The sequence below is a fragment of the Onychostoma macrolepis genome, chromosome 11, assembly GCF_012432095.1.
Source record: "Onychostoma macrolepis isolate SWU-2019 chromosome 11, ASM1243209v1, whole genome shotgun sequence".
Taxonomy (NCBI): Eukaryota; Metazoa; Chordata; class Actinopteri; order Cypriniformes; family Cyprinidae; genus Onychostoma; species Onychostoma macrolepis.
In genome coordinates, this window is record NC_081165.1 from 8,603,379 (window position 1) to 8,891,736 (window position 288,358).

General features: G+C 35.7%; 16 protein-coding genes across 42 annotated transcripts in view; 11 read left to right on the forward strand and 5 right to left on the reverse strand.

Annotated features, from left to right (window-relative positions):
* Positions 1–7,382: 7,382 nt before the first annotated feature.
* LOC131548975 (taste receptor type 1 member 3) lies at positions 7,383–16,785 on the forward strand. Of its 3 annotated transcripts, XM_058790622.1 has the most exons (9): positions 7,383–7,775; positions 7,863–8,063; positions 8,143–8,443; positions 10,097–10,453; positions 12,360–12,776; positions 12,873–13,076; positions 13,585–13,705; positions 13,880–14,250; positions 16,117–16,785. In XM_058790622.1, the coding sequence occupies exons 2-9, from the start codon at positions 7,864–7,866 to the stop codon at positions 16,681–16,683; spliced, it is 2,538 nt and encodes an 845-aa protein (XP_058646605.1). In that variant the 5' UTR covers positions 7,383–7,775; position 7,863; the 3' UTR covers positions 16,684–16,785. The 3 variants fall into 3 exon arrangements, with proteins under 3 accessions (XP_058646605.1, XP_058646606.1, XP_058646607.1); XM_058790623.1 differs by having other exon boundaries at positions 7,383–8,063; XM_058790624.1 differs by lacking the exon at positions 12,873–13,076.
* A 17,318-nt stretch (positions 16,786–34,103) lies between these two features.
* Positions 34,104–36,951, forward strand: si:ch211-222l21.1 (prothymosin alpha). Of its 2 annotated transcripts, none has more exons than XM_058791834.1 (5): positions 34,104–34,302; positions 35,483–35,575; positions 35,913–35,982; positions 36,072–36,151; positions 36,230–36,951. In XM_058791834.1, the coding sequence occupies exons 1-5, from the start codon at positions 34,252–34,254 to the stop codon at positions 36,299–36,301; spliced, it is 366 nt and encodes a 121-aa protein (XP_058647817.1). In that variant the 5' UTR covers positions 34,104–34,251; the 3' UTR covers positions 36,302–36,951. The 2 variants fall into 2 exon arrangements, with proteins under 2 accessions (XP_058647817.1, XP_058647816.1); XM_058791833.1 differs by having other exon boundaries at positions 34,113–34,302; positions 36,069–36,151.
* Positions 36,952–42,999: 6,048 nt separating this feature from the next.
* Positions 43,000–61,385, reverse strand: slc45a1 (solute carrier family 45 member 1). The gene is made up of 11 exons (XM_058792510.1): positions 61,071–61,385; positions 59,141–59,574; positions 58,821–58,913; positions 58,178–58,402; positions 56,192–57,072; positions 55,182–55,335; positions 54,231–54,407; positions 53,938–54,143; positions 50,483–50,621; positions 44,973–45,211; positions 43,000–43,242 (listed from the first exon to the last, which is right to left on the reverse strand). Exons 2-11 carry the CDS (start codon positions 59,562–59,564, stop codon positions 43,000–43,002), a joined length of 2,781 nt encoding a protein of 926 aa, XP_058648493.1. The 5' UTR covers positions 59,565–59,574; positions 61,071–61,385.
* Positions 61,386–63,342: 1,957 nt separating this feature from the next.
* Positions 63,343–79,099, forward strand: prxl2b (peroxiredoxin like 2B). Its single transcript, XM_058790490.1, has 7 exons — positions 63,343–63,530; positions 64,597–64,801; positions 67,221–67,272; positions 67,385–67,448; positions 67,654–67,729; positions 69,312–69,430; positions 78,686–79,099. The coding sequence occupies exons 1-7, from the start codon at positions 63,471–63,473 to the stop codon at positions 78,710–78,712; spliced, it is 603 nt and encodes a 200-aa protein (XP_058646473.1). The 5' UTR covers positions 63,343–63,470; the 3' UTR covers positions 78,713–79,099.
* Positions 79,100–79,175: 76 nt separating this feature from the next.
* mmel1 (membrane metallo-endopeptidase-like 1) lies at positions 79,176–110,069 on the reverse strand. Of its 4 annotated transcripts, none has more exons than XM_058790513.1 (23): positions 109,909–110,069; positions 107,398–107,562; positions 106,161–106,223; positions 105,916–106,077; positions 105,733–105,813; positions 104,620–104,715; positions 97,557–97,675; positions 96,459–96,524; positions 96,232–96,366; positions 96,055–96,144; positions 94,736–94,872; positions 93,480–93,573; positions 93,222–93,350; positions 91,726–91,824; positions 90,886–90,969; positions 90,638–90,741; positions 90,502–90,560; positions 87,559–87,678; positions 87,181–87,314; positions 85,969–86,034; positions 85,731–85,826; positions 85,250–85,326; positions 79,176–83,779 (listed from the first exon to the last, which is right to left on the reverse strand). In XM_058790513.1, the coding sequence occupies exons 2-23, from the start codon at positions 107,552–107,554 to the stop codon at positions 83,680–83,682; spliced, it is 2,268 nt and encodes a 755-aa protein (XP_058646496.1). In that variant the 5' UTR covers positions 107,555–107,562; positions 109,909–110,069; the 3' UTR covers positions 79,176–83,679. The 4 variants fall into 4 exon arrangements, with proteins under 4 accessions (XP_058646496.1, XP_058646494.1, XP_058646495.1 ...); XM_058790511.1 differs by lacking the exon at positions 109,909–110,069 and adding an exon at positions 107,877–108,004; XM_058790512.1 differs by lacking the exon at positions 109,909–110,069 and adding an exon at positions 107,805–107,988.
* Positions 99,480–128,521, forward strand: miip (migration and invasion inhibitory protein). Of its 3 annotated transcripts, XM_058790520.1 has the most exons (10): positions 99,480–99,573; positions 104,346–104,766; positions 124,958–125,145; positions 125,591–125,684; positions 125,831–125,942; positions 126,158–126,234; positions 126,343–126,469; positions 126,996–127,092; positions 127,270–127,401; positions 128,368–128,521. In XM_058790520.1, exons 2-10 carry the CDS (start codon positions 104,673–104,675, stop codon positions 128,506–128,508), a joined length of 1,062 nt encoding a protein of 353 aa, XP_058646503.1. In that variant the 5' UTR covers positions 99,480–99,573; positions 104,346–104,672; the 3' UTR covers positions 128,509–128,521. The 3 variants fall into 3 exon arrangements, with proteins under 3 accessions (XP_058646503.1, XP_058646501.1, XP_058646500.1); XM_058790518.1 differs by lacking the exon at positions 99,480–99,573 and having other exon boundaries at positions 104,077–104,766; XM_058790517.1 differs by lacking the exons at positions 99,480–99,573; positions 104,346–104,766 and adding an exon at positions 123,593–124,034.
* A 694-nt stretch (positions 128,522–129,215) lies between these two features.
* On the forward strand, positions 129,216–146,689 carry si:dkeyp-61b2.1 (tumor necrosis factor receptor superfamily member 1B). 2 transcript variants are annotated; one of them, XM_058790521.1, is made up of 9 exons: positions 129,216–129,315; positions 130,987–131,017; positions 132,101–132,172; positions 133,235–133,421; positions 138,915–139,066; positions 139,675–139,818; positions 140,288–140,307; positions 141,179–141,356; positions 145,648–146,689. In XM_058790521.1, the coding sequence occupies exons 1-9, from the start codon at positions 129,265–129,267 to the stop codon at positions 145,866–145,868; spliced, it is 1,056 nt and encodes a 351-aa protein (XP_058646504.1). In that variant the 5' UTR covers positions 129,216–129,264; the 3' UTR covers positions 145,869–146,689. The 2 variants fall into 2 exon arrangements, with proteins under 2 accessions (XP_058646504.1, XP_058646505.1); XM_058790522.1 differs by lacking the exon at positions 139,675–139,818.
* Positions 146,690–147,258: 569 nt separating this feature from the next.
* On the forward strand, positions 147,259–166,948 carry tnfrsf1b (tumor necrosis factor receptor superfamily, member 1B). Of its 3 annotated transcripts, none has more exons than XM_058790515.1 (9): positions 147,259–147,432; positions 152,182–152,278; positions 152,539–152,664; positions 155,149–155,307; positions 155,744–155,834; positions 155,917–156,182; positions 161,426–161,503; positions 161,678–161,712; positions 163,792–166,948. In XM_058790515.1, exons 1-9 carry the CDS (start codon positions 147,370–147,372, stop codon positions 164,194–164,196), a joined length of 1,320 nt encoding a protein of 439 aa, XP_058646498.1. In that variant the 5' UTR covers positions 147,259–147,369; the 3' UTR covers positions 164,197–166,948. The 3 variants fall into 3 exon arrangements, with proteins under 3 accessions (XP_058646498.1, XP_058646499.1, XP_058646497.1); XM_058790514.1 differs by having other exon boundaries at positions 147,260–147,432; positions 161,675–161,712; XM_058790516.1 differs by lacking the exon at positions 155,149–155,307 and having other exon boundaries at positions 161,675–161,712.
* A 5,444-nt stretch (positions 166,949–172,392) lies between these two features.
* On the forward strand, positions 172,393–221,819 carry LOC131549837 (E3 ubiquitin-protein ligase TRIM62-like). 2 transcript variants are annotated; one of them, XM_058792354.1, is made up of 7 exons: positions 172,393–172,591; positions 173,713–174,226; positions 203,004–203,099; positions 211,516–211,772; positions 211,897–211,941; positions 213,464–213,579; positions 220,187–221,819. In XM_058792354.1, the coding sequence occupies exons 2-7, from the start codon at positions 173,819–173,821 to the stop codon at positions 220,735–220,737; spliced, it is 1,473 nt and encodes a 490-aa protein (XP_058648337.1). In that variant the 5' UTR covers positions 172,393–172,591; positions 173,713–173,818; the 3' UTR covers positions 220,738–221,819. The 2 variants fall into 2 exon arrangements, with proteins under 2 accessions (XP_058648337.1, XP_058648338.1); XM_058792355.1 differs by lacking the exon at positions 211,897–211,941 and having other exon boundaries at positions 172,395–172,591.
* An 8,348-nt stretch (positions 221,820–230,167) lies between these two features.
* On the reverse strand, positions 230,168–236,196 carry LOC131549642 (uncharacterized). Its single transcript, XM_058792002.1, has 3 exons — positions 235,663–236,196; positions 231,926–232,148; positions 230,168–231,138 (listed from the first exon to the last, which is right to left on the reverse strand). Exons 2-3 carry the CDS (start codon positions 232,074–232,076, stop codon positions 230,168–230,170), a joined length of 1,122 nt encoding a protein of 373 aa, XP_058647985.1. The 5' UTR covers positions 232,077–232,148; positions 235,663–236,196.
* Positions 236,197–237,809: 1,613 nt separating this feature from the next.
* Positions 237,810–250,961, forward strand: znf362a (zinc finger protein 362a). 4 transcript variants are annotated; one of them, XM_058792504.1, is made up of 9 exons: positions 237,810–237,917; positions 242,301–242,364; positions 242,793–243,039; positions 243,118–243,243; positions 243,817–244,162; positions 246,395–246,619; positions 246,718–246,796; positions 247,074–247,232; positions 248,242–250,961. In XM_058792504.1, the coding sequence occupies exons 2-9, from the start codon at positions 242,302–242,304 to the stop codon at positions 248,356–248,358; spliced, it is 1,362 nt and encodes a 453-aa protein (XP_058648487.1). In that variant the 5' UTR covers positions 237,810–237,917; position 242,301; the 3' UTR covers positions 248,359–250,961. The 4 variants fall into 4 exon arrangements, with proteins under 4 accessions (XP_058648487.1, XP_058648489.1, XP_058648491.1 ...); XM_058792506.1 differs by lacking the exon at positions 237,810–237,917 and adding an exon at positions 237,955–238,620; XM_058792508.1 differs by lacking the exon at positions 237,810–237,917 and adding an exon at positions 237,955–238,615.
* Positions 250,962–252,180: 1,219 nt separating this feature from the next.
* Positions 252,181–262,724, reverse strand: si:dkey-264d12.5 (cingulin). 2 transcript variants are annotated; one of them, XM_058790535.1, is made up of 17 exons: positions 262,660–262,724; positions 260,208–260,381; positions 259,901–260,021; positions 259,621–259,826; positions 258,365–258,530; positions 258,204–258,275; positions 257,975–258,090; positions 257,469–257,539; positions 256,960–257,194; positions 255,156–255,233; positions 254,952–255,074; positions 254,050–254,220; positions 253,768–253,880; positions 253,198–253,339; positions 252,982–253,118; positions 252,429–252,531; positions 252,181–252,316 (listed from the first exon to the last, which is right to left on the reverse strand). In XM_058790535.1, exons 2-17 carry the CDS (start codon positions 260,379–260,381, stop codon positions 252,257–252,259), a joined length of 2,088 nt encoding a protein of 695 aa, XP_058646518.1. In that variant the 5' UTR covers positions 262,660–262,724; the 3' UTR covers positions 252,181–252,256. The 2 variants fall into 2 exon arrangements, with proteins under 2 accessions (XP_058646518.1, XP_058646517.1); XM_058790534.1 differs by lacking the exon at positions 262,660–262,724 and adding an exon at positions 260,823–261,165.
* Positions 262,725–267,434, forward strand: emp3a (epithelial membrane protein 3a). Its single transcript, XM_058790537.1, has 5 exons — positions 262,725–262,859; positions 264,391–264,479; positions 264,889–264,991; positions 265,647–265,787; positions 266,084–267,434. Exons 2-5 carry the CDS (start codon positions 264,402–264,404, stop codon positions 266,257–266,259), a joined length of 498 nt encoding a protein of 165 aa, XP_058646520.1. The 5' UTR covers positions 262,725–262,859; positions 264,391–264,401; the 3' UTR covers positions 266,260–267,434.
* Positions 267,435–268,090: 656 nt separating this feature from the next.
* Positions 268,091–280,042, forward strand: fam83e (family with sequence similarity 83 member E). Its single transcript, XM_058792410.1, has 10 exons — positions 268,091–268,518; positions 269,557–270,292; positions 271,799–271,945; positions 272,832–272,956; positions 274,111–274,536; positions 276,578–276,631; positions 276,720–276,767; positions 276,878–277,079; positions 277,693–277,875; positions 278,962–280,042. Exons 2-10 carry the CDS (start codon positions 269,825–269,827, stop codon positions 279,148–279,150), a joined length of 1,842 nt encoding a protein of 613 aa, XP_058648393.1. The 5' UTR covers positions 268,091–268,518; positions 269,557–269,824; the 3' UTR covers positions 279,151–280,042.
* A 203-nt stretch (positions 280,043–280,245) lies between these two features.
* tnfrsf9b (tumor necrosis factor receptor superfamily, member 9b) lies at positions 280,246–285,320 on the forward strand. Of its 2 annotated transcripts, none has more exons than XM_058792411.1 (7): positions 280,246–280,534; positions 282,383–282,502; positions 283,998–284,138; positions 284,235–284,301; positions 284,383–284,510; positions 284,689–284,817; positions 284,934–285,320. In XM_058792411.1, exons 1-7 carry the CDS (start codon positions 280,396–280,398, stop codon positions 285,062–285,064), a joined length of 855 nt encoding a protein of 284 aa, XP_058648394.1. In that variant the 5' UTR covers positions 280,246–280,395; the 3' UTR covers positions 285,065–285,320. The 2 variants fall into 2 exon arrangements, with proteins under 2 accessions (XP_058648394.1, XP_058648395.1); XM_058792412.1 differs by having other exon boundaries at positions 284,937–285,320.
* A 145-nt stretch (positions 285,321–285,465) lies between these two features.
* Positions 285,466–288,358, reverse strand: part of ccdc50b (coiled-coil domain containing 50b) — a 16,788-nt gene continuing 13,895 nt past the window's right edge. For 8 of the 10 annotated variants that reach the window (XM_058792304.1, XM_058792306.1, XM_058792305.1 and 5 more), the window contains 3 exons: positions 287,574–287,683; positions 287,403–287,497; positions 285,466–287,322 (listed from right to left, as the gene is read on the reverse strand). In XM_058792304.1, the coding sequence (XP_058648287.1) occupies positions 287,174–287,322; positions 287,403–287,497; positions 287,574–287,683 (354 nt within the window). In that variant the 3' untranslated portion in view covers positions 285,466–287,173. The remainder of the gene's footprint in view (positions 287,323–287,402; positions 287,498–287,573; positions 287,684–288,358) is intronic. The other 2 variants (XM_058792310.1, XM_058792302.1) reach the window with 1 other exon arrangement.

Sequence of the window (288,358 nt, forward strand, 5' to 3'; positions counted from 1 at the left end):
ACGCAATTTTTGTTTTTATTGGTCTTATAAAGTATTCTAATTTGTTGAGCCACAATCATCACAATTAAAAGAACCAAAGACTTAAACTACTTCAGTCTGTGTGCATTGAATTTATTTAATACACGAGTTTCACAATTTGAGTTGAATTACTGAAATAAATGAACTTTTCCACGACATTCTAATTTATTGAGATGCACCTGTACATGTAAACCAAACAACCAGAGAGTTGAGAACAGGACAGTTTGACACAAAAATATAGCCTAGTCTTTCTTATTAGAAACAAGCAGTCAGATATTTATACATTTATGCATGTGGCAGACACTTTTATCCAAAGTGACTTACATTGCAGTCAAGATATACATTTTTGGTCACACTTTATTTTAAGGTCAGATTCTCGCCATTAACAAACCATTAACTAAGGATTTTGCCTCAATAAACTCCTAATTTGATGCTTATTAATAGTTAGTGAGATGGTTGTTGAGTATTGGTATTGGGTAGGATATAGAATATGATCATGTGGAAAATGTGTTTTGTAAGTGCTAATAAACAGCCAATATGCTAATAATAGGTATGCTAATAAGCAACTAGTTAATAGTGAGAATTGGTCCCTATTCTAAAGTGTTATCACATTTTTTCTGCATTCCCTGAGGATCGAACCCATGACTTTGTTGTTGCTATAGTGCCATGTTCTACTGTTTTAGCTATGGAAAAAATAAGTCCTTTACAAAAAAGCTGCCCTTAAACTTTTGTTACATAAACAAACACTTAAAAGGCCATTCTTTCATAATAAACTTCTACAGAAAATCACAGAATCTAAATTTGAAGAACTGCAACAATCACCGTTCCGGAACAATAGCTGTAGAGGATTCACAGACTGTAATCTGTAACTATAATGGAAGTTGCTGGAGGTCTCTAATGGTGGTGGAGGAGCCTAATGATTTACTATTTTACAGTAAGGAGCAGCTGAATTACATTACGACAGCTCATAATTTATGCTTCATTACATCTGAAAACTAAATTAAATGAGCAGTGCTGCATTCATTCAAGTGTGCGTGCCAAACGGGAAGCTCAGAGAGGATTATACGTATATGTGCGTGTTTGAGCGTGTGTCTGTAAGCAGCACCTATTCTTGTTGCAGGGTTAGAATGCACGTTTCTATATTTGTAGGTGACAATTGGGTGTTCAATTCTGAGCTCTTCTAGAACCGATGAAATGCTGTATAATTATAACACAGAGCGGGAACCCTCTTCAGTCCTCACTTTCGCTTTATCTCTCTGTCTTCAAAAACACTTTATATGTACAAAACATGGTTGATTTTGAAGAGATTAAAGATGTAGGCATTCTGTTTGGTCTGATGTAGAAAGGGTCAGCCAATTATTTTGTGCCAACCTGGACTATCTTATATTTGTTAACCCTGCACTTGGGTTTTTATGATGTGCTAAAGAATTAGGATTTTTTTATTTTTTTTTATTTGGCTTGTTTTGTTTTCTATACCTCCTCATTCTATTAAGCTTTAATTAGTTAGACTTTAATTACGGAGTTTGTATTTGAAATGTGACAGGTTTGTGAGCATGTGATTGGTGAAAATTTCCTACAACATAAGCAGTGTTTATTTATGTTTGTGCCCATAACTATGCATGTGTGCATGTGTCACACACATTCACAAAGTGCATACAGTTACACACAGCCCATGGGAACCAGAAGAACAGGTCGGACAAGTGTAGATAAAGGGGGACAACAGGAAACGAGGATGAGTCGTATGTGTTTTAACTGCGGGTGGCAGGCTTAACCAACATTCAAAACCATCATTAATCCACTCATAACACAAAACAAAAACTATTTTTTTTATTACAGGTTAGGATACCAGATACCCAAATGCATACTGCCAATAAAATGATTGACTTCAGATAAAATCACTGACTTGCATAAAAACAGACACCATCATATAAAACTATAACAGGCTAACTCGTAACATTTGGACTGTCAAAACAAAACTTACGACACTGACCTTCATAAACAAGCATTTTGCACATCCTATAACCATAATAACTCTGCGTTCTTATTTGCACTTTGCTATCTTATCTCAATCCCTGCAGGTGATGCAATTGCTGCAGTTGCAATCATACTGGTACTTTTCCTTAAAGGTGCTGTGCACAATTTCACTCAATATAAAATACTTTTTTTTTCCCATTCCAGTTTAATGTGCAGAGAATAGTAAAGTATAAAGTAGTAGTAACACTTTAGCAGTTTTGTACATTAGGTAATGTATTAGGTATCAAACAATGAACAATAAAGCATTTATTAAGCGTGGTAATTCATTTATTAATGTTAATTTCTACATATATTAATAGCTTTTCAACATTTACAATTTGCAATGGTGTAGAAATGAGGATACGTAATTATAAATGATCATGAATGAATGAACTAAAGTATGTTTCTAAATTAACATAAAAAAATTGTTGTTCATATGTCTATATCTAGCTATCTATACGTGTGTGTGTGTGTGTGTGTGTGTGTGTGTGTGTGCATGAGTGCGTGCGTGTGTATTCCATTTACATATGGCAAGTAACATAAGTAAAACAAAACCTCGAAAAACACTCGACCAGTATTCCCAAACACAAGACATACTCATTCTTCTAAAAAAAAAACATCTGGCAAACATACTGCAGAGCATCATTTTTTGTCTTATTATTAGGAGTATATGAAGACAAAGGAGCATGTTGAGGGAGCAGGATTTTCAGAGAAAGTGGGAAAAAGAGCAAAGCAAGGATCAAGCGAGGCAGAGAACGAGCGTCTAGTTAATAATTTGTCAACGACTGTGGTGGATCTAGCCAGCGTGTTGACAACGGGCCCAGTGTTCTCTGGGTCCGCTGATGGAGATTAGAGCTGGACTCATCCAACCATTCACGGCGTGGGGAGAGAGAGGAACATGAGGGGTCTGGTGGGAGCGGGGGGTTTTGGATGCAACACAAATGGAAGTCCAGCAGAACAAAGCAGTGAGTCCCCAGGGAATCAGGCTAGAACAGCATTCTAGGAGATCACAGCACTAGCTTTCAACACTCTCTGAAACACTCACACACTCTATACTGCGACCATGCACCTTTTCTGACATTTGCAAACTGATGCTTTTTGGATAAAGTTACATCACGCATCCGTTCTTCACTGTAAATTCAATCCTAGGCAAAACAACAAGCCGCAGACCTGAGCAATAGTGGCAGCGGAACATTCTTACGCAAGCTGTAAAATCTCAGGCGTAAACTAGACACCGAGCAAACCAAACACACATGATGTTGACAGAGTAATTATCTGCTGATAGGACAAGCAGACTAATAACCGGTCACATCTCTGTTCCCTGAAAGCAGGTATATTCAACGCATGATATCAGCTGTCCAAACATGCTCTGGCTACACAGTGTACCCTTGTACGGCCCCGAGGCCATCGGCTTCCACCCACGCATGTCTCTTTTGCCCTCTCTGTGCATATCACTAGATCCATCTGCTCTATTGCTGTTTTCCTAATTAGGAATTAGATTCATATATTCAGCTAATAAAAAAAGAAAACTTGCAATATCCTTTATTTGTGTATTTCGGTTTGTTTATTGGAACAAACAGAAACAGCATGCTGTTGCGGTCATTAACCACTTCGTTAATGATACTCTGGAACATTGTGCAAGCAGGGCACATCAGGACGCATGCTAAGGTGCATCCTCAACCCATGCTGTTTGGCAGACACGGTCCTGCCACCTAGTGGTTCCCTGTAGAGAAACAAGTGTGTGGTACAGGATGGTATGTGAAAGGTCAGTGCTTATGTGTGGGCTAAATGATTTGTGCACAAAATATACATAATCCTTCAAAGTTCATACCACAGTAAATGCATGATTTCGCAATGTTGGAAACTTTTTTTATCATTCCAAATGATAAAGTCCAGAAAAGATCTAGTGTTGCAAAATGTTGCATGCAAACCCTGCAAAGGGTTACTATGTACCACCAAAAGCACTTAAAAGCATGACAAGCATGAAAATGTTTTGACAAACTAAATGTACTTTCCTGGGTTGACGTATGTCCTATTGAAAAGAAGTCTGAGGCCAGATAATGCTTTAACTTCCCCCTAAATTTTGCAAATAAGTAGTATTTATTTAAAATAGTACTAATACGCACCTTTTAGTGGTATTTAGGTACAAATACCTTGCAGATTATTGCCACAATAACAAGACTACCACTATAGGAATCATTTTTGTGACAACATTTTGACAAGCTAAAATTTGACTTCATATGTTCCCATATTTCCAATTACAAAAGTTTGAAATCAGATACATGCTTTATCTACCCATAAATGATGCAGATTAGTACTAATATGCACATTTAGTGGTATATAAAAGGTACACAAATATGAATTCCGTATTATTGCCTCTGTAACAAACTGTTGTATCACTGAAGGTACCAAATTTTGCAAAAACATTTTAATGAGCTAAAATGTACTTTCCTAAGTTTACATATTTCCTATTGAGAGGATATTTGAGGCTAGACACATGCTTTATCTATCCATAAATTATGCAAATTAATAAGCACCTTTTAGTAGTATATGATGTACAAAAGCAAACCTTTCAGATTATTGCCACAATAACAAGCTGCTGCACCACTAAAAGTGCCTATTTTGAAAAAGTATTTTGGTGAACTAAAATTTACTTTCCTATTGCATATCTCCAATTGAAAAGAACTGTGAGACATGCTTCATCTACCCATAAATTATGTGAATTATTGCTTATAAGCTTATAAGCACCTGGTTTATGAAGTATAAAAGTGTACATTTCAGGTTATTGCCACAGTAAGAAACTGTTTTACATGCTTTATCTACTCCTAAATGATGCAAATTAGTACTACTATGCACCTTTTAGAGATTTTTACTGCAATAGCAAGCTGTTGTGCCACTAAAGATACCTTTCTTTTTTCTTTTTTTTTTTTTTTGCTAACAGTATAACAGACGTTTTAAGTGTAGATTTGAAGTGTGCTGTAAGTCACTCAACAGCTTCCACAGTCCAAGCTGGTGTAGCTACAGTAGACGCCAAGATATTATCCTCCTTTCAATGAGTACATAGCTTGTCGAGGAAAAAAAAAAATAAATTTCAGTGGCAGATTTAATGAATCAACTCTAAACCTGCATATTTAATGCAGCCTCAGAGCATAAAACAAAGTCCAAATGTGCAGCTTCGTCATAACTCACTCAAATCCACACCTACGCACACACCTGCTCATCCACACCTACACATACAGGAAGAGGGAAGGTGGAAGATCCACCTACGCAGACACAAAAACACACCCAGTGCACTCGAGGAAGGCCGTCCGAACATGCAGCTTCTTTTGCAGCTGGGCAACATACAAACGCCCCTATGCTGATATCCACATCTGAACATCAAAGCCAAAATCTGGAAACTTGTTTTATATCATGTGCTCCAGTCAAAGACCTTCTGCTCTTTTCTAAAAAAAAGAAAGCAATACGTGCAAACTAAAAGAAGAGAGAGAAAGCAAAAGTAAAAGATCAAAGGTTGCAATAAACTTCAAGGCAGATTAAAAGTGGGATAGATAATCGTGTGTCTTTACCGGTTGACATCAAGATGTCCAGAAAGGCACTACGAAGAATTCTTTACTCTTTTACTAGGGAAGACCTTGGTTACTAATTAAAGCATAATTTTGCCCTCTGCTGGTTAGTGACATGAGATATGATTAAGGTTGCCAGGATAAATCAGCTGAAAAAATGTGTCCAAAATGTTTTAAAACGTCAAATCAAGCTGCAATTAATTTTTTATTTATGTCATTCATAATGCACTTGACAGCTGAATTTAGCCCTGTTCATGTATTTACACTGTGCTAATAATAATTAATCTGTTTATCGTCTGGATTTTTATCCATTCAACCACAATAATCTGAGTGAGATTAACAAAAAAGATCCACATGTATGCAAAGCGCTTGTAAACATGTGGCTGTGGCTGGAATTCATTTTAACAACAGTCAAAATTTCATGCAAATATCTGACCGACAGTTTTGACATTATACATCTGATGTTACATTTATGCAAATCCATTAGGCACCCACAGTATTAAGCAGAGTATGTACGTGACTTCACATAACTTGCAAATGGATATTGGAATATTCGATAACATCCTAATAAGTTTTAGGTCACAAAATCAATTCTACATCTCTGATAGGTGTTTAGAAATAAATCTTAAAAACATTCATTTTTAAAAATGTGTTGTATAATAAATAATAAATCATAATAAATAATAATAATAATAAATCATTTGAAAACTTACATAAATATTTTGTTAGCTCTTGCTGTGCATATTTGTGCCAAAGGTCCATGGTGACGTCTTTCAATGTTTAATTCGCTATCATTCATTCATGGGCCAGCATCCGTCATGAAGCACTTTGAATCAAAGCCACAAACAAAAACTATGGAAATTCCCAGCATTTCTGTACAAATGCATTGTGCAAGCTGCTGCCTCATTTCCATTGTTTGTTCAACACTCATGTTTTTCCAGACAAATATTTTGAATCGGACCTGTTTTCTGTGCTTGTGTTCTGTAACTGCTTGACACAAAGTGTTTCTGAACAAGTACTGTGACTGAGAAATCACACCTGTTTAAGAACAATACAAATTTTCATTGACTCCTATGTTTTATGTACAAAAGAATAACTGGTAACACTTTATTTTAAGGTGTCATAATACAGAGTAATTACCTAGATAAGTACTTAGTAGTAGCCATTGTACTTACATGAAACAAAATGTACTTACCATGTAACTAAGTTATGGAACAGCCTGTACTTACACTGTAAAATGTGATAAGTTGACTTAACTTAAAAAAATTGAGGAAACCCGTTGCCGTAAAAATTTAATTAATTGAAGTTAAAAGTTAATTGAATTGTCAAGTTCACTTAACTTTTTATTATTATTATTATTATTATTATTATGTACTTAATAATTTTAAGGCAACTGGTTTCCTCAATCTTTTTAAGTTAAGTCAACTTCCACTTTTTACAGTTTGTAATTATGTAGATGTAATAGGCAGCTACTGTTACACATATGTAACAGAACGAGTCTGTTACACAGCTACTTGTACACTTAAGTACAATCCTGATACACTATTTTAAGTAGCTTATGTCTGTGTACTGTTGTATGAAGTCTGCAACACATACTGTATGTAACAATCTTTTGGTTACATAAGTAGCTGTGTAACAGACTCGGTTTGTTACATATGTGTAACAGTAGCTGCCTATTACATCTACATAATTACAAACTGTAAGTACAGGCTGTAACTTAGTTACATGGTAAGTACATTTTGTTTCATGTAAGTACAACGGCTACTACTAAGTACTTAATTAGGTAATTACTCTGTATTATGGACACCTTAAAATAAAGTGTTACCGAATAACTTTATAACCAGTGCATAAAAACTACTCTGACCTTTGCTGGAAAACAGCTTTGCACTAATAGTGGAAAAGACCAACGCTAACAAAATAGCAACGACACACTGAACGAGAGCTTTACTCAGCGTGCTTGAACGTTGAGGAGAGACCAGAACATTTCCATGTGAAGCCGGAATGAAACTTGATGTAGACCCTTAATTTACATGTAAAGCACATGAAAGCTACAAAGCATGGGGTGGGGCGTTTCTCTCATTTACGTGTTGTCGGTTGACCGTCAAACCATCATAATCACCCGCCACTAAGGCAATTGCAACACATCAAAACAAGAAGAGCCTAAGCAATACTTCCACTGAGGTCAGTCCAGCTATTTCACTTTCATTTATTAATTTCCATGATATAGTGATGTGCTTCTTCACGCTTTCTGGATTGTTCGCTCTCCAGGATGGCTAAGGAGTGGACACTTCTGGTGCTCTGTGGCATTCTAGGGTCTGGATTGAGTGCGAAGCCATCGTGGTTCAGAAACATCTCAACTAATCTTTTTAAATCGCCTGGAGATATTCTGATAGGAGGACTTTTCCCCATTAACGAACTGACCAGTGAACTGAGCAAACGGGTGAAGCCTGATGATCTTGAGTGCAACAGGTAAAATCTTGAAGGAAGTCTACAAAATCTGAAAATGCTTTGTTTCTAAAATCACTTTTTATCCTTCTATTTTTGGCAGCATTAGCACATATGGTTTGTCCCTCGCATTGGCGATGAAGTTCTCTTTGGACGAGATCAACGCGAAAGAGAATCTTCTCCCTGGAATCACGCTGGGATTTGAGAGTTACGACTCCTGCATGCAACCAGCTGTTGTCATGAGGCCCGTCCTCCAGCTTCTCACAAAGGAATCGACAGAAGAACTGGATGTCACCTGTAACTACACCGACTACAAGCCTCGTGTTATAGCTATCATAGGACCAAACAGCTCAGAGTTGGTCCCAGTTATTGGCAAGCTGATCGGGTTTTTCTTGATGCCACTGGTGAGTTGCCATCGAAAGTGTTAGATTTCAAGGATGCAACATACTTTTCCCTAATATAGTGTTGAAATTGTAAGTAAAATATTTTTAAATGAATGTTTGTTTTACTATTTTACTTAAATTCTTTTAGAAAATATATGCAATAATATGACTGATTGGTCTCTTAACTAGAAATATCACACTTAAGGTCTTTGCACACTGACTCCGAAATTCTCGTCCGAAATTTTCACACGTTAAAAAAAAAATACGACCTCACATTATGTCAATCACGTTTACACACTGCCTCTGAAACGTTCGTCCGTCATAAAAAAATTCAGATCAAGTTCAATTTTCTGCGTTTTCACATCCGTAGCAAGCATTTCAATAGGAAAGGATGACGCATACAAAAAAAAAATGAAAAAACGCATTCGAAAATTTCGGTCTCGGTGTGCATGGACTATTAAGGCTGGAATACACTACACAACTTTTAAAAACTGAACAGATCTTAAAATACTGGGCAACATGCAGAAACCAGCACCTTGTTTCACGTGACAAATGAAAACAGTGTGTTCTAAAATCAGCACAAAATATCACATGTTTGATGGAATCAAAGTCTTAAGGCAAAAAAAAAATCAGAGTGTGTGACCACACTGTAAAAGTGATAAGTTGACTTAACTTAAAAAAAATTAGGAAACCCGTTCCCTTAAAATTATTAAGTACCGTATTGTCCCGAATATAAGACGACCCTGATTATAAGACGACCCCCCTTTTTCCAGATGTACCTTTTGGAAAAAGGCTTTTTGAAAATCAAATCTTGTTTTTTTGTTTGTTTGTTTTTCTCTCTGTAAAACACATTTTTTTCTTAAATTATTTTCAAATTGCATATTTTTCCTATTTTAATTTTTGTTTTGAAAGTATGGTAAATACTGGTAAAATGTACCAACAATGACATTGAAAAATATACACTTTTTTGATATATCATTGAAATGACAGGTAGCCCATCTGAATTATATAACATTTAGGCTATCCATCTCATAGTAGCCTACCAAAATGTTATTATCAGTAGAAGTGAAATCTTATTGTAGTCTTCAAATGTGGGTATAGTCTTATATTTTAAAATCACTTACAGAGGAAGTTTGGTCCCATCAGGCTAACATGACAGTCACGACTTTACAACACACATTACATTACATATTTCATGGCACACTCGTTTTATGCGTTTTTGGCGCCACCTATTGTTGTGGGTGTATTATTGACATGTCAAAGTCTAGACCCCGAATATAAGACGACCGCGTTTTTTCAGATGTATTTCCAAGAAAAAAAAACATCGTCTTATATTCGGGACAATACGGTAAAAAAAAAAAATTTTTTTTTTTTTTTTAAAGTTAAGGGAACTAGACAATTCACTTAAATTATTTTTTTTCATTATAATTTACTTACAACGAGTTTCCTAAATTTTTTTAAGTTAAGTCAACTTATCAGTTTTTACAGTGCATCATACACTACGCGATTTTCTATGAAATCTGTCAGCTCAAATCTTTCAGCAACTAGCGTCAACTTCTCCAGACTGTAAATCGGCAGAAAATCGGGGTGGGGGGGAATCATGTAGTGTATTCCAGCCTTTAATCTACAATGTTCTTCCTGTTTTTGAATTTGTGTCTAATTGCACATTTTTAGATTAGCTATGGTGCCACCAGCGACATGTTCAGCGACAAAGAGACCTTCCCGTCCTTCATGCGCACAGTCCCTAGTGATCGCTGGCAGGTAGCGGCCATGGTGCAGCTTCTGAAAGAGTTTGGCTGGAACTGGGTTTCAGTAGTAGGTAGTGATGATGAATATGGGCAGAAGGGTCAGCAGCAGTTCTCTAGTATGGCCAATGAGGAGTCCATCTGTGTGGCATATCAGGGTTTGATTCCTGTATACAGTGATCCTGAGCAAGCCGTAAAAGAGATTCTCAATCGTATTGTGGACGCCAAAGTGGGAGTGGTGGTGGTCTTCTCTCTCCCCAAGCCGGCCAGAGACTTCTTCATAGAGGTTTGAATGCAACTTTATGGGTCATACTATGATCAAATTATTTTATCTTTTGAAGTAATAGTCTGCAATACTATGAAATTATGCTGTAGACTCAAAACTGTAAACCGTTGACCAAATGAAAAAGAGCATTCATTTGGACGCTGCAAAAGTGCCTTGTTCCAAAATTGATGAATTCCCAAATACATTAACATGACACCCAATAACAACTGCTGGTCAATTTAATGAAGGCTTTGTTATTTCATTCCCTTCACAAAGAGGTACAAAGTTTGCCCAAACTCTACCCAATCTGAGACCATCATCACAACTTTCAAGAAAAACATAAGACCAATTGCTTGCCTAATCTACAACCATAAACAAAGGCACGTACATTAAAATTGACATTTTGCACTACGAATTTTGTTTGCACTTATGCCAAATGATTTGTTCATCTTTATTCATCTTCGGAACAGAAAGTAAGATATTTTTAATGAAATCCAAGAGATTTCTGACCCTCCAATAGACAGCAAGCATCATGATCAAGGCTCAGAAACGTAGCAAGGACATCGTTAAAATAATCCATGTGACATCAGTGGTTCAATCGTAATTTTACAAAGCAATGAAAAGACTTTTTGTGCGCAAAGAAAACAAAAATAACAACCACATATGCGTCACCATATAACGCCATTTTGGTGAGTATCACATACATAAACAACATATGTTTACGTTGTTTACACTTTGATCTGAATGTAAACAGTGTATCTGCATACATACGTTGAATACGTTGTTTACATATGTGATACTCTCCAAAGTGACGCTAGTGTGACACGGAGACAAATTGTTAAATGAAGTCTTTATTTTTGTTTTCTTTGCACACAAAAAATTATTCTAGTAGTATTCTAGTAATAGTAAAATTACAGTTGAACCACTGACGTCAAATGGATTATTTTAACGATCCCCTTGTTACGTTTCTGTGCATTGACCTTGGTAATATCCTTGCTGTCTATGGAGGGTAAGAGATCTCTCAGAATTCATCAAAAATATCTTAATTTGTGGTCCAAAGATGAACGAAGGTCTTACGGGTTTGGAACGACATGAGGGTGAGTCATTAATGACAGAATTTTCATTTTTGGGTGAACTATCCCTTTAAATATGCCATAGAGGGATATAGAAAAGATTTTAAAATAAATATGTAAAAATACAGATCACAATGCAAACGAGAGAAGCCTCGTGTTGCGGTCGTCACGATCGCATTGACAACATCCAGGATCAACACTGTTCATGTACCGCAGAGTAAAATTAAATTAGTTTACGTTTAATCACTTTAATATGGAGAGATTTAGCCAGAGATACCTTGCTGACGTACATGACAGTAATGTTCTGGTTGAGATGAAAATTGTAACTTAATGAGAGTATGACAACCAGAAAATGAACATTTTCGTCTTCAGTGGGATTGGGGTTGAATGCATAGACATTTTGCTCTGTTTTGGTTGGGTTTAGGAAATGGAATAAAATTCATTTGATTGCCCATCATCTCAGGATACCTGTAGTCAGTGTTACAAGTACCCTAGGCACATCGTTTTTCCATTTTTGTAGCATAAACACCATCAAACCGATGAAAACATTGGGACTTCCAATGTTTCTCTATGGCGCTGAAACCTAAAGATGTCCGAGTTCTGGTCCCTGTGCAACTGATACTCAACTGCCATTGGCTCATCTGCATTCGAGGGGAGGGGCTTACTGATAGGTCAATTGAAAAGCAGCACAGTGGAATGCAAAATTTAAGGATCAAAAATTTTAACTGACATGATAAGGGAAAAATATTAATCTATAATTAATGTTCCTCTGTTTTTCATTCACTGCCTTAAATTCATGATAAGTCTACAAGTTTTGGTGATTCTAAATGCTTTTTTTATCACTATCTGATCAGGTAATCAAACGAAACATGACAGGCGTTTGGGTGGCAAGCACAGCATGGGCTCTGAACGATGTTGTATCCACCCTACCTGGGATCAATTCAATAGGAACAGTGCTGGCGTTCGCAGACATCACCAGACCTCTTGACCTCTTCACTCCTTACATCCGTGAGCTCTTCACCAAAATGGAAGAGATGCAAATCCCCCAGGAGCCAGATACAGAAATCTCTCCTCTGGACAACCCTTGCACAAGATGCAGCCACCTAAGCCAAGCCAACGTGAGCATGGTAGAGATAAAACTCGTGCAGCGGTCAGCTTTCAGTGTGTATACTGCCGTCTACTGTGTGGCACATGCGCTGCATGACTTGCTTGGATGCAATGCCACCCACTGCACTCTGAATCCCAAGACTAACAATGTTTATCCATGGCAGGTAACCACACGCAAGCTATTATTTCTGTAAATCTGCTTGTTTTATCCTAGAAGGTTAAGAGTGTACTAATAGAACAATATATGATCCTTTCTACAGCTCTTACGGAGTCTCCAAAAAGTTTCTTTAGATCTTGAGGGGGTCAATTTTAAGTTTGATAAAGAGGGTAATCCAAGCTTTGGCTACGATGTTTTGCAATGGAACTTTAATGACACCAAGGTGCGCTTCGACGTAATTGGATACTTTTATCAGAACCTCACAATTAATAAAAACAACATAACATGGCACACAAAAAATGGAAAGGTATGAATGGAATATTAACACTATTTGCACTTGAAATGCTTGTATTTTAATTTGAATACCTTGTTTTACTACCAGCTGATCATGATGATCATAATAAGCCTCTAAAGGGATAGTTCAAATTCTGACATCATTTACTCACCCTCATGCCATTTCAAACCTGCATGAAATCCTCCTGCTGAACACAAAATAAGATTTTAACAAAGTAGTTGATGGTAGCCATAGTATTTTTTGTACTATGGAAGTCAAGGGCTACCATTAACTGTTTGGTTTCCCACATTCTTCAAAATATCTTCTTTTGTACACAACAAAAGATAGAAACTCATACAGGTTTGGAACAATGTGAAGATGACTAAATGATGACAGAATTTTCATTTTTGCATGAACTAAAATGGCTTAAAATGAGTTAAAATAAGTAAAATACTAATAATAGAGAATAAACAGATGTGTCTAAACTTGTGACTGGTGCATCCAAGAGCAAGCACCTCTTGACAAATGGTCTTTGTAACAGGTGCCAATGTCCACTTGCTCCTCAGACTGTGGGATAGGACAGGTGCGCAGAGTTAAAGGTTTCCACTCTTGCTGTTTCGACTGCATTGACTGCAAAGAGGGAACGTTCCTGAACAGCTCAGGTCTGCTACTACACCAACCTAGGTTTTCAAGTCATTCTAAACAAATATTGTCTCTGACCATAATTGCTTTATGCAACGTGCCTGTGGCAATGTAGGGAATAGAAATGTATGCATTTAAGAGCTTTTTGGTTTGATGTCGACTAACCTTTATCTCCCTCCTCTTTTGATTGAAAGATGACATCCAGTGTAAATCATGTCCTGCTGGCCAGTGGTCCACCCTACGAAGCACAAGCTGTGTCTATCCCATCTATACTTACCTGGACTGGAGCAACTATGAGTCAATCGGACTCATTCTGGGAGGAATTTTGGTGCTAGTGTCACATGTTTGGGTAGGAGCTCTATTCTTCAGGCACAGAGGAACTCCACTGGTGAAAACTGCAGGTGGACCCCTGACTGGCCTTATGCTACTGAGCCTAGCAGGAGAATGTATAAGCCTGGTGCTGTTCCTGGGTCAGCCAGGAGACGTCGTGTGCCGTCTGCAGGAGCCACTGAACGCCTTTTTTCCCACCGTGGTCCTCTCAGTCATTCTTACCATTTCCCTTCAGGTGATCCTAAAAACAACTAAACATCAATGCACATTAAATGCAGTTTTTTTTTTTTTTTACAATCCATCATTATAAAGACAAAGTGTAATTGACCCTTCGCAAGGAGTTTGATTGACAGGAGATCTGACCGATCATAACGCTGAATCTGCCATTTTGTCTGATAAACAAAAGAGATAGGATAGTAGATTAACTTTGGTGGACTTAAACTTGAAAAATTGTGTGTATTGATGTCTTTCCGTGGTTGAAATAAAATAATTTCTGATGTTCATTCATGTTTATTTTGTGCTTTAAGTAAATATGAAAAGACGATCGGTTCACGTGCTGCTTGAGGCATTACAGCGATCTGTCACGACACATTAAAGAGCCACAAAACGGTATTGTTTGAATTTCTTAAAAAAGACAAAATTTTAAAGCTGAGACCTTGTTTCATCCCAGAAGTAATCTTCTCTGTCGGCGTGTTGTCAGTTTCCTCTTCGCTCTGTGATGTGTTTTTCACTGCGTGAGAACATGATGTGTAGTGTGAGAGTAGCGTGGCTTGTCAGACGTAGCAACAGTAACTAAGGGGGCGGGTCTTTGTGAAGTTATTATTGTATTATTGTTCTTATTTTGCCTCTCTCACACTACACACCATGTTCTCACGCAGTAAAAAATACATCACGGTGCAAAGAGGAAACTGACAACGTGCCAAAATGCAAGACAGAGCAAGTTACTTCTGGTTTGAAACAGGGTCTCACCTTTAAAATGTTGCCTTTTTTAAAGAAATTCAAATAGTAAATCCCATTTTGTGGCTTTTTTATGTGTCGTGATAGATCGCTGTATTGCCTAAGTTCAAGCGGCACATGAACATATCGTCTTTTCATATTTACTTAAAGCATGAAATAAACATGAATGAACATCAGAAGGTATTTTATTTAAACCGTGAAAAGATGTCAATACACACAATTTTTCAAGTTTAAGTCCACCGAAGTTAATTTACTCTTCAGTCTGATTTGTTCGTTGGGCAAGATGGCGGATTCGGTATTATGATTTGTCAGATTGCCTGTCAATCAAGCTCTTTGCTTACGGTCAATTAGGGTTATTCCATTACAACAAAAACAACAGCCAAATAATGTAATATATATGTATAGTTTTCCTACACTATTAAAATAAAGGTTCCAAAAGGGGGTTTTCACAGCGATTCCATAGAAGAACCAGTGAACAGTTCTTAAAAGAACCGTTTTTTCATAGTGTGAGGGATATTTGAATAATCTAAACAACCTTTTTCCGCTGTAAAGAACCTTTTGTGGAATGAAAAGTTTTCATGGATGGTAAAGGTTCTTTGTGGAACCATTAATGCCAATAAAGAACCTTTATTTTAGATTTCCTTATTTGCTCCCTCATTGGGAAATCCTGGCCACGATTTACTAATTTGTTCTCTCATTTTGATTTCACTAAAACCAGGGAACGAATTGATAAGTCATAGCCACGTATAAACATACCGTGGGAACAAACTCTTCATGATATATGTTATTTTTTCTGCATGTCATGTGCAGAGCTCAGTACAGTAAGTAGGCTATATGTTGTTAATTAATATTATTCAGGACTTATATAATTAGGCTACACTACAACAAAGAGACCTCAAAATAAAGTGTAACCAAATAATTTAAGAAGATACTTTTTAAATATCGATACAATTTCAGTGTGCTTCAATTTTACTTACAGCTGTGGTACTGTCACCACTTGAAGGTCAAAGTAAAATCTGAGTCCTGAAATAAAACCAAACTTAACCACTGAATTTAAACAAGAAAGCGTGAGATTTTTCATAAAAACTAAACTTCATCATTTTTAATTAAATAATTATATACGCTGTCGTTTTTTACTTACCAGATCGTGTGCATCACAGAATTCCCTGAAAAGTCTTCTGATCACCTGGATAACATACGAGGACGGGGAAGCTTGTTTGTGATTCTGGGATGTTGCGGGCTCCAGGCGGGACTGTGCGGTTGGTACGCCCAAGAGGCTCCCTCTCTGACCCAATACGTCGCTAGTTTGGAGGTGACCTACGTGAAAACCTTTCTGCGTTGTCCAGTGGAGCCTATGTTAAACTTCGGCTTGATGCTTGGTTTCAATGTTGTGCTGGCACTGGTCTCATTCATGGCCACGTTCATGGCTCTCAAGCCGCCTGGACAGTACAACCTGGCCAGAGACATCACCATATCCACCTTGAGTTACTGTGTAATATGGGTAATGTTCATCCCCATCTACACAAGTCTAAATGATAAAGAAAAGTCTATTGCTCAAGTAGGAGTCAGTTTACTTAGTAATATGGGGTTGGTAGCGACCTATTTTTTCCCTAAATGCCAACTCTTAGTCAAACACCCAGAACTTAACACAGATGATCACTTCCGTACATTTTTAGAAGGGGTCCCACCAACACCACCTGAAGAAAGCTAGAAACAACTGCTAAATTATCATTTAATAATATATATTTTTTAAATTAAGTTATTCAAAATAAATCTCTAATTGCATATATATATATATATATATATATATATATATATAATATTTCATAATAATACAAAAATGTCACATGTTAATAAAAGAAATAGCTAAATATTAAAATTATTATATTAGTCAACCATTGTATTGTTATATTGTGTTTTCTTATATGAATTATTACAAACCATTATCCATTATGACTCCATTATCCATTATGATACTTCATGTTAAATATTTTGTGTGTACTCTAATTTTTAGACCATCCCTGCTGAAAAAAACAACAACAGAAACCATCACATAAATTCTAATGGTTTCCACTACAAATACCATTATGAACATTACAAACCATCAACTATTAACCATTAAAACTATTAAAGAATGATGTGTTTTTGGGACTTTTTCCATTAAGATTTAAATGGTTTTAACAAGTCACCAACAGAGGGCCAGTAGAGACCCAGAGGGACCATTACAGTTTCTATTAAAACCAATACATTATCCTGTTTATGGAGTTTTGCCAAGTTTACTAGATAAGTTACTGTAAAGTGTTTTTTTTTTTTTTTTTTTTACAAATTATAAGACTTGGTGACTGTGTAGTTTGTTGTTTGTTACTTGTGTTTTGTATATTATTCATAATTCAAAAACTTCTGTCTGTTGTTAGCCCAGTTTTGTATTCATTAAAGGATAGCCTGTTCACCAAAAATTTACATTTGCAGTTAATTTACTCAGGATGTAGGTGGAAAAGAATCGGATTTCCCTGTTTGCATGAGGTTATGGATTTCAGGTAATATTGTAAATATGTGAATTATTATCAGATGAGACAGATCTACAAAAAGTGCGCCGACTGTCTTTCTCAGAGAAAATTGAATCTTTCTGCTTTTATCAGGGCAGAGCCAGATTCATTGAGCAAGATTAATCAATGTGCTAAAAGTATGACAACTCAAAGAGCATCAGTTTAAACTCAATGAAAATGAGATAAGTTGCCTTGGCAGGGTGAGTAAATGACAGAATCTGATTTTTTAAATATTTCCTGACAACAAACAGAAGAGGGCAGTATTTAGCCATTTTAGCAACTCAGTCATACTAGAACTCCCATGATGCCTTCTCATGTAGGCTAATATCAAATATCAGTTCATTTGTTTCAGTACCACAGTTCTTTGTTTTCTTTATTCTTTCTTAGTTTCTATGAAGGACAGTTCTGCTTCAGAGTCACCGCAATAAGCGTTTGGCAAAACAGCAATTTAGAGATATTGTGTTTTTTAACTTTTTTTTTTTTTTATCAGACATCAGATCGCTTTAGCAAATCTGTTTTGGAGACTATGTATCTCAGTTACTATATTTAGACCAACTGTGCATGATTTCAGCAATAAGGCACTTGAGGTCATAATTTTATGATCCAAAGTTTAGTCAAAGTTTATAATCCTGAAAATATCCACAATGCAGCACAGACATGATTTATTGCTTAAATACAACCATTTCTACATGAGATGGTAAAGACACAAATATAAGTACCATTTTAAGTAGGCTACTTAATTTAAACGGAATGCCATTGACCAATCAGAATCAAAGAATAGCCTGTCTGATACATAATTTAATAAAAATAAATAAAAAATAATGCAGCATTTTAATTACTTATTTTTAATCATTATTTGCCTGTTTTAATTGCTTATATTTAATGTAATCTTTAATTTTAGAAGCACAGTATGCTGGAGAGTAGAAGATGCATTGGCCATCACACAGGCCTAATTTAGATTCCTGGTTATTGTTTTATTAGGCCTATGCATATTTGTTTCTGTGCTCCGTCTCTGGATAAAAAAGGAATCTTAACCCTTGATGGATTTGTGTCTCTTTTGATGAAAGAGCTGCTTTGAATACACATTCTGTGGAAGCGAACACACGCAGATAACACTTCAGATGCAACTCAAGATGGAAGTTTAGCTGGTTTGAAACTCGACCCCTTTTTAACCCCCTCCATTTGCTGCAAAATGTTTTGTGCACACGGCCCACCGGGTTACCATGGCAACACTCTCCCCTTTTTTTATCACAGCCGAAGCTCATTTCCTCATACTAGCAACGGCTCGCTCTCACCCACTCACAAGAACCGCCCACACTGCAAAAAATCAGCCAATCAGAAATCACGCTGACACAAAGAAAAACAGTGACTACTAGAACTTAGCTATTTACTATCACTCCGTCTTATCACATCCTTCCTCTGCTGTTTTTCTTCCCATGATGCATTAGGTTCCTTCCTCTCTGTCTTTCTGCGTTTTTGTTTTTTAGTTTAAAAACTGGAATGTTATTTATTATTAATGAATCCATGCAAATGCAAACATCACTATTACTGATTACTGAAAAAGAAATTAATAATTTTATTCTGCAAGGACCCATTAAATTGATCAAAAGTGACAGTAAATGAATTTAGAGTGTTACATAGGATTTCTATTTCAAATAAATGTTTTTCATTGAACTCTCTATAATTCATCAATATATCATATTAGAATGATTTCTGAAGGATCATGAGACAAGACTGGAGTAATGATGCTGAAAATTCAGCTTTTCATCACAGGAATTAATTACATTTTAAAATATATTCAAAAAGAAAACAGTTATTTTAAATTGGAATAATATTTCACAATATTACTGTTTTTACTGTATTTTTTTGACCAAATAAATGCAGCCCTGTTGCGCATGAACATTTATAAATATTAATTATACCAAACTGTTCTTATTTGTTCATGTTTGTTTTGTATGTTCATATGTGATTATTTTTTGCTGACAGCGAATTTATTATTGTCTTATTGACTTATTGCTCTCAAATTACGTGCACTTCTATCGATATATAAAAGGTTACACACAAACACACCAGACATGTTCATTCACTGTTATCTTCAGCACCCAAACTGGCCCATATCCTGTTGATTTTGACAGTACACTCTCCAGCCCTCAAAAACACATCCTGTTTGGTCACTCAGACGCTGTTCTTATCAAACACTTTTCATCCATGTCTGGCTGCATTTGGTTTTTGTCGAAACCCATTTCCACCACTGAATACAAAATTAAAGAAGGTGGATTTTTAATCTCACAATTCTGACTTTTTTTCTCAGAATTGCATGGTATAAACTCCCAATTGCAAATAAAATTGTGAGATATAAAGTCACAAAAGTTTAAAAAGTTTAAATTATCTTTTTCTCTTTTTTTTTTCCATAGGTTCTTCATATCTGCACGTGTTATTCTACCAAACACACTACAGCTAGGTTTTGTTTTGTTTTGTTTTGTTTTGTTTTGTTTTTTTGTTTTGTTTTGTTTTGTTTTGTTTTGTTTTGTTTTGTTTTGTTTTGTTTTGTTTTGTTTTGTTTTGTTTTGTTTTGTTTTGTTTTGGTTTTGTGTTTTGGTTTGGTTTAATTTTTGAATGGTGGTTGCTATGCCGTTACTAGGGGGTTCTGAGTATTTGCTTCCCCTACGTGTGAATAGTAATAGTGCAGTTTACCTTGTAAACACCATGAGACTCTAGACTCCAGGGTTTTTAAAAGTTTAATTTTGTATTTTAATAGTTTATGTCTAATATTTTACAACTGAAAGTTGCATACTATGAGGGTGCAGTTGTTGGTGACTTCCTTGTGGTTTGTTCCTGAAGGCTGCATTCTTTGCCGTCAGATCTTATGACTGATAACGCACTGTACTTTCTTTATACCTTTATTAGGTCTCTCTCTGTCCACAAAATGTGTTCCCAGAGGCCCTCCCCCGATTCTGATTGTGTTGTTAGGCAACCTGAGATCTTGTGTTGACCTGACCAATCAGGAGCTTTGTTTGTTTTTGAATGTGAGTTGAGTTTTTGCCTCTGCACCCAATTCTGATTTCAAATCTGAGCTAATAGGACTGATAAAACATTACATGCACCCTAATGTGATTTTTAGGCAGTACAGCAATTGAACAGAACACTGTGATTATGGTAATGTGGTTATGCTCATAATTAGAGTAAACATAATCACATTAAAATGTGGAGGACACATTTTACACGCATAGATACCGTGCAATCACATTTCTCCCACTCATACCAAAGTGCTAATGTAAAGTGCACAGTTTTAAAAACATGACAAAGCCACGTAAATCATATTTGAAAAAGCCATAGAATCGTGTTCATCTGACTGTCACCATACATGCATGCTTTGTTTTTAGATTTATTTGCATGATCTCATCAGAAATATGAGGGACTTACTGTTGGTTGGAGAAAAATACATTGAACGGTTTAATGAGTTCTAAAGGAACAGGTTTAACATTTGTTTAGCTGTGAATATGCCATAAATTCACTATCAATCACATCACTATAAGTGCCACTAGATGGTGGTAACAGTCACGGGCGACTGTGTGGCGAGAAGGAAGGCTGCTGTTGCTAGGTGATCCATCTGCACCTGTGTGTCATGTTGCATGGCTGTTCATCACTAATGCTCATATCTGTTAATCTAGTAAATAAGCACTTTTATTCCGTACAAAATATTTGCACTGACTTACTTGATAGTTTATGAGCTGCCATTGTTTAAGTGTCTAGTTGTGATACGATTCCAAGAAGTACAGCAGCATGTGTTTATATGATTATGCATAATTTGTCTTGTATGCATTGCGTTTGGAAAATACATTTACATGCATAATGTCAAAGAATGAGGTAAAACACAGTTCAAGCATGTTTGGATCATAATTTAACTGAAAAAAAAGGATATATAGGTAACACTTTACAAGAAGGTTTCATTTGTTAATTATATTTAATGCAAAAACTAACGTTAACAATAAGCAATACATTCCTACAGTTTTTATTAATCTTTATTAGCTAATAAAAATAGTACAGCTGTTCATAGCTCAGGTCCATTAAATAACATTAATAAATATAACTTTTGATTTTAATAATGTAGCAAATGTTGGAATCAACATTAACTAAGATTAATAAATGCTTTAGAAGTATTTTTCATTGTTAGGTTACGTTAACTAATGTAGTTAACATGTTAACAAATGGAACCTTATAGTAAAATGTTGCCAGTAATTATTATTAAAATATTTATTAAATATTTGTTCATTTTTTGCTTAAAGAAATTGAAGGTTCCTTTTAGAACCATTTTGATTTTTTAGCCTTTTTGTGACAATTAAGGACATTTTCTCATTACTTTAATGCTAAAATATACTTATATACTGTTTAAACTGTGTGGTATTATACTTTACAGCTGCTTGCTATTATTTCTCTGTATTGTTTTTCCTTATAGTTGTGGTGTGGACTTCACTGTTTTAATTAAATTAAAACATATTAATATAAGTTCATAATTTATTCTTGGTGTGAACAGGCCTTTATTGTCATTTTATTCATTATCAGTGAGCAGTAATAATTGAGCATCAAATCAGTATATTATGATTTCTGAAGCATCATGTGAAACTGAAGACTGGAGTAATGATGCAGAAAATTCAGCTTTCATCACAGGAATAAATTAAATTTTAAAATATATTAAAAAAGAAAACTGTTATTTGAAATTGTAATAACATTGTAATAACATTGCAATGTTGTAATAACTGTTTTACTGTATTTTTGAGCAAATAAATGCAGCCTTGGTGAGCTTAAACATTTAAAAATATTAATTATTCAAAATGTTTAAAAATATATTCACATGCATAATGACAAAGAATGAGGTAAAAAAACAGTTTAAGCATGTTTGGATCATAATTTTACAAATACAGGTGGTGGTCATATAATTAGAGTATCATCAAAAAGTTTATTTATTTCACTAATTCCATTCAAAAAGTGAAACTTGAATATTATATTCATTCATTACACACAGACTGATATATTTCAAATGTTTATTTCTTTTAATTTTGATGATTAGAGCTTACAGCTCATGAAAGTCAAAAATCAGTATCTCAAAATATTAGAATATTACTTAAGACCAATACAAAGAAAGGATTTTTAGAAATATTGGCCAACTGAAAAGTATGAAAATGAAAAGTATGAGCATGTACAGCACTCAATACTTAGTTGGGGCTCCTTTTGCCTGAATTACTGCAGCAATGCGGCGTGGCATGGAGTCGATCAGTCTGTGGCACTGCTCAGGTGTTATGAGAGCCCAGGTTGCTCTGATAGTGGCCTTCAGCTCTTCTACATTGTTGGGTCTGGTGTCTCTCATCTTCCTCTTCACAATACCCCATAGATTCTCTATGGGGTTCAGGTCAGGGGAGTTTGCTGGCCAATCAAGCACAGTAACACTATGGTCATTGAACCAGCTTTTGTTACCTTTGGCAGTGTGGGCAGGTGCCAAGTCCTGCTGGAAAATGAAATCAGCATCTCCATAAAGCTTGTCAACAGAAGGAAGCATGAAGTGCTCTAAAATTTCCTGGTAGATGGCTGCGTTGACTGTGGACTTCAGAAAACACAGTGGACCAACACCAGCAGATGACATGGCAGCCCAAATCATCACTGACTGTGGAAACTTCACACTGGACTTCAAGCAACATGGATTCTGTGCCTCTCCACTCTTCCTTCAGACTCTGGGACCTTGATTTCCAAATGAAATGTCAAATTTACTTTCATCTGAAAAGAGGACTTTGAACCACTGAGCAACAGTCCAGTTCTTTTTCTCCACAGCCCAGTTAAGATGCTTCTGACGTTGTCTCTGGTTCAGAGGTGGCTTGGTAGCCCTTTTCCTGAAGACGTCTGAGCGTGGTGACTCTTGATGCACTGACTCCAGCTTCAGTTCTCTCCTTGTGAAGCTCTCCCAAGTGTTTGAATCGGCTTTGCTTGACTGTATTCTCAAGCTTGCGGTCATCCCTGTTGCTTGTGCACCTTTTCCTACCCAAATTCTTCCTTCCAGTCAACTTTGCATTTAATATGCTTTGATACAGCACTCTATAAACAGCCACACCTTTCAGTAATGACCTTCTGTGACTTACCCTCTTTGTGGAGGGCGTCAATGTTCGTCTTCTGGATCATTGCCAAGTCAGCAGTCTTCCCCATTATTGTGGTTTCAAAGAACAAGAAATACCCAGAATTTATACTGTAGGGATGGTCATTTATTCAAACTCAAATGTAAATATTCTAATATTTTGAGATACTGATTTTTGACTTTCATGAGCTGTAAGCTCTAATCAAAATTAAAAGAAATAAACATTTGAAATATATCAGTCTGTGTGTAATGAATGAATATAATATACAAGTTTCACTTTTTGAATGGAATTAGTGAAATAATTCAACTTTTTGATGATATTCTAATTATATGACCAGCACCTGTATATATATGGGTAGCACTTTACAATATGGTTCCATTTGCTAACTATATTTAATTTATTATTCAATTAATTAACTAACATTAACTAACAATGTGCAATACATTGTTACAGTTTTTATTAATCTTTGTTAATGTTAGTTAATAAAAATCCAGTTGTTCATTTGTTAGTTAGTTCAGGTCCATTAAATAACATTAATAGATACAACTTTTGATTTTAATAATGTATTAACTAAGATTAATAAATGCTTTTAAGTATTTTTCATTGTTAGTTTACACTAACTAAAGTATTTAACCAATGCCAACAAATGGAACTTTTTAAAAACATTTTTGTTTTTAATTATTAAAATTTGTATTAAATATTCACACTTTTTTTAAAGAAATGAAGGTTATTTTTAGAACCATTTTATTTTTTATAATGGTTAGCTATTTTGTGACAATTAAGGAATGCTATTAATTACTTTAATGCTAAAATATAATTATGTTTAAATGGTATTATACTTTAGAACTGCTTGATATCATTTTCACTGTAATTCTGTTATGAGACCATCACTATTGAGAAAAACGGGAATGCATTACAGCATGCACATATCACTAAAAATCTTTTTTATTTATGAAACATAATTCTTCATCTTGAGATGTGACCTAGACATGTTCTTGAGAGTTCTGAGCTCTTTCTGTTTTTTCCTCATTGGAGTAGGTAATGTGCTTGAAACTGTTTTCAAAATTCAAACATCTTGTTGATTAGACTTTTAAAACAGATAACAGTGCCATGCGTCTCTTGACTTCTTGATCTTCACTTCTGCTTTGCATTGCAAATGTACATGCAGGAGCATGTTAAATGTTTCATAAGTACAGTTGCGAGCTCATGCCGTCACAAACTTCTCAAAGTTGGTGGATTCTTCTTAGATTGATCTATTTAGATCAGCCAGAGAGGCTTTTGAAATCGGTCGTGAAATGGTTAACCAGAACCCAGCCCCCGAGAGCTCTAATTACTTTCATCCAGTCCTGTTAAGGAAGTGTGTTTGCAAAAGATTACAGGAGCCCTCCATTTTCTTGACCGTGTGCTGGGTTTCGTCCTGTGCTCTCATTTGAGAAACCATAGTTGGTTTACCCGTCACTGCAAAATTGCATCATTGCATATTTACAGATCTGTGCAGAGGAAGCCCACCGATCCTGTTCCTCACTTTCTCATCTGTCTTTGTTCTTCTCTGTCCCTGTTTCTGCATCTTTCTTGAACTGCCGTCCCTCCCCCAGTCAGTCAGTCAGTCCTCCATGTTTCCGTCTCTTGTCTCAGCTTCGCTTGCCCTGCAGATGGTTCTTTGTTGGAGCCTCACAAAGGGGCTTAGGTCAGTGTGGCCTAAAACAGACACATAAACCCCATCACATCAACTTTAGCTGTTTGCACTGCTTGCAGAATGATGTTACTTACTTTGCTTGCACTAAACATGCAAGGTTAGTGATTTAAGCGAACCCCAACACTTTGAAAAACTTTGATGTGTAACTCATCCTGCAGTGTTTGTGCTCAAAACGTGAATGATTTCCTAAATCATGGTGATAAAATCCTTGCACTGAAGGGTAGTGGACTAATCAGCCTTTAACCTAATTTATCATATTTGATATGCAAATTTATGAAGGAATCTAAATGATCAAGATCAAAAATCAAAAAGAACCTTTGCACAATCAGCTACATGCTTCCTGTCGTCTGACAGATGTTTATACTTTTTAGCATATAAAAGGTCTTTTAATATGATTTTTTCAATAAAATTTCCTACTCTTAAGTTGTTGCATGTATTTTCATAAAGTGAACAAAAGAAATATGTCGAAATGAACACTTGCTGAACTGAAGCAACTTGATTTGATTATCCATACATTACCATACATTTTTTTGGTTAAAATGTGAGTATCAAATATGATCATCAGGCTTTGTGGAACATTTATTTGTTCTCTTTTAATCAACATTGTATGGCATTATATGTTTAGAAACTACAGATGTTTGATTATTTAAATATCATTATTATTGGGACATATAGAGATACAATTGACATTTATATAATTGTATTTAGGGAATTTTCTATACTGTTATAAACACCTTATTGATTTACATAACAAGCTATCAAATTTTCATCTTAATTTTTGACCATATAAATATCAGTATAGTTTTTCTCAATTTGAGCTTCTGAATATTATGATATCTTAATATATCATATGAGCCATAAAAGCCTGATGAACTGAATGTGATACTCAACCTAAATATATAAGCAAACATTTTTGTTTTTTTTGATTACTTTGATTTCTAATTTGTCTAATGTTCAACTATTCCATTTCTTTATTTCATGTCAGGCATTACAGGGTTAAAAGACCAGTTACACCAGTTTCAGGTTCATCTGACCTCAATCAGACACATTTATTCTGGACTGTTAATAAAATGTGTTCTTGTGTTCAGCCTCATAGTTGGAGTGCAATGGCATGAAACAAAATTGCTTTTGTTTTTTTTTTAAAAGTTGGGCTATTTTTAACATGATTCACTGTCTTAAAAATAGTGTTCATAGCTGGAAGTTCAAAACACAGTGATGACAGTGATGCCCATCTGAATTTTAAAATAAAAAATAAAATAAAATAAAATAAAATAAAATAAAATAAAATAAAATAAAATAAAATAAAATAAAATAAAATAAAATAAAATTAAATTAAATTAAATTAAATTAAATGCTGCATTGGCAACTAAATGAAATAAATAAGTTTTATAATGAAGTAATACAATTGCAAAAACTTAAATAAATATTAAATAAAACTATACAGCAATGCTTAAAAAAATTTAAAACTATAGAAATGTTTAAAAATAATACTAAAAATGACAAAAGTATATAATTAAAATGAAAAATGAAAATAAAAAATACTAAGAAATATAACTATATAAATAATAATAAAATAGCATTGAACATATAACATCATGCACATCACTGTTTAAGAGCCATTTAAACTCTTTAACAGTTAGGCACACCTGAATAGTGAGTCAGACACTGCTCACGTTTTCTTCAGAAAATCTAGTTTAACTATTAACCTTGCAGCATGGCTTTATAAGGAACAGATGAAACGATTTGATGTAGTATGTGATGGTTGCACACTGTGCAATAACTTCTGAGCAGCTCTGACTGCGTATAAAGACTTCTTTGTCCTGTAAAACTAATGTGTATATGGCAGCTCTTGTGGGTTGTGCGTCAGATTAGCTCAACACTGCATCTGCCAGTGTTTCTCTGGAAAACTGCATTTCTTGCAGATCTTGCAGTTCGCAGATAATTTAATTGGTATGAATATCTCATTGTATGCTTGAACTTGCATGCATCCCAAATCAAATACAATGGGAGAAATGTCATCTGCAGCTTGAAGAGGGAAATGCTAATTTGCCATCTGGATTATTGGTCATTTGTTTAATTCCCTTGTGCATTATCATCTGCTACAAATGAAAGCTTCCGTACAGATCCGTGAGAATGAAACCTGATTGGTTACTTCTTAAACTGTTAAAATATCCAATGACATTGAGGGATGCAGACACTGTAAAATATTGGGAGTTTAGCATACATTAGACATCCACATGTTAGGAACATGAGGATTTGGTTTCAGACCGCCTTCATTTTGACTACGACCTGCTAAAACCTGCAGACCGTTGGAAAACTTTCTAGCGAGGAGTGGCTTTGGTAATGAGATCATCCTCCTGAATATGGGTGAAGCACAGCCTCATCTAAATGATCATCACAGGTAAGGAGGAATTATGGGAGGGAACGGTTTAGAAGACCCTCCCTGTGGTGAAAGAATGGAAATTTCCACTAGAAAACGGAGCAAGTAATAGACTGTAGGCTGTAATGCAGCAGCGCTGGGAAAACGTATGTCATCAACTCGCTAGTTGCATCTGTATAGTTCATTCAGAGAGAACTTTATTGCACTGTAAGCAATTATTGTTGCACACTACCGGTCAAAAGTTTTAAAATATTATTACAATTTCAAATAACAGTTTTCTATTTTAAAGTGTAATTTATTCCTGTGATGCAAAGCTGATTTTTCAGTCTTCAGTCTCACATGATCCTTCAGAACTCATTCTAATATATATTTTTCTTTTCTTTTCCAGGATTCTTTGATGAGTAGAAAGTTCAAAAGAACAGCATTCGTTTGAAATACATTTTTTTGTAACATTATCAATTTATTTACTGCCACTTTTGATAGATTCAATGCAACCTTTGAAATAAAATGTTTCTTGAGCAGCAAATCAGCATATTAGAATGATTTCTGAAGGATCATGTGTCACTGAAGACTGGAGTAATGATGCTGAAAATTCAGCTTTGCATCACAGGAATAAATTACATTTTAAAATGCATTCAAATAGAAAATGGATTTTTTTAAATGTAATAATATTTTTACAATATTTCTGTTTTTACTGGATTTTATAAAAAAAAAAATACAGCCTTGTTTAGCATAAGAAACAATAAATATCTTAATTATTCCAAACTTTTCCCCCAGTGCCATATGTTTAGTCATTTCAACAGCACCTAATCCAAAAAATTAATAAATGATTAATGAATGATTCCTCAAATTTTGTAGGTTGTTGATGAGACCTGTGCTTTTATGATCAGCCTATTAATTTTCTTTTTTTTTTTTTTTTAATCCCATTACTTGAACTGCCCTACTTCTGTGATTCATTCATCTACATCTCATAGTCTTTGTTATGTTAACTGCCAGTGCAGTGGACACACTTACTGGAGTACCCAGCATGCCTCATTGAGCGTCACTATTCAGGACGGGGGCCAAATTGGCCACATTCCACAGCATCATCGCCTATTAGAAAGTCTGTGCTTGGATAGAGGACACAAAAGACTGACCCTGGAGATTTACAGTGTGCACACAGAGCCTGAATGAGAGATGCAAATAAAAGTTGTTGGGACAAAAGTGCAGGTTAAATGTGGCCATGTCTGGCTGTAATTGATTTGGGCAGATTTTGCAAGATATAAATGTTGTTCATTGTCATTAATAGTCTGAATTGAATTTTTTTACTACTTGAGGCTTTGAAAACATACTTTTTCAATGTTAGTTTGCAAAAGCAATTGTTGTTTTGTAAAAAAAAAAAAAAAAAGAAAAGTTGCCTTCATGTGCTGATGCATAACTGTTTGTTTCAGACCCCTTGCAGTAATTTCTTTCTACTTTCTAAAAATGTGAAATTTACTAGCAATTTCTGAGTGAAAATTGTTTCAACACCATTTTTTTTTTCAGTATACTTGAGGCTGATTTTCAGTGTTAAGGGTTACCGCTGTTCAAGACAAAAGCACACAGTTGGAACACCATGCCCTCCCTCTGATTTCTCCAATTATGGTGACCTTTTCTTCCCTAATCCTGACCCCTGATCATTGACAAACTCCTCCTCAAACTCCCCTAAAGCCTTGAAATTCCAAGGGTCAGGTTGCAGCCCTTTGTCTCGAAAATTCAGGTGCAACTGCAAATTACTTCCCTCACTGACCAAAGGGGAAGTTACAGACTTTCGACAACAGGTCTCTATAGTAACCACAGATATATGGGGTTATCTGTGTTCACTATGCTGAAGTTTGATTATGTGCAACTATGTCATTGCTGACTCGATAAGAGTTGATGATTTGCTTACAAGTAATCCCGGTTCAATCTCATGGAGGAACTGTAAATAGCAGTTTTGAATATTAAAGATAGTAGAACATCAGCTGTACTAATGCCATTCACAACCCATTTTATATTCAAAATCTGAGTTGAAAGACAATATTCAAATAAAAAAAATGTAGGTGGGACTTTTTAAAGGCGACATATCAAATCTGACTTTTTTCGTGTTTAAGTGCTATAATCGGGTCCCCGGTGCATCTACCAACCCAGAAAATGAGAAAACGGACAACTCAGTAACTTTGTTTTGGTAAGCCTTTCTCTGCAAGCTTGTGAAAAAACGAGCTGCTCAGATTTCACTCCCCCTGTACCGTGGAGAGGGGATCTTATTATAATATTACTGCCCCTTAATCTGCAAGTTTGTTTTGTTTCAGTTGTGTTTTCGCAAGCGACAATACAAGTTCTAACACCATGGCAAAAGTTCAAGTAAAGTATCCAGTCTCTGGCTGCACTGACGAGCACATAACACTGTTTAGAGTCCCAGCCTCAGAGGAGATAAGAGAGCAGTGGATTTACTGATTTATTTACTGTATATTACACTGCTGCTGCACAGATCTAATATAAACATGTGATTTCTTTCCCAGCTGTTTAACTTCAAAGGCATAACTGAATATTTTTATAAACATAAACTTTTGTGTATTTGACAGTTTAAGCGCAATAAGACATGAAAGAGAACTTAGTTTGGTACTCACATTCCAAGTGACAGCCGCTTTCTGTGCATGTGCTTCAGATGTGTGCGTTCAGTAAACTGAATATTAGAAGTTTAAAGGGAGGTTGTTTATGGGGTGCAGTCTAGCATGTCTTAATGCTTTTTTTTTTTTTTTTTAAACATTATTTTTCACATAATTTACCTTTATTCTATACCGCTCTGTCCTTTCTCCGATAAACGCTCTGATGATTTCCTGGTTTTAAGAAGCCCCTCCTTCAGAAATACACAATGGGCTCAGATTGGTTAGCTGGCCCAGTGTGTTGTGATTCGCTAAACCGCCTAGTGTGCATGCAGAAACATATGGCTTTAAAAAAAAAACATGATTTCAGTAGACTATTGCACTGATATAGACATAATCAAAACCAAACAGATGTTTTTTTTAGCAGAGTATCTGAGGAACTAGCTGTAAAGGCACAGCCCTGTTCTTGAAAAGGGGGCGTGGAGCAGCAGCTCATTTGCATTTAAAGAGACTTGCACAAAACAGTGTCCTGCTTCCACTCAAAATAGGCATTTTCAAAATGATATAATAAATGATCTGTGGGTATTTTGAGCTGAAACTTTACAGACACATTCTGGGGACACCTGAGACTTATATTACATATTGTAAAAAGGGGCATAATTGGTTTCCTTTAATCAGGAACCAATTGTATTGTAGTACCGGAAGGTTTCCAAGAGGTTGCGAAGAGGGATTTGTGACGTTTGGTGAAATGGCAAGTCATTTCAGAGGCAGAACGACATGCACTGAAAAATTGTGGCCAATAAGGAACATGCATTAAGACAGTAAATTATGTAGATTTTGATTTCATCTCAGATCTTTATTTGCAGTTGCACTGAAAATATGGCGTGTAAAAACTATTTTCACATAATCATTATTTAAACTGCGAAAAAAATTTACATTTAAACCTTTTGATATCCCAGGAAAAAAAGAAAGAAAGAAAGAAAGAGTAACTAGTCGTACTGCATGAAAGAAGATGTGAGGATTACAGGAACGGGTTGGCTCTTTTCTTCTTCTTCCCATCTCTGGTTATTCTGAGGCTTTCCTTCATCAAAGAGCGCACTAAAAACCAGCAGGCAATCGTTGGAATTGTTCCAGTATCCATGGAAACAAATCTAGCTCGTGGGCAGGCTGCGGGTCTACAAGAAGGAAAAAAACTACAGGAAATGACCTAACAAAGATTCTCTCCTCTACGATTGCTTCTATTTTCCAGTTGCAGGGAATGAGTAATGCTTGGACAAGAAGTGTTTTCTTTAAAAAAAGAAAAAAAAAAAGTCTGTTATTTGTCTGGATTTGTACGGCAGACACATTGTGGGCTTCCAGCAGCAGACGGCTGTTTCGGTGTGTGCTACATATGGTCTTCATTTCCCCAATGAAAGAGCCTCTATGTGCATGTGTTCCACTGAGTTTACGTCCAAACTCAAACAACGGCTTCATGAGATTGAATACATTTTCTGTCATCTGATGTGTCTCCACCCACTCTGACAAACTGCCAAACTCCAAACCAATCCAAACACAAGCTCTTAAATCCTCCTCAGATTAAGAATGCATATAACACTTTCATTTTAGGGACTAATTACATACACCCTTCAATCTAAAGATTTGTGTTTTCCTTCTTAAGTGCTGTTTTGATGGGATTCATTTTTTGAGTGGCACTGCTGTTAATGTTATTTCTTGTACTGATGCAGATGGGATTATGATCTGCGGTTATTGTTTTTTAGAATTTGTATATTTATTTCTACTTGTTAAAAATATGGTGGTTTCAAAACATTGCTTTGCTTCAGCATCAACATCTGCTCAACCAATGAGTTTGGAGCATCTGTTTTTCTGACCAATGGTAAACAGGGAGATTTTTTGAAAATCCATGCTAGTGGTGCATTTTCTTTTTCTTTTTCTTTTGGTTTACACAAGGAAAAACATGGTCCTTTTATGGACTGTTTACTGAAAGGTTCTTTGTGGAACCAAAAATTGTTCTTCACTCTTAAAAATAAACGTTCTAAAAGGGGATTTTTGCACTGATGCCATATAAGAACCACTTTTGTTTCCTTAAAGAATCTTTCATTAAGATTAAACATTTCTGATAAGAACCATTTTTTCTTAGTGTGAAGAACATTTTAATAGTCTCAAGAATCTTTTGTGCAATGGAAAGGTAAATAAAGAACCATAAATGCAAATAAAGAACGTTTATTTTTAAGAGTCTGTGGAATCACTGAACACCCCATTTTGTAACCTTTATTCGCACAAACTATTATTTTACCCAGAATGCCTAATCCACAATAAAAGTGAACCAGGCATGCATTCACAAGATTTACACAGCAAGAAAATTAGCCAAATTTCAAAATAAATGAGAAAGATTTAGAAAATGTTATAGCAGCAAAAAATTATATTCCTCTCTAGATTTCATTAGAGTACACCTGAAAAGTAGTATGCATGTTGTGTCAAAATTGTTTGTACCCAAGTTGTGCAAAAAGTACATCTGCAAAACACCTCAGCTCCTTAAGAAAAACTAGTCTGAATAAAGCTTTAGTTTCCGAATCACTGTTTTCAGCTTCTCATGGGAGTCAAAGCTGAGGTTTAAATAATACTCCATCTGATAAAACAAAGACTACATGCTGACCCCTCACAGAGCACACCATAGGCCCACACCATCTGTGACCACCAAGTGGGCTTTGTTACCACGGTATGGCAGATCTGATGAGATTCAGATGGGGAGGGGAGTCTTTATCTCAGGAAAATCCTGAGGAAAAGTTCCACCTCTATGGACATTTCTAACTGAAAATATCTTTTGTTCACTGAGAAAGAATATTATTTATAGTTTAGTGTACTAGAGTACTTACTTCTTTTGAGGAATTACAGATGTGAGGGAGGTTTTGACCCCTTGAAAGGGGAGGAAGGGAACATTGCTAACTGCAGCTGTAATCTGTTCCTTGCGCAACAGGTAGGCTAGTCTTCGTGTTACAGAGAAGCCAGAATGACCGTGTGGCTTATCTTTCAAGCCATAAATCAGTTGGTTATCTGTGCTGAGATGTTTGATGGTGTAGAATAGTCATGTTAGCATCTTACTGTGACTTCTCATTATGAATGAAACAGCTGCCTGGTGCGTCTCCATCTGGGATACAATGGCCTCTGAATACAACATGCTAATGAAACTGTGGCTGTAAACAAAGCCCCCAAAGAAGCTTAAATTCATCTATGCAGACTCGGAGGCAGGTTCCAACCACACAAAACAGTTATCAAGAGATGACGTCAAAGAAAGGTCAAGGGATATAGTGAACGATTTGCAGTTTTCAAAAAGAACGGGAAATAATGGCAACCAAAACAAAATATAACGCACAAATATACCAGTTCTTCCTCAAAAGTGAAAGAAAATAAAGAAGGTAGTGTTATGTCATTATATTAAAAAAATTAAATAAAAAAAAAAACAAAAAAAAACACTCAATTAGCAATCTCTTCAAATTTACACAAAGAGAAAAAATATAAGACACCAAAACAAACGAAAAAAGGTTGTCAGAAAATTCACCATAAGTCACCAGAATATCTTAAATTCATCCAGACCTTTTGGATACTCATAACAGCATTTTTAAAAGACCGGGCAAAAGGTAAAATTTAATATTCCACCAATAAAACAAGACAAGTGGGGCGGGCGAAGGGGCGGGTCTTCATATTACAATTGACAGCGGCCTCTCCAATCACATCGAAGAGCGGATTTACGTTCCACGCTCTTATCCAATCAGATGTCAGCGAGGTTGGCGCTGCTCTCGACGCGCCTTTCAGTTCTCAGGTTCAGTCAGTTTTGATTCACTCTTCCTCCTCTCGTCTGACCGTGTCCTACCTCATCCCACCGCTTCTAACGCTTTTCTCGGACATTTTTCTTTGAAACATCTCTATAAACCATCATGGCTGATACCGCTGTTGATACGACCACCACCCCTGAGATCACCGCAAAGGTAAGTTTGCCGGAAAAAAAATTATTTGAAGAAATTAGACCTACCTTAAATAGAGAAAAAGCGACCAGTCAGTGAGAGGTTTTATCAGCGATAAATGTTATTCTTATCGAGAAAATGTTAAAACAGTATTCTTCCAACATCAGCATTTTTTTCTGGTTAATTCACAGTTCGCGCCGAATCGTGTTTAAATGAATGATTAAATAGACAACCGTTATGCACATTCCATTCAAGAATAAAAAAACCTCTTTGAGGACTGAATTCGACATTATATTTCCATATGTAGTCATATCCTATTAACGTTGAATAGAGGGTTCCGGGGGGGGGAGTAAATTGGTGAACCATCTGCCACACTTTTTTTCTTTCTTTCTTTGAGTGTGTGTGTGTGTGTGTGTGTGTATAAAGTCAAGGCTCTTGATCTCTGCCGCTCGAATAGGCGGGAATATCGCCGCCGCGTGCTGTAATCGTTCGCGCCAGTCTCGAGCACGTTGTCTTGGCGCGCGCTCTGCCTCCTTTTGTTTCCAGCCCGGCGCGTGAGCGCGCGTGCGCGTGCACGTTTCTACCGGGTAATAAAAGGGGCAATGGGCAAGACAACGCGAAATGACCTTAAGTGACCTCGGCATGTGTGTTGGAACAATAGAGTTAATTCACGAAGGCGTGAACTCGAATTGATTGTCTCTATAATAGATCTATTGTGGTGCAGATTTCAGAGAAAAAACACAGGCAACATTGAAAAAAAAAAAAAAAAATCGGATTTAACCTAATATGTTCCCCTTTAAACAGCAGTTCTAATTAAACATGCAACCTTTTCTAATAATTTCATATTAGTACACATTGAGTTGCGATGAACATTTAAAAAGTGACCCATTGCGCCTACTACATAATGCTTGTACTGCGTTTATGAAAATAAATCAAATGATGGCATAGTTTCTAAAAGTGTTTTTAAAGGAGAAACCTGAGGTGGTTTCCATGACCCTCGTGTTGGTTTGCCATTTAATGTATTTTAAAAGGCAGTCAGCCAGCTGGTGTGTGTGGTCTGTGGCTCATCTGTGTGTGTGGGTGGGGAAGTAACTCAAGGAAACAAACTTTCCCCTTTACTACCTATGAGATACTCACACGCTGCATTGTTTATGCAGTCGGAGGAGGTTTATTTATTAACTGATAAACGTCTGCTTCATTTCAGGACTTGAAAGAGAAGAAGGAGGTGGTTGAGGAGGCAGCGGAGGCTGCAAAGGAAAACGGCAGCGAAGACGCACCTGCCAATGGAAATGGAACAGTAAGCGTTGAGTATTTCCCAGCAGGCCTTGTGGCTTTTGTCCCCGAGTACCCGCTCGCCGCGCAGGTGTTGGAGGGCCCCCTCCCCCTCTTTCATCGTGCTGCTCTTTGTTTAGGGTTCGAACTGAACTGACACAGATGCATCTTGTGAGAAGACAGCTTCGAGGCTGTGCACATGGTTTCTCAGCACATGGCTTTTACATAACTGACCTTCCCGAAAACTTTGAAAATTATCGTAATGATGCTTAATCACTGACTTTGCTCGTAAATCCCCAAATCATCTGGTGATTATAGCAAATTTGGTATCGGTTTCACTCATGGTGCTTTCTCTGTTTTAGACTAACGGTGCTTCACACGAGGAAGAGGAAGCCCATGAGGACGAAGAGGGCGGGGATGATGATGAGGAGGGTGAGTTTGACTTTGCCCCACGTCATCATTACGTAAGATACTAGTACAGAAACCGGTTATTGACAAATCCGTTTGGCTTTTAACAGCAGGAGAAGCAGAGGAGGAGGAGGAGAACGGCGCTGAAAAAGAAGCAGACGGGCAACCCGTGAAACGTCCAGCTGAGGAGGAGGTGGGTTCGGGTTTCAGATGCATTTCACAACATTTCCGTCATCTTTACCTCATCTAATCTTGGCTCGTCTGCTTTCAGGAGGCAGTGGAAACAAAGAAACAGAAGACGGAAGAGAACGGCGACTCCACAGAGGCTAAGGTCCAAGCCTAAAGCTCTCGCCGCCCTTCAGTAGCTCTGTCTGTATGGTCAGTTTGACCTAGTAGAGTTTGTGCTTTCCTGTATATTTCACAGACCTTCTTTTCGCCGCTACAAGATCTTTTTATTGCACTGAGGCCCATAACATCATGACCCTGTCCCCTTTTGTAAGACCTTATTTATTGGTGTAGGACCAACATTAGAACCCTGTATTAAAAGAAACAATGTTTATTTTAGCAAACGTTTAACAAGCACACATTCTACTCTGTTATTTGACCAGCGGATGTACACACAAGCAACTGAAAGCCTAAGGTTCTGTCATTTTCATGGGTGACATTTTTCTGATCCACTAAAGACCAAAGATGAGTTTTAAGCAGGGGCTAATAGACAATGTTTAACCTGGTTGTGCTGCTAGAAGTTAATCCCTCGCTTTGGCAGATCAGTTAACATAACAGATGGCTCATATGAATGAGAGGGGTTCCTTAGTCCACACATCGCCCGCCCTCTTAACATGTTAATTAACCCCTTTTTAAATCTTGAAGGTCTTTTGTTCCATATGCATTTAAAAGGATTGTATCTTTCTATCCTTATGTACAGTTTTGGGGTTTTTGTTTTATCATTGTGTTTTATATGGGAAGTGCAGAATGAGAAGAAAAAAAAAACAATCTATAACAGAACTGTATGCTGGTACTGGTGTTCTTTCAGTCCTTCAAGCGAAACCTTTTTATTTTTTTTATTGTGTTTTGGTTGCTTTTTGACCACTGCTTTGTATAGTTTGGTTCAGGATTATAAATAAAAAAAAAACAGTCTTGTCTTTTTAAAACCAGTGCCTCTTGGGTCTTTTCTTAACGTTGTGTTGGGGGTAGCAAAACTTTTTTTAAAGCTGTTTGAAACAAGAATGGACATGCACCAAGTATGTGCAAGAGGACTGACCTTAACTGGAGCTCAAATTTAATTAAGTAAAAGCAACGAGGGTAAAGTAATAGTTCACCCAAAATTGGAAAGTTGCTAAAAGTTTTACTTACCCTCTGGTCATCCAAGATGTAGACGAGTTTGTTTTTTCATGGGAACAGATTTGGAGAAATGCAGCATTACAGCACTTGCTCACCAATGGATCCTCTGCAGTGAATGGGTGCCATCAGAATGAGAGTCCAAACAGCTGATAAAAACATCACAGTAATCCACATGACTCCAACCCATCATTAATATCGGTTATGAGAAATAAATAAAGACATCTTGTTAGTCTTATTTCTATATTTAATTCTCCAGTGAAAAAGTCATCTTGTCTGAATCAGGAAGTGAAACATGCACAGATCAAGCACTGTTTACAAGCCAAACAGTTCAAAACATGTTTAGTGAATTTTGATGTGAGAGGCCAACAGGGGGACAATATTTTATTTAATTTTTTTGGAGGAAGTGTTATTTGGATTATGAGCTTGAAGTTAAAACGCCTTAATGATGGATTTGTTTCTTATAAATATGCAGCTTTTTGTTTCACCAGACTTTAACTGATGGACTGGAGTGGTGTGGATAATTTAGACGTTTTTATCAGCTGTTTGAACTCATTCTGACGGCACCCATTCACTGCAGACGATTCATGCAAGTGAGCAAGTGATGTAATGCTACATTTCTCCAAATCTGTTCTGATGAAGAAACAAACTCAACTATATCTTGGATGGGCTCAGTAAAATTTGTATCAAATTTTCATTTCTGGGCAACCTCCATTTGAGATCCTACTGCGCCCCCTGCTGGCTAAACATCCCGCACTCTGATCATGTATGTACTAAAAACTACACCAGTCTTATTTTGTACGTGTTTAAATCAGAACGACACCTGCAGCAGGAAACCTTCATCCTGTGACAACTGTTTAATTCTCAGAGCATTAGCCTGTACAATGCAACTTACATCAGTTTCCTTAGTGGAAGATATCTGTACATGCTCGTGTAGATTACACATGACTGAGGAAAAGAATGTGATTATGAATTTCGTCTCAACCAGTTCTTGAATGGCTTGCTACCTGGAGTTTTTAAAGGTTTGATGTGCTGCATGTATTGCAAAGCGAAACAAACAAAACAAAACAAAAAAGATGCTTAGCAATACAAGCGCACAATTGTGAGCGCTCTGGTGGAGAGTCCATATCGGTTGTCCAGATTTGTTGGAGCCACCGAACAATACATTCGGCTCGTTCTTCCGCACGGGGCCTGTTTCCGTATTGCGATCACTCACACCCCAGCCTCAACGTCCGCTCTGCCTGATAATGACAAGAACGACTGTCATTACAACGATCACGCCAGACCACAGGGAAGCAGGCATGAGAGCGTGCGTTCCATGACATGGCTCAGTAGGGGAACCATAAATACCTCATTTATGTTTTTCTTATAAATATGTCATTGGAGCGTCCACCAGTGTCAAGCCATGTTACAGTATGGCAAACATGCGACAGGAATATTGGTATTGTAGTAGCTAGCTAGTATTCAAACGATGAGCCTGATCACTTTAAAAAAGAAAATGCTATATGCAAACCGAAGAACCAATAGACACACACACGTTCTCTGTTTTACTGTGGTACAGTGTGAAACAGAGGCCTACAGTAAGGCATCAATGCGGCTTTACATGCAAACAAACCGACAGGTGACATCTTCAAACAGTTCATTGACATGTCGACAGGATACATTTGCTTTGGATATGTGAGAGGGGTTTTACGTTTATTAAAAGCAATGAACTTTAACAATTAGCTGAACAGGAACCACATAAAGAGAGTTCAGGGAGCTATAAACAGTTTTGGCTTTGTCCTCCGTGAGGAATTGACAGTAAAAAAAAAAAAAAAAAAAACTACACATTTCACATTATGTACAAGCCAGATGAAAGAAGTCAGGCATCACATGTACACAAACACGCTTTCTCTCACACACACACACACACACACACTACACAAGCCTGCCGTCATGCAGTCGCTGTTGCAGCATGCTTACGTTAGAAATCCGAGTGAGATGCATAGTCAAAATCACAGCTCTTTTACCCTCTCTCACATCTCCAGTACTGCGCACGTGTGGCGTAAGGTGAGGAAGGTGTATCTGAAGCAAGAGCAGGAGTCTGAGCTGTTTGCTGTGTGTGTATGGGGTCCAAAATTAACTTTTACCATGTCTGACAACAGCTGGTACACTTAGTATACACCGGGGTCCAGAAGTCACTATTATTTTGTATCTTGTTTAATTGAAACCATCAAAAATGATTAAAAATGACAAAAACTTAGTATTACGTTTGTCTACTTTGCCTGTTATGAAGCTGACAATTTACTGTAATACAATTATGTAATTTATTTACACCTAAAAATAGTGTAGAATTTCATTTCATTTTACATTTATTTATTTATGTGTAACAATATTATTACTACATATATATATATATATATATATATATATATAACGTGTGTGTGTCTGATTTTGTAACATAAAAATTAAGTTTTATATATATATGCAAATGTCTTCTATGTCTAATTTACTGTAATACAATTACCTCTAATACAAATATGTATTTATGTATTTCTTCTACATTTACTTTACTTGTAATAACATATATATATATATATATATATATATATATATCCTTTAATTTTTATTATTACATTAAAAATCTATTTTTCAACATAACAATAAACAAAGTTTTATATATATATATATATATATATATATATATATATATATGCAAAAACAGAACTCCGTTTTTATGTTTTTCATTGTGCATTCCAGTTAATCTCAATCAAACTGCACTTGGGTTATTTTGATTAGGTTAAAAAATAAGTTAAAAAAAATCTTTAAGAAATCTTTGTTTTGTTTTTTTTTGTTTGTTTTATGTGAAATAAATCTGTGAAATAAATGAATGTGAATTATTTAACTGTTTATGTTTTGTATATCTGTATCCTACAAAATCTGTTACAAAAACATGATTCTGCTCCTCAAAAAAAACTGGGGGTCAAATTTGTCCAGACATAGTGTACTGAAGTTCTGTCAATAAAAGAAAAAAAAAGGTTTCATATAAACATCTGATGAAGTTTTCCACAAGAGAAAAAGTAGTTTGAAGATGCACGACAGTCATTGATCTTTTATTCATTGGACTGTTTGAATTTCTTTTCTTTGATTCCCAGATATCAAAGAGCTTTATCGATTTGCATTATGATTTAATTCATGTTGCAAAAAGTTACCTGTCTGCTGCTTCTGGAGTGTTAATTTTGGACCCGTTGTGTGAGAGATCAGGTCTAAATGTGCACCAGCAGTGGCTGCGTCTCACTCTGGGGAGGCTCACCCTCGGGTGGTGGCAGATGGTACACCACACACAGTGAGGAGTACAGGCACCCCACAAATGACATCAGACTCGCAAAGTACATCACGCCCTGGGCCCCACCCACCAGCGATGTCAGAGGGCCCATCGCCACCGAAACCAGGATCTGTGCCAGGAAGTACTGACAGCTGAGCAGGAGATGTCCACCCCATACCACGCCTGGTCCCGTCCTCTGATGAGCCGCAGAACTGCAGGAACAACATGTGGACATTGACAAAGGGTGACAGCACGTCCTCTTTTTCACAGACATGTCCTGGGCAGGATTTCTAAATTGCCTAAAAAATGTCTGGCTTTTCCTAAAATTCCTATTGTTTTTGATACTTGCTGAAAGTAATGAATGGAAAGTAGTTTGGCCAATAGCATGCAGGCAATGTAATCGACCAATCGTTGCGTGCGAGGTGGTGGGATGGATGATGGGAATAAAAACACTGCAAATACACATACATATAATGTATAAGGACCGTCAATAGAAAAACAAAGCCAAACCCAGGTGTTTTAGGCAATTCAGATCAGCCAGGACATTTCAGTGAAAAAGACAAAGCTATTGTCACCCTAACCGAGATCAATCAAAAATTCAGTCACACAGTTTAGTTTCCATTTTAATTTTTAGTTTCTGTAACTTTGTTTTTGTCATTTATTTTTTTATTTTTTTTTTATATTTCTATTTAGCTTTATTTTTGTTTTAGTCATTTGAGTATTTTCAGCTAATTTTCATTTGTTAAAATTTTTCATTTAATATTTATATATTTTATATTTTATTTCAGCCTTGTATGTGTGTGTATATATATATATATATATATATCCTTTAATTTTTATTATTACATTAAAAATCTATTTTTCAACATAACAATAAACAAAGTTTTATATATATATATATCCTTTAATTTTTATTATTACATTAAAAATCTATTTTTCAACATAACAATAAACAAAGTTTTATATATATATATATATATATCCTTTAATTTTTATTATTACATTAAAAATCTATTTTTCAACATAACAATAAACAAAGTTTTATATATATATATATATAACGTGTGTGTCTGATTTTGTAACATAAAAATTAAGTTTTATATATATATATATATATATATGCAAATGTCTTCTATGTCTAATTTACTGTAATACAATTACCTCTAATACAAATATGTATTTATGTATTTCTTCTACATTTACTTTACTTGTAATAACATATATATATATATCCTTTAATTTTTATTATTACATTAAAAATCTATTTTTCAACATAACAATAAACAAAGTTTTATATATATATGCAAATGTCTTCTATGTCTAATTTACTGTAATACAATTACCTCTAATACAAATATGTATTTATGTATTTCTTCTACATTTACTTTACTTGTAATAACATATATATATATATATATATATGCAAATGTCTTCTATGTCTAATTTACTGTAATACAATTATGTAATTTATTTACACCTAAAAATAGTGTAGAATTTCATTTCATTTTACATTTATTTATTTATGTGTAACAATATTATTACTACATATATATATATAACGTGTGTGTGTCTGATTTTGTAACATAAAAATTAAGTTTTATATATATATATATATATATCCTTTAATTTTTATTATTACATTAAAAATCTATTTTTCAACATAACAATAAACAAAGTTTTATATATATATATATATATATATATATATATATATATATATATATATCCTTTAATTTTTATTATTACATTAAAAATCTATTTTTCAACATAACAATAAACAAAGTTTTATATATATATATATATATATATATATATATATATATATATATGCAAAAACAGAACTCCGTTTTTATGTTTTTCATTGTGCATTCCAGTTAATCTCAATCAAACTGCACTTGGGTTATTTTGATTAGGTTAAAAATAAGTTAAAAAAATCTTTAAGAAATCTTTGTTTTGTTTTTTTTGTTTGTTTTATGTGAAATAAATCTGTGAAATAAATGAATGTGAATTATTTAACTGTTTATGTTTTGTATATCTGTATCCTACAAAATCTGTTACAAAAACATGATTCTGCTCCTCAAAAAACTGGGGTCAAATTTGTCCAGACATAGTGTACTGAAGTTCTGTCAATAAAAGAAAAAAAAGGTTTCATATAAACATCTGATGAAGTTTTCCACAAGAGAAAAAGTAGTTTGAAGATGCACGACAGTCATTGATCTTTTATTCATTGGACTGTTTGAATTTCTTTTCTTTGATTCCCAGATATCAAAGAGCTTTATCGATTTGCATTATGATTTAATTCATGTTGCAAAAAGTTACCTGTCTGCTGCTTCTGGAGTGTTAATTTTGGACCCGTTGTGAGAGATCAGGTCTAAATGTGCACCAGCAGTGGCTGCGTCTCACTCTGGGAGGCTCACCCTCGGTGGTGGCAGATGGTACACCACACACAGTGAGGAGTACAGGCACCCCACAAATGACATCAGACTCGCAAAGTACATCACGCCCTGGGCCCCACCCACCAGCGATGTCAGAGGGCCCATCGCCACCGAAACCAGGATCTGTGCCAGGAAGTACTGACAGCTGAGCAGGGAGATGTCCACCCCCATACCACGCCTGGTCCCGTCCTCTGATGAGCCGCAGAACTGCAGGAACAACATGTGGACATTGACAAAGGGTGACAGCACGTCCTCTTTTTCACAGACATGTCCTGGGCAGGATTTCTAAATTGCCTAAAAAATGTCTGGCTTTTCCTAAAATTCCTATTGTTTTTGATACTTGCTGAAAGTAATGAATGGAAAGTAGTTTGGCCAATAGCATGCAGGCAATGTAATCGACCAATCGTTGCGTGCGAGGTGGTGGGATGGATGATGGGAATAAAAAACACTGCAAATACACATACATATAATGTATAAGGACCGTCAATAGAAAAACAAAGCCAAACCCAGGTGTTTTAGGCAATTCAGATCAGCCAGGACATTTCAGTGAAAAAGACAAAGCTATTGTCACCCTAACCGAGATCAATCAAAAATTCAGTCACACAGTTTAGTTTCCATTTTAATTTTTAGTTTCTGTAACTTTGTTTTTGTCATTTATTTTTTATTTTTTTTATATTTCTATTTAGCTTTATTTTTGTTTTAGTCATTTGAGTATTTTCAGCTAATTTTCATTTGTTAAAATTTTTCATTTAATATTTATATATTTTATATTTTATTTCAGCCTTGTATGTGTGTGTATATATATATATATATATATATATATATTAGTGCTGTCAAATGATTAATCGCGATTAATCACATCCAAAATAAAAGTTTTTGTTTACATAATATATGTGTGTATACTGTGTATATTTATTATGTATAAATAAATACAAGCACATGCATGTATATATTTAAGAAAAATATGTTATTTTTCTATATTAAATATATTTATATATTTTATATATTTATAAAAATTCGAAATATTGAGAAAATCGCCTTTAAAGTTGTCCAAATGAAGTTCTTAGCAATGCATATTACTAATCAAAATTACGTTTTCATACATTTACGATAAGAAATTTACAAAATATCTTCATGGAACATGATATTTACGGTACTTAATATCCTAATGATTTTTGGCATAAAAGAAAAATTGATCATTTTGACCCATAGAATGTATTTTTGGCTATTACTACAAATATACCCCAGCGACTTAAGACTGGTTTTGTGGTCCAGGGTCACATATAATGTAAACAAAAACTTTTATTTTGGATGCGATTAATCCCGATTAATCGTTTGACAGCACTAATATATATATATATATGCAAAAACAGAACTCCGTTTTTATGTTTTTCATTGTGCATTCCAGTTAATCTCAATCAAACTGCACTTGGGTTATTTTGATTAGGTTAAAAATAAGTTAAAAAAATCTTTAAGAAATCTTTGTTTTGTTTTTTTTGTTTGTTTTATGTGAAATAAATCTGTGAAATAAATGAATGTGAATTATTTAACTGTTTATGTTTTGTATATCTGTATCCTACAAAATCTGTTACAAAAACATGATTCTGCTCCTCAAAAAACTGGGGTCAAATTTGTCCAGACATAGTGTACTGAAGTTCTGTCAATAAAAGAAAAAAAAGGTTTCATATAAACATCTGATGAAGTTTTCCACAAGAGAAAAAGTAGTTTGAAGATGCACGACAGTCATTGATCTTTTATTCATTGGACTGTTTGAATTTCTTTTCTTTGATTCCCAGATATCAAAGAGCTTTATCGATTTGCATTATGATTTAATTCATGTTGCAAAAAGTTACCTGTCTGCTGCTTCTGGAGTGTTAATTTTGGACCCGTTGTGAGAGATCAGGTCTAAATGTGCACCAGCAGTGGCTGCGTCTCACTCTGGGAGGCTCACCCTCGGTGGTGGCAGATGGTACACCACACACAGTGAGGAGTACAGGCACCCCACAAATGACATCAGACTCGCAAAGTACATCACGCCCTGGGCCCCACCCACCAGCGATGTCAGAGGGCCCATCGCCACCGAAACCAGGATCTGTGCCAGGAAGTACTGACAGCTGAGCAGGGAGATGTCCACCCCCATACCACGCCTGGTCCCGTCCTCTGATGAGCCGCAGAACTGCAGGAACAACATGTGGACATTGACAAAGGGTGACAGCACGTCCTCTTTTTCACAGACATGTCCTGGGCAGGATTTCTAAATTGCCTAAAAAATGTCTGGCTTTTCCTAAAATTCCTATTGTTTTTGATACTTGCTGAAAGTAATGAATGGAAAGTAGTTTGGCCAATAGCATGCAGGCAATGTAATCGACCAATCGTTGCGTGCGAGGTGGTGGGATGGATGATGGGAATAAAAAACACTGCAAATACACATACATATAATGTATAAGGACCGTCAATAGAAAAACAAAGCCAAACCCAGGTGTTTTAGGCAATTCAGATCAGCCAGGACATTTCAGTGAAAAAGACAAAGCTATTGTCACCCTAACCGAGATCAATCAAAAATTCAGTCACACAGTTTAGTTTCCATTTTAATTTTTAGTTTCTGTAACTTTGTTTTTGTCATTTATTTTTTATTTTTTTTATATTTCTATTTAGCTTTATTTTTGTTTTAGTCATTTGAGTATTTTCAGCTAATTTTCATTTGTTAAAATTTTTCATTTAATATTTATATATTTTATATTTTATTTCAGCCTTGTATGTGTGTGTATATATATATATATATATATATATTAGTGTTGTCAAATGATTAATCGCGATTAATCACATCCAAAATAAAAGTTTTTGTTTACATAATATATGTGTGTATACTGTGTATATTTATTATGTATAAATAAATACAAGCACATGCATGTATATATTTAAGAAAAATATGTTATTTTTCTATATTAAATATATTTATATATTTTATATATTTATAAAAATTCGAAATATTGAGAAAATCGCCTTTAAAGTTGTCCAAATGAAGTTCTTAGCAATGCATATTACTAATCAAAATTACGTTTTCATACATTTACGATAAGAAATTTACAAAATATCTTCATGGAACATGATATTTACGGTACTTAATATCCTAATGATTTTTGGCATAAAAGAAAAATTGATCATTTTGACCCATAGAATGTATTTTTGGCTATTACTACAAATATACCCCAGCGACTTAAGACTGGTTTTGTGGTCCAGGGTCACATATAATGTAAACAAAAACTTTTATTTTGGATGCGATTAATCCCGATTAATCGTTTGACAGCACTAATATATATATATATATATATATATATATATATATATATATATGTGCGTATATATATATATATATATATATATATATATATATATATATATAAATAATTTGTTTTAGATTTAATTGCAGCCTAAAAGATAAAAATTGTAGTACATGAGGTTGAAAACCACTGACAATAATTCCTTAAATTATTGTTTTGCATTTACAATGGAAGCCTACGAGGCAAAATATTACAGAGGGTTTTTAAAAACAGAAATGAGACACTTATAGGGTCTGTGTACATTAGTTTTTTGATTAAATATTGATAACAGAAACATGAGAAAACGGCACCATTTTCAAAAAAAATGAAAAAACGAGATATCGCCTTGATTTTCCGTTTTTATATTCAGGGGTAGAAAATGGATAAACAGCTTGAATGTTCGAATGTTCGACGTGTGGGAGGGAATTAAACGCCCCTTTCCACTGATTGGTCAAGCAAGGATCAAATGGTGCCGTCATCATGTCGTCTTCTGTTTTGTACTACAGAATAAAAGCGTTTATCGCAATTCCTGCGTTCATCTCCCTCTCATCAAACAACCAGACTAACAAACGGCTTGACACAAACCATAGTGAGGCAGCGCCTAGACAGGGCTTACTCCTGTGTAGGCATACATTCTCTATGGCAAATATAGGTTCTTATTGCAGAAATATGTATGTACAGTGGGTACGGAAAGTATTCAGACCCCCTTAAATTTTTCACTCTTTGTTATATTGCAGCCATTTGCTAAAATCATTTAAGTTCATTTTTTCCCTCATTAATGTACACACAGCACCCCATACTGACAGAAAAACACAGAATTGTTGACATTTTTGCAGATTTATTAAAAAAGAAAAACTGAAATATCACATGGTCCTAAGTATTCAGACCCTTTGCTGTGATACTCATATATTTAACTCAGGTGCTGTCCATTTCTTCTGATCATCCTTGAGATGGTTCTACACCTTCATTATTAAAATAATGAAGGAGTGGCTTCACAACAACTCCGTGACTGTTCTTGAATGGCCCAGCCAGAGCCCTGACTTAAACCCAATTGAGCATCTCTGGAGAGACCTAAAAATGGCTGTCCACCAACGTTTACCATCCAACCTGACAGAACTGGAGAGGATCTGCAAGGAGGAATGGCAGAGGATCCCCAAATCCAGGTGTGAAAAACTTGTTGCAACTTTCCCAAAAAGACTCATGGCTGTATTAGATCAAAATAGTGCTTCTACTAAATACTGAGCAAAGGGTCTGAATACTTAGGACCATGTGATATTACAGTTTTTCTTTTTTAATAAATCTGCAAAAATGTCAACAATTCTGTGTTTTTCTGTCAATATGGGGTGCTGTGTGTACATTAATGAGGGAAAAAATGAACTTAAATGATTTTAGCAAATGGCTGCAATATAACAAAGAGTGAAAAATTTAAGGGGGTCTGAATACTTTCCGTACCCACTGTACCTCAGATCTGCAGCCACGTTACCCTTTTAGTCTATTTCTTTGGCACACCGCACATTTTATTTAGCTGTCCAGTTATCAAAATCTGTGTGGCAAAGCTGCGTGACATTTACATTATAGTGAAGTGCAGACCAGTATTGATTTTAGTGTGAATATAAAGCTATCTTACCGTTTTGATTATTATTTTGAGGGTTTTTTTCATAGAGAAGTTTATATGATACTGTCATTATCCGACGGCATGTTACACATGTATATAATGCATGCTATTTTTATAGAAAAGGGCATTTTTCTAACTTTATAAAATATGTCTGTCACCTTTAATATTAAATTCCTGAATTTAGTCAATGAAAAATATGGCATTATAGGTGTTACCAATTAAATCAGTACCAGCCAAAGCCATCTTTGCACTGTAGCACAGAAGCTGCATCTCAAGTTGAGTTTAGATGTATTTACACAATTAATGCTGCTCAGACAGCAGTAAATGCATTAACACAGCAATTGCATTATGGAATGAGATTAATTTTTTAAACAAAACATTTTGAATAGCCTACTGAAATATGAAATGAGTGACAAAATGAAACAATTGGATACTTGAATTATGAAGGTTTCATTGTGTTGATGAATGAGTCATAGAGTCATCAATTCAACCGATTTGTTCAGGAGCAAAGCAAATGGGTCATTGAACCACTCACTCAAACGATTCATTCAAAGACTCAGATTCATTCAAGAATGAAACGCCTCTGTTTTAAGTCAAATAAAACACACTGTCTTGTGTCTAAAATGAAATCAATTTATACTCATTATTAATGAAACTGTACTGTCTAAAATAAAAGTTATGACTGCTGGATATACTAAAATCAATACTGCTCTGCGCTTCACTATAATGTAAATGCATTCACCCCGTGTTGTCCAGTGCGACACGCAGCCTTGCCTTGCCACACAGATTTTGATAACTGGACAGCTAAATAAAATGCGTGGTAATGTGGCTGCAGATCCGAGGTACATACATATTTCTGCAATAAGCACCTAATAACTGACATAGAGAATCTATGCCTACACAGAAGTAAACCCCGGTTAGTCTGGTTGTTTGATGAGAGAGAGACGATATGCAGGAGTTGCAATAAACGCTTTAACAGCGGAGGACTCTTATTCTGTTACACAGTACTGAAGACAACATGACGACGGCACCGTTTCATTTTTGGCTTGACCAATCAGTGAAAAGAGGCGTTTAATTCCCTCCCACACGTGGAAATCGAACATTCAAGCTGTTTATCCATTTTCTACCCCTGAATGTAAAAACGGAAAATCAAGGCGATTTCTTGTTTTTTCTTTTGTTTTTTGATAAAAAGAAAAATTAAAATGGTGCCGTTTTCTCATGTTTCTGTTTTCTGAATGAAAATATATTTTTGTTAATTATAACACACAATTACTTTATATGCTGTTTGAGGTGAAAAGTTGTATAAAAACTTTGTTTTATGTGTTGCCAACAACAATATTGCAAATATATATCCTTATATTTTCACTTTCTGTATTTCTGTGCATTGTGTAGAAGTTACTACAGTTGTGGAAGGAATTTTAAAAATCGATATAATTTTGCACATAAAAGGTTAGTATTATGTAAATATGGGTTTGTGCTAACATTTTGAGAGCATTATTAAAAACCATATAACTTTAAGCAAACATTTAAATAACTAATACTAATTAGTTACTAATATAACGTTTATTTCTTTCTAGAAACGAATGACACCCCTGGATTGTCTCCCTCTCTTCTGTGGGAAACAGGAAAAGCAGTAGGAAAAAGAACAAGAAACAGAATTGGAACAGAAAATTAAACAACTTCAAGACATCAATATAAATAACCCAACAGAAGAAACACAAAATAAATTAAGAGAATATAAATAAAAATGAAATGCAATAATCAATATACATACTCAATTCCTGATTCATAGGCTCAGACAAGAAGAATTTCATCATAGTAATAAATCTGGTAAATATTTGGCAAATCAAATCAAACGAAACAATTTCAGTTATTACAGACCCGGGCAGGAAAATCCACCAACTCACCGGAAGAAATTAACCAAATTTTTCAAATTTTTACAGCAAATGATACTCACCAGAAAAAGACCCAAATCAAACAGTATCAATCTGCCACAACTGAATGAACACCAAAGAAACAGCCTAGAATCACCCATCACACTTACAGCACTACAACTCATGCATAATAATAAAGCACCAGGTCCTGATGGATTTTTACAAACACTTTTGGTCCACTTCATCACCACTCTTCATCAGAATGTTAAGGGAGTCACAACAAATATTAAAACTCCCAGCTAATATGAATACTGCCACAATTTCACTTCTTCTCAAACCCAATAAAGATCCAAAATTACCATCAAGCTACCGTCCCGTTTCTCTGATCGAATAGAAAAGGTCACACCATCTATAATACACCCAGATCAAACCGGTTTCATTAAAGGTAGACTAGCATCCACCAATACTATTCAACTTAATGTATTATTCTTCAATTCAAAAAGCAAAAGCCATCATAGTCACTCTGGACGCAGAAAAAGCCTTTGATAGGGTCAACTGGAAATTCCTGTTTTCCACATTAGAGAGGTTTGGTTTTGGGGAGTCATTCATTAATTGGGTTAAAATTCTATATACATCACCTTCAGTCACTGTCATCACTAATGGACTAACATCACGTAGCTTCACACTGCACCGCGGGACTAGACAAGGATGCCCACTCTCTCCCTCATTATTCACCATTTCTATCGAACCGTTAGCAGCAGCCATCCGCCAAAACAGCTACATTAAAGGAGTTCAAACATTAAACATGCAGCACAAAATCAGTCTTTATGCAGATGACATATTACTATATTTACAAGATCCCTTATCATCATTACAAAAAACAATTAAAGTTATTAATTCATTTTCTCACATTTCTGAATTTTCAGTCAACTCGAGTAAATCTTTCATTAAATCACAATAGCTTGGATGTCCCTCTATGCACCAATCACATCACATATTTAGGTATTAATATTTCCCCCAGGCTGTCAGAGCTGGTTAGTCTTAATTTCACCCCATTACTTCAACGCTGGATGAATTTACCACTATTCATTATGGGCAGAATATCACTAATTAAAGCGACTATACTCCCTAAACTAAACTATTTATTCTCAATGATCCCAACACAACCCACCCTCACCTGGTTTAAATCTTTAGACTCAATTATTATCAAATTTTACTGGAAAAATAAGACCCCAAGAATTAAACTATCTACTCTACAGAAACCAAAAACACAAGGAGGATTGGAAGCACCACATTTCTACCATTACTCTCTGGCTAATCAGCTTCAACAGATATACACATGGATTCACCCAAACCCAATATACACCTCCATTTGGAATAATCCAGATTATACAGTTAATAAAAAGCCACTTAATTTACACACATGGGCAGAAAAGGGCATAACACAACTCCAGCACATCTTTCATAGAAATAATCTGGCGTCATTTTCATATTTGGTCCAGCAATACGGCATCAGGAGTAATAGTTTTTTGGAATATCTACAAATCAAATCATCTATCCAATCAAAAATCAACAATCGAACCGTTAATCTAGAACGTTCACCTTTAATCTCAGAGTTAATTAATATATCGTCTTCAAAAAAACTACTCTCTAAAATATACAGAATAATATTAAAATCAGACAATACATTAAGTTTACCACATGCTAAGTGGGAATCAGACCTATATATTGCTCCTGATGCCAATTTCTGGACACAAATCTGCAAAAATATCTACTTTGTGACAAAAAATGCCAGCTTGCAACTACAGTATAAGGTACTTCACAGATTTCGCTTAACTGGACAGAAATTCTTTAAAATGGGATTCACTTCATAAACATGTTCACATTGCACCCAAAATGACCCAGATACATATATTCACACCTTTTAGTATTGTACCCCAATTAAACATTTTTGGGAAAAGGTCATTGAATCACTATCCCTCACTATGGGATGTTACATCCCAAATTCTCCATCAGTTTGTTTACTAGGCGATATATCCATAATCAATTTAGACAATACAAACCTGGTAGCGCTAGCTATCGCCAAGAAAATTATCCTCATGAACTGGAAATCAAGAAAATCCATACATATTGCATCCTGGAAAAATCTACTAATTGATTATATCTCAATGGAAAATCTATCCAGTTCATCTCATAATACAGTAGAATTACACCCCTTCTGGTCATCTCTCATTACCCTCCAGCAGTCATAAATCTGTTGACCTTCTTTGTCAGAGACCAATCACAACAACACATCTCCATCTAAACTACTATTTGAACTTAATTTGAATATTAATGTTTGAGTTTTGGGGAGAGGTGGAGGACAACATCGATAAGAAAACACTGTTGATAAAGGGTTTAAGAAAAGCTTAACCTACTTACACTCTTATGTATATGTTTTTATGTTTTATATTTTATATATATATATATATATATATATATATATATATATATATATATATATGTGTGTGTGTGTGCATTCCCCCCTCTTTCTTTCTCCTCTCCTTCTTCATCATCTTTTTGTTTGGCCTCCGGTCCCCAGTAGTAGTGGACTGTGTGGGTGGGCCGGGTCCCTGCACTACACATCCCACTTTTTTAATGCATCACAAACTAGCTGAGACATACACACATCTACACATTAAAAACATAATTAATTAAATAATAAATAAATAAATAAATAAATAGATATATAAGTGTGGCATATATCTACCCCCCCAAAAAATTTAACATTTATTAATTTATAATTCAATACTAATATTATTAATATTATTATTTTTACTTGCCCTCTTCATTGTCCTCCACCCTTTCCCAGTTTTGATGAAATCATTATTATTACTATTATTATTATTATTATTAATAATATATGAATTACAACATCTTTGTTGTTTTTTTTGTTTTGTTTTTTTACACTACTTATATCTGTTATCAATCTATTAAGATACTATTTCAGTTGTATGCTTCCTCCCCCAACCCTAGACACAATGACACAAACACACACACACACATGCATGCATGCTCACAGACATATGAATGCAAATACAGGAGCTAATCAGAACGGACTTGTAATGTTGGCTATCAGTATATACTGTATGTTTGTTGGCACATGTAAATATTGTCACCTTCTTCACTTTTTATTTATTTTATTTTTTTCATATGTTTGGTCCATGGGGTTCTGTATTTGGTACATGTAAACATTGTCACATTCTTTACTTGCATAATAACATTTTTTTTATAAAAAAAATAATTTTAAATACTGGGATCTGAGTGTGATTTGGGGTGATTGTGTTACTTGTTGTCTTTTATGTAATTTGTGTGAAGATGTTAAATGTATTTGTGTTGTGAAGCCAAAGACAAATTTCCACTTGTGGACAATAAAGTGATTTAAAAATAAATAAATAAATAAATAATAATATAACGTTTGTTTATAACTTTCAGAGAACCTTACCAGAACGTTCTGAAACCATTCCCTTTTAGCTGGGTTCACAAATGTGACCCTGGACCACAAAACCAGTCTTAAGTCGCTGGGGTATATTTGTAGCAATAGCCAACAATACATTCTATGGGTCAAAATTATCCATTTTTCCTTTATGCCAAAAATCATTAGGATATTAAGTAAAGATCATGTTCCATGAAGATATTTTGTAAATTTCTTACCATAAATGTATCAAAACTTAATTTTTGATTAGTAATATGCATTGCTAAGAACTTCATTTGGACAACTTTAAAGGCGTTTTTCTCAATATTTAGATTTTTTTTGCACCCTCAGATTCCAGATTTTCAAATAGTTGTATCTCGGCCAAATATCGTCCGATCCTAACAAACCATACATTAATGGAAAGCTTATTTATTCAGCTTACAGATGATGTATAAATCTCAATTTCGAAAAATGTACACTTAAGACTGGTTTTGTCATCCAGGGTCACAAATAATGTTTCATTTGGATGATATTATTTGAAATAGTGAGTATATTAATGTTTCTACTGATACCGTGCTGCATAGACTTCCATTACAAGTGCGTTCACATGAACATGATTTATTTAGTTTGTGTTCTCACCTGCGGGCTCTGGTAGTATTCACAGAGCAGAGAGTAAGGCAGCGTACAGAGAGAAGAGAAGAGAACGCCGTAGGTGACGCAGAGAGACAGCACCACGTACAGGTTGGTGGAGAGAGTGGCCAGCCCTGTGCCCAAACCAAAGGCCAGATAGGCGAAAAAATACAGAGAACGCAATGAGAACCGCTCCTCCAGCTTCTCAAGAATGGCTGCAAGAGGAAAAGACAGAAGAAAGTAATGTGAATACGAAATAATCTTTGTGTATGCTCGAATTGCATGGTCACGCTTTTACTAACCTGAATAAAAAGCAGCACTAAATGCATAGATGCACATCCCCCAGCAGCCCATGGTGATGCCTGAATTGTAGCGCTTGTACTCCTCTGAATCGTGGTGGGCCTTTGGGTCGCCACCAAACACAACCTCCCCCATAAAGTCTGTGTAAAAGAGCAGCATCCCCTCGAACGATAACCAACCTGTGTGTCAATCAACATTTGTGATGGAAGATGAAAGATTTGGACATAAAAACATTTTTAAAAATCATTTTATATTAGCTGAACGCCATGCTCATGATTTATAAAGTTGAGTAATTATTTTGGCTAATTTAACTATGTTTTAGTTACCTATAAAAGTACAGATCCATTTAACACATATTTAAATTTGTTCCCAAAACTTGGTTTCACCTTAGTATTATTTATATATTACTATAGTATTTATTAATATTTTTAATTTGGCTTTTATTTCATATTTTTGTTTTAGTAATTTTTGTTATTATAAAAAAAATAACATTGTAATTTATTTATTTTTAAAAAAACTGTTTTTAGCTTTATTTTTATTTCTGTTTTAGTAACTTTAGCACTTACCTCAATTTTATTTCAGTTAGTTCCCAAGGAGAAATTGCTTACGTGTGTTCTTTAATTTTCTATAAGCTTTTTTACATAATATTTACGTTTTGTTTTATTTCAGCATTCTTTCAATTAACTTGAATTTATTTCGAAAAGTATTTAAATATTTTTAATGAACAATAGCAAACTCAAAAACATCAGCAAATCCTGTTTGGGCCTGGTGATACATTGTTAGCTATTGCAAGCATATTGTAGTTAAGACATTTGATCAGCTGTAGGTCTCTAATTCTGTTATCAAAACCTCTATTTGAAGCCTATGTGAAATGTCTGTGCTTATTATTAAAACAACAAATATGAGCCTCAGACATTTTGTATAGGCCTAATGAAATTCAAAACCTATATTACCCAGGAAATGGTTGGTGCACAGGCTTCGTAAACATGGAGGCATCCTGTAGATGGCGGTACAGAGCAGCTTTATTGACATTTGAGAGTCTGCTGCTTCATGGTTGTCACTGAGGTCACTGTCATAACGCATACCATTCAGCAGTATATTTGCCACCTTGGGAAAAGAGCAAAAATATACTAAAGTACAATGGCAAGTTGTATACATAAAAATGCATGAGAAAACACACACAAAAAAGTAAATAAATTAATTGAGAAAAAAAAAATTAAAAAAAGAATTAGAAATATTGCCTGGGCAACTAAGTGAAATAAAGTTGAAGTACTAAAATTACTTTAAACTGAAAGAAAACAAAACTATACAGAAATGTAAATAAACAAAAATGAATGAAAATGACAAAAGCGCATTATAACATAATTACTTAAACTAAAATTAAAATAAAAACTGAAAATGTACAAATAATAGCTAATTCAAAATATTAATTCCGAAAAATATTATACTAATTCTGAAATAAAAATGTTTAGCTACTAAAATCATTAAAGCTAAAACTGAAATAAAATAAATGAAAGCTGAAAAGAAAAATAATCAAAGTGACAAAGACACATAACAAAAGGACTAAAACTAATAAATATTAATAAATATTAATAAATACTATTACAGTATATAGATAGCACTTAAAATAACACTGGTTTTCAGGTAACTGATGTAAATACAGTAAAATGTGACATGGATTTGGGAGTAATATACATTTATAGGTAAATTAAAAAAGTCAAATTAGCGAGTACTACAACTGCTATAACTGAAATAAGAATAAATTAAAGCTGAATAGACATTACAGACAAAAGCACATAACAAAATGTCTAAAACTGAAACTAAAATGTAACAAAACTTTAAATAAAAGCTAATTCAAACTATTAAAATATATTATAAGGTGCGTGTAAATAATACTTGGTTCAGATAGTAATACTCAGGAAATTAGTTTAAATAATGTATTTATGCACATAGACAAACTGACCTGTTGACTGAAGGTGACAGTGCGTCTACGACCATTGTCCAAACCACCACTCGGAGCAATCAGCGGGTCCTCCATTAAGGCCAGACTCTGGGGGCGCTTCAGTATCCCTGAGGCACTGCCTCTCTGTGATCCCAACGCAGCCTGTTGGCCCTCATTAGGCTGGTCAGCAGGTTCAATGGCTTGCTTTTGCTCATTAGCTTGCAGCGCTTCAATCGCCAACAGCTCTCCATTAGGCTGGGAGAGTTTGTTTTGCTGGGCAACTTCATTTACGGCAGGCGTTTGACTTTGAGGAGGAGGGGACGTGTCCCCAGGAGGAAGAGGCGGAGCCACCACCTCAGGTTCTAATGGAGTCTGCTGTCCGGTGTAGCATTCAATCAATACTCTGTCTATGTAGGAGGTGCCTAAGGAGGAAGCAAACTCATTAATGCCCGTGAGCGAGTTATCCCGACTGATGAAGCTGCCGTATTTGGGCGTCAGAGGACTCAGAGGGGAAATGGGGCTGGTGAGGCCTGCGTAGAGACGTGCGTTGGCGCTACTCGAGCGGCCCAGTGGATCCTGGTAGCGGCAATTGGCGAACTGGCTGTTATAAAGGGCTTCGTCCTCATCCTCGTCGTCCTGGTCCGCAGAAGCTCCAGGAGGAGGAGGTGGGGAGGGCGGCAAAGGAAGATTGGGGCTCTTAAGGTTGCGGGTGGTCCTGGTTTGAGCCTGGGACTGGGGTAGAGTTCGCTCTGGGATACTGGTGAGGGTCATGGCCGTGGTGGCAGCGAGGGTGATGCTGGTGAACAGGTATATGACCCGGAGCTGGCCACCCATCGACCTTCCGAACTCAGTTTTGTCCCAGTTAATGCCACCCACAATGTACCCGAAGCCACCGCCAAGACCTGGGTTAAATTAAAGACACACCAGTAATATGATTCAGTGTTGTTATTCTTAACTACATGTAAGACTATTAAAAAATGGGTTTGGTCATTGAAATAAAGCTGAAATAAAATAAAGCATAAATATGATATTTAAAACTTAAAAATGTAAATGTTGTCCTTTTGTAGTTGAAACAAAGCTGAAATAAAATAAAAGATAAATATTAGATAATATTAGAACATTTGAAAACTTGCCTTGGTAACTACATTAAATATAAAATAAAAAATAATAAATACTGAAACTAAAATAAATGTTTAGTAAGTACTAAAATTACTAAAACTGAAATAAAAATAAATGAAAATTAATAAAAATTATAAAACCACAAAACAAAATTACTAAAATTAAAATAAAAACTGAAAATATAAAAATACTAGCTAATTCAAAATACATAAATACTATTATAATATATAAATAATACTAAAATAAAACTCCTTTGGATTTGGTAAAATGTGTTAAATCTATATACTTTTATAGGTAACTGAAATCATTTTCAAATTAGACAAAATCAAAAACTGATTAGTTTAAGTTGAAGTATGAAAATTACTAAAATGAAAAATGAAATAATAAATAAATTAAAGAATTTTTTTTTTAACTAATGAAAGTGATGTGACAAAAGTCACAAAACAAAATAACTAAAATATTATACTATAATAATTTATAAATAATAATAAAATAACAGATTTTCAGGGAATTAATTATATGATTAAATGTGTTAAATTGATCTGGGAGCAATATACTTTTAACAAATGAAAGCCAAATTAGCCAAAATAATTAATAAACAAAAAATTAAAGGATGTGTACAACAGACAAAAATGACAAAAAAAAAAAAGACTTAAACTAAAAACTGAAAATATAAAAATAAAAGCTAATTCAAAATATGAATAAATATTATAGTGGTATAGAAATATTACTAAAACAACACTGATGTGATTAGACATATATTAGATTTTGAGAATTATGAGAAAAAAGTCCTTATGTGAAAACCACGACTCAAGTAGTTCATTTAAAAACAAAAGAATGCTTTAAATGAACATTTAACCATAATTAATCTCCAAGTTTTTCTCTAACCTGCCAGAAGAGCGTGTATATTTAGGCCTCGGTCCTGGTCCTCTGGGCTACACACATCCATCATGTACGCATGACTGGGGTTGTCCGCTGAGTCGGCACTGAAGTCCATCAGAACCACGCCGCACACTGTCAGCACGATGCCCCACTTGTGATCCAGGGTGGTGTCCGCCACAGCCGATCCAATGTCCCGTCCATTCAGCACCAACGTTAGACCCAGCAGAGCCCCTGCAAACACACCAAAAGAACAACATCAAAGTATTTTAAATTCAAAATGAAAGTCTTAAAACCTGAAATTTTTGAGGAAAACATTCCAGGTTTTTCTCCATATAGTGGACTTCAACGGTGGCCGTTGATGGTCCAAATTGCATTTTCAGTGGCGTTTCAAAAGGCTACACGATCCCAGCCGAGAAAAACAATCGGTCATTTAAAAAGACAAAAAAAACACTGAAGTCCACTATATGGAGGAAAATCCAGGAATGTTTTCCTGAAAAACCTTACTTTCTTTTCGACCGAAGAAAGAAAGACATGAATCGGGTGATATGGGGGTGAGTAAATTATCAGGAAATTTTCATTCTGGAAGTTAGCTAATCCTTTAAAGAGCAAACAAAGAGATCAATGCAATTACTAAATTCATACTTCTTACCTATTGCCAGGGCAAAAATAAAAGGTCTCCTGCGACCAAAGCGAGACGTACATCGGTCACTCCATGCCCCAAGAATTGGTTGTAGTAAAAATCCTGGGAATCATAAAAGACAGACAGACACCAAAACTTTACCTGGTGAATGTTCTTATAATTTTGAAAGAAAACATTCTTAAAATATTAAGAATAAACATTTAAATAATTGACATTACAATCATGTCAAGAAAACTGGAGATGTTTTTAAACATTTCAAAACATTTTATAACCTAAATTTGTTACCTGGGATATTCTTCAAAAATGTTTTTTAGTGAATATCTACATACCTAAAATTGGACTGATGAACCACACAAGACTGTAGAACTGGTCGGGCAACCCCATCTGAAGTAGCACAGGCGTGACGTACGCCGTTTCCATCGCGTAGCTGAACTCGATCCCAAACAAAATGCAGCCATTGAAGAGAAGCTCGGGGAAAGTGCGTCTCGGAGGAAGTTCGCTCAGGTCGAGTTGTTCCAGGGGACACGGCGTGTTCGGCGGCGGCGGCGGAGACGGCCTGATCAGTTTCCGTCGCTTCGGGTGCCTCTGGAAGTTGTTGGCTCTGTGACTGAGGTGCCGTGTGGTGGACGATGGGAAACTGGACGTTTTGGACAGAGTGGGTCTCCAGGTGCCTTCCTGAGCAGTCCCAAACTTCCCCCCTACAGGACTGGACAGCAGGGGGTCGCTCGGGGTGCCCATTCCAGGAGATGACATTCTGCTCACACTAAAAGGGAAAAAGACAGGAAAAAGCTGCTCCAGGACAGTGCCAGCTGTACAAAGTGCTCTTACACGTTTCCAAAAGAGGGTTTTTCGCAGAAGAATCATTTTCAGTAAACAGTTCTTTAAAAGAACCATTTTCTTCTTAGTGTGAACCCAGCTATCAAAAATATGTTCTTAGAACATTTTGTTAACATTCCCATTAAAGCCCCGTTCACACCAAGAACGATAACTATAAGATATCAACTATAAGCATCTGTTTATTCTCAGCACACACTTGTCTGCCGCTTTAAATTCTCGAGCTCATTATTGGGTGTCAGTGCTTGTACTATTGTGAAAAAAAATCATTCTGAAAGTGATTCCATCGATCTCTGTGCCTTTATTGTTATAGCTGTGGTGTGGACTGCTATTCTTGAGAACAATTTTTAGAACTATATCTTTTTTTTGTTCTTCGAACATTAAAGGAACATTACAGCTTTATCATTTTGCATGCATCATGGAAACAATTAAATGTTCTCTGAACGTTCAAAACATCCATTTTTAAATGTTTTAAGAACTTTTTTTCTCGGTTAGGCTATACAAACGTTAAGGGAACATTCCAGTTTTATGGGAATGTTACTTTTGAATGAACAAGTAGTAGGCTAGCATTTAAAAAAAATGTCAGATGAACATCCATCTAAATTGTTTTAGTAAAAAATGTTCCATGAGTGATGTTTAAATAATGTTTTTGTGTTAACATTTTGAGAACATTATGAAAGACCAGATGACTCGGAATTAACATTACTGCAAGAACATTTGATTATTAACTTTGAGAGAACCTTGCAGGAAGGTATAGCCAAAGTTCTGAGAACATTCCTTGTTTGCTGTGAAGAACAGCTTATTTTATTTTCCCACAATAAAGAACCTAGAAATATTCCATGGATGTTATGGAACAAGCAACGCCAATAAAGAACCTTTATTTTTAAGAGTGTAGGTCATGGTGACACTGAGTTAGAGAGCAAAATAACACAATGACTTAAAGCCATTGTGAAAAGTATCACAATAGCGGTTTTATACATCCAATTAGCAGTGAAGTATATCGTGCTGAAGCGCCATTGCTTCAAGGAGGTCAGTGATATGACACTTCTTCTTCTCCCCTCGTGGACACGACGTACTGCAACCAATGCGCAGCTCCACTGTCAAGATGCGCATTGCACATGTGGTCTCTCCATAGCTGAGGAAGCAAAACGCATAACTGCAGCCTCGTTCCTGCACACTTCTGAGAAATGCGTGAGGTTCTCTCTATTACGCGAGAGCAAAAAGCGCACATAATCGCTGATTTATAAAGAGGTTTAATTATGGATGAAAAGAAGGTGGAGAGCTAGACGTGTTCATTTTCTGGTTGACCACTTCAGCGGTGTAATAATCACCCTAATCATCCGCTTTCAAGGATAAAGATCATACAATCGACTCCACTCGTGTTCTTTGTGAGAGGCGTGCGGCGGACGGAAACAGAAATGTTACCTTTATCCGGGATGCTCTTCATGCATTACTGGCTTGCAAACAGCAGACGGAAGGACGCCGGCATCATGTTGACGCCGCTGTTTAACGTTTCACGTTTTTCCGTGCTTTCTCAGTTTTTATCGTGCTCCTCCGGTCTTCCCCTGTCCTCGCATCTCTCCTCCTCCGGTCCCTCGGCTCTCCCGCGTGACGTCACGGCATCGCCCCCTCCCCTCTCGCGCCAGTCTGCAGCATCAGCATCAACTGAAAACTGACACCTGTCTCTAATACTTTAAGATGTCCTCCTGCATTGATTATTTATCATTTTCACTTTTGTCAAACCAGGTAACAATATGTTCTGAGAAGCTTTTGCATATGAAAACGTTATTTTTGAATGCTCTCTGTTTTTGTTGTTGTTGTTGTTTTCTTGTTTATTAAAGACAAAATTAAGGGAACGTTTTATTTTATTGTTTTGCTAACATTCAGGGAATTCACTCTTGAGTGTTCTATAAAGCACCAAAAACTGGTAACGTTTAGCCTATAAAACGAACGTCCATCTAACATTGTATCAAAGACTGGACAACTTTGAATGAACGTTCTATTAACGTTACTGGAAGAACGTTCGTTCGTAACTTTGAGAGAACCTTGCCAGAACGTTTTCTATTAGCTGGAAATATGATTTTCCATTTATTTGATATTGTTGATGTTTAACCCTTGTATGGTGTTCGGGTCTGTGGGACCCGTTTTCACTTTTTGTCAATAGAAAAATGATAAGATTAGGCCTAATTATTTTTACAAACTCATACTCATTGGCCTTGGCTCATTGTCTGTGAAGAACATTTATCAGAACAAATTTTCAATGATCACACATAATATATATATATATATATATATATATATATATATATATATTTCACCACAAAAGCAGGATGGTAGTGATCTCACATTCATCTACATTTGAACCGTGTTGACAGTGAAATTGCTGTAAATACAAACTGATAAGAAAAAAAGACCCTGCTTTAAAACCCAGCAACACAACTGTAGCTGTAACTTTACAACAGCAACAGTGCTTTAACAAAAAAAACTAAATTTAGTTGATATCAAAACAAACATTCAAAAATGCTCTCAATCTCTCTGGTGGTACTTTGATGTCATACACAGAAAGGTCTGTGCAGTGCTGCTTCTCGTCAAACGGTGTTTTGGAGACGCACAGCACTTCTTCTGTGCCTTTATAGGTAGGCTAATATTTTCGTTTACACAATTTTGCAAAATCAGACAATATATATACCATAATATTAACTTCTTATTACTGAATTGTTGTAAATACATATCACATTTGCAACTGGTCAGTGTTCAAAACATGCTGGAAAATCACTTCACGTGGCCTTAAAAGAGTGATTACTGAGATTAAAGAGTGAAAGACTGTCTGAAAAAAAGTTTTAGAGAAGAAAAAAATCACCCACTGACTTTCAAAGCTACATGGTAACGACTTTCTACTTCGAGGACCTTGATAAGTGGAGTGAAAAGTATGATAGTCTTTCAAACGTAGTGAAGTTAAAGTCATACATTTCCAGAAAAAAATAATACTCAAGTAAAGTACAGATACTCAAAAAGTGTACTTGAGTACAATCCTCAAGTAAATGTACTATAGGCCTACTTGTTACTGTCCACCTCCGATTATAGGCCTGTTTGTGTTGAATGGTGCATATTATTTTTGCTATTTATAAATAAGTGATTAAATATTATACATTGACATTATAAGATTTATTTTTATTATTTTATTTTTATTTAGGCCTACAATTTAAGCAATGTTGAAAGACCTGTTAAGGCTAAGGACTGGTAAACCAACACCATTCTGAAGTCAATGATTTACCATACACACAGAAACTGAGTAAAATACCTTATTTTTTTTTTTTTTTTTATTTCTTGGTCTGTATTGATTATTGAATGTAAATCATTACAATGTTCAAATGAAGACTGAAATCACTGACCTTTGATGTACAGATAAACCACACCCTAAATGATCTTATAGAATACCTTAAACCTGATCTTGGGCTTAAAACAAAAAAGCAAAAAAAAAAACAATGTGTGTGTTATTCATAGAATCAATTTACATTTAGAAATACTGAAATTTGTACTGGGAAAAAATATATTCGAGGCGTTAAGATAAGATGTATTGTTGCATAAATAATCACACAGAGTTGCCATTGTCATATTTATGTAATATGCCGCGCCCCTCGAGCGCATGGTTTGAATACCTGACGCTGTGATTGGTCGATACGCCTGTCGCTCACGCCATGTCTTACACAAGTGGGCGTGTGTATATAACAGTGGCGCGTTTGTGTGCTTGTGTAAAGTGTAAAAACCGCTGAAGGAAACAAGGACGAATTTTACACCTGAAAGCAAAAAGTAAACACTAAGAAAATGTCCGTGAATCTGACCAGCTTAGGAGCCAACCAAGTGAAAAGCACCACGTCTGGAGAGGTAATAATTCACACACAATGTTTCTATACGTTATAATGAGCAGACTATACAGTGCTATGTTCAAACTGTCAATGAATGAATTCCTAAACTTAAATAGTACTAAAGAAACCTGGTTCTTGAAAATGACACGTATTACGTTATAGTCAAAACATTTAAATAACAATTCCAATGTACTTTCATGAAAAAAGAAACACTTCCTGTTTTAATGATTCACATTGTGTCATCCCTCTATATATCATGAGTTTGTAACTGAACTAAAGTAATGCCGCTTTTCCTCTCGATTGCACGAGCTCTTCTCACACTGCACCTGTTAAGATGTAATTGATGTTTGTAAAGTGAAGACCCTTGGGAACTGTTAGCTTGATGTGATATTTATATAAACACATTTACACTCCAGGTGTAGATGAGAACTCGTTCACTGCTTGCAGGTGTCAAATGCAATGAAAACACATTTAAGTCTTTATAATGTAAACAACACTTCAAACCAAAGCAGTTGTGGGTTTCTTTTGGGGTTTTCTTGTTCTAATTGGATACCTGTCCTGTAGTGTCTTTTAAAAATATTTTTAAAAAAATCAATTATTAAATTAATGTTAAATATATGTTTTTTTGATGTTGTTTTATTTTACATTTTCAAAGGTATATTTTTCAAACTGTATAAAACATGCATGTGACTTATTTAATTTAGTTTAGTTTAAAGGCTTACTGTAAATCAGTTTATTAAAATAAATCATTCTCACTCAGTGAGTCACTTATGTCCATGAGCATTCATTTGTTTCAGAATCATGATTGTTACTTTTTGTTACATATGAAAATGACAATTATATAGTATCTTAATTATGAGACTTACCAGTTATGTATAAAATAATTCGAAAATGAGTTTTAAATTACCTCTAGCACATCACTCTCATTGTCACAGCATCATATGAAATATCAACTACCCAAAAATGTAAATAAAGTTTGTTTCATTCATGAGCTGGAAATAATGAAAGAAACATGGAAACCCTTTCAGTTTGAGTATGTCTTGTCATCCACATTTGTTCTGTTTGTCTCGTATCTTGTTCATTAGATGGTGGAGATTGGTTCTCTGTGGCGGGAGCAGACAGTTGTTCTCTTCTTCTTGCGGAGGTTTGGTTGTCAGGTGTGTCGGTGGATGTCAGCAGAGGTTAGTAAACTGGAGAAGGACCTGAAAGCAAATGGTGTCGCTCTGATCGGCATCGGACCCGAAGAGACGGGAGTGAAGGAGTTCAAGGATGGAGGATTCTTAAAGGGCGGTGAGGATTTGTTGCATAGCTTGGTTTATATTTTATTGTTGTTCCTAATTTCTTAGTTTTACACTAATGTTGCTCAAATATAGACTATAGTGAAAAATCGAACAATCAATCAATCAACCATCAAAATGCATTTGATTAGATTTTGACCCAGAAGATATGCATAAACATTTCTAAAAATCCACTGTTTTATCCACTTTGGAAATGTGTAAAGACTTTGAAAAACACATGATTTCTTTTTTTTTCTTTTCTTTTAAATTTATTTTTTAACCTTCAAAGACTGAGACAGCCGCCCGTGGCTAAAATTAACTATTGTTCTTGAATGTTTAATACATTTTGAACCACTAATCCAGTCAAGTCTCATAAAAAGGAGATTCTCTGTTTTTCGGCGGTATTGCATTTGTCTCATTTGGACATTCAGAGGCACCGTAGTGAATGTGATAACGTCATCACATTTCGATCCGCATTAATTTGTCAAAAGAAACCTATGCATTTTTTCCAATGAGCCAAACAGGATCAATTGTTGATGCTTAAATGCTTAAAAATGCTCAAAGATGGATGCTAAATACCGTGACAGATCACTGTATTGCCTCGTCTCTTTCTCTTTACTAGTTATAGCATGAAATAAACATGAATGAACATTTTCAACCGTGGAAAGACATCAGTACACACCATTTTTCAAGTTCAAGTCCACTGATGTTAATGTACTCTCCTGTCTGATTTGTTTGTTTGATAAAATGGTGGATTTGGCGTTATGATTGGTCAGATTGCCTGTCAATCAAACTCCCTGTGAAGGGTCAATTAGTATATTTCTTTGGAAATTTGAACAACCGCAACATGAAAGTAAAGTGTGGTGTGCGTGCATGAAAACGGTCACAAAAAAACACATTTGCATGAAAGCATTCTCTGACAAAGCACAAAAAAACCACATGATGGAGCACTTTGAAACCAAAAACAAGGAAGAAACAGTGGTATATATATAAGATAAAGCACTGGAATTTTTCACAATGCTGTAGAATCGATTCCAACACAGAGTACAGCCAGCGGATTGATTCATTTGGTTATATTATTTCAATAATTCTTATATAGTTTTCAAAAGTTAATTTCCAGTATTTGTTCTGTTGCACTCAGCATAATTTCTCTCTCATTTTGTGTGCAGTTTGTGAATCATTTGCACTGTTTGTATTTTTGTTGCACAAGACAATTTGTGCAGTTTCTTTCAATACTAGCTACACTATTTGCGTTTTGTTCATACTCAGATTTAAAATATATTTATCTGAAAAAAAGAATCACTTTTGCTTCTGTGATTTATTATTATATTTAACTGTTTCCATTTACTTTTAACATACCTTTACATACGTTTTGGACACATCTATATTGTCAGTAAACTAAATAGACCTTTTTGCACTGAAAAGCACCTATAATATTGTAAAAAAAATAAAATGCAAACAACTTGCTTGGGGAATGTTATATGTAGACAACATTTTATTTTGGAAGTGTAAAACACCCAAATAAAACATAAAACTTTCTAAAGAAAAAAAAATCCAAACTTCAGGAGTTTCTGTTTGAGTACACAGTAAAAAAACACCCAACTGTTGCTTGCAATTTTCTTAAAATTCCAGAAAATTCAATCATTCTTAGAGAAAACAAAAGGAAAATTAATTAGCTAGAATGAAACTTCAAGTTCTCCTGTTTATAATGATAAATGGCACTTGATACTGACTGCTAGAATAGGTCTGAAAAAACAGAGAAAAGTGCAGGTGTGTCAGGCGCCACAAAAATGTTCTAGGTCTTTAAGGGTTAAGAGAGATAAATATTCTAATCTGTAAATAAAATGAAACTCTGAAAATGCACCTGATTTGTTTTTGTTTGTTTTTTTAATCTTTTTTTTTTATTTATATACACACACACACACACACACACATGAAAAACATTTAATTTCTTAAAAATATTTTAAATTCTTTTAAAAGATATAAACATTTAAACCTGTAAATAAACTGAGAACAGTAAAATAATACATGGTATAATGTTATAAAAGGTAGGCAAATTATTTCAGATTGGGCACTATTTCTAAATGCATGGAACAGTAACACTGATCATGTGACGTTGTACAGACTTTCTTGCTTTTATTGAAGCCCAAGATGCATAAATTCTCGAATCATGCTGGATTCAGGTTTTGTTAATGCATCTCCAAAGGTGGTGATACCAGATTAGAAAATGCAATGCTTTGCATTCCTTCTTGTGAAATAAGTGATAACCTCAGGTTAAGCACATTGTGTGTGTATAGTTTTGAATTTACTGGTGATTGATTTCTTGTCTTTTACTGTAATTTTATGACCGGTTACTATGGTTACCACGCCTGTGTTTACCTTGGCTATCATTACCATCTTCCTGATCCTGTGAATCTTTAACTTTGTTTTAGACCTCTACATTGATGAGAAGAAACAGTGTTACAAAGATTTAGGCTTTAAAAGGTATGAGGGAACTTGCAATACATGTTTTCATGAATATTTTTTGAACGCTTATGATGGACTGTGACACAAACATGTCAAAATGAACAAAAATATTTCTGGTTTTCAAACTCAGGTACAATGCCGTGAATGTGATTCCAGCTGCTATGGGAAAGAATGTACGAGAAATTGCCTCAAAGGTATTTATAACACATTACACATTGCATTTGTAAATTATAATTCAAGTATAATGAGACTTATTAGGTGTCTTATTTGTAGACATTTTTTAATAATGACCTTATTTTAGGTGTTAAATAATTGCTCATTTCAAGATATGCATGCAATCTTAAACCTTTTAAAAACTTAAACTCTTCTGATTCTGGTTTATCACACACTTTCTTGTAGGCAAGTGCAGAAGGAATTCAAGGAAACTTTAGTGGAGATCTTCTGCAGAGTGGAGGCATGCTCATCGTCGCAAAAGGTAAAATTACAATGTTGGTCACATTTTCATCATCTCAAAAGTAAATGTATTGGTCCAGTCTTGAAGTTAGATAGACATGTTATTATAATGATTATCTTTTACTTTCTCTGTGTGCTGATAAATGTGTTAAAGAGGAGAACTGAGCCTTGTAATCGAAGCAGTCTGTTTTATTATCACTAGAGGGCAGCATGACTTCACATTTATGAAATCTAGCATGAGCAAATCTGCTCTATGCTTAACAATGAGAAATAACATGAAGAAATCTGCCTGTAGCAAAGATTAACAATTTAAAATAATGTCTTCATGTTTGAGGATTTGATGAGTCTCTGCACTGTTTCTCTGTCTTCGTGTAAACAGCATGTGCGGTTTAAAGCAGGGGTTCTTAACTCTGGCCCTCGAGGTCCACTTTCCTGCAGAGTTTAGCTCCAACCAAGCAATTGCACAAATTGTCTGAACAAGCTAATCAAGGTCTTCGGTATTTCTAGAAAGTTAAAGGCAGGTGAATTTGAAATTCTGCAGGAACATGGACCCCGAGGGCCAGAGTTGAGGACCTCTGGTTTAAAGGAACAGTTCATCCAAAAATGAACATTTGCTGAAAAGGCCTCAGGGCATCCAAGATGAAGCTAATAAAAATATCACAATAATTCACAAGTATAATCCACACCACTCCAGTCCATCAATTAAAGCTGTGTGTTTGTAAGAAATAAATCCATCTTTAAGCACCATTTACAAGCAAAAAGAGTTCTAAACAAACATGTCGGTGGATTTGGATGGGAGATGGAGGAAGCGTTGTTATGGATTACAGACTCGTGTTTTGGCTTGAAGCAATGGTTTATAAAGTTAAAACACCTTAATGATGGATTTGTTTCTTACAAACATGCAGCTTTTCACTTCCCAAACATTAGTTGATGGACTGAGGCGGTGTGGATTATTGTGATGTTTTTATCAGCTGAATTAAATTTCTCCAAATCTGTTTCCATGAAGAAACAAACTCCTCTATATCTTCAATGGACTTAGAGTGGGAAAGTTATCAAGTCTTCATTTTTGGGTGAACTATTCCTTCAAGAGCTCTAATTCAGCAGTCTTAACAAGAACTTCAGCAAAGAGTTCCATTGCTAAATTGTTATCATTGTTAACTCGTTTTGGATAAAGATAATAAAGCATATTTTAGGATCATTAAGTTATTGTGCAATGTGACATTATTTTCAGGAAAATTAAACATGTTTACCCCCAATTCTCATCACTTGAATGCAGCTGGATCTTTTTTTGTTGGTGTTTGCAATTCTCATTAATTTCTTGATGATTCTCATTAGATTCTCATTACTGTAACAGAGTAATGAGAATATTTATGTCCAGACACAATTGTTTTTCTAGTTAAAATCTACTTTAACTACTAAATTAAATTCCTGTTTAAACAGGTGTAGCATTTTGTAAATAAGCATTTTCATATAAATATATCATATTTTAATATGTTAATATATATAAATGTTAAAATATGATATATTTATATGAAAATTCAAATGAAAATGTGCTTAATTGCCATGAAAACAATATTACAATGCAAAAATGTCACTCTGTTCAGGTGGAGAAAAGGTTCTGCTGCATTTTGTCCAGAAAACACCCGCAGACAACGTATCTCTTGAGGACCTCACCAAAGCTCTCGGGATCTCGGTGAACGTTCAGGCTGGTGAAAAGCCACAGGTAAAACAAGAAGCATTTGTGAGATCAAGCCTCTTTGATACTGGAATATAGTCAGATTTAATATAGTTGTGTTTACTGGTGGGTAAATCAGTCCGTTATTTCTGGGTTTGATTATGGTAACAGGAACAGCATTGCAATATATAATCAGGGTTCCTACGAAGTTTGTAAAAGTATGGAATTTGTATTTTCCAGGTCAGGAAAAGTATGGAAAAAAGAGAGCAGAGTATGGAAAAATGTGTTTCCAGACTTTTGCCCCTATTTAGTTTTTTTTTTTTTTTTTTTAAGAATTTAATGAAAATAAATTTATCGTACAAGAAGTGAGGTTTCATGACAGCTGTTTAGTGATCGCCATATACAGTGGGTACAGAAAGTATTCAGACCCCTTAAATTTTTCACTCTTTGTTATATTGCAGCCATTTGCTAAAATCATTTAAGTTCATTTTTTTTCCCTCATTAATGTACACACAGCACCCCATATTGACAGAAAAACACAGAATTGTTGACATTTTTGCAGATTTATTAAAAAAGAAAAACTGAAATATCACATGGTCCTAAGTATTCAGACCCTTTGCTGTGACACTCATATATTTAACTCAGGTGCTGTCCATTTCTTCTGATCATCCTTGAGATGGTTCTACACCTTCATTTGAGTCCAGCTGTGTTTGATTATACTGATTGGACTTGATTAGGAAAGCCACACACCTGTCTATATAAGACCTTACAGCTCACAGTGCATGTCAGAGCAAATGAGAATCATGAGGTCAAAGGAACTGCCTGAAGAGCTCAGAGACAGAATTGTGGCAAGGCACAGATCTGGCCAAGGTTACAAAAAAATTTCTGCTGCACTTAAGGTTCCTAAGAGCACAGTGGCCTCCATAATCCTTAAATGGAAGACGTTTGGGACGACCAGAACCCTTCCTTGAGCTGGCCGTCCGGTCAAACTGAGCTATTGGGGGAGAAGAGCCTTGGTGAGAGAGGTAAAGAAGAACCCAAAGATCACTGTGGCTGAGCTCCAGAGATGCAGTCGGGAGACGGGAGAAAGTTGTAGAAAGTCAACCATCACTGCAGCCCTCCACCAGTGGGGGCTTTATGGCAGAGTGGCCCGATGGAAGCCTCTCCTCAGTGCAAGACACATGAAAGCCCGCATGGAGTCTGCTAAAAAAACACCTGTATAAGACCAAGATAGAACTTTTTGGCCTTAATTCTAAGCGGTATGTGTGGAGAAAACCAGGCACTGCTCATCACCTGTCCAATACAGTCCCAACAGTGAAGCATGGTGGTGGCAGCATCATGCTGTGGGGGTGTTTTTCAGCTGCAGGGACAGGACGACTGGTTGCAATCGAGGGAAAGATGAATGCGGCCAAGTACAGGGATATCCTGGACGAAAACCTTCTCCAGAGTGCTCAGGACCTCAGACTGGGCCGAAGGTTTACCTTCCAACAAGACAATGACCCTAAGCACACAGCTAAAATAATGAAGGAGTGGCTTCACAACAACTCCGTGACTGTTCTTGAATGGCCCAGCCAGAGCCCTGACTTAAACCCAATTGAGCATCTCTGGAGACCTAAACATGGCTGTCCACCGTTTACCATCCAACCTGACAGAACTGGAGAGGATCTGCAAGGAGGAATGTCAGAGGATCCCCAAATCCAGGTGTGAAAAACTTGTTGCATCTTTCACAAAAAGACTCATGGCTGTATTAGATCAAAAGAGTGCTTCTACTAAATACTGAGCAAAGGGTCTGAATACTTAGGACCATGTGATATTTCAGTTTTTCTTTTTTTAATAAATCTGCAAAAATGTCAACAATTCTGTGTTTTTCTGTCAATATGGGGTGCTGTGTGTACATTAATGAGGGAAAAAAATGAACTTAAATGATTTTAGCAAATGGCTGCAATATAACAAAGAGCGAAAAATTTAAGGGGGTCTGGATACTTTCCGTACCCACTGTATGACTGAATGAATTCAAGGTGCACTTTTTTTTTTTATAGACCCTTGAACTTGGCAAATGTTATGCCATCAGCTCATTTCGTGTCATGGTTTCTCCACCACCACAGAGCATGTGTTAAATTGGACGTGAGGCCTTGATATTAGAGGTTGATATTAGACCATAAGAAAAGCAAAATTTTGAGCAGGTAGATCTCTGTTAATTCATGTGCATCCATGCTATCGTTTTATTTATAGTAAGATGGCAGCGATAGTAAAGGAAATGGGTTTTTATAAAACTAGAAATTGTAATGCGTAAGCATGTAAAACATTCCCATGCACATGTGATTCGTTTCTTGAGGGCACAAAAATGTTTCTTGTGTGCATGTAAAAGTGTATTTTTTTTATTTTAGGGACTCTTATCTTAGTCACTTCGAGAAAATCAATGAAAAAATAAAAACCCTGAGAAAATAAAAATATTTACAGATGATGACTACTATCTACCAAATATAAAGCTGAAAATAATGCTCTTTGAACCATTTATGTTAAATATGGTCTGAAAATCTACCGAGAGGTTTGGAAATTTGAGTCTGGAGAATTTTGAAATGGAAAATGTGTAGGAACCCTTTATAATGATATCTGTTAGGACAAGATAGAAATGCATGAGTAGTGAGTTTTAGTTTAGTCTGTGTGCATATATCAGCTTTTTCACAGCAACTTCCAATGCAACTAATGCAGACAGAATTTAAAGCCTGAACTATCCATTTATATTAGTGTTACTGTTTTGCGATTTTTAACTCAGGTTTTACATAATGTGAAACTGTTTTTGCACTATTGCCAGACTTATTTATTCGATCCATCAAGTCAGAAGTAAAATAAATGAGGTGAAGTATCTTTCGTATGTAAAGCATTTAATTGACTGTATTATATGACAATAGGCTTTACCACAGGTATTTGATATATAAACAATTTGATCATTGATTTTCTTAGCATTACATATAACCGTGTAGATTTCATTCATACTGCCCACATCTAAAATATATATTTTGAGTGATTTTTGGATTATAAAATGACTCTTTGATGAAGTGTTTCAGTATTGTTCTCATGCTGTTGCTTGATATTATATTACCTAAGGTCAAAAGCGAGTGGTTTTTCTCCACAAACTGTCCGACATTACCCATTATTATGTTTTTACTTTAATTGACTAAAAGATTTAACCACTTTTGCATGAATGTATGTTTTGAGGTCAGCATAAATATTTTTATTGTGTATTATGTAGGGAGACTTTACAAGGACCATTTCGCTGTGGTTTTTACTGCAGTAAAGAGTTTATAGAGTGTAAGATTTTTGGGTTGCATTGATCTATGCAAGCACACGAGAACATATAAAACCATCCATTGTAAAAGTGAAACACCAGAGACAACCTTTACTTGTTTTGCTGAATTTCACTGGAATAATATCTTACCAGAGTATGAAGAAAAGTGCAATTAAACCCTTACAGGCCTTCACAAGACATACTTAGGAATCTGTATTATGCTGCAGCCTGACCTAATTCACGCAAGCGAGCAACTTAACAATTAGCTGTTCTGTAAAGTAAAGGCATGAATCTGTCTGATTTTGGAGCACAGATGCTTTGGCTTATGTAATTGGATGTTTGAACAAGTGAAGTGATTGTAGGATAGAACAGAGTCTTGTTGTGAGGCTGATCTCCTGGTTTAACATGATCTTAACGGCCCGAGGCACCACGACGCACCTGGGCGTGAGATACAGAGGGCTCATATAATGACAAAACCCACTAAAACCAACGGATGCATTTCCCCAGGCTGCTATTTCTGGTTATTACAGGGGGTTTTTACACAGACGTGTGTGTAGCTCTTAACGTCATGTGTGGTCTGAGGTAAGGAGTTTTACGGTGGTATCCTGGAGGAAATTACACTTTTGGCCTTTCTCTTCCTTGACAAGCTCGAGATGAGAAGTAGACTAAATTACTGTGTTCAAAGGGTGAACGTCGCTTCACGTGTGTCCAATCTAGGAAGAAAAAACTTCCTCTACAGAAAATCTCCAGAGAAACAGAAGAGATATGCAGAAGCTGATTGTTAGATTAACCCTGTAAAACCTGTGGTTTTTTTGGGTTGCGTATCTTATTTGATACTTCAGACTTTTATTCACAGACTATATATTGATATGATATGATAAGAATATGGAGCTCATACTCAAGGAAGAAAAACACAATTTGCCCAATACTGAGCAAAAATATGCAAATCGGTGCAGATGCTGATATTTATATGCCAAAAAGTAACTAATTCTGATAGCTTGTCATGTAAATCAGATCTTTAGAACAGTCTACTTAAAATGAATATAAATGTATTGGAATATTAAAGGGGTGGTTTACTGCTTTTTTCTTTGCTTGATTGTGTTTATGGGGTGCAATATAACATGTCTTCGTGTTTCGTTTGTTAAAAAACGCCTTATTTTTCATATATTTCGCCTTTATTGTAAGCCGCTTTCTTCTCTGTCATTTGAACGACCGGTTGACTTCCTGATTCTGTGAATCCACTCCCTCAGAAACGGGCAATGGGCTCAGATTGGTTAGTTGGGCCGGTGTGTTGTGATTGGCTAAACTGCGTACTGCACATTGTCCGGAAACTTCACGCCCATCACCTTCATGGAGCGACAGCTGCATGTGCTCCGGTCAAATGTAAATAATGGTGTCAATGTTGCCGTATCAGTTTGAGCCAGAATCAGACCCAGAAAGCGGTAATGAAGAGAGTCAAGCAGAACTTCCGCAAGCACGGCTCTTACAAGCGTTTCTGAATGGAAGTTTGCTGTTGTGATTACATATAATTGTTGAAGTTTGTACACGTTTGTCTTATACACACAAAATAGCATCGAACTAACTGGCTACTATAACCAAACAGCGTTGGCTTGTGTTTACGTTCTTGATCAAATCGAAAAATTACGTCATGAAGTATACATGGAAAATACATTTACAAAATTAGTACATAATTACAAATTCGGGTCCAAAATATTTGTACGCATTTGTCATAGACACACGAAATAGCATTTAACTAACTGGCTACTAAAGCCAGCGTTGGCATTTGTTTACGTCCTTGATAAAACTAAAACATTACGTCTGAAATTATACATGCAAATACATTTCAAATTATGAAATCTTACTTACAGGTTGTGGCCCAACAACTGCTGCCTCTGGTTTTAAAGTTGTAACCGCTCCATGTTTTAGTAATAGTTTCTGTGTGAATCCGGCATTGAACTCGTGTAGATTCTGGAAGCTGTCTTCCGTAAAATGTGCAGCACAGAGAGCTAAATTAGGATTGTAATTGTCAGGAACATAATCAAACATAAATTTTAACTATTGTTGACGAACTACAGCGTCCGTAGGAAGCCCGAACACAGAAGACCTGACAGCTGGGTGAAAATAACACCGTTTCGACGGCATGACTACAACTCTCCACTATAACTCTTCCTCTTCGACAAAGCCGCAGAACATGGCCTTGCCCCCTCTTTTGCATGTTCCGGAGGGAGGGGTTTGATGGGTTTTTTACGTATGCAACCCGGGAAGTATCTCGTTGTAGTCCCATATGAGTCGTTTTTGTAGGCATTAAATTTCCTGATTTTTAAAAGACGATATCTCCGCTTACGTTGAACTTTCAGCGCCTCAACTTTGCAGATACTGTTCATGCACCAACAGCAACATTACACACTATTTAAAATGAAAAAAGTGAAATCGCAGTAAACCACCCCTTTAAGACATAAACATTATAAACATATTTGAACACATTTTAACATGATTTTTCTAAAAAATTATAGATGCTTCAGTCCAGTAAGTGTTTATCTTGAAATATTGATAACAATATAAAAGTTATTCTTGCATTTACTATATAAAAATCGAAAGATTTCACAGCAAAAAGATGAGAACAACGACCTGAGGGGCGACGTTTTTGCGTTTTTATTGATGATTGCATGTAAGAAAGAAAGACATGCATGAGTAAATGACACGTTTTGTTGCATTGTTTCTAGAAACTATGTTCCAACTGAGATTTTCCTTGCATTACCTTTATTTCCAAGTACAGTCACTCCAAGAAGTATTTGGACACATACAGTAGTCTAAATGTCTTTGCGTTACATGAGAAATAATGTTTTCCTCTAGTTTTCTGGTTTGCGTGCACAGGGCTCCAATAGTGTGGTTTGTTAATCAACATCTTGCAATAATTTGGAGATTACACCACATTGTTTTTCTTCTGAATGACAGTGGTCTAGAAATAAATGACCAGGATTTGGTTTGATGAGATGTGGTTTAGTAGGGTAAATGTCATATGAACAAGCAAAGACGCGTAGAAATGTTCTGAAACATGTTTGCGGTCCTTCAGACAATGCATTGAATGCCGAAATAACTGAAGAACGTGGCATTTTTTCAAGGAATGGTTTCTTATAACTAAGTGGTTCTTGTAATTTGTAAAATAAGTCTTATTAAACCATAAAGCAGAAGCATAAAAATATACTGTGCTGATTTTTTGAATAGTTATGAGTAAATCACTTGAGATGCCAAACTGCAACCAGTGCAATTTAGGATCATTTATATACTGTTGTAGTTTTTATATATGGTTTTTGTCATTTTAAAATTAAAGTGAAAACTGAAAATATAAGCTTAAGTTTTAGCATTTTTGCTGTTTTTTTTTTGTTTTTTGTTTTTTTTAATGTCTATATAGTATTTAATTTGGTACTTTAAATAAATTGAGAAATACTGTATTGGAAACTAATTGAAATAAAAGTTTAATCTTTATATTTGATTTTGTTATTTTAGTTGTATATTTTATTCAAAGTAACAAAAACAACGTTAATCAACAAATGTTAATGGCTTTGGTTTTAGTTTTAATTCATGATAAAAACCTTGTGATTGCAACAGATTTATATCTTGTAATTGTTGAAAAATATTTTTTTTTTTGCATACTAGACTAATTCTGATTGCAAAATTCAAAAAAGAAATTTCTATTCATTTCATCGTTTTCGCACACTTTATTTTTAGCATGCTTTTTTTTTTTTCTGCACTAGTCTATTATTGTGGTCTCATTTGTTTTACTTCAAGCCGAAGTCAAAAGTCTGGTTTTCAGAAGGATCCATTGTGTCACACCACACCCCTAAAACTACCAAAAGACATTTAGTCCATCCAGAAAATAAACATGGTGTCATTCAGACGCATATCTCAGAGCAGATCGGCCCCAAGGGTCTTCTTGCACCACCTCAGGAAGGAAAGGGCCCAACAGACACAGTCAAGAGCCCAAACCCAGTGTCGTCACTGGATGACAAGGGACAGTCTCAAGGGAAACGTGACAGGGGATTGAGTAGACTTCAGACTCTCAGAACAAAAAGGTACAAAACTCTCACTGGGGCGCTACCCTTTTTTGAAAAGCGTAGACAAATTATAGTCCATTATCAATTACAAATTAAATGACGAAAATTGTAGTTGGTAACATAATCTGGATTACACACATTAAATAATGTAGTCTGACTACTTTCTGATTACTTTTGACCTAATTCATTAACATCATGAAATGCATTAAGCATTACTGCAGGGTTTCACAAATTGTATGCAAGTGGTAGATTCATTCAGAAAGAAAACAATATATAAGAATTGGGGTGAATCAATAAATTATGAATAATTTACTGCCATTATGTGAATGTGTAATCATTTAATCTATGTAGTAATTGCAATCTGATTATGAGCATTTTAAAATCCAATGCAATCAATTACAAGCACTTCATTTTTTAAATCTGATTAGGCTATGTAACCCAGATTACATGTAATCAGTTACTTCCTACCACTGCTAATATGTAGACTTTAGATACTAATATGCATTAACCATTTAGGGGTAAATAAGGTACAAAGATGTCCCCTTTAACTTTTGTATCTTGGGCTAGTCCCGGCGACAGCTTTTTTTCTGAGTGTGTGTGTATTCAATAACTGATCTTTCAAAGGCATTCTGAACTTGTACATGCTCATACTGGTCATTTTCATTCTGCGTTCACACACAGCAGCATTCCAGCAATTCACTGCTAATGTTACAGCTTCTCATACCGGTAAATTGCCAGAACGAATTTACTGGTATTTTTGAAAGGTCCTGTTCACACGTGATCTCTTAACGGTAATTTAGCAGTAAAGTCTTTATGTGTGAAAGGGGCTAATGTCAGCTCCAAAACAGTGGACCAATCAGAAGACCCTGTGCTTTTTTTTTTTTTTTTTTTAAACAATCCTGAGCGCTGCATTTCACATTTTTTGACACAAAGACATGTTCTTCGGGGTGTGGTACAACACAATAGATCCTTCTGAAAATTGTCTCGTGAAATCAGACTTTTAATTATGGCATGAAGTAAAACAAATGAGACCGCAATAGTAGATCAGCGCAGAAAAAAAAAAAACTTACTAAAACATGGTGTGCAACAAAACTGATTAAATTAATGTGAATCTCTTTGATTTTTGCAATCAGAATTGCTGTATATACAATTGTTACAAATGACGTTAATTGAATCAACATTAAACTGACTTGAGTTGAATAATGATGCTGTTGACTTCTGTAGAGCTGCTTGTAGCTGAATTAAGTTTTTCACAATTATTAAACTCTACACTGTTATTAAACTGAACAAACACTGAACTAACTTGAGCTGAACCATGACACTATTGTCTTATTAGAGCTGCTTTACAGCTAAATTTGTCTTATAATTGATGAATTTTGCTTCAGTAATTATTTTCTTGTTTATTACTACAAAGCTGCTTTACAACAATTTGTATTGTATAAAGTGCTATATAAATAAAGGTCACTTGATTTTCTGCGCATATCCCATTTTTTTGTATTCTGCCATTAGATGATGCCCAGAAATGCATAAACTTGATCTGGTGACTGTGAAATATTCTATTAATATAACTAAGAAAAAAACCACAGCTGCTCTTTTAGGATATATGATGCTTTTAAGTTCAATAACAGGACATGTCGCAGGTATTGTTTACCCATTTAAGACCACTGGCGTCATCTTTGAGCCACCGATGCCATTTCCTCTGGAGTGTGGGATGTGGTAGTTACTTTCACACGGCCGTAAATGCATTGACAGACTGACCCTACTTTGATTTTAGCTTTAAAGACTGACTTTCCTTAATGAGAGTTCAGCCAATACTATGTAAATTCCCCCATAAGTCCAAACCTGTATGTCTTTTATTGTGTGGCGAACACAAAAATGTGTCGGTGTTATAATATAATATTCAAGTTTTAATGCATTTTCACACCAACCAATTTAATATCATTTTTGTGTCCTTTACAGTGTAACGAAGACGTTTGCACAAGATAGAGGATCAAAGTTCTTCAGGGATGAATGGACTTATCCAGTGTTATATTCCCACTAATCAGACTCAAATCATCTTTACATCTATATGATGCTTTTGGTTTACATTCTAAACTATAATGTACTGATCATACAACTAGGAAATAAGAACATTTCCAAGCATTTTATATGCTTCGTTGATGAGTAATGCTGTTTTGATCCTCTTTTTTTTTTTTCAATTAGTTGATCAATCAAGTTTGTATTTTAAGCTTCGCACTAGAGCTGAAAGAGACTGCTTTAATGAGATTCTTTCATAAACTTATATTTATTATGATCTGTTTCCAAACATGTCTGACCAAATGTGACTTGCTAATTGAAGAATGTGAATGGCATATATGTATATTAAATCTCTTACCAAAGTTTCTGTGTGTGTGTTTTTTAATGTATGAATGTGAGAAAAAAAAAAAGAACAAAACAGATGCAGAATATATTGTTGCTTTATATAAGTTTATTTTTGAAGCGTACATATTTTCTCTTATATAACAATATTTCAATGTTTAGGGTAGCTAAATAACATTTTTAAGCCATATAATTTTACTTGAACAATCAGTATTGGCAGAACGATAGAATTACAAAGCATTCACTTGTAAAGTCATTAAAACATATATGGTCTCAACCAAACATGGACCCTATATAATAATCAAGAGCATTTCTGTCAGTAAATATTAACCTTTCAGCAGTCAATGGGTCTATGTACAGAATACATATTGTCATAGCAGCATCTGTGGTCAATGTGGCATATCATAGCATAAAGGACAATCTCATAAAACCTGCAATAATGCCCAGGTGTATAATTACATAATTATGTTTGTTTATTTATTTATTTGAAAGTCATGCTTTAAGAAATTCATGTCATAATTCAAATAAATCTTAATGGTTCTAAAATAGGCTTTATTTTGAACATAAATTAAAGTTTATATTAAGTTTATAGACATACGCCAACTACCCATAATTTGTCCTTTTGGTTTTGCGAAATGTAACCTGGGCGTGTTTTCATGAGATATGTCCTTGACCCAAAAAATAAAAAGTAACAACAAAATCTGTAAAACTGAATTGTGAATCATCATTCTTGTGTCTGACGAGTTCTTGGCATTGTCCCATAATGCACTGAAGAAAGTAATGATTCCTGACTTCATAATTACTCATCATAAGCTTACTTATAATTAAACACCTTCAAAACCACACAATGAAGACACTAAAAATGTACACAAATGCTATTTTATAATACACACTCGGCAAGGTATTTTATAGGTGTTATGTACTTATTTTTCCTTCAGCTCAAATTTCTTCAAGGCAGTTCTAAACAATTACAGCGGGTGATTTTATATTGTAATTTCACAGGATACAAAACAGCTATTTTAAAATTTGCACATCAGCAATCCTTGGCACGAATTTGTTGCGGTATAAAGAACAGGTAGTTCACGTCACACCTCATTTTATTGGTTCTCAATATAATAAAAGCCTCAAGGCCAGATAGAAATGATGTATGCGTGCTGTTATGGAATTGATGGTGTTGCATGTGTATATGTTTTGATATTTTGAAGGTATTTTGCCACCTTGATAGCACTGACGTCACTGGCAAGTAAATCAACCCAAACAATGTTGAATACTGTACATAAATTAAAAACACTGCACATTTCTCTTTGTTCTTTATATACTGTAGCTATAGAGCATAACATATGCGCATTATTGGCTCTTGTATGGTTTCTAATCACACCAGATTTACTCCACACCAGTATCTGCCCGTGTAAAAGCTCAAGTCCTTCCAATTTCGATTGAGGCAGAGCTGCATTTCTTGTCTAGCAGGGTGTTGCATTGGAAAATGCATGCACTAATAATTCAGGGATTATGTTTTATTTGGCATTTCATCACTATAAAACCCTTTCCGCCGCCAAGGTTCTAATGTTTAATTTGTTCCAAAGTTGCTTGCATTCAATATATCGCATGTCTGCCGTGCATCAAACAGTACGTGCCATTACAGTGGTGTTGAGGTTTAGATTGGCTAGCAATGAAGCTTCAAAGGCAGATATGAACATTCAAATGATCAAAGTCTCTGTCGTGAGAGATAACAGTCATAATCAATAACCCAAAGCAAGCCAATATTGACTCCACTAAGCTTTCGGAGAACTTGACAATCCATTTCTTCTCCTACAGCGGCCGTCTGACGTCCGTTTGATCTTTTCCATCATCTCCTTCTATCATTTTTCTTCCGTCCTGTTTGGATCTTTAGTTCTGCTGTCATTACTGCTTAATCAAGACGGAAAATAACAGTCACCGGCCTCGACTGGATCTCTAATGAGAGGGCCGCCTCCCCTAAAGTGTCCATTTGAGAGACAACTTCTGGCTGTCGCTTCATCTGCTATGCTCCAGCTAACAAATGAACCCCTGCCGCCCCATTAGCCCAGATCTCAGACCAATTTATGAAGTCACGAGATGTGATGCTAGCTAACTGATCCTTGAGCGAGACCTTTGCCTAACGAATCCTCTTGGTGTTTGGTGTTTTATGGTACTGCTATGTACAAAATCACATATTCTCTGATGGAAAATCATGGTTCATGCTTGTCTAGATGATTCATCAGCTGGGCTTTGACCTGGTAGACCATCTTGGCCAAGCTGGTTAAAGTCAGTAGACCAGTAACAAACGAGCTACTGTGTTCAAAAAGCCAACTTGACCACTTTGACTTGGTATAACCTTTCTTTCTTTCTTTCTAGCAGGTTATGTAATGTGAACATTTCCACCAATTACCATATTAGCAAAAAATGGCTCAAGCTACTCTAGATGGTTCATCAGTTGGACTTTGATCTGGTAAACTGTCTTTTACAAGCTGGTTAGAGTTGGTAGACCAGTAACAAAACAGATACCATGTCCTTTAAATCTTTAAAACTTTACAGCAAACATTTGGTGTTACATGCCACATTTATGAACAAAATTATAAAAACCACCAAGTATCTTGCAGGGAATGTGTAGAGGGTTCAAACTAGTCTAGCTGGTTCATCAGCTGAACTTTGACCCTTTGACCATCTTGGGCAGGCTGGTTAAGAGTTAGTAGACAGTAAAAACAGTTACCCACCATATGACCTGTATTTTACAGCAGGTTATGTAATGTGAACATTTCCACCAATTACCATATTAGCAAGAAATGGTTTAAGCTACTCTGGATGGTTCATAAGTTGGACTTTGACCTGGTAAACTGTCTTTTCCAACTTTTCCAAGCTGGTAAGAGTTGGTAGACCAGTAACAAACCAGCTACCATGTTAAAAAAAAAAAACTTAGTCACTTTTTGACTTGGCCAAGTTGGTTGGAGTTGGTAAACCAGCTACTAAAACTTGTTCTAAAAACTTAACCGTAAACTCTTTGGTGTTACATGCCACATTTATGAACAAAATTGCATGTTCCCTGCTGGAAAATCAATCATTTGGTGTGTTTTTTTTTTTTTAGAGAGGTTTCAAGCTACTCTAGATTGTTCATCAGCTGAACTTTGACCTGGTAGACCATCTTGACCAAGCTGGTTAGAGTCAGTAGACCAGTAACAAACCAGCTACCAAAAACAAACAACTTAACTCTGCTGGAAAAAAACAGGTTATACCAAGTTAAAGTGATTGTCACATGAACATTGCCACTATTCACCTTAAGCTAACAAAACGGTTGTAGAGTATTAAAACTAAACTAATTTATGATCAAATATTTGTTACAAAATCCGTTGCTGCAAAAAATGGTCTTGATCTGATTTTAAAAAATGCCATTTCTCTTAATGCTGCAATGACGTTTTTAAGAACCCCAAATAAAAACCAAACTGAACAGGAGGACTGAATCGATGAAGACCCTTCGGTTTTACTACAGTACATCTCTCAGAATCTGATTCTTGCTCCTAAACATGCTAAAACATTGTCTTAATAGCAATGTACTGTACAGAAATGTTCCCTGGCAGAATGAACAGCTTGTATGAAACAAACAAACCGTCTGAGTGACCCGTTGTACCTTTTTCATTCCCGTATTGCAGCGGCTTCCTGCCATTATCTGCTGGCTTTAACAGAAGTCTGTAGCGTAATTGCAAGGCAGCCATGAATCGGAGCTATTTATGGACAAAAACACACAAAGCTTGAAGCGATATGGTTTTAACAGTCTTAAGGTTGTCAGGTAATTGTCAACACGGGCCCGTTTACGTAACGCTAAGCCCTCGCTTTTAAAGATGCTTCAGTGAAATGTAATGTAGAGAGCGCATACATTAGGATAGCACGGTGCTCAATAGGACTCCAGCTTTTGCCTCTCTCTGCTGCATGCTTTAGAAAAGGAAAAATTATTTCCTATACCATTTTCAAAATATTTCAAGGCTGCTTATTATGAAACGAAACATTATGCCTTGACTGGTTTCTATTCAAACCACAATCTCTATCGGCTTCCAAGCCTTCAGTTGTTGACTAATTTTGGGATCGCTCAAGCGCAACGGATATCTTCTTGGAGAGCCGACAGAATCGAAAGCCAACCGAGGGATTTATCCGTTTACATAATCTGGAAAAATAATCTGATGTCAATAAGCACTGTCGTTACAATGAAACTCTTTCGTTTACACGTGTTTTCCGATGCCAAAATTAGTAATGTGTCACAAGAAACCTGTAAACAGGCAAACAGGACAAAATCTTGCTTAAATGTCTCTTAAACAGACAATGAAAAAGCATGCCTCTTTTTCAGGAAAACAACACCCTCACTGTGCACGTTCACGACGCCTGCACTCGTTGGTTATATGTGCGCATTTGAAAGTTCACAGTAGACATCTATGCAGTCATACATGTAGGTGTCGCACACCTTGGTCGTGTCTGTTACATCAGACTAACAGCCAGGCAGCTGCCACAGAACAACATAATATGATCCAAGCTCTCCTAACCGTTGCCTAGTTTGTAAAATATACACAGACTCCCGTATCTCCGGCGGCAGGTTACCACACTCGACATTTCTCTTCGGGGTTCATAGGAGCTCCTTGTGCGCAATGAAATGCTTCAGAAAACGCCTCAAAGTTCTGGAGGGACCCCAGAACCCTGTTCGAAACAAACAAACAAACAAACAAACATGACACTATTCATCTCTAAAACATCTACAGCTGTCCTAAAAAAGTATTTGGACACTTAAAAGGATAGTTCACTCAAAAATGACAATTCTGTCATTAATTACTCACCCTCACGTCGTTCCAAACCCGTAAGACCTTCGTTCATCTTCAGAACACAAATCTCCATAGACAGCAATGCAACGGACTCATTCAAGGCTCAGAAAGGTAGTAAGGACATCATTAAAATAGTCCATGTGACATCAGTGGTTCAACCATAATTTTATGAAGCTACAAGAAAACAAAAATAATGACTATTCTCGTAGCTTCATAAAATTAGTTGAACCACTGATGTTGGACTTTACTATGTTTCTGTGCATTGAACATGGTAGTGTCCTGCTGTCTATAGAAGGTCAGAAAGCTCTTGGATTTCATCAAAAATATCTTAATTTGTGTTCCGAAGATGAATGACATGAGGGTGAGTCATTAATGACAGAATTTTCATTTTTGAGTAAACTAACCCTTTAAGTCACACTTAAAAATGTCTGAATGTCTTTGCATCAAAGAAAAAGTTATTTTCACTTGTCTTTATCATTTTTGCTCAATGTCTTTGAATCAGCTGGTATTTTGGTGAATTTTAGTGGATGTGTGAATTCAGTTCTCCTGAAACACTTTTGAAGTGGCTTTGTTTAAATGTTTTGCTTGAAAATGTTTGAAATAATCAGAAACCTGTAAACGTGAAGTATATGAAAAATATGAAGTATATAAAAATACAGCAAAACAAAGTTGCTTCATATGTATATGTATTTTTTTGAAAGAAATGAATGCTTTTATTCAGCAAGGATGCATTGAACTCATCAAAAGTGACAGTAAAGACATTTATAATGTTACCAAATATTTATATTTAATTAAATGATGTTCTTTTGAACTTTATAGTCATTAAAGAATCCTGAAAAAATGTATCAGTTTCCACAAAGACATTAAGCAGCTGTTTTCAACATTGATAATCAGAGAAGTTTCTTGAGCGGCAAATCAGCATATCAGAATGATTTCTGAAGGATCATGTGACACTGAAGACTGGTGTAATGATGCTGAAAATTCACATTTTCATCACAGGAATAAATTACATTTGAAACTATTTTCAAATAGAAATGTTATTTTAAATTGTAATATTTTTTCAATATTATTGTTTTACTCGTCATATAAATGCAGCCTTGTTGAGCATAACCAAACTTTTAAATAATAGTTTAAATTATATAAATTTTGAGTTTTAAAAACCAATCAAATATTTTAGTGGTTAGAAATTAGTTAGTTTCAATAATTCATTTTTGCTTATCCCACTTGCAGTTTCTTTATTTTTGCTATAATGTGTTGTGCTGCTAACTATCTACTGCACTGACATTTTTAAGTGTGACTTCAATACTTTTTTCATCTTTAATTCACAAATCTCCCAGAAAGATCTTGCCTGTATTCCAGAGGGCTGTGTGGGTCTGTTTTGATGGACTGAATGGCGTACTCCGGGCGACAGGCACCACACCAGACCTACAGAAAGCACAAGACATTTTATATTCAGTACAAATACCAGTTGAGCACATCATGGAGAGATGATAACATTATTTCTGACCTTACGCGCATTTTATGCTTGAATGTCATATGCAGAGCAGATTTCGATTGTGATTATTTATTTCAACATATTTTGAAGTGTGCCCATCCAAATAATGACAATTCAAATCCAAGTCCTTTAAAGTAGCACTCATCCCATCGGTTGCCATGATTCAATCACTGATTTCATGCCTTAAGCACGTATTAGAGAGCCAATAGTAATGTATTTTCCAGAGGTTAAGCGGGACCTGTATCTTTTAAGCAGTGTCAGTTTAATTTGATTCGCTCGTTGCGAGACTGACCTTGCATGGCCTTGCAAGTGGATGTCATTCATGGTCACATACCTGGGCAAAGTTTAGAAAGAAGAGCTGTTTGTGATCCATATCCAGTCCAGGAAGACGGGGCTCCTCGCCTTCCCTCTCCACCCACTTCATATACGCCTAATATCACACACAGATTCACATCAACCCATTTTTACGAGTTCTGATGAAAATGTGAGTTGTCTATGTGGTTTTTAAGATGTTGTGAGCAGTTTTCACTGGGTTACTATGTAGTTGTTCAAAGGGAATTAATGTTGCATACCTTATATGCTTGACGAACTCCACCGTTGTCAGCAATATTTTCTCCTAATGTTGTGATGCCACTGACCTGCAACAACATCAATTTAACAATGTTCAGTGTTATTTAAGTATTATTTGTATAATACAGTATTTCTTTATATTTTAGGTCAGCTTTTAATTTTATATGTTCAGTCTTCATTTAGTTTAATTCAAATTTTATTCTAATTTCAGTTTAATTTTTAGTAATTTTGTTATTGTACTTTATATTCGTTTTTTATATTTACTTTTAGGTGTTTGCTTTAGTTTTTAGCAATTTTAGTAGAACTTAAACTTGTTACATTTCTAATCTTTTTAAGTATTTCAGGTAACATTTTCATTTTCAGTTTTATTTTGATTAACAAAAATGTATTCAAGTTTACAATAACAGCACTGTTGTTTCATAGTCTATTTGTTTTTAGGAGGAATAAAAGAAGATTTGTTAACAGACTGAGCTATAAAATGTAAAAACAACAGTAAAAAACTATTTTCTTCTTTTAGTATTTTTGTCTTGGTTTCTAGTATAAATACCAAAACATTCTTGAATCAAGATACATTTAATTGAGAAGCAACTTAAGAAATGAAGTCTTGTTTTCAAATTGATCAAAATGTTGTTTTCCATTTGAATTAAGATTGTTTTTCTTACCCCATTGGCAGATATTTTGATATAAAATTTAGATAAATTTTTCAAAAAAAACAAGACTTAATATCTTAAAATATGTAAACATCCTTAAAAGAAGCAGAACATACTTTTCAAAGAATTCAGTGAATACGTTACCTCATTTACACAAAAATCAATACATTTAGTAAAAAAGTGCTAGAGGAGTAAGTGAAAATGACTTTTGGATTCATTTTCAATATCTGTAAAAAGTTAAACCTCTTAAAATGTAAATGTAAACATTTCCGTCTCCTTTTAAAATCCATTCATTTTTGTGGCAAGAAATTTGCATTAAATTAACTTGTTTCTATATTTAATTCTGTTTATTTTTATATATATCTGCAAAAGTGTACTCTGCATTTAATGTCTTTGCTGCCATGAAGCAGCACTTTTTTTTAGGGCACTGGAAATGCTTAGATCGGACCCAAAGCATGCACATACTGCAAGTACTGCAAGTATAAACCATGTATTTGTTATTTGTTCATTTTTAAAAGTTCATATACAGATTCTTTCCATCCTTCTAAGTGAAGTTCGACTTACATTTTGTCCTCCTGCGAGTTTCCAGCTAAATTTGCCGTACTGTTCCACCATGCATTTAGATTGATCCTCAAAGCGCTCGGCAGAGTAGTTGCTCCACCAGTTGTACATGTTCCCATCCTTGTCAAAATTACGGCCTGTGAAAATAAATATTAAATTTTTGGAACACGGTCATATTTTAAACAGACAAGCATTGTGGTTGCTCTTTCGCATGGTGGTTTGGTCCAATGGAGAACAATTTATCTGTGATATTTAAAACCCCTTCTTTAGCACGGAGTTTAATACATCACACATAAACAGGATCATCAACAAATTCACATTGTTTATTCATCCACAGCTAACTGATAATTGGTACAATCCATCAGATGAGATGTATATTACCGTGATCATCAAATCCATGAGTGATTTCATGTCCTATAACCATGCCAATTCCACCAAAGTTTAGAGCTTGCAGCTGTTTTTCACTGAAGAACGGAGGCTGGAGGATGCCAGCAGGAAACACTGAAAGAAAGATGGATGCATAGAAAGAGATGAAATTCAGCATAATGCCTGGGTAATTGACCAGGAAATGCATTTTTGAGATACTAATCGAGTCACGTAAGAAAGCAACTCATTTTAATAGGAACAGTGTGTTAACTTTAGACACTTTTATGTCAGATTTCTCATTAAAATTAACAGATTTCAGCTTTTTCTTAGAACATTTATGAAGGTCACATTAAAACTGTTGGAAACTTTTTTTTTTTTAATCAAGATTAGATTTACCCTTGTCAGTCTTTAAAAATATATATGATGTTAAAAAGTATGACAGTTATATATATATATATATATATATATATATATATATATATATATATACACACACACAGTGTGCGCAGATTAGGCAGGTTTTCTTTTACAGATAAAATGAGCCAAAAAAGAGATTGAACTCAAGAATAAAAGTTAAAAAAAATTATTAAATGCCCATGAGAAGGATGCAATACATGACCATTGGGCAGCGAAATGCTCATTGGGTCAGAAAAAAAAAACAGGTGGAGAAGAAGTGACACGTTAACTGCAAAACAATTAAAAATTTATGTGAAGGATTAGGTGAGAAACCATCAGGAACCATTTAGTCTCCAGCACCATCATTTTCCAGAACTGCAACCTTCCTGGAGTTTCCAGAAGTGCAATGTGTCAGGTTCTCAGAGACCTTGCTTGGGTAAAAAATTCTTTAAAATGGCCCTCACTTAAGAATAACATGCTGAAGTGTTGTGAAATACTGATTTTTTTATAGGCTTTATGGACAGATAAGTCGAGAGTGACTCTTGAAGGACCAGCATCACATCCTCTTGTACCACTGTTTGAAGAATTTATCTTCCAGAATCTGGCAGTAAATTTTGTAATACATTTATATATTTAATAAAAATACCCTGCAATTGTTCTATTAGTATACTAAACTGGTTAAAGTCTGCTTAATTGGAAGATCAGAGATCAGAGATCATGCAATCCTCATCAACATTGACTTTAAAACACATTTTAGGCTTAATATTAAGAAATGTGCATTGTGCACAAGTAGTACTCCAAATAAATCTTGAGCGAAATATCAGTAAATATGTTAATAGATTTGAACTATAAAATGTATTTTAAATATATTACCTTTTACTAGATACTAAAAACAGTGTGAAAGGGACTTTTAAAGAGTCCCCACAAGACCCTAGTTGAAGAAACGCTCAGTAATGTGAATGTAATGGTGTACACTAGATAGCAGAAGCTGTATTAGAAGGACTGTGTAGCGTCCTCCAGCTATAGCAGTTACAGCTGCCGCTCTTGTCTCTCAAATGGCAATTCAGCTTGAAGTGTTTCCCAGATTGTCCAGGAACATTAAAATGTGCAATCTAAGAGTAATTATGTGGAAATTTCTCCCGCTGAAAATCTGCATAATCGCTTGGCTTTTGTAATCTCTGTATTAACGCAGTCTGAATAGCGCGTGTTCAGCATCCACATCCCATCTCTGGAAGCACAAGCTTTGTGGGCAGTGGAGCCTGAAACTAGCTTTGTTTAATCTACAAGAGAAAAGCACTACAGGCATTAGAGCCATTATGACAATGGGCTGAGAAAGCATTTATACTGAGAGCCCTCAACAGCTTAGGAGAATTCTGACCAGAGCAAATACTTCACAGAAGACCCACATTTGGACAACACTGCTTATTTTAGTGTGCGGTTGTGGCCTTCTCTGCTGGAAAGATCTGTTTACTCAACCGTGAATCTCAGTGCTGGACTAGACCGCTCTGTGCTGGATCTGTAGATTGACTGGATTTCTCAAGTGGAGCTGTAATGATGTGTGTTTAGGCATTTTGTTGTTGTTTATGATAAATTAAGTCTGAATTATCAAGTAAATGTGCAATGGTTTTTTTTTTTACTACATTGTCCATTTGTGGTAAATCGATTAAAGAAAATGACATTATAAAATATAGAATAGAATATTTTTGACTATATGGCTATGAACTTAACAGTCTGGTTTCTGTTGACCAAGTACAATGCATTTGTATTTTTTTTATTTATTTTAAATTTATTATTCTATATTATGTTATTATTATATTACATTACATTACATTACGTTATTTATGACTATATGGCTATTAATTTACCAGTCTGGTTTCTGTTGTGCAAGTACAATTTTTTTTTTTAATCTTTGTAATTTGTTAAATTTGTTTAATTTTTTACTGTATAATATATATTAGTCTATATATTATATAAAAACTATTATACTAGAATATTATTTCTGACTATATGGCTGTGAAATTAGCAGTCTGGTTTCTGTTGTACAAGTAAAGTTTTTCTTTTAAATTTACAAAATTATAAATTTATTTTTAATTTATTATTCTATTCTATTATTTGTGACTATATGGCTGTGAATTTATCAGTCTGGTTTCTGTTGTGCAAGTATACCGTTTTAAATTTTTTTATTAAATTTTACATTTATTTTTAATTTATTACTCTATATTATATTATAGAATAGAATATTATTTCTAACTATATGGCTGTGATCTTACCAATCTGGTTTCTGTTGTGTAAGTGCAATGTGTTTTTTTATTTTAATTTATTAATTTTTTTTAAATATATTACTAATTGATTGTTCCATAATATTGTACTATATTATATAATAGAATATTATTTCTTATTGTATATGGCTGTGAATTTGCAAATCTGGTTTCTACTGTGAGAGTTAAACACATTTTTGTTATTTATTTCATTTATTAATAATTTATTATTATATATTACATAATACTCTATATTATATTATACAATAGAATATTGTTTCTTACTATATGGCTGTGATCTTACCAATCTGGTTTCTGTTGTGTGAATAGAAAGCGTTGACCACAGCCGCACCAATAATCCACCTAAAACAGAGACAAGGAGAAAAACATGACACAGGGTCACAAAAGAAAAAAATGGTATTTGTGTTTGTGTTTCATACATGTCAGGATCCACGGGCTCCCTCAGCTTCTTATGACCTTTCTGGGCTGAAGCTGCCAGGTTTTCCAGAATGTTCTCAAAGTAGTTCTCCTCACTGAAATTCAGCTGTGAAATTCAGAGAGAGACAGATAATATCACATGGATGTATTTCTGTCTGAGCTGCCATCATTCTTGAATTTATGTGAGCGAGATATTAGTTGGTTCGGATGCTAATTTCTTTAGAGGTCAGGGTTCTCTGAGTTTCCATACGTGTGTGTATTCCTCGTCCAATTTCTTATTTTCCTCCTCAAGGATGTGGTCGGGATAACCGATCTGTTCTGATATCGCCATGGCCTGCAAAACAAGGAAAACATCACGGAATACAGGACTTTAGAAAGCGAGAACAACTCAGACTGTAGGATAGTAAATACAAATAATAATAATAATAATAATAATAATAATAATAACAACAACAACAACAACAAATAAAAATGCATTAATTCAAAATAAGCTTAAGATGAAACCCAGTTTATAATGATAATAAAATGAGATAAAATTAGTATACATAAAATGCATAACATTAATTGTGAAAATATTATATTATATTATATATAAATATAAAATATTATTATTAATAATAATGATAATAATATGATTGTTATTATTATTTAAATATGTACAAATATTTTGTAATATGTATTTATTTAAATAAAAATATTTGTTTAACTGCATGTCATGAACCATGAAAATATGAATATAAAATATTTAAATCTTACATTTTCAGAGGGTACTTCAAGGAAAAAAATTAAATTCCTAAATCCTAATAAATAATTATTTTATTTCAGTAAATAATTATATAAAAATCTCAAATTTCTTATATTCACCACTGGGTTTGAAAGGATCAAGAACAAATTATTAAAAATATATTACCTGCGTCCAACATCAGAGAACCATGAAAACATGAATTTAAAGTCTTAAAATATTAACTTAAAATTTTAGAGGACACTTCAAGTAAATAATTTTAATTCAAAGATGTTCAGCTGACAAAAAAAGTATGGAAATAAGGAATAAACTCTTCATTAGGAGTTGCTGCCATTAATAGCATCTCACCTTCTCTCTGGCCTTCTCCTTGGACTGTTCATCCATCCAGCTCAGTTCTTCCAGTGTTTCCACATAAGCTTCCTGAATCTTTCTGATCAGTTCACGCACCTGAACAGTGCATACACACATTAAAAGTCAACAACCCTTTTCATACCATCTATCACATAGCTGAAATAGCTGTTCACCTTTTGGTATATCATGCAATTAATCTGATTCAAATTGTAATAGCAATTAATAGCACTAAAGATTTACTATAGGATAAGGGAATAAATTATGATTTTTCAGGAGGCCGACGTGACATCTGCTGAAAATAAATGTTGTTTTGATGAAATATGATGAAGAAAGATAAATCATTCACAATATGACCAGAATTAAGAGCATAAATATAGGTACATTTTGTCTTTTTGATTGTTGAACTATTTGACTGTTTTAGAAAACTATATAAAGCCACATACAGCTATATGTATGCAGAGATACACTACCAGTCAAAAGTTTTAGTAAAGGTAAGATTTTTAATGTTTTTAAAGAATTCTCTTCTGCTCACCAAGCCTGCATTTATTTGATCCAAAATACAGCAAAAGCAGTAATATTGCGAAATATTTTTACTATTTAAAATAACTGCTTTCTAATTGAATATATTTGAATATGTCATTTATTCCTGTGATCAAAGCTGAATTTTCAGCATCATTACTCATGTCACACGATCCTTCAGAAATCATTCTAATATTCTGATTTGCTGCTCAAGAAACATTTATTATTATCATCAATATTGAAAACAGTTGAGTACATTTTTTTCAGGATTCTCTGAGGAATAGAAAGATCAACATTTATCTGAAATAAAAAGATTTTGTAACATTATACACTATACCATTCAAAAGCTTTGAGTCAGTATAATTTTTTGTTTTAGAAAAACAAATTGTAATTAATACTTTTATTTAGCAAGGATGCTTTAAACTGATGATAAAGACATTTATAATGTTACAAAAGATTTCCATTTCAGATAAATGCTGTTCTTCTGAACTTTCTACTCAAAGAAACCTGAAAAAAATTCTACTCAGCTGTTTAACATAATAATAAATGGGTTTTTTTCTGAGCAGCAAATCAGCATATTAGAATGATTTCTGAAGGATCATGTGTCACTGAAGACTGGAGTAATGATGCAGAAAATTCAGCTTTGAAAACACAGGAATAAATTACATTTTAAAATACATTCAAATAGAAAACAGTTATTTTAAATAGTAAAAACATTTCAGAATTTTACTGTTTTTTTGCTGTACTTTGGATCACATAAATGCAGGCTTGGTGAACAGAAGAGACTTAAATGAAAATCTTACTGTTCAAAAACTTTTGACTGGTAGTGTATATAAAATCATTCATCCTGACTTAAACTGAAACCATCATCAGAACAGTCTAAACAAACCATGTCAATCTGATAAGAGCCGGTTACATAAAGCATTGCAGAAGGATGTTCCTGTTATGTCTGTGGTGTGTGTTTTTGGTTTTACCATGCGTTTGCTGTTTCCAGAGAAGGTTTCCCGGACATACAGGGCCCCGACGGCATTCTCCATGTTTCCCTGGACATAACGGACACAGTCTCTCCACCTCGCCTCCTCTACCGTAGTGCCATGCAAAGCCTGAGTGAACACACACAACGCAACCATGACAATGGGTGCAAAACAAGGTTGAGATCCCCCGTGTTGTGTAACCTTGTTAAATGTCACGAGAGCTGTCCACTGTTTGTGTGAGTTCAGAGCGAGACTGACCTTTCTGTAGTGTGCTCTCACGTCTTTGAAGCGCCGGCTCATACTGCTGACCCTCTCCATGATGAGCATCCACGCCAGATAGTTCTGCTGAGTCCTGCCGAGATCACATGTGCGCAGACCATTTAATATTACATTTGGTTTATAGTCTTTTAAGTGTTTGTCGCGGATTACTGAAAAAGTGTTATTGTTAACCAAAAAATAAATAAAAATACAACTCTAAAAACGTTAACTGAAATACATATAAATAGTATATGAAAAAACTAAGTTAAAATGTTACTAAGACTAAGTTTAACAAATGATTAAAGCAAAAACTGAAATAAAAATTATTTAAAGCTAAATAGAAATATAAAAACTAATAAAAATAACAGAAATAACAAAATTACTAAAACTAAAATGAAAAAACTATGAAATATAAAAATGTTAATACTATAATAGCTTGAATGCAATGTAAGTTGCTTTGGATAAAAGTATCTTCGTATGTATTAAAGTTTAGGAAGGAAAATTAATAAAAATGTAATATTAGATGAAAGTACTTACACTACATGAAATGAAAAATGTTGCTTTGGCAAATAACTGATCATTTTAAGATAAAGTATTAAAAATAAAACTGAGATAAAAATAAATTACAGAATAACAATGATTAAGAAATTTTAATTCAAAATAAATTTATAAAAATGATAACTAATTTAAAATGTTAATAAACAATATAATAGCTTGAATGCAATGTTTGGATAAAAGCACCTGCCAAATACATAAATCTAAATGTACATTGACAAAAAAAATTTAATACTAGATGAAAATACTTATGATAAAAACACAGAGCAACAGAGTACTTAATGTAAACTAAAATTAAAATATAAAAATTAAAAACAATGCTATAATAGCTTGAATGCAATAGAAGTTGCTTTGGATAAAAGCATCTCACAAATGCAAATATCTAAATGCGTATTAAATGTGTAAGAAATCTCTTTAATAAGTTGTAAACTGTGTTTAAATGCATGCAACTTAAATCTCTATAAACTTAAACATTCATTCAATATCATTCAATCTTTTTTTTTTATCTCTGAATTCTTATTGTGTGTCAACATTTGTCTCATTTTATTTCTCATTTAGCAATTTTCAGAGAAGCACAGATGACTTCAGTGGAACATAGCTAAGAGCTCTGAAAGAGTAACCTCTGGGCAATATTTATTTCTTCTGAATGACCATAATTGACATTTTTCATGAGTCACACAGCTGTGAATGTAAAACATCACCTGTGACTGTGTTTGGAAAGAACATCACTGAGCTTCTCCAGGTAAGGTGAGCAGTACACAACTACGGGTTCATCTGGTTGCACCGTAACTGACACGCTGGACATGATACCCTGGATGTAGCGCGTCCAGTTAAAGCCCTGAAATTTCAGATAGAGATACATAAGATGACTGTGTACTCTTTTCTTTTTTAAAAAAGAAAAAAGGAAAAAAAAGAAAAACAGTTGTTTCAACAGTCGGTGACCATAATTTGGACAAGTAGGATGTTTTCCTGGATCAACATCCTTGTTCAAACAGGCGTCTGTGGGAAACAATGGGAGAAAAATGGCCCGAAAAATAAACAATAAAATGACTAGAATATTATGGCTGAATTTGACTTTTTCATTCTGGTTTCTAAAGACTGGTATGAAATCATGACATTAATCTCAGCTATTGTGTTCTATCGACAGCCATAGTTTTTATGTAGCAATGATGCATTAAATTGATCACAAATGACACTAAAGACAATTTTAACATTTCTATTCCAAATAAATACTGCTCCTCTGAACTTTATATTAATCTAAGAATCCCGAAATAAATGTATCATGGTTTGCACAAAAATATGAAGCAGCACAACTGTTTTCAACATTTATAATACCAAAAAATGTTTATTAAACAACAAATGCAGCATATCAGAATGATTTCTGAAGGATCATGTGACATTGAAGACTGGAGTAATGATGCTGAAAATTCAGATTTTAAAATATATTCAAATAGAAAACAGTTATTTTAAATTAAAATAATATTTCATAATGTTGTTGCTTTTGCGGTGTTTTATATCAAATAAATGCAGCCTTGGTGTGCTTGAGACTTTTTTTTTTTTTACATTTTTTAAAAATCGGTAACACTTTACAACAAGGTTTCATTTGTTAAAATTAGTTAAACTAAGAATGAACAAAACTTCTACGGCATTAGTTTATTAATCTTGGTTAATATTAATTTTGACATTTACTAATGCATTATTAAAATCCAAAGTTGTGTTTGTTAACATTAGTTAATGCACTGTAAAATGGACTAACAATGAACGACTGAGTAATATTAACAAAGATGAATAAGTACTGTAATAATTGTATTGTTCATTGTTTGTTCATGCTAGTTACTATATTAACTAATGGAACCTTATTGTAAAGTGTTACCAAAAAATCTTATCAAGATCTCAAAGTAGTGTATATCTACCAGCTTTTCTGTTGTTTTTATTGACTACACTAGTATAGACAGAGGGGGATGAAGTGTAATAGTAAAAATCTTCCTTTGAAGAACCTAAAATGCTTTTCCGCACTTACATTGAGGTTGAAAGCTTGCTGCACTTCTCTCAGTGTCATTTTGTTGTAGAGCACGGTAATGTCATTGCGCTCTTCTGCAGGTGAGGTAGCCTGTTGAAGCACAGAGCAGACACTCACGTGACATTCACAGTATCACTAACATTCTGGTTGTTGTGTTTTACCATCAGTTCAACTCACGTTCGCAATGTCTGTCTCCAGCTCCAGCACTTGAGTCATGTCCTCCCACACACGTTCTTCATCTTGGGTCAGGTTCCTGTCTTCTCGTGCAATCCTTGCTATGGAGACCATGAACTCCAGGTAGGCCTCGCGCACCTGACCAGAGATACATGACCAGGGAGTTGCTGGTTATTATAACACTATAGCATTTAGGGACAGAATGCATCTCGCAAAATGACACAATGTACCTTCTTATAATTCCCATCGCTGAGGTAATAATCTCTTGAAGGCATTCCTAGTGCTGGCTGGTCAATCTGTGACAAAAAAAATAATGTTGATTAATGACAAAATCAGTTTCTTATCTGAATCGCTTGTAGTATACAGTATGCATGAGATCATCCAACTGTGCAACATTCATAATTAAACCAACAAAGAATCACACTCTGTTCCATTAGCTCATGCTCAAATGGCATTTTACTCAGGGGCTATTAAGTAAAAATGAATTGCAGTTAGCTCTAACTCATGTTAGTCTAAAAAAACATGGTATTACTTCAAGGAATACCATGGTACTACCATACCCAGCTAACAAAAATATGTTCTACAAACGTTTTGTAATTTAGTAATCTAAAAGTAATCAAAAAGTAGTCTGATTACATTACCTAAAATGTGTAATGTAATGGATTACGTTACTAACTACAATTTTTGTCAATTTGCAAGTAATCTACCCAGCTCTGGTTATACTTTGTCCTTAAAGAAACATTCCATTTTATCATTTTACAAATGTTTATTTTGTATGTTCTCTGATCATTCTGAATCAAGTACTGCGGTTACATTTAAAAATGTTAAAAGATTTCAGAAAAAAAATGTTCCATGAACAATGTACATAAATTACGTTTTTGTGTAACATTTTTGAGAACATTATTAAAGGTATAGTTCACCCAAAAATGAAAATTCTGTCATTAATTACTCACCCTCATGTCGTTCCAAAACCGTAAGACCTTCGTTCATCTTTGGAACCACTGGTGTCACATGGACTATTTTAACAATGTCCTTACGACCTTACTGGGCCTTGAATGTTGTAGTTACATTACTGTCTATGCAGGGCCAGAAAGCTCTTGGATTTCATCAAAAATATCTTTATTTGTGTTCCGAAGATGAACGAAGGTCTCATGGGTTTGGAACATTCTATTGATAAGTTATTGGAGAACATTTGTCCAACTTTGCCAGAATGTTAGCCACAGTTCTGTTAATGTTCCCTGTTAGCTAGGTAGTAAATGTCCAGAAATTTTTGGTGTTTTTGTTATTCATACATAAGAGTAAACTGTACAGTATATTCAAAAACTTACATGAATAATGTAGCGGCTGGAGTCACGATCATCTGGCCACACAAACATCTCAAGCACAGTCTTCTTATTGTACCGAGCGTTCAGAACAGCCAGGGTATCCTCCAGGCTCCACATTTGCTCTGTGAGATCAAAGTTTTGTGGTTTTAGTCCATGTCTGTTCGCTTTGAGGCAATATATATATATATATATATATATATATATATATATATATATATATATATATATATATATATATATATATATATATATATACACACACACACATCTCAAAACTCTGCTCAGATACTCGTTTAATATGTTCAGTTTTTCTTTTAATAATGAACTGGAAGCTCAATATTACTGAATCGTTATTTCAAAATAGTAAGTGGTTTTTTTTTTATATATATATATATGCTCTAGATGGACTTATTTAACCAGGCACTGTTTTTTCTGCATATTTTACAGTATCTAAGATACCATGTCAAATTAGAAATGGTCAACTTTTAAAAATAAAATGCAGTTTGTGGTTTTTAGTCCATGTCTGTTTGCTTTAAGGCAATATTCACACTCACCAGCCACTTTTTATTAGGTACACCTTTTCAACTGCTTGTTAGTGCAAATATCTAATCAGCCAATCACATGGCAGCAACTCAATGCATTTAGGTGGTCAAGACAATCTGCTGAAGTCAAAACAGAGCATCAGAATGGGGAACAAAGGTGATTTAAAGGGGTCATGAACTGAGAAGTCAAAATTCCCTTGATCTTTTGACATATAAGAGTTCGGTGTACTATAAAAACACCCTGTTGTAACAAATAGTCCACTGGAGGCTAGTGTAGTGAGAACCCAAGTGCAGCTTTATTTACAAAAGTAATCCAAACAGAGACTTGACCTGAACAGACATGACTTGAACAGACTTGACTTGGCATGAGTAGACTAGACTCACCGAAAGCAGGTTACAACATCAACACACGACGAGAGACAATGGCAACATGAGGGATACTTATAGCAAACACTAAGGGTCACATGACAAGAACCAACCAATGAGCAAACAGAACTGAGAACCACATGACAGCACAATAACCAATAAGGAACAAGACTAGAGGCCGACCGATAGTGGATTTTACTGATACCGATAGCTAGGTTGGACCACACTGGCCGATACCGATTAATCAACCGATAGTTTTTAAAATGGATACTGAACGAAAACTAAAATAGAGCTTTACTATTTTTAAAAAGCAGTAACAGTACTGAACCATAATTTGTAAATTAATAAACATTTATATTAATATTAATTATTGTATTAATCATTAGTTATTTCATCATTTACTAATGTTAAAAGAAGAATTTTTTTGTGTAATGTAAAATTACACAATGTACTCAATGTAAAAATGAATCCTATTAGTAATAGTAAATGTTGAAACGAAATGAACACACTAACAATACAATAGGAACAATACTTCTACAGCTGTTACAAATGGACTCTTATTGTTAAGTATTGCCATTTAACTTCAACAGTCATGCTTAAAGATAGCCATCTTGAAATACCTACACAAGGCCATATTAAAATTACATACACAATTTATTGATATTGTATGTATACTCTCAAATATTATTTGCTGCCATTTAAGAACACTGCATGATTATCTAATCAAAATATAAGAAATTTAAAAAATGCAAGTGACACACTGTGCATAAGCACAGCGCTGCGTCTTGGAGCCCCAGGTGTCTCACACAACAGACGCGTCATGTTCAATTCAAGCAGCAGTCTAAAACTGTTTATTTAATCACCAAATGGACATAAGTTTGCTTCAAGAATAAACTATTGTAACCACCCAGAGTTTGGTTCCTGGTTTTCTCTGTGGTGTTATGCCACTACTGTGCACTAGGGGGGGCTCCAGATGGCATTCTCCCGTGTATATAGCCAGGTATGAGGGGAGAAGAAGTGAGTATTGTTTGGGGAAGGATGGTTCTTCTCTCTTGGTTCACCCAAATTGTTCAGAGTCCAGATTGAGAAACTTTGGTTTCAAGCTCATTCTAGTAAGTGTTTTTTCTTTTCTCTGGATTATGTTAATTATTGGGTGTAGTATATGTGGTTATTTCATGGGCAAGCTGTATTTTGTTTTTCATGTTTATAACTCCTGTTTGGTTTCTAAGTGGCATGCTAATGCTAGTTTATATGTCTTGTTTATATACCATCTTCAATTTTTGGGGTTCTATGTTGCTGTTTTTCCTGGAACCTAAAAGTTCTATACCCTGAGGACAGTGGCATCCAGGCCTTGCTTCATCACCAGGTGTTCGGTTGGAACCCGAGAGTTCTATACTCTAGAGAGGACAATGGTATCAAGTCTTTGCATCTTCACTTTGTTGTCTGGATCATTCACAGGACATTTCTTTAATTAATCTGCATTGCTATAATGGGTACAACTGACTCTAAGCTCCTGGCAGTTGGAATTACTCTACAGAGGACAATGGTCAGTTAATGTTGTTGTATTACTTCATTGCCAAACAGTGTCAGAAGTATATTTGTGTTTTTGGGGTTTGTTTAAGGTGTTTATGTACTTTTACCTTTAAGTAAAAGTTTGGCCAGTGAGTCCCTCCCTCAAATTTATTTGTGGCTTGTCTCACTAGGTGGTTCTTAGTGGGACAGTTACACTATGTGGCATAAATGAGTTTGAAGTTCGGTGTTTAAAAAAACAGAGCAAACGGAAAGAGAGAGCGCGATCTATTACAGCTCTCTATGAAGCATACAAGACTGTATTAGAGCCACAGAAAGACAAACGATTTGCTGAAAAATGCACAATACATAATTTATAGCCTAGGGTGAAGTCATTATGCAAATTAACAATGATTTGGGACAAACATAATGTTATTTAATGGAAAACTATGTGAATGGCACTCTGTTCCACAGCAGGATTTCTTGTCGGCTGCATTTAAATGCACGTTTGAAGTTTCCCGCTCTGTGCAACGTGCAGTGTCACATGCCAAAACAAACAACATGTGCTGTCAGTGATTTCCATCTGTAGAGGCCGCTCTCGTACTGTATAATGACAGCAGACCATTCTCAGCCACTCCAGCAACAGACGCAACACTGAAAACTATCGGCATGGATTTTAGCTGATAACCGATAGTTCCGCAAATCAACTATCGGTGCCGATGAATTGGTCGACCTCTAAACAAGACACATAACTAGAACAACCAATCACAACATGACACATACACAAGGCAGAAATACATGAGGGCAAGGGAAGCACGACACTAACAGCATGAATAAAAGACAAAAACAAAAACATGAAACAAACCCCAAAACCAGGCGTGACATATCCCCCTCTAAGGGCAGCTCCAGACGCCCAAACCCCACCAAGTCCAGGAGGGTGGTAGAACGGAGGCAGAACAGGGGGAGGGATGGAGAGCCAGGCCCGTGAAAGGGAACAGGACCCGAATCATAACGTGGACCGTGGACCGAAGGCAGACAGTGAAACACTGGAGGACCTGAGCCGTGGAGCAGTGGTAGACAGTGATACACTGGAAGACCTGGGCCGTGGTAGACAGTGATACACTGGAGGACCTGGGCCGTGGAGCAGTGGTAGACAGTGATAAACTGGAAGACCTGAGCAGTGGTAGACAGTGATACACTGGAGGACCTGGGCCGTGGAGCAGTGGTAGACAGTGATAAACTGGAAGACCTGAGCAGTGGTAGACAGTGATACACTGGAGGACCTGGGCCGTGGAGCAGTGGTAGACAGTGATAAACTGGAAGACCTGAGCAGTGGTAGACAGTGATACACTGGAGGACCTGGGCTGTGGAGCAGTGGTAGACAGTGATACACTGGAGGACCTGGGCCGCGGAGCAGCGGCAGACAGCGATACACTGGAGGACCTGGGCCGCGGAGCAGCGGCAGACAGCGATACACTGGAGGACCTGGGCCGCGGAGCAGCGGCAGACAGCGATACACTGGAGGACCTGGGCCGTGGAGCAGTGGTAGACAGTGATACACTGGAGGACCTGGGCCGCGGAGCAGAGGTAGACAGCGATACACTGGAGGACCTGGGCCGTGGAGCAGTGGTAGACAGTGATACACTGGAGGACCTGGGCCGTGGAGCAGTGGTAGACAGTGATAAACTGGAAGACCTGAGCAGTGGTAGACAGTGATACACTGGAGGACCTGGGCCGTGGAGCAGTGGTAGACAGTGATACACTGGAGGACCTGGGCCGTGGAGCAGTGGCAGACCATAGAGCAGGGGTCATCAAACTTGATCCTGGAGGGCCGGTGTCCTGCAGAGATTAGCTCCAACTTGCCTCAACACCTGCCTGGAAGTTTCAAGTATACCTAGTAAGACCTTGATTAGCTGCTTCAGGTGTGTTTGATTAGGGTTGGAGCTAAACTCTGCAGAACACCGGCCCTCCAGGACCGAACTTGGTGACCCCTGCCATAGAGCAGTGGACCAGGAGACCACCAGGTCAGAGCCAGCGGAGCAGGAATCCAGGGTGGAGCAGGAAGAGCAGGGAGCCATGGCGGTGCCAGCAGAGCAGGAAGGCAGGGTGGAGCAGACATGGATAGACCACTTGACTGTGACAGAGCAGGCAGAGAGTTCTTGAATGGCCTCCTTGGCCGTGACAGGACAGTCTGTGAGTTTGTGAACGGCCTCCAAGGCTGTGACAAGGCAGACAGTGAGTTCATGAGTGGGAGCCACCGCCTTAGGAGGTTCTGCACTGCAGCAGAAGCCACCACCTCTAGAGGCACTGGAGCAGATTCATGCTCGGGAGAGGCCTCTGAGACCGATTCGTGGACAGGAGAGGCCTCAGAAGTGCAGTGTGCAGCCCACACACTCAAAATGGTCACCGCCATCACGGGCAGCACAGTGGGATGCCCAGTGGGCTTGAGGCTGTGAGGCTTGAAAGTGTAGAGGCCTGTGGGATGCCAGCCGCGCACCGACATCAAAGGTGGGTCCATCGCACTGGCAATCAGTCCTTTCAGTCCTGGCCCAAGCTCTGCATCTTGAGTGGTCGGCAGGCGCTGGCTTGTCAGACATGACGTTAACAGACTAGACTCACCGACAGCAGGTTACACCAATACACGACAAGAGACAATAGCAACATGAGGGCTACTTATAGCAAACACTAAGGGTCACATGACAAGAACCAACCAATGAGCAAACAGAACTGAGAACCACATGACAGGACAATAACCAATGAGGAACAAGACACATGACTGGAACACACACAATCACAACATGACACATACACAAGGCAGAAATACATGAGGGCAAGGGAAGCATGACACTAACAGCATGAATCAAATTACAAAATGAAAGACATGAAAACAAGAACATGAAACAAACCCCAAAACCAGGCGTGACACCTGTACGTTTCAGGACTTAAAATTTCCTTGTAAATCTAAAAACTAAACACGGCCACCACAGAAGATCAACGTCTGCTTCTACATCACTGCCTTTAGCCCCGCCCACCGATTCATGCATGTAGTGTAAATAGCGAGAGGTGAATGCAGATTTATGCAGAATCCAGACAATAAGGATGGCTCCGAAGACAACAAGACACTGTGCAGTGCCAAGATGTGGAGGAACACAGTCTTTGCATTGCCTTCCTTCTGATCCCAACATTAGGAAAGAGTGGATTAACTTTATTTTTAATTAAGTTCCAGACTGCGTCAGTAAGAAGTCGGTCCTTTGTTCACTTTTACCGTTTACAAACAAGGCACAACATGATGCGGGATTTTCAAAAAGATTGAAACTAAACGACGATGCTCTGCCGACTATATTGGATCCAACTGTCATGAGTAACTGTTTTTATTACTTGATTACTATTGCTTTGTTAGTACAGATCGTTTGATATGTGCGTTAAAAACACAGCAAAAAATAGCTTATTACTTCTAAATTATGATGTAAAAATCTTGGTAACATTATAAGTGGACCTCAGAGAACAGTACAAAATAATAATTAAAAAAAAGTTAATGACCCCTTTTAAGTGACATAAACTGTGTATGGTTATTAGTGTCAGGTGGGCTGATCTGAGCATTTCAAAGATTTTTACCAAAGAAGCAAAAATATATGCTCTCATAAGCCTTATGGTATGGTATTGTATTGCAATGAAATTGATAAGTAGGCCTGCCCAATGTAATTCTTTGACAAAGAAAATTAAAAAATGATAGAACAAATGGATTTTTTGCTCATTTCACTGAAAAGGACAGTCCACTTGATGTGTCCTTCACCAACTTCCTGTTTAAGCAGAAAATACATCAAAACAGGACAAAAAGGGACCTTGCAAAATTAAATCATATTTACTTGATAGTTTTCTCTGAATTTACTTTACTTGGCTCCACTCTCCATATCATGATCCAATTCATTCCCAATGGATAAAATCAGATCTTATGTTTTTCTTGTTGAATATTCTCCTTCACCCAGAATCGCATTACATTACAGAAGTCAAATGGGTTGCGAAAGCTGTTTGGTTGACTTTAAGAAGCACAGGTTATGCAAAATAAGAGCATTGCATATCATGAGTGGTTAAATTTTGCTTTTTATTCAAAATTCTGGGAAGAACCACTAATTGTAAATCATACAAATTACCCATGAAATCAAAACGGCCTGTTGTTTGCATAATAAGACAGATACCAATAGATAGGTTTTATGGATAACTGTCTCCAATTTCATCGCAACCAGAATTATTACCTGTTCATTGCTAAAATCAGTCACATAAATCAGTTAGGTGTATGTCTAGGCTGATGTCTGGATATGTGGATTGTATTTCAGCGCTCTTCTATTTTGTTTAATTATTCTGCGCTCTCTCTCAGGGCCTATAATGAGCCGCAGTGCCAATCATCACAGTGGGTGGCTCTCTTATCCTCTCACCCTCCTCGACACGGCTCTATCTCCCCCTACACATGACAGATGAGCAGGATGGCTACCGCTCTGTCAAACCACTGGACTTTTCCATCAGTCTAGCTCCTTATCAACACCCAGCGACAGCACGGCTGGAGCGATTGCATTTATCCCATTTAGATAAGCCCAAGATGCTGCCATTCTCTGTGAGAGTGAATTAGAGAGGACTGCTGCTATCTCCAGTACCTGATGTGCTGTTCCAGACCTCAGAGGCCACGGGCCAGTCGCCGATACTGTCAATGAGCCTGAGGAGAGGCTGCGAGTCGCGCTGCTCGATCAGAACTGCAGGGGGAAGCAGAGAGACGGGAATACATAGAGCGAAACGGAAAATTAGTAGGTGACCTTCATTTTCAGTAAAGTATTAAATTATTATTTATTTATTACAGTTGTATTCATATATTTAATTCGCTTTTATAATTTCAGTTTATTTTCATCGTTATGTTCTTTTGTCATTTTTAGTAATTGTGTGTTTGTTTTTAATTACTATTCAAGTTTCTTTTTTTTGTTTAAATTGTAGTTATTTTCAGTTACTAATTTTAGTGCTTCAACTCGCACTAGTTTATCTAATATTAATAATGTATTTCATTTCAGCTTTATTTCAGTTAACAAAATTAAATAAGTTGTAGTTTAGTTTCAATGTACTATTAATACTACTATTAAATAATATTAATATTAATACTAATATTAATTATTTTTGTATAATTCATTCATATTCATTTTAAATATAATTACACTAATTAGAAATAAAATATTTTATAAATATTAAAATTTTCATATAGGCCTATGTATTGAAACTGAATGCATGTAATCCATTATTTATTTTACATTTCAAATAAATATTAATGAATTGCATGCAATTCTGAATAATTAAATATAATTAATCAGCACTTATACAAGTATATTTATATAATTAAATAATAATGAATTAAATAATAGTTTTAGTTATCAGCTTCAGTAATCAGCTTCGAGTTAAATTATAACATTATACGTTTAATTCAAAAAGTTGAACTTTTGGAAGCATAGCCAAGTTGTAGCAGAATCAAAAATCTTTGAATCTTGAGAATGTCATGAAAGTCGATCAATAGTATACTTGCATATTATACACGGTCTCAGTCTTTCTATTAACAAATTTCATGTTTAATTCAGTGTTACTTGCCATTTCTTTATAATTATGTGTGATATTTACAGGAAATTTCTCAGTGAAAATTGTTTCAAAGTGAATCCTACACCATTGTAATGGTAAATCATAACATCAGCAATATAATAGAGTATATGTAGATGACAGTATTGTTTACTCACTCTCATTCATGCATGAGCTGTAGAGAGTTTTGGCTTTCTTGAAGGCCTCTCTGTCGTCCTTATTTTCCATCTCCAGAACTCCTGTGCGATAATGAATAAGCACCAGCCAGATAACAATGTTTAAAAGAAACCTACACAAACCCATAATACTCATGGTGGTTGCGTGAAGTTGATGTAACTGACCCTTGAGTACAATCTCCAACTCATCTCTCAGGATATTGAATACACTGTGAAGTGAGCTGGTTTCGGGAATGACGTGACGCTCTATCCAGCCTCCGCAGGCGTACTGATAGAAGTTCTGGCACGGCTCCACGCTGGGGTCCATGTTCTGGAGCAGTCGGGCCGCTGTGTCATTGAAAAACAAATCATTTCAGATCTGGAAGTTTTGAGGTGGTGTAAGATGCACGCTCTCAGACATTTGTTCTTACCGGCAGTGACACACTGTGGGGTTGTACAGACATTGCTGTCAGCATTTGATCGATATTTCAGCCCTGTTGAGACAACATGCATGAGGTTAATATCTGACTGAAACAGGGCTGGGATCATGTGACATAATCCACTCAAATTGCACATGAGAGCTTATTGCTTCAGCTTAACAGTGGAAAACTGCAAATAATATAATGCAATTTATTGAAACAATGGTGTCTTATATCTTTCTCTTATCCATCAAAACAGGCACATTTTGCAAACATGACATGGGTTGGTTTGAATTGCTAAAAGCACATGACATGACACATTGCATTCGTGTAATGTATATGAACTATACAATGTATACCATGTGCAGCAATATGATGTTGTACAGAATATGTAGTGATTATAGGATTTATGGCAGGAAAAACTCAAAAAGATGAAAAGCAGCAGAATGAAATGAACGATGTGGATAAAATATGGCAAACTACACAAACTGTGATTATTTATGAACAACTTCACAGCGTACTGTACCTTTTGAAGATTCATTTATGTTAAAACGCTCTGAAATACAGAGGAAAATGCAAGAGCTTACAGAATATAATCAAATATGTGTTCAATGAGAACCTTTTGATACATCAGATGATTCTTGTGGGTAATATGTTTTAAATATTTTAAATTCATGTGCAAATATATGAGATATCATTTTATGATAACTACTCTATACACTTTAATTCCGAATAAATAAAATATGTAATCATTATCAAACATATATAAACATAATATAATACCAATATTCATTATTTTATTTTTAATACTAATATTCATGATTTATTTTGTATAATTAATTAATATCCATTTTAAACAATTTTAAAAATTTAATAATATTACACACTAATTAGAAATAATTAAACTAGTTTATAAATATTAAAATATTTTTATATATGGATTAAACTTCAGAATTTTATGTAATTCATTAATATTTATTTTAACTTTACAATAAATATTAATGAATTGTATAACATTCTGAATTATAATATGCAAACATACACATATACAATTTTATATAAGTATATTAATTAATTAATATTCTTTTAATTTTTTTCTGGTTTTCTAGAGACTTCTATAACAGAAAGGCTGCACAAGCTGCACCACGTGGGCTATAAATAAATGAATGCAAGTTATTTCTTAATGCATTACAAAGATCTTGAACATGTTTGTGTCTTTTGGGGGTTTGTATGCAGCAGAAATTCCCACCTCTCAGAGCTGAAGTGTAGAGCACTATGAGTCCAGCCAGAGCGCAGCTCATCAGAAGCACAATGACAGACAGCCCGATCTCCACTACAGTCCAGCGATGCTTCCTCGGTTTAGTGCTTTTCTCCATGATATCCATTTGGCTCTCTGATTTTCCCATTCTTGGAGCTGTGGGACAGACTATTGAAGTGTTGGTGGAGAGAGACGAGTGCGCGCGTAATTGTGCATGAACGCGCGTGAGCACAGAGAGCCACAGGTGGAGCATCAGTGCATCCTGTTTTCGACTTTTGCCTCAAAAACATTGATTTTTTTTTTAACGTAGCTACTGAATAAAAGAGTTATGTTTACACTTTTCAAACAATGTTCCAAAGTGTCCCGAAATACGTAGTTTGACGAATAAATTAACCTACCATGACATTTTCTTAAAAAAACATTGCACTTATACAGACGAGTCTAGAAGTCGAATAAATGACACTTTTCACCTTTAAAATCAACGCGAATTATCATTAAAATCCCATTTATCTTGAAAGCATAACGATGTGTAGTGTGTAGTCTATGCTACTTCTAAACAAAACGACAAATTCAATATGAAAAGGGGGCGGGACTTAATTAGGCCTATTAATACGTTGATTGATTTGCTTGCCCATATATGGAAGGCCGTTCCCGCCACAGGATAATTTTTTTTTTTTTTTTTTTAACTTTTTTTCCCTCACATTTACGACCTTTTTCTCTCTTTCTTTTCGCGCAATTCTGAGGTGGAAAAAAAATCTACAATAAATTGTAAGAAGAAAATTCCCAATTGTGATATAAAAAAATGTAAGCCTAAGAGTTTTGAGATAAAAAGTCGTAATTTCCTTTTTATTTTTTATTCTGTCGTAGAAATAGTAATATTAATAATAATAACTACAACAACAATAATAGTAAACTCGGAATTCTGAGAATAAAAGTCGGTGTTTGTAACTCTCTCTCTCTCTCTCTCTCTCAGAATTGCAAGAAAAATGCCCGAATCCTGAGTTAAAATGTCGCAATTACCTTTTTCAATTATTTATTTGTTTAATTTCTGTCTTTCTTTCTTTTTATTAATTAATTAATTTGTTTGTTTATTTTTAGGGTCCCGTGGGCGGAAACTGTCTTCCATAGCAGTCTTTATAGGCTACATCAGAATTATGCAAACGTGAATCACGCTGCACGTGACAGGCTAAAAGGGTGGAGCGAGCGCTTTTCATTCTGTTGAATGGCCTGCAGTGATGAATGTTAACAACCGGGCTAAGAATTCCTATTAAGAAAGTAAATAGGACCATTTGATTTCATATCGACTTGAACATATTAGGCAACTAACACATGAGGCAGTTAATGTAGCCGATAGAAAAAGTTAATGTAGTTAATGCACTCATTTAATGCACTCAGAAAGAGCAACAGCTTTGTTCTTGTTCAGTTTTTAATGATGGTTAAATCCAGACAAGGCTGCATATGAAGCATATCTCGAGGTGTCTCTACACCATCGCATCATAAAACATATTTAATCTGTGGAAACCTGACGGATTTCAGAAATGGTGTTTTGCCTCATATTGGCGTCAGCACTTTTTCTGTCTTGGAAGCTGGAAAGTGCTGATAAATTTCCTGAAAAAATGTTTAATTTCCTGACTCATTTGATGTCTGAAGGCAAAACAATAATCATAGAAAACAGGCTCATCTAGAAATGAATAGCTTTTATATTGAGTTTTTTATGACACACTATAGCTGTCAGCTATAGTGTGCAGAAGGCAAGAATAATATGTTTGCTTTGGATTTGTATTAATCATATTAATGAATACACAGAAATTGACAGTGTGTACGCACTAAATCATTATTAGAGACATGCAGTTAAACTACTATTTGCATTAAACTACTATATAATATGTTTAGGGTATTTTTCTTCATATTTTTGATACTATGAAACATATTTATATAGTATTATACGTACATATTTTCCCTCCCAAATATTATGTATCTGCCCATATCAATAAATTGTGTTTCCCACATCAACCAAACCACATAATTTCACATAATAAGGTCCAGTGCAAATATTCTTCACATTTATTCATAATAAACTGTTTAAAGCTGTTTTAAATAGTTTAAATTTCATGAATGCATGCTATTTTCATTTATCATTTTCATGTAGACCAGTACCTCTCCAAACCACTGACTCCTATAAGTACAGTTCATTTGCATGTATGCATTAAGAAAATTAGACGCTTCTTTCTCTTAGAGAGAAAATGATAGCTTATAACAGAGTCACATGCAGTGATTTCCTTGGATCAAACGATCTAGTCGAGAAAGCAACAGACAAGAAGCTGCATTACTCTAAATCACTTACAACAAGAATAAGTGATGTGCAAACTCAATGGAGAAGTATTCATTAAAAAGTCCAGCTGTTTGCATCCATGTCTAGAAACAGCACATAACTCCACCTGTAAACTGAGGAACTATTCCAACACAAAACACCCTTATACTGTAGAATATGTGAAGCCGTACCTCTCTGATGATGGAGTCCTTGTTGGCCCAGGTAGGACGCCTTTCAATTTCCCAAACACCCCTTCTGAGTTTGCACCCAGAGCTGGTGTGTGGTGAAATGAATCAGCGTCCGGACAGCTGGATGTCGGAGCGGCTGTCTGTGCTGATGTTCCTCTGACTGACTGACTTAGTGAGGGAGATGCAGAAAAGAGGAAGAGAGAGGGAGGGATGTAAAGGAGGAGGAGCGATCGAGATGCTATTTGTGCCTAATGCTGGTGGTATGAGGAGAAATCAAGAGGGGCTTTGGAAGAGGGACAGATGGATGGTGTCAATAAATATTTATATAAAATATATATGTCCTATAAAATTACATATTCAATTAACAATTATATTTTTCGATTTATATATATATATATATATATATATATACATATATATATATATATACACATATATATATATATATATATATATACAGTCATGGCCAAAAATATGATCAAAGAAGGCTGTGAAAATTAATCTGCATTAATCCTTTTGATTTTTAAAAATCACAAAAATCTAACCTTTCATTGGATAATAAGAATTTAAAATGGGGGTAAATATCATTATGAAATAAATGTCTTTCTCTAATACACATTGGCCACAATTAACGGCACCCTTTTATTCAATACTTTTTGAAACCTCCATTTGCCAGTTTAACAGCTCTAAATTTTCTCCTATAATGCCTGATGAGGTTAGAGAACACCTGACAAGAGATCAGAGACCATTCCTTCATCCAGAATCACTCCAGACCCTTTAGATTCCCAGCTCCATGTTGGTGCTTCTTCTCTTCTGTTCACCACTCATTTTCTACAGGGTTCAGGTCAGAGGACTGGAATGGCCAGCAGAAGCTTGGTTTTGTGCTCAGTGACCCATTTTTGTGTTGTTTTTGAGGTTTGTGTTTGGATTATTGTACGGTTGGAAGATCCAAACATGGCCCATTATAAGATTTCTAACAGAGTCAGTCACTTATTGATTTTTTATCTGTTGGTATTTGATAGAATCCATGATGCCATGTGTCTAAACAAGATGTCCAGGACCTCCAGCAGAAATATAGGCCCACAACATTAAAAAATACAGTAGTATACTTCATTGTACACATGGGGTATCCCTGTGTTCACCAAACCCATCTTGAGTGTTTGCTGCTAAAAAGCTCATTTTTTAGTTTCATCTGACCATAGAAGAGAGTCCCATTTGAAGTTCCAGTCGTGTCTGATAACTGAATATGCTGGAGTTTGTTTTTGGATGAGCGAGGAGAATTTTTCTTGAAACCCTCCCGAACAACATGTGGTGATGTAGGTGCTGTTTTCTGACCCCGAGACTCAACTATTTTCTGCAATTCTCCAGCTGTGGTCCTTGGAGAGTCTTTAGCCACTCAAACTCTCCTTCTCACCGTGCATTAGGACGGTATAGACACACGTCCTCTTCCAGGCAGTTTCGTAACATTTTATGTTGATTGGAAATTCTTAATTATTGCCCTGATGGTGGAAATGGGAATTTTCACTGCTCTAGCTCTTTTCTTAAAGCCACTTCACTAATTTGTGGAGCTCAATTATCTTTTGCTGCACATCAGAAATATATTCTTTGGTTTTTGTCATTGTGATCGATGATTAAGGGAATTTGGGCTTTGTTTTCCCTCCTATTTATATTTCTGTGAAACAGGAAGCCATGGCTGGATAATTTCCTGTTCATAATCACCCTGGAGTGCTCAAAATTGTGAATATGAATGGGAATACACTTCAGAGATATTTTACTCATAAGAGTTTCTAGGGGTGCCAATAATTGTGTCCAACGTGTATTTGATAAAAACATTTCATAATGATATTTTCCCCCATTTTAAATTCTTATTATCCAATGAAAGGTTAGATTTTGGTGATTTTTTTAAAAATAAAAGATCAAAAGGATTAACAATGCAGATTAATTTTCACGGCCTTCTTTGATCATATTTTTGGCCATGACTGTATATGTATATATATACAGTGGGGCAAAAAAGTATTTAGTCAGCCACCAATTGTGCAAGTTCTCCCACTTAAAAAGATGAGAGAGGCCTGTAATTTTCATCATACCTCAACTATGAGAGACAAAATGAGAAAAAAAAAAAATCCAGAAAATCACATTGTAGGATTTTTAAAGAATTTATTTGCAAACTATGGTGGAAAATAAGTATTTGGTCAATAACAAAATTTCATCTCAATACTTTGTTATATACCCTTTGTTGGCAATGACAGAGGTCAAACGTTTTCTGTAAGTCTTCACAAGGTTTTCACACACTGTTGCTGGTATTTTGGCCCATTCCTCCATGCAGATCTCCTCTAGAGCAGTAATGTTTTGGGGCTGTCGCTGGGCAACACGGACTTTCAACTTTTCGATGGGGTTGAGATCTGGAGACTGGCTAGGCCACTCCAGGACCTTGAAATGCTTCTTACGAAGCCACTCCTTCGTTGCCCGGGCGGTGTGTTTGGGATCATTGTCATGCTGAAAGACCCAGCCACGTTTCATCTTCAATGCCCTTGCTGATAGAAGGAGGTTTTCTCTCAAAATCTCCCGATACATGGCTCCATTCATTCTTTCGTTTACACGGATCAGTCGTCCTGGTCCCTTTGCAGAAAAACAGCCCCAAAGCATGATGTTTCCACCCCCATGCTTCACAGTAGGTATGGTGTTCTTTGGATGCAACTCAGCATTCTTTCTCCTCCAAACACGACAAGTTGAGTTTTTACCAAAAAGTTCTATTTTGGTTTCATCTGACCATATGATCATCCAAATGCTCTCTAGCAAACTTCAGACGGGCCGGACATGTACTGGCTTAAGCAGGGGGACACGTCTGGCACTGCAGGATTTGAGTCCCTGGCGGCGCAGTGTGTTACTGATGGTAGCCTTTGTTACTTTGGTCCCAGCTCTCTGCAGGTCATTCACTAGGTCCCACCGTGTGGTTCTGGGATTTTGCTCACAGTTCTTGTGATCATTTTGACCCCACGGGTGAGATCTTGCGTGGAGCCCCAGATCGAGGGAGATTATCAGTGGTCTTGTATGTCTTCCATTTTCTAATAATTGCTCCCACAGTTGATTTCTTCACACCAAGCTGCTTACCTATTGCAGATTCAGTCTTCCCAGCCTGGTGCAGGTCTACAATTTTGTTTCTGGTGTCCTTTGACAGCTCTTTGGTCTTGGCCATGGTGGAGTTTGGAGTTGGGCTGTTTGAGGTTGTGGACAGGTGTCTTTTATACTGATAACGAGTTCAAACAGATGCCATTAATACAGGTAACGAGTGGAGGACAGAGGAGCCTCTTAAAGAAGAAGTTACAGGTCTGTGAGAGCCAGAAATCTTGCTTGTTTGTAGGTGACCAAATACTTATTTTACCGAGGAATTTACCAATTAATTATTTTCTTTAAAAATCCTACAATGTGATTTTTTTTGGATTTTTTTTCTCATTTTGTCTCTCATAGTTGAGGTATACTTATGATGAAAATTACAGGCCTCTCTCATCTTTTTAAGTGGGAGAACTTGCACAATTGGTGGCTGACTAAATACTTTTTTGCCCCACTGTATATATATATATATATTAATTGTAACTATGTGTGTATATATATATACAGTATATTACCTAAAACATAATAAAAAATATAATAAAATTACACATAAAACTATATAACTATATATTACTATACACAAAATCAAATCAATCGCAAAATCCATCGTTTTAGTTCATTATTATCATTAATTATTCTTTAAACAAGTGTTAATTAATACAACAGAATGATTTAATAAAAAGTGATCAACAGTTTCGTAATTTATGGACATTATATTTTAGTGCGTGTCATGAGCAGGGCTGTGTATTCAGGAATAGATGTGTCGAAAAAAGGACAGATAATGAAGAAGTATACATGACCTGCTGAAATACATCAGCCAATTATTAAATGTAATAATAATTGTGACATTCATTCTTTCATTTGTGACATTGTGACAATGGTGTCAAAATATGTGTTAGAACTAGGTTAATATCATTAATAATAAATAATGCATCTTCTCTATAATTTTATTTTATGGCATAATGCATCTTTAAATGTTATCTAAATATTAAAAGAGGTAATCTAAATACTGGCTGATACTGAACAGTAAAAAGGAAGCACACTTCAAGCACTGCGGCCACTGTAATATTTCACTCTAACAGTGGTCAAATAGCTGGAACATTAAACATTTATATGATGAATAACTCGAGATTAAATGTTATAATGCTTTATTACCACAAATTTATTTCATAGTTGGGCTGTCAAATGATTAAACGCGATTAACTGCATCCAAAATAAAAGTTTATGTTTACATAATATATGTGTGTGTGCTGCTGTGCATATTAGGGCCTATATATAAATACATTATATATAAATATAAAATTTTCTTAAATGTATACATGCATGTGTATGTAGCTATTTAAATATAATAGCACAACACACACACACACATGGTATGTAAACGCGAAGTTGCATTTTGGACGCGATTAAAGATTGAAGATGTTACAATTCCAGCTTTGTTGAGCAATGCTGTCAGCCTCCCTTTGCTCCACCTGATGGTGATTTCACAAACGAATTACATTTGACTGGACTCTATTTCACGCTGTGGCTTCAAGGCGGCAAGACATGAGGTAACAGGCATTTTGGTTGACTACTGTGTATATATTAATTACACTCAAACACAGATATATAAATGTGAAAAATGTAAAAATAAGACATGTAATATCGATAACAACATTTTGCAACCAAAACCACAAGAAAACAGGAAGAAACCATAAACTAAACATGAAAACATGAGCGATATTTCCCTGTGCAAAACTCATAGCATTTTTATGTGGTTGCTAAGATGCTAAAGTGGCTACATCGACCTAGCAATGTGCTAAAAACCCCTATAAGAACACCTTAGCATCTGGATCGCTATGTGGTTGCTAAAGTGTTCTCAGTGGGTTTAGCACATTGATGCTGCTGTTTAGTTGCTCTAAATTCAAGTTGCAAGCCAAAGTTTAATGCTTGGGGTTAGTGGTTTGTTAATAGTATAACAGTAAAAATCCCAAAGCTCATATTTATTAGCCGTCTTTATTTCACCTCCCAGCACCTGTTAAACTAGAGGTAGTCCAAATCTGGAAGAGGAGCACACAGGTTAATGTCCGCTGGCCTCTCATTATTCACAGGCCAGGTGGACTGAAGCTGGCAGGAACTGACATCAGCTTGGCAGGGAAGTGAGCTTCACTCCCACTGGTGTCAGATTGAAATGGCATGGTGCCCATACTCATTACCAGCCTGATTAACCACCGTAATTAGCTGATATTAGAGAAAGCGAGAGCCACCGGTGGCAGCGATCAGCACTGGTGCAGAACTGCCCAGCTGTCCATATCAGTTAGCCCATCATAACACAAGTCGAGGGATAAATGCTAGAGACCAGAATAGAATGAGAACAACCTTTCGCTCACAATAGGGAACATGGGTGAATGGCTGCTAATTACAGGCGTCCATTAAAGATGATGAAGCTCTGCAGGCTGATCTCGACATATAGAAACAAGATGAGTTTGTTGAATGCAAAGTAGATTTTCCTGTCAGATTTATTCATAGTTTTGCTATACCTGCTAAGTCATTTTTATTCATCTAGTGCTTTATGATACAATAGTTTCAAAGCAGCACTCCAGGAAGCTTTATTACGGATTATTGACTGCTATTTTGGCCAAGTTAAAGTTAAAAAGCCTCAGTGATGGATTTGTTTATTACAAACATGCAGCTTTTCGCTTCGCACAATGTTAACTGATGGACTGGAGTGGTGTGGATTACTTGTGGATTATTGTGATGTTTTTATCAGCTATTTGGACTCTCATTCTGACGGCACCCATTCACTGCAGATGATCCATTGGTGAGCAAGTGATGCAATGTTAAATTTCTCCAGACATGATGAAGAAAGAAACTCATCTACATCTTAGATGGCCTGAAATTTTCATTTTGGGTGAACTATTCCTTTAAGGTTTGTGATTTGAACAAACTCTAATCCTAGGTAATCCTTTTAGTACAGCAGTATAGCGCAGAAATGACATATTTCAGCTTTAAACTCAATGCCACAAACCCATTTTACTGACAATATGTATTTCAAAATAAAACTACACATTTGATACGAGAAAATTATGGGGTGGGACTTGATATAATTAGCATTAAACACCATAAGGCTGATGTTATATGATGGGACAACTTTTTTTGAGCCTGGTTTCAAATTTCTATCTGGATACTTTAGATCGTTCGCAACATTGCTCAAAAAGATGCCCCATGTATCATCAGCCTGATTGTGTCTAAATCTAAATGCAAGGCTTCCTCAAATAAATAATAATAAAAAGCAATCATTGTGTAAAAAAGTGAAATATTAATTTTTGAACTATTAATCTCAACATTTGTCATTGTAAAAAACCCAACATAATGTAATATTAACGACAAGACCAGGTACTGCTCAGAGAATAAAATATCATTGCAATAAATATTAGTTCATCAGTAGAAGGCTCATTTAAATAATGGGCTTTTAGCAAATATTAGCTAAGCTGCTGTTTTAAGATACGAGTTCCACCTTAACAGCTTAATTAAAAAGCTTTCAAAGCTTGTTTTTCTACGTTCCTAATCATTGAGACAGTGAAGTATTTACCTGAGCGTACTCAATCCCCGTTCTTACACAGCATGGCAAATAAATCTCTAATGACTGAATTTGTTCTCCCTGCACCGGTACACAATTAGACACGTTTCGCTAAGAAGAGCCGAGTCCTCAGTCTGCTCTCAGGTGCCTGAGCATTCAGATGACAAGCCATGAAGCCAGTAATAAGTGCAAGCAGACGTCTGAGACCAAGAGCATTCGTCTTTGCTTCGTGTCACATTAGAGGCCGCAGGTTCACGGATCAGCTACAACTCACGACTTCACATTAAAGCCTATATGCAGGACAGGTTTCATTTTAATAAGAGAGTTCAATGTGCTGCATAAGATTAAAGTGCAATGGCACACGATAGTGCTTGGAAATTCTGCTGATTTTACGTTTAATAAACATGCATCTTGGTTCTAGGAAATCGCTGCCGCACAGCAGCATATATTAAGGTCAACACTCAAGCAAATGCTCTTTAAATGGCAACAATCAAACTAGATCTTGATGTTTTCTGAAGAAATTGTGCTTGTGTAAACCTCACAACCGTAAAGTGGTTTGAGTTTAATGCAAGGCAAGACACTGCAGGTAAAAACATTGTGTTTTCATGCACTGGTCAGTTTGGTTTTTAATAATGTGTTGTTTCAGACCAGTGGGGGACATCCAAAATACACTTTTAAGTGTTTATTTTATTGCACTTTATCTAATTGCATCTGTAGATTTCAGTTATGATATGTGGTTTAAAGAATGAGTCTTTGCACTTCAGCAGTTACACCAAACTTTATGGTTTTATTTCTATATTCTGGAGGTTTTTTCAAAAGGGTTTGTTCATATATCAGTATTTACTGATTTATGGAGATTTAACTCTATGTCAACAAAATTAAACAAGAATTTTGAAACTTACTTTAACCAATGTTAATATTACTGCTCTGGAAATGTATGCAAATGAGTGCATATTTAATTCATATTTAAACACATAAAACTTGGAAAAAAAATGTTTGCAATTCTTAATATAATTGATCAGCTGGGGAAGATTGATATCTAATTAGTTGTTGTTGTTGTTGTTTGGCGTAATATTTATACCTATTTTCATGAAAAGAAAACGTAGATTATGGTGCCAATTTATATCTGCATTTTTTACACTCTTAAAAATACACAGGTTCCAAATAGAACCTTTAACATCCATGGAAGCTTTCCATTGAACAAAAGGTTCTTTACAGTGGAAAAAGGTTCGTTAGATCATTAAAATGTTCTTCACACTAAGAAAAAAAACATTTTGGGAAACCAAAATGCTTCTTCTATGGCATTATTGCAGAAACCGTCTTTTGAAACCTTTAATGATTTCCTCCAAATTTATGTTCAAATGAGCCTGTTTGTTTGACGTAATCAAAATGCATTTCCCTATTAGGCGAACATATGCACAAATTTGTCAAATTATCATAATAAATCAGACTTGATGGCTTAAGTTAAAGATAAGGGATTGTATCCTGGAGGTGAGCGACACGAATGCTGAAGATGTCTGTCTTTAGTGCAAGCAGCTCCTGGCAGATTCATGGGCCTCGGTCATGGTGTGGTGACCTGCCCTACACCACACACTCATTTCACTGCTGATTGACTGCTGTGTTCCCTTCAGGAGATTTACTGCTCGAATTTAACTCACCAAACAAGGAACAGAAGGTGCAAAACAAGGAGACGGCGCGAGGCCATCAGTCACAGTACAGCCTGTAATCGAAACATAACTTTTTGTTTGGCCAATTAGCTCATGAATAATCTCAGGAAACCTATAAACTAGCCTTGGTCTTAAATCTAATCCTACTGCTTAAGTCTCAAAGCTTAGTGGTCAAAATACTCTGAAGAACAATGTTCCAAGTCAACATCAAATCAAAATGGACCCTATTTACATTCTGAAAGGAATAGTTTATACAAAAATGTCATTTTGCTTAAAATCCATACACTCTCAGCCCATCCAAGATGTAGATGAGTTTGTTTCTTCATCTGAACAAATTTGGAGAGCACCAATGGATCCTCTGCAGTGAATGGGTGCCGCCAGAATGAGAGTCCAAACAGCTGATAAAAACATCACAACAACCCACAAGTAATCCACACCACTTCAGTCCATCAGTTAATGTTGTGAAGTGAAAAGCTGCATTTTGTTTAACTTCAAAATTTTCATCTATTTTATCCATTTTATTGGTGCACAAAAAAATTGAAAAATAAAATCCTCTTATTTTTCAGCCTCTCCAACCACCTGTTATATAAAAAGCAAACAAATAAATAAACTCACTTGCATTTTGAACAGTTGTGATTCTATAAAACATAGTAAAAAAAAGTGAAATATTTCTCAGAGAAAGGTTTTGCCGTTTAGCAGAGCCTTTCTTATCCAAAGTGACTCCAATTTTCCTTGTACAACAAAGTGCTTTGCTCAAGGTTTCAGGGTCTAAACCCACAACACTCGGGTTATTAGCCAAGATCTTTAACCACTAAGCTGCACTTCCCAAAAGTGCCTTGCGGTAGCACTTTTAATCACATGCACAACAAAATAATTATGCTGTGCTTTAGGCGCCTGCTAACCTGTTATTACTGCCCATGTTACCAAGGCAATGCGAGGAAGTGCGTGAATTCCCTTGTGTAGAGGTTGACCACTCTTCAGAAAATACATGTTGTGGATTTTTCTTTAGCATCATTACAGTCACTTTACTGTTGTTTTATGTAGCAGTGAAATGATTTTGATAATTCCACCAGACCTCGTTGCCCTGAGCTCGTCATTCTCGCTATATTCAACTGCACTTGGCTCGAGACTTTTCATCTGCCCAGCTAATCCGTCTTATCTTAATAACATGCAGCCTCTATCTGGCACACTGCAGAAACAATCGACCCAAAAGTGCTCTTTTATCAGCCTGTTCAATATCAGGATACCTGTTCTACAGAAACCGCCTCGGCTGATCTGATCGCTTTGACTCCACTGTTTATCAGGGGTTTTCACACTGACAAGTTCACATTTTCATGCTATATACTTTTATTCTAATAAAATGCTTCACCTTTAAATCCATCTTAAATATGTGAGCATGCATTCTAAGAAAATATATTTCCTTACATATTAACAATCAATATATTCAATCATTCAATGTATACTGAAAATACAGGCTACAGAATAATGCTTTTCATATACTGAAAAAAAGTGATAATATATTTACTTATATGTTGTATTATATTCAATATATATATATATATATATATATATTGTGTGTGTGTGTGTGTGTGCGTGTGTGTGTGTGTGTAAGTATATATAGCTATGCATAATCCATGAATATATTGCAGTATACTGAAAAATATAAGTACTACTTTCCCGTATATACTTTTCCACACACACACACACACACACACACACATACATATATTTGTCCGAGATACAACTATTTGAATATCTGGAATCTGAGGGTGCAAAAAAATCTAAATATTTAGAAAATTGCCTTTAAAGCTGTCCAAATGACAATTAGCAATGCATTTTACTAATCGAAAATTACTTTTTAATATATTTATATTTATTTATTAAATTGACAAAATATTTTCATGGCACATGATCTTTACTTAATATCCAAATGATTTTTAGCATAAAATAAAAATCGATAATTTTGACCCATACAATGTATTTTGGCTATTGCTACAAATATACCCATGCTACTTATGACTGCTTTTGTTCTCCAGGTACATTATATATATATATATATATATATATATATATATATATATATATATATATATATATATATATATATATATATATATTTACATTGCAGTATATTTGCATATACTTTTTGTTGGAAAATCAAGATTTCAGCCTGTCATTTATATAATTACAATACGGGACTAAAGAAATCCAGTTTTACAACCTTGCAGCTCAAAATATTAATTAGATTTTTCTTAAATATTTATCATCACACATCAACATTTTTAGCAATTGGCATAATAGCCCAATTTTAATTTGCCAAATACTGCCCTCTGTTGGAAAATGTAATACACAAATCCACGTCCAAATAACAGACTGCTCTGCGCGTCTAAACAGCTCAACTATAATTCTCCAACATTTAAAAGAAATTGTTTACTTAGACCCTATTCCAATATTTACATCTGGTCCACATGTTTGTTTTTCTTCCTTTTAGCTGTGATAAACGATCCCTCATTAATGAGCTATGAAGTATTCAAGCAGCACGCATTAATTGTCCACAGCACAAACTGTGAGAAGAGAAATTATAGGGACGTTAGGGGTGACCCGACTCCACGACCAGCGCTGTTTAACGGTAATGGGATGCAACACAACAGTGCAGTGGTCAGTCTAATGACATTACACTTGCCTGGACACCTCTGAACACATTAGATACGTGCTCTGAATATGGAGAGATAGCAGTGTGCACTGCGCTGCGGGACAGCGTCCATATCATTACTGTCCTCCTCAGCAGCGCTCACATGCTGGGCTTTGATTACTGCCATTATGTCCGGACAGCTCTGAGACAGTCCAGCTGAACGCCTCGGATCAAAACGCTAGATGAATGGGCACATGCACACATAAATGTCAATTCATTTGAGAGATTTAAAGCGTACCGGGGTGTGCGATTTTCTTTTGATTGTGGATTTATAATATATATATATATATATATATATATATATAGTGCTGCTTGAAAGTTTGTGAACCCTTTAGAATTTTCTATAAAAATGACCCAAAATATCATCAGATTTTTATACAAGTCCTGAGAGTGGACAAAGAGAACCGAATCAAACAAGTGAGAGAAAAATATTTTATTTATTGAGAAAAATGATCCAGTGTTACATATCTGTGCGTTGCTTTCAGTGTGACCCGCTTTTGCTGCAGTAACTGAAGGTGAAGTTTCTTGTAAATGCTGATCAGCACAATAAGATGTAGGACTTTCAGCCCATTCCTTGGTGCAGAACCACTTAAACTCTGTTTGTTGGTTGGTTTCATCATATGAACTGCTTGCTTCAGCTCCTTCCATGACAACATTTCAATTGGATTCAGGACTTTGACTCAGCCGTTCCGAAACATCAACTTTGCTCTTCTTTAACCATTCTTTGGTAGAATGATTCGTGTGCTTGTGGTTGTTGTCTTGCTGCATGACTCAGGTTGTCTTGAGACTCTGTTCTTAAACAGATGTCCTGAAGTTTTCCTTTAGAATTTGCTGCTATAATTCAGAATTCCTTGTTCCATCAATGATGGCAGGCTGTCCGGGCCAAGATGCAGCAAAACAGGCCCAAGCCTGGGAGAAGAATGCAGTGTGTTCTTTTCTCTGAACATGACAGCTTCTCATTTAAACCAATAAGTTCTATTTTGGTTTCATCCATCCATTAAACCTTCCTCCAATTATCCTCTGGCTTGTCCACATGATCTTTAGCAAGCGATTTTCTTTTTGGAGAACAGTGGCTTTCTTCTTGCAGCTCTGCCATGCACACCATGCTTGCTCAGTGTTCTCCTGACGGTGGGCTCATGAACATTAACATTAGCCAATGTGAGAAAGGCCTTTAGTTGCTTAGAAGTTATACTAAGGAACTTTTGCACCCTCGCAGACTATTACGTGTTCTGCTTTGGAGCGATCTTTGTTGGTCGCCCACTTCTCGGGAAGGTAACAGTGGTCTTGAATTTCCTCCATTTGTACACAATCTGTCTGACTGTGGATTTGTGGAGTCCACACTCTTTAGAGATGGTTTTGTAACATTTTCTTATAATAATATAATAATAAACTTTATTTTATATAGCGCCTTTCAAAGTTGCATCTCAAAGCAAATGCTTGATGTGCAACATCAACTCTTTTTCCTAGGTTCTCAGTAATTTCCTTTGTTCGTGACATGATTCACTTCCAGAAACATGATCTGACTTTGATAGATCCCTGTTCTTTGAATAAAACATGTCACGTACTGACATTGATAGTCATTGCACTGGCTGAAATCACCTCTGCACTGATTATGTTTTGGGTCATATTTATGCAGAAATAGCTATAGAAAATTCTAAAGGGTTCACAAACTTTCCAGCAGCACTGTATATTAATGTTTTTAATTAAGTGTTTTAATGAAGTTTTAAATCATAATGTTTTGTTTTGTGTTATACACAGACACACTCATTTCGAAATCTATTATGATTTTTAAATATTTTTAATGAAGATTTTTATGCTCACTGAGCCTTAAAAATACATTAAAAATGTACAATTTGAAAACAAAATTACAATTTGAAATAACTATTTTCTATTTGAATAGATTTTAAAAAGCTTCCTTCAGAAATGATTCTAATATGCTGATTTATAATCAGTGTTGGAAACAGTTGTGCTATTTTTGGGACCTGTGATAGCTACTTTTTTCAGGATTCTTTGATAAATAAAAAGCTAAAAAGAACAGTGTTTTTTTCTAAAATATAAATTTTGTGTTAAAATATACACTACTATTCAAAATTTTGGGGTCAGTTACTTTTTTCTTTTTCATTTTTTTAAAGCAGTTAATACTTTTATTCAGCAAGGATGTGTTAAATGGATAAAAAGGGATAGTAAAGACATATATTAGAAGAATCAAAGAAAAAAGTATCACAGGTTAAGCAGCGCAACAGTTTCAACACTGATAATAAATCAGCATATCAGAATGATTTCTGAAGGATCATGTGACACTGAAGACTAATGATGCTGACAATTCAGCTTTGATCACAGGAATAAATTACATTTTAAAGTAGGCTATATTAAAATAGGAAAGTAATATCAGAAATTGGAATAATATTCCACAATACTACTGCTTTTTCTGTATTTTTGATCAAATAAATAAAGCCTTGATGTTGATGAGCATAAGAGATTCCATTAAAAAAACACCAAACCTTTTGAACGGCAATCGAATTAATTTTTAGATAGATAAATAGATAGATAGATAGAAAGAAAGAGGTGCTTGTCCCTTTAAACAGACCCAGTGGTCATCACACAGATGCATTGTGGGAAATGTCCGGAGCCAATCAGAGTTGTCTGAGTACTGTTTGATTTTTGACCGTTTTATTCGCGTGGCGGAAGTTTACCGTCTTTTGTTCTTTCTTTTTTTTCATAATTTACACAACGTGTTTAAATAAACCAATATTTAACTACCAAAGATGAATGGCGTAAACGCACGTTTTGTGTGTTTAGTTTGATCCGCGTGCTGGGGGTTTAACTCGTTGCTATGGCGACGGAATGGCTGAGTTCACGCAGATCGACGCTTTGCGAAAGCAGAACAAATATTTACTGGATAAACTCGAGAAACAAACTGACAAACTGCGTCAGCTGACACTCTCGTGTCCGGATAAGGGGGACAAAAGTCACAGCTCGGGGTACGGAGAAAGAGGCCCGCATCGAGCGCCTTTAACGGAGAGAAACGGAGCGCAGCCGCCGCGTGCTGGAGCTTCACTATCGACACCAAAAACAGCAGCGAAAACAGTCAAAAAATCCGGTCAGAATATACAAATTAAAGCGCCGAGGTCTTTGCAAATGTGTTCAATGCACAGTGAAGTGGTGTTTACAACTTTATAACTGTATAATAATCTACTATTGAATTAATTACGTAACATTTGCTATCAAAGACAAGACGTCCCATCAAATTAAATTCATAAAAATGATTTTATAAATATAAAAGCGTAATAAACAAAGTACAGTGCCCAAATTAATGTTTCAAATAACTTTTGTGAAAATAAAATGTCAAAATATGGGTGAAATAATGTTCCATCGTTATTCAGTGTATCAGATATTCGTTATTTATGTAAAAGGGAAACAACATACTTATTAAAATATATAAAAGAAAGAGTGATCATACTAAATTACATTCTGTTTTAAATGATTAAAAACGTCTTGCTGACAAACGAGACGTTCAGACTTGTTATAGCACTTGCATATCATTGCTCTTTTGTTGATTTTGATTGCTTGCATTGTCTTCATTTGTAAGTAGCTTTGGATAAAAATTTTTGGATAAAAATGTAAATGGGTAAATCTTAGACTTAAAAGACTTAAAATTACAAAGAATTCATTTTTGGATTCTGCGCTGTTATGCTTAATGTCATCTAATGATTCTTGCTCTAAATATTCCTGACAGTATTTTTTTGGTGTATATAAACTATTGTTGAATTACATTTTAGTGGGACTGTAAATCACGGTAAAATGTATGATAGTCATTGTTTTTTTTTTGTTGGTTTTTTTTTTGCTCAGAAACAAGACAGATGCTGATGTAGAGAAAAAAAAATAAAAATTAAAGCTCTTGAACTTTTCGTCTTTGATATACTGTGTTGATTTTCTATAAGTTGCCTTGTAAATATATGAAACACTGACAATGTATATGTTGGACCAATAATACTTGCTGATAAAATGTCTTTGCATTTTCAGACGAACAGCATCCTAGAGATTGTGAAGACCCCACATCAGACCACCATAAACCCAAACCCAGCCAAAGCTCAGAACTGAGCACCTACAGCACACAACTGGAAGACGCCACGAACAGTCGCTGGAAGGGACAGAGCAGATCTGTGAGACTGATGCTGCCCAAATCTGCGGCTCGCACCCCCTGTGACCAGGTGTGTGAACTAGAACAGTGATGCACTCGACCGTTAGTCAACTGATGGAGACTATTCGTCTGTTAAGGCCAATTCACACCACACAGACAAACACCAACAAAGAAGCTGGCCATTGGATTTAGTCATATTCTCACTGACAAACAACCAATACCAGCAGATGCCGACAGGTGTGAACTTGTTTGTTGCCGTTTGTCTGTGTGGTGTGAATTGACCTCAGCTTGAGTAATATTTGCTAGATGGCGCCAGGTAACCAGTATACAGTAGAGAAATGAAATGTACAAAATTTAGTGGAGATCTGATGGTTTATAATGATTTCCAAAGAAGTGAAAAAGCACCTACGCAGAAAGAAATCCCCATCTGCTATGGTTTAGCCATAGTGTTTTCATTTCAAGAGTACCAGATGTGTGTGTGTGTGTGTGTGTTTTTTTCCTTCTTGGGACTGCAGAGAGAGTCTGACAGCTCAACAAATGCTGGACTAGAGATGGATGCAATATCAGAGAGAAACATACAGCCTTTGCTCGGCTATGATTGGATAGCAGGTGGGCTGTTTGAATAATGCCAAAAAATAATAATCTCAACTCAGTGGAAGCTTTTTCCTGTTTTAATTTGCATAAATGGAATACACCCAAGTTTCCATCCAGGTGCTTTTTGGAAATCTGAAGGTTACCGTTTGATTTCTCTTTAGGCCTACTGGACGCTGAAAGCTCTCTTGAAGATCATTCGGAGCAGTTCTTCAGCGATCTCCGCAACTTCCGTCAGGCCAATCGAGACGAGTGCGTCCACAGCTTGTTATCAGGGTCGGTCTCTTTCTTTGTCATTTGTTAGACAATAAAACCTGGTAGATAATGATTTCTTGTATAAAGCAATGTAGGTTAACTTCGTTCCTCCTTTTGATGTCCCTTAACCGTGGTGAACACACGGGAGTCTGTTGCTTGTTATATTTCTCGTGAATCTTATGCTTAATTCCGCAAGATCACAAGATGTCAAAAGACATTTTCTTTTTTTCCCACAGATTTCCATCTGTTGCTGATCTTGCATCTTCTGCACTTGGCTGTGAAGAGCCACAGACACCTGCAGACACGCATCAGTGTAAGAGATCTGCAGATTTGGGCTGGCGTGACATCGCTTTGGCGTGCTTTTTACGTCATGAGTGTACCATATAATTCCCTTCATTTTCCCTTTGACTTTGGTCCACAGGCACATTCTGCTACAGAATAAACAGTCGACTGTTTGCGGCTCCGCTGGATGCACAGGGCGCCTGTCCAGTGTGCAAGATGCCCAAATCTGAACACCCTCATACTGAAAGAGAGCCTGCTTTAATCAGGTGCATATGTCAAAGTGTTTATTACGGTTTTGTTAATGCCTACTTATTCATACATTACCTTTCAGAAGTTTGGGGGGGGGGGGGGGATGCATTAAACACACTGTGAGCGGTGAATCATCATATTAGAATGATTTCTGAAGGATCATGTGATACTGAAGACTGGAGTAATGATGCTGAAATTTCAGTTTTGCGTCACAGAAATAAATTACATTTCAAAACACATTCAAGTAGAAAACAGTTTTTTAAAGTGTTTTTAACTGTATTTTTGATCAAATAAATGCCGCCTCTGTGAGCATGAGAAAAAAATAGATAATTAAATTTTTGTATTCATGTAATTTATGTAATTTCAAACAAAATGTTTATTTTAGACTGTGCCATGCCAGTCCAATATAAAATAGTTCAGAGGATCTATAGACATTACAGGTCAGAAGATTGCCGTTTCCAATATCTTAGCTCTGTTTAGTTTATTTTATTTGGTTTGTGATTGAGTGACCGTTTTTGAGTCATCTCTATGCATTTGTTTCAGGGTCAGTATTCCTCGCTCAACTCTGCAGCCAGCGTACAAATACAAAGCCCATCGCCGCTGCAGTTTTGATCCCTCTGACAGCCTGGGTTTGCCCTCAGTGAGTTTCATATAGTCAAATCAGCATTAACACTGATTTCTTGAGTGGAATATATAGAGCAGACCAATTATTTTGGTGATATTGGATTTTAAGATCATCACATTGACTAATAATTTGTGTGACAGCTTTGTTAATGTTATTCTCAAAACCTTAAACAAGCAAATATGAATTCTGCAGCACTGCTTGTCCGGATGGTCCAATCCCACCCTGAACTCTGGCTCTCAGATGAGCAGTCTGGATCTGCGGGGCTCCATGGCAAAACCAGCGGCTATGGGAGGGTCAGCCTCATCCTGGTTTGACCATGAACTGGTGAGACATTATAGGGGAACACAGTCCAGGTGTTTAACTGTTGCCCATTGTCCCTTCTACATATTTATAGTTGTCAGTTTGTTCATTATTGATGGCATTTCAGTATCACTTCTTATGAAATCTGTACAGTTTAGAATATGTATTTTATTACTGCTAATGTCTGTTTTGTAATGAACCTGCTTTAATGGCTAAAGTGGTTTTAAATCAGGTATCAGTTAACCTGAAAATGTATTTTCCCACAAAACCCTGAAACAAACAAACAAATAATCTAATCTTATTTAGAAATCTGAGCATGTTCCTTTGAAAACCCAACAGCTGAAATGAAAACCCTAAAACCCCAGTTTCAGTTCTTTGTGTTCTCATCTATTGCTGCATGTTTGTTTTTTACCTCAACATTTCTACGGGTTTGATATTTAGATTTTAGATTAATAAATACTGCTGCGATTAGATCCTCCTTGTTCCGCTGACAGAAGAGCAGACTGAAACAAACAGAGGGTTTAAATACACCAAACAGAACAGGTGATGAACAAGATGCGGATGGAACACAGGAGGAATAAACAGCAATCTAGCACTAGCAGACAAACAAAAGAATAATTAGAAACTACCACAAAAAAAAAAAAAAAAGAACTAAACAGGAAACAAGGACCAAAAGGGGAAGAGAGATGATTTAAAAAAAAAAATGTACAAAAACAGAACGTAAACCTGAGATGTTTGTCTTTCAGCAGTCATGGAAAGTTTGTGTGTCAAATCTGTAATGTTTGTTTCATTGCGGTCTTCTAATGTTACATATGTATGCACATGATAGTGTAGAAGAAAATCAAGACCTGGAAGCGATTCATTTGTAGATTAGTTGTAACATTTATGTCATTCAGATGTTCATAGCTGTTCATCTCAGTTTGTTTCTATGGATGGTTTGTGTCAGCTCTTTATTTTTGGTAACTTTTAATTAACATTCATATTTTTTAGGATTCATCCTTGCCCAGTGTGTCGAGACACCCATGTTCTGACCATCTTCAAAATGTAGTTCGTTTGCCACGGTATCACTTTCAGCATTCCAAAGATCCAAAGAGGCCAGAACCCCACGGCCGCTCTTACGCTCTTGACTGATTGCAAAAGTTACGTTCAAAATGGAGCCGCACATGAATATTTCTGCATCCAGGAGGTTTTCTGGATTTACTGAAATGAGTGCTTGTACACAAGTCTTTTTTTTTCTTTTTTCTTAGGTGTAATAATGGAAAACATTAATCATTTTGTATGAATGTGTGAATTGCTGACTTCTGACTACTAATGGTAGTGTTTGCTTGTTTTGTGAGCTTGAACATAAAATGTAAAATTTTATATAAATAAATGAAATTGAATATTTTTTTTTCTGTAGCTTAAAAAAGATAAGAAAAGCATTAACAGTGAGTCTCTTAATGTTAACTGAACAAAGAAAAATGTATGTAAATTCTTAATGTGAAGCTAGACACAATACTACATACAAGTTGTAAATACAAATGTGTTCACAATTGAACTAAATGCGTATATAAATGTATACTATGCACATTTTAAAAGGTGCACATTACGGGTTCTTAAACTTAAATGCCAATTTAACACTATATTAAATGAATGCTTTTTAAATGTGTAAAGGTAAGGAATGCACATAATGAAAGGCATTTATTTGTTGTAACAGATATTGTAAATGTGCACTTACTATAGACGTGTTCCTTTTTTATATTTGTTGATCAGTCATTGTTAAGTTTAGGGTAGTTTCTGGCACCTCCTCACTGATGTGTTCTTCCCACGCCTTTAAATATAAAGGAACCTGACAGAAATGACACAGTTTATAGCTGCAGCGCTCAGCATCTGCATCTGCTGTTAATCATGACACCATCTACCTCAACAAGAAACACTTTTATTTTGCTGTTTTATCTGGTGAGTGTGGCTTTTATTCCTATTTTCGACTAGTTTTTCTTTAATATGAATGTATCACGGATGTCTTACAAAAGGACTTTTATTATTGTGAGTTTCGAATTAATTATAACTCTGTAAGTGTCTGAAGACTGAGCTTCAAAATAAAGGTTCCAATTAGCGCCAAAAACATTTGACAGCTTGATGCCACGGAATAAGCGTTTTAAGGTCCACAAGGAGTCTATAATTCTGTAGTTTTTCGGAAAACAATCGGAAGAACCTATAATTTACCCTCAAATGCCATTTCAAGTCTAAATTGCTCTTGTCAAGGGGAAGGAGCGTGTTTCTAAAAGAGCTTTTATTGTTTAAATAAAATGCGGTTTGGATAGACAGCTCACTAGGTTTTGAAACAATTTTGTACCGTTTTTGTGGTGTTTAATGACATTAAATAATTCGTTTAACACGAATATAAGTTCCATTTCACATATAATCAATATATGCAAATAATATTCAAAGTGACAGTCAATATAACGAAAGCGCTTCAACCAAGAGGCACTGAATGGAAAAATCGGTTTCTTGGTTTCAGCACACTGACCCTTTTGAGGCTTTAGCCTTTTTGCTTTACTTCAGAATTTAGTCACTAAAGAATTTCCAATTTAGTGAGAGCACAACAAAGTATGTTAATTACTAACCATCTCCACTCATTTCTGCCCTCAGTTTAATCAAAACATGACCAAATGAAAACAATCTATAAAAAGAGTTTTCTCAAAACCCATCAGTTGAGGTCAACCCTGACAGAATGGACATTCAGTTTAATATGAAGGGATCCCCGAAGCAGAAACAACCCACCCACTGTGTCTCTTTGTTACTTGGTTTACCCTTCACAGCTTGTTTCCCTGTACATTTTGTGTGGTTTTCTAGTGACCAGGTCACAAAAGCAAACTTGATAAGACTTTTTCTGTGGGTGTTTTCTGCATTGAGAAATTTCCATCTTGCGACCTGTCCCTTATCTGTTTGTTCTCAGGCACAAAAACTGATTACGTGCATAGGCTACATGAATTTGTCAGTGCTTCTGTTGTGCTATTAAGCAATGCAGTGAAAACATTTAGATTGCCCCTCAGTGACATTTTCCCTTGACCTTAGTGTTGAAAACAACAGGATGGTAGCTGTTTTTATTCAGCGATTGGGTGACCCAGAATGCCTGTTTTGATTCAATCTTTGACTCATCTTTAACTCCCTTGCTTTTATCTGATTTTAGTTTTAAAACACTCCGGTTAAAAGCATCTGTAACAAGGTTGTCTGACAGGTTGACAAACATCCAAAACAAACATTTCTTAATAGTTCTTGCCATAAATAACTCTTTAAAATGCACACCCTTTAAGTCAATGCACTTTTCTCCATAACCACTATTTAATGTGTCAAAAGCTCATGTTATTACCTTGGAGTTCATTTTGGGTCAAACTTACCTACTTGTTTTTGAACTGATTATGCAATCCAAAAACTGATCAAAACATAGCGATGAAAGAACCACTGATTAACTCCTTCCCAAGAGAATAAAACAAGCCAGAGATCTCCGATTCAGACATCTGGAACCAATCAAACAGCTGCAACAAAGAAAGTGTTTATTTAACTTTTACTTCTCAGATTGGAAAAGACATTCATACTAAAATTTCAACTGTTGTTTTCCTTTTACAGACTCTTACAATTCTACACGTCAAGGTTATTGGTAAGGTTATACCACTTCCATTTCCTCCATGGCACACACAACGTATTTCTGAAGTACAACCCACTGAAACCTATTATTTCAATAGTATTCAGTGACTCATATCTTTAGCTCATTAACTTAAAATTTGAGAAATAAAAAACGGTGGAAAACGATGATATAATCATCTATATAAAAGTTATTTGAATGATGCCAATGGAATTTAAACAGCTTGATCTTATGTTTATTTATGTATTTTTTTAAATTTCCATTTTTGGTTCCTTCTCATTTTGGATTTTTTTTGGTGCTAAACCTTATGTTTTAACCCATCTTTATATGTACATATGTGTTGTAGACTAAGTAGCCACTGAGCTATATGCAAACTCTGTAGTTGGACTCTTTGAGGGTGTTTCACCAGAAATGATTACCTCACTGCTTCGTAACCATTAAGTTGTGTGTAATGTCTAAAGAAAATTAAGCATTAAGCATGACCCATAGTAGAAGCTATGGTTAGTTTCTCAACCATTCATTTAGTTTCATGTAATTTTGTATTGCATCGCTCTAATACTACACTTGTGGTGTATTTGAATGTAAGCATTACTAGACAAATGAAAATTTAAAAGTATTGGAGGAGGACTCTGGTAACCACCTAGCAACCATTCCAAACACCTTAGCAAATCATTTGTGGTGAGTTGTGCAACACTCATATGTGCATGTGAAACTGCTGCCGGTCAAAATCTAGGTTAAAAGTGACAGATGAGTTAATTGAACACAGTCAGTCTGTCCCTTTTAAAACATCACTGGCATTTACAAACAGCAGATCATCTACCCATGTCCCTTACTGACCAAATGATTGCACTCTGTTAGAATAAAGTTTTGACTTGCGCAGATTGACTATAGGGAATTTTTACTCAGCCTTTAACTAAATGATTTTCCCACAAGTTTCAAAATGTCTGTGAGTGTGTACTAAGAAATCAGACACCAGTCAATTCAAAACTCCTTTAATCATGCTGCAAGTACTTTTACTCTTGCACAGCTAGAGCTGTGTCACATGAAGATATGAGATTACTTTTGATGTCTGTTGTTTGCATTCTGTTTCACACGTAGGCTATAACGGATGTTACCAGCAATCCAAACAGGGAATCACGAGATGTAAACGCTGTACTCAAGAGTGTTCTGGTTAGTAGTAGCACGACATTTCCCAGCATTTGAGCATTAGTGAGCTTTGAAAATGAAACAGGATGGTTTTGAATTAATGTTGTCCTTTTTATTACTTGCTTCATACGCATTCCTGCTCTTACTGTGTGTGATTCATCGGTGCACATTATGACATAGAAGTAAAGGTTTGTCTTCATTATTTTTCGGCAAATCGCCTCTAAAACAAGATTATTTTTCAGCTGATATCACAAAGGATTTTTTGGAGGGAAATGTGGATATGGCCACATTTCATCATCCAAATAATTTGCACTGGATAAAATCAACCCAGTTTCTTTTCATTGAATATGTCTTTTCACGTGATGTAAAACATGTAAAAATGAATTAATCTTGCACAACAAGACCGGGAATGTGTATTTAAAAAGTATATAGAGTCAGTTTCATGTTGACCTCTTGGTGGTTGTTCACACAGGACATGTTTTTGACCTTTGACCATTGCGTTTACGTCTTTTTAAGACAACAAGCATTCTACAAACGTGGTTCTCAAGTTAAAATGTCAACTTTCAACAGCGAAGTGAAAAGACAACAATGTCTAGAGATGCGATTTTAAAAAGTGAACTTATTTTGAGTGCTGCATTTTTAGAGTACTCCGTCTTGAAAAAGATGCAAAGCACGAGTGCAATCTGTGATGCATACCTATGATGCAAAATAAAGGTAATTGCGACTTTTTCTCTCACAATTCTAGGTTAATATTTCACAATTAGGATGTTTTTACATGTGAAAGATGCAAGATATAAACTCAGAATTGTGAGAGAAAAAGTCACAATTATGCAATTATTATTTTTTTTAATTCTGTGTCCGAAATGGGCTTTCATAAAAACCTGTGCAATGGAATGGAAAAAAAAAAAGAAAAAAAAAGTGATGTGATGTGTGAACAGCCCCTATAGCATAGTGAGAAAAGTATAATTCAAATGTAAAGTTTTTATTACTAATTTAATAAGCAGTATATAAGATGTTTGGATGTTTTTGTAGATTTTTTTGTTCATTGATGGCTCTCTATGTCTTTGTGTATTTGGGTGGAAACAGAGGCTAGAAATGAGGTGGAAGTTACTCCATGCACTCAGAAAAGCAATAGATCGTGCTTCTGTAAACCAGGTTTTTACTGTACGAGAGGAAACAATTATGTCACACACTGCCATAAACCATGTGTTCCCTGTGGGAATGGCACATTCTCCAGCAATGCCTCTCTGGGAGTCTGCAAGCCTCATAAAGAGTGAGTAATATTCATACATATGCTACTGTTTTTAAGTCTGCAGTGATACCTTAAAAACATATTGAAGCCCATTTTCATGGAATAAAAAAAAAAAAAAAAAAGGTATTTGCAACTTTTATCTCACAATTCTAATTCTGAGAAAAAAAAGGGGGGGAAAAACTCTGAATTGTAAAGGCCTGTTCACACCAAGGACAATAACTAGAAAAATTGTTCTCAGTATTAAAGAATAGCAAAGTCCACACCATAACTATAACGATAAAGGCACAGAGAAATGATATCGTTGGAATCACTTTGAGAAAGTTTTTTTTTTTTTTCAGCTGATGAACGATACAAACATTGACATCCAATCAGAATCCATCCTGCTATAAGGAGCTCGAGAATTTAAAGCGGCAGACGCGCATGTGCTTAGAATAAACAGACGATATTGTTCACTGGTGTGGACGCTAATATAGTTTTCTTTATAGTTATCGTTCCTGGTTTGAACTTAAGACTTAAGAGTTTACATTTCACAAAACACTTTTTTTGTCACAGAATAAAAAATAAAATTGCAACTTTTTATCTCACAATTCTTTTTTCTCTCAATTGTTAGCTGATATCTTGCAATTCAGATTTTTCTTAGAATTGTGAAGTCTATCTTACAATTCTGAGTTTATATCTCACAACTCAGACTTTCTTAGAATTCTAAGTTAATATCTTACAATTCTGAGTTAATATCTCAAGTCAGTTTTTCAGGGAGGTTTTCTCACAATTTTATCTTGCAATTCTGAATTTACATCTGGCAATCGAATGTAACAATAACCCTCTGAGGACAACTAGCCTGCACTGTGTTGGAATCAGATCAAACACAAATACACAGAAGTAAACAAAGAAAAACCACAAGTAGACTTATAACTTGACAAACCTCACCACACAGCGGTTACAGTGAACAATACGTAACAAGGAAACATAGCAAACCTGAGGGCTTAAACACATGGATGGGGAAACACATAACAACACCCAATAATGAATTGGAACAAATAAATAAACATGAACCAATAAAAAGACAGAACTGATTAACAAGGTAACAAGACAATAAACCCATGAGAAGGCACATGAAATAGTAGACACATTCTGGCCATGTTAAGTCAGCAGTTTTCACCATGTTTCTTTAGTATGTGTGGTGCCCAGTTTTATCAGGTTAAGATTTTTTGTGTGTGTGTGTGTGTGTGTGTGTTTTTTTGCGATTTTGACTCTGATTTTTTCGACTTAAAGCGGCACTGAGCAGACCGATCGGTGAATTGGTACTTAGATGTCATACACTGATCCTAACCCTAACACGAAAACACCTACTTTTTGGGGTGTTCGTTAAGTTCCGTCACGAAATATACATCATTCAACCCAACCAATCAGGTTGTGAACGTATCACTATGCCTTTAGGTTTGGTATCTTTAGGTTCGCTGTAAAAAATGCCAGTGTGAACCAGAGATGGAAACTTGAGTCTGGGACTTGGACTCGAGTCACACTTAAGTCGCATAAATAAAGACTTGGGACTTGACTTGGACTCGTGATTCGTGAGACTCGTAAAAAACGTCATTTGGTATTGGAGTTTACATGAATGTATCTCTGAGGGGAACTGGCTGTCTTTAGAAAAGTTTAGATGGTATTTTCTTCTCATCTTGCCTCTGTATAATGCATATTAAAGTGCTGGCAGAGAGTGAATCTGCATTAATTCAGCCCGTCTGCTGTTTTGTTTCGTGCAGATGTTTTATGTATAGTTTCACAAAACTAAAGTCAGGCCATTTTGTTTTTGCTTCAAATTTTGAAATTATACAATCCAATTTAGATTAAAAACTGCTCATGCTGCATGTATGCAGCCTCTTTGTTTGGATTGTGTTGTGTTTAAAATACAGTGGTTGATTCTAATTTTAAATTGAAAAAGAGCACAGACAAAGCCTTAGTTTGTTTATATGAGATTTCTTTTATTTGTGTTATTTATTTGATTGATTGGGGTTTGTTTTCAAATTTCAATTTAGTTTTGCTGTTTGACATTTCAATTTTACAAAGAAATGTGCAGCATTTTATCTGACAATAAATTGACACCTTTTCATTTCTAATTTGTCTTAAAAAAAAATATTTTTCTAAGAAAATCATATTGTGAAATCAGTTTTTTTAAAACGGATTTAGCCTCAATTACTAGCTGAAAGAACTGTTGCTAATAAATAGAACAAAGACTTAAGACTTGACTTGGATTCCACTTTAAAGACTTGAGACTGGGCTTGGACTTCAGAGACTTGTGAACATGTCTGGTGTGAACGCTAAGCATACCAAACTGGTCTGGACCAAACAAACCAGGAGAACAGAACTACAAGTGTGAACACATCCTTAATTTACTTTAACATCTTAATTTTTTCCGCGTTCACTTTCGTGTCCATATACACCCGAAGCATGAACTGCTTTCACTTTACAACTGTAGTGTCTGTTGTCCAAATGAACTAAATGATTTTTATTTCTATAAAAAAGCTAAATGACAGTGGGGAGCGGTACCGCGGTAGGCAATGTATTCGGCAGCAAGCCTGCATCATACACAGCGCACTGATGCAATATCCCTTGTGAAACAAATATAACGCCTGTTGTTTGCGTATGTGCATACCAGTGTACCATTACAACATCTTTCATGTATAAACAACTAACCATCACATCACATATGCAAATATAGACTTAAATACAGCAACTTTAAGGGCTGCCATAGAATAACTTTTTTTTGTCTAAATGGTTCCATAAAGAACCTTTACATCTGAAGAACCTTTCTGTTTCACAAAACATTCTTTGTGGCGAAAGAAGGTTCTTCAGATTATAAAAAGGTAAGAAAGAGATGGTTCTTTGTGGAACCAAAAATGGTTATTCTATGGCAGGGCTATTCAATTAACTTCATTTGAGGGCCGGATTATCGAATTGACCATTTGAAGGGGGCCGTCCCGATCTTTTTCTGGGGGGCCTATAAAATTGGAAATTAAATTTAAATGCATATTCAGCAGTAAAATTAACTAATATTACCAACAGTAACATCTATAAAAAGGTTAACATTAGTGCTGTCTGCCATTCAATTAAAAAAATAAATCACACATTTTTTAATTAATTTTAAAAAAAAGTGACTAAATGCATATTAATATATTTGTCATATTTTCACACTGAACTTCCAAATTAATATAGAAACAACATAAAGATGGTGTATTTTAAATATGTGTTTAATGGCATCTTTTTACTAGCCTATTATTAATGAAGCATCATTGATACAAATAATGTTACTGTTACTCTCTATTAAATCCATTTTTTCCTTTAATTTTAGCCATTAATTATAGCCATTTAATATTACAGTATAATTGAAATGTTATGATATTTTTAACCTTTAATAGGCTTTGAAAAATATTACAACTTTTTATAAGTAAACTTCAAACAATCTTCACATAAACTATAAATTGTATGCATAAGCCATATTGATTATTCTTTATTCAAGCTACAAAAGTTAATCAGCGAGCAGAGCAGTCGAGTGATTTCTCTTTTTCTTTAGTTCTTTGATTCACATCAATCACAGACTGCAGCAGGTTTCACTTTAAAAGCAGCGCTGTTTCTTTAATAAAACCTGATGCACATGACGCGGATGTGACGCATATCCAATTTTCTCCCAACTCTTTACGGTCATTTAGGATTTTATAACTGATTTAAGACTGTGTTTATGAGGTAACTCGCCAAAACCACGTATTTTTACATCATTGTGTGTGGTTTTGTCCACCGAAGCGCTAGCGCACTTGTCTGAAGCGGCTCAGTTTATGAATACGGCCAAACATGCAGATTTTCAAACTATACTTCCTGCTTTGATAAGAATATCCGTCCAGTGTCAGCGCTATTTCTCACCAGAAGTTATGACCGATAACACTGTCTTTAAACTTGTTTAAACTAGTGCTGTCAAATGATTAATCGCGATTAATCGCATCCAAAATAAAAGTTTTTGTTTACATAATATATTTATGTGTACTGTGTATATTTATTATGTATATATAAATACACACATGCATGTATATATTTTAGAAAAAATTATTTTATATATTAAAAATATTTATTTCTGATATAAATTATATGAATATAAATATAGACATGTAAATACATGTAAATATTCTCAAAATATATACTGTATTTGTGTGTATTTATATATACATAATAAATATACACAGAACACACTCATATATTATGTAAATAAAAACTTTTATTTTGGATGCGATTAATCGTTTGACAGCACTATGTTTAAACTAACGTTAGAATTGTGGATATCTCCTAACTCTCTCACATAAGCGCTTGTCAAAACTGCCATCTATTGATGTTGCGGTTTCCGGTAGATTATTGATATTGCGTCTCTCCCTTTTCTTTTTGGCTGGCCCGGGCCAGTGATGCCACCTTGTGGACAAACTAATTAGTACAAGAACAATTCAAGGCGAATGTGCGACCTGCGTACTTTTCCTCGGGCCGGATGAAGATGATTGGCGGGCCGCCAGTTGAATAGCCCTGTTCTATGGCATCGTTGTGAAGAACCTTTTAAGCACCTTTATTTTTAAGAGTGTACCCAGATAGTAAGTACATGTAGTTTATTAATAGTACTCAATACTTAAATGTATAATTATTATACTGTAACAAGGACACCTTAAAACCAAAATCTGACTTCTTTTTTTTCTCAGAACTGCGAGAAAAGAGGCACGATTTTGAGATATAAACTCAGAATTGCGAGAATTGTGAGATATAAAGTTACCTTTTTATTTTTTTTATCCTGTGATGGCTTCCATAAAACTGCATCCACATATGATTACTGGAAAAATCCCTCAGACTTGCATTCAGTCCATACAGAGGCCAGAATATCATACAGACTTGGTTGGCTCTTTGGACTTTCAGTGGTAACTACTATTTTAGGAGACTTAAATGCATTTAATAGGCATGTTTTGAGTAAGAAGATGAAGAATCATGTGTGGTGACACAACAACACCACCAAGTTTCACACTATTTTTTATTTTCTCTATCGCTCTTACTCAGTTTCTTTATCTCTCACACACAGTTTTATCTTTGAGGTTTCTGCTAGCCACTTTTGTTTACAGTGCAACTTCTTTTTCTGTGTACGAGAACACGCAACCACTGTGAAGTGTACATGCAGCTGTAAGTAGTTAAATATATGGAAAGAAGATGAGCCCAATAACAATTTAGTATGCAAATAGATGTCAGAACAAGAGTAATCATATGTAAGTATGCAAATGACAGTGTTATCAGCTCCGGCGGTTATTTTGAGTTCTGAACATCCCATCTGGGAAAGTTCAACCCAAGGTTGAATTATTTGCAGATTATGTAGTTGAGGGTTTAGAACAAACACTAACCAGAGTATCTGAGGAATATCAAACCAGTGCTGCCTTACAAACACATAATATTAAGTCCGATCTGCTCTTGTCTCATGCATTATCTCTGTGCACTTTTCCACAGTTGTGCTCAGTCTGGGATGGAAATGATCAATGAGGGCACAGTGATAAAGGACAGAGAGTGTGCGTTTATCACCACAGCGATGTCATCCTTGCCCACTTCCACAAATATCATTACTACATTCCCAACCACTAACACTTCCATCCCCGGGACAGGTACTGATAAATGCATGACACTCTATTCACTGTTGGGATGTGCTGAATATACATTTTTGGAAAGCAATGTATAAAGTATTTGAAACTTAAAGTGAGAAAAATAGCAGCCAGATTTATCTCGTGAAACCTGTAAAGAATATCACATATATAAATATATATATATATATATATATATATATATATATATATATTATTTCAGCTTGTTGCCAAGTATCTCATTGTTTCTCATTGATGCTAAAATGATAAAGATATACATGTTGCATAAATAAAATTAAGCCTATTGTAGAAATATTACAATTACCTTCATCCAAAAAATAAATAAATAAACCCACAAGCGTCACATTAAAATATTTCTATAAAATACTAGTATTTTTTTGTATTTTGGTAGTATGTTGTTTTTAATTTATGCTGATTTAAATAATAATAATTTTAAAAATCTTTATAGTAATGAGTAATAATTTGTAAGCAAAAAAACTGGTTAAATAATGTCAACATCCAACAGAAAATGAATAAAAAAAAAGTAATTACATTCTGTTGCAATAACTGTTAGAAAACTCAGGAAGCACACTGAGTAAAAATAACACTGAGTTTCTTTTTGTCATCACCAGGGGTCAGTGCACGACTCATAGACCCATCAGAGGAAAGCCAGTCCCATTGGCTGCTGCTATTGATCTTAATGTTGATAATCTTGTTCATGGCTGGATTCTGCATGCTGACAAAAGTGGCAAAGAAAACCTGTTTAAAATGCCTTGGTATGATATAAAGACTAAAATGCAATTGATCTTTTGAATGCTTCAGCATTCAATATGCTACAAATGAACACAAATAACAGAAGTCTCCAATGATGCTGTGTTTTTTCAGCAGTAATTGCCTAAACCAAGAAACCCCTTTTGAATCACAGTACTGTATTGTCATGTCTAAAGTGCAGTGTAGTGGCTATAAGTGGCCTGGAATCCACCCAGATTGCTTCTTACAGTAAAGAGCATTGCATTGTCTCTCACGTGTTTTAATTCCCATAAGGTCAGACTCAACATAAACATTCACAGTGTTTCAGAATGACATGCATTTAACACATCCATAACACATTTAACACATCCTGAGAAACCACAGAACGTCTAGGCCCGCAACACACAGTTCACACAGTCGCTGTTGCACCTACATGAGCTGCTTATACTGTCTGACATATGCAACCTTTTGACTTATTTCTTGTTTTCATTTTAGGTTTACTAAAAGGAGAACATGTAAGTACTTTTCTGACTACATGTCACAATAAATAAAATACTCTCCCTCAGGCCATCCAAGAGGTAGATGAATTTGTTTCTTGATGGGAACAGATTTGGAGAAATGTAGCATTGCATGACTTGCTCACCAATGAATCCTCCGAAGTGAATGGGTGCCGTCAGAATGAGAGTCCAAATAGCTGATAAAAACATCACAATGATCCACACAACTTCAGTTCTTGTACAGCCAAAAGCTGTGTGTTTGTAATAAACAAATTGATCAATAAGGTACTTTAACTTCAAACTGTCATTTCTGGTCAAAATACAAGTTCATAATCGATAATAACGCGTGAAAGTAAAAAAGTCAATTCCTTGCTTTCCTCGCACACCAAAATCCATTGACATATTTGTTTAGAACTGTTTTTGCTCGTAAACGGTGCTTGAGCTCTGCATATTTCTCACTTGATTCAGATTTTTTCACTGTAGTAAGCAATTTTATAGATGAACTTTTATTCTATTTTAGCTGGAAGCAACAGTTTGAGGTTAAAAACGTGTTAAAGATTGATTTGTTTCTTACAAATATGCAACCTTTCACTTCACAAGACATTAACTTATGCACTGCAGTCACGTGGATTACTTGCGGATATTATTGTTTTTAATCAAATGTTTGGTCTCTCATTCTGACGGCACCCATTCACTGCAGAGGATCCATTGATGAGCAATTGATGTAATGCTGCATTTCTCCAAATCTGATCTCATGAAGAAACAAACTCATCTACATCTTGGATGGCCTAAGAGAGAGTACGCAAATTTTAATTTTTTTGATTGAACAATTGAAACTATTCCTTTAAAATGATAAGTCCCCTTTAATTTTGTTTCATGGTCCCTATAGGAACATTATCAACACCGGAGTCAATCTGCAAGTGACCATCAAATTTCATCCAATTCCCAATCCCACACCGAGATACCCCTCGGCAGTGATGGCAGAGAGGTCAAAGGTCAGAGTACGGGCCTGCAGCAGGTCACAATGGATCACAATGGGAAGGGTGAGAACATCAGCAATACTGTGGGTGAGTCCTTTAAACGTCTTTATGTTGAATTTGCATTGTATTGCATTTGAATTTGAACTTACTGTACATGATCTTTGTTAAAAATTTAAAGGAACAAAAATTCAGTCATGATTAAACACTAAAAGGATGTCAAAAAAGCATCACAAAAACGGGCCTGTACGACTTTTGTACTATATTTAAAGTGTTCTTGAACCATAATATAGCTTTTTTTTTTTAAGTTAACTTCCCTTCTACTACAGCTCTTGAATTTATTTTTAGTTTCTCACTCAGATCTGTTGTATGACTTCTGGATTATAGTTCATAAATCATATGATCACTGCAGAAAGTGCTACTTTTCCTCAGAATTTTTGTCTTGTTTTCCAGCACAGCACATTCTTAAACTAAGGTACATTTACTTGACATGAGATTTAATGTGAAAAATGAAGTGTGTACATCCTTAAAACAGAAGAAAAAAAAAAAAGAAAAAAAAGTACCAATGGGGTACGAAAAATAAACATGTTTTCACTTTGAATCAAGTTTCTATTTATGGGCCTATTGGCATATATTGTGCCTTGTTTTAAGAAAAACTCACTTCCTTTTGATAATTTTGTCACAAAACAAGACTTAATATCTTAAGTTATTTTTGCATCTCAATTAAATGTATGTTGGTTTAACAGTTTTTATTATTATTATTATTATTGCACTGGAAAACACAACAAATATACCAGAGGTGGGTAGTAAAAAAGTACATTTACTCTGTTTACTTGAGTAAATCTTTAGAAAATTTGTACTTTTAAGAGTAGATTTAAAGGTGGGTACTTTTACTTTAACTCCAGTACATTTCTAATGATAATACTGCACTTCTCTACCCTGGGAGGCATTCCCCTTTTTACTTAATTATAATACAATACATGTTAAGAAACACTTTATTCCAAGCTCTGAGCGATGCCCCATACGTGAATGAATCACTCTTTTGAGTCGATTCAGTTCAAAGTCTTGATCAAACAAGTGGCCAAAATGGTCTGAATCGGTTTTCAAATCAATTGAAAAATGATTTGTTCAGTTTCCTGCACGCACTGAATCATCTGAAGCGGTTTCCCATTCGTACACGGAGAACATAAAGAGCGTTGGATGAAGTGGTCATGAACCTACAGTCAACTGAAACCAAATCTGCAAATTCTACTGTTGGCCTGCGATAAAAAAAAACTTCTCTTTTTGAACACCTGCATGTGTTGTGAACGATTGCACATGTAGCCTAATCATTCGATTTTATTTCACAATAGGCCTACTTCGTAGCAGTTGTAAGATAGATCTGTTACGACTGTCATGATTAAAGTGAAACGTGAAATGAATAAAGTGTTGATTGTAACATTTAATTTATAGTAGATTTGCCTTATTACGTTACATCAGATTTCTTTATAAATGCGGTTTTGAGCATTATAACTAATCACACACATTTCTGTTGAGTTTATGAATGAAATGTCCAATCAGAGGCGTTTTGATTCGTCACCACGGAGAACTCCGCAGCTGTTCAGTGCGCATGCTCACTGACTGAATTCTAAATCTGTGTTCGCGAATTCTCTCATCAACATAAACAACGAACTGCATAAAATATGCTATATGGGTCCCTATGATTTCCACAATGTGGAAAACGTGGACGGAATCATGAAATCCAGTCCTAAAATCGGAATTTACCGTATAACATGGGATTTTACGGAATTGCCAAATTTGTGATGGATATATGAAAAATAGGTCAGTACACTTAAATCGAAACACGATATGGACTAGTTTTGAAGAGACAAAAAAGTCCAGGGTGCTCAGAGAGTTCAATAAAATGTCTGAAGGTGCTCTTTGGGGTTGGGAATTCAAATAGATATAAAAAAGGGAAATCCAAGGCACTCTTCTTCAAAATTATTTAAAAAGCCTTTATTTTACTGGCTATTTCATATTAGAAAATATAAAAGACATGGGAAAAACGTAGCGGCACAAATAGCTATTAAATATAAATAACTTCATGAGCATTTGACCGTTTCTTTTGAGTAAAACTATTGGTATCATATACAAACAGAAACCTAAAGGTCTTCAAAGCAACCCGTCAAAATAAAAGTTTGGTTTAACTTGAAGAAACTATGACAGAAATATTACTTAATGTAAAGATAGTACAACTACTAGTAATAAAATTATTATTTAAATATTATTTTTAAATGAATATTTACCAGAATTTATCTAACATAAATTTATTTAAATTAATAAAATAATAATATTTTATATATACATATATATATATATATATATATATATATATATATATATATATATATATAATCAATTAATTAGAGATGCTTTAGATTATTACTATTTAATGAGACCTTTAAAATACAATTCAAAAAAATTTGGAGAAGAAAAAAAAAAAACCTTTCATGGGGCCTTAAAAATTGTATTTTTGTTAAACTTTCAATAATTTGCTGTTTATTATAGTGAGTTTCATGACATGCTTTTTGATGAATAAAATTTAATTTAATCATTGAAACAATTAAAATAGAAAAAATGGAATCCAGAAATATCTAAAAATGGAAAAAACTGAATTTTGAAAAAATAATAATAATAAAACGGAATTTGGGAAAAAATAAAACATATTTCATAGGGACCAAGCTATGCAAGTAAGAAATTGATTTTGTAGTGTAGACAGCAGCTTCAGTGATTATAATGGGAGTTTTTGCGAAAGTGCATAACTCACATCAAACTGAAGTCATGGGACCACTTTGGTGTTCTTTGCTCACTTTCTTTATATAATCTATTCCCAGTTTGAACAACTGTTCTGTTTTTCATGATAGCTACTTAAATAATCAATGTGAAGTCTTGATTGTCTAGGCTAACCTGTAAAAAGCAATTCATAAACGGTTCATGCTTTCCCCCTTCTGTTAGTTCTAATCGATATTAATGATCATTATTACCATATCAAGAGCAATCATTTTTTCATGATATTGCTGCTTCACCTTCTAATGGGTTCCTTTTTTTTTTTTTTAATTATGGGCTATTTACATTATGCAATTTTTGTGTAAATATGTGTACATGAGCAACATTAAACAGTCTGTGTAAATAAACATAAATGCCATGTCAGATGCAGCTGTTACACCTTTGCAGTGTAAAGATGGCTTTTGTTGATGCTGGAAAAAATTATAGTGTCATAGTATTGTGATTTACTGACGTAACTGGTTAAATTTAACATAAAAAAAACAACACTACTTGAGCACAGTTTTTGGATACTCCACCCACTTCTGAAAAATACAGAGTAAGAACATCACTTTTTGTCTTTTTTAAAGGCCGGCAGTATACATCATCTACTTTTGTTGTAGTGAAAAGAGTAAAGGATGACTAGCTGTTTATTTATGGGCAACTATTAATTACAAACAAGAGGCATTTTAAAATACCTTTCGAAGAATATTTATTAATTTTTTTGCCTTTACACAGACTTGAAATGTTTTTGATTGTTTACGTGATGTGTGATGAACTTCTGTTTGCTTCAATAAACCTCTGGAACGGACACGCCTGAACACTTAATCACAGAGCACTTTTACTTCCTGTTCTGTGGGTTTTATGTACAACATAGTTGCTTTTTTGATTGTTTTGGATTTCCTGCTAAAGACCACGCTTAGTAATCTGTAATAACAAAAACGCCCATAATAAATGTAAACTATGGCAAAAAGGTAAGTGGAAAAATAAACCTTGCGCTTGGTTCCTCTCTGTCTGCCGGCCTAGACAGTATTTTAAGACTTCACAGTTGCACTTCAAAGCTATTTCAAAAGGCAAGCAGCAACATTACGGTGTCTTGTTTCGAAAGAAAGCTGTATGGTTTCTGGAGAACGTAATCCCAGAATGCTTCCCATAATACTAGACTGAGCATGTTGGCATGTTTTTGTGGAAACTGTGATACACTACTAAAAGTCTGGAGTATACAAAACTATTAAGCAGCAAAAATACTGATAATAGGAACCATTAATAACAACAATAATTCAATTAACTCAAAATAATTAAGCAGCAAATTAGAATGATTTCTGAAGGATCGTGTGATGCTGAAGACTGGAGTAATGATGCTGAAAATTCAGCTTTGCATCACAGAAATAAATTACATTTTGAAATATATTCAGATACAAACCAGTTATTTTCAATTGTAATAATATTTCAGAATATTACTGTTTTTACTGTATTATTGGCCAAATAAATGCAGCCTCTGTGAGCATAAGAGACTTACATAAGGGTTTAATAGGGGTCATTTTTGCCTGTTGACTTCAACATTATTTGTCTGTAATAGGGTCCATCTACATCTACTCTCCTGGAATGGTGATTCTGGGCTCCAACTCGGGTGATAAAAAGGAAGAGGCAGGAGTTTGCGAAGAAGGTGTTCCCCTCATCAGCAGACCGCAGCAAGAGTCAAATCCACCCTCGCAGGAGGTCAGAATAAGAATAAGTGCACAGGAAGAGGCCAAGGAGGAACTGAGCTTGAGTTTTCCTGTGCCGGCAACTGGAAAGTGAGAACTCGAACATGTGGTTTCTTGCATGAACTTCATGATGGCATTTCGGAAGATTCCAGGTTGAATCACAAGGCTGAAAATCACAAGTGGCCAGATATGATTCCTGTTAAAGCCTGGCATCAGCAATGGCCAAGTCATGGTTTCGGTTCCAGAGAAACATGCACTCTGGCAAAATGTACAGGCTACCTTGATTGCACTGTATGTCGAATATGGAATGCGCAGATGTACAAGATGGAAAACGCCGAGTAATGACTTTTGCTTTTTTGCACATCAAGGAAAAGATTTATGCTTAATTTAAGTTTGTCAGTTTTTAGAATTGCACGTGTCTGAATCGCTGCTGCAGCGAAAATGGGACAAACACACGCATGAAGACTGTGCACAGGAGGTACAGACGAAAGGGTGAGAAAAACACCCTCAAAGGTGCTGAGTTTTCAAAACGAATATCCTACAAGACAGAGGCAGCATAACTGAAATGCACATGATGTGTATGAATTATTTTATTGTTTAAGCGAGTGGTCGAGAACCTAACGACTGTGTATGTTTCTAATCAGAATTTTGTTCTATGTGGGTGTTTCATATGCATGTCTAAAAATACCCAACCTCACCTTCGGAAAGAAGGTGTCTGATTTGACTGTTGTAGGAGGTCTGGTCGGGACAGACTGAGTCTGCCCTGCAACCTTTACAGCACATGTTCAGAATCCGCCACTCAACTTGAGCTTGTGTGCTTGTCATTTTGCTTTGTTTGCAGTGTACATGAATTTTTGATTGAAACATTTGTAAATGTGTTCTGATTCTTCATTAATATCAAGTCAATAAACTCCATTCTTTCAACAATTGCAGAATTCCATCTATTGTTCTTTCTAACGGTCTCTCTGTCTAGTAATATCTAGTTCTTTCTGTCATTCTATCTACTCTTCTTTCTATAATTCCATTACTCTATCTATGACTCCCTCATTCTATCTACCATTTTATAATTCTATTGTTATTTCTATCGTTCTATCTTTCATTCTATCATTCTTTCTATACGTCATATAGTTTTTAATCTACCTATCTATTGTTTTATCATTCCATCTACTGTTCTTTCATTCTGTCTGTCTTTTCTGTTGTTCTACTGTTCTGTCTATCACTATAATACACAATGTGTAGTCTACAATTGATGGATTTATATGTACACTACACATATTTGTATATTTTCTTTTGCACTTTCCAAATCTATAAGTGCCTTGACTGAACATTTGACATCATTTTCACAAATTTGCTTAGTGACATCAATTATTTCTCCTTCATTTACCTCACAAACTGTGTTTTCCCTAAATCCTCATTCCAGGGTCGATACGAGTTTTTGCCTCTATAGTGCAGGAGGAGCTCATGTCTCTCAGAGGTCTGCTGTGTGCTTGTGTCTAACACGCCGTCGCTTCCTGGTTACAGGGGGACTACCGAGCAACATTTCCGGGAGTGATGGTCAGTTATTTGAGTTCAGTCGCGCGGGTCGCTGAAGGATCATGCTGATTCTCATCTCACGGTTATTATTTATGGCGGCGGTGTGGCGTGTGGCAGAAGGGAAGGTAACGAACAGGTTTATATGTGTTGCTGACAACGCAATGTAATGATTCATTCTTATACTTACATGACTTTCACAAGGTGTGTTTTGATAGAGATGAAAAGATTCTTCTGAAAAACACTAAACGAAAAACAAACGTTATTCTCGGATTCTAAGAGTGTGTCGTAGAAATGAAAGATATATTTATTTTCACTTGTGTTCTGTTCTGGCGCTGTTGGAATTTCCAGCAGAGGCTGCGTAGCTTGGCTGGTGTCGCAAATCGTAGTGCGCTGCCTACTGTTGTGCCTATCACGTGCATAGGCTACTGTAGTGCGCTTTCTACCTAGACTTAGTATGCTGCCTACGTAGACAGTAGCCTACTACATGTCTTAACATCTTATATAGGCATTATAGACATCTTAAAACAGCTTGTTGCATATTTAGAGTTTTGGGCAGCTAGGAAATGAAGGAAATGAAGGGAAATCTAGTGACCTACCTACCTATACAGCATATTTGGGATCATAAAGCATAATGGAACTGCCTACATAGACAGCATTTTCAAGTGTCTTTGCCAAAACAAATTGAGCTAAGTATTTCACAGCATTTTTGGCCACAAGATTGGAAAGTCACCCACCCAAACTGTATTCTTGAGCATCATGGGTATTTAAAAAAAAAAAGGAGCATGCTTAGATAACATTTTGAGCATCTTGGGAACTAGTCTACTTAGACTCTATATTCTTCATCAAAACCCAGCTAGCTTGCCTACCTAGGTGGTATTTTTGAGAACGGTGGTAGACATGAAAAACCAAGTGACCTGCCTACCTAGATGTTTTGGGCATCATAAAACATAATATACTGCCTACATAGACAGCATTTCTGCATGTCTTTGGCAAACTAAAATGAGCTGGGCATCATAAGACCCTGTTAAAAAAAACAGCATATGCTGGTTAGGTATGTCTTAAAGCATGGCAGCTGGTTTGAGTTGGTTTAAGCTGGTCCTGAGCAGGAGCCAGTTGCTTAGGACCAGGACCTGACCAGGACCAGCTGCCATGCTTCAAAACACTCCTAACCAGCATAAGCATATGTTTTTTTCAGTTTGCCTACACAGCATTTTTGGAGACACTATAGGCAAAACTAGTGAACTACCTATGCAAATGGAAATGTTTAGCATCATACGTATCTTAAAACATGGTGTGCTGCCTAGTTAGACAGCATTTTGGGCATAAGCACCACTCTACTTAGACAGTATCTTGTCAAACTGCTCCCCGGGCGCCGCAGCATTGGCTGCCCACTGCTCCGGGTGTGTGTGTGTTCACTGCTGTGTGTGTGCATTTGGATGGGTTAAATGCAGAGCACTAATTCCGAGTATGGGTAACCATACTTGGCCACACGTCACTTCACTTCATATGCGAAACCCAGCATACTGCCATTCTAGATGGCCTATTTTTAGGAAACAACCAAGTGACCTGCCTACCTAGACGACATCCTAATATACTGCCTAGATGGACTGGCAAAACAAAGTGTGCAACAGTGGACATGGGATTTTTTCTTGGTTTAAAGAACCTTTTTCCACTTTTTAAAGTTTTGTGGAATTAAAAGTTTCTGTGGATGTTCTTTATGGAACCCTTGATGCCAATAAAGAAACTTTATTTTTAAGAGTGTAGGCATCTTAAAACATAGTGTGCTGTCAATTTAGGCAACATTTTGGGTATGATGGGCATAGACGAAACCTATTCATCTACAGTGCCTACACAGACAATATTATTGGACATAAGCGTGAGGAAAAACCCAAACCCTTCAAAGACCGCAGTTCTTACCATCATAGCCCAGTGTGCAGCATCTTTGGGCATCATAGGGTGATAAGCTGCCTACCGCAAGTGCTGTCTAGAGAGGAAGTATCCACTGTAATGTCAAATCATTTTTCTAGCTAGTTTTTCTTGTGGTCTAGATTGAGAGGGTGGGGAGTTCACGTATAGCACAGTTTAACTAGAACACATCCACGTACTTTACCACATATCAAGGGAGAATGTAAATGAAGTCTTGTTAAACAGCCCTGGCTCTGTCTATTTAGTCAACTCTTTAAAAACTTACACCGCAGGTTCCACTTGCTCTACTTGTTATAATTACACGTACATGATCTACAAGTCATGGGAAAATAAACCTGGTTTGACTGAAGAACGTGCTGAAGTTCAGAAAAAAAGGAGCACACAGTTGCTTAAATGCTAAAAAGATTAATGCACAGATACTGAATGATCTTGATTAGATTGCATGCATAACAAGAAACACGTGTGTCCTTTTTGCATGCAGTGTGTAAATGTGTTGGGGCTTGTTGGGTTTTACACTGGTGTGGTTGGCTTACATGGATGCTGATACTGTAAAGATAAGCACTCAGTCTCCGTTTTTCAGTAAAGTGCACTGTTGCATGGAGGAAGTCTGCTGGCCTGTATATGTGGGTCGTTTCCCAGTAACACACCTCAGCAATTTCCTCTTAACATCTTCAGCGCTTGTCATTTGGCTGAGAAGACATCAGTGGTTTTAGAGATGATGCAGTCATTTTTCGTAACATCTAATCTGTTTGATTATATCAGGATATGAATTTCTTGCAGAAATTGTTTTCATAAGCTAAAATTTTGATTTGATCTTAACTTAAACGGTAGCTCTTTTATCTCAGACAGTTTCTTTCAGTCAGTTATAAATTAGTCATTTGTCAGAAGCCACCACATGAATTGAGTGTGTCATTCAATTGCGACAATTCTTAAATCATTCTGTGCATTTTGGTCTGTGGCAGAAAGTGCAATCCTCTGGCAACTTCCTTTTTAAGTCGTAGAGATCAGTAATAGTGCCGATACTAACTCAGCGATCTGTGAGAGATCTTGCTGAATCCATCTTTAACCATTTGAGGGTTCACACTGAGAATCATGCCTGTTTCGGCATACAAAATATAACCTTGCAATTGTGAGAAAAAAGTCAGAAATGCAGGATATAAATGTGCAATTGCAAAAAAAATAAATGTATTGCAATTTCAAGTTTATATCCCACAATTCTGACTTTATAACTCACAATGGCGAGTTTGTTGCATAATAAAAAAAAAAAAAAAAAAAAAAAAAAATCAGAATTGAGGTGTAAACTTGCAGTTGCAAGAAAAAAGTCAGAATTGCGAGATATAGTTGCAAATACCTTCTTTTTATTTTTTATTCAGTGGCGAAAACCTGCTTCCATACAAATATGATATTCATATCAAGAAATATCATAAATCAACTCTTGATAAATTTAATCTGTGGAATGTTTTGAAAACAGATAAACAAATTTAAGCTGGACTTTCAGAGCAGTCAGAAAGTTCCCAACATTTTGCAAAAGTCCCTTTGCTTTTCCTCTGAACAGCTTGTTTGGTTTCCCGATCTGAGTTTCCCAGTCATTACTGTTTTTCCCTCACTAATTTGCACGTTATTATTTAGTTAGTTAACGGTCATTTCCTTATGATCTCACTTCTGCTTTTGATCTCCTCTGGTCCACAACCCCCCACCCTCCGTCAGTGTTGATCATGTTTGTATTCATTTGGAGTTCTGCATGGAGACGTGCTGCACTCAGCTGCTTGCATGCATACACTCAGTCTCTGTATGCCTGCAAATCTGTCAGGACAGACCCAGTAGAGTGGTCAGAAAGTAGGCCATTAACGGTCAGATAAAAATCAGCCTTTTATCTTTGCCACTCTCCATTGCCCTTGGCCCATTTTGGCCATTCGTATCAGTTCACGGCACTTCCCACTGCAAAAATACCATGCGTGTGTGGTTGAATTCTTAACTGTGTAGGTTAAAGGAAAGTAGAATGTAAAGTCAGTTACTTAATTCTGTCATTTCCAAATGCTACTGATCAGCGTGAGAATGTCATAATGCAAAATTTGCATAACTAATTTTTCAGATCAGTAAATATTGTGCCAACATCTAAACTATATATGTCCCATTTCCTTTCATGTTTATTCATATCTATATTTACATAAGCAACAGCCTGGAAAAACCCATGTTGGTCAAATTCAAATGATCTGAATGTGTCAGATTAATAGTTGACCTTCCAATGGTGATTCCTGTTTGTAGATATCAGGGATTTCTATAATTTACAAAAGTTTATTTTATAAAATTGGCACTGAAAAATAAGCAGTGCACTGACATTCATTTTCCAGTGCATGTATAAAGTTTTCATTTAGCTGAAAATAAATAAAATGAAATTCAACTGTCTATGATAAATTGATCAATTAACTGATCGTAGCAAAGTTCTTCGGCAGTGAGCCGCCTCAATATTTTAGCAAAACCTTTTTTTGTGCATCACTAAAAATAGTTTTTCATTCATTGATAAAGCTGTTAGTAGATTCTTGCTGACACAAAAGGTTGTGTTTATGTTAAACTGTTAAAAGCAAGTAAATTTATCATTATCAAAATGACTAAATATCAGCCAATTAATCGGCTTCTTTGTTGTAGCTGACAAGTGCGGATCTGACACGATCACTTCAGTGTATTCAGTACAAATGGATATTTGTACTGTTTTTGACATATTTCATGGTAGTGAACCTTGTGCAAAAGCCTGCGCCAAATAAACTGTCCTGCACTAAATACTCTAGTAGCAGCATTAGCATCCTTGGGAAAATACTCACAGAGAAGACGTATATTGTGACTTTGAGGAAGTGGTAGGCAGTGTTTCGTGCACAAGACTAGAATCAGTTCCTGATAATCCAAGGAAAATGTCAGTGATATTTTTGGCTTTTTCCCCTTTGTTTTCATAGACACTTCTGCCATATGGATCAGATGGACCATGTGACAACGCAGCCTCCGAATATTACGTTAAAAACCTGAAACTGTGCTGCAGTAGATGCAAACCAGGTAGGTCGTAAAGTACAGAGAGCGTAGGAGAGAATGTACACATTTGTGTTGTAATTTATAAGGAAATAGCACTGTTTTTGTGACACTACACAATTTTTGCCCCACTTTTCCACCGATTTACAGTCTGGAGAAGTCCACGCTAGTTGCCGAAAGTCAAAGCCAGTCGTGTTGTTCATTCATGTAGTTTAGTCAAACTAGTTCTTAAGACATAGTCTTAACATTGTGACTAATTTATAACTAAGTATTTATATTTATTCTAGGGACTCATCTGAAGGAAGAGTGCACGAGTAATTCGGACACTATCTGTGAACCCTGCCAAGATGGACGTTACTCAGAAAAAATGAACCATTTTTCCAACTGTTTCTCTTGTCCAAAGTGTAGAGATGGTGAGTTGACTATTTTAATGGTCAAAAAGGCTTGTTTCAGTACAATCTGAAATTGGTATACATCTAAGGGCGTTTTCACATATAATTTGTTTTAAAAGAACGAAACCCAGTTCACTTAAAGGGATAGTTCATCCAAAAATGAAAATTCTGTTATTAATTACCCTCAAATTGTTCCAAACCCATAAGCCCTTTGTTTTTCTTTGGAACACAAATTAAGATATTTTTGATGAAATCCGAGCGCTTTCTGACCCTCCATAGACAGCATCACAACTACCACGTTCAATAAGGCCTCCTGAAGTAAAGCCATGCATTTGTGTAAGAAAAATATCCATATTTAAAACTTTATAAACCGTAATCCCTAGCTTCTACTAACTGTCATACGCGTGGTGACAAATGCGGAAGTGACGAACATGGAAGTGCAGAGGAGAGAGCAAAACAAAGTCACGAATTAGAAGTACAAAACGAGGATTTGTAAAGAAAGATTACAGAGGATTACGATAAAAGCCAAGAGGAGACTGGTACACAAACAAAACTTGGTTCTCGCGGGACAAGCGTATTGTCACCTACGTCATCCGCTGGAACGCCACTCCCTCGTGAATGCGACAGTTAGCAGAAGTTAGAGATTACAGTATATGAAGTTTTATATATATATATTTTTCTTACACAAATGCATCGATTCGGTTCAGGAGGCCTTTATTAACCCCCCGGAGCCACGTGGGGCACTTTTTACGATGGTTGGACGCACTTTATTGGACTTCAAAATCTTAACACCCATTCACCGCCATTATATAGCTTGGAAGAGCCAGGACATTTTTTAATGTAACTCCAATTGTACTTGTCTGAAAGAAGAAGGTCATATACATCTAGGATGGCTTGAGGATGAGTATGGTTCGCTTTTGAGTCCTTTTTAGGGGGTCTGAAATCGCTTGGTTTGGTTGGTTCACATACAGTATACGACATGAACCGAGCTCTGTTTGGAAACACCCTAAAAGAAATAGCTCATCCAAAACCCTACTGGCCTTCCAAACCCTTATGAATTTCTTTTTTTGGTAAACCACAAAATGAGAAGTTCAGCACCTCACTTTTCTGCTCAATGATGCTCAAGCTACAAAAATTAATTAAATGCTCGGCTATTCCTCACACAAAGCTACTAGGGGTGGCACGGTACATGTATTCGTGTTCGGGCGTCTCGGTTCGGTGCATGAGGTCTTACGACGAATACAGGCAATTTACCCCCAATCCAGAAGGGGGCGCCCGCATTAATGCAACGCTGTTTGATAACCGCCAGCAGAAGAACAGCGCCCCCAGACAGTGACCATGTGCTGATTCTGAACGCGTCTCTCACATAGACTGACAAGGGAGTATACTAAAGGCTTGCGCACTCAACTGTTTGCGAAATGGGGCTTTGTGCTCTTGTATCCTACCTCTCTCATTCGGCACAAATCCAAATATTCCATAATTGCGATGTAACGTATCTGAATGCTAAACTATTATTTATTATGTAAATGATAGGCTTTGTACTTCAGTCGCGTTCCAGCGGTGACACAGAGGCGCGCGCTGATGTTTGGCTCACTGTATTTTATTTTGATAAAGTACCAACTGTGCTGTCAAGTTAGCAATGCTGGAACTGATGTGTGTGTGTGTGTGTGTGTGTGTGTGTGTGTATGTGTGCGCGCACTCCGGCGCGATCACTTCAACTGTTTCCTTACACCAGCAGAATCAACTTTAAACACTTATTGTCTTATTAATAATCACTGTATAAAGGTCTGCTTTTATTTATGTACACTCACAATGAAAACAAAACAGATTTTATATATATAACTTGTAATAATATTTAGTATTTTCACATCTAGATGGAAAAAATTGTAATTTGCACTACTGTCTGTTCAAAATAAATGAAAAGAAACTGAGCATAGTAGACCCCCGAACCGTATCGAACCGTGACCCCCGAACCGTGACATCTGTGTACCGTGCCACCCCTAAAAGCTACCATATGTCTAAGAGTCGTAAGAGTAAATAATGACAGAATTTGCATTTTTTTGGATGAACTATTCCTTTAAGTAAAATATTAAATATACATTTCCATGTTAAACATGAACAACACAACTTTACTCATTTGAGGACCAAGTGTTTACCATATAGTTCTATATTGCTTGTGAATTTACAGTAACACTTTACAATAAGGTCCCATTAGTTAATGTTAGTTCATTCATTATTGATGAGCAGTTCATTTGTTACAGTATTTATTCATCTTTGTTAGTTTATAAAAATACAACTGTTCATTGTTAGTTTAGTTTAAATAAGGTCATTATGTTGAAATTAATATGAACTTTCATAAATGCTTCAGAAGTTTTTCATTCTTAGTTCATGTTAACAAATGGGACCTTATAGTAAAGTGTTAATTAATTTTCTTGTATTAGTATAATATTCAATTTTTTCCCCATTAAATTTCTTACGGATTTGCTGTTCATTTCTTCTGGTTAGTGAAAGGACTGATTTATGGCACAAACTGTTCTGCTGATACCAAAGCTGTTTGCGTTTGCAAGCCTGGGATGTTCTGTTCTAAACTTAGTTTCAATCAAGAATGTGAGGAATGTAAAAAATATAGATCCTGCAAACCTGGTGAATATGTCTCCAAAGAAGGTAAGAGGCAAAATCATTTAGCTACTGTACACAAATACTTACATGTGTGTAGTCAGAATTGGAGTTGTGTAGTCAGTCTATGTCTATACAGTCTATGTCTGTTAGCTCTAAACTCACCAACACAAGTAAAAGTTGATGAAATTCACTTTAAACACATTCACATCTAAAATATACAGTCTCTTCTGGGAAAAAAAAAAAAATTGATCAGATAAAATGCTCTAGTTTTCAAATGCCCTTCCCCTCAATATCTACACCCACTAAAACCACAAGTAGAAAATGATTTCCAGTTATTGGTTATTTAAACTTGCATTTTCGTTGGGAAATAAGTCAATTTATCCAGTCAAATACATAAAGTCATTTGATGCATTATTTGAACATTTGTTTTAATAGGCTAATGCTAAGTGTTATCATCATTTTGCTGTGTTTGTGAATGCAGGATCACCTATATCTGATTTCAAGTGTGCATCGTGTCCGTCTGGAACGTTTTCAAACCACTGTAATGCTGAGCAGTGTAAACCACACACACAGTAAGATGCAAATGGAAAGAAAGACTCACTACTTACAAATACACACACATGCATATGGCTTATTTGTCTTTTTATCTGTTAGATGTGAAGGCAGGTCATTTTTAAGACTTGGCAACTCTACAACTGACACATTGTGTGAGATGACGCCACCACCATCAACAACAACTGCTCCTCTTCAGAGCTCCTCTTCAAAACAACATAGTACATTATGGAGCCAAAACGAGAGGAAACAGCGCATGAACAAGACCACCACATCTCTGCCTCCATTGAGCAGCAAGACACCAAACACATCAACAACACTCATCAAAACTCCGTTCTATAACTCAATAGACATGATCTACTGCATTGGTAAATAAGAATTTAGTTTACAACCTATATAAGTGTACCACAGTGTTACCATGCTATCAGAATAACATTTGCTATGGAGGAAATAAGTCGCTTTGTACAATGGTCAATTAAAGAGTTGCGAAAATTCTGCAAAAATGATTGAATGCTGTGATCAGCCAATCAGAATCAAGTATTTCAAAGCAGCATTTAAAGAGTTCAACAGTGCCCGCCCACTTTTTCAGCAGCTTTGGTTCCATAAGTACTTGTCCTATACATTTTTTTTCCAAAATGATTTTTTAAAAGTCTTAGTTAAACTGTTTTAAGTCATGAACTAAACCAATAAGCTATGAAGTGAATCACATTACAAACTTTGATTTGAAACCAAAAAATTTTTTGCAAAAAGACAAAGGCTATGTACTTAATTTTTTTAATGAGGGGAAAAAGAAATACAATCCGATGAAGCTTTGTGATTTACATAATCTCATAAAAATTGATGGCTAATTGGTGGTAACGTACAAAGATTGACTCTCCACCAGCAAACAGAGAACATTCTCACACTGTAAAAAAAAAAAAAAAAGTTGAGCCAACTTAAAATTTTAAGGCAACCAGCTTCAGCAGATTTTTGAGTTCTCAACTTGTCGTTTAAAGTTTATAAAACAAAAATTTGAGAATCTCCCACAATAATAAGTTGAGCAAACTCAAAAATCTGCTGAAGCTGATTGCCTTAAAATTTTAAGTTGGCTCAACTTTTTTTTTTTTTACAGTGCAGAAGATTCTGGCAAGGTCATAGCTTGAAGTTATGAATAAAAGTTCATCTAGTAACTAATTAATAGAACGTTCGTTCAAAGTTATCTGGTCTTATAAAAACGAACATTTTTAAATGTTAGTTGTTTCAGAACGTTCAGAAAACATTCAAAAGTAACATTCCCATAATATTTGCAAAATGATAAAGTGGAATGTTCCCTTAAAGGGTTAGTTCACCCAAAAATGAAAATTAGCCTGTGTTTTACTCACCCTCAAAGTATCCTAGGTGTATATGACTTCCTTCTTTCAGACGAATCCAATCGGAGTTATATTAAAAATTGCCCTGGCCCCTCTAAGCCTTACAATGGGGGTACGTTGGTGCTTTTTGTCAACAGTCCAGAAGATGTGAAGTGCATCCATAACGCTGCATTCACACTCGTTTACTTTGAATGGAGTGACGTCAAGCGCTGCTGAACGGAATTGTGGGTCCGTCGCGTCGCTTCACTGGCGTTGCTCGCAGCAGAAGTTGAAAACTTTTCAACTTTTCAAGCGCCAACGCAGGCGTCAGCCAATCAGATCGTCTTATGTAAATACCCTAGCGCAGACGCTAGCTAATCCCGTTCATGCAACACCAGAAAAGTAATATGATTGGCTGTTGTCACTATGACGGTCGCGTCAGCAGCACGCTTCAGACATGCCCTCCGTCAAGCGTTGAAGCCGACGCCCCGTGTGAATGGGGCGTAATAAAACGTGCTTCACACGGCCCTGGGGTGTGAATAAAGGCCTCCTGTAGCGAATCCATGCGTTTTTGTAAAATAAATTCGGCGGATGATGTAGGACGTTGCGTTGCGTGATTAGTGATGAACGCGGAGAGAGAACAAAACAAAACAAAACAAAGTCACAAATTAGAAGCACAAATCGAGGATTTGTAAAGAAAAATGTTGGATAATTTTGATGTAAGCCAAGAGGAGAATGCCTTTATTCGCCCCCCGGAACCGTGTGAGGCACGTTTTATTATGGATGCGCGATAGGCTGCATCAAAAAACACAATTCTTGAATTTTGATATGGCTGGGTGCTAAAAGTGTTCCAATATATGTAGAAACAACACATGCAAAATATTTTTCCAGTACATGATGATTTAGGGGTGCCACCGCACATCTGTTTTTGTTGGATAAAGTGGTTAGTGCTCAATGGTCGCCATTGAGATCTGAGGTAAACAATATTACAGCTCAAGAAAACTGAGGTGATCTTTCTGTTTGAGGTGATCTTTCTGTGTTGGGTATGTATTATTACATATTACTATCATATCTGTAGTTGTGTCTTTGTATACTTATTTATCATAAGTCATATTTATAGGTATTTGGTGCTCATTACATCTAGCTAACGTTAGTTTGCCAACCACAGTTAGCTATCTATGTTAGCTAAGCTTAATAGCTTAACATCAACAGTATTCTAGAGTGGACAATGTCATATACAGTGGGTACGGAAAGTATTCAGACCCCCTTAAATTTTTCACTCTTTGTTATATTGCAGCCATTTGCTAAAATCATTTAAGTTCATTTTTTTTCCTCAATGTACACACAGCACCCCATATTGACAGAAAAACACAGAATTGTTGACATTTTTGCAGATTTATTAAAAAAGAAAAACTGAAATATCACATGGTCCTAAGTATTCAGACCCTTTGCTGTGACACTCATATATTTAACTCAGGTGCTGTCCATTTCTTCTGATCATCCTTGAGATGGTTCTACACCTTCATTTGAGTCCAGCTGTGTTTGATTATACTGATTGGACTTGATTAGGAAAGCCACACACCTGTCTATATAAGACCTTACAGCTCACAGTGCATGTCAGAGCAAATGATAATCATGAGGTCAAAGGAACTGCCTGAAGAGCTCAGAGACAGAATTGTGGCAAGGCACAGATCTGGCCAAGGTTACAAAAAATTTCTGCTGCACTTAAGGTTCCTAAGAGCACAGTGGCCTCCATAATCCTTAAATGGAAGGCGTTTGGGACGACCAGAACCCTTCCTTGAGCTGGCCGTCCGCCAAACTGAGCTATCGGGGAGAAGAGCCTTGGTGAGAGAGGTAAAGAAGAACCCAAAGATCACTGTGGCTGAGCTCCAGAGATGCAGTCGGGAGATGGGAGAAAGTTGTAGAAAGTCAACCATCACTGCAGCCCTCCACCAGTCGGGGCTTTATGGCAGAGTGGCCCGACGGAAGCCTCTCCTCAGTGCAAGACACATGAAAGCATGGAGTTTGATAAAAAAACACCTGAATAAGATTCTCTGGTCTGATGAGACCAAGATAGAACTTGTTGGCCTTAATTCTAAGCGGTATGTGTGGAGAAAACCAGGCACTGCTCATCATCTGTCCAATACAGTCCCAACAGTGAAGCATGGTGGTGGCAGCATCACGCTGTGGGGGTGTTTTTCAGCTGCAGGGACAGGACAACTGGTTGCAATCGAGGGAAAGATGAATGCGGCCAAGTATAGGGATACCTGGAAGAAAACCTTCTCCAGAGTGCTCAGGACCTCAGACTGGGCCGAAGGTTTACCTTCCAACAAGACAATGACCCTAAGCACACAGCTAAAATAACGAAGGAGTGGCTTCACAACAACTCCGTGACTGTTCTTGAATGGCCCAGCCAGAGCCCTGACTTAAACCCAATTGAGCATCTCTGGAGACCTAAAAATGGCTGTCCACCAACGTTTACCATCCAACCTGACAGAACTGGAGAGGATCTGCAAGGAGGAATGGCAGAGGATCCCCAAATCCAGGTGTGAAAAACTTGTTGCATCTTTCCCAAAAAGACTCATGGCTGTATTAGATCAAAAGGGTGCTTCTACTAAATACTGAGCAAAGGGTCTGAATACTTAGGACCATGTGATATTACAGTTTTCTTTTTTAATAAATTTGCAAAAATGTCAACAATTGTGTTTTTCTGTCAATATGGGGTGCTGTGTGTACATTAATGAGGGAAAAAATGAACTTGAAAATGAAAATGATTTTAGCAAATGGCTGCAATATAACAAAGAGTGAAAAATTTAAGAGGGTCTGAATACTTTCCGTACCCACTGTAGATGTCTCATGTTTATTGAGAGTAGCATTGTATTTGTTACAGTAAATTAACATGATGTTGCTCATTGGAGCAGACTCTGGCACAGACTGAGCAATTAAGTTTTAAGTTTAGTTAGTGTCAGCTCTTACCATTTAGGCCCTGTTAGTTGCCAGTGAGTTAGCCACTAGAGAGGGTTTGTTCTTTTAAGTGTCAGTATCGCCCCTTGTGTTTAACAATAAAGTCAATTAAACTTTATATGTGTGTCCGACATCCATCACTGCTGCACAAAATTCAGGGTAAGACCACGTGAACATGTCCCATTGACCTCCATTCATTTTGTCTATAGGACAAATTAATGGAGAATCTTGAAAATTGAATTCTGAGAAATGCCCAAGTTGCACAAAGGGCAAACAAACAACTTTTACTTTGATAACCCTATAGAACATGTTACTGTATAAAAGTTCACTGTACTCAACATTTCCAGGTCAACCTTTTGGCAATTAGACAAAAAATTGCACATTTTTCGAAATTTCTCCAAAGTTCATGTGTTAGGTGGCACCCCTAAATCTCAGTGGAATTCCTCAAAACTTTGCAAAAGTAATTTTTATGTTAATTGGAACAAAATGCAATGCCAGCCAAATTGATATTTTGAAATGAAAATTTCCCATTCAAATTTGATGCACCCTAATGCGCGCACTATATTTCATGTCTTCTGGACTGTTGACAAAAAGCACCAACGTACCCCCATTGTAAGGCTTAGAGGGGCCAGGACAATTTTTAATATAACTCCGATTGGATTCGTCTGAAAGAAGAAAGTCATATACACCTAGGATGCCTCGAGGGTGAGTAGATCACAGGCTAATTTTCATTTTTGGGTGAACTAACCCTTTAATGTTCATATATGACATTTTTAAAACATTCATTTTCATAAATCACTGGGAATGTTAGCAGAACGTTCTTCGAGCATATTTTTGTTAGCTGGATTTATATAATTCGCAATGCTTCATAGGAGTGGATGGGCGCTAAAGAGTATTTTTAGTGCAATTTGCAGTTCCCCAGTTACTGGAAATTTCTCTGCACAATCATGGATAATGTAGTTTTTTCATCTGGAATTCTGCTGATAAACATGATGTTGTGAGTTATCGTTAAAAAACGTTTCCCCTCTGGAGAAAATGGGACCATTGCACCCTACGAGTGATAACCTAGTATTTAAATTGTACTTCATGGAGGTGCTTTAAAGAATAGTACCATATTCAAATAACATGGCACTTTTGTAAGTGAACCATTAATCAATGTTATGAGTTTGTTATTCATATATCTGCCAACGATTGTCTTTTTGATGCTTTGCTTGTTCATTGGTTGAATTTTTTCACATTTCCTTCCTCCCTTGCTATCACTGTTGACCTTTCATTGTTCTTCAACTGGGTTTTCTTCTCTTTTTCTCTGTGCTCTCCAGTCATTGTTGTTTGCGTGCTGGTTTTGCTGACATTGACAGGGTTGGTGATTATCACTTGCAAGTTTCGAAAGAGGAAAGGTACTGTAGGCATTTTCATTTTGATTTCAACAGACTGAGATCAGAAAAATTTTGGTTGCTGAGTTAAATGTTGTCAACACTTTAGATTCAGATTAGCTTTTCGTGTAATTAGCATCTTCAATTATGCAAAATGATCACCTTAGGTGACGTGTTTTCACTTTGTTCCTCCAGCAGGTTTACAAAAGGTTCCGATCACAGATGCCAACAAGGTACAGTTCGTATTGCATATTATGTACTGCATGCAATGAAAAATAGTATGTTTAAAGCAATCGTTTTGATGCTGCTTTACTATCAAACAAGGTGCATGGAAAAAGCAAACCACTAGTAAATGAGGTAAACTACTAGCACTTGTTTTTTAAACTGATTTTTTTTTTTTTTGTCATTTAATTCAATGTAGCGTAATGCTCTTACTATTTCTGCCATATAAAGATATAGCAAGAGTACATCTCATTTTCTTCCATTTAAAGAAACAGCATACTACTATTTTTATTTCTGCCATACAAAAATATACAGTGCATGCATAATTGTTAGGCAAACTGATATTCTTACTATTTTTTTTTTCCCAAGCAATTTTTACCAATTCCAAACCACATCAATCTTAATAAATACTATTAATTTTGTATATAATCATTTAAGTGAGATATAGTGAAAAACGCCTTATATTCAGGTGTGCATAATTATTGAGCATGTTGCTAAAAAGAGAAATTCAGCACACTGAAAAGTCACAAATTATTAAATGCCCATGAGAAGGATGAAATATTATAGAAATTGTGGTCACTTTACAGTATTTTAAGGTTCAATTCTCGCTATTAACAAACTAACTATGACTTTTGCCTCAATAAACTCCTAATCTGCTTCTTATTAATAGTTAGTGAGGTAGTTGTTAAGTTTATGTATTGGGTAGGATTAGGGATGTAGAATACCGTCGTGCAGAATATGTGCTTCATACGCACTAATAAACAGCCAATAGTTAATAGTGAGAATTGGTCCGTATGCAAAAGTGTTACTGAAATTGCAAAATTAAGGTGTGACTGTTGGACAAGAAATTGCTCATTGGGGCAGCAGGGTCACAAAAAAAGATATTAACTGCTAAAGATTTAAAGAAGTAAGGTGAAGAATTAAACAGTCAGGAACCTTTTAATCTCCTGCGTATGACCTGGAGTCTCCTGAAGTAAGCTGAAGTGTCTTGAAGTACATGAAGACTGATTTTTAAGGAAGGACAGATTGAGGTTGAGAGTGACTCCTGAGGTAACAGCACCAGTTCAAGTCAGACAACAGAGGTGGTGTGATCTGCTACTAACAACGAGCATGATGGACCTTTCAAGGTAGGGGATGGACTTAAAATGAACTCCCAAAACTTAAGATAAATTCTTGTGATAAACAGTGATATAAGAGGAAGTGGTGCTGGTCCCTCAAGAGTCCTTCTCAACCGCTCTGTCTTCATGTACTTCACAGCACTTCATTTTGTGATTCTTATGAAGTGGGGCTCATGTTTCAGGATTCCTTTAGCAAAGTCTCTGAGAACCTGACACCTTGTACTTATAGAGACTCCTTATAGAGTGTGCAGATCTGGAAATCGGTGGCACTGGAGACTAAAGCGTTCCTGATGTTTAATACCTGATTCTTCACCTTAATTTTTGGCTTTTTAGTGTGTTAAATCTCTTTTTGGCCCATTTTACCTGTAAAAGAAAACCTGTGAAAACCTGTTGTTTTAAATTGATAAAAAATACCATCAGAATATCAACTTGCCTAATAATTATGCACAAACAGTAGTTGTTTTCTACCATATAAAGGAATAGCATACTACTCTTTCTATTTCTGCTAAATATAGATACATATCTTGTTTTCTTTCATAGACACAAATAGAATACTACTCCTACTATAAAGATATATTAAGAGTGTAATTCTTATTTTCCATTTAAAGGAATAGCATACTAGCATACCACTCTTACTATTTCTGCTGTCTTTTTATTTCAGAAATGGTAGTATGCTAGTATGCTATTCACAGTCTGTTTAGTTCGTTTACCTTCTCTACTAAAAATTATGCAGTATGCTGTACAACAACAAATATTTCAAACATTACTAATTTGTCACATGACCTTTTCTACATTGCATATTTAACTCAGAGTGACGTGCATTTATCATCTAAGAACTAAATATGGTTGTTTTGCGTAGTTGCATTAATCTAATCAAATAATGTGGAAAAAGAGTAAAATGGCATTTCAAATCAAGCACATTGCATTTTGGGATACTCATTTCATCGCTTTCCCATCTCTTGTTCTCTTCAGCCGGAACAGGATGCCCCAGCGAATGGCACACCTGATTGTCAGCACCTGTTACCCAACGACAGGTGCCAGAAGGAGCCGTCCATGACTTCATCGGACAGCCAGAGTCAGCCAGACTCAAGTCACAGCAGCGCTGACTGGCTGGAGCGCACCAGTCAGGAGGAGTCCATACCGGAGCAGCCGTCTGTCTCCAGCCCCATGGTCAATCTCAGCATCACAGCCACCTTCAACTGCCAGCTGAACCCGACGTCAGCGTCCTGCTCCATCCCTCTCAACACATCTGCACGGACACCCCATGTTGAAGCTCCGGTGCCGCTTTCTCAAGAAGAGGTCTGTATATCCTGTCAGCAAGAGGACGGCAAAGAAGCTCTGCAGTCAGTGCAGGAAAGCGACCCGTGTGTCTTCTGATTGGACTGATCAAATGTGTACATTCAGAGAAATGCACTTGCGAGTTCCTAAATGCAATGTAATGTAGAGCTCTGCATTTCAGCCCGGTCCCGATGGGCCCCGACTCTTTTATGCCTCTAGGGCCGGGCTTCGATCGGGCCAATTTTCACGTCAAAGTTCAGACGCGTACCGGGCCTCGGGCCTGTTTTAGGCTTCTCCTTATTTTTATATTTTAGACATCCTTCAATTAGTGATGAAAAAAAAAATGCCGCGCTAGTGGAAACGACACGAGACGTGCCACTGCGACTGTGAAGAGCGGCTCGACGGTGTTTAGTGTCCTGCCAGCAGCAGCAGCGAGTGCCATCAGCGCAGCTGAAGAGTTCTGCGTCCAAATGCACGCAATAGGCTAAAGTAATTACCACGAATGTGTCCAGGGGAAATAGTAAGGAGATATTTGAATTAATTACTAATAGTGTTTTCTGAGTCCGTTGAATGAAGGATGAAGTTACCGATCCTGACTCGCCATCTCCTCATTAGATGCGCCTTTAGAGAGAAATGCATCTTTATGGATTATGATTATAATGAAAGAGTTTTTGTTTTATTTCGTTAAGTAGTAATTTAAAGCTTTCTATAGATATATATCAGAGATATATCATCTTTTTCATCAGAGATCATATCATGTTTGAGAGGCTCGTATTCGCTGAGTTTCGGTTCATTTTTGTGATGCGTTCCTGTTCAAGACGAGACGTTTTTCTTTATTTTATAAAAGCACAAAGTTTTGTTGATATTGTGAGTGCACACAAATAAAAGTAGGCCCTTTACAGTTCCGAATGATGTAGGCTATTACTCTTACCTTTATGAGCAAAAATGACCGTGTATCCACTGAAAAAAATGCATGCCCTGTCCTGCAAAGCGCGCTTTAGCTTTCACTCTCCACACAAACTATTGGATACAGCACACATTTATCTAGGTTTAAAGTTCAAACAGTGTTATATGCTTGATTTGAGAAGGCTAAATTGATCAAACGTAGGCTATGATAAACTTACTGTCTGCCGCTGGCCGCTTGGTCGTTACTTTAAAAAACAAAAACTTATAAGAAACAAAAAATGCTCCAAACCTTTCTCTAAATGCACTTAATAAAAAAAAACGAAACGAAATATGATCACTTTGCCATTACATACGAAACTGAACTATTTTAATAGCTGAAAGGTAGTATAAGCTGTTTTGGGAGAAGGGGAAAAAAGACGTACGGGCTCGGGTCAGACTCGGGCTGGTAATTCTGATAAGCTGTCGGACACGGGCCTAATTTTGAGGCCCATGCAGGGCTCTAATGTAATCTTAAACAGATAAAAAAAGACATGTATTGCAATTGCATTATTTTAAAAATATTTAAATTAAACTTTAAAATAAAAATTTTCTGGCTCTCGGGCCATCCAAGATGTAGATGAGTTTGTTTCTTCATGGAAACAGATTTGGAGAAATGTAGCATTATATCACTTGCTCACCAATAGATCCTCTGCAGTGAATGGGTGCCATCAGAATGAGAGTCCAAACAGCTGATAAAAACATCACAATAATCCACAAGTACTCCACACCGCCCCAGTCCATCAATCTTTCAAATAAAGCTGTGAAACAAACCCATCGCTAAGACGTTTTTAACTGTTACTTCCAGCTAAATTATGAGTCATTGAAATTATTCATAATACTGCTTTCTCCAGTGAAAATGTCATTTCGTCTGAATCAGGAGAGAAATATGCACGGATCAAGCTCTGTTTACAAGCGAAAACAGTTCTGAACAAATATGTTAGTGGATTTTAATTTGAGAGGACGACAGGGGATGCAATTTTTCACTGGAGGAAGTGTTATTATGATGTATGGACTAATATTTTGGAGGATCCATTGGTGAGCAAGTGAAGTAAAGATAATTTTTTCCAAATGTGACCCAATGAAAAACAAACTCATCTATATCTTTAATGGCCTGAGGATGAATCAGTTTTCAGTAATTTTTCATTTTTGGGCGAACTATTCCTTTAATACGTAAATCTGACATGTAAAATAGATTGATATGTAAGCACACATATTACTAAAGCGCTAATTAGTGTTTTTCTCTGTCCGATGCTTGTATCTGAAGGCAGATTTAGTTTTGTTTAGAGTAAATTGCATTCACACATAATTGCTGGCACCCCTAAAAAAGTAATAATTTGCATTAGATTTTATGCCAAAAGTCTATTGCGCAAAACTCACTAAGTAGGTTAAGGTTAAGCTACTCTTCAGTAACTGTCATTGACATTTGATAAGGAAAAAGTTATTACACCTCCCTGGCGAGACTAAATCAATGATATTTCTACCAATATAGACATATGAAGCTAGCGCCTCCCAGTGGTTGTTAATTTCTCTACCTCTCAAATTTCCAAGGTGTTCTACTATCATACTGTTTATATTTTGTCATATCATTTATAGACTCACTGAATGTGTTTTGTGGGATTACATGAGATGAATGAAAAATGAGTACAGCCTTCTATTACAGCACAGGTTGTCCAACACTTTTAGATGTTATGTATCTAAAAATATTATATTTCTTAGATATTATATCTGAAGATATTACAATGGAGAATCAACATTTTGCATATATTGCATTGGCAAGTACATTGTCAAAAGTTATGGCAGAATATGTATATACTTCTACATTAAACAATGTTTTTCAACTTGTAAATTAATGTTTTTTGTAAAGTTTTTGTATATGCACTTTTATAAACCACAGTTCTATTCACAATTGTCTATATTACTTTTTTATTATTATGCAAGCTATTATTTTAGCATTACATCAGTTGCTCACCAATGGAACCTCTGCAGTGAATGAGTGCCGTCAGAATGAGATTCCTTTTTTTCCTTTTTTTTTTTTTTTTTTTGCTATGTATTGCTTTGATTTATGTATTTACAGAAATCTCATACACTGACAACTGTGCAAACTACAGTGTGGTCAAGACCGAACCGTGGTTCTGCTTGCCAGAACATCCATTATATAGATGCTGTTGGTAGACCACCAGCACAAAAAGCAGTTTAAGATTAAAGTATCTTTAATATGAGGCCGGAGGGAAGCCTCCAGCGGTGGATCAATACAGGTGTTAACCGACTTAAGGAATCACAGAGAAGTATCTCTTTAGGAGCTGATTAAATATTGATCATGCCCTCTACAGCAATGAAGGTTGCTGTACTCCCACGTCGATATTGCACTGCTTGTTTGAGCTGTGGAGTGTTCTGCTTTCTTTTTCTGAGCGTGGAACAAAGTCTTCAGTAAGCCACAGTCTGTTTGTTGTGGGATTGGTTCAGGAAACCTGGTTTCCATTTGTAGCTTATTGAGTAATTATTTTATTCAGATTTAGAGCGGAAGTATGAAGCACTTTTTTGGACACAATAACACTTTTATGATGTCCACTTATAGGGACAATAATGTCCATTTAATATATATATATATATATATATATATTAGTTTTATATCAATTTTTTTCTCCATTTATTTTCATTTTAATTCATTTCCATTTTATTTTTAATGTCTTTTTTACTCTTTTGTACATTTTACTGTTTTGCCATTGTCCCAGACCCAGACTTTCAGTAGAATATGAAAATGAAAATATATATTTTTTAATAAATTAAATAATTAAAATTACCATTATGTCTGTGAATAATTTTGATATTTGTGTAAATCCAGATTGGACATGGCTTTTTTTTTTTTAGTCTTCCAGTTTGAAAATATATTTTATTTATATATATATATATATATATATATATATAAATTAGTGCTGTCAAACGATTAATCGCGATTAATCTCATCCAAAATAAAAGTTTTTGTTTACATAATATATGTGTGTGTAATGTGTATATTTATTATGTGTGTATATATATATATATATATATACATACACATATACATGCATGTATATATTTAAGGAAAATACATTGTTTATATATTAAATATATATATGATATAATTTATATGAGTATAAATATATACATGTAAATATTTTCAAAATATATGCTCTGTGCGTGTCTTTATACATAATAAATATACACATTACACACATTATGTAAACAAACTTTTGTTTTGGATGCGATTAATCGTGATTAATCGCTTGACAGCACTAACATATATATATATATATATATATATATATATAAATAGAAATTCAAATGATAATTTAAGGAATATATATATAATCTAAAAAATTTTTTATAAAATAATAATGGAAATTTTATTTTATTTTGTGTAAATCCATTTTTACACAGTTTCCCTCAGTTTAGTGTGTGATTTCCATCACAGAATAAATTGTAAATTGCGATGTGACATTAAAAATGTCTTGGGATGGTTTCAGAAAAGAATCCCACTGTTGGACATTGTGAGTGGACAGCTTAAATAAACTAGCGCACATGTGAAAGTTTATTTTCTAACAGAGCTCACAGAGCCAACAATGCATACTGAAACTCCATAGGTGCTTGGCAGTGAGTCATTTTAGTAAGTTGCGTTCTCCAGTCTAATCCATCCCTCTTGTGAAAGCAAGGCAATGTGTTAAAAGCACAAGTGTTATGATTATGACTAAGCAAACAGCAGAGATAGCATTCTGTTTGTGGGAAATGGCTTGTTTGCGTTGCGCACTGACAGGAAATCCTGACATCAGATTGAGGTAGGGAAGCAACCCAACGGTCTACCCATTAAAGCATGTCGCTTCTCCAATGCAATGTATGCACGCTATGAATGAATTCTGATAGTATCTTTGTTGCATGGTTTCATAATGAACGCATGGTGTGTTGCATATATATATTGCTATGCAAACTGTGAGATGCAAACAATGAATGTGAACCACAGAACACACCGAAACTACATAAATAAACAAGGCCTAGTGTTGATGAATGTGTCTGACAACTGCAGGAAATTTATGAATCAGCAGTTCTTCTTGTAAAGTGCATGGGGACAGGTGTAGAAGACACCCTCGTTTCTTTTTGCTTTGTTAAATGTGTTTTAGCAAAAGTCAAACCACGAGCACCAGAATAACTCAGCAAAAGGTTTGGTGGTCAAAGGTCAGCTGTGAGACGTGAGGTGGTGTCGGGAAATGTGGGTGCATGAGCAAAGCAATGCATTTTTTGAAAGCACTTTGACAATAATAATAAGGACAGTAATTCAGTCATGCAGCTGACCAGTGATGCGCCAGATAGTTTTGAGCAAAACTTGTTTTGCTAACCTGCAGCCTTCATAAGTAGGACGAATATGAAAGTTAGAAAAACACCTTTTCAAAAAAACAAACAAAAAATATATTTTATGAAGTCTAGTTTAGGGCTATTTTTTGCATCGTTCTCATCAATATAATGTAAAAACAACATCAACACCAACAACACAATAATATATATATATATATATATATATACAGTGAGGAAAATAAGTATTTGAACACCCTGCTATTTTGCAAGTTCTCCCACTTAGAAATCATGGAGGGGTCTGAAATTGTCATCGTAGGTGCATGTCCACTGTGAGAGACATAATCTAAAAAAAAAATCCAGAAATCACAATGTATGATTTTTAACTATTTATTTGTATGATACAGCTGCAAATAAGTATTTGAACACCTGAGAAAATCAATGTTAATATTTGGTACAGTAGCCTTTGTTTGCAATTACAGAGGTCAAACGTTTCCTGTAGTTTTTCACCAGGTTTGCACACACTGCAGGAGGGATTTTGGCCCTCCTCCACACAGATCTTCTCTAGATCAGTCAGGTTTCTGGCTTTGAGCTCCCTCAAAGATTCTCTATTGGGTTTAGGTCTGGAGACTGGCTAGGCCACGCCAGAACCTTGATATGCTTCTTACAGAGCCACTCCTTGGTTATCCTGGCTGTGTGCTTGGTCATTGTCATGTTGGAAGACCCAGCCTCGACCCATCTTCAATGCTCTAACTGAGGGAAGGAGGTTGTTCCCCAAAATCTCGCAATACATGGCCCCGGTCATCCTCTCCTTAATACAGTGCAGTCGCCCTGTCCCATGTGCAGAAAAACACCCCAAAGCATGATGCTACCACCCCATGCTTCACAGTAGGGATGGTGTTCTTGGGATGGTACTCATCATTCTTCTTCCTCCAAACACGTTTAGTGGAATTATGACCAAAAGTTCTATTTTGGTCTCATCTGACCACATGACTTTCTCCCATGACTCCTCTGGATCATCCAAATGGTCATTGGCAAACTTAAGTCGGGCTGGACATGTGCTGGTTTAAGCAGGGGAACCTTCCGTGCCATGCATGATTTCAAACCATGGCGTCTTAGTGTATTACCAACAGTAACCTTGGAAGCGGTGGTCCCAGCTCTTTTCAGGTCATTGACCAGCTCCTCCCGTGTAGTTCTGGGCTGATTTCTCACCTTTCTTAGGATCATTGAGACCCCACGAGGTGAGATCTTGCATGGAGCCCCAGTCCGAGGGAGATTGACAGTCATGTTTAGCTTCTTCCATTTTCTAATGATTGCTCCAACAGTGGACCTTTTTCACCAAGCTGCTTGGCAATTTCCCGTAGCCCTTTCCAGCCTTGTGGAGGTGTACAATTTTGTCTCTAGTGTCTTTGGACAGCTCTTTGGTCTTAGCCATGTTAGTAGTTGGATTCTTACTGATTGTATGGGGTGGACAGGTGTCTTTATGCAGCTAACGACCTCAAACAGGTGCATCTAATTTAGGATAATAAATGGAGTGGAGGTGGACATTTTAAAGGCAGACTAACAGGTCTTTGAGGGTCAGAATTCTAGCTGATAGACAGGTGTTCAAATACTTATTTGCAGCTGTATCATACAAATAAATAGTTAAAAATCATACATTGTGATTTCTGGATTTTTTTTTTTAGATTATGTCTCTCACAGTGGACATGCACCTACGATGATAATTTCAGACCCCTCCATGATTTCTAAGTGGGAGAACTTGCAAAATAGCAGGGTGTTCAAATACTTATTTTCCTCACTGTATATATATATATATATATATATATATACACATTAGCATTAATTGCAGTAATCGTCTTTTAATATCATTTTTCCTCCCCTTATGTTTTTTATTTTATTTTAGAATATTGCTATCATATAATATGTCATATAATATTTATTTAATAGATAATTATGATGTATGGAGGGCCAAATTACCCAAAATAAATTAAACTAATTAATTTAAAATATTAAATAAATGTTGAAATATATAAATCGTTAATTACATAAATAAATGCATAAATAAATGCATAAAATTAAATATTCATTCATTCATTCATTCATTTGCATTTATTATGCATTTATTTATGCATTCATCTATGTATTTAATTATATAATTATGCATTTAACAACTTTTTTTATATATATATTTCAACATTTATTTAATGATTTATTTAATTTTGAGTAATTTGGCTCTCCATACATATGTATGTGTGTATATATATAATTTTCCACAAAAGTCTATACACCTGAACAAAAGCTGACAATTTGCATTGCAGATTAAGGAAACCATAAACTAAATTCAAATCTGCTGTTATTCTTTCTGATCATTGGTTTGTCTTTACCTTATAATTATGTTAAATGAAATACTTAAAATGTTATAATTATTTTTAGATGTTTTCTTTAATTTACTAGTACAAATACTACCATGATGTATAAATGCATTTGCATTAATTGCAGTAATCATCTTTTAATTTATTTATTTTAGAATATTTATATTATTTATTGTTAGAACACACACACAGACACACACATATGTAGCCTATATTATTATTTTGGTTTGTCTATACTTTATAATTACGTTAAATGAAATAATTTAAATGTTATAATTATTTTTAGATGTTTTCTTTAATTTAAACACTGTACTAGTATGCTGAACTCACTGTATAAAATCTAATTTCGCGTCGACCTACAAGCACACACCAGCAGAGTGCGAGCAATCACTCTGATATTATCATATGCTCATTTCTGTCCATGATGAGGAAGCCAGGGCTGTACCATTACAGCAGCGGGGGGGATTCACCTTCACCCGGGTAAAAATAATTTATATGCTTCACGAATCCAGCCCAGATGACAAACTCAAATGAAAGGTGTGTACTTTACTTAATTTTCTTACAGAACGAATCAAAGTCCCAAGAGAGCTGTTTTATCTTGCCATCTGTGTGTGTGTGTGTGTGTGTGTGTGTGTGCGCGCCCCCGTCCCCGTCCCCTGTGGAGTTGGTTCGCTCCGTTGCTGTGCGCCTCTGGATCGAGAGTAGAGCAGTGCGATTGAGAGGAGCTGCGCGTGCGGTCGCTCTTCAGCTTTGAACAATCTGACCTGATGAAAATGTTTAATTGAAACCACGACCTGGTCTTTCAATTATGTGACAGTGGGCTGTTTCCACTGTACAACGCGCCAGGACCGTTTAGGGTAAGTGAATGAAGTGAGAATGTCAGTTTTGGAGAGGACCGAATAGATAGAAAATCTGTTTACACATCCTGCTAGCTGGCTAATTATTTAGCAGCCGGCTTGGATAAACAATAAAAAGAAAACAATGGAAAAAGGGAAGAGAAATGGTTTGAAAAGCTGTTTTTTAAAAACAAAGCAGTGATATTCCTAACTTTTTTGCAATTGCCATGGTGTACAGGAGCTTTCTGATGTGTAAACCGCTGATTTAAATGGACTAAGATCCAGTTAACTTAAGTGGAAGTCTATGATGATAATATTTATAACCGAATTTAGAGAGTCAAGGTGTTTCATTAGCAATTAAAAATTTATTTTGATAATTTCAGATTTGTTGTATTGAATTCAGTGGAAGTCTATGGTGATTGAGTGGCAGTTTGTATAAATTGAACGATTTTATAATGTTTTTAGTTAGTAAGTAGCGAGGGAATATAATGTTGAATGATTTCTGATTTTTAAATGCATTAAGTTCTTTTTATAATGTTTTTACACGATTATGGAAGCCCAAACCTATGATTAAAAAATAAAATAAATAAATAAATACATATAATAATAGGAAAATATAAGTATAAAATATAAATAAAGAATTAAAGTAAAATTAAAAATTAATACAGAAAATAGTAAATAGGAAAAGGTATTACAAAATAGATTCATTAAAAATTATTATTTATATAAAGACATTCATTCATTCATTCATTCGAGCAAGGTTGGGTACAAGATTAATTTAATTCGTGACATCTGTATAAACTTCTTTTAGAAATGAATGTCTTTAATTAGCCATGGAGGATCCTTTCACATTCTTAAATGAAAATGTAATTATTTTTTAATGGGCTCGATAAGGTACTATTGAATCTTGCAGAATGAGTCCAGTAAATAATCAGATTTCAGACCTTTCTCTTTTTAATTAAGGAGTATCGACATTTTCTTGTCTACTTTCAATCAGATTTATCAATTCATGATAATTTAGACAAAGTCCACGTCTAAACCCTTTATACCTGATCATCCCAGAATCTAATATCAAACTTATCAAAGTATGCCTGTTGCAGAACCATCTTTACAGTGTCTTTCTTACTTGTGCTCTTTTTCAGGAATCAGTCGAGGAACATTTTCAAGCTTCAAAGAGCCCAGCTGATTCAGAGACTCAGTGTGTCCTGCTCCCTGCACAGTGCATGACCGACCCCTCTGTAGATTCAAATGGCTTGCTGTCTGAAGGACGAGCTCTTGTGTTCCATTTGTCTGAGCATTTATCAAGACCCTGTCAGTTTCGGCTGCGAGCACTACTTCTGCCGTAAGTGCATCACTGAGCACTGGAGCAGACAGGAGCATCACGGGACGCGAGACTGCCCGGAGTGCAGGAGGACCTTCACGGATCCCCTTCTGTCCCCGAGCCTGAAGCTCTCCAACATCGTGGAGAGGTATGCCGCTTTCCCTCTGGACGCCATCCTGAACGCCCAGAGGAACTCGTACCCGTGCAAGGACCACGAAAAGGTCAAGCTCTTCTGCTTAAGTGACAAGAGCTTGGTGTGCTTCTTCTGCGATGAGCCTGCCTTACACGAACAGCACCAAGTCACCACCGTTGACGAGGCCTATGAAGAAATACAGGTCTGTTTGTTTCAGGGTTACGTATGTCACAAAAGCTCTTACTGTTTCCTTTGGCGTATTACGTGATGATAATCTCATGTTTTACAGTTCTTTTGTATGGGTTGTGTTCCAGGGCTCAAGGTCAGGTCAGTTCTTAGCAGTCATTACAGTAACTTAAGGGTGACATAATGTGAATTATTTAGAATCTGAAAACTTGCTGTTGTCATTGGGAGGGTTTCTGATTACCATGATCAAGAATGAGGTGTGGATTTAGTGTCCAAACCCACATTGCATTTATTTACAATTGACGCAGGTCAGTCTTTTGTTCATGAGTCTCATTACCATTTTCATAAACCTCAGAATGCCAACGGATAACACTGTTTGTTTTTCTGTTCGGTTTATCTGGTACAGTACTAGATGAGCATATACTCTATAGTGTCTCTTTCTTCATCTCTGCATGGAGATACATGGGAAAATTAGTGCAGAAATATGCTTTCATGAGTTCATTCTAGATCTGTTTAGGTTTACTCTTATTATTGGCAGAAGCCTGTAATATCTGTGTTTGTTTAATCCAAACAGCTGTTCTGGAGAGATATTAATGAAGCGCGTCCCAGTTATTTACCTTACAAGCTTGGAAATGGTGTCGAAAATGTACTTTTCCCCCTCACTGTACTACTTTTATAATGATTCAGTTTGCGTTTAGGTTGTTTGAGAGCATTCAGGGCTTTACGTTGTTTGCCTCAAATGCTTTTCATGTAACTTATTTAGTCGAGGCAGGCCTCTTTGTTAGGTTAAGTTCTCTTTATTCACATTACTTCCTGGTCTTTACAACTAGTGGTCGCCGGTCTGTAAATACTGTTCTTCAAAAGTACCATGCCTTTGAAAACCGCTGGTTGTAGACTGCAAGAATTGGTCAACTTCTTTTTACATTTTCCTGTGCGTTTATCTGGTATGCGCAAACTTTGAAGCTTAATTCTTCATACTTGTTCAAGGATGTCCATTTTTGTTTATTCATGTTTTTTTTAATACTAGTGTTTTGATTAAAGTATACGACCAATGGACATGTACAAAGCTGGACATTTGCATTACACAAGCATCACAAGCTTTCCCCCTTATCTGTTCAGTGCATAACCCTTTTCAACTTGACATATATATGTATATAATATTTTTATATTCTGAATGTAAGTCATAACTTGCTGTCATGTGTAGCTTGATGCAGGAATAATTTAAGTACTTGAAGTACATATGCCGAGTCGGTAAAGATGCATGTTTGTTTTTTGCTGCATTGAGTGATATTTTAATTTAATTCAAAAGCATAACAAATTGTGCAATTAAGGGTTTGATTAGATTTTTACGTTTATCATAAACATTTATAGTGACGTTGATGTGAGGCTCTACAGACATTTTTCTTTGTTAATACATTAAATAATGGATGCTATGGAATAGATGGAATCGTTCAAAGTTAATTTTGTGGCTGTTGCCATAAATAGACCCGCCTTTTATCTTAATGGACTCTATAGTTTAGCATATTGGCCATTCACCACGTCCACCTGAGGTCTGATAACACGTCAGAGGTGGCTAAAAGTGACACTTGTGTTTAGTGTGGCTTGGCCTTATCTGTAGGACTTCTTTATTGTCTGTAAGTACTTGAGAAACAGATAGGAAACAGCAGTGACACAGATGCAATTAAGACAATCAAGCCTAAGTGAAGTGTTTGAGTGGAACAGCTTAATATACAACCTGACTTTAACCTAAAACATGGGCATGAGGTGACGTCAAACTGTTGCTTGCTTGTAATAACTGTAAACCATGTTAAAGTACGAGTCCTCTATCTGTAATGTTGCTTTCTCAAGCGAAAAACTTGTCTAGTCTGAATGTTTGAGGTTAAAAACGTCTTGCAAAAAAAAAAAAGCTTTTCGCTTAAGACATTAATCAGATGACTTGAGTGGTGTGGATTATTGTGGTGTTTTTATCAGCTTTTTGGACTCTCATTCTGACGGCACCCATTCACTGCAAAGGATCCATTGGTGAGCAAGTGGCGTAATGCTACATGTCTCCATATCAATTCCCATGAAGTAACAAACCTGTATCTTGGATGGCGTGAGGGTGATTTACATTTTTAGCAAATTTTCATTTTTGGACAAACTGTTCCTGCTGTTTTAATTATTTCCGTGCTTGTTTTAAATCATAACCATAATGTTTGGTCGAATTGAGTTCTTCAGAGACCTTCACCTTTTGTAGTCCGTGCAGCAGGAATGGTTAAATATTTCTAAACTCTTGTTGGGGAATTAATAGGAGCAACATGCTGCAGTTGTCAGACAATTAGCAGCGGCCTCCTTAGAGACACTCTCCAGGGACAAACTTTATTCCGTTCCACGTCTTTTGTGATGCACACATCGAGGGACATGTCTTTAAATGGCTCAGAGATGCACACTGAAAGCCTCCGTCAAGAACAAATACTCCCCATGAGAAACTGCATACTCGCTAATGCCAAGTGTGTACTTTATACACACGCTTTTCTGCAATTTACTCCAACACCACAAAGAGCAAATTGCTAGGGAATTCCTGGGCAGCTCTTGGGTGCAAATGAAACTGTTTATCCTCAACAAAGCCCTTTGGCTAAATGAGGTAATGTGTTGGAGTGTTGGATTTGGTTTCATAAGATGTGGCACTACATGGGAATCAATAAAGCACTCGTAAGATTTATTCTCTTAGTACTAACATGTAAATGTAAAGTGTAGCTGAGGAGCTTATTTCTTTTTTTGAGGAAAAAAAATCTGAAGTTACACTAACTTTTATTTTGAGATAAATTATGCAAAATTATGCATTTTGAATTAATGTATTTATCATAAGCTGTGGCTGATGCTTATTTTCTGTTTTTATTTATTTATTTATTTTTCAGATTTTACTGACTTGCATTGACTAGTACTGATTGTGCACATTAGTCATTGTTTTTGGAAATTGACTGAACTTGGTTTATTTCACATTGATGAATTTTATATATATAATATTTTAAGAATCCACAAAAACTTATTGCTCTCTTATTTTTTATTCAGTAAGCTCTTTTTCCTTTTGCTCTTATGGGCTTCTGTGAAAATGTTATGCTTTTTAAGCTTATATAGCTTTTTTTTTTTTTTTAATCTGATATTTCCGGCTTCCAGATGTCTCTGGTTTTATATGACACTAATTTCAGTGAACTAGTGAATATTAGATTTATTTTTAAAGAAGATCATACACAGGCAGCACAGATCTGAACCTCCATCAACAAATGACTTGCCAAGTCGACAATAGATCACTTTACTTAGACTGAGCCTGTGTTTCAGTGAGAATAGAAGGCTCATTGTCTGTACTGAAACAGACTTAAGCGGTCATTTTTTATTTGAAGTGCCACTGTTCAATGCTTTTATTAGATTTAATAGATGGTCGACTGTCTGCAGATGTCAGCACTCGCAGGACAGAAACTTTGATGATATTATATAGTCTCTTTTAGAATGAAGCATAACCATTGGCTGACCACTTTAGCTGATTACTTGCATCATTACTATATTGTATGATGATACGTGTATATTAGCATCATGTTGGCCATCAGCCACAAAGTCTCTTTTTTTCACTCTTCATTAGTCTCCCACTCTCACAGTCTCTGTCTATCTTTCTCACCATTTTTTTAGCTTTTCTTATTCATGCCCCATCTCTCGTGTTGTAATGACAGACTTTTGAGTTCAGACACCTCTGTTTCAGCCAGTGATTGAGTAGAGGCTGAGGGAAATAGGCTGCTGGTAAGGGAAATAAAAATTCTGTGTGGGTGTTCCATCAGTGCTGCAGACCCGTGCCGGGTACGGAGCGTTATTTAAGCGTAATGACCGTGCATGTTTATGCTTCTTGTAGCAAATAAATGAGAAAACTTTGTTTTTCCAAAGGAATAATCATAGCACTTTACAATAAGGTCTCTTTTGTTAATAATCAAATGAGTTGTTCACCCAAACATGAAAATTTGCTGAAAATTTACTCGCTTTCAAGCCATCCAAGATGTAGATGAGTTGGTTACTTTGTCAGACCAGATTTAGATAAATTTTGCACTACATCACTTGCTCAACAATGGATCCTCTGCAGTGAATGGGTGCCGTCAGAATGAGAGTCCAAACAGCTGATAAAAACATCACAATATTCCACATCCAATCCTGGTCAAAATATGAGTCTGTAATCCATAATAATGGTTCTTCCAGTGAAAAGGTCCATTCTCTGTTGTCCTCTCACATCAAAATCTGCCCACGTATTGGTTTAGAACTACTCTGGACTGTTTTTGCTTGTAAACGATGCTTGATCTGTGCATATTTCTCTCCTGATTCAGATAAATTGACTTTTTCACTGGAGAAAGCAATATTAGGAATAGAGGTAGTTAAGATTAAAAATGTAAATATTGAGATTAACATTAAGATTTCTAAATGCTGCAGTATTTATAAAGTATTGTTTAATGTTAGTTCATGCTATCTAATATAGTTAATGTTAACAAATGAAACCTTATTGTAAAGTGTTACTGGAATTTAAAAAAGGCTGTTCTTTAGGGTTGACTACTAAAAACCAGTTCCGTTTTATGATTTTTCACTTCTTTTAATGGCTCTTAAACACTGAATCTAAAATACTATGAAAATCTATTGTTTTGCGGTTACTGAATCTACAGAGTATACATGTTTTAGCTCATTTGTAAGTGAAGATGAGAAAGATTGAGCTGAAAAAGACTATAAATAAAACATTTACTTATTGCAATGTGCTCACTTGTTGCTACATCGGTGTCTTTTTTTTTTTTTGATGAATCCATCAGAAAGGATCCCAAAATCAGTGTCAAACGCATGAGTTATTGGTTTTAATCAGTCTGAGAGATATTCACTGAACCATTCATTGATTTCAACATATCAAACTCAAAATGAAATGAGAACTGAACTGCTTGTAACATGTAATTCTTTAGAATTAGTTCATACATAACATACAGATAAAGATTCACATTTTGTCACAATAAATGTGTTTAATTTTTGGAAAAGAAAAAGCATTATTAAAGTACTACAAGAATGGAATTATTAAATAACTGGAACCGCTATGCTGAATTGTGTATGATTCCCGTCCTTGTTCTCCTCTCATTTGTAGTCTGTGCCATCTCAGCAGACTTATTAGTGCTGCTTACGTGATGTTTTTGTGCCAGTGAGCTTTTCACAAAGTACATAATCAAGGATTCTGATGCAGGCAGGTCTAATTGGAGCGGTTTTCAGCTGCCCGGCAAGCTCGTGTCGAGCGATGAACATATGTCAGCTCTCTCTGCTGGGCCACACAACGCTGTGAGATTTGGCTTTTGCCTGTTGCAGTATATGCTCGCCGTTTGTGTAATCTCCTTAACTTCACATGCCTCACCCCTTTGACCTATCAGACTTGTGGGATGCGGCAACAGCATCTGCTGACGGATGTTTGCTCATGCACTCCCCTCCGTCACTTCTTCTCCATCCCAGGTGCTTATGTTACATTCCTAATGCACTTGAACATCCGTGTACCCTCTTCAACATGCTCAGTGTTTTAATAGACGCTATAGGGGATAGCAATGGATTTGTTTAGAGCTCTAGTGTTTGCTTCAGGGGAAAGAGGGATTTCATTGCCAACTAATGCATTCTTAGCCCTGAGGGGACAAGGCTTTTCTTAATGTCCTTGATGCAGGCCGTCAACAATCACCGGGGCTTGCACTCTCTTGTCGGTTCCGTGCCGTTTCCTGTTTCTTTGTAAGCAGATTATTATACACGAGTTCTGACCTTTGCAGATGTTTTGATTGAGGTAGATCGACCTTTGTTTCATGGCAATATTAGAAGTGCGCGCTACAATTCAGAAGTTTTTGAAAACTCTCATATGCTCAACATTTATTTGATCAAAAATACGTTAAAAGTTTTAAAATGTAATTGTATTCTGTGAATCAAAGCTGAATTTTCAGTGTCCCGTGATCCTTCAGAAATCATTCAAATATGCTGAATTGCTGCTCAAGAAACATTTATTATTGTCAATATTGAAAACAGTTGTGCTGCTTATTTTTTTTTGTGAAAGTCATGATTTTCTTTGTTTTTTTTACATAGTTTTAAAAACCAGTGTTTATTTGGAATAGAGATCTTTTGTGACATTATAAATGTCTTTACTGTCAATTTTGAGTCATTGAACACATCTTGCTGAATAAAATTATTAGTTTAAAATAAAAAATAATAATATTAATAATTAATAATAGTAAAGATTTACTGACCCCAAACTTTGAATGGTAGTGTATATTATTGAGTTGGTACATTTTAGTGATCAGGCAAAAATACCAATATCAAGGTAACTGGCATGTATTCTAAATTGCATATTACTTCAGTTCAGTACAAAATAATGGTTATTTTAGTTGTAAAGTCTTCTAAATAATCAGTTTGGGGTTGAGGCTATAGTGGCTGGATTTCTGATGCACTCTGGATGTGTTTCCTGCACTGCTATTCTAAAAACGGAATTCTGTGGAAAGCGCTGTTATGTGACATAACTACTGCATGTCTCTTCCTGTTATCCTCATATACGTGGAAATAACCGATTTCAATTTTATAGCTGGTCTGGTAACTTTACAATGAGGTTCTGTTTGTTAACTATATTTAATGCATTAACTAATGTTAACTAACAATGAGCAATACATTGTTACAGTAGTTACTAAACTTAGTTAAGTATGATACAACTTTTGATTTTAATAATGTTATTAGTAAATGTTGGAATCAACATTAACTAAGATTAATAAATGCTTTAGAAGTATTTTTCATTGTTAACAACAACTCTGCAGATTTCCGCAAGAAGTTATGAATGATTCCTGCCATTCCATGCATGATTTTAAAGGGAAGATTGAATTACGCGCCCTCGTGTCGACGTTTGTTCATCTTCAGAACACTAATTCAGATGTTTTTGATGAAATCCAAGAGCTTTCTGACCCTGCATAGACAGCAAGGCAACTAAAATGTTTTCTGTTATTTACTTTGTTTACAAGCAGAGGAATACATGGTACTCTTGTGAATGGCGGCGGACTGACCCGGAAGAGAAGGAATTGACCGTTCGCAAAGAGCTTGATTGACAGGCGATCTGACCACTCAGAACGCGGATATTATGTGCCGCCGCTGCTATCCGCCATCTTGCCCATCTGCTACGGCCGATCTCCATAGAAATCCATGTTAAAATGGGGTAAAAAAAGAATTGAAACTTTTTCAGTGTAACTAAATATAAATATGGTTAAGTTGTGCTGTTGTTGGCTGCCACAGTAACGGCAATAAGCTAAGGAATTCCTTTAAAGTACTTGTTTTGCTACCAGAAAATCTGTCATGTCTGGCACTGTACGCATGGATTGCAGCACTTAAGTTAAAATACTGAGTGTTAAATAATAAAATAATATGTTAAAACGAGTGCTCTTATCATTCTGTGGACAAAATCCAGTGAACTTCATTCCGATCGTGAGCTGTATATACACATGTGCTCTCATCTGTTTTCAATGCAGCTAACCTTGCGTCGCTTCATGTCATCTTCCCACTCATTAAACTATGACAGGTCCTTTACTGCAAAAAGACGGTCACTGCGACACTCTAAAGTGATGAAACTATGGCGCCAGGTGCTTTTTTAAACCATTTTCCTAGGTTTCACGTTATATTGTTGGCTCGGAAAATATATAAATGCGCATGTCCAGTAGCCGCAGCTGATCAGACAGGAGAGCAGATTAACTTCAGTGGACTTAACCTTGAAAAATAGTGTGTTCTGCAGTTGAAGTAAAATATGTTCTGATGTTTATTCATGTTTATTTCGTGCTTTAAGTACAAATGAAAAGACTATCAGACCGGTTCATGTGTTTGAACTGAGGCAATACACAGCAATCTGTCACGATACATTAAAGTGCCACAAAACGGTGTTTATTGTTTGAATTTCTTTAAAAATGACCAAATTTGAAAGCTGAGAGTCCTGAGACCTTGTTTCATATCAGAAGTAACCTGCTTTGTATTTTCTGTCAGTGTGTTGTCGATTTCCTCTTTTCTCTGCAATGTATTTTTCACTGCGTGAGAATGTGTGTAGTGTGAGAGCGGCATTGTTTGTCGGGGATAGCAACAGTAACTAAGGAGGGCGGTCTTTGCGAACGGTCAATTGTTGAAAAAAAAAAAAAAGTTGTTTTTGTTTTCTTTGCGCACAAAGTATTGTCGTAGCTTCATAAAATTACGGTTGAACCACTGTCACATGAACTATTTTATTGATGTCCTTACTACCTTTCTGGGTCTTGAATGTGGTAGTTGTGTTGCTGTTTATGCAGGGTCAGAAAACTCTCGGATTTCATCATATTGGATTTCGTAGAGAGAGGGATGAAATCAGGAAAGGTCTGCGAGCTGGGACTCAAACTTGGGACGCCCAAAGCGCAACAACGCTATACGTCTACGAGGCTATCTGCGCCAACGCTACCATATGTTTTTGTATTTTTTTTTTTAATGACATTTTTAATTTGGTGAATATTTTAATTTAAATTTAAATCTTAATAGTTAATTTGCTTTTTTTTCTACAATGGGGGAGCTAGTCTTAATTGTGATCTGTGCTTTGAAGATGTGTGGGTTGAAAACTTTGTAAGGGAGCTGACTGCCTTACAATGGGTTTTACTTGTTGCTGAAGCCCTAATAAGTGAACCCCTAGAGAGGGGTGGGTTAATTTGAGATGACTGCAGCGGGTCTGTTTGCTCTTTGTCTCTTACAACCCTGAGGCCCGTTTTACTTGATACAATGTGTGTTTGTAAGGGTGTGCGTGGTGCTAGCGGGCGAATGAGTAATAGTGACTCATCTTATGGAAATCAGCATGAAACATTAACTCGAGGCAGTTAGATCAGAACTATATGCTTTCGACAGACACTAAGTACAGGAATTTCAGCTATTATGTATGTTCCCTTCATGCCCCCGTTTCAAAAAGAGGCATTAAGGGCTGGGAGATATATGTAACACACTCAATGATTTTGTGGGCAGTATATGGTCTATATGTTTTGCACTATATTGGCATTTATAGACAAATATTAAATATAATTTTATTGATCTCGCTCAACTCTAAGTTTTGATCTTTTTTTTCTGTCCTTGCTGTCGTGCAGCTTCAAGATCACCTGTGATCTGCTCCATACCTTCTCTCTTTGAACTGTTTCATCACTGTTTTATCTTTTCTTCATCCCCCGCACAACTTCCTTTTGAGAAATGCCAGCTTTTTTAGTTTGATAAGGGACTTTTAGGGGCTTCTGAGACGCTTGTTACCAAGTGATTTATTTTACCTCAGGTATCCTAACAAATGGAAAGGCAGCGGGTGGTCGGCGAGGAGTTGTCACATTCACGCAGAATCACAGCCATAGGGAACGGCAGAACGGTCATGTTGCATTAGACACATTACAGGCTTTACATGCTTGGCGGAAGGCCTAACACACAGTGACAAAGCATACAGCTAACATTCTCTCATGCACGAAAGTAGTAGGAAAAAAGATTGTGACTAGGTGTGCAACCTTGAACCGAGAACAAGCGGGGATTAGTTACATCTTTGCCTGTATTGAAGAAGCTAAAAAGGAAATTATGGCATTTGTTCAACTCATGTCATTCAAATTTGTATTTGGGATAATGGGACATGAGAATGGGTGAATTTATATTTTACTCTCAGCCTGGCCTGTGAGATAATCGTCTGTTTAATTTAAGGATATATTTAAAGCTTGTACTTTTTATGAATGGTGTCAACATTTATTTTTCTAATGATTGTCCCATACTGCTGTAGCTTTAAAGAGGTCATATGATGTGATTTCAAGTTTTCCTTTGTCTTTGGAGTGATACAAGCTGTTCGTGCATATATAAGGTCCGTAAAGTTGCAAAAACTAAAGTCTCAAGAGGGATTCTTTATAGAAGTTGAGACTCGTCCACACCTTCCTAAAATGCCTCATTTAAACATGCCCCCACAAATCTACGTCACTGTGTTGGAAGATTTTCATAAGACCGCCCAAATGTTTACGCAAAGGAAGAAGGCATAACTTTTATTTTCGCTGTAGTATTTTTGCTGCCGCCATGTCATGGAGATGCTGATATTCCAAATATGGTAAGGGACGTAACCTTTCGGTCACACGCTTGAGGTATTCACCCAATCACAATGCACTGGATAGCTGGCCAATCAGAGCACACCTCGCTTTTCTGAACGATGAGCTTTGTAAAAATCAATCGGAGAGGAGCAACAATAATGTACAGTACTTGGACAATAACCATACTTAAACCATGTAAAAACATTGCATTACATCAAATAAACAAAATAATGTTATTTTTAGCATCGCCATATGACCCCTTTAAGTTATTTCTGCATTACAGTATCTTAAATGGCTTCATTGCATTATCTTCAGGACTTGACTAATCAGATGTTTATACTCAAATGCATGCTTTCATTTGCGTAACGTCCACTGTAACGGTCACATGGATTGGCAGCTCAGGAAATTTCTGTTTGCAGTGGAATTGGATTGTCTGGAGATTCCTTTCCAGCATTTCCTGAAAGAAGTGGATTTGTATGTCATCAGAGAGAAGTGGAAGTGAAAGTAGTAGTCCACTAAACCTTTAAACCTTTTGAAGTCTTTAAACACGTTCTTATGCTGATCCTCAGATATGGGATTGGTTCGTGAGGGCAGGTGCTTAGGAAAACGATTACAACCTGTCACTGGTTCAGCCGAGATAAGGCCTGTAGATTGTCACACTTTTTCCCATATGAAGCTTCTTGTAAGCTTATCAGAATTAATGTTATCTCTTAAAGCAAAAAAAATAAAAAATTACTGAACATTTTTAGCTGCAAATTGGAGATTTTCTTTTTAACTAGAATACTGTCTGATGCTTCTGCGGAATGTTAGTTTGTTTATTTCTATACATTTTCATCTTTATTTTGTATTTATTTACTTAGTTAGTCTGGTCAGTAGTTCAGGTTTACTTGCCCTGTAAACACTTTCACTTACCCCAGTGCAAAAATGGTTTTGCTTTTAGAAAGATTATTCTAAAATATCAAACTTTTTTTTTTTTTTTTTTTTGGTAAATGGTATGCAGAGATTTATCGCCATGTTTTTTATTTATCTTTATTGTTGAGCCCTGCCATTACTATCTGTACCCTTTTCTATGGCTCTGTATTAATGTTTCTTCCGCTTTTTCAAGCTGTGCCTGTTGTTGATGACGGACAGACGGAGCCCCCCTACTAAACCCGGATCTCTAGAGCTCCTGGCCCCTGATTAGGTTTGGGAATCAGCACAGATTACTGACCATTGTTCTGAGGCCAGCGCTAGACTAGTATGTAATCTCCTCTAATTCCTGCCCCTGATTAGCTCCAAATTACTCAATTAGACAGCCTGCTGATGGACGCTTATTAACGCTGTACATCAGAGCATATCTGCGTAGCCATATGTTTGCTACACATCTTTACCAGGCCGATGGGTGCTGGAATGAAATGCTGTGTGTTGCCTTCGGTAAAGGACCTCTTACTTTGCCGTTTGGGTACAGTGAAATGTTCCGGTCCACAGGGAAATCATGCCAGACCGCCTGCGGCGAGCTACAGGCTCTGGCCCATGTTTGTGTGTTTCATCTTTGCCCCAGCTGCCCCCTTCATAGCTCCGCACTGTGCTTTGGCATCCAGTTGGTCCGTGAGGATCCCGAGCCTGTTTTCAACTTCAGATTAAGGTAGTCTGTTCAATAGCTGAAAGTCAAGCTCTGTGACTCTAGAGAAATATGCCCCACCATTCAATAAGCATGACCCTAGTAGGAAGAAAAGGGCTGAATCAAACCTTGCGCTTTTTGCAGATGTTTACAGCATTTGAGAACCTTTTTGCGTTTGACAAGCTGGTATTATCGAACACTAATCTGAGATATTTCATGCTCGTGTTCAAGGGTTAGATTCATGAAAATCTTCTGTAGGAAGAAGTTAAGAAATGTTTTAAACAAGACGTTTGTAAGAATGTTCCTTAGTGCAATTCTTGAAAAAAACTTTCACTGGACGCAACAGTTGTCGTGTCGCACCGTGCCGTGCAGCTAAAGTCTGTCTGCACTGGATGCGACAAAGCTACTGTTGAAAATAATTTTAACTTTGTGTCAGTACGTCAAAAATAGAACGCAGCATCAGTTTACTGTCGGGGATTTGTCGTGTAGACAGCATCACTGATTATAATGAGTTCTATTGTATTTTGTTGCGCTGCGCCGTGCAGTGCCGGTTATATTATATTAACAGTGATGGTTTTGGTGGTGATCTGATTGTATGGCTGTTCTTGTCAAAACTTGAACGACTCTACAAAAAAAAATTTTTTCATAACACTATTTTATTGCAAATGGATTATTTTAAAAAGGTTATCCTAATTTTGAGGTTAACTTTAACTTTGATTTTATTTACTATGATTATTTTTGTTGTGAATGGCTTGATGAGAATTTAGCACATTTTAAACATTTTGAATGGTTATCTTAAAAGATTTCCTAACTTTAAGTGGTGATTTTACAATTTACATTTTTGCCTTTATTATGATAGGACCGATCAGAGCTTACAGGAAGCGAAGTGGGACAGAGATTAGGGGGGCAGGATTCGGGAAAGGTCCTCGAGCCAGGATTCAAACTTGGGACGTCCGTAGCGCAACGGTGCTGTATGTCGCTATCAGCGCCGGCACAATGATTTTTAAAAAAACATTCTTCTCAAGAATTCAAATTCAGGTTTCAACATTCTTAAAAATACTTTTGGAAATCCAAAATATTCGTAACTTTATTTTTGCTTCTGTTTTGGTTCACTTTCATAATTAAGACTCAGCCTCTTTATTCATGTATTTGTAATGTACTGAAGTATGTTTAATGTGGTTTATTGACATCTGGGGCCTGTACCATGATGGTGGCTGAACAAATTCAGAGTTACAGGATTAGTTTCGAGTTGACAAAACCAAACCACTCCAATCCGGCTTTGTTGGTACCATGATGCTGATCATCAACTTTCTTTGTCAACTCAGGTTTGATCCTGAGTTTGTGGAGCACGTGCACATGCATGTGTGACATCACTGGCGAACAGCCAATCACGTGCCTTGCTTAAAGCTCGATGGTTTTGCTAAAGGTTAAGAGATTGAAGAATATGATGAATTTAAATACATTTACAATGAAAAGAGTACTTGTTCATGAAAGAGGACAAATAAAAGAAATTACCTTGCTTTATCAGTACAGTCACAAGTGAAACTTGTTAAATTAGTTTATATAGTTGGAAATATACAGCGATAGAGACTCGAACATAAGGTCAAGCGTTATTTATTGATTCTACAACTTATTTATATTACGTAAGATCTATATATATATATTAACATTCATTTAAAATAAACGATTTATAATAACTGTTAAACTAAAATTGCTTGTGTGTAATGGATTAATAATAATATGAATCATATAATTATATAAATCATATAAAATAACTCTAAGTAATTATCATTAAAGCCAGACTTTTTTTTTTTTTTAGTACTAGTGACCTTTAATTTGGAGCAAGATAAACTAGGGGAGTGACTTTTTTTGTGTCAGACATGTCACTTTGCTCACATCTGATTGGTCCAATTTCAGTTTGCGATCTCTAACTCCGAACATAACCTGCCCCGGAGCAGGTTAGCCGTGGAGTGTAAGTTACTATGGCAATGAACGCAGCCAAAAGCTAAGCCACTTTCATGGTATCTAAAACCTAGGATTGGTGCAAACTAAACTGAAACTTACCTGGCTAGCCAGATAATCTGGCTTCACAGTACAGACCCCTGATATGTTGTGGCATGCAAATACAAGGAAAACATTTAGCATGTTTTTTGGCAACACCTGATGTGTGCCGGATAAAACCCGCTGCACTCCAAGGCTGCTCAATTGTTTTGCAATGTAGCTGAGAAATGGAATTGCAGCTGAAACGTTCTAGAGGCTGTTGATTTCAATACTGTGTGGTTTTAATACTACATGATGTATGATGTTTTTACCAACTGTCCTTAAGGGTGAAGGATGTCATTTTGTTTGGTGCCGCTGCTACAGAAATTACTTGGTTCACCTTGAGGAACTAATTTAAGGGTTTTTTTCATCCTGCAACCAGTCTCAGATGGAGCTGTTCACATCCACTGCAAGGGTCATTGGGCACTTTAGACTCTTTCAGTGGCTCAGTAAATGGAAGCTGCTCCTCCATTTTGATGTCTCTGTTTGAGTGCTGTGTTCACCTCTGTTCAGCCACCTTTGACACCGCCTGCCTAAGACCATTTATTGTCAAACAGTTGTGGCTTTGTCCGCTGTAGGACCAGAATGAGATGTCTCCACTGGGAATTGGAAGAGGACACTTGGAAATGAAGGCTGCTTAAGATTGTTGAGTCAAGATTGGGTTCTTTGGAAATGTGTGCTATTTGTGGCTATGTGTTAAATCTTTCTTAATGCAAAAAGTTTGATTGAGATGGCTAAATAAAATGTTTGATGAGAGTGCAACATTTAAGTTTCTGAAAGAAAACAATCCCACTCATATTCTCCATTCCTAAATGTTTGTTTTTCATTTTAATTTTACTTTTCAGAAATGCAAAACCATTGATAACAATGGACAAATTGTTCTTTAATTATATGTGTCAGAAATCAGTCACCAATCCACTATCCTTAGGAATGTTGAAGGTACAAAAATCATACACATCATAACATTCAAGTTATGCTGTTTGCTAGCAGCGCTGATATCATTTTGTGTGACATTTATAGGCATACTGAAAGAGACGATACATAATTTACCTTAGATCTTGAAAATAAATTAAAAGGAAACAGATGTTAAAGGGATATTTGCTGACATTCGCCCAGGGCATCATTTTGATAAGCTTCTGCAATGTCACAACATTTATTCCCGTCCGGAGTTGCATTAATTTTTCGCCAAGATCTGACTCTGGACTCTGGAAAATGATGTCGCATGCTCCCTAAACCACTCTTTCACAATTTGAGCCTGCTGAATCCTGGCATTGTCATCTTGGAATATGCCCGTGCCATCAGGGAAGAAAAAATCCATTGATGGAATAACCTGGTCATTCAGTATATTCGGGTAGTCAGCTGACCTCATTCTTTGGGCACATAACGTAATTATCCAATGGGAGGATCTTGCCTTTCTGCTTAGTTAAATCCAGGTGGTGACTTTTGTTTTGGATGGGCAGTGTATAAGCAGCTATTCACTGCAGCTACTTAGCATTTTTCTTGTAAAAGTCCTGTATTGTTATGAAAATACCCCAAATCTCATGAAAATCTCACACAAATTATATACTATCATAATCGTGTTTATTATCTTCATGTTTCGTGAGTAGAAACATTTATCTGGATTTGTTGTGAACAGAACAGAATGTGAAAGTGTAGGGGAAGTTCGTCATCGGAAGAGACAGGGCGGGTTATGTATGTGTAATATGAGTGACATATGAGCAGCGAATAAGCTTCCTCTGAGTCAGAAGTGTAGTTGTTGATAACATCCATGGGGTAATGTTCCTTTAAGTCATTTCAGATGTGTAATAGGTGATTTTTGTATATACATACAACTGCATTGCTTCTTTTTAAGCATGCAACAAGCTGAGTATCAGCGGTTTTATTTAACCCTAAGGTGCTTTTTTTAAGATGACATGGTTATATATTGGGTTTTGCTATAATCTCCCCAGTAAAGGGTATTTTTAGTTTCAGTTTCATGCCGGCTTTTGTTGCTTTAAAGCAGATTCTCCTCTCACGGTTTTCAACTAGAGTGAAAAAACCAACATGAATAAACGAGAAATGTCTTCTTTATCTACAGTAATGCTACTAAGTAATGTCTTGTGGACAGTTGAGTTTACATCCTCCTCAGCCAGTGTTTTCCAGTCCACTGCATCTCATCTGCCTCGCTGGAGGTTACCTCCCCCCCTCTATCCTTGCACTTCCTGCCAATGGGATTGTGAAGGAAGCCTCTCCCCGTCCCTGTGGTGTGCTGGGATGCGTGTGTTGAAGGGAGGGCATGTTTGAGCAAACTACTCTAGATGATCTAATATAGATGGCATCTAATGTAGATGACTAGATACTGATTGACTGTATGCAGTGTTGCTTTTGAATGGAACATGTCAGCATGCGGGTTGTTCAGACCCCCAGTGCTTTTGAATGAAGTCCTTAACTGTTGTGTCAGTTCTGTCTAATTTTCTGTTTCATTCCTTGTTCCCTGCACAGCAAGTTCAAACTGCTTGGAGCTCTTTGTCTTTTTCTCGCTCATAAAGGGCCTTCATGACTTCAACAAGTCCTTTTGGCAGCTTTCAGCAGAAGCAGCAGGCAATACACGCAGTGCCTGCCAAAACCCAGGGTTCTGCCTAATGTGGCAAATCAACAAGACTCCCCTCATGCCCACCATATTCAGTGCTGTTTTTTTGTTGATGGATAAATGCAGGAAGGAATGGCTGGTATGAGTATTTTTTTCATGGTAATGTTTTTTTTTTATTTTTTTATTAATTTATTAAACACTTTCCGTCTACTATTTATATGATTTATTTATTATTTATATGATTTATTTTTTTAAATCTGTATTATACTCTGGCTGTTTACACATTAACATTATTAATAATTGTCAAATAATAAGATTTTTATTTTTACATTTTATAAAAATAATTGTTTATCATTTTTAGAAATTGTATTATTTATACATTGGCATGGAAAAAATGTTAAAATAGTAATTATGTTTTAATATTACAATTATTAATATTTTATAAAAATGGTATATAAAATGGCTTATGACTATCAAATTTTCATGTTGCGATTGCTAATGCTTTTATCACGGTATTGAATTTTAGTTGCAAAAAAGTGTCATCATAAAATATAACAGATTTAATAACTTTTTTCTTATAACAAAAAGAGCTGAACATTTACATAGCTATAATAAAGTAATACATAAAATATGTATAATGTAAAAAAAAAATCACAGATTAAATTGCAAAAGAATTATAAAGACCAATAAGTAACACTTTACAATAAGATCTCATTAGTTAACCTTAGTTAATGCATTAACATTAATAATTAGCAATAGCTACATTTGCTACAGAAGTTATTAATCTTTGTTTAAAAATACAGCTGTTAGTTCATTAAATAACACAGTTGCAACTTATGATTTTAACAGCATTTTATTAAATATTTAAATTACCTAAGATTAATGAATGTTTAGAAGAATTTTTTATTGGCAATTTATGTTAACTAATGAATTAACTAGTGTTAATTAATAGAGCCTTAATTTAAGTGTGACCAAACAATAAAGAATCAAAACATTTTCAAACAATATCTAGGGCATGTTGTAAGTTTGAAAATAAATGTCATATTAAGTCTAAATATTTAAGTGCTTGCCACTGTGATGAACACCACTGCGAATACAAAAATCTGAATGGCTATTTAAACCATTTAAATACGTTTTGTTTACAGTATTTCCAGGGTAACAGCTGCATTTCTGCTGTTCAGCGCCATCTGCTGTCAGGGAGTGAATATGCGCTTCCATTCAGCGCATCTCCTTCACATGTTCCGCGATGCGCTTCTCATCTGTGCTTGTTTACTTGAGAGTGCGCATGCGTTTTTCACACAGCATACAGCGGTGTTGTGCATTGTGACCAGTTGATGGGAAAAATATTCTTAAAATGAATTTAAAAAATCGGAATAATTTGTAATAAATAATTATTCACGGTATTTTGAAGTGCCCATGATAACAATATCGCATTACCGAATACCGAATATATATTATTAAACATTGACCATCTACACAGTTTTGGAACATTGAAAAAAAATATAAAAATCTGGCATCAAGAAAAATTGGTGGAAGTTTACAGAGTAAACTATAGTTTTTTTCTTGGTGGCAAATTTTAAAAAATCGCTTTGGTATGCCATCATATCGCGAAGTCTTAAATCCAGGTGTAGCCTAAATCCCGCAAGGACAAATCTCTAAAGAGCCGCCATTCCTGATGCTAGGATGCTTTTGCATATCCACTTTGTCATGGTGCAGATAGAGGGCTAGAGTGTATTGTAGCTGGTTGAAGAGAGCTTGCATGCACCATGTTTAAACTCTGTGTCCTGGTAGAGAAAGGGGGGGGTCGCTGCATTCATCATTTACATGACTTGTCCTACATTCTAACCTCTGCTCGATACAACCCACTACCCTCATTTGCATTTACCTTGCCTCACATTTTGCTGAAGATTCTGTGCCGGTTTCCTCAGCGTTGTTCATTCTCAACTATCAAGACAGGAAAATTGGGGGAAAACAAGCTCACGGTTCACTCAACTCTGAGTCACTCATTTACCCGTGAGGGAAATTTATTAGAGAGATATAAAACTGCACAGAACGCTTTTTGGGCGACGCAGCCTCCATTGAGGTGACAGTGACAGCATGCTGATTGCTTCTGCACTGCCTGGCTTCCTTTTATGATTACGTTTTAGTCCCAGTTCAACTGATTTATTCAAATTATTGCATATTGCAAAGCATTTCTGCATGGTTTTTCAGAGTCAAAGCCATTGAGGAATGGTAATCTTGTTAGGATTGAGGAGTGATAAACTTTGTGCTGCCAGCTTTTCCTGGTGTCCACACAACCAACATTCACCCATTAGAAACCTGCAGCATTCATCTTGCATTGGACTGAGTGGGAGGGCTGGATCAAGCTGGATAAAAAAGGTCAGATTTGTCAGTTGTGAGCTGTAGCTTTGTTTGTTATTGGCATCTAATGTGTTGCACGAACCTTGACAGTGATAGACACCAACCCTACTGTCAAAGCCGGCCTCTCTGCTTCACTGTTTTTGTTGTTGCTTTTGCATTGACTTTTTTTTTTTTTTTTTTGTGCATGGCAGACCTGTAACTAGGGGTGGGTGATATGGCAAAAATATCATATCACGATTTTATCACGATTCTTTGTCATGTTAGTTTTCTATTTTGCAAGTTGTTTGAGCATTACAGCCAAACTGATTTCCCTATTTTAAAGACAAAGTATTAAAGTTTTTCAATCAAGACAGTGAGTGATTTTTCTCTGTGTTTTGGTGTTATATTAACATTAAAGGAATAATTCACCCAAAAATCAAAATAGTGTTTTATTTTATACCAGTGATACTCAAATCTGGTTCGCGAGATCCACTTTCCTGCAGAGTTTAGCTCCAACCCTGGATCTAAAGTGGATCTCGCGAACCAGATTTGAGTATCACTGTTTTATACCATCATTTACTCACTCAAAAGTTGTTTTTCTTTCTTCTGCTGAACATAAATGCTGTTTTGAAGCATGTGGGTAACCAAACAGTTGCTGGTCCACAGTGATGTCCATAGTATTTTTTTTCCCTAATATCAAATTCAATGTGGAACAGCAATTGTTTGGTTACCCACATTCTTCAGAATATCTTCTTTTGGTGTTCAGCACAAGAAAGAAATGAATACAGGTTTGGGACAAAATGTGAGTGAGTAAGTAATGACAGTAATTACATTTTTGGGTGAACTATCCCTTTAATCGCAGTCGGCAGCATGTTTAGTACTGTCCCTTTAAGACCTGCACGCATCAAATATACAGGCACTCGTCCGGTTTCTCTCAGCTGTTTACTTTCATTTTAGACATAACCAACTGAGACTACATAAACCTGTGTGTTTTGACAGTATTAGCGCAAAAGATAATTTAGTTCAGTGATCAGGCGCTGTATAACAGTTTTTTTTTTTTTTTTCGTTTGCGTGCTTCGGGTGTACACGCTCAGAAAAAAAGCGCACAGCAGACGAATTAAATGTTTAACCGGCAAGAATTTAAAGCAGATGCAAATAATGTACTTTTGTGATTGCGAATAAGTGCAGTGTCCCGTGAGAGTAACTCTACCGCGGAGTTAACACTGATGTGATGTGAATGTATGTGGCGCTGTTGCATGATACTTTGATATTTCTTCAAAAGCAGGTCGTGGAGACATTTTTATCGTCCACGATCAAAAATCGTCATATCGCACACCCCTACCTGTAACACAAAAGCATTTGAGGCAAGTCTTTTCATGGCAGCACCAGGTGCAACCACACAACCTGAGCTTGCAATGAGAAACCAGTTGAATGTATGTAAATCATGCAGACACATTCATTGCTGACCAGACTAGAATTTTTTTGCAGGATATTTAACCTCATATATAATGTATTTATTAATTTTTTAAACATAGAAATATTAATATTTTAATCAATTTAATTTATTAATATTTTAATTAATATTTTATATAAATTTTTTTTTGTAATTGATTCTACTTTTTTAATAATGACTATATGTACTTGCTATCCACATATATATATATACACACACATACACATACACACACACACACACTTGTCACTAGGGGTGTAAAGGTACGCGTATCGTGTATCGAACGGTTCACCGGCAGTTCCAAATGGAAGTGATCATCCCTATCCCCTTAGATGGGGACTTTGAGTGAGCAGGGCACATGCGTGTCATTATTTCGTCGTTTGGAATGCACTTGGTGAAGGGAGCGTAATTTCCTCATTATCTTCAGCTGGGATGTTCCCGTGACAACGCAGCACGGTGTGCGTCAGCACATTCACTGACGGACACCGCATAAAAAAAAATACATTTTAAAGTTTTATATATATATATATATATATATATATATATATATATATATATATATATATATATATATATATATATATATATATATATATATATATATATATATATATATATATATATAGCATTAAAAACTTTTAAAATATAAAATGTATGTTTATTTGCAACAGTTATGCTAACGACAATAAAAAGACTTTTGACATGGCGACATCTGCTGACGCACACCGTGCTGCGTTGTCACGGGAACATCCCAGCTGAAGATAATGAGGAAATTACGCTCCCTTCACCAAGTGCATTCCAAACGACTACATAATGACACGCACGTGCCATGCACACTCCAAAGTCCCCATCTAAGGGGATAGGGATGATCACTTCCATTTGGAACTGCCTGTGAACCGTTCGATACACGATACACGTACCGTTACACCCCTACTTGTCACACACACACACACACACACACACACACACACACACACATACACATGTCTGGTTTGCTATCCTTGTGGGGACTCTCCATAGGCGTAATGGTTTTTATACTGTACAAACTTTATGTGCTATTGCCCTACACCAACCCTACACCTAAACCTACCCTTTACAGGAAACTTTGTGCATTTTTAGATTTTCAAAAAAAACACCATTTACTATGTTTTTTTTTTTAAGCCTTTTGAATTACGGGGACATAGGCAGTGTCCTCATAAACCACCTTCAAATTGTAATACCTCTGTCATACCCATGTCATTATACAAATGTTGTCCCCGTAAACCACAAAAACCATTACACACATACACACACACACACACAGTCATGGCCAAAATTAATCTGCATTGTTAATCCTTTTGATCTTTTATTTAAAAAATTCACAAAAATCTAACCTATCATTGGATAATAAGAATTTAAAATGGGGGGAAATATCATTATGAAATAAATGTTTTTCTCTAATACACATTGGCCACAATTAATGGCACCCTTTTATTCAATACTTTTTGACACCTCCATTTGGCAGTTTTGCAGATTAACAATGCAGATTAATTTTCACTGCTGCCTTTGGTCATATTTACCAAGGTTGCCGATATTTTTGGCCACGAGTGTGTGTGTGTGTTTATTTATTTATTTATTTATTTAATTTTTAAAATGTATTTATTACACACCACCAGCTGTATACATATTACATTCTTTTATATATATTTTTTATTTATTATATGTAATATATTTTATATTGTATATGCAAATATATAACATATATATTATTTACTATATTTGATTTATTATGGCATCTACATATTTTAAATATTAATAAGCATTTGGAGCAATTCTTTTCATGCCAGCACCAGGTGCAACCACACAGCCTGTGCTCGCAGTTGGTGCATTCAACACTGTTTTGAGAAACCAGTTGAATGTATGCAAATCATGCAGACTCATTCGTTGCCATCCAGACCTGAATCCTCACCCTGTTTGCTGTATGAAAGCTGTGATGCATGCTCTATAAATTGTCTGTATCTCAGCTGCATTATCATACTGCTGCAAGCTGTGTCAGTGTGCTGTGGCAAAGATGACGTGCTTAGACTGCAGGGTGCAGGCCCTCCCTCTCCTCACGCAGGCTGTAGTCTCTGCTGATACCGGGGGAAAGGCAGCCATAAGCATTTGTGGCGCAGTTTGAGCACATTTTCATATGTAGAAAAGATGATGAAAAGCTGCAAGATCTCTGACCTGACTTGGCAGCCCGTTTTGTGTGCTTTTTTCCCTCATATTTCCTTCCGTTTTTATGTAGCTTGTGTTTAATGAATAATATACAGGGGTATTCATTATATCAGCTGGAAGGTTTTATTCCCCAGGTGAGCACAGCGGGGAAGATCTTCCCTGAGATGTCACCATTACCGTAGTAATGGACAGCATAGAGGGCAAGTGCAGCTGAATCACCCACTGACTGCATAATAAAAGCAACTAAGTTTGCAAAATTATATACTATGATACAGCAGTTTTACAAACAACAGAATAATTTAATGAAGCGCCTACTCAAGTAAGTTGTGAGTCAGAATCCTCTCAAATGCATCAGTAAGAGTAAATCAGTATGGACCCTTTTCACAGACTGTGATGATGCCTTTCCACAGTCATTAACATTGTATATCTAGCATTTTTAATATTTTTATTTTAAGAAATGTACATTTATAAAATTTTGTTACATTATCTTGGCATTACGTTTCAGAAAACTGCTGTTGAGGGAGTGTCTGCAAAAATTTGACATCTTTCTCTCTTCTAACCACCGTATTCAAGCTCCCAATATTTTTTCCCTTTTCAAACTCTTAGTAATGGATTTGATCATTTGCTGTTGAATCAATTGGGAACAATATTATGAAATTATATTTGTTGTAGTTTTAGTTTACCACTATAGAAGCTGAAAATTTACTTTACAGGCCATCCAAGATTAGGGTTGGGTATCGAGAACCGGTTCCAAATTTCCAAGAATCGGGTACTCGATAAAACACGTGCATTTCGATTCCGCTTAACTATTAACTATTAACTATAGATGTGAAAGAAAACGCATGTGTAAAAAGTATTTTTAGATCCGTCGGCGTGTGTTCAGTGTTAAAGAGACAGCAGCCTAATAAACACGTGCTGCCTGTCATTAATGTTAATCAAAGAATAACAGAAAATCATTTACTGATCTTGATTAAATATCGTTCGTAAATTTAATGACATTAAGAAAAGAAAACTATAGTGTTTTCAAACTTTTGATTTCAATTTCTGTACCTGAAATTTGTTCAGCTGTATTTATGCTATTGCTAATTGATTTGTTTGTTCTCATCTTATTTCTGACTGTTTACTTGTCTTTAAAAATGTAATGTTTAAAATGTATTAGTCTAGTTGTTTTTGCTGTGGTATTTTTTGTTAAAACCAAAGTGTAAAAGGCCTAAGTCTTCTGTAAGCTGCTTGCTCTTGTTATTCAGTTGCAACAGAATACTTTGTAAAAAGACAGAATAAGTATGTTTGACACTTTCACTTTAAACATTTTTTATCAGATTTTTTTTTGTCTTATTGGAATCGAACTAAGAATCAATAAGAATCAGAATCGACAATCGGATACTCAACGATACCCAACCCTACCCAAGATGTAGATGCGTTTGTTTTTCACCAGAACAGATTTGGAGAGATGCAGCATTACAGCATTTGCTCACCAATAGATCCTCTGCAGTGAATGAGTGCTGTCAGAATGAGAGTTCAATCAGCTGATTAAAAACATCACAGTAATCCACAAGTAATTCATATGACTCCAGTCCATCAATTAATGTCTTGTGAAGAAAAAACTGTTTGTAATAAACAAATCCTTCATTAGGGAATTTAAAGGCATGGTTCACCCAAAAATGAAAATTCTGTCATTAATTACTCACCTTCATGACGTTTGTTCATCTTCGGTACACAAATTAAGGTATTTTTAAACGAAATCCGAGAGCTTTCTGACCCTGCATAGACAGCAACACAACTGACATGTTCAAGGCCTAGAAAGGTAGTAAGGACATCATTAAAATAGTCCATCAGCGGTTCAACCTTAATTTTATGAAGCTACTAGAAAGCAGCATTACTTTTCATTTAATTTTTGGGTGAACTATTCCTTTAAAGGCCTTTGACGGACACAAACAACGGACTCTAGAACATTGACACATGGAGCTGTTTGTATTTGCATTTGCACATTTTGCATGCAATGAATAAATATAGCTTTCCTTTGAAAACTGCAAATGACTTCTGTGAAACATTTTTTTATTTTGTTTCATAAATTAGAAGCACATAATTACCTACTGATAAACAAGAGTATGTCTGTGACTGTTTTGTGACACTTGTGTTGCCGAACCGTGCATAAATCGCAATACATTTGTTACATTTTATTGTTACGTTACACATAATCCAGCAATAATCTAACGCACACATCTATTGTGTAAGAACGCCCTTCTTAGTAGTATAAGAATTCATGGGGATATACTACATTTAAATTAAATGCTTGGGAAGATTATGTTAGTATTGTATGTACTTGTTTTTTAATCTTCACTTGACACCAGAAACAACTTGCAGTGATGTCTAGCAAACAGACATGTTGTGTCCTGACAAGTGATGCATGGCGATGGCCAAATGACTCACGCGTGGCCACTACCCTTATGATTCATGTTTGTTATATGTGGTCGAGTTGGTTTGATTGGACCCTGTTAAGGAAGGAGTGCAGATGACACATTTGCTGTCCTCTTCAGATGTGATTTACACACTAGTCATAAATAGGGGCGGCAGAAGCGGCCTTGCACACCCAAGCTGTTTATTACTTCGGGTCCTGCTGCCTTGCAGAATTATGACACCGGCGCGTACAAGGTTATGCCAAAGTGTCCTTGATTGTGTACCCTTCTGCCTGATGAGAGCTGTGTAGCTGGATTATTTGGAAAACTATTTCCTCATGGCAACAAATTTCCATTCCATTTTGTGTCATCTGAGTGACGGAGATGTTTTCCAGGAATGAAAACATGTTCACGGTATAATGATTCTGAGCAAGTTTCCCAGTTTTGACTCGAGGTTCATCAGTGACGTCAAACTGCTTCACTTAGAATGCATTTGATCTCAGGGGTTGAAGGGGTGCGTGAAGTATCTTGAGTACGCCTGGTGCGTTTCATTATTTATGCACCCTTGATTATCTCCTTCACTCTCATCAGTGCCAGCAGTTAGAACGTATCTTTAGCTTCTAGGCAGCTGGTTGTTTAATGAATCCTACAATGCTGCTGAATCAAGCTCAACAGTAGGGAGGTAAAAATGGCAATTCTGAATCACAATTGCTAAAGTTTCTTAGCAATAACAAGTAAACTTTTCAAGACGGATGTTATGTACTTACACAGAAGTCTGGAGAACTACACTACCCATAATCATGACGCAAAAGCCACCAGACACAAAAGATACTGTCACAATGAAACCAGAAGCTTTGCGATTAGGTGTGTGGTGAGTTTTTGTAGGGTAGCGTTGGCTGGCTAGATAACATTGTCTGATTTTTATAGAAATAATCTTTTCTTTTTTTTTTTCTTGAAGGGACAGAACACTAAAAGAAAATCACACAATGAAAGTGGATATATCCAAGGACAGCTTGTGGTCACCATTCACTTTCATGACATGGGGCGGGGGGAAGCAGTATGATCCAAGTTATAGGAGTTTGTAATGAAATGAGAGGAAGTAAATGATCATTTTTGGGTTTACATAGTCTTGAACGTTTTGTCTGTTTTCTAATTTTTAAATATTTATTCAAAGTTGTTGGTTTGGTCTTTTTCAGAAATGTCCATGAATTTATTTAATTATTTATTAAATATTTATGTAATCAAATTAAATTATTAAATTGAATGTATTCATTTATTAAACATTTATTTATTTTTTAATAATATTTGTGTATTTATATACTATATAGGGTTGCAATACTGGAAATATTTCACCCCTTTGCAACCCTAATTACAATACAGTGTAGTTTAGTATAGTGTAGTATATATCTTTCATAAATATTCTAAACACATCATCGAAACCTTGGTCAGTGCAAAAGTGGATGTTCACTGTTGAGCTCTTATCGAAACCTGATTCCATTTTCTTTTGAATATGTTGCTCAAATGCAAACGCAAAGATGAGTAAAGCCAGAGTGAAATAAATTTTAGTCTTGCAATCGGCCTTCAGTGACCACCTTCCCCCTGCCGTGTGGGATCCTGGGGAAATGTCATGTCAAACTTCCTCTCGCCTGCTCAGATTGATATAAACGTGGGCCGCCTCTGACCTCCGGTGCTCTGTGCTCTCCATGCAGCTAAAACCAGCACACTCAGTCCTTTGTTCAGATATTCTGAGCATGCTAACTCGATTCGCTGGAAAAATGATTCATTTGCAGGCTCTGTGCCACAAGTTCACAGACAGATTTTTGTTTTAAGAAGTTGTTAGTTCTCTGGATACACTTTTGAAAGTTGGAGGTAAATGGCACACAAAAAATTATAATGACCCAATAACCATTTGCGTTTTACTCCCTAAGTGCTCCAGCTGGTTATGTTGCTTTTACTTGACGCATTAGAGACGGCTCTCATCTGTCAGGTATGCACACTGAGAGTTAGTGATTTGGATGCTGGGAAGGGCATTTAGGTACTTGTTGAGCACAAACAGCATTTCCCTGAAATATTGAGCTTTATAAAGAAAGTAATAGTTTTTTCTGCTCTTCGTCCTGGTAAAGGATACATTTGAGAACTGTTTTAATGTTCACTTGTATTTGAGTCTCATTGCAGACGGATAATACTTCATGACATATTGTGGTTAACTTTTATTTTAAAGGAACTTTAACATTTTTCACTCACCCTCAAATTGTCTTCTGTTGAACAGATTTGATTTTATTGTTATTATTTTGCTTTTGCTGTTTTTATTAGCTGTTTTTTATTAAATATTTCTATTTAGCTTTAGTAATTTTTAAGAAAAAACTTAAAATCAGTTTTTCCTTTAGTAAATATACTCTGTTTTATTTATGCTTTATATAAATTTCCAAAAATGATTTTTAATAGTTTTAGTTAACAGCACTGGTCCCAAAAGCATTCCATTGCAATCTCGTTAATTTTCAATGAATCACCTCTATTAAAACAACATGGCACTGGAATGTTGGATGAATATGTTTTTCAGGATAATCTAGTTTATAAAATATGTGACCTGGCCTCATTGGTATTCATTTCCAAATGGAACAACTAGAGCATCAGTTAGTGATGTTTCTCAAGGCAAGCATCTAGTATTAAAGCCATTGCACACCGAGACCGAAATTTTTGCACATTAAAAAATAAATAAAACCTCACGTTGTCTCAATCACGTTTACACACTGCCTCCTAAATTATTGTCCGTCATAAAAAATTTGGATCAGGTTCAATTTTCTGCGTTTTCGCATCCGTAACAAGCATTTTGATAGGAAATGATGACGAATACGAAAAAAAAAAAAAAAACGCATACGAAAATTTTGGACTCAGTGTGCAAGGACCTTTACTCACTCTTTAGCATTAGAGGTTTGTTCAAATCCCTAACCTTAAGCATTAAGCTTTGTTGTGTAACTCGTCCCTCACCATTTCCTAAGGCTACTACAGCCATGATTACTGCTTGAAATTATGCTGCTTATTGTTGAGAGAGGTGTGCTGTTATTTCTATAAGTTTTACTTGTCTGACAAAAAAATCTTGTGACAAAGCAAACGAGTTAATTTATGATGCCTTAATGTTTTTACATATTAGATATGCACAGTTAATTGAAATATAACCTAAATATAAGCAAAATCGTGGTATGATTGTTTTATAGCCATACTGACACATAATTACAAAAAAATTGGTTAAATTGTGCAGCCCAACAAACAAGCAAACCTGGATTTTTTTTTTTTTTTTTTTTTTTTTTAATGAATTTTAGATCACAGTTTTGATCAGAAATACAATTGTAATACATTTTTTCCCCAAATTGCACAGCTCTAATATATTAATATATGTATATTATACAGATGAGCTCTGGCTCTTGTGTATTGTAATGGGGCTGGTGCTTTTTGCCTGTTCCTATTCTGCCTCCAGGCGAGCAAACATGGCCCGTCGTCCCAATTCTGCCACGTCCACTGCAGCACAGACCCACTTTCCCTGACACAGACCTCTTTGGAGACTCGCTGTTTATTTATTAATTTCTGCTTTTTTTTCTCTCTTTTTTTGCCTGCAACAATAAAGCCACCTTTCTCTGTACCTTTCTTACAATTTGAAACTTCCAATCTAGATAAAAACCATTCATGAAAGGACTGAATTATAGTAATATAGCCTATTTCAGTCATAAAAGCTTTATCAGATATCAGCACTCGGGATGTTAAGACCAAGGGCAGACTTGTAACAAATTGAAATAATTCTCATTGTTAAGGCCTTAATGGAGCTTATTTCCAGTCTGACACACCGTTTATGTCCTATATACTAAAGATAAGGATCCCAGTGCCAGAAAAGTGTGATTTCCTATAACATCAAGCTAAGTGATTTTTATTTTAGCCGATCATGCAATGAAGGGTTGTGTGCAGCCTCAGTAACATCACATTTATTGCTGTCAGAGTTTTGGTGTCTCTGTTAGGATGGCTTTGGAAGCAGTTCAGACTAATTACTTTGGATCAGAGGTTGCCAGATTAATGGGCAATAAATGACATGATCTGTTATGCTGTGGTTTTCTTACAGAGGGAGATGAAGGAGCAGCTGGCGACTCTACAGGACAGTGAGAAGGGTCATACGGAGGCTTTGCAGCTACTGCAGAGACAGCTCACCGAAACCAAGGTACACTCCTGTCAGTGCATGTTATTCTGAAGAGAAAAATCACCAATTTAACCTGGTGCTCCATAAAACACACAATTTTCCCGTGGGCTTCCATTAAGGATCCAACCCTAGCCATATAACGATTGAAGTGAGTGCTGTTTGCTGCTGTCATTTTAAATAATGCTCCACTCCCTTGTAATCAGAATCATATTATGATATGTAATGGGTATAGTAGTCTTTATTGCTGAATGTTTTAAACCAGAGGGTCAATTCTAGATTGATGGACTAACTGTGATTTATGGACCGGTCATCCACAAATTCAGCGCCTTGATTCAGATTTCTATGGCTTGATACTGAAACCACGTCTCCATTTCATCTCTGAAACCACATCTGGAATCAGGTCTTGTGGAAATCGAAATGCAGCTGAGCTGACAAACAGTTTATTCTGCTCACCGCGGCCATTACGGATTCATGGCAGGTCTCTTACTCTCGTCCCATGCTCATTTCTCTCTCTCTCGCTCTCCTCTCTCTCTGTTGACATTGAATTTCCAACAAGCAAACTGGTTTATTGAGCAGGTCTTTAATCTTGACACCTTGTTTTAATCAGTGTAAAGAGACACCACAGTCAATACTGCAACTTTGTCCGTCTCCCTGTTTTCTTCACGCCCTTTTTTAATTATCCCGCTGTTTGGGATTGGAGATTATTGTGGAGGAAGAGCTTCCTGACACTCTGGATCTCTGGTATTGGACTTGTTTGCTCTTATTTTGTACAACAGTGTCCGCAGTCCCACTGGTATGTTTGTTTGTGGAGACATTAGTTGACCAATTACATAGATATAGTTTAATTTTTATATAGCCATTTATTTTTAGGAGTATATTTAGAGTGTTATAAAGTTTAAAAATGAAAAGCATATTTTATTTGTATTTTTAAATTGTATGTGTACTGTATATTCTCTTTCTCTCACTCTCTGTGTATATTCACACACACACACACACGCATATATATACACGTATGTGTGTATATATATATATATATGTATATATATGTATGTATGTGTTGAGCTGGGTAGATTACTTACAAATTGTAATCCATTACAGATTACATGACAAAAATTGTAGTCAGTAACGTAATCCGTTACATTACACATTTTAGGTAATATAATCAGATTACTTTTAGATTACTTTTGATTTAACTCGTTTATAACATTGATTTAAATAGCATTATCTTGTACCATAATGATATAAAAAATGCAAAGAGTAAGAAAACTTGCTCCATTCATTGTAATTAACAACATGAAGTGCATCAAACATATTACATCAAGGTTTCCCAAACTAGGGTTCGTAAAGGAACTGCAGGGGGGTTGTGAGTTTAATGAAAAGCTGACAATTAAATCATAAAAAATTAAAATTAAAATAAATCATTTTAAAACAAACTCCCTTTCGAGGAAAGTCTCTTCACTTAATGAATGGGGGAATCCTGAAATCTCAAAAACTGCTTTCTGAACTCACAATTAAATTACATGTCAAATCAGCAACAAAAATATGAAATTAATTGCCCCTTGAAAGTTGTTTCTTATGGTCAGATAGTGTTTAAAAAGCTTATTTTTCAGGCTAGACCAGCCAATGCGCATGCGGAGTCATAACATGCTTATACTGCGCATTTGCATTGGCTGGTCTAGTCAGGGCTGCGTTCAGCCCCGTCAAAAGATTGCAAAACGTTTTTTAAACGGAAGCGTTGAACACCCTGTTCTGATGACGCAAGAGTTGCAACAATGGCAGCTGAGAAGGCCATACTTTGTGTTCTTTTTGAATAATTTTCGGAGCCTGATGAAATCGGTATAAATACGTGTTTAATACTGCAAAATATGCTAAATGTTGCAGTCACAGCCCTTGCCGGCCATTCTTATGTAAAGCGCTTAATTACCATTATGTATGAAATTTGGTATATAGATAAACTTGCCTTGCAAGGAAGCTAAAAATATAAACAACTACATCATCATGTTGATATGCTATATTGTTACTATAAAACTCTTACGACAAACATGTCTTCTAATATCTTCAGTTGTTGCGTATACCGAGCTGTAGCGGACACATTTGTAAACGACTTTACTTGGACCCATTGTGCGAGCTGTCTCTTTAATACGACGTGGTTTGTATACATGTTGCTGCTGATGAGAAAACATATCTCAAACCCTGTTGCACACCATTTCCAGGAAACATGTCGTTCATCCCGGAAACCAGGTTTGGGCTTGAATGTGCCCCATGTTTCTATGGAAAATTTGTCTCTTTCATTTAGAAGGTGGGACTATTCCTCCATATTGCGCATTGCAGTTTCTCCCATTCATAAGTATAAGAGTGAACCATCTTTGTATTTCTATAGTCTTTGTTTTAAATAAAACACTTACTAAAAAATGTGAAATATTTTTGTTTACCTGCATGCCATGTGATCATTACTCAACATCAAAGAAATCGTGAACATGCAAATGTGATACTGAATTATTGAAATATTTATTTTAAAATCTCAGGGGTACTTGAAGCAAATATAGGCTATTTGGTGAATAAGGTTTAGATTTAAAAAAGTTTTGTAAAGCCCACATTGCATGTAACTAAGAAATAACGTGAATATGTGCATTTTAATTAGTTATAATTAATGTTTATAAAAACCTACAGAGTAATAATTCAAATAAAAATGAATGTGTTCATCAGTAGTTGATGAAATGTTGAAACCCTTGTTAAACTTGAAATGATTTTTGTAAATCCAGTGATCAAATGCTGTCGCCACCTGAATAATGACTGATCTTTGTGTGAATGTCCACAAAACTGGACTATATATATACATACATATTATATATAATCGGTAGGCTATTTTAGAAAGGAACATTTAAAAAATGAAAAAGAGAAATTAGGGAGAATCAATGAATTATGAATAATTTATTGCTATTGTGTGAATAAAATGTAATCATGTAATCCATAAAAAGGTAACTGTAGTCTGATTACGAGTATTTTAAAATGTAACTTACTCTAATTACAAGTACTTAATTTTTGGAATCTGATTACTTAATCCAGATTACATGTAATAATTTACTACCCAGCTCTATATATATACACACACATACACATACACACACATATACATATACATTTTAAATATATATATTTAATGCAAGTAACACAGCATCATTTTTTTTTTTTCCTGGCATCCTTTGGTTAGTTTTACAGTCAAGCACGATAAGATGAAAAAGAAAACTTATTTCAGTACTGGCACCAGTAGTGCTTTAATGAACTAAAACCCACAAAATTATGTCAAAATAGCAGTTATTGATGAGTGAACTCATAAACACAGTCTTAAATGGGTTAAAAAGTTCTAAATGACCGTAAAGAAATCTTTGCTGATTAACCTTTGTAGCTTGAATAAAGATTAATCTATATTCAATTTATATTTTATTCATATACATTTTATAGTTTATGTGAAGGTTGTTTTAAGTTTAATTAAATTAAAAGTTATATTTTTCGAAGCCTATTAAATGTAAAAATTTATGGCTTTAAATTATACTGTGGAATGGCTATAATTAATGGCTAAAATTGAGGGAAAAATGCATTTAATAAAACCAGTAGCAATATTGGCATCATTGGCCTTCATTAAAAATAGGGTATTTAGTAAAAAGATGCCATTAAGTACATATTTAAAATTATACCATCTTTGTTGTTTCTACCTTAATTTGAAGATTCAGTGTAGAATTATGACAATATAAATATATTAATATGTGAAAAATTGCTTATTTATAAAAAATGTTTATAAATAAATGTTTATAAAAAAAAATTTTTTTATCGATTCTTACTACAAGTTCCTAGTTATATTGTGAGTGATTAATTTATGTACATGTTATTCCAGAGAGAACATGTCTTCATTATCTTTCATCAGAAAATAATAACTGGCTTCATGTCTGTAAGGACCGATGTCACCAAGCTAGGGCTGCACGATATATTGCATGCGATTATCATGCGCATCTCGTCAGTAAAGCCGGTTCTGTGATTATTAATAAATCTCCATCACCTGTTTAGCTACGCAAAATGACGTTCAATATCGCAGGCGATTCATCTGCCTGTGGACTACGGCTCTGTGTTATTAAATGCCGCTCCATTTGAAAACAGGTGATGGAGACTTATTAATAATCATATATCTTGCAGCCCTACACCAAGCCCTCTTTTTTTTCAACCTGTCCTCTCTGACTGGTCATGTAGACCCACTGTTAATAATCCAAATTCATTTCTAATTTCACATTTCACAAAAATCTGTTTATTTTTATAAAAACGTTTCCTGTTGTACAGTCTCATTGCAGAAGTAAAATGGATTGCAGGCCACGTTGAATGTTACATGTCATGAATTTTCGAAGAACAAATTCCTTGCAGTCTCTTAAGTCGATTTAAACTCGACTTGTATCTCAGTGATTGCATTTTCTGGAAGCAGACCATGTTTTTCATTTCATTGATCTCAGAGATTGCATATTTATCTTGAAAGCTGATTAAACCTAAGTATCTTTCAGTTCTTTCCCAGGCTGTCTGCTGAAAATGTAGATGTACGCATTGACCAGCCAGTCGTATCCTGTCTGAATTTATTGATGAGGTGCTTTAAGATGCTTACGAAGAGCCCGACGCTCGACATTGACATTCAGAACCATCAAGGCAAAATGCAGCTCAGACTCTCCTGCAGAGATAAGAGCTGTCACAGCACAACCTTTTGAGAAGGAGATTTATTGAGTAAACTGAACGCAATAATAAAGTGGGCTCATTGTTTCTAAATGATAATAAAGTGGCTAATTCAGTGCTGTGTTAGACTAAAGATCATGTGAAGTTACTTTGTGATATTATTAGTGGTTCTGAGGCAAACATCAATATTATTTTTGTTCATACTATTATTATTATTCATCTGTAAGATTTTTTTGACATTTTAGAAAGTCTTTTATGTTCACAAAGGCTGCATTTATTTGATCAAAAATACAGTAAAAACAGTAATATTGTAAAATAATATTACAATTTAAAATAACTTTTCTATGGAAGCTTGTTTCCACCAAATGATAAAAAAAGAATTGCAAATTTTATTTTACAATTCAGACTTTCTTGCAGTTTTCCTCAGAATTCAGATAATTGCGAAATCAGTAAACGATTACCTTTTTCAATTTTTTTTTATATTGTGGTGGAGACAGGCTTTCATAGTTTTCTAATTTAATGTATTTTAAAATGTAATTTAGTCCTGTGATGCAAAGCTGAATTTTCAGTATCTTTTAGGCATGTGACACTATAAAATATTCATGTCGTAATAATCGCTGAAGCTTTTATCATGGCAAACGGTATTACCGTGATATCGAAATACGTTGCAAAAATGTGTTGTCATATAACAGGTTTAACAACTTTTTTCTTAGAACAAAAATAATTGAACATTTAAATACAATAAAGCAAAACACAATGTAAAAAGTCAACAAATGTTTCAAACAGTTTAAAGTGCAAAAGAATTATACAGTTACAGCTTTTGATTTAATAATATGTTATTAAAGGGATACTCCACCCCAAAATGAAAATTTTGTCATTAATCACTTACCCCCCATGTCGTTCCAAACGCGTAAAAGCTTCGTTCATCTTCGGAACACAATTTAAGATATTTTGGATGAAAACCGGGAGGCTTGTGACTGCAAACTCCCTGCACTCCACTGCACGCAAAATGTGCACGCTCTTCTGTGTCAGCCGTGACACAAGGATACGTTTTCTTACGTGGATTTACGTTTTGATTTGAATGCAAACAACGCATCCCTATATCGCGGCTGACACGGAAGAGCGTACGCATTTTGCGTGTGGCGATACTCTCCAAAATGGCACTATGGTGACGACATGGTCCCGAATTGTTAAATAAAGTCGTTATTTTTGTTTTATTTCCATACAAAAAGTATTCTCATCGCTTCATAACGTTACAGTTGAACCACTGATGGCAGATGGAGTATTTTGACGATGTCTTTCATACTTTTACCTGCCAGTGTTATTTACTTAGCAGTCAATGGGACGGTCACAAGCCTCCCGGTTTTCATCCAAAATATCTTAAATTGTGTTCTGAAGACGAACGAAGCTTTTATGGGTTTGGAACGACATGGGGGTAAGTGAAGAATTTTCATTGGCAGTTTGTTAACTAATGAATTAACTAATGTTTACTAATAGAGCTTTAATATACAGTGTGTAGTATCATTAGTCCAGTCTTCAGTGTCACATGCTGATTTAATGATAAAGAAACATTTATTATTATTATCAATGTTGAAAACAGTTCTGTTACTTTAGCATGTAGCTCGTGTCAAAAATACCTCTAGTTCATGTTAGCTCGTTTTTAACTTGTTGCCACCTCCCCGCTAGCATGCTCTAGATTTAGCTCAGCACCACGCTTGCTGACAGACCCACTTGTCTGAAGTGCCGATGTCATATCTGAATGGAAGACCCCAAGGAAAGATGTGTCTGATTATCAGATGTCGTCGCAAGCAGGCTGCTGGGAGGCTGGGAGGCTGGGTCGCGCTAGGCTCATGGCACGTGTTTACTGGCTTTAAATAGAGCCCATCCGAGACAGCGTGGCCCGTGGGGAGACCAACACCACTTCAGCATCACTAAGTCCCCATCATCCTTCAGGCGACACCAGGTGGGCTGACTCAGCCAATGCAAATGACGCCAGAGAGAGACGTGATCTTAATAGGATTTCATCTTCCTGGTGGCAAGGAAATCGCATTTCCCATTGGAAAGACAGAAGTGGAACAAGTCCTTTATTTCATTTGTTAGTAGGAGTAATCTTGTCATCGGTGAAGTCTATGGTTTTTTCCAGCTCTTATTATAGGCAAAGAAAGAAATGAAAATCTGCGGCTCACCTTGTTTGTATGGACGGCCATCGGTGGAACAGTTTCTGTCATGCATCGATTCGACCTTGAGGTTTCAGGTCTTTGATCTGTCGACTGTAACTGATGTTCTTTACACTTTAATGGAGATGATCGGCTTCCTCAGAAACATTTCGTTTTATCTCTGCGACTTGTTTTCCTCTGTTTCGGTCAATGCTGAGTTTGTTGGCTAGTTTCACAATTCTCTTTTACATTCAGTATCGACCCCCGCTGATTTTATCTCTATTCTCATCTGCCCGTCTGCATGTGTAATCATGTCTTTCCCATGGAAGCTGTCCTACAATAACCCAGAAGATTGAAGGAGGAGCAACCTAATGCCACTTCCACTGACTATTAGACCATGACCCTGATAGCCCACTACAATACACTGAGAGACTGCCAAAATTATCATTTTATAACAATAACTATACATAAAAATGAAAAATATATGTAATCATTTAATATGAATATAGAGACATTTAAATATAAGTACCATTGTTTTAAAATTACATGCTTTTTGCTGTGTCCTAACCAGATCATTCTCTCTCTTAATTTGTCCTTTAACAATTTGAATTCAAAGTGAAACATTATTCTGGTTGCTGAATTCTCATTTTCTTCATCACGGGTAGCTCCACGCTCTACACTCCAGTTGTATTTTTAAACATCAAATATGTCTGTGGTTTTGTCACTTCAAGTTGTATTTTATTTAGGACCCACAAATTACTTGATGGCGGAAACTTGTCATGTTATACCTGGTTAGGACAGGTCTTTTGACCTTGTTGTCCCTGTGTAGGTTGTCATTGACTTGAAACACTAGTCTTAGACGTCTCTAACTGCACATACCATTATCTTTGACAATTGTTGAGCACGCTATCTCACCAGTACATGGGAATCACTACTGTGGATTTGATGGTCAAATTTAACTTGATGCATTAATTTTGTTCCATTTAGACAAATAAAAAAGCATGATTCTTTTAGTTATTTTATCCTTTTAAGTGTAGCAGAACATTGCCTAAAAATGGGAAGGCATTTCTTTATAGTTTTGAGATTCTGATTAAAAACTATTGTTTCAAATTGGACACTACTGTAGACAAAAGAACTTTCAGCTTGTTCCAATTATTTAAATGGATTGTTTAACAGAAGTGTTTGTAATCATGAAGAAGAGTAATTTTGTAAAATTTCAGTAATTTTGTGGTCATTATTTTTATTTTTTATTTTTTTTAATTATCGATCAATGTTGAAAATGTGTTGTTTAATATTTTAGTGGAAACTTTAATATATTTTTTCCCAGTATTGTTTGATGAATATAAAGTTTAAAAGATCAGCATTTATAAAAAAAAAAAAAAAATTTGTAATATTATAAATGTCTTTTAATGTCACTTCTGTTCAATATCATGCATCCTTGCTGAATATTAATTTCTTAACTTTTTTTATGCTCCCCATTTGCCCTAGAGTAAAGACTTTGTCTAAAACAAACATTCATGATTGACATGTACTATTTTAATTCTAGTCTTAACTTTCTTTTCTCTACTTTATAGTCATCAGCGAAGAGTCTTCGTGCTACAATCGGTGACGCGTTCGAACGACTTCACCGCTTCCTGCGGGAGCGACAGAAGAGCATGCTGGAGGAGCTGGAGGCGGATACGGCGCGCACGCTGTCTGATATCGAACACAAGATCCAGCGCTACAGCCAGCAGCTTCGTGACGTCAAGGAAGGGATCCAGATCCTTCAGGAGCGACTCAGTGAGACCAGCCGTCACGAGTTCTTGGAAGGAATAGCCCTAACGTCAGACAGGTACTGAGGAGGGCATGTGACTCAGAGAGGAGTGGATGAGCGTATGTTGAGGGTGTTTTGTATGGTAGTTTGAGATTCTCTGGTCTAAAACGTTTTGTCTTTTTTTCTTGTAACTGCTGGTCAGGGAGCAAGTGATTCGTGGAGGGTATTGCTGGTGGAAGCTACCAAGGCAAGTCAGGTTATTTGACTTATGTATGTGACCATTGCCCTTTGCTGTATGTCACAGTCAGAAGAGAGATTACTGAGGAACAGGCTAGGTTAAGGTTAGTTAGGAAGTAGAAAGATTATTGAAGCCTAATCAGTAGGGCTGGATGTTGACAAAAAAAAATCAATTCGATTTAAATTCACAAGCTTGCAATTTGATTCCGTTTTGATCTTAATTCAGTTCAATTTGATATATATTCTATTCTATTCTCTTTAGGGTTGCAAAGGGTCGTAAACCTTCTGGTAATTTTTTTTAACTTTAGGAAAAGTTTGACGTTTGAATTTTGTAAAGTTTTCTAAAAAATCCTGGAAAGTTTTCAGAAATTTACCAGAAATTTTCCACCTCTTTTCAGCCTTACAGTAAGTCATTCTCTCTCTCTCTTTTATATTATGCATAAATTCTTCTCATGGTACATTATAACATTAAATGTTAAAATTAACAACTGATTTGTATACCAGTTAAATTTAACATAATTTTTTATTTACAATAATATCATTGATAATGTTTTAATGATATAATAAAAATTATGTTTATTAATATAATTATAGATTTATGCTTCTTCTCCAGTTTTTTTATATAAATATTCAAATGGTGGCTGTCATAACTTGTTTTCATGACAGATTTATTCAAACGAACAGTTTAGGGAAAAAAACATATAGGTTAAAAAATCATTAATGTGTAAGACAGTACATATTTTTAGCAAAATGCTCCCCTCTAGAGTTTGTTTTTCTAGATGACTATCTAGCTATGGTCATTAAGTGGCTTTTTTAATGTAAATGTAACGTTACGTAACATTGTTTACAAACTGTTTTACTGACGTCTTTCTGCGGTTGAAACACTGAGCGATTACATGAGACGTGATACATTTTGACAAGTTGTACTGTTTCTTTTAAAATACTATCTGATGTTCATTCATGTTTATTTTGTACTATTACTAGTAGTAAAGAGAAATACCTCTACAGCGCTCTGTCACATCACAAAGAGCATCAAAGCAATGTTTGTTGTTTGAATGTCGTCATAACAATTTGAAAGATGAGACTTTGATATTAAAAATAACAAAGCTGTTTGCAATTGACAGGCGTGCTATAAATCCACATATCTTAGCCCTGTTAATCAGCATAAATGTTTTGAAGTTTAAGCCTGCATTTTGAGAAAACTGCATTTCTGAATGGGTGTGTAGCAGTCTTTTTATTTGGGAATGATGGGAGGGGAATGGGTTAGCCATATGGGAATGGAATAACATGATTAATGTTGCTTGAACTAATGAAAGTGATCTGCAGTGTTGCCCAGATTGACCTCACTCCCAACGGCGAATTTGAGCTGTTTGACTTTGCAGGGGCGGCACAGCTATGTAGAAAACACAGTACGATTCAAAAAACGAGTGTTTGGAAACAGGATCTAGCCTTTGAGGAAGAATCAGCTTGGGGTTTGGTGGGTTGCCAGTGTTGAATTTGAATAATGCAGTTGTTGTCCCCTGTCTCTGCAGAATAAAGGGAAAGATCCACGAAACGAACCTCACCTATGAAGACTTCCCAACGTCCAAATACATGGGGCCGCTACAGTATACGATCTGGAAGTCTCTTTTTCTGGATATATCGCCAGGTAATGCGCCAGAACAATAGAATTGCATTTTTAATAGTGGCTATATGTCATTGGGAAAACAACTGCATCCCTCCTGGGAACAATAAAATTACACTACAAATTGAGTTTATCACAGTTCTGAATGCTCATGCCTGGAAATTAAGCTCATGATAATGTTAGCATTCAGTAATCTGCATGAATATACTAGATCCAGCTTTCCCAAACAGGGTTTATGCAACTGTGAGGGGTTTGTGAGATTCCCATGTGAACCCTGTTTGGAAAACTTTTGATCTAGTATGTTTATTTGTGTTTAGCAAATACTTCACAGCATCTCAGCATGATCATGTGCTTATATTCCAGGCATAATCATTCAGAACAGTGAAAAAGCCATTTTGCGATATATTCAGCCAAGCGCACACTGCAGGACTGAAGCTCGTTGCCCTTTCTATTGAGTGCAGACACTAATTTCAATCTTGTTTGCTGTCATGTTGGAGCTCATTTACTTCATTAATTATAGACTAGGTGGGTCAAGATTATGGTGGCTTGGTTCCATACAAGAAACTTTTCATTTGCACAGAGCCATTAGCTTCTGTCTTGTAGTTAGCAGTTGGATTGAGAGATTTGAACAAACCCAACACCGTTTGTGCTACAGACATGAATAATACCTCCAATCATGTGGCTTATTGAGGGGAAGTGTGTTAATATTTGTCTAAGAGATCAGACCAGTGTTATTTTAGTATTATTTAAATTATTGTTATTATTATATTTATATTATATTTTGTTTATATCAACATAAAAATATTATTTTAAACTGCCTTTAATTTTTTTAAATATTTATATTTGTTATTCCTTTTATTTAAATAAATATATATATATATATATATATATATATATATATATATATATATATATATATATATATATATATTATATTATATTATATTATATTATAATTTTGTGTTTTGGGCACTTTTATTAGTTGTTCTTTTTAATATTACATTTTTAAAAAATATTTAAGTTTAAATTATTTTGTTATTATTATTATTATTATTATAGTTCATTGTTATTTTTTATTTATTTCCAGTTAGTTAAGTAAATTATTTCAGTTATTTGCCAAAACAAAGTTTCTAATCTGTTTAATTTTCCTATAAAATTTATACTTTATTTAATTTCAGCTATTTCAGTTTTTTCCCATATAACTTTTTTTTAAATTATTTTTATTGTTTCTTTTTAAATCGTTTTATTTAACAGTATTAACTCTTAATCAGATTGTCTGTTTTTGCTTGGTGGCACATAGACAGGACAAAGAAATAATAATAATTAGAGACCAGAATATCATAATAACCACCTTGGAACTACCCAGTGCACCATAGCAACTACTCAGGACACCTTAACAACCAAAAAGCATCAACCTAGCATCATGTCAGCGAGTATTAAGCACTATTACATTTTGTTCAGAAAGAAATGGCTTCTCATTGAAAAGCCTGTTGTTATTTGTGCATCTGTTGCACATTAATAAAGTAATAATGTCCAAAGATCTAATACTAATCATTGTGTATGTATTAGTGCATCCAATTAGAGATGATCTAATCAACACAAACACAGCCTGTGTGTTTACAGCCCTGTGAATGAGATAATACATGTCTGATTGAGCTCTACACAAGTGGGCCATTTTAATAGCTGCGGTGAGAAGCACTGCAGGCCTCCTCCATCTGTATTCCCCCTCAGTAGCCACCTGAGGCAGAGCATTATTTAAAATAACACAGCAGGGGATATCTCACTCTCTCAATCAATTCTCCAATTTACCAGCGTCCTTTACGCCGACAGAAATAAGCAAAGGGTGACGCTCAGCCTGTCACATGAAACAAATCCAGTTCAAACCCCTTTCTTCCACACTGCTGCACTCGCCGCTATTTATTCTGTACTGGCATGGTGTTTTTTGTATTCCCATATAGACATTTCCAATATCTTTTTTTTTTCCTGTCAAATAGAAATGTTTTTGTCACTTTCTGAATCCAAAGCCAGTTACTGAGCATATAACTATTGAAAGTTTTATACACAGTCCTGTAAAATTATTATATTATTGTAATTTAGTATAACTTTTTTTTTTTAAAGTGTGAAGTTATTGTTTTTATATTTACAGGTGCATCTCAATAAATACATATACAGTAAATGAAAATACTTTCCAGAAGGCCAGCAATTCACTAAAAATGTTTTTTTTTATTGGTTTTATGAAGTATTCTAATTTGTTGAGATGTGAATTGGTGGGTTTTTGTTAAATGTGAGCCTAAATCATCACAATTAAAAGAACCAAAGACTTAAACTACTTCAGTCTGTGTGCATTGAATTTATTTAATACACGAGTTTCACAATTTGAGTTGAATTACTGAAATAAATGAACTTTTCCACGACATTCTAATTTATTGAGATTCACCTGTATTTATTGCAAATAATATTGATATTATTGATTGTTAATAATTAGTTTTATATTTAGTTACTTTTTATTTTATTTTTATATATATATTCACACACAACAGTTTTTTTCTAGTTCTCTGATTGGCTGAGAGCCTTTTCCAGGAGTGTGATATTCTACTCTTATATAAAAGCAATATCACACTCGTAGCCGTGTGATATGGCTATATCAGCTTAGCTGTGATTTACCTACGGCCGAATCACAGCCATGCTGATAGAAAATATGTATTAGTGTTGTCACGATACCAAAATTTTGACTTCGATACGATACCTGACTAAAATATCACGATGATACTACTGAACCGATACTACGACAAAAACATAGAACAACAGGAAAAGTTATTGAATAATAGATGATCCAAATGGAGGTCATAGTTAGTTATTTTATTTATTTAAAAAAAGCATTTCATCCCTCTTCAAACAAAAAATGATAAAATAAAAATAATCACATGCCAGTGCCACTACACAGGACTATGGTGAGCAACTACCGAGCCTACAGGTATGTAGAGATCTTTGCTACATTGGTAAGTTTGCTAAAAGGATAAAGCCAAATCTTATTTCATTATATAGTAGTACTGTCAAACTTAACGCATTAACACAGGCGATAAAGTTTTTCAGTTTAACGCGTTAAAATTATTTAATGCCGTTAACGCAGGGACAGAGCCTAGGGTTGGCCACCCCACTCATAACTACTGTTTCTGTCACTTTTTCTCTTGACAAGAAGTGCATTTATTCAGTCGCAAAACGTCTTTACAATCACATCAGTCCGGAGACATTTCAGACGCGTGCTCCAGCTTCACTTCAGCGGCAGGCGCGAGTCAAACGAGTGGAAACCGGTGCGCACTATAGTGTATGTCAATTCTAATCAAAGCGCGAAATAAACTACGTGCATGCAATGTCGTGGTCACTTAAGGCATGAAGTTACCAAAAAGGTGATTAAAGCTGCCTTAAAACTGTGCGTGCATGTAATATGTTATATATGAGTTACATTAAGAACATGTCTTTGAAATGGTTTTCAAAACTGTCCTGGAGCAGCCCAGCACTGTCTCCCTCATAACACACCTGATTCAACTCCTCAGCTCATTAGTAGAGACTTTAAGATCTGAAGTTGGTCAGAAAAGGTGGAAAGTTGAGAGAAAATATGATGCGTGTTAGATCCACATCACGTTCAGCAGCGGCAGCTCTTAAAGAAATAGCAGCCAAAATAACCTAATAACCAGTTGCTGTGAGGTCTATTAATCAAATGACAAAGAAAAAAAAGGAAAAAATAACTTTTATAGCTTTAATGATTCATCTATATTTAATTTAGTATTTAGTGTTTGATAACTTCAATTTCTGTATATTTCTTCTGAAGGGCACAGGTAAATATGCCATTTATTATAATGGGTTTATGTGAAGATTGTTTTAAGTTCACTTAAATTAGAAGTTATTTTTTAAACTTCTAATAAATGTTAAAATTGATAGCTCTTAATTATACTGTAATGTTGAATGGCTGTAGTAAATAGGTAAATATTGGGGTAAACATAACTGTCTTTATGTTTGTACATTAATTTGAAGATTGAATGTGAAATTATTGCAATATAAAAGTATATTTAAAAACTTCAATGTTAGGTGGGATTAATCGCGATTAATTTCAGAAAAATGTGCGATTTAATTAATTTTTTGTTGTTGTTGTTAATCGATTGACAGCACTATAATAAACTATATATATATATATATATATATATATATAGATAGATAGATAGATAGATAGATAAATATATAATATATAGAAGAATATATAGATAGATATCTATCTATCTTGAATATTTATCTTAAACACATATATATGTGTATGTATATATCCTTTTATCCCTCCCAACATTTATTTATTTATTTCCCCCTCCGAACCTGAACAGCAATATTTTTCGGCATTTTCTGAATCCAAAGCGGTTACTGCTGCTTGTTTTGTTTTGCGTGACTCTGAGAGAGCGAGGAGAGGCAGAGACAGATCGAAAGCAAGGCGACAGAGGTTAAATTATTTATAGGTTACCTGAAGCACAAACTGCCAATGTCAAAGAGTGGAAATGTCGACACCCTATCCTCTGGACCGGCTTCTGGCACTGCCGTTTGTGGTGAAGGTTTTAAATAGCCAAGACACAAATATTTTGCAATTTTCCCTCTTCGTCTCTGGTCTCTGGCAGACATGCCCATCTTTGGACTGCAGGAAAACAAGCCTGCATTGTTTCACTGTGAATTTTCCAGCCTAATTTCATACAAACCCTAAAAATTCCCTTGTAAGAAACCCCTAGTGATGTGTGCAATGCAAAAGAATGCATAACATGCTTAATAAGTGATTGCTTCAGATAAGCATTCTTCATTTTCTCCCCATATTTCCTCATAATCTTTCTTAATCTTCATGTAGTTTCATAGCTCAATTTTCCAGAATTATATCTTGGCATCTTGCATATTGTAATGTTGCAACTGCTTGGCTTGGGTCTCTTTTTCAGGTCCAAGTTAGTGGCATGTGTCCATTGTTTTTGTCTGTATGCAGGAGGCTTGTTCTCTATCCAGGGTTTGCGCTTCTCTCAGTCCATTTCTTTGGCACACTTGCCCACCACTGAACCCACAGCAAGCTGGCACCATAATGGGCATTGCAGACCATCCGCTGCAGGCATTACCAGCCAGGCAGCTGTTGATGGATGGAGCTTATTTATCCTTCCTCAACAAAGTACTCAATGCCTGGCAGCAGCGCTAAAACAATGGCCAGTGCTGCTAACTTTAGTCACTTTTGCTCCTGGCCTGTGCTTGTATTCTGATTGCTGGATGGATCTTAAAGCTTACAATCCTTTGTGTTCAAACACTTTAAGTGACCTGACCGATGATGAATTAGAAGGAGTGTGTTGATAGGTTTCAGAGGAGTATTATTTCACCAGCTCAGGTAATAATTGTGTGAACGCTTTTGATTGAAAAGAATGACCTCCCCAAACACCCATTTCCGGCTGCTCCTTTAGCCGTTGTGTCGCTTTTCTCTTCGATAAGTATAGAAGAGAGAGTAAAAAGGAAGTGGGGAAGAGGTGGAATGGGATATTTAGGTAAAAGCCCACAAAGCACATGCACTAACCGCTAGACCACTGTGACCTTTTTGTCTTCTATGGATGTTCACATATAGACACACCCAAAGGCAAACTATCTTTCTAAATTCCTAATAAATCCCCTTTAGGGAATCAATCAGATCAATACATAAGACCAATAACAAAAGAGCAGTTTGATTTGTTAAGGAACAATTAATGATTTGATGACAATAGTTGAATTTTGGAAAATTTTATTCACACCCAAGGTGGTAATCCGGCCATGATTGTGGAGTAAATGCTTTCCTGGAGGCATTAACGTCATAGAAAATTATATTATCATTTAATTGTCATTTAATAGAAAAGCTCTACTTATTTGTTATTCATTTTTAATTTAAATATATTTTCAAAATAGTTGTATGTTCTTTAGAAATACATTTATTTATTCTTAGTTTTTATTTTTAAGGTATTTTTCCTTTTTCTTTTATTTATATTTTTCTTTTTAATTATTGTACTAATTAATTTTCAATTTTTATATTTATTCATTTAATTTTTATATTTATACATTTTTAATGTATTTTTCACACACACATATAGAATTAAGAATTATTTAAGTTATATTTTAAATATTTAAAAATAAATATATAAGTTTTTTAGAAATGTTTATTAGTTTCTATTTATTATTTTATTTATATATATTTTTACTTTATATTTGTAGTTTTTATTGGTTTTCTATGAATTCTTATTTTTATTTAATTTAATTTTATATTTACTGATTTGTGTTATGCTAAATTTATTCTTTTTTTTTTTTTTTGTAGTTTTTCTTTTTATACATTTATTTTATGTATGTTTATATTTGTATTTATTGTTATTTATGTTGTTTTTCTTATATATATATAAAAATATATATATTTTCTTATATTTATATATATATATATATATATATATATATATATATATATATATATATATATATATATATAAATATAAGAAAATATATATTTTTATGTATGTTTACCTGCTGTAATATAACAAGTAATAACAAGCTTATTTTGGACTGATTCTAAATGCACTGATTTTCATTTCCTCTATCTTTATGTTCACAGTGCCTGCTGCTTTAACCATGGACCCCATCACTGCTCACCAGCGGCTCATTTTATCAGACGACTGCACCATCGTTGCGTACGGGAACCTGCATCCACAGCCCCTGCAGGATTCACCGCGCCGCTTCGACGTTGAGGTGTCAGTGCTGGGAGCCGAGGGCTTCTCGGCGGGTGTCCACTACTGGGAGGTGATGGTGTCCGAGAAAACCCAGTGGATGATCGGCGTGGCCAACGAGACGGTCAACCGCAAGGGCAGCATTCAGATCCAGCCCAGCCGAGGCTTCTACTGCATCGTCATGCACGACGGTAACCAATACAGCGCTTGCACAGAGCCCTGGACGCGCCTCAACGTAAAGAGCAAACTCGAGAAAGTGGGCGTCTATTTGGACTACCCCAAAGGTTTGCTGGTTTTCTACAACGCTGACGACATGTCCTGGCTCTACACCTACCGAGAGAAGTTTCTAGCTAAACTTTATCCATACTTCAGCCCCGGTCAAAGTCACGCCAACGGAAAAAATGTGCAGCCCTTGCGAATTAACACCGTGCGTTTATAGGAGCCGAGTCAGCAGAGAAGTTGAAAAAGAAGAAACTGAAATCTAGGTTGTATAATAACGTTTCTTTCAGCTTACCTTAGGGCGCTCGGTGGGTCGTCGGCATGTTACTGAATGAAGCGATCTGACTGATGGATTGTGACGTAAGGCTCTGTAGATGCCTGGAGATGGTAAATAAAATGGAGAGCCTTGCACTTTTCTGAGAGCTGCCTGTAGGCATTTTGTACATTTTATTGTCGCCGGTCATTTGTAATCTTGCCGTGGCCAGCCTGCTTGCCCAAGATTTCCCAGCTGCTTGTACACAACACCCCGACTTCTGTCCCTTCAGCCCCTGCAGGGTCCAAACTCTCCTTTCATGGCTCAAGCCTGGGAAAAAGAGCTTATCTGTTGTGCAGACAGAAATAAAAATGTGTTGCCTGTTTCGTTTTGTGCAATTGGTTTTGGTGTGTTTGTGGAGACACTGAACTAGTGCTGTATGAACTTCTTGATTTCTTTTTTCTCAATAACTGCATGATCGGTGAGTGGAATATTGTGTCCCTCAGGTCATGCTGACAGAGTTTGACTGCAGTAATCAGGCCCCCAGACGCCCCGTATGCGTGAATGATCGTGTACGTGTTTTTATCCCCTTCTAATCGAGATTCAGGACTCGAACGCCGCTGACGCATCTGCTGCTATTATGAAAAAGGGGCCATGACTTTTCGCATTTGTACATATCGCAGGACAAGTGATAGCTTTGGCTTTGTTGAAAAGTGCGTCCCCCGCGCCTTCCTTTTCCCTTTAGCTCGATAGCGCTGTTATTTATTCATCTTGTGCTTACTTTCTAGAACATTCCAGTGTTTAGGGTCCCGGGACATCTCGTTAAGAGGGTTCAAGTGTTAAAGAGGACGCTGGGTCATCTTTCTGCTTTAACACATCTAATCAGGTTATAAGATGGTGAAAGACATTTCCTTTTCTGAGAGACTACATCCGTTGCTCTTTAGAAAGTGTTAAAATAGCTGTATTTTTTTTTTTTTTTTTTGTTATAAATCAAAATTATTTACCCTTGTAAATAAGAACTTGATGCAATTTCAATGACTATATATATATATATATATATATATATATATATATATATATATATATATATATATATATATACATATACATATACATATACATATACATATACATATACATATACATATATATATATATATATATATATATATAAATAAAATGAAGCCCCAAACAGGAAATAATTACAAAATATATAAATGAAAAAGTACATCTGAATATATAGTTTTAAGTCTGAATGTAAATTGTGAATATGTACATGAAAGTAGCAATAAATAGATAAGTCTGAATATATAGATAAAAACTGAATACATAAATGCAAATCATGAATATATGTATAGAAGTATATAGTTGACATGCCCGATAATAAAGATATTTTCATATATATATATATAAATAAATATATATATATATATATATATATACACACTGTAATTGTAAATTGGAATATATGTTCAGGATTTATAAATATATATTTTGATTTACAATTAGATTTTCAGAATTGTAACTATATATTCATTATTTACATTTACATATATAAAAAATGTACATTCATATATTCAGACACATTTAGTACAGAACATTTATTCAGTACATTTATATATTCAGATTTACAAATATTCTGATTTACTTCTATATTCACAATTTACATTTATATATTCAGATTTACAAATATTCTGATTTACTTCTATATTCACAATTTACATTTATATATTCAGATTTTATATAACTATTTATTGTTTGGCGCTTCATTTTATATGTGTATATATATATATATATATATATAATCATAATCATTATTCCTATTTTTTTACAATGCATATATAGTTTTAAATGGAAACACTACAGTCTCAGAATGCACTCATAAATTTTCCTTAATTACTCAGATGTGGCCACTATTTCAATTTGGTGCGTTGACGTTCTCAGAGGCTCAGTTGTGTGCTCTGAACCTAGTGTGCTCTGAGTTTTAATACTAGTAATTATTGCTGTTTTCTCCATGAAATCTTGCCATTATACGCCCTGGTTGAAATAACTTGACCTGGAATGATGGACAGGTTCAGAATCCATTCCCTGTTTTATTCTGTACTTGAACTTCTCCACTCCTGATTGGTTCTGATGTACGTGTGTGCTCTGTCGTGTTTGGTGTTCAGGGTAAAGGCGTTGGACATTTATGACATGAACCTCGAGGTTGTTGCTCATGTTTTAAGGCGGTCAGACGATTATTGTTATTGTTAGGTGATGGTGATGGGTTCATTATGAAATATAGTTATATACTGCTGAGGATTGTTGTTGTTTGTGTTGATGATTTGTGTGTTTGGATGAGAGCTGCTTGACACCCATCATTGTCTAAATGCACTCTGATGAGCTCTTGGAACTGGAGGTTCATGGAAAAATGTTTTAGTGTTCAATTAAAAGAAATGGTAAAACCAGAAGCATTTCTGACTCTTCATTATGTTTGACTGATTTCATAAACAGTCCAAAAAAATAAAGCTGTTACTAGCCAGAAATCCAGATTGTCTACTGAAGAACAATGACTGTTATTCAGGAAACAGAACTTGAATTTACCTTCAGGGGTTTAACTAGTAAAAAGACTTTTTTTTCTCTCTTTTCATATTGTTCTTCAGAACTGTGGCCGTTAAACCACACAAACACAAATATATTAAGCAATGTTATTTTACTATTATTTATATACCATTATAATATTTACCATTGTTTATATTTTCCATTTTCAAGTAAATTGATGTTTTTTATGTATAGAATGTTTTTTGTATTCTGCTTTTTTCAGTTAGTTGCCAAGGCAGGATTTCTAATTAAGTTTTTTTTTTTTTTTTTTAATCTTATAGAGTAATAGAGGAATACATTAACCTGTGAATATACAAAACAAACAGCTGTTTACAAATCATGAAAAATACCAAATATTAAATGTTGTTTACCACTGGCAAGAAAGTGAATTTTTGACAATGGTCTACTGTGGTCAGCATTTGAAATTATTTGCATTATGACTGTTGCAATACTCAAATTCTCAAAAAAAAAAAGGTCATCCATAGCAATTTCCAACAGATGAAACTCCTTTCTTCCTTCGACATGCACTTTTCTTTTCCAGCTGTTTATGACGCATCACAAGACAAAGCGAGCAATTGACAAATCGCTTTTGCCATCTAAAAACAATGCACTTAGTCCTCCAAACTGCAGAAAAATGGCATGTATGCGAGTAGAAGAATTGATTTTCCTTGCATTTTTAATGAAATCATTGCATCAACCAGTGTCCAACAAGACGCAGTGAGACTCTGGAGACTTATATTGCACAAGTGTTTTGTTTTTGCTGTTACACAGTCTCCTGCGTCGAGGAACCGTGTTCTTACTGGAAGCCGTGTGTAATTGTGTAAGTATCCCTCAGGACAAGGGTCCTCTCAAACATATAGACTTCTGTACAGTGTATCTGTACAAAAGAAGATGCTGTCATATGGATATAACTGGGTGTGGGTGGTGTGAGGTTTCAGCTAGGAGACAAGCTTTAAAATCAGACAAAAGATAGGAAGAATGCTGTCACTGTCTTCAAGACACCTTACCGTCATTATAATGAAAAGCTCACTTTCTCACACCTAGAAATGCAAGCATGTCACCGCAGGGCTTCCGCTTCAGGGAAGACATTACACTTCAGTGAGAAACCTGCCTATATAGCACCAGATGCTGGTTTAAATGATAGATATCATGATGGGGCCTCGTAAGCAAGTTAAATCATTCAAAAACAATAGTCAATAGTGTTTAAATAGTGGCTGACATGATCGGTTTTGAATATCTGAAAATCTTCTCATGGTGGTTTGTGTCACTCAAGCTGTAAATTGGTCTCTTTCTCAGTCCTTGCCCTTTGATCATTTTTTTAACCACATGAATTATACATTTTATCTAAACTACTTGACTTTTTTTAAGTCAAATTTTATTGCTCAGTGTTATTTTAGTATAATTGAGATAATAGTTTTTATTAATTTTGAATATATATTTTTCATCTTATTTTAATGTTTGTCTTTTTTAAATATTGTTTTTATTATTCTATTTGTTATTTTAGTATGTCAAGTTAAACTAAATGTAAATCAGAAATGTTGCCTTGGCAAGTATCTGAAATAAAATACTTTAATAAAAATTACTAAAACTTAAACTGAAATAAAAATAAGAATTATTTACTCCTGACCAGGGTTATTGATAACTAAAACTGTTTAAAATCATTTTAATTAATAGAAGTAAATGTAAAATAAAATTATTACATATTAGTTGAAAACTTTAAGCTAAGTGACCAAATGAAATAAAATTGTTACTAAAGTACTAAAATTACTAAAACTAAAACTGAACAATAAAAATAATAAAAGCTAATTTAAAATATCAATAAACACTATAATAAATAATACTAAAACAACGCTGTTGCTTACGCATATTGTGTGACCAAGAGTTCAAATCATTTGCAAAGAGTCGTTTGCTCTCCTGTGTTTACAGAGATTGGTGCATGTGTGCATGTGTGCATGTGCAAGTCTGAGTTCTTGGGTAGGATGCATTTATGTGCTGTCAGTTGTAGCGTTTGCCCTGTGGTGCTTTTCCAAAGAACTCAACTAGAGCTACAGAAGGGCCACACGAACAAAGGCATCTTCAGTTTCATGCAGATACGTCAAGACGGCGCAGGGAGACCTCTGGTGTTGAAAGCTATACTTCAAGAGCTGTAACCTCATCCAAAGAGGTTCTTTTTCCCCTTCAACTTCATGATTATTGTTATTTTCACTTGTTCGGTCATGAATTTGCTCTTCATAAACCTCATTCCACTGTGCTGATTCCAAGTTGTGAGAAACTTTGGAGTTTGATGAATGTGCTCATGACAAATAACCAGTGCCTTCAAGCACTTCTGTACGCATAAATACTTTATTGCACATTTTTATTTTTTTATGTTAACTCTAAATGCCACTGCTCATATGTCACTATTGTTCTGTGAAGCACAGCTCCCCTCGGGCCCGATTCCTTTTTTAGGGAACCGTAAACTGGTTTTGGGTTTAAAAATAACGCTACAATCTCACATGAAACCAGCTGGTGCTCTCCGAACGAACAGATTATTTACTTTGCAAGGAAAATGCACCTCATAAGCTCATGAATTCTTGACGCATCTGTTTCAGCAACCTTAATTTGTCTTCTTCTATCAGATTTTGCCGTGCATAGACGATCCATCAAACGTGTTTGTCTTTTGTTACACGGACATTGACAGATTGGCCATCTCCTTTTGCAGTTTTCAGCTTCACAAACCTCCTCCATCAGAGGTAATTCAGAGTTCATGCATCACGTTGCAATCAGGGTTTTTTCCAGGGTCACTTGACATGGTGATATGAAAGATACGTTATCTCGTCATAGTTCATTTTCAAGAACCTCATGCTAATAGATGTGTTTGTGTGTTTGTATATATATATATATATATATATGTATGTGTGTGTGTGTGTGTGTATATACACTAAAAAAAAAAAAAAGTTGAGCCAACTTAAAATTAAGGCAACCAGTCGTTTTAAGTTTATACAACTAAAAATTGAGAATCTCCCACAAAAATAAGTTGATAAGTTGATAAAAATAAGTCCCACAAAAATCTGCTGAAGCTGGTTGCCTTAAAATTTTAAGTTGGCTCAATTTTATTTTATTTTTTTGTTTTACAGTGTATACACACACACACACACACACATGAATTTGGATAGATAGATAGATAGATAGATAGATAGATAGATAGATAGATAGATAGATAGATAGATAGATAGATAGATAGATAGATAGATAGATAGATAGATAGATAGATAGATAGATAGATAGATAGATAGATAGATAGATAGATAGATAGATAGATAGATCAGGGATGTGATTTTTCCGGATTAATCTGGAATTCCGGATTTTCTGACCTGAAAATGTGACATATGTGAATCATGCAGATCTGTAAAAAAAAAAAAAGTACAGTACTAAATAAACAAATAACATGCATTTTGTATGATCTCTCTTATTTTGTTAAAATTATTCACATTCTGCAAGGGGTTCCCAAACTTTCGCATACCACTGTATATATACACTACCAGTTTTTGAACAGTAAGAATTTTTAATGTTTTTTTAAATAAGTCTCTTTTGCTCACCAAGCCTGCATTTATTTGATCCAAGGTACAGCAAAAGTAGTTAAAAATATATATATATATATATATATATATATATTTACAGTTTAAAATAACTGTTTTCTATTTGAATATATTTTAAAATTTAATTTATTCCTGTGATTCCTGTTTGGCTGTGGAGACAAGACATTTACAAATATGATTAAAAGATGAATATGAGACAAAACTACAGAATGTCACATTTTATTATTGGGTGATTCAACACATAGATGTTTTACCAGCTAAGAAGTTCAGCACTTTTAGAGTTTCATCCCTCTATCTGATGTGAGCACAAGTATTGGAAAAGTTGCCTCACAGGTCTTTCTGAGTGATCAGCTGTGTCCTGTTGCATTAATTCTTCAGATATTAAAAGCAGGGAATGTGTTGTATCAGTTATATCCATTACTTCTGCATTCTGAATCTTGCATTCTATGATGACACACAAACCAGGATGAAGACGAGGGAGCTGACTTTGAGAGAAAAGCAAGCAATTTGGATGCTAAAAGAAAAGAAGAAGTCAGTTAGAGCTCTAGCTAAAACAAAGGGCATGGAGAAATCAAGAGTTTGGAAACCACCAGCGACACCAGCAACCAACAACTACCTGATCGGCTGAGAAAACAACATTAGCTGATGACAGACAAATCATAGAAGCTGTGAAAATGAACCCTAAAAGATGTGTCTGTAAAATCACCAACAACTTCCAGAAAGCTGGGGTGATGCTCTGACAATCTACTGTCCTCAGGAGACTTTGACACAGAATTACAGATGCTACACAGCAAGATACAAACCTCTGACCAGCTCCAAAAATAGAAAGGAAAGATTAGAGTTTGTAAAAAAGCACAAAGGTGAGCCAGAAGAGTTTTGGAGCTGTGTTTATGGACCGATGAGACAAAGATTTAGAACTTTTATCTAAGTGATGGGAAAGCAAAAATGTGGAGAAAAAAAGGGAACTGCAATGATCCCAAGCACACAGCCTCATCTGTAAAGCATGGTGGAGGTGGCATCATGGCATGGGCATGCATGGCTGTCTCTGGAACAGGCCCTCTCAACTTTACTGATGACTTAATGTATGATGACAGTAGCAGAATGAATTTTGAAGAGTACAAAACCATCTTGCCTACCAATATTCAAGAAAATGCCACCAGATTCATTGGGAAGTGCTTCATATTGCATCAGGACAATGACCCAAAACACCTGCCAGTGCAGTCAAGGAATTTATAAGGGCAAAGAAATGGAAAGTCTTAGATTGCCCAAGTCAATCTCCAGATTTAAATCTGATTGAACATGAATTTCACCAGCTGATAAAATGTTGTTGCAAAAATGAGTACACCCTCCTGAAAGTTACTAAATAAAAAAAAAAAAAAGTGTATAGGTTTAAGGCTATTTTAGATCAACAGGTAAGTATATTGAAGCAAAACTGTTAAAGACAAGTAATTTCCTAACAATTAAAAGTTTTATGCAGCGCACTGAATCATACTCAGACTTAATGCTGGCAGCAGTGGAACCACCGGGGAGAGAACTGCCAGTTGAATTATTTCTTAGCATAAAAGAGGACAATGGTACAAGAGGAATACCAAATTATTGTTTTAAGTGAAGCAGAAGTAGCTTCACTTCAGAAGTAGCACCGACATTCAAAAACAATGGACTTGTGACAAGGCTCCTGAAATAATCAGGTCTTCACTTTAAGTTTTCATTTTCTTTTTTTTTTTTGCTAGAAAAAGAGCAGGAGAAATAACATGCAAGTGTCTCAGAGCCGGCAAAAGCTATGAAAAGAGTGACACTTTCTCTCACAGAGCATGACGCAGCCTGCAGAAGTGACATGCATGGTTGTTGTCACCACTAGAATTAGTCAAAGCAAAATAAACTCATAACCTCTTCCAAGGCACATATTTACAAAATAGAGACTTCTGGGAATCCATACTCTGGTCTCAAGAGACCAAGTCAATCATTTCGGATCCAAAAGCATCCAAAATGTTCTGGTGTTGCTAGAGGAGTACAGTGACGTTCAGTGGTGGTAAAGCTCTTATATAGGGATGAGTGAGTGCTGAAGGTGTGAGGTATAGATGTGCTTTATCAACGCTGTCATGAATTCACACACTACTGTGTGATGCAATACAAAAACCTGAAACAGAAGATGCTACCCTCCCCTCATTCCCTGCATTATTGGGCATTTCTTCAGCATGACAATGAAGATATTCATTCTCCCAAGGTGAAAATCCTTCAGTGGACATGTATTTCACTCAATCTTAACGCTCTTGTGCAGCTGTGGGGGATTCTGTAGAGACGAGCTGAGCAAAACTCCCCATTAAAGACCAGAGCATTCAAGGAGGTCGTCCTCCAGGAGTTAAACAGGACAGATGTGTAAATTTGTCATGACCTTGTACACTCAGTGCCAAGAGGGTCAGAGCAGTATACTTAAAGTTCTGGAGGACATACTAAGTACTAGAATATTATACATTTGCTGAATTAAATCTAGGGTGTACTCATTTCCGCAATCCTTCATTTAAACAAAATTGGCTAATTTAGTTATCTTACAGAAAATATTGGCATATATTTTGCTGTTTTTATTACGTATATGTTTAATACATTTCAATTTTACCATATTTCCATGAATTATATTAGTGATCATTAAGAAAATACATCTTTTATATTTATTCAGAGGGGGTGTACTCATTTATGCTGTGCACTGTATACACACGCACACACATACTGTATATACACACATTTTTAGGGGCTTTTATGGTACTAAATTATATTTATGCATGAATTATATTTATACATTTATTGCCTATTAACTACAATTTCATTTCATTAAATTACATTTGAATGGTTTAGAGCACAGACTTAAGTTTGGTCTCTTTAAAAAAAAAAAAAAAAAGACATGGCAGATTGCTGAAGTGAAAAAAGTTACATAAAAAAAAAGTTATTTTCCAAATTTGAGGTCGATATCTCAAAAAAAAAATTTTTTTTTTAGGTGCAGTACCAAGCCTGTCCTCTAGAAGAAATTGGTTCTTCATTCGTGTCCTATGATTTTAAATCACCTTTTCAATTTTAGTTTTTTTTTTTCACACAAGTGCCAAAACCTTTACAAAGTTTTGTATCATTCTGATGAAGTAAACTATTGTAAAAAAAAAATAATTTAAATAAATAAAAAGACCAAAGAGCACCAGATGGTTAAATATACAGACTTTTATTTGTTTATACACACATCTGCCCTTCAGCACTTACAGATCCGGTACTCTGTTAACTGATAGAGATAAGAGTTTCAAGTTGTACACCACCAGATTCTCCAGGTTAAAGATTAGAAGAATATTCCCGCTGACGACTGTAGGGAAAACACAAACCAGAGCCATGCATACCAACCCTGTGAAGATTTCTCGCCCTGAGCAGGGACTTTCCCTTTTGGGAAACCAACAACGTTTGCTTTGAGACTTTGCATCTGTCCTGTTAAAGACCGCCAATGACGTGACTTCCACAGGAAGATCGGTTTTGGACTGTGCAAATGTTGCAAGGCTGGATGATTGCTTTTGTTTCTCAATATTGTCTGCCAAACCGGTTTGTTGAGTGCACAGTACACCATTCCCAGGACAGATCCGCCGTGGCTCGCTGTTCACAAAGCCAGCAATGTGAACGCCACAGCTGTTGGGTGTTTTTTCTGAGTCAACCAGAGTTTGTGACACATGCATTAGCCCGTGGCCCAAATAGTCCTTTTTCTCGCCCTTCTGTGTGTTTTTAGATGAGTCAGGCAGTCTTCGGGATGCCTTCGTCCTGAACAGACCCAGGCTCCCTGTTAAACTCAACAGGACCACCATAGAAGGAAGAACCCAGGAAAACTCATCAGCACTGGGAAGACAGGTGAGAAGATGGCCACCTTTTCTCCGACAGGTTTCCACTGAGATCTGCTCCAGCATCCAGTCACGGCTGCTGTAGATCCCGCTCACGCTCCATGCTAGAAAACATCCCAAATAGCCAACTGTACTAGAGAGGGATGCACTTGCATCTCGTCCCTTTGTTCGCCTGCCTTGAGGACACAGCAGATCAACCAACAACTCCACAGCAATCAAAGGCGGCATCAGCAGCAACACAGCTCCATAGGCCTTGCAAAGGAAGAGCAGAAATCGAAGGGCGATGACATCTGAAGACACGTAAAAAGGCGCCAACCAGGACTCCATGAACCAGACGTAGAGCAAAAACACTGGAGGAACACAAAAGAGGCATTAAAGGGAGAAGTTCACCCAAGAAGGCCATCTTTTTTTCTTGAGTAGAACAGTAAGGAAGATTTTTAGCTGAAACCGTGGTCCTTGGTGATTCATAAAATGCAAAGTCAATGGCGGCCAGTTTCTTTTTTGAGAAAAAAAATAAATAAATAAAAATACCCGTGGCTCCTAATGATATAATGAGGCAAACAATCAGTCTGTGTAAGAAACTGATTATTATTACCTGTTAACCAGAGCCTCAGGCAAACAGGGAAATCCAGAAATTCTTTTCTGTAAACTGGTTCTTTCGTTTCATTTCACTAGTTCATTTACTTAATCAAGCAATGACAAAGTATACACATATGACTAAAGGGATAGTTCACCCAAAAATGAAAATTCGGTCATTAATTACTCACCAAACCCATATCATTCCAAACCCACAAGACCGTTGTTCATCTTCAGAACACTAATTAAGATATTTTTGATGAAATCTGAGAGCTTTCTGACAGCAAGGGTCCTACCACGTTCAAGGTCCAGAAAGGTACCAAGAACTTCGACAAAATACTAGTCCATGTGACATCAGTGGTTCATCCATAATTTTATAAAGCTACGAGAATACTTTTTGTTGCTCAAAAAACTAAAAGAACTTTATTCAACAATTCTTTACCTATATCCTGGGTGGCCTAAGGGTGAGTAAATTAGCAGCAAATTTTCATTTTGGGGAGTTGTCTCTTCAAAGTGGTGAATTAAGTGGAGAATGTGGACAAGGTTTGTGGTTCTGCTTACCGGTGACAGCGAGGTCTGTAAATAACAGCAGGCAGCAGCAGCACAGACTGACCGCAGTGATGGTGTGTGTGATTACAGACGAACACAACAGCATGCTGCTCATCAGTTTGCACACACACAGACGCAGCGTAACACCCAGAACACCCTCCATCTTCACACTTAAAAATACAGTGTCACTTGATGTTTCATTTAAGAGTTGTGGTGCACAATCTCTGGAAGGAAGCTGATGATAAATGCACAAGATGTGAAAGTCAGATGATGTTCACGCCCCAAGATTCACTTAAAGGCAATAATGAAATCAAACTTGACCCTATTTATTTTCTTAAAACACCTTCCTGGTCTTATTGTGGATTATTCGTAAGTGTGTCTTTTATTTTCATTTTAATCTCTAAAAAATTAAAAAATACAGAACATTTTTGTGTGTACAATCTACAAATCCCCAACAATGCAGAAAAACATTGCACAGCAATGAAGGGGTGAAACTCTAAAACATCTAGAGTGCAAAATCAACACATCCACTCATACACACGCGCACACACACACACTTGTACACACACACCCCCCAATGAACTGGTGTGCCTGTAACACAGCAACTATGTAAAATAAAATCAATAATTCAACTACAATGCAGTTAAAAAGTGGACAACAAGGAATGGGTTGTACTCTAAAACATCAAGAGTGTAAAACAGATACATCCACTCACACACAGACACACACACACACACACATATACAATTATACACACTCAAATGAATTGGTATGGCTGTAACCATATAGCCAAAATGAGTTGAGTGAAATAAGAGGTTGAAATCAGATCAGACCCTGAAGGATTAGGCTCTGATAAAGCATTCCTCTTCATTTTTGTTACATTTGTATAGTTTTTTAATGTTTTGTGTAACAAAATGCTTTCTGTGTTCAGGGTTGACTGTAGTAATAATAATGCAAAAACCTATATAATAATAATAATCCAAAAAAATATAAACCTTGACAAAAAGTAGTCTTTGAGAATGCCTAAATATACATTTATATCCACAACCTAATAAAAGTAAACAATTATGTCTAAAAACAACTAGGGAATTCACAAGACTCTCTATAGAGTCCTATACAGGCAACTAGTGGTTACACCATGAAATTACATGTTTTTTCTTTCTTTGCTCACACCAGGAGGTGCTAATCTGCATTCAAAAATTGGAATTTAAAGGCCTAGTGTCTATTTTCATCTGAAATACTGCATAAATTGAAAAATAATTTTTAAAAAAATGTGAAAAAATTTTTTTTTACTATTTTCAATGGGAAAAATTTATCATAATTATTGCATAAATATTAATTAGTACCATAAAATTCTCTCAAAATACAAAAGAAAAAAGAAAAAATATTATTGAACAAAAATATATTAGATTGATTTTACTGAAGAAAAAAAAAATTAAATTTCAGGTGTCCAGTCACTTTTGACCGTGAATACCATGAGTGTGACTCCCAAATAAGGACTGCACAAGGGTTAAAAGACTTTTTCCAACATTTTGTGTGTGCGCAAATTGCATAATATCCGAGGTATTTTCAGAAAGATTTGGAATATTTGTCCTCTCCCCAAAGTTGTCACTACCGAAATACAGTAATAATAATTTAATTAGAAGGGTTATATCTATCTATTAAGATTTTGCTTACATCTACATTGTACATTTACATTTATGCATTTAGCAGACGCTTTTATCCAAAGCGACTTACATTGCATTCAAGTTACAGTTTCTACATTTTATCAGCTCTTGCTTTCCCTGGGAAATTGTAAATGTACACTACTAAAACCCAAAACTTTTGCACAAGTGTACTAATATTTTGCTTATTTCCCCCAAAAATGAGGATTATGTGTTCACTTTTGTCACTATCGAAACAATGATGACATGTTTCGGTAGTGACAATTTTATGTAATAACACCCAAAAAAACCCAAAGATGTCACTACCGAAACCCCTCCAAATGTTTCGGTAGTGACTGTTTCAGTAGTGACAATTTTAGATCATTTTGAACCTAGATGCTAATCAGCACATGGTTAGCTAGCAGAGTTCTGAACAGTGATACACATATAAAAACTACATTTTATGTAATAACTCCCAAAAAAAGTGTGCTTAATTGTAGAAAAAAGGTGTTCGGTAGTGAGGTTCCTTAAAGTTACACAGATTTTTCAGCACATTTTGAACACATTTACCTCAAAATGATTTATATATGTGTGTGTAAGGGATAATCAACGGTAAATGTGTTCAAAATGTGCTGAAAAATATCCCGTTTATGCCATGGTCATTTGCCAGCATTCACATATTAAAGATGTTAATAATATTTGTGCTGCAATATTTGACCGGAACGATAAAAATGACGGTTATTTTCGTCTGTATTATTCAACTGTAACTGTATGTTACTATGGTTACCAATGTTTATAGGAAGCGCATTAATATAGAACGTGATTAAACTGACCTGGAACTACCTGCAGTTCAACGAATTTAATCAATATACATAAGCTTTCTAATATTTTATATATTATTGTGGGTTTCAATAATAGAAGGATCTTAGTAAACATCTAAGATTTGATTACTTAAATGCTTTTTAAATGGTTTTTTTTTTTTTTTTTTTTGGTTGTGGTACAGCAGTTTGGACTAATTCTGTAGAATGGCCAATATAACCAATACTTAGTTTAGTTTAGTTGACGTTTTTATTATTTTAACACAATGAATAAAAATTTAAATAAAATATTTCTTTCAAAAATAACAGAAACCTTCATCTGACAGTGTTAAATACATACAGTGTTCAAAAACTGCAGTTAACAAATACTGATGGTTTTGACAAAGGTCCAGCTGAGATTGTAACAACTGACTGACAAGACAACAAATTAAGACACTAAACTAACATTTAATTTAATGCAACAATCCTTCCAATGGATTCCAGTCTCATTCTGGGTGTCCAGTAACTCATGAAATACAAGAAACTTATGTTAGGTTTAGTGTTAAGTGGTAAGTGTTTGTGAAGCCTGTCTTTAAAGCCCATCAGTTATGTACATTTTATTAGTGTCTGACCTGCATGACTTACGCAGCAGGCAAAAGTTAAGATTACCAGAACATCGCCTGATTTATTAAGAAACATTGACACAAAGTGAGTTGCATTTTTAAACACTTTATGCTGAGGACAGGTTGAATTACAGTATTTTCCAAGTATAGAGAATGTGTTTAAAATAATACAAAATTATTATTATTATAATTCTTTTTTTTTTTTTTTTTTTTATAGAAGCAATGAATGCCCTGACTACACAGATTTCCTTTAGATGTAAATTTTAAGTTTTTTAAATTAATTTTTCCAAAAGAGGGCTTTTGCGTGTAGGACATGTTTTGTCCCTTACCTCAATAATCAGTGATATATATTTACAATGAAATTTTCTCAAAATGACGGCTGAGGTGTCACAATAGCAGAAAACCTGCAGTTACTGACACTACCAACATCTGTGTTCAGCACATCTAGTGTTTTTTTAGCACTGCTGTCAATTTGTTGATTGTATCGTGTCTCGCACCTTCAGCATTTGTTTCTAGTGTAGTATTGCACTGAGCATTTTGTTCAAATCTGAGTATATATATAAGGTTTTTCAAGAGCTTTCCACTCCATCCACTACTCGGGGTATATTCTTATGAAAATTCAGATCAACAGCATTTTGCATTTGGTCATAATTACAGGGCCAGCACAACCTGATGGACTCACTCACCAGAAACTAGAGATGAAAGGATGTGACCTCAGACATCTGAGGAGCTGCAGGTCCAAGCACAGACAGATCCTGAGCACACCAGCAGTCAATCAGCGGCTGTCCACTCGTCTTTCTGACTTCTCAGTGAGTGTTTGTGTGCATTTCTCTTCCTCCCCTCCCCCAGTGGGACGTGTCCAAACATTTACTCTTCTCTTTTTGTGATGTTACCTAGACTCAAAGCACGTGTCTGTGTGGAGGGAGTGTCAGTGTTTGACTACAGAAACCAGTCCATCTGCTTCCTCCACGACCACAGGTGCTCAGATGTGCGCATGCGACTTCCTAATGTAGTTCTCGTGTCTCTTGGTGGCACACACACAGCACGCTTCGGAGAGCTTTATTTGACTGATGTTTGTGTGACTGCTCCACGCCGCCGCTACAGTCAGACTGAAGAGGACTGAGCGCGTGCTGCCATCTACCGTTCAGACGAAGATCGAAGACTAAACAAACCAGCAAAGTCCTTAAATGTATCTGTTATCAATCAAATAAAATGTTGTATCTTATATTTTGTTTTATTTTCATTTTAGTTGTTTTGTTGTGCTTTTAATTTTTGTTAGCCATTTTAAAAATGTTCATAGACTATAGTTTTTAATTCATTTTTATTTTAGTTTTAGTTATTTAATATGTCAAGTTAAAGAAAATAGAGATGTGAAATATTGGCAACTAGCTGAAATAAAATAAATGAAAATCAAAAAAATGAAATAAAAGTTTTTTATTTTATTTTATTTTGTTTCAGTTAAAGTTTATTTTATTTCAAGTAACATGATAAGGTTAGAATTGTTTTTGTTTTAGTTAACTATACCAACCCTAACCAGAAACGATTGTGTCTATATAGCCTTGTTTTTTATTATTATTTTAGTTATTTTAGTACACCAAATTAAACCAAATAGAAGGGAGCAATGTTCAATAAGTTATATATACAGCTCAAATAAAAGAAGTTATATATACATATGTATATAAGTAATATATAATATAGTAATAATATATATATATATGTATATATATATATATATATATATATACATTTTCAGTTAAAGTTTATCTTATTTCAAGTAATGAAATTTTTTTATGGTTTTAGTTTTTGTTAAGTATAATAATTCAGATCAGAAATTGTCTACGTAATTTTTTTTTTCATTTTAGTTTGAGTTATTTTAGTACATCAAGTTAACACTAAAGCTGAAATATGTTTGTTTATGTTTTGCTTTATTTTATTTTATTTTTATTTCAAGTAACCAAAAAGCTTTAACTATAAATTAATATTTACTTTACATAATTAACTAGGAATATATATGAACTATTAGACACAAACATATTATAATATTAATAATAATATACTTGAAGACTTTTACACTTTGTGTATTGTATTGTTTATTGTATTGTAAACATAGCCAACAAGTCAATGTCAACAAGGTTAACAATGTAAAACTAGTTGTGATATTCATCTTTATAAACCTTTTCATTTAAAGCCTTATGCTTAAATAATTGAAATTTGTTTTGTAGACACTTACAGGTTAAGTTCACTAACGATAAATTATATAATTATGTATATGTGTGTGTGTGTGTGTGTGTGTGTGTATAACAATGTTTTTTTTTCACCTTTCATAATTTTAAGGTCACTCGTAATTCCTATACTTCACTTTGTGGTATTTCATAGTTCTGATGACTGTATTTAGATGTTGAAAATGGTAAATAATAACTAAACTGGTTGAATTAGTAGTGCCTATATATTTATATTGTTACATAGTATCTCTATTCTATTCTATTCCAAATCCAACCTACTGTTTACATTCCATGAGACACAGAGGTATAAATGGACGTTATGCAATTCCTCAGTACTGTTACAAAACAATGTCTTATTTCAAATGGCTTTTTTTAATAGAAAACGAATATTACAGTATCTATTCTTTCTATGATTTCGCTCCATATCTCAGAGTCTGCTCTTTTGAGCTCCATATCGTCGAAATCAGTTCTCTGACTTCTCATAGGACGTTACAGTAACACAAAATGTTAAACAGTCCTGATTTGAACGATTATTTTAATGTGGAAAGCTCTGATGTATATTTGATCATATATGATTTCGCTGTTCTAGCGCTGTGCCTGCAGCACCCAGAAGTGAACGGCAGGCGACCCGGAAGGTCTGAACTCCCTCTGAAGGCAAAGCCGAAAGAACATCTGAACCTTTCATTAAATCTAATAAATCCACCGTCGAGGCGTGCAAGGTATGTCTGTCGCGCTCTTTTCATCTTCACGATCGCATAGAATTTTTTTCGACATTTGCATGATGCGTTGAAGCGACGCTAGCAGTCATTCGAGTGAGCAAAAAGTTCAAATAAAAGAAAAAAAATCAAAAGCGGACGCATGTTGCAAAAATGTTGCATCTGCACGCTAGTGCATAATTGCGTCACGATAGAAATGTTACATTTTCGCTGAAGAGATGCGCGTGTGTTTCCATCTGCGTGATTTGTTCGCATCGCATGATTGTTGTAGGAAGTCTCTCGTTTTTTTTTTTTTCCTCTTTTTTTCTCCTCCAGCCGGGCTATTCAAACCTGCAGATCTAAGTAAACAATCATTCGCGCACTTAATGCAAATAATGCGGCGTTTTACGCGTCGCTCTTTTCATCTGAAATCACACGCTTTATTTTTGTGGCTAAAATTTTTGGGATCTGCAGAATATGGCGCCCTGTCCTTATAAAAATAAGACAGGCTGCCATTTTTGTTTTCCTTTTGTCTGAAATTTTTAATAAAACTGTCTGAGAATGTGGGAGAGGCAGACACCGGGGACCTGGACTTTCAGAAGCCACGAAACGCGTCCGTTCGCCTCCGTTATTTTGCGACTGTTTTTAATTTGACGTTTGATCAAAGGCGACGTGCTTTAATTGAGAATATTTTCAAGGATGCGGATAGAATAAAAGAAAAAGTTGAGTAAGTTTTCTCTCAGTTTATATCAAAGCCTCTGAGACGTGTCATTCTTCGGCAAAATGTTGATTTGATATTTACATGTCGTTTAAAGCTTCTGGGTGGTTTTTATTAGCGTGTTCAATAGTTTTAAATGGTGTTAGGCAGCCTGTCGCTCACAGACTTCACCTCAGCATCATTGATATGTGAAGAAACTAGGAATAGCTATAAGTAGATTTGATTATAAAATGAAGCTTACGCTATTGTAGCGTGAAAATGTATTTGCTTTTGCAATGCACCTTTTTATCAGATGAATGTACATCTAAATGGTGCATGTTTATTTTGGAACGCTTACTATGGTGTTACCATGGTATTCTTGGAAGTACTTTTGAGTTCTAAATATTGTACGTGAATTTCAGTGCTATTAGTTAATGGCATTTCATAATAATTTGTGACTCTGGACCATAAAACCAGTCATAAGGGTACATTTTTTGAAATTTAGATTTATACAGCATCTGAAAGCTGAATAAATAAGCTTTCCATTGATGTTAGGATTCAACAACATTTGGCCGAGATATAACTATTTGAAAATCTGGAATCTGAGGGAGCAAAAAAATCAAAATAGTTGTCCAAATGAAGTTCTTAGTAATGCTTATTACTGATCAAAAATTAAGTTTATATATATTCACGGTAGGAAATTTGCAAAATATCTTCATGAAACATGATCTTTACTTAATATCCTAATGTTTTTGGCATAAAAGGAAAAAATCAATAGGCTAATTTTGATCCATACAATGTATTGTTGGCTACTGCTACAATATACCCGTGCTACTTATGACTGGTTTTGTGGTCCAGGGTCACATTTGATTTGTTTACATATAAGCTATTTTGCATTTGAAAACTTGATGTTTCCGGTCTTTTAAAAATCGCTTGTAAATTTCTCATTATGCTAAGCTGTATTATCACCAAATCTTGGATTCAGCCTTTTTGTCAACTTTTTTCTTTCATTTAACACTGGTTTTGTGTTTCTTTGGAACTCGTAGGCCTCATTTATCTAAACTTATGTACCTTGTTTTTAAATCAAAAAAGCATTACATGTGGGTCATTTTGGCAATATTCACTCAAAAACTGAGGTGCAATAAAAAATCAGTTCCAAAAAGAAACACAAAACCTGTGGTAACTGAGTTAAAACAAGTTGATTAAAATATTAAATCCTGTATTTGGTGATAATATAGCATAACAAGATATCTATAAGCGATTCTTTGTCGGCCAGTCATTTTTGACTAGGACCACCACAACAACAAGGTAGAAAAAATCCCAGAAAAGTAAATTTTTTTTTTTTTTTTTTTTTTTAAATTGGGAAAGTTGTCAAAGTCAGTAGGCTTTATTCAAATGTGATAACATTATCTAGTATTTACAGGAAAAAGAAGATTCCTTGAAGTGGTTGTATTGAACAAACAGGACAATGACGTTCATCTTTCCGCCCTTCTAATTTTTACCTTCACCCATCTGGACCTTAAGAAACGGTTCCATACGGTGTGATTACTTTAGGCGTATCGTTTTCTTGCATTATGTCCATGACACTGTGCTATGAATGTTTTGGCAGTGCTTATGGGTCTTGAGAGTGTTTGACTAAAGGGCCTTGCAGAGAAATTCATTTAGCGGAGCCAAAAATAATAAAAGCGATATGTCCAAATATATGAGCCCAGACCCTGCTGAATATTTCCTTAATGATGCTGAAAGGGTGTCTGTTTCACTTCCTGCTAAAACTGTGGGGTAGAGTTTTCACTTTTCCATATGAATCTGCCACATTTACATATGCATTTGACATTTTCAGGTTTTAACATTTAAATGCTCAAATATTATGTTTTTTATTTTCTCTTTATGACTTTACAGTCAGCTTTTATTTGAAAGTGTGCTTTCTGCTTGTAAAATTTGTGATAAGGAAGTTTGCACCATCACAGCAAATGTATTTTTATTTTGCTATTACAATGCCAGCAATGCAACAAGTAATATTCAAAGTGTCTTGCTTTTGGAAGATGTAGTTTGTTTGATTTTCCCAATGAGTGTCATGTTGAGTTTGGCAATGCTGAGTAATCTGCTGTGGGTGTGTGAACTGTGTATGAACAAACAGCATGAGTTTGCTTGAAATGCTTGATCTGTGTTGTATCATATTCATATCACTGTGTCATGAATAATGCTAAGTAATGTGCTGATGCATTTAAAGGCACAGTCTGCAGTTAATAAGAGTATTAGTTCAAGACTTAAGCCAACAAGCCTCTGAACAATGGCAGTCATTCCATATCACTATAATTAAGCTTTACTGTAATTCTGTACTTAAAGCTGTACATGATCCCAGTGTTTGATTCCTTAAGAACACCGTTTAATGTTAAAATTAATCCTACTTAATGTACTTTTCTGGCCATATTTCTAATGAATCACAAGTGTATGTTGTTTTAAAGAAAACTGCTCCGTTAAAGTTCACGCAAAAATTAACATTTGCTGAAAATGTACTTACTCTCTGGTCATCCAAGATATAGATGAGTTTGTTTCATCATCAGAACAGATTTGGAGAAATGTAGCGTTACATGACTTGCCCACTAATGGATCCTCTGCAGTGAATGGGTGCCGTCAGAATGACAGTCCAAACATCACAATAATCCACACGACTCCAGTCCATCAATTAACATCTTGTGAAGTGAAAAGCTGCATGTTTGTAATAAACAAATCCATCATTAAAGCGTTGCTTCTGGACAAAATATCAGTCTATAATCAGTCCATAATAACTCTTCCTCCAGTGAAAAATCTCCTGTTGTCCTCTCACATCAAAATCCACTGACATCTTTGTTTAGAACTGTTTTGGACTCTTTTTTTGCTCGTAAACAGTGCTTGATTTGTGCATATTTCTCTCCTGACTCAGATGAGACGTCTTTTTCACTAGAGAAAGCAATATTATGGATAGAGTACTCATAATGTAGCCAGAAGAAACCGTTTAAAGTTAAAAACATCGCAATGATGGATTTGTTTCTTATAAACACACAGTTTATAAATGGTAACTGATGGACTGGAGTTGTGTGGATTACTTGTGGATTATTGTGATGTTTTTATTAGCTATTTGGACTCTCATTCTGACGGCACCCATTCACTGCAGAGGATCCATTGGTGAGCAAGTGATGTAATGTTACATTTCTCCAAATCTGTTTCAATGAAGAAACAAACTCACATCTTAAAAGGCATGAGGGAGAGTAAATGTTCAGCACATTTTCATATTTGGGTGAACTGTTCCTTTAAGTCCCAGCATTTTTTATTTTTTTTTCCAGTTTATTTCAGCTGCCTCACTCTCATTCAGTCACATATGAGCCAAGAGCCTTCAGTGAGAAATTGTACATTTTTGTGAACCTTCCAGCAGCCATAGTGTGATTTTTAAAGGCTACTACCTCGGTGCAGTGTGTGTTTCGGGCCTAGGCAAACATTGCAACCTTCAGATCCTGCTGCATCGTTTCCCCCCCAAAACGTTGTCATTATCAGTCATTGTTGTCTTCTGATCTTTTAATCTCTCAGCAACAAGTAATTCAAATTAAATATGCATTCCTGAAAAGATCCATTTGGTTTGTTCTCAGCCTAAGGTTGGTCAAATAAAAACTACATAACAATGAATGGTGATAAAATAAAGCATTGTTAATCAAGCATAACTGTGTGTGTTTCAGAATGGCAGAACCTCGATTTAATAATCCATACTTCTGGCCTCCTCCACCATCTATTCCTGGTCAGGTAAGGAAACAAACATGCATCAATGGACAGACTTCATTAATCCTTGTCGTGTATCTAAAAAGTTTAGCATCAATAATTTATTTTGGTTCAGCACTAGGCTTAATCTTTATTGTTTACTAGTTGTCTTAAGTAGCAGATAAGGGCGCCAGGATGCTAAAGTGTAGAGCTTAAAACACATCTTATCTTTTAAATGTTCTGTCAGATCTTTCTCTAGACCGTAAACACTTTTAACCCTATAAAGCCTGCTGTATCATATAAAATTTCCAAGGCCTCTAAATATTCAGCGTACTGCCGTAAATGAGATTTTTCTGACTTTTAAGGCTTTACAGGATTAAACGCATGTTCTTCTCATCATTTCAGTAGTTCAGTACCAGGAGGATTTGAACCATTTGCTTGTTCTAATCTCACTTTCCCCCTTTTTTCCCCAGTTGGATAACCTCGTGCTGATCAACAAGATCAAAGAACAGCTCATGGCGGAGAAAATCAGACCTCCACACCTGCAGCCCACTTCGGTCCCTTCCCAGCAGCCCTTGCTGGTGCCACCCACGGCCACAGAAGGTGGGCAGCACAATATATCAACGCCTAAGCTGCAGCAGATGCCGGGCCTCCATGCTCACAGCACCACCCAGCCCGACATCGCCCTACACGCTCGACCCGCCTCCAGCACCGTCGCAGGTACGTTCTCCGCTGCATAGCACAGATCTGCTCACTGAGACACATGCATACTGCTAACTGTGCACATAATGTGGGCAGGTCGTATTCTGGGTGACGTAAACTTGAATCTGGACGATAAAACAGCTATTAAAGCAAGAGGATTGTGGGAAGACTGGCATTTGCGGCAAATCATAGACCAGCCATCCAGAGCGAATCATCTGTCAGGTACGTGAATGCAATTGCATTTAAAGAACAGTTCACCCTTAAATGAAAAAATGCTGAAAATTTGCTGACCCTCTGGTCATCCAAGATGTAGATGAGTTTGTTTCTTCATCAGATTTGGAGAAATGCAGCATTACATCACTTGCTCACCAAAGGATCCTCTGCATTGAATGGGTGCCGTCAGAATGAGAGTCCAAACAGCTGATAAAAACATCCCAATAATCCACATGTCGATTAACATCATGTGAAGCGAAACACTGCGTGTTTGTAATAAACAAATTCATCAAGGCGTTTTAACTTCTGGACAAAGTACTAGTTGTCTCATCTGAATGGGGAGAGAAATATGCACAGGTTAAATGAATTGCTTGTGGATTATTGTGATGTTTTTATCAGCTGTTCGAGCTCTGATTCTGATGGCACCCATTCACTGCAGAGGATCCATTGGTTCTAAAAATGTTCAAAATGGGTTTCCATTAAGAAACAAACTCTACATCTTGGATGGCCTGAGGGTGAGTAAATTATCTGCAAATTTCCATTTGTGGGAGAACTGTTCCTTAAAGTGAGGTTCATTTTCAGGACTGTCGCTGACGTCTTCTCGAACTGCCAACCACAACACATCAGAGAGCGTGACGCTGAGCACCCCAACCACTCCAACCACCAGCAGTCAGACGCGTCAGGGAGGCGCTCCTTCCCCACACTTCATCTCAGGACTGTCTGGTGGGCCAGGGATGGACATTATCAAAAACAGCGGAGGACTGGCAGGACTGCTGGGTCCTCCTCCGAAGAGCATAGGACGAGGTCGCAAAAAGATCAAAGCCGAAAACCCCTCTGGGCCGCTCTTAGTCGTTCCCTACCCAATCCTGGCCTCTGGAGCCGACCAATCAACTGTCAGCATCACTGCCAAAGAGGGCAAAACCTACAGGTACGACTTCAGAAGATAACAATTTGTTTAAAGGGTTAGTTCACCAAAAATGAAAATTCCTACCTGGTCTCATGGCATTTACGTACCTGGGTGCACTTTTTAGCGTGACATGAAATGCGTACCAATAAGTACATATCACTGCAGTTTCCAAAATAAATGAACACTTTCACACAAATTTACAGAGTTGCGATTAATAAAGCGTAATTTTCGCACAATTACTTGAAGAATATCATGCTATGACTTCAAAACAATATTAATATGCTGGGAGATTTGAAAACTGATGCTTTTGAACGTTAGCATCGCACACATCCAGCTTCATATCTATGGGTTTTCATAAATGACAAGTTTGTTCGGTAGCTCTCGGAGTACAGAGACGGATTTAGGAGACGAGAAGCACCGGATCGAATCCCGTGTAACTGCGGTTCGACAAAGCAGGTAAAATCTGCGTAAAAGGAAGTTCAAATGGCACAGTTGCATCAGCTAATACGGTTTTATATCAGTTTTGCATTTGTCAACACTATCGGGTAGGTTTAGGGCTGGATTTGGTGTAGGGCATATTTCCAACACGATAGACCGTTAACCTTTAGCGACAGTCCCCAGATATTTGAATTCTGAACCGCTGCAATACGTATCTGAAGCAACATAATAAAAAAAACCAGCAATACGTACCAATATCTACGTAATAAAAACGTGCCAGGGTTCACATATTGAACCTGTGTTTTAGCGACACTCAGTGGACATTTCTATTTGAAACTGCGGCGAAACGTGCAGCAAGGTATGTTAAACGGTGTCGCACAAAAGGTGCGCAGAGGTACGTATTTTTATGAGACCAGGTTGGAAAATTCTGTCATTAATTACTCACCTTCATGTCATTCCAAACCCATAAGACCATTGTTCATCTTTGGAACACAGATTAAGATATTTTTGATGAAATCCGAGATGTACTCCGTAGGCATTCTGACATAGAACCTGGATGCGCTGCACCTTGTTTACAAGCAGAGGAATGCACGCATGCATCGTGGTACTGTTGTCTGACACGGAAGAGAAGAAATCATTGAATAAAGTTGTTATTTTTATTTTCTTTGCACACAAAAGTATTCCTGTAGCTTCATAACATTACGGTTGAACCACTGATGTCACATGGACTGCTTTACCAATGTCCTTATTTCTGGGCCTTGAATGTTGAAGTTACATCGATGTCTGTGCAGGGTTAGAAAGCTCTCGGGTTTCATCAAAAATACCTTAATTTGTGTTCGAAGATGAACGAAGGTTTTATGGTTTCGGAATGGCATGATGGTGAGTAATTAATGACAGAATTTTCATTTTTTGGGTGAACTATCCCTTTAAAAGAACGCTTTACCGCTTTACCCTTGCGCTCCAGTTTAGCTCTTCTGCACAATTTGTGATAATAATAATAATAACATTATTGTTGTTGTTGATGTTATCATTATTATTACTAAATATAAAATTTAAATAGTTAGCTCTCATATTTCAGAATATTTACTGCATGCATTTCTTCTGCGTACAAATATGGTGTGTCATGCTGCTTGCAACAGCAACGTAATGGGTTTGATTCCCAGAGAATGCATTAACTGATAAATTGTATAGTTTGAATGCAATGTAAGTCACTTTGGATAAAAGTATCTGCCAAATGTATATATTTAAATAGGGCTGCATGATGTGGGAAAAATGTAATTGCAATTGTTTTTCAGTTAAAAATGGCAGTTGCAGTTTAATTTTTGATTCATTTATTTATTTCACAATTTGACCAAAAATGTTATTTATACGTCATTTTGATTATTTGATATTTCAAAAAATATTTTTAGTGATAATAATCATTGATGTTATTATTTTTATTATTAAATAGATAATATTAAATAAAATGTAATGTTTCAATGTAAAATAAAAATTTACTATTTAAGAAAATATAAGAAAAGCATATCACAATTTCCATTTTATTTTGATTAATCATACAGCCCTAAACGTAAATATTGCAATGTGGAATGTCATTAGTTTTCATGTGTCTCATGTTGTTTTCATGCGTCTCATCTCCTGGTGCAAACACAAATTGAATTTCCTTCCTCCCAAAGTGTGTTTTCATTTAGTTTTATTTGTCCCCAAACTGCGGTGTGTCATCTAAACTGCTTTCATACCATTTGCAGATTTTACTGGCCACATAACGTATACTCTAAGCCCCACGTTTTCAGGAAAAATTTGCATTTCATCTTTCAGATGTAAAGTGTGTCCGCTGACGTTCTTCTCCAAGTCAGACATGCAGATACACTCCAAGTCCCACACGGAAGCAAAGCCACACAAGTGCCCTCACTGCACCAAGTCCTTCGCCAACGCATCCTACCTGGCCCAACACCTGCGCATCCACCTGGGAGTGAAGCCGTATCACTGCTCCTACTGCGAGAAATCCTTCCGCCAGCTCTCACACTTACAGCAGCACACCAGGTGACTTTTCAGCCTCGGTTTGTGCACGGCTTTGATTTGAAGAGCTCAGGTTGTGAACTTCAGGTTGATATTTGTCATCACATTTTGCTTTGCTACAGAATCCACACAGGTGACCGGCCATATAAATGTCTCCAACCAGGCTGTGAAAAGGCCTTCACACAGCTCTCCAATCTGCAAGTAAGACCTAAATATCGCTTCTTTTGTAATTGTTCACATAGTTCATTAAAAATGTTAAATATGTATTAAATATTCATAAAATGTGTTTTTATTTATTTATTATATAGGTGGAGGATAGATGAGAAATGATGCTAGTTGAAAATATATACAAAAATATATACTATATACACACACATTTATAAACTAAACCTAAAAATATTATATATATATATATATATATATATATATATATATATATATATTTAAATTCATTTAACTTTTTCTTTACTCACCACAGTCTCACCAGAGGTCACATAATAAAGACAAGCCTTACAAGTGCTCCAACTGTTACCGTGCTTACTCTGACTCCGCCTCCCTCCAAATCCACTTGTCGGCTCACGCAATCAAAAACGCCAAGGCTTTTTGCTGCAGCATGTGTGGACGAGCCTACACCTCAGTAAGTACTACAGCGTTCATCACTCTGACTCCTCTACTGTCCTGCACTGAGTAGAGTGGGACGTAGTAGTAGTTGTTGTTAAACTTTCAGACACAAGAACCATCTTAAATCTTAAATCATTTCATGTGTAGTTGACATGAAGATGCTGTGACATGCCGTATACTAAAAATCCCAAACATTTATGATCTGCAGTTTGCTGATTCTTTTATAATTAATATGCGTGCAGTATCTATGACCTTACATTAACTGATAGATTAAAAAAAAAAATGGACACACCATAAGACCATAAAAAGGTGACCAAAAAAAAAAAATCCCAAAAAGGTGGTTTAGGGCAAATGTTGGGGAAAAAATAAATGTGTACCTAAGAAATGAAGTTCACTTCTTTTAAAATCTTGATTATGATTTATATATTTTATCATATTTTATATTAATTTAACATTTTATTAATATATTTTTTTTACATGAAAAGTATAAATTTATTTGAACAATTTCTGAACAATGTTTTTAGTTGTTTGTTTGTTTGTTTTCAAGATGGTACCACTAGTGTTATTTTAGTATACAGTATAATTGTATACTTTTCATTAAAATTTTAGTCATTTTATTAGGTTTTTTTTTAATGTGTATATAGCTTTTATACATTGTTAAACTAAATAAAAATGATAAATGTTGCCTGGGCAACTAGCTGAAACAAAATAATTTTGAGGATTATTTTATATTTTATTTAACTTCAAGTAACAAATATTTTAATATTTTAACCCTGAGTACCGCAGTTGTGGCACTTCTTATATTCTCCTTTATTTGATCCATTATTAAAATGATAAAATATGTGACGCACAATTTTATTTTACAGTTTTTATTTCAAATATCTTTATTTATCTATCTGTTATTTTTGAGAATATTTTCTTACATGCCCTCATACAGAAAGTCCACAAACAAAATAGTTTCATGCTGTGTATAGTCTTTTAACACTATGTTTCATAAACATCTGTCATTTAACGTCCCTTTCCAGGAGACCTACCTTATGAAACACATGTCTAAGCACACGGTGGTAGAACATCTGGTGAGTCAACACTCACCACAAAGGACCGAATCGCCCAGCGTTCCCGTTCGCATTTCCCTCATCTGAGCACGCTGGTCCTGGACCAGCCCACGGTCGCTCAGTCTTTCCAAACCTTGGCATAAGCAAGCAAAATCGCCTGTTCTCGGTGGTTTGACGTTTATTTTTGTGTGTGTGAGTGTGTGTGTGTTTGTTAGTTTGTTTCGGTTTTTGAGAACATTCCAACATGTATTAGACTGTGTGGATAGAGGCTCAAACACAGCAGCGCTTTAGCAAGTTTCTATTACACACATTCCTCTTCTCCGACTCATTTTTGAGTTGAGAGGGAATAATCGGGAAATCCAAAGATGGTTTCACAGCACTTTCAGGCCACACAGTTTTGGCTTTAAATGTTTCTGGTCTGTTACGACAATAAAGGCATTGCTCTTGGCAGCTAAACGTTTGGGACTGTAGGTATTATGCATTATAAAATCAGAAGACGTACGTTGTATGTTTAAAGCTTGGACCAAGTCCAGTACCTCCTCTCATATTTTTCTATGCTGTCTGGGGAAAAAGAAAAATCCCCTTCTTTTGGGCAACTCGAGTCGGTTTAGAGACCAATGGTCTTGTGTTTTGGTAATGTCAATCATATTCAATATTTTTCTTTCATATTAAAACATTTCCTCGCTTGTAGGGAAATCTGACTGAAAATAGCTTTAGCATTAAATGTTAACTTCTCAAAAGGACTGTTATAAATCTGACTTTATAGACAAATCAGCACATTTAGATGTTTGGGAGATTAATCCTTTAGTGCTTTACAAATTCTTGTAGTCTGGTGCCAAAAATGGAATTTGAAAATGGTTTTCAAAAGATTCTGATGTTTCAGAATGGACACGTATAGTGTTTAAAATGAACACTTTAAAAAAAGTGTGCCGATTCAAACCCCCTGCGTTATGTTACGATTGTCAGCATGCATTTGACATTCTAGATGGGTGAAAACTTCCAAGAAATGTTCAAACTTTTATATTTTGAATAAAAGAAAATGAAGGCTTTTTATTTTTTGCATAAGAGGTATGTCTAAACTACAAATCTGTAAGATTTTTAATGTTTTTTTAAATAAGTTTTTATGCTCATCAAGGATGTATCTATTTGATCAAAAATACAAAAAAGTCATTTTGTAAAATATTATTTCTATTTAAAATAAGTTTACTGTTTTAATATACTTTAAAATGTAATTTATTCCTGTGAAGCAAAGCTGAATTTTCAGCATCATTATTCCAGTCTTCAGTGGCACATGATCCTTCAGAAATCATTCTAATAGGAAGATTTATAATCAATGTTGGAAACAGTTGTGCTGCTTAATATTTTTGGGACTTGTGATACTTTTTTACATTTACTTTGCATTTACATTTAGTCATTTAGCAGACACTTTTATCCAAAGCAACTTACAAATGAGGACAATGGAAGCAATTTTTCAGGATTCTTTGCTAAATAAATAGTTAAAAAAGAACAGCGTTTATTCAAAATAGAAATTTTGTGTTACAATATACACTACGGTTCAAAACTTTGGGGTCAGTAAATTTGTTCTTTCTTTTTTTTGTTTTAAGAAATTAATATTTTGGATAAAACGTGATAGAAAGACTTATATTGTTCGAAAATAATACTATTTTGAATAAGTGCTGTTCTTTTTAACTTTGTATTCATCACAGGTTCCAAAAAAAATATTAAGCAGCACAACAGTTTGATAACACTGATAATAAATCAGCATATTAGAATGATTTCTGAAGGATCATGTGACACTGAAGACTGGAGTAACAATGCTGAAAATTCAGCGCTGCATCACAGAAATAAATGATCTTATAAAGTATATTAAAATCGGAAACCAATATTAGAAATTGCAATAATATTACTGTTTTTTCCTGCATTTTTGATCAAATAAATACAGCCTTGATGAGCATAAGATGAAGAGCAGAAGAAGACTGATTCCAAACGTATATTTTAATATTAGTATTAATATTATATTATTTTTGTTTTGGGTGAATTGTATGGAACAATCGGAAAAATGCAAAAACAAAAAAATCTTATTGGTCCTCAGAAAATAGGCTTCATTTTCTATTGTTCAAAATATATTTCAGTGTTTTTTTTTCTTTTGATTATGGGGTGAAATATGACCTGGACATGTTCTTGTGAGATTCAGCCGTTATAAATTTTACACAGGCGAGAACAATATTGGGGAAAAAAGCTGTAGAGTTGCCCATGAGATTTGTGTAGCTGTATCAACGTCTAGAATACCTCCTCGGCTTATTATTCATGTTTATACTTATTACCATGTTGAAATATTAACAACTAACATGTTAATTTTACACATTTTAAGCCTTAACCATTTTATCACTAGTTGTTTACCATTACATTTTATATATATTTTATACCATATTGGTGTTTACTTGTGTACTCAGTACTTTTCTGTAATTTTATTTCCTAGCATGAACATGCTGTAAATAAACTATACAGTACTTAAGTGTTAACCAGTTTATATAAAATGACTACATGTCTAGTTATAATAAAATATACCTTTTTAATTGTCTTCAATTGTGGTACTCTATAAGGTTTGCCTTGGCTGCTACATGCAAAGTCAAGACACGGAGAGGGAACAGACTTTGTAAAAGTAAGCAAATAAATAAATGAGAAAATTCTGTAGCAGTCTATGTGCTCATTATATGTTTATACATGCATCTGTTTACACAGAACTACATTAACCTTCTTTTTTATTATGTAAATGCATTGATGTTGAGACCTGCATGTTGAAATCTGATCTTCATGTCACTTAAATGTAATACTTCACCCAAAAATAAAAATTTGCTTACGATTTACTCGCTCTCAGACCATGTAGCAGAATTAGTTTCTTCATCAGAACAGATTTGGAAAAACGTAGCATTACATTACTTGCTCACCAGTGGATCCTCTGCAGTGAATGGGTGCCGTCAGAATGAGAGTCCAAACAGCTGATAAAAACATCACAATAATGCACACCACTCCAGTCCATCAATTAACATCTTGTTTTTGAAAGAAACAAATGCATCATTACAGTGTTTTAACTGTAAACCATTGCTTGCAAATAAAATATCTATAATCCATAACACTGCTTTCTCCAAAAATAAAAAAAATTAAAATTGTTGGGTCTGAATGAGGAGAGAAATATGCACTGTTTACAAGAAAAAACTGTTCTAAACAAATATGTTGGTGGATTTTGATGTGACAGAGCAACAGGAGATGGACATTTTCACTGGAGGAAGAGTTGTGGATTTTTGTTTTGGTAGAAACGATAATTTAAAAAGTTAAAACCCCTTAATAATGAATTTATTTCTTTCAAAAACACAGCTTTTTACTTCTCAAGACATTAATTGACAGACTGGAGTGGATTACGGTGATGTTTTTATCAGCTGTTCGTACTCTCATTCTGACGGCACCCATTCACTGCAGAGCATCCATTGGTGAGCAAGTCATGCAATGCTACATTTCTCCAAATCTGATCAGATGACGAAACAAACTCATCTACATCTTAGATGGTCTGAGGGTGAGTAAATTGTCAGCAAATGAACCGTTCCTTTAAATGAGAACTTGAACTTTTTCACTTGTTTTTTTACCTTTTGTTTAAAAATGACTACTAATATAATTAATAATGCTAAATGATACCTTCATATTACAATGGAATCCAGTGTTAAAAGCAACACATTTCTGGTTTGGTGTTGGTGAAGGGGGACTTAAACCTTAGACAAAAGCGCCTGGGCTAGAAGACGGCACATAAGGAAGCGTTTTCAGACTTGGTATTGACTCACTGCCCTGTCATTATGTCAATTATGTTTTCCTATGAGGGAAAGGAAAGGTTTTTTTGAGATTACGTCGACACAAAAAATGGTATGAGATCTTTATTTAGAAATATTTAGGTTTACAAAAATAACTTAATTTACACTGAAAAGAAAAAAAATATTTATGTAAGTAGAGTAGCTTGGTCTTCTCCCTCTATGACGCGACTCTCGGCAGTGACTTCCTACAGTAGAATGTGAACAAAAACCGTACACAACCTAAGCCATCAGCATTCTTACTCAGTTAACCTGTGAATTAGATTTAAATGAATGTTCTTGTTTAAGGGTTGTACTCACATCACAGTTCGTCTCGGCCAGTATCGCCAGGCACTCGATGTGCTCTGACATTTGTGCCGTTGTCTGCTGAAGCTGAATATTCTCTTCTTCAAGCAACTTTATCCTGAGAAAGTTAAATAAGAAATACAGTTTTTGGATTGGAAAAACAAAAGTACCAGTCAAAAGTTTGGGGTCAGTAATAATAAGTGCACACCAAGGCTGCATTTATTTGATCAAAATTCAGTAAAACTATTATTATATAATTTAAAATAACTTTTTTTGAATGTATGTTAAAATGTAATGCAGCACTGAATTTTCAGCATCATTACTCCAGTCTTCAGTGTCACATGATGCTTCAGAAATCATTCTAATGTGCTGATTTGCTGCTAAAGAAACATTTATTATCATCAATGTTAAAATGAATTTTTTTGTGGAAACAAACACAAAAAGCAATCTTTTGTAACATTGTAAACGTCTTCACTGTCACGTCTGATGAATAACAGTATTAATTCCTTTTTAAAAATCACAAACCGCAAACTTTTGAACAGTAGTGTACATATACAACTAAACGTACCTCATCTGCATGGAGGTTACTGCCTCCGAAGCATTTTTCTGTGCCTCTTCAAAGTCGTGCAGCTGTAAAAGAAGCTCTCTGTTCTTCTGAAGCAGACTCTCGTTTTCAGATGTGACCATCTTCATCATGTGTGACGTCTGATGAAGAGCAGGCATCTTCATTTAAAGGTGACACAATTTGTAAGATTTTATTACCCAGTCTGCCATGTTACTGCACCTTTTCCTCCTGTTTCCTCAAAATAAAAATCTCTTTCTCCAGATCTTTTATTTTTTCGTCACGCCACCCTGTCTCTCTCAGGTAAAGTCCTCTGGCCCGGCTCAGCTTGTTTTTGTAGTGGATTCGCTTGTCGTTGTATTTACTGGAAAACAATTGAAGAAATAATGAAGAATCTCTTCTAAACTTCTTATAATCACTCAACAAAAATCTTCATTCATTTAATTTTTCATCTTAAAGATATCTGCAGTGTTATTTTATCACTGAGATATTAATATAGTTTATTTACATTTTATTTTGTATTTTTATTGTAATTGTAATTTTCATTATTTGAATTGTCAAATTGTAGTTTTTTTGCCATTTTACTCTCTTTTTAAAATATGTATATACATACATACATACATACATATATATATACATACATACATACATACATATATATATATATATATATATATATATATATATATATATATATATATATATATAAAATCCCCAGCTTATCATATTTAAAGAACAAATATGTGTTTTTATGGTTTTATTTTTAACTATAATAATCCTGGATCTCTGTACCTCCTCTCAGCGTCCACACTAACTAGAGCTAGCTGAAGTTCTGTCCTCAGAGAGCCGGTCTCCTGTTGACTGCTGGTTAGTCTGTTCCTCAAGTCTTCAATGTGTTGTTGGAGCTGCTCGAACAGCAAACAAAAATCATTTTGAATTAGTAATATCACAAGCTAATATCATTATATACAACTTCATATTGCAGTCTGTTGACTAAAGAACATTCAAGATTCCCTCAGCAACGCCAATGTCAGTTCAAGACACTCTATAAATGGTCAGATCTGCATCAGGCACCCTGAGGTTTTCCTGCTCGGCGTCAGTGATGTTGTTTTGCAGTCGTGTGTTGTTTCTCCTCTGGGACAGCAGCTCTTGTTTGGTGGTGCTGAGGATGTTCTGGATGCCCTGCAGCTCCTCAAACATCCTCCTCTGCTCTTCTGCATCCTGCTGAAGCTGGATGTTCTGTGACTGATGAGAAAGTGTGAAGGCATGTATTCATTGATTTGGTCAGAGCAGGGATTCCCAAACTTCTTGTCAGTCAAACCCGTGAAAGATTTACTTAAAATACCACCTGAGATTTTAAGTTAATATTTCAATAATTTACCAACGTATTTGCATGTTTACAGTGTTGTTTAATGGTCAAATGTCATGCAGGGAAACATAAAATATTTAATCTTTTTTTTTTTTTTATGGTATATTGTGACTATATTTTTGAAATGATTCATAAATAGGGTTGCACAAAATTATATTTTAACAATATGACATTTCATATTTATATCTTAAATTACTAGTATTTATATCTAAATTGTTCGCTATCAAACATTTAAACCCTCTTTTAACATTTAGAACCTAGAAATTTTGGAAACTTCTGTCTACAGAAATCTTTGAAATCATGCAAATGAGTAAATAAAGTGAACCAATGCCCATTAAACTCAGCACATACAAAAAAATGGAGTTTGTGAGAAGCATCTTCTGTGAAGCGAGCCACTTGGAGATGTTGAAAAACACTGCATTAACTCTTCACGTGTAGTGCTTATTTAAATAAATTGCAACCTTTGATTTGATAACCACACTAAGCTATACTGTGATTTCCATTTTAGTTTAATTCACTGTGCAGCCCCATTTATATGTTCATTTTACCTTTTATAATTAATTAATAATTTGTGAAACCCTGGGTCAGAGAATAGAGGTTTCTTCACCTGGATCAAAGCTCTGGTCTGGTCAATTTCCATCTGCATGGTAATGGACAGCTGCCCGGTCTTCTGCTGCTCCTCCTGAAGGACGGCCTTCAGCTGGCAAACTTCATTCTCCAGAGAAGACACCTAAAAGAAGTCAGTCATTTAGTCCCTTAGCATAACTAGTGACCAAATCAGCTTTCAAAGAAGAGTCAAATGACTGCTTACCTGCTTCAGGTGTTTGTCACATTGTCTTTCCACATCCTGTGCCTCAAGCTCTCGTAACTTAGTTACTAAATCTCTGATCTGTGAAGACAAGAATGCATTTGATACATTAAATTTAGCTTTTTGTTAGTGCTGTCAATCGATTAAAAAATAATTAATCTCACATTTTTCTTGAATAATGATTCATTGCATATTAGTATCCCAGACAGCAAGAACGTTTGGGCCAAATGTGGCTGATAGCTGTCACATTTGGCCAAGGTATGGCATGGCTGTGCACATATGAGCCAAACTTTCACCATATATGTATATGCCATGGCTTTAGAATTGGAGGGAATTTTCTTTTGGATGACAATATGGTCATAATTTCAAATTGAATCTTTAATGTAGATACAATACAGTTTTAATGGCATCTTTTTTACTAAGTAAGCCATTCAGTGTTACAGTTTAACCGAAAGCCTTTAGTTTTAAAATTTTATAGGCTTTAAAAAATAAAACAACTTTTAATTTGTCAATTTAAAACGATCTTCATATAAACTATAAACTGAATACAGATAAATTTTTTTTCAAGCTGCAAAAGTGAATCAGCGAAGAGCAGTGAGTGATTTTTCATCACTGATACAGACTGCACTAGGTTTCACTTTAAAAGCAGCACTGTCTCTTTAAAGTGCCCCTATAATGGGTAATGAAAGGTTCATATTTTGGCTTTGGGAGACCCCAACAACAGGTTGACATGCATGCAAGGTCAAAAACACTTTCATTGTCTTATAATATGCATTTATTTTTACCTTACTTGCTCAACGACTCCCAAACGTTTTGCTCAACGATTCATTTTTCTAAACCCCTCCTTTGCGTGACGCTAATCTGCGGTGATTGGTCTGATTGGTGTCATTTTCATTTCATCTCGCCTGTAATGCCTGATATAAAGCAGGGTTTGTGATGCTTTGTGCACAGCGTTACCGGGGAAACCGCTATTTTTACCGCTCCAAAAGCTGCACCTAGTGGCAAAGAATGAATTTGCATTTTCATTCAGACCAACGCGAAAAGACCAAGAAGTGGGCGGGCAATATGCTAATGTTTCATGTTAAGGTCAACATGAAACGGCTTGGGATTCTTTTTAAAAACGACTCGTTTCAATGATTCAGAGTCGACTCTTTCTTTTGAGAGACAATAACTTTATACACAGTGCACTTTCAGATTTAAAACTTTGCAGGATGTTTTCATTCACTTAGAGCTGTTACACACTGCATGAAAGGTCATTTTCAAAAATCCATAATAGGGGCACTTTAAAACCTGAGTTTGACGCACATCTGATTTTCTCCTAACATTATGGTCATTTAGACCATTTTAACTCATTTAAGACTGTGTTTACGAGGTCACTCGCCCAAAATACTGACATTGTGACTGTGTGATTTTGTCCGTGGAAGCACTGGCGTGCTGTCTGACGCAGCTTTTTGATGCTGTCTACACCAGAGGTCTTCAACCCTGTTCCTGGGGACCCACTATCCTGAAGAGTTTAGCTATAACCCTAATCAAACACACCAGAAGTGGCCAATCAATCTCCTCAAGTTTGCTCGAAAATTGCAGGCAGGTGTGCTGAAGCCGGTTGGAAATAAACTTTCCAGGAGAGTGGGTCCCCAGGAGCAAGGTTAAAGACCTCTGGTCTACCCTGCTGCGGTGCATTGCGATGCGAAAAATCCCCAACAGTAAACTGATGCCGCTTTCTATTTATGACTTACTGACACAAAGTTCAAAAGATTTGCAACGCTCGCTTTGTCGCGTCCAGTGTGGACAGCGTGTTAGTCCTCACCTCCACCTGAAGGCTGCCGATGGTGGTCCTGTAATCATCCACCTGTTTCTCGCAGAGCTTCTGGAAGTCTCGCACTAACCGCTCTGCTTCCATCCTCTTCCTCTTCTGCTCTTCACATTCATCCGCTGCTCTCCTCCGCAGGTCGGCCTCCGTCTCAAACTCCATCCGCAGCTTCAGCGTGACCTGCGTCAGATCTTGCAGCATGTGTAACCTCCCCTGCATCTCGTCAAGACACCTGGAAGAACAGCTGGAGCTCGTTTATCTTTAGAATTGTTGATTCTAGAAAAATCCATGATTTGGAACCATCAAATTATATGTATTATAGAGTCCTATAAGTCTATAAGCTTTCTTCAATGGTCAGTTTTCAATGTTTTATCAGCTAAATGACTGAGAACTACAGAACAATATGTTTAATAGGCTGTCTTCAATGTCTTTTTCACGTCAAATGAAATATAAGGTCCATTAGCAGATGATTATCTGATATATATACAGTCAAACTGAGGCCGAACCGTTTATGGATATCCTCTTCCTGTGGCTTCTTGTCTTTGGATGGAGTGACGGTTCTGTCAGGGGCTTCTGTCTGTTAGAGTAAAATGATATTAATAGTGTGTCTATACAGATAGATTGACTGATTGATATTTAGGGATACAAACTTATCATAATATTACATACATTACTGTTCAAAAGCTTGGGGTTGCTACGATTATTCAAAGGTTCAAGGCCCAGAAAGGTAGAAAAGACATCATTAAAATAGTCCATGTGACAGCAGTAGCCTAGTTCAACCTTAATTTTATGAAGCATTTATTTCATCATAAATACCATGATATTTGATGAATGGAAAGTTCAAAAGTACTGCATTTATTTAAAAAAGAATTCATTTGGAACATTAGAAATGTCTTTAGTGTAAGCAATTTAACGTATCCTCGCTAAATTCTGAATCCTCTTTTAAAACTTTAAAATCATACCCAAAATTTTTGAACATCTCTTTTCTAGAATAATTGATTTATTATCTTACCATTTCAAGCAACTGTACACGCTCTGCCGGTAGCCTCTTCACAGTCTCCCTAAGGTGGCACAGCTCTTCTTCCTGTTTCTCGTTCATCTCTTTTATTTTTCGTAACTCAGCAACTTCTAAAGAAAGGAAAAAAAAAAAAAAAAGATCTAACTAAAAAAAAGTCAAACTATAAGTGAGTTCAACTGAGAGGTTGTCTATACTATGATGTACAAGAAAGAGCATATTATACCACAGCATTTCAGTTTCTCCACTTGGTGGCGCAGGTGGGCAACTTCCATTTGAGCTTCTTGCAGCTCTGGTTCTAAGACAAAAGCATAATTTTGATCTCAGTATGTTCGTGAATGTTTCCCACCTTCTTATCCCAAGTGTGAGACCAGTGAGGTGATTTACCATAAGCCTTTTGGGTCAGGTGAGCTGACTCCAGCTCATCCGTGAGTCTGCGGATCTCTTTGTGGGCCATGGCGAGTCGAGCAGACGCCTCTTCTACATCTCGCTCCAGTTCCTGCAACGTCCGTCCCTTCAGCTTATCGTCGGCACTGCACTGCAGGTCAACAGCCTGGTACAAATGCAGAAACCATTTAACAGTGGGCATTTTGTGTGTCTCATGAGCCAGTGCATGCTTTGTAGGCATCGAGCATGCTGCGTTAAAAAATCCTCAACTTGCATGCTTGGAAAATGAAACGTTCACAAGAAAACAAATCAAAGGTTAGTAAAAGTGGTCCTTGTGTAAATTAAACGCGCAGGATCGCTGGAATCCACCTGAAATGATACGTGATACTAATGCCTCTTGCTTCTTGTTGCGCATTTCAATGACATGCATCAGGTTAATTGTCATAAACATACAGGCAGTAATTTCGGTTTACTCTGAGCAGCCTTTCTGAGTCCTAGGAGCCTCTTCCAAGGGCTCTGAACGTGTGGTGGTGCCACCTTGTGGAGAGATGATGTTAAGTTTCTAATCAGATATTTTGCACTTAAAAGAAAAAAAGAATTAGTCCTGCTCAATTGTTTATATCATTACAAAATATAATTGATATTATCACTCAGCTCTAATCTGCTAAATGCACTAGAAGGCATAAACATATTAAAGGGATAGTTCACCCAAAAATGAAAATTCTGTCAATTACTCATCGTCATGTCGTTCCAAACCTGTAAGACCTTTTTTCATCTTCAGAACACAAATTAAGGTATTTTTGATGAAATCTGAGAGCTTTCTGACCCTCCATAGACAGCAATGTAACTACGACGTTTAAGGCCCAGAAAGGTAGTAAGGACATCATTAAAATAGTCCATGTGACATCAGTGGTTCAACCATAATTTTATGAAGCTATGAGAATTTTTTTTGTGTGCAAAGAAAACAAAAATAACGTATTTATTCAACAATTTCTTCTCTTCCGGGTCAGTCTTCGGCACGCGTTTACGAGAGTATCACAACACATTATCTTACGGGTTTGGAACAACATGGTATGAGGGTGAGTAATTATTCATAATTTTCATTTTTGGGTGAACTATCCCTTTAAGAAATAAACATTAACATAATGATTGTCTGTAAAGCTCTTTGAAACAATGTGAATTGTGAAAAGGGCTAAATAAATACATTTGACTTGACATGTAGTAAGGCAAAACAACCTGAGAACTGATTCTCTTACTTTGACCACACTGCCTCTACAATCCTCCTTATAGCCATCAGGATCCTCTGCAGTCTTCACATCCACATTCTCCTGACTTTGTATTTTCTCCAGCAGGGAGGCTCTGTCTGCGAGGAGGTAAGCCACCTGTTCACTCAAGCTGATGGGAATAATATCAGCCAGACCTTCCTGAAGTAACATCTCGGAGATCTCACTCCTCTGTGCTTCTGTAAGCATAAATTCAAAAGTCATGAGTGGTGAAGAGCGAGTCTAATGGAGGAGAGAACAGACAGAAATGCACCTTGTTGCCGATGGATGTCATCCAGAGTTGCATGGAGCGTTTTGTTTTCTTGCTCGAGATGTAAAGCCACAGAGTCTCGGGTCTTTGTGAGAGTCTTAATGTGATTGATATATTGCTGAACCTGAGATCGAAGAATGACAAAACTGCAGTTTCCCTTTTGTGTATATTCTTCAATGTCTTGCATTTCTATCTAAACATCTACTTTTGTGTTCCAGACCAAAAGTCGCTTGTATATATATATCTGAAACAAAATGCAAGTAACCAAACAAGTGATGAGTCTCCAGGTTTTTTCTTAAACCTTACTCACCTTTTCAATCTCAGCAACGCGTTCCTTCTGCAGATCTTGCATCTGCTGGTTGAGGGATCTCACGGTGCTTTCACTTTTCCTGTAAAGCTGCCACAGCAGAGACAGACGCTCCTCGCTGGAGGCCGAGGAGTCCAACCCTTCCTCCTGCAGCCGCTGATCCATGTCCTGCAACATCTGTCCATCCCAAACAGATATGGAGATGAACATATGTTATCTATCTATCTATCTATCTATCTATCTATCTATCTATCTATCTATCTGTCTGTCTATGGATTTGGTGTGTTTTAGATGTTTACACTAAACAAGTATCTGCTCTGCTCATTTTTTGCCCATCTTTTGACAGCTGTTGTTGCAGATCGGTGGCGCACATGCGCACATCAGTTTTTCTTCCTTGAAACGACTTAGCGGTTTTCCAGCATGAAAACATAGCAACTTTCTGTTACTTTTGCTTTTCAGCTACGAATAAAGCGAATAACGCACAAAATAGTACGAGGTAGGCTATATTGATATAACTTCAGATTGATGTTAACCACACTCGGATCGTGATGTGTTTCCCTTTAAAGAACAGTAAAATGAGCGGTTGGCCACTTAAATTAATTTAAAAACAGATCTTACCTGTGCTGTGCACATCTCTTGACGTTATTCAGAACCATTTAATTACTTATCGTTCTAGGTTATTATTTTGAATAATTCCGCGAAACACACACGGTGCCGCTTATCCAAACTCTGCTGCAGTGAGTTCAACCGAACTGTTTTTCTTTCATGTACCGGGAGCGTTCTAACGGAACTTCTGAACATTCGCGGTCGCCTAGAAACGGACGTTATAATGAATCGCTTCAAGTATTTTCCAGCATTTGCGTGGAATTCACGTTCATCAGGCCGAGTGTGTTGTGTGTGTGTGTGTGTGTGTGTGACGTCCTGCAAAAGAACCCCACAAAACCCCGTTATAAAAAAACGCGGTCCCATAAGTAGCCTATAAGATTCATTCCACCAAACGGGTGCCTTTTACACTTTGAAAAAGTACATTTCTTCGAGATTTTAAACATTCCATCAGAGTTCAGTTCTGCTTTTCGTGGTTAAAGACATTAATGAAGGACACAAAATTCATCCTTTTCATGGAATGACCCAGATAAGATAAAAACACATAGCCTGCCCTACATGTACATAACATACTGAATTAAATTACTTTAGATCCCCTTCCTCGTATTATTCACACACTGAATTAACAGAACTAGATAAAAGTAGTTCATTTTGGTAAGTGGAAAGGTTAATTTTTGGATCAGATTAAAACACTTCATGGGGGATTTATGGGTGTGAACTGATGTTTCTCTGGGTGGTCTGGGTTTCCTCCAACAGGAAATAATTGTCCAGATTGCTCCATGTAGGAGTTTTCTAATTGCCTGAACTACAACATGTGACTATCCACAATCAGAAGACATGAAAATAATTATCAGACTAAAAAATCTATGAAAAGGTGGCAGTAATAACAGACGTAACAAACATATCTAAAAAGCATATATATAAACAGTGTCCATATACTGATAAACTGTATCACATTTACACGAGTTTAGTATGCGGAGGATGCATCACCCAACACAATATTATGGGAATCAAATAGAAGCAATGATGATTTATTTGTAATAGCACAAAAATGAAGATTATGAAAGGGGGCTATCTTGCCCCACCACTGGGGCAATATGACCCCTGAGGCATCTGACCTTTACAGAACATTTTATCTAAAGGCCAAATTAATCCTAATAATTTTGTTTTTGGGCAAACTAATCTGAAAGGGTTATGCATCTTGGCAATGTAACTTAAATTTACTGAAATAGAATGTTTCATAATGGCAAATAAAGTACAGGAGCAGAATTACAGAGCGAGGAATCTGAAAGGCAATTACATTCAACACTTTTTAAACCTGAAAACGTGTCCCAATATAGCAACAGTTACAATGCAGTGAGACTGAACTATTCTACTCAATTTTAGGTTGTTATGACTTTTGATTTTACAGTATTGTTCTTAGGCTGTGGAATTAAATAACAACAACTTAAATAACAATTAATTCCAAACACACACACACACACACACATTTACTTGGCTTTCTAAATGTGGACATTCCATTGACTTCTTCAGTCTGAGATAATTATAAATGCTATAACCTACAACCCTAACCCTCACAGAAAAATTTCTGTATTTTATAGTTTTATTTTCTTTATTTTTATATGTTGTTTTTACAAAAGAGGTTGTTTCTGGATGTCCACAAAATGTTTATATATATTTTTTTAAATGTAATAAATATATAATATTTAAATGTAAACATGCACATGTACACAAAATTGTTTTATTGCCGAATCTATATCAGAACATTGCATTGACTGTTGTGTAATTATGTAACAGACTCTGGGTTTGGGAGGACACACAACTAAGCCCATTTTTAGTTTGTAAAACTAACCTAGAGTTTTTTTGGAGCTGTGAAGGAAGCTCCTCCTCTGACCAAGCCTGCATTCCTTCCTGGACCGTTTTTTCCCAAACGTGGGAGACTGTGGAGAGAGTGAGTGTGTGTGTGGAGGAGAGAGGAGGAGACCAGCTGAAGACACGGAGGAACAACACAGCACTTCAGACCAAAGAGATCTGTTGATACGACTACACAAGGTAAGCTTGATTTTTACTTCTTCAACAACAGAAAGCACTTCCACTTCTAAAGTAATAGTTTATGTGCAATAGAAGAACCTTAAAAGTGCCATAAAGAACCCAAGGTCTTCACATTTACAGTATTAATGCATGAGACTATAACAACATGCTCATCTACAGAACCTAAAAGTCACATCAAGAACTTTTCCTTTAAAAGAAAAAAACCCTATAAAATAGTTCATATGCAAAAAGCGCTGACCCTAAGAATGAAGAATGTTTATTATTATTATTATTATTAAGAATCGAACTATGTTCTCTGAGATATTCTTGTTTGTTGGTTTTGTACAGTACAAACCTTAGAAGTACAAATAAGATGCAACCAAACAGACTAGAAGATTATGTAATCATTCTCTCAAAACGGTCCAAAATGTCTTAATTAATTTCATGTGATAGTCCGTTCTGCTGTCCCGTCATTGCCGTAAGATCTACGTACTTCTATGAGCAGTAATTACAGCTCATCTGTGTTTACAGTGTAAAGAGCATCTCGGTAAAGTCTTGAATGGCACTAAAGAGAAATAACTATCCGAGTCAATGCCAGGAACGCATAACGAGCAGCTCCTGCATGTAAACATGAGGTGGGGGTCGATTTAATGAAAACCAGAGTTGGGGAATGTTGACTAAATACGTAATCTTACGGCCACCACAAAGGGCCTCTTGGTCTCTGGTTTGGAAAAAGTTCCTCGCATGCACCGTGAGTTATTTTCACTGGATTTTCCTTCCCTATCCAGATCCGTCACACAGTCCATATTTATGAATGGACGTTTTGTTGAAAGTCTCTGTTCATCTTTTGGATGGAAAAGTCATGGAAGGTTTGTGGTATAGCCATGTTTTGCGTCTTGGAAAAGCGATGATGGAAAAGCGTCTAGCAGTGAGGTGAAAACTCATTTATGGGTATGATGCCAGTGAAGTATTATTACAGCGCTTGAATGAAGGTTCACACACAAGTCCTACATTTTTCCCTGGAAAAGTCGCCATCAGCAAATGGCATCTGTTCTTTCAGAGAATCCTAAAAAAAACGAAATGTAGTACGGTTTCCGCAAGAATATGAAGCAGCACTACTGTTTTCAACAGTGATACAGTAATAATAAGAAATGTTTATTAAACAGCAAATCAGCATATTAGAATGATTTCGGAAGATGCTGAAAATTCAACTTTGCGTTTACAGGAATAAATTGCATTTGAAAATATATTCACATAGAAAACTGTTATTTGAAATGTATTTTTGATCAAAAACAGTAAATGCAGCCATAAAGACTTACCGATTTCAAACTTTTGAACGGTAGTATGAATGGGATGCATATAGAAACTGTTTCATTCTGTTTGTTTAGTTTCATTCAAATCTGGAGATCAGATGCAAACTACTGCTGTTTACACAGAGCTCCTTGTCGGCCGCATCAGAGGCTTTTCAGACACACTGATTAAATCCCAAATGATTCCTCAGTTTCTCTGTGAGATTAAATTTCTCAACCAGAACCTTTTATTCTGCCTGCAGGATCCACCAAAATGGCATTCCTGTTGATGTTTGTGACTGTTCTGCATTTGGTCACCCTGGCCATGCTTTTCATTGCCACCATGGAGAAGGTTAGTCGTAATGCACTTGCACAAACACCACTATATCTTACCAATAGTTACTACACTAAAGAAACATCTGCCCAATGAGCAAATGCATGGTTCAGAGGTCATGCATGTTTATCTATCGAAATACATTCAGAATTGTAGGTTGAATTCTTTTACTACAGTATTTTAATGTATATATCAAGTAAAGCTGAAATATTTTACTTACATTTTTCCCCCTATATAATTATTTTATTATACACTTTTGTTTGATTATACACTTCTATAATTGTTTTATTGCTGTTTCTACACTTTTTTCTGCATTTTTTGGACTGACCTGAAGTCTTTATCTAAAAAAAAAATAATAAATTTTATTTGTTGCATTTTATTTCTTCTTATTTCATTGTATTATTATTGTTATTGTTATTGTTTCTAGTCCTGGTGGTCTTGGGGAGACATAGAGAACACAGATCTCTGGTATAAGTGCACCTATGAAAACGCCACAGAAACCTGGTTATGTGCTTCTGCCAAAGACAGCGGTGGGTAACTAACACTCATAAACAGATTTTAACAGAATTAATATAAATAGATTATAATAATCACTGGATTTAATTATCAAAGTCCAGGAGAACTGGTGAATATTCACAAAACTTCTATCTTCAATTTGCAGAGAGGCCTAATATGACCTAATTGATGATGCTGAGTGCAAAAATATCTTAAAAAATATTTTATTTTTATTTTTATTATTTATATGTATCAGCTTTAAGGTTACCAAAAGCAGTCAAATGTCAAAAGTTTATGTATCATTTCACTTGCGATCTGCAAAGAAGTGGAAAAAGCGTAAATCGGTATTAGGCATAAAATAAAGTCTTAATGATTACATGTGAAAATCTGCTTATTAGAACTGAACAAATATTGGTATTCTGGCTCAGATGAAGAAGACAGGAAATGTCTTAAGGAATAATACAATATTTCTCCAACTTACAAATGGTTGTAAAAGCAAAAATGATATGAAATGCATCATATTTTGTGAGAAAATGTGACGTGCTCTAGCAAAACAGGCACTATTTTTTGGAATCGGCTCATAAACTTAGTCTTTCAGCAAATATGACGCAGGGCAGTATTGTCAAACTATAATGACTATTTGTTAAAGGTAAGTAACGATGGGTGTTTGTGTGTGTTTTTCTCTCTCAGAATGGCTGCAGTCAGTCCAGGCCCTCATGATCTTGTCTGTGGTGCTCTCTTCCATCTCCTTCATGGTGTTCCTCGGGCAGCTCTTCACCATGTCCAAAGGAGGTCTTTTCTACTTCACTGGCCTGTGCCAACTATTTGCAGGTATATAAAATCAAATTTTGTATTTATTTTTGGTTACACTTTATTTTAAGGTGTCCTTGTTACAGTGCAATTATAAATTTAAATACCGAGTGAGTAATATTAACTACATGTACTTACTATGGCAAGTATGTAACATGTGTAACACCTTAAAATAAAGTGTTACCTTATTTTTTATTTAGGTAGGGAGGTAGACAGAGTTCATATCAGAATCTCACTCATTGTACAGTACCACATTTGTTGCCCTCTTGTGGCCACTTTTTTATTCTCACTCCATTCGCTCCTGTTCACACTTCCAGGTTTTGCAGCGTTTGCGGCTGTTCTTATCTACACCTTTCAAAGGAGAGCGATTCTTCAGGATTCTCGTGAACTGGAAAATGGTCATTTCGGCTACTGTTACATTCTAGCGTGGGTGTGTGTGCCCCTTTTACTTATCAGTGGCGCACTTTATGTGCATCTGCGCAAACGGGCCTGATTTTCTGCTTAACACCATACATGTACTTTAGTAGTTTAGTCTGCTATGAGATTATACAGTATTTGCTTATGGCTCTGATTAGGCGAGCCAGTTTTTGATATTTCTTATTGTTATTTATTATTATAACATTAGTTTTTAGGACCAAACTATTAAAACCTGCTTTGTTGCTTTTGCGGAGTTGCAACAAAACTTGCTGTATTTTCCCATAGTGGGGAAACTGCTGCTCTAAATTTGATGCTGACAATAAAGTGGGATTTTGATGCAAAATTCTTTTTTTTTTTAAAGGAAAATGAAAATTTGCTGAAAATTTACTCACCCATAGGATATCCAAGGCGTGCATCCAAACAGATTTGGAGAAATGTAGCATAATATCACTTGCTCAGCAGTGGATCCTCTGTAGTGAATGGGTGCCGTCAAACAGCTGATAAAAACATCACAATAACCCACATGAAGAAAACGCGTCTGTTTTTAATAAATCCATCATTAAGGTGCTAACCCTAGCTAAAATACAACTCCTCTATCCATAATATTTATTTCTTCAATGAAAAAGTCTTCTCGTCTGAATCAGGAGAGAAATATGCACAGATCACCGTTTACGAGCCAAAACAGTCCAAAATGGTTCTAAACAAATTTATCGGTAGATTTTGATGTGAGAGAACAACAGGAAATGGACTTTTTCACTGGAGAAAGCGTTATTATGAATTATGAACTGATATTTTGTCCAGAAGCGACAGTTTAAAATGAAAAGGCCTCAAAAAAGGCCTGGATTTGTTTTTGGAAAATGTGCATCTTTTCACTTCACAAGATGTTAATTGATGGGCTGGAGTGGTGTGGATTGCTTGTAGATTACTGTGATGTTTTTATCAGCTGTTTGGACTCTGACGGCACCCATTCACTACAGAGGATCCATTGGTGAGCAAGTGATGTAATGCTACCCATTTCTCCAAATCTCTTGAGATGATCAAACAAATGTTCAGCTAATTTTCATTGTTGGGTGAACTGTTATTTTAAACAATGCTTTAAGAAAACTGGAGTTTCTTTCAAATCAAATTGTCAGAATTCTAAAAACTGGAAACGTTAAATCTGTCCTTTTTTCCAATACTAAACATGCCCATGTGCATTTGTATTATTATGTTTTTATGTATCCAAACTCTATAAATAAAATATTTTTTAACAATGACAACAGTAGTTATGATGTTTTAGGTTAAAGTAAACTTTCAGTGCAACAATGAATAAACAGAAAAGAATAATCGTACCACAAAAATGCTGCAGTTCAAGTAGGATCAACAAGTGGCCACTAGAAAATGCTTGGTATTGAGTGAATCATGGTGCTCTTTAAGTGGATTACATAGTAATGAAATTGAATCAGTAAAAATTGTTGTTACTTTGTGACAATCTGCACTGCTAATTAAAACACTTAGAATTTCAATTCAAACTGCTCTAACAAATCTGTATCATTGTGTTTAATTGACTTATCAGCACGACAGCATACCATCATACTACGCATTCTCTGCTTTGAAAACCACCGTTGATTCTGTCTAAATAAACAAAAATAAACATCAGTGGCACGATACCTACTGATAGATGTGGTGATTAAAGAGGTATGTGTGCATTAATTGCATGAGTTGCATGGAATGCCAGTAACTTGTTCATGCAAAACCCAAAAGGTGAGCAAGGGTGAGCTCAGCATACTTTCTTCAGTGGATTAAAACACTCCTTCGTACATGTAGCTTCCCTGCACGTGTCTAAACATCTACTATATTTCTTGTAACCTCATGTCCACCCAACCAGAGGTGTATGATGTGAAAAGAGACCACTAAGCAGGTGTTGAGTTCCAGCCTCGCCCCCTTTTGACTGTAGCTGGGAGGGAAGGAAGGTCTCAATCTCTGCTCCCCGGGGGAAGACTGGCTCGGCTGGTAGAACCAGTCACAATAGCGAGCCGGCGACAGGGACGTGTTTACTAAAGACACAACAAGGACAGAAATCTAATATCGGACTTGGGCCGAGGGAGACCAGAACATGTTTTGGGGATGGTTTGCTGATGATATGCTGACTCAAGACATGGATTTGGGCGAGAGCTAAAAATGGGCAGATCACAGTGATGACTAGTTGCTCACATTGGCTGGTGACGGGGAGTAATTTAACACCAGACAGAGAGAAGCCATTTAGAATGGGAGGAGATAGCAGCGATATGTCAGAACTTGACGGAAAGAGTCAATGGACTGAGGGTGTGTGAGTAAGACAGACGGGCACAGACGGGTGAGTCTCGACTTTTGGTACATAATCTGTTCTTGTGAAGTGTTACTATAAAATAGATTTTGGCATCAAATATATGCAAAAATATGCAAAAAGTAGTACTTTTAAAAAGAGTACTTATAGTGTAAAGTTTTTGGAAACTTACTTGTATGTTATGTGTAATTTATATTAAATGCAATAGTCCTTTTGACTCGCTTAGGACGTAATACATCTTTATATGTAATTTCATAATTACTTCTCTTGTCTCGTGAAATATGGTTAAAGTTTACTGATAATAGTACTGACAAGCATTTATGGTGGTAAACTAAAATATACTTGTACTTGTACTTTATTTCACAATGGCCCTTGTGAAAAAGAAGTACACTTTAGTTTACTTAAAAAAAAAAAAAAAAAAAGTCTTTATTAATTTTAAAGCATATACTTAAATGAGAACTGGATGTAATGTTCTCGGACACTTAATCGCATGAAAATGTACTGTAGTGTAATTTTATATTAAATGACGTTTTTTTTTATTCACTTAAGTACATTATTATATGTAATTTTATAATGATTGTCTTTTGAAATATGGTTAATGTGTACATTTATGGTAAACTGAAATATACTTTAATATAATTTCTATTAATACTTGTATGTTGTGCATTTTTATGTATTTGTCATGTACTTTACACATTTGTAAGGATGATGTTGTATAATTTATTAATTTTAAATGAAATATTAAATATCACACTGCAGTTAAAATTATAATCAAGTAATGTGATTAGTATATTAATATACCTTAAAGTATACTTTTGATTTGACATTATCACAATGTGCATATTTTAAATCGTAACTTTCTTAAGCACACTTAAATAGCATTTTATTTCATGAATATTATATTATCTGCAAGTGCAGTTTTTTGTAATGTATTTCTCAAATAAGATTTGAAGTACTCTACAAGTTCAATACAATTAAGCACACCTCTTTTTTTTTTTTTTTTTTGCACAAGGGTGTTCACCAAACCAAAAAAAAAAAAAAACCTAATGTTGCTTTTTTCCCCTCAAGTCTGTATTCCAGGTCATTTCAAAGATCTCCAGATCTTCCCAATTCCACCATGAAGTATCCAGCTTTTCTACTGACTCTTGGTGTTTAAAAAGAGTTAAATATCTTCAACACATGAAGAAGAATCTCAACTATCTGAATAATTCACCAACCTCCTCCTCCAAGTAAATTTGAACAGCTGCCATTTATTGTTTACATATCAACATGTAATTTTCCACAGTCATTTTCCGTGCAGTAGAAGGATATCTCCAACCGTCGTCAGGCTCCAATCATGTCAAACTCTCAGGAGCAGAGCCTCAACGAGAACGTCGTCTTCGCTCCACTGACAGAGTCCAATCCAGACTTCTTGCACTGCGAGGAGGAGCGCTATTGTGTGGAAAGCCTGGTGAGCTCCGGCCGTGAGGCTTTCTACACCCAACTCCACCAAGAACAAATCGGATCATTCCTGTCCCCCGGCGAGGTGAACCAGATCTCCGGCTGGACCGAGGACTATCATCAAAGCGATGCAAACCAGGAGGATGGAAATGGTGAGGTGGAGGTCGGTTCTGATGTGGAGGACTTCTCTGGACATTATTTTCCCACAGAGTCCGACACTCCGGCGCCATGCTTGGAATTGGGATGGCCGGAAAAGACAATCTGGATGGACAAGGGACAGATACACGTCTTCACCAACCCTCCTGCAGAGCAGACACCCACCATACGAGAAATCCTCAGGAGACACCTACAAGGAGCCACTAAGGTAAGACCAGGGCTGTTTTTCTCAAAAGCATCATAAGCTAAGTTTGTGGCAATGTTTCTGCGATCTACTTAGGGTTATGATGCTTTTGGGAAACGCAGCCCTGATCCTTGAAGCTAAAACAAAGAGGTTGACCTTGAGGCCCATCACACCAAGAACGATAACTACAACAATAAAGATATGGATTTAAAAATCGTTCTTAATTTAAAGAGATAGCAGATTCACAACACAACTATAGTGATAGCAGCACAGAGTAACAACATCATAGGAATCAATTTTATTCCCAGCTGATGAACTTTAAAAACACTGACAGCCAATCAGAATCCACTTGAGCTGGGGCCCGTTTCATAAAACAGGTTTACCAAATAAGCCAGGTTTATTTAAATTAGTCTGACTTATTGTCAATTGATTTGGTTCAAAAGAAGTCAGACTAACTGAAATAAGCTTGGCTTGTTTGGTAAACTTGTTTTATGAAACAGCCTCTTGAGCTGGAGCATTTAAAGTGGCAGACGACAATAATAAACAATTCATATAGTTATTGCAGTTATCTTCATGGTTATGATTCTTGGTGTGAACGGGCCTTTACACTGTAAATAATTATTATAATTTTAATGGTAAAAAACTAGTGCTGTCAAACGATTAATCATGATTAATCGCATCCAAAATAAAAGTTTTTGTTTACATAATATATGTGTGTATACTGTGTATATTTATTATGTACATAAGTACAAATACATGCATGTATACATTTAAGAAAAATATGTTGTTTATATATTAAATAATAATATATAAAAATAAGAATATGAATATATAAATGTATAAACGTAAATATTATCTAAATATATACTGTATGTGTGTGTATTTATATATACATAATAAACCAACACAGTACACATACATATATAATGTAAACAAAAACTTTTATTTTGGATGCAATTAATTGCGATTAATTGTTTGACAGCACTAGTAAAAACATTACAGTAACTTTACAGTACAGTCATTTGTTCATGAAATGGTGAAAAACTGTAATGGTAACTTTTATTTGTAAGTAAAAAACAAGCCATCTAAATTGACATTCCCATAATTCCCTGTGTGACCCTTCAAATTTGATGTTTATTCATTGAAATAGTTGTTTCTCCTTAGTTTTCTTTTTGGTTCTGTACATTTTGGTTTTATGTTATGTCTTATGTTGTTAAATTAATGTTTATTGCTTTATTGTAGTGTCATGTGTGTTACCAGGATGGTCTTTTATATTTTTTGTGCAACTTGTATATACATTATGTCTATCCATTATCTATATACTTATACTGTTTTAGAATTTACTTTAGCTTGTAGCTGGAAAAGCTACTTATAATGAGCTTTGATTTATCATGCATGCTACTTTATTTTTTCTGGTAATTTTCTGGCCACCATTTAGACTGATATTGAATATGAAGATTCATCTACAGGAAGTCTGTTAGAACGTTTCCTGTAAACATTTTTTTTTTTTTTTGCATTTGTGTTGGGCAGCTGATCGCTGTTGTAACAGATAAACTGTCGGACGGCGCTGTGATTGGTGACCTCCAAAACGCTGCATCACGGGGGGTTGCTGTGTACATCATCCTCAACAAAAGATCCGTGGAGGAGAACTGCTTTTTGCACCGGCTTCAACATCCAGTGAGTGAATATAGTAAACTAAATCTAATTTAAAAAATAATTTTAAAAAAACTTTTAAAAAAACAGAAACAGTAAAATAAGAAAAATGACCAAAAGACAAAATTAACTCAAATTAAAATGAAAAGAAAATATAAAAAAATATGAATAAAACTATAATAGTATCTCAATCATACTCAAATAACTTATAGTGAGTGAATATAGTAAACTAAATCTAATTTAAAAAATAAATTAAAAAAAAAACTTTAAAAAAAAACAGAAACAGTAAAATAAGAAAAATGACCAAAAGACAAAATTAACTCAAATTAAAATGAAAAGAAAATATAAAAAAATATGAATAAAACTATAATAGTATCTCAATCATACTCAAATAACTTATAACGATTAATGACTCAGTGTTCTGCCTGATTTTGTCCTGGTTTTCATGATAATATTTCAAGCCAGTTATACAACCTCTAGACCACAAAACTTCCATGCACACCTCAACAGAATGAACTTTAGGCTGTTCCACTAAACAAAAGACCTAGACACACCTTAGTGGATATCTCTGCATCTGTTAGCAAATGTTACTTTCCATCACAGAGTATATTTCTCTTTCTGTCTCTGTAAGAATGAATGAGAAGAACTCACAAAGCAGCAATGAACAGGTTCAGCCACATTTATCTGGTGCGGATGATTGGTGTGCGGTTGAGGAATGCTTGGGTTTAAATCACTCTACATCTCTGAAACTTAACAGGAACTAACCTTTGGTTAAAAGCTGAAATTCCTAAAGTTTTCAATGCATTGGAAATCAACCGAACAATCATTTGAGCAATGCATTCATGCAGAAAAGTTCTGAAACGTTCGGTTTTGCAATGTAGTTCAAGGGAGTCTCTTCCACATATTCCAGAATATCATGGTGCGCATTCTTGGAGGTAAAACGTACCTGACACGCGACACTAAGATGGTGGTCGGAGAACTGAAGGACAACTTTGTGTTGGTGGATCTGGAGACGGTGATTTTTGGGAGCTACAGGTAAAGAACGGTTTCATACAGTAATAGAGCTCATAAATCAGCCAAGAAACACGTCAGCTGCAGTTGAAGACTTGCTCTAGGGAACATGGGTGGGAACCTTCTGGGATTTGAACCAACTTTTGGGTTGCCAGCTCATACCTTTAAAGACTATAAGCCACACCGCCCCTACATTATACAGACAATTAGAGAAATGAACAGTTTGTGGGAACAATTAGTTTGTCTCTTTCACAGCTGTTAAAGTACACTACTGTTAAAAAGGTAGTTAAAAAAAGCTATTTAAAAAGTTTTCGTTTTTTTTTTTTTTAATGTCTCTTATGCTGCATTTATTTGACCAAATATACAGTGAAAACAGTAATATTATAAAATATTATTACAATTTTAAATAGCTCTTTTCTATTTTAATATATTTTAAGATGTAATTTATTCCTGTGATGCAAAACGGAAATTTCAGTATCATTACTCCAGTCTTGTCACATGATCCTTCAGAAATCATTGTTTACTGTCAATGTTGAAAACAGTTATGCTGCTTCATATTTTTGTGGAAACCATGATCGTTTTTTTTTTTCAGGATTCTTTAGAACAGCATTTATTTCTGTAATATTATAACCAACTGATCAATCTAATGCATCCTTTCTGAATAAAGTATTAATTTCTTTAAAAAAAAAAACTAAAAAAAAAAAAACTTACCCCAAAATTTTGAATGGTACTGTTAATAAAGAGTGACTTGTTCACCTAAAATCATTTACTTTTCGTCATGTTATTTAAAATCCATATGATTCCACATTTAAACAATGGACTCGCACTCTCAAGCTCCAAAAGAACAAAGTAGAACCATAAAACTATCATAAAAATATCCCATATTACTCGTGAGCGATTTTTTTCTTTGCTTTTGAGGCTTTTTTGAGATCGGAGCGATTCCGAAAATATAAAAGTCCAAAAATATGTCACATTGAAAGCACGAAAGCATCGAAAGCAGGACTCACGAGCCAAGTGCGTAATGAGATGCCATGTTTGAAATATGTGGAAGAATGCGTTTTGAATTGCGCACTATGGACTTTTTTATTAGGCTATAATTTTAAAGTGCTACTTTTTGGGAGTTGCACATCTTCGAAATGCTTTATAATCTCTTGATTTGTTTTCTTTGTCTTGGTCAGTCTGAGCTGGAGCGATGCTCACCTGCACCGTCAGCTCGTGACGGTCTTCAGCGGCCGCGTGGTCGAATCTTTCGATCGTGAGTTTAGGATCCTCTACGCTGCCTCGCTCCCGGTCCCGGACGCGTGGAAAACTGGAAAACCAGCAACCGAGCCCAAAACCTTGAAAAAACTACAGCCATTGAACATTGATAAAGTCGAACTCAAAGAGTTCATCTCTAATCCTCCACCTCCACCTACCGACAGCCTCCTGGACTGGGAGGCGATGGGGGTTATCCAAAGATTCGCGGATAGCTCTTGTAGTCAACCTGATGCTGCTGAGCTGCCCTTTCAGCATCGACACCTCCTGGACAGACATCCGGGAAGATGGGAGCCTCCCTACAATGACGTTAACAGCAGACTTATGCAAGGGTATCCAGAGGATAGCAAGTAAGTTACATTATAGTGATGGTCTCACAGTCACTTAAAGGAATAGTGCTTACAAAAATATGAGAAAACTACAAAACAAATATTTTAAACAGCCTTTGAACAGATTAATTTGCATAAAATACCACCGATTTAAAGGGATATTTCACTCAAAAATGAAAACTCTGTCATAACTTCCCCTCATGTCGTTCCAAACCTGTAAGACCTTCGTTCATCTTCAGAACACAAATTAAGAAATTTGAATGAAATCCGAGAGCTCTCTGACCCTCCCATAGACAGCAACACAACTACAACGATCAAGGTCCAGAAACATAGTAAGGACATCGTTAAAATAGTCCATGCGACATCAGGGGTTCAACTGTAATTTTTTGAAGCTACGAGAATACTTTTTGTGCACAAAGAAAAAAAAAAAAGACTTTATTCAATAATTTGTCTCCTCCTTGTCACCCTGGCGCCATTTTAGAGAGTATCACGATGTATCCGCATCCTTTATCTGAACTTAAACGTGTATGTGATGCTGCTGACACAGAACAGCATACCTTGTTTACGTTCAGATCAAAGCACGCACATACGTCATGATACTCTCCAAAATGGTGCCAGGGTGACGAGGAGGAGACCAATTGTTAAATAAAGTCGTTAATTTAGTTTTTTTTGCGCACAAAAAGTATTCTCATTGCTTCAAAAACATTACGGTTGAACCCCTGACGTCACATGAACTATTTTACCGATGTACGTGTCTGGACCTTGATCGTGGTAGGATCCTTGATCTCTATACAGGGTCAGAAAGCTCTCAGAATTCATCAAAAATATCTGAATTTGTGTTCTGAAGATGAACGAGGGAACGACATGAGGGTGAGTAATTAATGACAGAAACTACCATTTTTCATTTTTGGGTGAACTATCCCTTTAACTAGAAACCACCATTAATACAGCCATACCAACATACAGTGCTTTTGCGCTACGGGGGAGTCCCGAGTTCGAATCCTGATTCAAGGACCTTTCCCGATCAAACCCCGCTTTTTATGATCTGTCCTATCATAATTAAATAAAAATGTAAAAACGCTAAAAATAAATCTTAAAAAAAAAAATATTATAGCTGACCTGAAAGTGTTATAAACAAAATTATTTGACTAAATATAATATTTTTCTGTGATGCTGTGCCACAAAAATACGTAGAATACAATGTAGACGTCACTGTCTTAAACATTTACAAATTTGTTAGATTTGTGTATAATAGAAAATAAAGGCTATTATAAAATATATAAAAGATTGTTCTGAAAGTCAGTTCATGCTTTCGAGTGTTCATTCATGTTTTCAGGTTTTAAAGTGCAGAAGTGTGTGAATGAGATGAAGAAAAACAAAAACATTATTCTGTAACTGAGTGAAATGATGACATAATTTTTAATTTATTTAGTGTTTTCATGAAAGACCTGAGAAGCTCAGATTTGATTTGAATACAGTTGTTTCTGCAATGTATGACTCCTTATAGTTTAATATACTGTATTAAAGCAATAAGCCCCAAGAAGCTGTGGTTTACAGTCAATTTATAACAGCTGAGGAGTGTTGTTAGGCATGATGCGGAGCTGTTTTAAAATCACTGTAAACCACAGATTCACGTGCTTTATTGCTATTTTAAAATGGCTATTCCATATACGAAACAAGGTTTCACAAAATAAAACAAAACAAATAAAACGTAACGATATTAATAAATACATTATTCTTCCGCCAAACAATGTAGTTCCTCAGAAACGGTTGTGGTTGCAACAAAGTGGTTGCCGAGCAACACACAGATGCAGCAACATTCACACTGGCGCAGGTGTTTGTTTGTAGAGTAATTTACAACAGCTTCAAATGTGGCTCAACCAATCAGAATCAAAGACCGGAACTATCCATTTTATAATATGATTTCATATTCTGCAAGCTGCGATAACTTTAAAGATCTGAAGCTGCTTCCTATTGTATTTCAAAATTAGGTCATATATTCACCCTAGAAGGCTTTTTCTGTACAAATATGTTTACTCAGTCTTATCTCATTGCATTTTAGGTTTAGTTCAATGTTTCTGTCAGATATAAGGCATCCAGAATATCAAAGAGCAAGGTCAGTACGTCTCAAAAGAATTTTCATGTAATCTCATACGTACATATGTATTGTTAGACGTGTTAGACATGGTCTTTTTCTGTTGTAGGCGACATTACTCTCCAGGAGATATGCATTGCAATGAGGTGGTGAACAGGTAAATATTACAACCGGTCCAAAAGAGACATTCAGAAGACCAGTAGAGCGAAAGACAAATATTTGGATAGATGTTAACAAAAGTTAAGTGCTAATCTCTTTCATCCAAAGGCCTCTACAGATTCCTGACAGAATCACATATCCTTTACTGAATGCTGAAAGTGAGGAGAGGTTTCCTGTGTACAAATCTCGCGGCCACCGTATGGACATGACATCGGAGGAAGAGCTCGGATCCTCTGGGAGACGAGAGCCTTACCTGAGGAGAGACAGAGATACGATGAACCCTGAAGGAACCACACAAGCTAATTTTAAGGTATGCTGCTGTAACATATAACGATGTTCAGCACTAAAATTTGATTGCATGAGGCAGATTCTGAGCGTCCATAAAATTGCCTACACTCTTAAAAATAAAGGTGCTTCAAAAGGTTCTTCAAGCGATGCCATAGAAGAGCCATTTTTGGTTCCACAAAGAACCATTCAGTCAAAGGTTCTTTAAAGAACCATCTCTTTCTTACCATCTCTTTTATAATCTGAAGAACCTTATTTCACCACCTTTTGTGAAACAGAAAGGTTCTTCAGATGTTAAAGGTTCTTTATGGAACCATTTAGACAAAAAGGTTCTTCTGTGTCATCGTGAAGCACCTTTATTTTTAAGAGTGTATGTATGCATGTCAAATAAATTCTATATTAATATGATATTATTATGTAATTGAATCTAAATAAATTTTGTATTAAATAATTCACACACACACATAAACATGTATATGTGTGTGCATATGTTTATGTACATAATATATACATGTACACATCTTTTTTTTTTATTACTGCTCTCATTTCCACCATTTTATGAAAGCTGCAAGTCACTCAAAGCCATTCAATACAGTGATTTTACTTTAGTTAAGGGATGCTGTTTGCTTTTCTCACAGAAGCCACCAGAACTGTCACGGAGCAAGACTTTCAGCACTTTGAGCGACATTCTTAAGAGGGTCAATGCACGTGCGAGTTCCTCAGGACAGCAGAGGACAGACAAACCGGCGCCAGGCGTCAGCAAATCCACACTGGAACTCAGTTTACAGCGTTCAGATGTGGCATCAAACGCTCGAACCACCGTAAGAGAGAACAAGATTTCTCATTCATATGCACTTTCTGTTAGAATAAAAGATAAACACACTGTTAGCACTAAAAGAACCATAAAAACTCTCATATTACAATTGAGATTTCAGGCGTATTTTGTGTCATTATTAATGGAACATTGTAATTTTTAATTTATTTCCGTGAACCACATCTGTGGCATGTTTGTTGTCAGTTATAACTTATTCCACAGTAAACATATTTACAGTAAATACATGTACAACTGAAGCCTACAAGAGATATATTCTAGATTTAAAATATACAACATCACACTGTCTTAAAAGTACGCACTAAAGTTTAGGGTCGGTGAGGTTTTTTTTATTTATTTTTTTTAAAGAAATTAATACTTGCTGTCAAGAAGGGTGCAATAAATTGATCAAAAATGACATTAATTTAAATTGATAACAATTTCAACCAAATGAATAAATAAATATATTAAATTAAATAAGCAGCACAATTGTTTTCAGGATTTATAATAATAAGAAATGTTTCTTGAGCACCAAATCAGCATATTAGAATGATTTCTGAAGGACCTGGAGTAATAATGTTAAAAATTCAACTTTGCCATCACAGAATAAAATACATTTTAATTCATATTCAATTAATAAACAGATATTTCATATTGTAATAATATTTCACAATGTTACTGTTTTACTGTATTTTCGATCAAATAAATAAAAAATATTTAAACATTCTTACCAACCCCAAACCTTTGAATGGTAGAGTATAACAACAGCTCAAATAAATATTACATTAAACATTACATTATTGTGATTGTTTCTTAAAAACTCTTGCGATTGTAGAATTTTAAGGCAATAACACTACATTGTTAATGCATAATCAGACGTTCATCCTCCTAGAATTTATTTTATTTTATATATTTTATTATTTTATTTCATTATTTTATTTTTTATTATTTTATTTTATTTTATTTCATTTTTTTTTTTTTTATTATTTATTTTTTTTTTTTTTTTTTTTTTTTTTGCTGGTACACTTAAAGTGATTAAATGAGCCAGATGTTCCTTTCGAACTCTAAGAAATGACCCACTTCTGTTGTCTTTCAGAACTGTGATAATCTGCCCCTGACTCCAGCTCTGGCACTTATGAAAAAGAGAAACGATGAGATTAAATCGGGACTGTTGAGGAGCATGCCCACTGTGTTTACACCGGGATTCAGACCTTCCAACTTTGGCCTGCAGAGGGAGACATGGAGGTCTCCGTTCAGAAGCCACAGAAGTTTGGATGAGCACTGATGTTATGCAGGAAACCCCAGACAATGACATCACAAGTGTTACAATAATTCCCACATATTTAAATATGTAAATGTTACTGTAATAAACAGGGCTGCAGGTAAAAGGGGATTTTCCTGCTTACAGAGTATAAATATTCATCAGCAATGATGTTACACTTGAAAAATAAGACTATTAATATATGCCTTTGAATGTGTTATTGAAAGACGGGATGAATTTTAAAGGCCAAATGTTTATACTGCCTACCATTTAACATATACCTTCATTTTAACTAGATTTATAAAATCGAATACCACAAAGAATTTTAGAGGCTGGCTCTTTCTATTCAAAAATGCTATATGTTTAAAGTCAGCATGGAATTGTTTGCAATTCGTTTTACTTGTTGTTTCGGAGGTTATTCATTTTGCTGATTTTTTTCCCTTTGGAATAATGTGCGCTGAGGAATCATTCGAAATAAGATTAAAAATAAATAAATAATAATAGACTGTAAAAAATATGTTTTCAAAATTGTAAATAAAACTAAAATTACTGCAGTATATTTCATAAGAAAATACTTCAGTCTTTCTACGTCAAAATGTTATGTTTACTGTAATTCAATGTGTTACTTGATGTTTCTTTGTAAATATTTGTAAAAATGACTAGCAGTTTTTGAGAGAAAATATGTTTCAAAGTAAATCCTTTTTCAGTTTGAATTTTATGTTGACTTTAAATCATTAGACCTGTCTGGATGGGCTGCCAAGATTAAACAGAAATAGAAAACAAGTTTGTTATGAGACAATAGAAAATGATATTTAAATATTGGGAGGGTGGGGAGCAGTGGATTGTAATTGTAAATGTTAATCATTGCATTGTTTTCCCTGATATAAAATATAGTTAAATGGCATAGATTTCACAGTGGTTGTGGTTCCCCTTTCAAAAATGAAATTAAAGACATTATTTTATTACCAAAGAGAAAGGAATATCCCTGCACTTTGAACTGGCTCATCATTTGTGAAAAAACAAAAAAAGCTGATGAGTCACTATCAAACAGGTTATGCGCCTCTTTTGTGTGTGTGTGTGTGTGTGTGTGTGTGTGCGTGTGCGCATATGTGGGTTTATTTGTGACGTTGAGGAACTTACAAATGTGGTTTCACATGTGAGCTCTTCAGACATTAGACGCAGCTCACTAGAGCAGATCATTATTCTGTCAGAGACGTGCGCGCGTGTGTGTGTGTGTGAAGAGTGTTAACAGACTGCTTATTGTGGAGGATGAAGCTGCTCCATGGACTGATCCTGGCTGTGTCTGTCCTGGTTCTGGCTGCAGGACACAGTGTGGAATCTGGATGTCTGGACTTTGACTTTGATTTGAGGAACTCCAATAACAAGTGCTGTAAGAAGTGTAAACCAGGTGAGTTTTGAAAAGGAATGTAGCTTTTGGATAAAATGACGGATAATATACACTGTAAAAAATAACCGTGAAAACTGTGAAAATGCTACAGTAAAAACCTGTTAAATGGTTAACGGTAAGTTTCTGTAAAATTTACAGGGAGAAACCGTAAACTGACGTTCCCAGAATTCCCTGCGTTGCATTTCAAATTTTGTTTGAATTTGATGTTTTTTCTTTGAAATAACTTTCTTCTTAGTTTTTTCTTATCAGTTATGTTTATTAGGGTTGTATGTTACATCTAATGTTGTTAAATTAATGTTTATTGCATATTTCAGTCACCATGATGGTGTTTAGTGCTTGTGTGAATGACACTGTGCACCTTCTATATATGTTATTTAAAAGCTGCTTGTGATGGGCTTTGGTTCATCATGTGACTTTCTCATCACCTGCATTTGGTGGTTATCAGTGTATTACAAAGGTACAAAACAGATTTCAGTACTTCAATAGGTTGATATATTAACATTATATCAGTTAATGAAATTACGGTATTTAACTGTAAATTGAAGTTAAACCCGTAAAACCTAAAATGTTGTTTCCGTATTTTTTACGGTAGAATTTTACGGAATTTTTTTTAAAGTGTATACACTAGTCAACATTTGAAGTGGATCAAAACCTTTAATCAAAATTGTCCTAAAAGCTAAAACCAAAATGTATTCTTGTCTTAGCACAACGTTGATGAACTTTTTGATCCACTTCAAATGTTGACTAAATGTATGTATGGCAAGCAATATAAATATGCTTTTAAACTATATATCTTGACTTGACCAGTAGTAAAAGTATACAGTTTAATAATTACTTTTTGCTTATGTTTTTGCTCGATGTGCAAAATTCCCGCAAGAATAATTTGACTCAAATTTTCTTTTAGCCCCAAGCCCCTTATATAAGGCTTATAAAGGGGGCATTTGGTTAAAAAATAAAATAAAATAAACTGAAGGGGAAAAAAGAACGATTGCATGGGTAAAAAGAGAGGGAAAAGAAGAAATAGAGAAAAAATACTTCATACCATGATATATTTAGAGAGTACAATGTAAAATGTAGTATTTTAGTAAGATTTAGTAATACAAAAAAGGTCACATAAGAAAGGAGAGATGCCAGGGTTGATCTCAATGGAAATTATGGTTTTTGTAATACTTTAACACATTTAATTACTATTAATAGCAATTAGCACATAGTTAACAAGCAACACCGCTAATGTCAAAGTATACGGAAAACAAATGACCATTTTTATCTATTTAATTTCTGGCATATGATTTTGAATGCATTTTATATTTTCATGAGAGGTGATGGAGAAAGTGTTTTGAAATGACTAAAAATCAGAAAACAGAATTAATAGGAGAAAATTAATAACAGTGGGGTCACCAAAGCACACGAGTCAATGGAAATTTAGTTCATAGAATCTAGTCTGTCTTTAAATGTAATATAAAGTGTGTCTCAGTTTCCCCCTCTTGATCATGTGAGATCATATGATAAAAACCACATCTGAGGTTCACTTTCGATTTGATTATTATGCATCAGAGCTGTCTTATCACCGGAAGGAAACTCGTTCTGTTGTAGAATTCAGAGTGAGGTTCAAAAGTCCACTTGTGAAGATGCTTGTGTTTCATTTTTTCTTTAATTCATTTTTTTCCTGTACTACAAATAAGCATAATAATCGAAAAACAAACTATTTATTTATTAGATTAGTCAACTAGAAACAGTGCATTAAATATTCCTCATCGATTTATATGTCAATGTTTCATTGTTCATTTTTTAACACTAAAGCTTTATTCATTTCCATATGTTCAAAGTGTATGTGTGTGTTTGTTGCAGGGAACCGTCTTGTCACTTCTTGTGGTCCAGATGCAAACGCTTTGTGTACTCCGTGTGAAAAAGACACCTTTATCACTGATGGAAACCCATGGGTGTGCAAGATATGTGATAAGTGTTCAGGTACAGGATTTAATGTAGGCCATGTATTTTTCCTTTGTAACTGATGTTCAGACTGTCCTTACGTCCCAATGCCCGATACTGCTACATGTCCATGTGTTCTGGCAAAAAAATGCCAAAAGGGCCCTTTAATGACATATTCTGACGATGCTTACATGTGTGGGTGGGTCGAAGGGAAAGGGACCAATCAGGTTGCAGCTTGAGAAGAAACTCCTCCTTCTTGTAAAAACGCTGCCAATGTTTACCCTCGTTTTACTCTCTGTCTCTGAGTATTTTGGCAAGTCTTCTAATTTCTGTAAGATCTTTAATGGAATCTGAATGTCCTTTTCCCCATTGGCTAAACACCCTGTGCCTCAGCCTGTCACAGTAGCCACGCCCCAAACTCTCGCTATTGGCTGCGCAGAGGTATTCAAATACATAGGTTGACAGGCAGGTTGGACATCCTATTGCATACAATGTTTAGACAAACATTTCTATGCTCCTGTTTCTTCTACAGAAGATATCTCTATATTTTTATATTTAGATAACTTTAATTATTGATTGCTATCAGGCTGTGAAGAGACTTTCAACCAGTGTAACAAAAAATGTATATGAAAACATTTCCTACCCTAGCTATAAAAAAAGTCAGTATTGTGAAGCATTACAGGGTTAGTTCACCCAAAAATGAAAATCTGTCATTAATTACTCACCCTCATGTCGTTCCAAACCCATCTTCAGAACACAAAATGAGATGTTTTTGAAATCCGTGAGCTTTCTGACCCTGCATAGACAGCAATGCAAGTGAAATGTTCCTATAGGCCCAGAAACGTAGTAAGGATGTTGTGGTATTGGCGTGGAGGAGAAGAATTGCTGAATAAAATCTTTATTTTTGTTTTGTTTGTGCACAAAAAGTATTCTCATAGCTTCATAAAATTACGGTTGAACCACTGATGTTACATTGACTATTAAGGACGATGTCTTTACTGCCTTCTGGGCCTTGAATGTGTCAGTTGCATTGCTTGCAGGGTCAGAAAGCTCTCAGATTTCATCAAAAATATCTTAATTTGTGTCAAATTAATGACAGAATTTTCATTTTTGGGTGAACTATCCCTTTAGCTCGCAATTTTGAGACGAAAAGTCAAGCTTGTTTCCACCACGGAAAAAAACAAACAAATGAAATCGCGCCTTTTGTCTACGATATAAACTCACAACTGCGAGGAAAAAAATCTAAATTGTGAGTTAAAAAGTCACAATTACTTTATTTTTTATTTTGCAAACAAGCTTCATAGTTAATAGACTGACCCAAAATTGGAAATTTTATCTACACAAACTTTTGGGTATAATTTTGTATGCTTTTAAGTTTGAACAGCAACAGGATCATTCACATTAGGAGCTGAGAACCCGTTTGGTTCTGTGCTATTCACATCTAGTGTCACATAGATGAGATTCAGATTTGAATACTATGATAAATGTAGCTGCTTGTGTTTTGATGAGGTCTCGCTCCTCTGCTCTGCTCCAGGTAAAAACAGGCAGGTGAAGGTGAATTGCACCGGCAGCAGTGACACAGTTTGTGAGTGTAAACCGGGATATCGATGTGCTAATGGCAAATGCTCTAGCTGCATCGAAGAGTGTGGCAAGGGACACCAGCCCAATGCAGCAGGTGAGTCTAAATAGAGATAACAGATCAGTCTTTTGAATTAAAACAAAAAATAAATACGCATCTGACTGCAAGATATTTCTTGTATGAATTCACAAGGCTGTGAGCCATGTCCTCCAGGGACATACAATGACAAGATCCATCAATACTGCGTAAACTGGACCAAGTATGATGCATTTTTTCATTCAATAATTCATGAAGCTACGTGTCACAAGCAATGTTAAACAATGTATCTCTCAACCCACAGATGTACGCAGCCAGACCATCAAATAATTGTGCCTGGAAATGCATACACAGATGTAATCTGTGGCCCTAAACCAGACACCAAACCAGACAGCAAACCAACAGTGTTGCCAGCAAGTGACGCAGAAAGTGGTATGAATGACAGAAATAAATAGCAGAACATATGTGGCCATAATAGTGACCACGTTCAAATTGATAGTGAGTCCTCACTGATAACAGACATCATAGGAGGATGTGTACTGTGTGTGTAAGATTACCTTTTAAAAGATGGAAATTTTGTTTACATTTCCATTGTTGCTCTTTGCTACAGAGGTCACTGTTATTCTCATCATCTTTGGGCTCACCAGCATAGCAATACCTGTTGCTACAATCTTCTTCCTGGAGTGGAGAAGAAGAAAGGCCACTCAGAAACCCCATGTCGAAAAGGAAACTCTTCCAGGTAAACATCTTTTTGTGCTTTCTTTAGTTATTCAGCACATAGGTTTGCTGGAGAGCTCTTGTATCTTTCTGCACCGTTCTAGCATGAACATGTTTTTCTGTGTGTCTTTTGCTCAGCAGGAGGACAGACTCAGATCTCTCTTCTTGATGAGCCCAGCTTCTGTTTTCCTCAGCAGGAACACGGCGGTAGCAATCAGAGTTCAACGGCCTCGCTGGTCTCACAGGATATTGGGCCTTTGGAAGCATGAACTTGTGTTGTGTAGCAAGCTGAACATAAATGAGCATTTTTTGTAGTTATATGTATAATGTCTAATGTGTAATTTATTTACTGAATTCTACTGGAATCCTGTCATTAAAACTGTATTCATGATGTTTGTGACATTTTGTTGCCACTAAAAAGTAGCTTAAGTATTTAAGATGTTGAATGTACCATGTTTTCATATTATGCCCATGTTCTGAAACAATAAATGTTATACTTGGTTTACTGCTAAGAAGCAAACCTTTCTGAAAATGTGTGCAGATGACTTTTATTATGGAAATAGTAAGATGTTGACATGAAACAGAGGAAAAAATTCAAATATGAGACATTTGAACTTACAAGTTCAGATGCCCTATAGCCATGTAAGAAAAGGGGCGTTCAGGCTCAAAATGTGCTCAGATGACTTTTATTTTGAAAACGTTATGTTAACACACATTATACAAAAGAAATAAAGTCCTCAAATATGAGACCTGCAAACTCAGTAGGAGTTCAGTAGCTCTTTAGACTTTCAGAAAAGAGGTGGTCAGTCTGGAAATGTGCTCAAGTGACTTATGAAAACACGTAAACTGTTACAAAGAAAAAAACTCAAATATGAGACCTCTGAACTTCATACAAGTTCAGTTGCCCACTTTTCCTTTAAGAAAAGAGGCATTCATGCTCAGATGACTTTTATTATGAAAATATGTAAGATGTTAACACACAATACAAAAAACCCCCAAAACAAAACAGAAATCCTCAAATATGAGATGTCTAGACTCAGCATGGGTTCATTTGATCTTTAGTCTTTCAGAACAGAGAGGCGTTCATGTGGCTGATGTCATCGCCACGCTGCACATGCAAAAAGGTTAAAGTATGTGTGGGGGGTGCAGAGACCTCTGCACTGAAATATTGTGGGATGTGACGGTGTTTGATATTTTATTTCAACATCATCAGAATTCCCCTGCATAGCATTCATTCAAATCCACAAAATTTCCAACTGCAAAAGCCCTGAATCTTCACATTCTGGTAAAAGGCTTCTCAGGGTCTTTTCTGACCTCTGATATGATTGGGAAATATTCATCTGAAGTTCAGTGTAAACAGACTTGCTGTTCTTTTTTTAGAATTGAAAATGAGGAACACACATTTACAAAACAAATGCGCACTAAAACCCTTGGAAAATGCTGAAATAAGGCGATCGTATGTTACAACACAAAAATAGCAGAAAGAAGGCATTACATCCCTTATACACACATAAAATAAAAGATCTATGGTGTCTTCATCTTTTCCATTTTTTTTTTTTTTTTTTACTTGTTTTAGTTAAAGATGTTATTCCACTGCATGTACATTAAATGACTAAACATATACCTGAAGATGAAAAAAACTTTAAAACGGGCATTTAAAGGCAGGGTAAGTGATTTGGTTGAAAAACATTTTTGATATTCTGGTTGAAAGTCTCTTCACATCCTGATAGCAATCACTAAGTTACGTGGTCTATATGTATTTAAAGGTATTTATATGGTCTGTGGAAGGAGTAGGACCATAAAACGGTCCGAGGACTACGATAGGCTGTCCTACCTGCCTGTTAACGTATGTATTGAACCCTGTTCGCGCAGACATGATACGCCATCAGTGCGTTACATTGCGCTATTGCAGATCAACCGAGGATGAAAGGTGTTATTATCGTAATGTTATGCATTGAACCCTCCACCAATGCTATCTCTCATCGTGTCATGTGTTTTGGAGGAGGCGTGGCTCTGGAGAGCGATTTGCAGGGAGGGTGGGATCTTATGCTTTCAAAGCTAGCTTGCTATTGCTAGCCTCTCCGAAATCACCTACTCTACATTTAAAACAGGTTTTTAATTATTATACAATGAAGGAACTTTGCCTCCTAATGAACGAACTATTAAAATGTATTTTAATAGTTTTAAAGTAAGTGCTTATCTTAAATTACGTGCATCTCCCTTGGTGCCGTCATCATACAACAACATGATGAAACCATGAATTGTTACTCAGGTCTATCAGATTAATCTGTGTCCATAAATTGTATTCTACAATACTTCTTTAAACACTCAAAAGACAACACTAACTATGCGACTTTCAGATGTCAGATGTCACATGTTCACTGCTGTTTACAGTTCTCTTTCTTGTCTTTGGCTTTGTGACGTCCTGCTTTGTCGCTCTGCCTTTTAGTTGGTGGTATGAAGGTGGATTCTGGTAAATAGTCATAAAAGATACTGTGCGGGTTACGAGGGGCCAAACACAGACCTGCTGAGAAAACAGGAAATGGTTGCTGATGCGGCACAAATACACTTATTGAACTTTCCTTTTATATAACAGTGTGTTCATACCTGACGGGGGGCTGGTGGAAATTTGGCTCTCGCGCTTCCTAGCCTTGAACGTTGGGTCCAGTTCTTCTGCAATATTGTGTAAGTGTTGGTTTCGGCTGAAAAGAGATGATGATAGGCGATGTGTTGAAAGACGTTTTTGAGAAAGTGTGAGATAAAGAATGTGTGACTTACAGCGCAGTGCATGATGGGCTTGCTAGATGGCTTTCGATGGTATAGTCTTCCTCTTCCACAGGTGAATGCAGTCCGTCTGAGTTCAGCCTCTCGCGTAACATCTGAAGAGACTGAAATTGAGACAACACGGCCCAAAATGTCAAACTAAGTTACAAAATGTCCATTTACACAAAAACAGAAATGTGAAACAATTTGCAAACAAAATGTCGTTCCACATAAAAAAGGTAATTGCAACATTTTATCTCACAATTCCGATTTTTTCTCTCTCGCAATAATAAAAGATTTGTGATATATAAACTCACAATTGCATGTTAATTTGCTGTTGTGAGTCTATAACTTGCAATTACAAGGCATAAACGTGTAATTCTGAGTAAAAAATCATAACTGCCAGACATAAAGTCAGAATTGCGGGGGGATGAAGTCAATGAAATAAATTTTTATCTCATGCTGAAAACTAGCTTCCTTATACATTTACACACACACACACAAAAAACCTTGTGTGCTTATAGTTCACCCAAAAAGGAAAAATCACTATAAATATACTATAATACGTTACAGTAATTATTATAATAAAGGCCTCCTTATACGAAGCGATGAATTTGTGTACGAATAATATCCATATTTACAACTTTATAAACTTTCAGAGGAGAGAGCAAAACAAAACACCAGTTACGAATTAGAAGTACAAAACGAGGATTTGAAAAAAAAAGAAAAATGTCGGAGGATTTTGATATAAGCCAAGAGGAGACTGGTTCCTTTGCTGTAAACAAAACTTGGTTCTCGCG

Coding starts and splice junctions, on each gene's coding strand:
- LOC131548975 (XM_058790623.1), top strand. CDS start 7,864: ATGGCTAAGGAGTGGACACTTCTGGTGCTCTGTGGCATTCTAGGGTCT. Junction 8,064..8,142: donor GATGATCTTGAGTGCAACAG/GTAAAATCTTGA, acceptor TATTTTTGGCAG/CATTAGCACATATGGTTTGT. Junction 13,077..13,584: donor GGCACACAAAAAATGGAAAG/GTATGAATGGAA, acceptor TCTTTGTAACAG/GTGCCAATGTCCACTTGCTC.
- si:ch211-222l21.1 (XM_058791833.1), top strand. CDS start 34,252: ATGGCTGATACCGCTGTTGATACGACCACCACCCCTGAGATCACCGCA. Junction 35,576..35,912: donor CTGCCAATGGAAATGGAACA/GTAAGCGTTGAG, acceptor TCTCTGTTTTAG/ACTAACGGTGCTTCACACGA. Junction 35,983..36,068: donor CGGGGATGATGATGAGGAGG/GTGAGTTTGACT, acceptor GGCTTTTAACAG/CAGGAGAAGCAGAGGAGGAG.
- slc45a1 (XM_058792510.1), bottom strand. CDS start 59,564: ATGTCATCTCCTGGAATGGGCACCCCGAGCGACCCCCTGCTGTCCAGT. Junction 57,073..58,177: donor TATACACGCTCTTCTGGCAG/GTTAGAGAAAAA, acceptor AATTTAACCCAG/GTCTTGGCGGTGGCTTCGGG. Junction 50,622..53,937: donor AATACTACCAGAGCCCGCAG/GTGAGAACACAA, acceptor CCTTTAATGTAG/CTGTTTTGGCGGATGGCTGC.
- prxl2b (XM_058790490.1), top strand. CDS start 63,471: ATGTCCGTGAATCTGACCAGCTTAGGAGCCAACCAAGTGAAAAGCACC. Junction 67,449..67,653: donor TACGAGAAATTGCCTCAAAG/GTATTTATAACA, acceptor ACTTTCTTGTAG/GCAAGTGCAGAAGGAATTCA. Junction 67,730..69,311: donor CATGCTCATCGTCGCAAAAG/GTAAAATTACAA, acceptor CACTCTGTTCAG/GTGGAGAAAAGGTTCTGCTG.
- mmel1 (XM_058790510.1), bottom strand. CDS start 107,659: ATGCTCCACCTGTGGCTCTCTGTGCTCACGCGCGTTCATGCACAATTA. Junction 96,367..96,458: donor GCGATGGGAATTATAAGAAG/GTACATTGTGTC, acceptor ATCTCTGGTCAG/GTGCGCGAGGCCTACCTGGA. Junction 90,742..90,885: donor TGGACGAGGAATACACACAC/GTATGGAAACTC, acceptor TGAATTTCACAG/CTGAATTTCAGTGAGGAGAA.
- miip (XM_058790517.1), top strand. CDS start 123,779: ATGGCTGAGTTCACGCAGATCGACGCTTTGCGAAAGCAGAACAAATAT. Junction 125,685..125,830: donor CGGCTATGATTGGATAGCAG/GTGGGCTGTTTG, acceptor ATTTCTCTTTAG/GCCTACTGGACGCTGAAAGC. Junction 126,235..126,342: donor ACCTGCAGACACGCATCAGT/GTAAGAGATCTG, acceptor TTTGGTCCACAG/GCACATTCTGCTACAGAATA.
- si:dkeyp-61b2.1 (XM_058790521.1), top strand. CDS start 129,265: ATGACACCATCTACCTCAACAAGAAACACTTTTATTTTGCTGTTTTAT. Junction 129,316..130,986: donor TTATTTTGCTGTTTTATCTG/GTGAGTGTGGCT, acceptor TTCCTTTTACAG/ACTCTTACAATTCTACACGT. Junction 133,422..138,914: donor GTCTGCAAGCCTCATAAAGA/GTGAGTAATATT, acceptor ACTTTTCCACAG/TTGTGCTCAGTCTGGGATGG.
- tnfrsf1b (XM_058790514.1), top strand. CDS start 147,370: ATGCTGATTCTCATCTCACGGTTATTATTTATGGCGGCGGTGTGGCGT. Junction 152,279..152,538: donor CTGCAGTAGATGCAAACCAG/GTAGGTCGTAAA, acceptor TATTTATTCTAG/GGACTCATCTGAAGGAAGAG. Junction 155,835..155,916: donor CAGTGTAAACCACACACACA/GTAAGATGCAAA, acceptor TTTATCTGTTAG/ATGTGAAGGCAGGTCATTTT.
- LOC131549837 (XM_058792354.1), top strand. CDS start 173,819: ATGGCTTGCTGTCTGAAGGACGAGCTCTTGTGTTCCATTTGTCTGAGC. Junction 211,773..211,896: donor ATAGCCCTAACGTCAGACAG/GTACTGAGGAGG, acceptor ACTGCTGGTCAG/GGAGCAAGTGATTCGTGGAG. Junction 211,942..213,463: donor TGCTGGTGGAAGCTACCAAG/GCAAGTCAGGTT, acceptor CTGTCTCTGCAG/AATAAAGGGAAAGATCCACG.
- LOC131549642 (XM_058792002.1), bottom strand. CDS start 232,076: ATGGAGGGTGTTCTGGGTGTTACGCTGCGTCTGTGTGTGTGCAAACTG. Junction 231,139..231,925: donor TACAGACCTCGCTGTCACCG/GTAAGCAGAACC, acceptor GTGTTCCTCCAG/TGTTTTTGCTCTACGTCTGG.
- znf362a (XM_058792504.1), top strand. CDS start 242,302: ATGGCAGAACCTCGATTTAATAATCCATACTTCTGGCCTCCTCCACCA. Junction 242,365..242,792: donor CACCATCTATTCCTGGTCAG/GTAAGGAAACAA, acceptor TTTTTTCCCCAG/TTGGATAACCTCGTGCTGAT. Junction 243,040..243,117: donor CGCCTCCAGCACCGTCGCAG/GTACGTTCTCCG, acceptor TAATGTGGGCAG/GTCGTATTCTGGGTGACGTA.
- si:dkey-264d12.5 (XM_058790534.1), bottom strand. Junction 258,531..259,620: donor GTAGAGGCAGTGTGGTCAAA/GTAAGAGAATCA, acceptor CATTTGTACCAG/GCTGTTGACCTGCAGTGCAG. Junction 258,276..258,364: donor CCTGACCCAAAAGGCTTATG/GTAAATCACCTC, acceptor CTTTTGTCTTAG/AACCAGAGCTGCAAGAAGCT.
- emp3a (XM_058790537.1), top strand. CDS start 264,402: ATGGCATTCCTGTTGATGTTTGTGACTGTTCTGCATTTGGTCACCCTG. Junction 264,992..265,646: donor TGCTTCTGCCAAAGACAGCG/GTGGGTAACTAA, acceptor TTTCTCTCTCAG/AATGGCTGCAGTCAGTCCAG. Junction 265,788..266,083: donor CCTGTGCCAACTATTTGCAG/GTATATAAAATC, acceptor TCACACTTCCAG/GTTTTGCAGCGTTTGCGGCT.
- fam83e (XM_058792410.1), top strand. CDS start 269,825: ATGTCAAACTCTCAGGAGCAGAGCCTCAACGAGAACGTCGTCTTCGCT. Junction 270,293..271,798: donor ACCTACAAGGAGCCACTAAG/GTAAGACCAGGG, acceptor TGTGTTGGGCAG/CTGATCGCTGTTGTAACAGA. Junction 274,537..276,577: donor GGGTATCCAGAGGATAGCAA/GTAAGTTACATT, acceptor ATTGCATTTTAG/GTTTAGTTCAATGTTTCTGT.
- tnfrsf9b (XM_058792411.1), top strand. CDS start 280,396: ATGAAGCTGCTCCATGGACTGATCCTGGCTGTGTCTGTCCTGGTTCTG. Junction 280,535..282,382: donor CTGTAAGAAGTGTAAACCAG/GTGAGTTTTGAA, acceptor TGTTTGTTGCAG/GGAACCGTCTTGTCACTTCT. Junction 282,503..283,997: donor GATATGTGATAAGTGTTCAG/GTACAGGATTTA, acceptor GCTCTGCTCCAG/GTAAAAACAGGCAGGTGAAG.